The following is a 265,226-nucleotide window of genomic DNA, read 5'->3' on the forward strand; positions in this document are numbered from 1 at the left end:
CGCTGGTGCCGCTGCCAGCTGCCCCCTTTGACCCCTGGCAGCCTCAACAAAAGCAGTTCAGGCCTGTGCCGGTGCTGCCGCGGCGCGCGCCGGGTAATGAGCAAATCAGCTGGTGGCCAAAGTACAATTACAAGTCATCACTGGGAGCTGCTCTCTTCCAAGTGAGCTAATTGAAAATACATTGAGGCCATTATTAGTAATTACAAGGTAGCCGGCATTCTGCAGGGGGGAGCGGCGTGGAGCGTGCACGCGGTGCATTCATGCTCGCCACCCTTTAGCAGGACCCGGATGGGTAGAGGGCGTGTGGATGGTGAGGTCCGGTGAGCCGAGCTGGGGGGACCACTGCTCTCGCCTCCCCGCCTTGTTCCTCAGTGGCTCTCCCAGGCTCCCTATGGATGCCAAGGAAGTGGGGAGTTTGGGAAAGGAGCAGCTGTGAGAGCAAACCGGCTTCAGGGACTGAGCAAGGCTCTGGTTCATGCTGGGGGAAACCTGCCTCCCGTACTGGTTTACTCCCTTCTCCCTACAGCCTCCTCTGGGCTGAGCCCATCACGTGCCCCTGGGGAGGGTCCAAGGTCCGGCCAGGCAGGGGCTGCGGAGGTGAGGGCTGGCAGCCTGCTGCAAAATGAAGTGCCTGTTGCTCCTCCTCGGTGTCCTGCAGCTCCTTGGTGAGTATGCCCAGGGCCCGACCGCCATGGCGAGCAGGGGTGACTGCTGGACGACTTCCCCATTTGCACTTACGGCAATCCTGTTTTGGAGCAGAGCTGCAGGCTCTGTCACTTCAGGCATATCTGTAATGCAAACAGGAAAAGGCATTTCCAACTGGACAGAGAGAAGGCAGGGGAATGAGGCTGGGATTAGTGTATCATGCCTGCTGCACCTCCGTAACTTAGGTTTTCCTGCTCTTATTTGAAGCCAGCAGCTCTGCACTGCAGGACACATTCTCTGTTGAATATGCATGTCGCTTTGATGTTCAAGGACTGCGCTTCCCTGGAGACAAGGCTGATTAAATAGCACGCTGGTATTTCCATGGCCGTGGAGGGTGCGGGAATGCATCAGTGCAGCTGCATGGGGGATAAGGCTTTGCAACAGGAGATTAACCTCCACCGCCCCAGAGCGCCCAGCCAGAGGAGATGCCGCTGTCACTGCTGTAGCCAAGCTGGGTCAGCACACAGAGCCATCTCTGCGGTGCAGCACAGCACAAGCTTGCTTGACACAACACCTTGCAGCTGCAGGAACGTGAAGCATGTGTGCAATGGGGCCAGCTGAGCCTTTCTGCTCGAGATTTAATCTCTCCATTATCCAGCTTCCTGGGATGGGAGGGATGCAAGTCAACCATAGCAGGGACAGAACAACTTGCAATTACCATCTGGGGGCTTTTTCCTTTCTTAAGCTCTTTTTGACTCCAAATCAGCAAGACGTTTGTGCCCATAACACTGCAAGCAGCTGCCTGGGTCCGGTTCTCATTGCTGTATGGTCCTTTTCCATGTCAGTGGGTTTTAAAGTGGATACGGGGCAGGGGGGTGTTTGCTCTGCCTAAGGACTCCTTCAGGTAGCTGAAAGCCATGGCTGCAGCCTGGCGTGGGGCTGGGGGGGCCCCTCTGCTCCTTGCACCCAGGCTCCCACCCCTGTTCCTACATTAGGACTTTCATTCAGGTTAAAAATATATTGTTTCCTCTTCGGCCGGACGTAGCTACGTACAGCAAATGGTCTCAGCAGAGCCCCTGGCAGAGCCAGACAGTGCAAATTATACCCCGAGGTGATTGTTGCGCGCTGATAAAGCCTCCGCAGAGCCTACAGAGCACAACCCACCACATCCCTCCCTGTCATTTGGACTAGCAGGGCCCAGGCTTTCTGCAGGGTACCACCCTCCATCGGCTGGAGTCATTCACACCCCCCTCCCATCCCAGGAAGAGGGCTCCCCCCGTGGCCCCTCCTGCCCCCTCCATGACCGGGTTCTGTCCACCACTGGCTTTCCACCTATTTTGTAGTTTTGGGGGTTTTTCCTCTAAAGAAAAGATGATCCGTATTAAGAGTAAAGGTTTCTTCTTTTTTTTCTTTCCTCTTTTCTGTCTCATAGCTCGCTTGCTCAAAGCCACTTAATTCAGGCTGCTGGAGAGTCATCTTCAGCTGGACATGCATCTCCCAGCCAAGCCCGGGCAATGCCGGGCTGGGAGGTGTGCGGCTTCGGTGCACTCGTGCAAACAGAGTAGGTCAGAGTGGAAACCTGCCTCTGCCACGGCCTGTCCCTGGCCAGCGGGCTCATTGCTGCGGGGACCTGCAGGCAGGACTGCCGCCATCCCGGCAAGCCCTGTGGGGAAGAACTCTATTTCCCAACCTGCCGGTGCCTCAGGCTGCAGGACACCGTTCAATCCTCCCCCTCCAGTCCCAAACACATGAAACCAGCCCATATTTTGTGCTACACGTCCCATAGCAAATGCCCTTTCTCCTTTCGCTCTGTCCTTGTGGTCCTGGCCGGCTCTGCGTGCCCGCTCCATACCTACTGGAAACACCAAGGTCGAGGGGTCTCTGCACATTTGATTAGTCCGAGTGGCAACAAAACCCACTGCAATGAATGCTTAGGTACCAGGTGTACGTTATTCTTGACCATTGCCTGCAGGATTTTCCTGCCTTCTCTCTGCCTGCCAAGTATTTGTCCCTTACTCCTCTTCCTACCTGGGTGGGTAAAAGCCATCACCCAGCCAAAAAAATCCCCTATGCAGAGGAGGGCTGTGACTGCTCAACTGGGAACACGCAGGGGCTGCTCCTGGGTGGAAAATCCCCAAGTCTGGGCTCAAAAGGCCAACCCACCCCATAGCACATCCCAGAGAGGGCTCCCAGTGCCTCCCACAGACTGGGTTACACTGGTTTCCCTGCTCCTCCCAGCTGCCGCCACCGCCATGTACAAGCAGTGGATCCCCAACACCAATTTTGAAACCGGCTCCAACTGGGATAAAGGCAGAGTCCCCTGTGCCAGCGACGTTGTTCATTTTGAGAAGAACAAGGTATCGGCCATCTTTATGGTTTGGTTTTCTGTTTTTTGTTTTGTTTTGTTTTTCAAAATGCCATTGGACGTTCAGAAAAGACCTTTACCTGCCAGGGGAAAGCCTGCTTTTATTTTTCCTTTTCTTACAGGTCGTCTCAGTCTTTGTCAGGTCTCCCCATGCACTGACGGACATGGTAAGGCAGCGTGCGTCGGCGCCGGGAGGGCGGGCGAGGGCAGGGCTGGCACTGGAGCGCTGCCAGCCGGGTGGCACATCCCCCTGTCCCCCTCTCCAGGGACTTTGATATTTTGCTCCGGCCAGACTCGCCCAGGATGCCTCGGCTGGGGTAGGGAACGAGAGTCACAGCAGCCTGGGGGGCTCTGCACCGTGGAGCCAAAAAGCCCATTTCTGGGATTATTTTTTTTTGCATTAGGGGATACAGGGAGGGAGAACCCCAAAAACACTTTCATTTGGAAGAAATTAATTTTTCTTCCACAAAGGAAGGAAAAAAGCCTCTCCATGGGACTGAGACCTTGGCAGTATTTTGCTGAGGAGCACCAACACGTGGCATTGCCGACACGGAGCAGGCTTTAGCCCCAGGCTGAGGCTAAGTGAAGCTGACATCAAAATATCTTGAAATGAAAACAAACCACTCTGGGAAATCCCAAAATGTTGCTCGAGATATTTCCTTTCAAGTGCCATTGGGTTTTATATTTTTCTGCAGCGCTATTAGCCTGGCCATGGCAGGACGGGTACAACACCCTACCTGATATGTGTATGTTGGGTGAGATCAGGTTGGGGGGGGGGTCTCGCCTCAGAGGGGTTTCTGAGCGACCTGGTGTCCCCCAAAAAGAGGAGCCCTGCCCAGAGCAGGCTGACAGGCTGCCATGAAAGCACAGGGTCTCGATCCCCCCAGTTTGGAGGGTCAAATTTAACAGGGAGGAAGGAATTAAGGGAAAAGCAAACCTTCGCTGCTCCAACACATCCCAGTGCCAGGATGGCACAAAAAGGGCTGGATCCTGTTTGCAAAACCTCTTGGATGGGACAAGCTTGCGGCCAAGTTTTCTCTCTCGGTTTTAGGGCAGCTTTGCTCTTTTATTGGCCATTGAATCCAAACAAGCCCTTCAAATTTATGTGGTGTAATTTGTTCAGGCTGTCTACACCACTAATAGTTTTGATGCTTTAATAATGCCATGCACCACATTTAATCCCTCTACAAATATTTGGAGGAGTTACTTTATTTATATGGCATTTTAAATATGAATTTTTGAAGGAAAGAATGTACTGGGGAAATACGTACAAATATAATGTAATAAATGATGTGGAATTTACCCAGAGAAGAAAAGAGCAAAATATCACTCCAGTAGATTTTATTTTACTTACAGATGAATGTATAATATTTCTAAAGTACTTTCATCAGAGGCCTGCAAAGTGCATAATTGCAAAGCAGCATTATTCGTTACGGCGTGAGCCTCTCACGACCAAGCTAAAGAGCTGAGCTGAGCAGCCCTGCGGCTGGCCGAAGGAGAGGGAGGTGCAACACAACCTTTGCACAACTAATGACATCTGTGGCTGCGCTGCTGGGCCGACCGTCCGCCGGCTGCTCGGGTGGATGTTTCCCATCGCGACTGAGCGACGGGGTCAGGGTGCCGGAGTGGCTCCCAACTCATCCCGATCAAAGGATCCAGCGGTCCTTGCAGGAGCCCCCAGGGACCCTCTGCTGCCCTGGGGTTTCTCTGGGATCCTGCTTGGCAAGCGGCCGTGCAGGCTCTGGGGTTACAGTGAATATTGCGGTCCCACCGCTGTGCAGGAGGAGAGGAGGGCTGGGGGGCCCACGAGGGAATAAGTTCTGGTGGCAGCACTGGCTGTGAGAGTGCGGCACCGTTCCCCTCCAGCCAGGGGCTTGCCCCACTGCTGCACCAAGTTGCACCTCCTGTGAGCAACCAGGCTCATCCCAGGCTATAACCCAAACCACGGCTCACACTTTCCTTCTGAGCATCACCGCCCCAATGATTAGCAATGAACTGTCCCAGCAAGTTTCCTAGCATGGTGGTTAATATTTCTTTTTAATTTCAGCTCAGCTACCTCCTTCCCGTGCGCTGCCATGCTCTGTTGTCACCAGGTGATACAGGGACTGCCAAGATTAGGGATGAAAAAGAAATGAAACCCAGCACCTGAGCCTGTCTGCCATTTGTGGGGATGGCGTGAAATTTGGCAACTAGGTGGTTAGAAAATGAATTGGTTGTGAGGCTTTTTGCAGAGAGGCTGGGCTGCACCTGTTCAGCTGCCGGCCGCGCCGGAGCATTAATCACTTAAATCAGCAGGAATACATTATGCTTTAGAGTCACCATGGAGATGCTATACAGCCTTTGACCAAAAAAAAAGGAGAGCGTTGCTTGCTGTAGTAGCGCAGGAGGAAATTCACGGCCAGGGAAGGGGCTGGGCTCTCACTGACTTTCATGAGGACGGTGCCGCTGCAGCGGGTGTGTGTGTGGGGATGCTCGGTGCTGGTGCCCCACCGTCAGAGGGGCAGCATGAGACCTCCCATCCTGACCCCCCAACTGAATGGAGCAAGACCTGGGGTGCTGGGGGGTCCTCGTGGGCCACTGTCTGCTCCCCCCTAGACATTTATATTAAAGGAAATGCTTCTGTATGGTGAGCCCTCCAGCTCCCCTCCCCATCCATCCCATGGGGGCACCAGCCAAGCACCGGGAGCTGCTTTCTCGGGAGGAGGCCGGGGCTGTTGGGACATGCAGCCCACCTCCCCGCTTGGAGGAAACCCATTTACCCCCCAGCTCAGAGGTTATTTCATCTGAAGTTTCGAGGGGGTCCCTAATTCAACCGCACACTAAATCCAAATCCAGCTTAAGCGTAAGTGACTTTGAAGCAAAACCATTGCGATTAGGCTGGATTTTCTATGGTATTTAGCTGCTTAAAGATGCAGATCAGTATTTAGCCAGCTTTCGGAGGCACCTGGGAGTAAATCTGCAAAAAAGATGGAGGTGCTCAGGGTGGCAGTGCCTGACGTGGGTGCTCCAGGGCAAGGCGGGCTTTTGACTTTGCTTGTCTCCCTGCTGGGGGAGAAGGGCTCCTCCAGAGAGGAGCCCATACCCTCTGGCTATGGCTGCGCTTCCAAAGGCAGCCAGGCCAGGGCACGGCTGTGGCTGCGAGCCCAATGTTTGCCCCGATAACACCAGCCCTGGTGGAGTTTGTGCCCGTGCCGGCCAGCACCACAGTGCAGGCCAGGGATGGATGATGCCGCTTGCTATTTTTGGGGTGGCAGGAGTCGGGTTTAGCCACGTGGGCAGAGCAGCCTCGCTCAACCCCCTGTGGTGCCAGGGTCAGGGCACTAGCCGGGGTTATTTGGCAGCATTGACGTCACCTTTCCAGCTCTGCCCCATCACCGAGCCCTGCCACAGTGACAGCAGCTGCCTGCACCTCCTCCCTGCCCGCCTGGTGAGGCTGGGTGAGGGTCGGGAGCGTGCGGGGCACTGGGGTCTAACCAGGGACGTCTCGCCCAGCCTTATATTTTTAGCTGCCTAATTGCAAGAGCAGAATGTACTCGGCTTTGCTGCAGGATGCTCCCGCTCGGTTCCTGGCAGAGATTGATCTCCAAATGCCAATTGCTCTCCAGGGGCGCTGGCTCTAATGAATTGCCACAGTTTGCGCTCGTCCCAGGCACCATCACTCCTTCCCCCCTGCTTCCCAAACAGCAGGGTAATGAGACACCCAGAAAAGGGATTATTTTTCCTTCTCCTGAGATGAAGGTAAAAATTTCACGGGAGTGCATACATACATGCGTGTGTGTCAGCACATAATTACAAGCCCGAATCCTGCAGGCTTTTCTCTGGCAGTGTTCCTGCTTGAAGGTTTGCCCTAGGAAAGGAGTGCAGTAAAACAGCCTTTTGCAGTCGTCTCCCCGAGTTTATTTGCTCCTTGCAGACTAATTTTCAGCAGGAGGAATTATTAAAGCCTGTGATGAGCGGAGCAGCTTGCTGGCATCCCGGGCTGGAGAGGATGCTGGGGCAGGTCTCTCTGGGTGGCCGCTCTGTGGACCGGCTGCCGTCCCTTGCCACTGGGGATGGCTCCCCTGCCCGCACCTCGAGCCACTTTCCAGCTCTCTCTGACCTTGTCCGTGGAGGGAAGTTCAGGAAAATGAGCTGAACTAACCTGAAGTAGATTTGGCAAAGAGCTTTAAGCCTCTGTGTGCCTTCTGCATCTGTAACTCGTGTTTTGGGCTGGTTTACCTTAATGCGCTCCCCAAGGGGCTCCCGACGTCCTGTCCCCAGGACACCCAATTTCTGCACCTTGCTGGGACCTGTTTGGCTCCACAACTGGAGGTGTGCACTCGGGGGCTGCAGTCAAATTAATGGCATTTTTGGGCCTGTTGCTTTTTATATCCCCCGATGGCTTTTATTGGGGTCTGCGGGGTGGTTTGGCAGGGGGTGTGCCGGGCAGCACCTGCGCGGGACAGCCAGGAGCTGCAGCTCCTTTGTGGGGACGGGCAGGAGCATGATGTTTTGCGAACCTGATGTGCCGGGCAACCCCTGTGCCAGGGGACATGGTGGCAAGGCCAGCTTGGGCAGGTGATGTGGGGAGCCTGCACCCCGAAACGCAATGTAAAACGTGATGAACAGACACAGGGCAACCAGCTCCTGCATTAATGAGAGCACGGCTGCACTGCTGCCAAAGGACCCTGCCTTGCGGGGGGGGAGGCAGGGACGCAGGCAGGAGAGAGCTGCCAAGCGCCTTGTTAGCTTGCAGGGGATGATGCTGAAATGGTGATGTCCTGCTGGTGTGCTGCTCCTTCGCCCATGCCCCTTTCTGCTCCGGGGGGGGGAAAGCAGAGGGGCGAGTTATTGCTGGGAGCAGAGGAGGGCTGGTGGGCATCTTCTGCCTGCTGCCGATGGGTACCGTGGAGAGGAGCACTAGCTCCTGTGCCTTGCTCTGCACTGCACCAGCCTGCCTGAGCGTGAGTTTCATGGGGGGGGGGGAAAATGCATTTCTTGCCCATTTTCCTTGGGATGCTAAAGCCCCGTTCCTCACAGGCAGCATGTGCCCAGGGAGGGAGCTATTTGGGCAGCAAAGTCTGAGTCCAGCAGCGGGTCAACCTCCTTGGGCTCACCCAGAGCTGTTGGGGTGGCTGCGGGTCATCCTGCCTCACTGGCTCCTCTTGCGGGGGATCTGGAATAGCTGGTGTGGGATCGGGGGCCATGGTGGGGGCAGGCCAGATCCGGCGGTGGGCTGGGGGCGTGGGGTGGCGTGTGCGGCTGGGGGGAATGACACTGGCCCAAGGGCGCAGGTGGGAGCTTCACCTGGGCAGGAAAGCGAGCGAGTGAACCCCGGCTAACAAACCCAAGAAGCCCCGCGGAGAGCGAGCCCCTGGCAACGCTCCAGAGCCGTCAAAGGGCTGCGGATGGATCTGGCCCCGTGCCTTTCTGGGGCCCTCAGCCAGCAGCTGGATCCCACCCAGGGACCTGCACACCCAGCTGCGCTCAGACCCCACGGCCGCAATAGGCATTGGGAAAACCCCCACTATTCCCACCTGCGGGCAGCGATGGGCAGGGGCTGCCTGCCTGCTGCCCTGCCTGCCTGCTGCCCTGCCTGCCTGCTGCCATGTGTGGGCTGCCGCTGCCCCAGCGAAACAGGAGTGGGAGAGATGATACAGAAAGCCTTGAGCACTAATGTCTCTTGTGGATTACGGCACACATCCTCTCCGTGGCGGAGAGGTAACCCCCTTGCATCCTACCTCAGTGATGTGTTTCGATGGGGTGCCAGCAGCGCCAGCCCAGGAGCTGCCCCCGCGCTGGGTGCCAGGTGAGGGGATGTACCCGGGAGTCACACGCAGTCCCGATGACTACCGAGCTGCCTGCTGGTGCACCCGTGAGTGCAGCGCTGCAGAGCCCAGCGTGCCCGGGCAGTCTCGGCGTTGCGCGATGGGGATGGTGGCACCGTCTCACCTGAGCAGGGAATTCAAACACGTTGATGCTGTGAATTAGAACATGGCTGGCAGAAGAGCCAGCTGCAATCACGAGCCTCGCTCGCCCAGGTTTGAAGCATTAGTGCCACATTTTTTCCTGCAATGATGATGGTGACATGCCAGTTACACTGCTGCTGTCAGTCATCTCAGCCCCATGCTCATGAATTGAGCAGAGCTGGCATGTGCCGGAGGCCAGTTCAAAGCCACCCACTTCCAAAGCCACGTGCTCAGGCCTTTGCCATTTTTTTCTTTTGCATTTCGGAGGTTAGTTTCATTTTCGCTTACGCACTGGGGCTGCGGCATTTGTCCTCAGTGGTGCAATGCTGGGGATGCAAACATGGTGACTGTGGGTTGAGAGCCACATGGGGTCTTTCCTCTTTTTTTTTTTGCTGACTTTGATGAGAAAAATGATGACTGTATTTCAGCTGTCATTACTCTTGATAACAATGACCGAGGAGATAAGTAATTTACCAGTATCGGGGATGGGAAATGACTAATGGGACTCTAAGCTTGCTGTATTAATGGCCCTGGAGTACAGATTGGCAGCAGCAAGGGAAAGCAGATGAAACCGCCAGCTTTCTGGCTCTGGTCCTTTGGTACATGTCATTGCTCAGTTCAAAATGTACTTGGAAAGTGGCCCAGCCTATATGCAACTTCTATACTACACACCCAAATGCAGAAAGCCATTGCCCAACAGGAGTCTCCATTTGTCCTCTGCAGCAAGCTGAGATGCTTAACTTATGTTAGGAAAAAAGAAAGGGCAAATTATTTGCAAACTAAGATCCACTGGACGACGGAGCCACTTCTGAAATGCTGCCCAGTGGCCTGCATCTCAGGGAGGGCTGGTGGTGGATGGGCAACACGTCCGCCTTGGTGGGCAAGGAGCCATAGCTGCGGGGGCCAGCCTCAGAAACTCCTGCTGTGAAGCAGTACAGGGCTCTTCTTGCACTTCATGTTTGTGGAGATGAGGTGACTCCACCCCCCGGCTTGCATCGCGTTGCCTTGCGTTTTAATTCCAGGGCTGGTGCTAACAGCGTTTGGGTAGTCCCAGAAGGTGAAGGGGTCAGCAGCTGGGACACTCTGTGTGCTGTGGGACTCTCATTTCCCTGCCACACTCACACTCACATGGACAGCTTCCTCTGGGCTTGGGAAGTCCAGCTAGCCTGGGGTTTTGGCCTTGGTGGTGGAGGGGGATCTCCAGCGGTAGCTGGAGGAGCTGTCTTTGCCAGAGAGCCCAGTGTCTCCAGAGCCCTGCATTGATACTGCAGGCGTGGGGCAGGTTTAGCGTGAGGCATTTTCTCCTACCTCTCCCCATGGGCGGGATTGATGCCGTGCTCTGCTGACCCTGCGTCTGCTCCACACCCCATCCAGATCCCCGCTCACCTGGGCCCCCCAGGCACAGGAGGACGTGACGTCAGTTGGTCATTGGACCAGCATTTGTGCATCTGTGTGTGCACGTGTGTATGTGTATCTCCAACCCACCAAGCCCACCTCATCCCTGCTCCACACTGAGCTCAGCCATGCCGTGTGATTCCTTACCAGGTTTTCCTTGCTTTGCTTTGTGCATAATGCGTGCACAAAATGCTCTTGCATTGCTCCCTGGAGGAGCATGAGTGATGCAGCTTACAAATGTAGGCACATATTTGTCCAAGTGTTGTATCTTTGGCTTTTTTCTCACCCTAGTTAATTTGTGAAGATCTGAACGAAGAAGCCCCTGGACAGCAAAGCTCATCGTGTCCTACGTGGCCACCGCAGGGCATTTGGAAAGCTGTGACCCACAGCCATAGTCAAAGTGTTTGGTAACTCTATAGGGGAAAGAGCTGTCAGGCAGGCAGGGATCAGAGCAGGGACTTCCCAACCCGGTGGTCTTGATCCAGCCACAACACTCACAAACGCCAACTTCTGCAGCCTGGGAAAGCGAACAGAGGCCAGCTAGTCATGGCCCTGCTGTGTCACCCATCCCTGTCACCAGCAGCTGCTGTCTGATTTTTCTTCCTCCACCCAAAGATCCCTGCAGCTACGGGCCCGAGTGTCCACAGGTAACTGCTGTGAAGAGTTGGTACCCCGTGTTGGTGAAACGATCAACTGCATCCCATCCAAAACCCCATCCTGAGCAGCTCAGCTGGACCCCAGCAGCCAGCTGGCCGCCCTCCCTGCTCGGCCCTGTCATGCACAGTAGGCTGCAGGGTGGCAACCTGCAAACTGGGCAAGAGGCAGCAATGAGGGGCTCCAGCCTGAGATGGCCCAGCGGGTTTGGAAGAAGGGACTTTTAGCCAGCAGCACTGGCAGCACCTGCCCTGAGTATTGGTGGTAGCTGACTGCCCTAAAGTGTCCCACCGCCCGTTCCTGCGTGGGCTCACAGGAGAACAAGCCAGGGCATTTCTGAAGTGAAGCACCTTGTGAAAGAAGCTGGTAGCATAGACCTTGCCCAGCTCAAAGCAGGCCAAGTCCTGAGCCTCAAAACGTCATCAGACATGGCTTTTATATCTGCAGCTAAAGGGCACGTTGCCATTCTTGTCCTGGCAGACCTTTCAGCCTCTTTCAGTGCTTCAGTATTGAAAAAATTGGCTTTAATCAAGAGTAATAGAAATTCAGAGAACATGATGGCATGGTTTCCAGTTAGGGACTACACAGGCTATGGTCTCATGGAGCAACGTCCATAGGCAAAGGCTTCTTCCTGGCCAGTGGGGAGACTCCATACCCTTGGGGCAGACATTGTCCAGACCTCAGCTATTCACCTCATCATCCTCTCTTCTCCAGCCCGATGCATGACATTGATGGGTCCAAAGCAGTTGGTGCACAGTAGCACTGCGGGGCTCTTCTCGGTGGCAGCTGCCCTCTGCTCTCCGCCCCGGTTTCTCACGGTTCCTGAACCAAGAAGGGGACCCGGGCTATGGCCTTCAAAACTGCACCACCAAGGCACTAAAGTTCTAAACAGCTGCCTACAGCTTAGGGGTGAGAAGCTTTTTGCCATGTCCATCGCCCTCCCAGGGTGGTCCCTGTGTGGGACAGAGCATCATTAGGCAAGACTGCCCCACGGACAGAGACCTGTCGCAGCCACCCGCAGCAGTCATTCATAAGTCTTGCTTTCTCTAATCTACATGCATTTTTAAAGACCAATTAAGTAGATGAAACCTTAAAATCCCATCTAACGTGCTCCTGCCTGAGCACAGGACCCAGTGCGTTGGCATAACGCAGTCCTGGAGGGCTTCCAGCTGCTGTCTGGGGAGTGATGCTAAAACCCTGGATAGACCGAGTTAGAGGAGAATGGAGCCTTGAACATCACTCACTCCTTGACATGTGAAAATATTGGGGGAAACCCTGATTTTCTCTGTGGCAATTTCTAAACGGAAAATAAGATGGGCTGGGCTGAAAAACCCATGTGCTGTGTCTGACTCAGTTGTTTGCCAAGGCCTGTCCTGGAGTCAGCAGTGCCAGCTGGTGACCTGGGTGGCCACAGCTGCTTGCTGAAAGGGCCCCCATGGCAGAGCTGCGCCTGTTGAGGTTTGTCCTCATGCCCTGGAGCAGAAGCCCAATGGAGCTGAAGCCAGGCAAGCGTGGTGACCCCGACTACCTGCCGGTGATGTCCTACCCAACAAGAAGAGGGTCTAGCTATGGCAAGCTGCCCCAAATGCCACCGTGTGCTTTCCTTAGCTCGCGCCGAGTGCGAATCCACTAGCTGACACCTCACCAAGCATTGCTTGGGCCCCTGAGTTATTTTTTGTGGGGCAAGCGCAGTCCCTGGAGGTGGGAACCCATTAAGCAAGGAGACCTCTGGGCATTTGCAGAGTAAGGTTGGGTTTTTCATGGCATACCAATGTATAAAGCCATTCCTGAGCTGGTGGGAGTGGGTGTGCAAGAGGAGGAAGGAGCCGTCAAAAGAGCTTATTCTGCTTTTTCCTTGTTCTTACTTCCCTGAATGCTTTGTGCTTTTCTGTGTTACTGGAAGATAATGTCAAACTGCCTCTCCCCATTGCAGCGTCCCCATCTGTAAAAACGGGAGCTGATACTTTCCCATTAACGTGGGGCACGGCAAGGGTAACTCCTAATGACTGTAAAGTGCCTCAGAGACAGCAAGTGTAATAGGCAGCTTAATAATTAGCACTGTTATTTGATTACAAGCCTGGGTGGCTGGCAGCAGGACCGCACAGTAATACTCTGAATCCCTTCGTCTAGTACCTGCCCCTGAACGGAGAACTCGTGCTGGCATCTGGTGCAGGATTCACAGCTTTCGATGGCAGCTGGGATCCAGGCTGTGACTCAGGTATTTTGTGCCCAGACCAGTCACCCTATCAGCCCCTGATTAATCATGCAAATTCAGCCCCAACGCTTCTACAAAGGTTTTTGCTCTCCCACCTCAGAGCAAAGTGAATCACTCCTCTTTTAATACCTACCTTTTCTTTGATGACCTCCCTCACATCGGATCTTTTTTCCCTGCTAGATCACCTGTCTTCTGAAAAAGTAATTATAGTAGGGAAGCCTTTGAAGTTGTAGCAGAGAGGCAAATATTGTTTGTATTTTACCCTGCCTATTAAGCATGTAGCCACATCAAAGCCCTCATTTTCTTTGCCATGGTATTTCTAAAGAAAACTGGTTAGGAATTACACACCGGCAAGCTGAACTGCAGCCATCGCAGCGAGCTGGCCTTTGGCCCAATGCGCACAGGCATTTCGGCGTGAGCGCGTCCTTCCCTCCCCTCCTAGCCTCCAGCCCAGGTTTGCTGTGACTGAGGCAGCAGGTTTGTTTCATCGGTGCCTGTTATTAGTCTGAAAGCTGTTTGCTAGGGAGATGTATTTTGGGTATTTAAGAGCCACCTAACGCTTTCAGCGGCAAGTAACTTTTTAGTTCGGCCACAGGAAAGGAAGAGTCCAAGTGGATCGCCTGTGCCTGTGCTCTGACTGACAAAAAAAGAGAAAAAAGAGAGAAAAAGCCCAAACAGGTCTGCCCGGAGGAGCGACTGCAGCACCAGGCTGTCCAGAACCACTCCAAAAACCTTAATCCCTATCATTTTTCCACACTGGGGCTGTTTGCCCCCATCAGGGATGCTCTGACAGCTGCCTCCACCTTGCACTGGGTTTTTCCTTCTGACCATGTGCTGCTCCCCTGAAATGAACAGGCATTTCTGGGGCAATTTCACAAATGGATTTTTTTAAAGCATGATTTTTAAATGAATGCAAATAATTCAGTCAATAAACGCCCGTGTGATAGCTGAATTGGTAAAGGTTCAGTTGTTGGGGAAGGGTGAGAAGGAAGCAGGGCACTGTATGATGGTACTGTGACCAGCAGGGAAACGGTTAATGGTTAAATAATTAATGGTTAAGCGGTGCCCTGGTTTTTGGGATTACCCACTGCAGGGACCAGGGCCGGTCATGTTTCTGCAGGCCTGCCAGGCTGCTTGGAAACTGGGACATGAATTATCATACCCATTTTTTTCTGGTTTAGCTGTTATTCAGCATTTAGGCTCCATGGCTGTTTTCCTCCCTAACCATAAGGGTGAGCTTTAAAGAAGTGGGGGAAAAATGTCCTGTAGGATCTGGGGCCAGAGGTCTGCAGCCAGAAGTGGGGTCCGGGCTGAACTGCTGAGACCCCAGCCCTGAGCGCTGGAAAGCTTTGCCAGGCCTCCACCGGGCTCCAGGAGGTGCCTGCGGTGGCTGCCTGGGAAGGCAATGCCAGGGCCGGCCCTTTGCTCCCTGCCCGCGGGGTGAGCTCCTCCACTTCTGGCCAAGCACTCACTGGTTTTACCAACCCAAATGCATCTGTCAGGGCTGCAGATTTGGGTCCAGGTCATGCTCAACCTTTCCTGTTGCTTTTCCAGGTGCAACAGTGAGGTTCGCTGACGCGGAGCACCACGCATGGTTCGACCCCACGCTGTGGCAGGCTGTGTCCCCCGGCAGGGAGCTCGAGCCAGGCCGGCGCATCTTTTCTGTGGACGAGGAACGTGTCCCGTGCCATTACGATGATGTTATCTTCCAGCCTGAAACCTCCTTCCGGGTAAATGTCGACTCATCGCGGCGAGTGATTCATCTCCGCAGCATCTCTCTCATGGGCCAGGTAATGTGGGGATGATGAGAAACTGGCTCGACGCCTCCTCACCGTGGCCCCAAAGTAGGTCAGGAGAGGAAGGACCAGCCGGGGATGGAGGAGCGGCGCTGCGTGGGGAGACGGGGCACTCCCACAGCGTTGCAGCTTCATGGGCTGCTGCTGCTGTGGATGGTCTCGATGATTTTTTTCCTTTACCGGTTTGTTATCACCTCCCTCCCTGCGGCGTGGGAGCACAGGCTATCTCACTATTCACATTAAAAAAAAAAAAAAAAGGCCAATGTGCACGGGTCAAACTGCCAGCAAATGGCATCTTCTCCGGCACCCAGGGGCTGCCCCCTTCCCAGGCACGTGTCCTTAACCGCGCTGCTCTGGGATGCTCTGGGGACACCTCCCTCCCGTCCCCAACCTTAACGCAGCCCGTGACCCGGCAATCGTCTCCCAGCTTTGCTTCAGTACCGCTCTTTAACTGATTGGAGGGATAATTATAGAAACGCTGGCAGCCTGCTGTGCTTCAGCCTGGGAATCAGGTGCACGACAAGCCCCGTCCCTTGCCGGTCGGAGAAGTGAAAGATCACAGGCGCTGCAGCAGTAAACACAGGCTCCTTCCAGGAGTGGGAGATGCGGCAGACATTTCATAAGTTATTTGTTATTTCTACTGCTGCGCTGCCATTTCGGGGCCAGGCATTAGGTAACCGGTTTTTGAGTAATAACCTCAGTCGGTGTCCAGGCGGGTGCAGGCAAGTCTGGACGAGGCAGGACCCTGATGGAGCTCACCTAGGGCACACGTAGCCCCAGGGATGCAGAGGTGGGTGGTCCTGGATGCTCAGAGTGATGCTGGTCCCTCTGATGCCTGGGGACTGCCCCACAGCACATCATCCTCCCTGCCAAATCCACCCCCCAGGGACTGCAGCTGGGGTGGAGGCTGCTGCTGAGTGATGAGATGGAAAGAAAAGGTGCTTTTTATATTTGTGATTGTAGCATATTTCCTAAAAACTGACCTTATAAGCTACTTTGTCCCTTTGAAGCCAGCCCATTCCTTGCTCTGTGTGGCGTATTTTCACCCCAGGGCCTGACAAATCCTCCTGCTGTGCCAGGGCATGGAGAAGCCTCCCATGGAAGGCAGCGGGTGAGGGACTTACCATCAGCTTGGTAGGAGGATGGTCAGTCCAGCTCAGTCTTTGCTAATGCCAAGCCCACTGAAACGCTTCCCAGATTGAAGGAACACCCCTCAGATCCATCCCCTTCCTCCCAGTAATTAAAAGCTGATAAATTGAATTCTCTGGGCCACCAGAAAGAGGGAAAACAAGGAGAAAAAAAAAAAAAAGCCCAGCCATCTCGTGATTTATTTGTGGTCCTTTTTTTTTGTTTTAAGTTAGAAAGTGTTTTTCTGTTGGCCCCATGGAAAAGCCAGAATGGGTGTAGTGGCAGGATTTTCCTGCTACACTCACTGCCTGTGGTGGGGCTGCCCCAAGCTGGCCGTCAGACATGGCACTGGGCACCCAGGCGGCACGGCCGGGTGCCTGGGGACAGCGCTGGGACCCACCTGGGGATGCTCACCAGCTTTTGCCTCTCTTCACCATGCAGGAGCTCAGCAGCCCCGAGGCCTGGGCCAGCTACCTGCGGGGTCCCTCTGCCCGGCTGCAGTTTCATGGCAATGGCACTCTGCAGGTGACAGGCACCAGCTGTCCCGACAAGTCCGGCTGTGCCTGTGGGAACACCCCGGTGAGTCCTCCCATTGCAATTTAGGGGGGTGCCATTACAATTTGGGGGGCGAGGGGGGGCAAGGGACTGACGCTGCCCTGCTCTCCTTTAGGATGGACACCGCATCTGCACAGCCCTGCTTGGGGCGTCGGGGAGGCAGTGCCCAGCGCCGGCGTGCCAGAGCCCTTTGCAGCCCCTTGGCCACTGCTGCAGGGTCTGTGGTGAGTGGGGGGCACTGCCCTATTCCTCCTCCCCACCATGCTGGCTGCCCCAGCCCCCTTCCCCTGGGTCCGTGGGGGAAAGCCAGGTGTGGGGGATGCTGCTGGTCTGGGGTCCAGGCACTCGTGGGCTGAAGTTTTGCTGTAGCACTGCTCCCATGGGTCCCATCCGCAGGTCCCATCCGTATCCCACGTGCCACCCTCCCAGGGCATCTCTCTGCACCTGGATCGGAGCAATCCCAAACATGGATACAGGCTGGGCAATGAGTGGATTAAGAGCAGCCCTACAGAGAAGGACTTGGGGGTACTGGTGGATGAAAAGCTGGACAGGAGCCAGCAATGGGCGCTCGCAGCCCAGAAGGCCAATCGTATCCTGGGCTGCATCCAAAGCAGCGTGGCCAGCAGGTGGAGGGAGGTGATTCTGCCCCTCTACTCTGCCCTGGTGAGACCCCACCTGGAGTCCTGCGTCCAGCTCTGGAGCTCTCAGCATAAGACAGACATGGAGCTGTTGGAGCAGGTCCAGAAGAGGGCCACAAAAATGCTCAGGGGGATGGAACACCTCTCCTGTGAAGAAAGGCTGAGAGAGTTGGGGTCGTTCAGCCTAGAGAAGAGAAGGCTTCAGGGAGACCTTATTGCAGCCTGTCAGTACTTAAAGGGAACCTACAGAAAATACGGGGAGGGACTCTTTATCAGGGACTGTAGTGATAGGATGAGGGGTAATGGTTTTAAACTGAAAGATTTAGATTAGATATTAGGAAGAAATTCTTTACTGTGAGAGTTGTGAGGCACTGGAACAGGTTGCCCAGAGAAGCTGTGGATGCCCCATCCCTGGAACTGTTCAAGGCCAGGTTGGACGGGGCTCTGAGCAACCTGATCTAGTTGAAGATGTCCCTGCCCACGGCAGGGGGGTTGGAACTAGATGATCTTTAAGGTCCCTTCCAACCCAAACCATTCTGTGATTCTATCATTCTATGAAGCATCAGCCTGGTTTTCGGGAGCCTGTTCTGAGTTGCAGCCCTTTGTCCCTGCCTCTGGTTTATCCTGTCAGGATGTCACAGCTCGTCAAGCTAATAGGGCTCTGCTGAGTTTATGCAGCAGAAAACACTCAGAGGAAATGTACCTTTTTCACCGTAATGTCAACTTTCCAACAGCAAGTTTGTTTCATTTCATTTAAAATAAAAACATGCAGATTGACAGTGTTCCCTCTGCAATGGGCGTTTCTCCATTGCGCCAGGGGAGGTTTAGATTGGATGTAAGGAAAAATTTCTTTACTGAAAGAGTGGTGAAACATTGGAACAGGCTGCCCAGGGAAGTGGTGGAGTCCCCATCCCTGGAGGTATTTAAAAGACGAGTAGATGAGGCACTTAGGGACATGGTTTAGTGGACATGGTGGTGTTGGGTTGACGGTTGGACTCGATGATCTTAGAGGTCTTTTCCAACCTCAATGATTCTATGATTCTATGATTAATCTACCTGGAAGGTTGTTAAGGGGAATTTTTCATGCACAGTTGTACCTAGATATTTGGTATATCACACCAAATTCATTAAAACGGTACCATATGTTTCTCCAACATGTTCCTAAAAGCATGGCCTCTTAAAGTCTTTAGAGGAATTTCGTATTTCAACAAATGCTTACTTGGGGTTTTTTTTCCCAAGGAAAATATTTGACCCAGTGGCTGCGGTGCAGGGAGCGCAGGTGTTCTTTCCTTCCCGCCTTCCCTCCAAAGCCAGGGTAGTGTTGCTGAATCACAGCCTTGCAGCCCCGAAACCCAGTTACATGCGGAGCTTCCCAGGGGATACGCAGGAGAAAGCTTTCCAGGGAAAGCTTCTCTCCGGAATATGGTGGAAACCAAAAGCCCTTCACCAAACCCAGCTGATAAAAAGACCAGCAAGGGATGGAGAGGTTTCTTGGGGCAGTGCTGCTCAGGCAGAGCTGTGGAGCTGCCCCTCCTGAGCCCAGCCAGACTGGTTGCATGGAGGTACCGGAGGGTCTCCAGTGCCTTTCATGGTAGTTGGAGCCATGCCGCTGTGGCAGCTCTCTGCCCGGGCTTGGTGACAATGTCGTGTCTGTCTGTTTTTGGGCTGCAGGAGCCACCATTAGCCTGGATTTCACTCCTGATTTTGACCTGCAGAAGTACAGGGAAAGACTGGTCCAAGCCTTGCTGAGCCAGGTACGTCAGCCTGCCAGATCGGGGGGGGCTAACGAAACCACAAGCCACTGGCCACGTCTGCCGGTGACTCAATGCTGGTGGGGCTGGCTGGGGGGGGCATGAGGTCCCAGGGATGCAGGGGGTTCAGCCTCGCTTCCCGCCACCCTGCAGGGCTCACTCCCCACATTTGTCCTCTTGGATGTGCCAATTTGCTGTGAGGGCTGGTGCAGCCTCCCTTGCTCTCCACCACAGCCACACTGTCCCTCTCATCGCGGGGTAGGAACAGCTGCTGGCGTGCAGATGGGGAAGGATGCAGGGGGCCTTGCTGGAAATCCTGGTCTAGAAAACACGGGAGGTCAGCCAGGAGGTCAGGTCGAGGTAACATGGGAGGTCAGCCTATGTGGTTGGGATCATGCAAACCTGCTGCAGCGCACCCCGTGGTCTCTGGGATATCATTCCCAATGCTGGGCTGCTTTTTATTCGCCAGTAGGCAAACACTGGGTGGGTAACTGGCACTGGTCAGCACTCAAATGCATGCTCTACAAGGCATCACTCCACACTGCTGCTTGTCAGACACAGCATGACATCCCTCCTCCTGGCTGGGAGCTGCTGGGGGGGGAGGCGTGCTCCGAGTTACACTGGGAGGATCGATATCAGAGTATTTCTCTATTGATCCAGAGCTCAAAGCCTGCTGCCTGCCCTCCTTACAGCCACACACATCTTAATACAGTGTTTAATGGGTGTGCTACACGAAATTGCTTTCTTGGTGAGCTCACCTTGGCAGGGGGACACTGAGTGCTGGGTGCTGGTCACAACTTCGAAGGGAGGGGAGATATGAACCTCTCATTTGGGAAACCCAATGGCACTGTGGTAACAGGGATGGCAGCTCTGTGATGGGACTCACATGAAGATTTATAGGCGGGCCTTGCTGGTGCATCCATCGTGGCTGTTTGTAGAGGTGACTAATTTCTGCCTACCGCTCTTATGGGCTTTACGTGTTGCCTTGTGTTTTGAAAAGCCCAAGTATGCCGGCGTGCGGATGGCTATATCCAAGGTGCACAAAGCACGGACCTTCCTGGGAGTCATACCCCGAAGCTCCACTCCCCTCATCCAAATCGTGCTGATTGATGACGAGGTGGGAGCACAGACCGGCACTGCTGCGGAGCAGATGGCTGCAGACATCATGGAGGACATAGCACAGCATGGTAACACCACTGTCCTCCTCGGCTGGTCCCCCACGGGTGCACCTAAAGCCACTGCTGTCCAGAGCTTCTTGTCCCTCGCCAGCAGCCCACGTGGCAGCCCCGCGTCCCTGCTCTATCACCAGGGAATCACACAGGAATCAAGCGGCAGCTTGGTTGAAGCTCCCTGAGTTGAACACTCCTAAGGTCCTTGTCCTCATCAGTCTGGTCCAGCACACCTCTAAGCCTTCCTAACACACACACTCTGCGTTTCTAATGATTTCAGTACTGAACTTTGCTTACCCAGAAGTTTTACCATTTTAATCATAGTAGGACAGTGGTGTGGGCAGAGCAGAACTGCAGGACCAGAATTAATGGGGTTGGCAGGGACCTCTGGAGACCACCTTCCCCCACCCTGAGACCAAGTTGCCCAGGGCCATGTCCAGTTGGGTTTTGAATCTCTCCAAGGATGGACATTCCACAACCTCTCTGGGCAACCTGTCCCCATGTTTGACTACCTTTGCAGTAAAACAGTTTTTTCTTATACTGAAGTGGAATTTACCATATTTCAGTTTGTGCCCATTGCCTCTTGCCCTGTCACCAGGCACTGCTGAGAAGAGCCTGGCTCAGCACTTCAGCCGTGTCTCACCAAGGCAGAGCAGAGGGGAAGGGTCACCTCCCTTCACCTGCTGGCAACCCTTCTCCTCATGCAGCCCAGAATACCATTGTCCTTCCATGCCACATCTGGCTATGGTTAGCTTGGTACCCACCAGAACCCACAGGTCCCTCTCTGCAGGGCTGCTTTCCAGCCAGAACACTATGTGCGGAGGCAGCCATGTAAGCTGGCAGATGCTGATGAGCATGTAGGTCATTGCTAGGGGACCTGGTGGTTGTTGTATGGGTAGCAGACCCACATGGGCTTCTGCCAGTTGATTCCACTCAGCTGTGTATCCCACCCCCCGTCCCCGTGGAAAGGTGATTAACCAGGCGAGCAGTGCCAGACCCAACTGCAGGCTCCCTCTGCCCTGTGTGTGAGTCGGGGTGGTTTGTGGGTGTGGGGCCATGTTGCCCCATCCAGTCCTCACCCCTATTTCTTCCTGTCCTTTCCCAGGTGAAGCACTTGGCATTTCAAGTGGCAAAATGGAGGTGGCTACTGGCAGCACTTTCAGCGGGCAAGCGGGAAGCCAGGCATTGAGCAGGATCACAGTGGGGATGGTCTTGGGGCCACTCTTTGGTCTCCTGTTGCTTGGAGGGATCCTCTTTCTCTACAGAAAGGAAAAGCTAAGGTAGGGATGAGGCGTGTTGCCAGGCTTCTCCTGCCTGGGGGCAGCTGTCATCCCAAGGCTGTCCTTCTAGCCAGCCTGGTGGCACAGGGGTATGCAGGGCTGCCCAGAGCTCCCATGGTGATGGGCATGGCCAGGCGGTCTGCTATACCCAACATTACTAGCATCACAGAACTGTTTGGGTTGGAAGGGACCTTTGAAGATCATCTAGTCCAAGCCCCCTGCCATGGGCAAGGACATCTTCCACTAGATCACGTTGCTCAAAGCCCCATCCAGCCTGGCCTTGAACACTTCCAGTGGTGAGGCAGCCACAACTTCTCTGGGCAACCTCTTACAGTGTCTCACCACCCTCATACTAAAGAATTTCTTCCTTTTATCTAAATCTACCCTCTTTTAGTTTAAAACCATTGCCCTTATTGTTCCTCACAGTTTATTGGAGGTGAGGTGGCTGAAAGGCACTTCTGTACTCTTGCACTGGTATGTGGCTGGGAGGACTTGCTTCTTGGTGCCACGTGGCACGGTGTGCTCTGGCGGGAGTGGGGCTGCTGTGGCTCACTTGGAGCTCTGCACAGCCTGGTTGTACTGCCTGGGGACATCTCCTGATCCTTGAAACTGTTAGTTTGTAGTCCTGCTGGGGGATGGAGGACTGAAACTGCCAGCTGCTAAATAGAAATGCATCAAAATAATTCAAAGCACGCGTCTCACAGCTTTGTAGCCATGAAAGGGAGTGACAGCATCCAGAAGCAAATGCAGCTTCTGGTGCATTAGTTGCTCACACTGTGTGGAGAACGGTGTGCAGGTCCCAGGGGAGGGATGGTGGGGTGCACGGCACCTGACCTCACCACAGGTGGGAGCTGGTCAGAAATGCCCTTCTCCATCACCTTTTCCCCTCACAGCTTGGAGACAGGCTCCAGCAGTGAATAGGGCATCCTGGCAGTGCCCACAGCAGGCGCTTGGGGCACCCACCTCTGCTCCTTGCTCATGCACCCACCTTCATGCAGGGCCCTGCCTTCCCCAAGGAGGGTTTTACAGGGTTTATTGGCAGATGTCTTTGTGTGTGGGGCTGTCCACTGAGCTGCTACAGCTTGACTCACCTACTTGACCATGGGCAAACAGGATGGACCCTGCGGTTTTTTATAACCAGGGGGTGGGAATTGCTTTAATTTGTGTGTGCAAGGTGCATTGGTGTCTGCCAGGGCATGCCGGCCGTGTTGCAGGCTCACAAGTCAGGTTGTTTCTTCCCTCTTGGTTCCTCCACTGGGGTTTTCTCACTGCACAGCAGCAGCCGTGGCCAGGGATGCTTGCCCTGCCGCTCAGCACGTGCTGACATGACATTTCCTAGCAATAAACCCGCGCCTTCATTTAATTTCTAAATAAAACTCCCAGTCCCATAATTGCTACTTGATGATTTATCTTCCACTGACACTTCTTTGGATGCCGGACAGGCCTTTGAAACCGGCTCTGTCAGCAGTGGGAGGGAAGTTCATATAGCTACAGGAGATGGAGCTGAACCCGAGCCCAGGCCATGTCCCCAGCCGACCCACTCCTGCTGTGTGTCCCTGGGTGGCTCCAGGGCAGGTGCCCTTTCAGGCAGTGCTGCCGAGCATCGTGGGGGCATCTGACACCGGCAAGGATGCTGCAAATTAGGCAGGTGGCTCTGGGAGCCTACAAACAGAGTCTGCCTCCATGCAGCAGAGCCGCCCTGACCACCAGCAAACCAGTGAATTCAGCTTGTTTCCAGTGCAAAGGGCCTGGTACAGCCTCCCTGCAGATAACGCAGCTCCTCTGATATTGCCTGTGTAGAGCCACTGTGGATGGCGGTCACAGTGTTTAAGTATTGGTGGGCTCTCAGGACCTGCGGTGACATGTGCGGTGACCTGCGGTGACTGCTGAGCCCACCTGCACCAGGTGCCTGGTGCAGGGGATGATGCTCGGTGACTGGGACCCTTAGGATAGGAGTAATGAAGAAAATAGTAAAAGTGGTGATGGTGATTAAGATGATAAAATGATAACATGATAAAAGTAATGATAAAAGTAATTAGTGCTTGTTGAGATTGCAGTGGGAACAGGTGTTAGCTCTGTGGCAAGTCATTTTAGGCCACAGGGGGAGAGCGATGGCTCTGAAGTGAAGCCTGTGCTGGGGTTGTCTGCCTCTGGCAAACTCTTCCCCCCAGGATGCAGGTCCTAGACCTCCGGGCTTAATGGTTTCTGCCTGATAGGGCAGCTTTTCCCTGGGAAAGGGTACAAACATCCCATTTCAAAGACAGCCTGAAACTTTGCCCTGTATTTTCCCATCCACCTCTTGAAGATGCAGTGTTTCGGCTGAGGGAGCTGCTGGGACGGGCGGGATGCAGGTGGGTGATACCCAGGTCTCTCCCCAGGCTGCCTGCCCTGCGCCTCCCCCGGCCTTGGGACAGAGCAGAGGACCCGGCGTCCCCTGCGCCAGCCAGTGACAAAGGCTTTGACAACCCCATGTTCGACGTGGTGAGTCGCCACTGCCCGGGGACACGGGGATGCTCGGGGCCGCGGGTGGGAGTTGGCAGGGCCCCAGCCGGGACCCTCTTGAGTGCCAGTGGGGCTGCAACGCAAAGTGCAATGCACCCGGTAGGGCTCCTCCTTTCCCCAGGCCAGGAGGGGTTTGTGGGACAATCCCATCCTCCCATGGGTCACCAGCTCCTCAGCTGCTGCAGGGACTCAGTGCTGGGTGGGTTTTGCCAAGGGTTTTGCTTCCCTTCTCCATTGGTTGCTTTCCCCTCCCTCCCTGCTGCAGGAGCTGCCAAGTGTTGATGCTGGAGAGGAGATGCTGCAGGAGATGGCTCCCACAGACCATCAAGTCTTCTACGTCAACCCTCTGTACGATGCAAGCGAGACAGAGACCTGATGGAGTGGCCTCATGCTTGGGGCAGCCACCATCTCCCTGGGGACACGGTCACCTCTTCAGCCCTCACAGCCCCTCATGTACCTCCTAGTGGGATCTAAACCACAAGCAAGCAGATCCCACCTGAATAAAAGTGTCTGCGCAGTGAAGGAAACCACAGCAAACCTTCACCATAAGGGCTCAGCCATGCAGGCATGGCCTCCCTGGTCTTGCTTCTGGGTTTTAAACTGTATTTTGTAGGTGTCAGTCCTTTTTAGACAGTTCAACATTGAGGTTTGGGTCTCAGGTGACACCTAGGGAAGTCGGGGTCTAACTCAGCACCCCGCTCTTTAGCCAGCACCGTGCTGGATTTGCCCAGGGCACGCAGCAGGTTGAAGGATGCATCCCTGGATGCATGATGGAAATTCAGTGCTTAAATTAATTTCAAAATGTGGCCCAGAGCCTCCAGAGCTTGGACCCGTTAGTTGGGTTTAAAAGGAAATTATTTTGCTTTCCAGCAGTGTGCTTGGTGCTGGGGGATCTTTGCGTGAGGTCCCCTGTTCCTCCTCTCTAGGACCTCGCTCCCATCCCCTGGGCGCTGGCACAGGGCTCCATCCTGAGCAAACATTTCCCTCCCCTTTCCCTCCACTGAGCCGCCTGAGCTTGCTCCTTTCCCCTGTGCCTGGACTGATGGTTTTAAGATCCTCTTGGACCTACCTGGGGATTTATCATGTTATTCCCCACATCGAGAGAGCGCTTCTTCTCATGGTATGAGGGGAGAGAGGTTCAGTGCCAGTGTCAGGGGTCCCCGGGGAGGGAAGCAGGCAGGAACCCGATGGCTGGGGACAGTCATTCTGGCCTGTCTCTCACGAGGGTTGGGGCAGCGGCAGCACCGGGGGGCCTCGTTAGCGGTGGCGTTTGCGGCTTGGTGTGTGTCAAATACCCTCAGCTGCCCGCAATGTCAGGCAGTGCTTCATTACGGGAGCAGGTCTGATGGGTGAGGCTGAAATTATGGAGATGTATGCAAATTTATGCAAATTTACACTCTACTGGGTTTTCAGTAAGGCCTATTCCATAAGGAAGCAGCTATTTTAAGTTTATTATATTTTGTTCTAGTCTCTGGAAGACATAATCCCTTCTCAAAGGCCTGGGAATTCATCATTAGGTGCATCAGAGCCCTGACGAAGGGTGACAGGCAGCGTGCAGTGATGAGACCAGCCCTGCCGCCCCCCTGCCAGCAGAGACACCTCCGGTAATGGGCAGTGCCAGCAAGCAGGACACAAAACACGAGCCAGGCAGGGCACAAGGCCATCTCCAGGCTCTGGTTGTTGCCATTGCTTCGCGAGCCAGGGCAGAGCCGGGGCTGAGAGGTGGTCTGCACTCAGGGGCACAGGGCGGGGATTTCGCCATGCACGTCTCTCCTGAGAGTGCCCCTCCGGCAGTACTGGGATGAAAAGCAACTTGCCTGGGCAGGAGCTTCTGCTGTGGCTGTCAGGCACTTGGTGCTGAATGAAACGGTCACCAGCTGGGTCAAAATACAGAGGAAATCATCAGCTGCTGCAAGCGGTGGCTGACACCGGCAGGTTGGGAATATCCAAGTCCCACTATCCCCTGGTCCTGCAACAAGTGCATCTCCGTGGAGAGCTGTGACCCAGGGACAGGTCCCCAAAACTTGCCCCACAGCGCACAGAGTCAGCCCCATGATGTGAACCCAAGGGAGACACCCCACCCCACCCCCCCAAGCCTTCGTCTGGCCCTCACGAGGCTGGACAACACCCCATGGCCGGGGGCCTGGTGTGGACATGGTGCAGCATGGTCAGCCTGTGCATTGCTTGATGGTGAGGCGCTGGTGCCGCGATGTTACCATGGTGCCTGCGAGAGCAGCCGCAGCATCTGCCGGCTGGGTCTTGCTGCGGAGGGCGGGGTATTTGTATCCTTCTGGGTGTTTTACTTGCTGCCTGTGAGAGCCTTTTTGTGCTCTTTTCCTCTTTCAGATCAGTTCATTGCAAGTGACTGAAGTGCCTCTAGCTTACAAGCCTTTAAATACGCATGATTTATTTTTCGCCGGCCGAGGCTGATGCAGTGCTGTATGCTGGAGGCCATTGCACCAGGCAGCCCATCACCCCAGCCCTGCCCCGTGCAAGGAGAGGGCTCAGGGCCATCCCCCAGGGAGCCCCTTGCTGCTCGCCCTGGAGTGAAACGCTTCCCTCCCTCTGTTGTTTTTGGGCCCCTCACTCCAGCATCGTGAGGGGTCTCGGTGGCTGCATCCCCGTGACGTGTGCTGAAGGAGAGAGGCAGGCGCATCCCATGGCTGCATGCTGGGGAAGGGAAAAGACAACCCAGCGCCAACAGGGACCATCGCACAAGATGGTGGCAGGATGGTATTTGAGGACATCAGCTCTCCATCCCGCCTGGGCACATGGGGATTTCAGCATGAGCCGCGGGCAGGCGTGTGCCCATGAGGTGGGACAGCCTCCAGGGACACGCAGCTGACTGCACAGCCAGCACGGAGGGTGGCAGGTTGCCCTGCAGCACTGATCATCGCCCGGTAACACCTCTGTATTGTGGTGTATGGATTTGCTGCTGGCGAGGCTTCATTTTTAAAATGCATTAGCAGCTCGAGGTCACTTACAATAGAGGCTTTAATTAAAGTAGAGATCAATTTTTGTCAGCGCGCTAGCAGAGCACATTCTGTACTTTTCCTTCAGGAGCCACATTCGCTCGCTCGTACAGAAAGCGTCACAGGGAGGGGGGAGCTCTGCAGAAAAAACTGAGCCAGTTTGTGATGCTGGGGGCCAACAGCTGCTGGAAAACCAGCTGTATCCATAATCATTACCCTGCGCACTGGCATACGCAGACAGCCCACGGTGCAGGCAGGGCAACGCACTGGGTTTCGGTACGTAGGGGTCTCTCCTGGGATCCTACCTAAACAAGAAATTTAATTCGCAGACATCTTTGGTAAGCAGTGCATTAGATGGGCAGTTTATGTCAACGAGGCTGTGCGCGGCATGGCTGGGCACCTGATGGCTTTGTTTTGCTCTTGGTCCTGAGAGTCAAGGGTCCCCTGCTGTGACAGACTAATGCAAGATGCATTAGTGTTAATGGCAAGATCTCAGGAGTCATTGCTTCCCGGGGTCTTAAAAGAAAAAGCAACCTGCACACTATTAATGGCCACCAACTCATATTATTGTGCCTTCCCTCCACGCGTTACAGCCGCTCACAGAAGTTGGGCAAAGCTGGATTCAGGCTGTGCAGCAGGCAGCAGTGCTCAAAATACCACCGAGCCTGCAAACAGACTTGGCCCAATGAATTTTTTTTAAATTTTTTTTTTTAGCAGGAGGTAGCAGCAGCAGCGAAAGGGAGGGGATTTGGCAGGGGCTGGCCAAGGCTCTGCGGGGTGGCAGCAGACCTGTGGCCATCTCCTCCATCAGCACACAGAGCTCCGCACTGCTCTTCCTCATGGGACCACAGAGCAGGGACTGCGTAAGAAACTGGAAAGCAAGCAATGCTGTAAAAAATCTGAGGGTTTTATCTATGAGAAAACAAGCAATAAAGCTGCATAAACCTGTGTAGTCAGGTGACAAAAAAGTGCTGCATCTTACTGGGGAGCAGGGAAAATACTTGCTGCAAGGACGGGGAGCTGGCTGATTCCTGAGTTCATGTTCCTCCTCTGGCTGGAGAGCAGCACTGCAGCTCTCGCTTGCTGAGCACGTCCTGCTGTCTTCTGCTCCTGTCCTCAGCTAACCCCGCCGGCAACGCCAGTCTGGGCATCATTCGCCACTGGGACATGCTCTGCCAACGTTTAGCTTTCCCTGGCATCCCGCAACAGGCGTGCAGCTGATGTCCGGTCTCATCATCACCCCACGTCCCCAGAAACACTTTTAGGAGGACTTTGCATGGGAGCACCGAGATCGTGCTGGCTCTTTCCAACCACTGTGCTTTCCCTCCTGCCTCCCTGATGTGGTGGCGCCCCTTCACATGAACCAGTGCCCCTCTGACCCCATGCTGCTGCACTGCCCTGCCAGCGGTGAGCCCAAGGTCTTGGGGCTGCAGCTCGCAACCTGTAGGAAAGTGGCTGCTCTGTGCTGGGTGAGAGTGGCAGCAGCTGCAGCTCTTGCCCCACGAGCTGTGAGGACGCCAAGGCTGTGAGGAGGGATGTAAGGGGAAATTGAGAGGGGAGCCACATTTACAGGGGTGCAAGCAGACAGGAGAAGGCGGTCCAGACCTGCTGCCACCGCAATGGAAGGCAAAGGCTGGGCAGGTGAACGCTACTTTCTGGTATGTCCTCCTCACTCCTGCCTGCCAGAGCTGCTTGGTACAGAGCGGGCAGAGTGCAAACCAGAACATGAGATGCTCCGGTAGCCCGGCATGCAAGAATACCATCTCTCTTTTTTTCCTTTTCCTTTTAAAATAGTCTAAACTCAGCAGCAAGACAAGGTTTGTGGTCATGATGTGACACCTTCCTTTGACTGTTACTTCACTTAACTACACCTAAGGGTGCAGTTCAGTTCCCACAGTCATCTCTTCCCTCAAATGCTTCCCTGCTTCTCAGTGCGTTAGACTACCACTGCCAGCCCTTAAGATTTTTATGCATCTGCTTTCTCCCAGGGATGCCTAATCTGGCGTTGTGCAGAACAAGGAGGGTGCCTGGACCTTCAGCATTTCCACGGTGAAGTCCCTTCCCTGTGATTTAGCTGCGTTAAGCACTTACTCTGCAAACATAAAGCGAGTTTATGCACCCCTCCCCCCCCAGGCAGATTGCACCCATTTAGGAAGGTGTTTGTTCTCAGCACATCTGTGCTACAGACAGAGGTGTTGGCAGATGGGTTTAGTTCTTGGGTAGCAAGTGACACCAGGATGCATTCCAAAATACACAGCCTTTCAGGGCGAAGATCTGTGCTAGAGTGACCAACGTGTTCTGGTGAGTGCTATGCCCATCGCCTTGGCTTTGGGACCTGATGTAATGCCCCTGTGAAAATGGAACGGGCAGAGGAGCAGGCAGACCAAATTATCCTCGTTCCTTGCATAACTCAATTCCTCACTTGCAATACTAGACTGGTAGCCTCCAGGGAGAAGAAAGTGCACCATCAGAGGAACATTTCACATAGAGTCTTGAATTTCTGCATTTCTAAAAGTTCTCCTGAGCACTGAGGAGGACTCTTTAGGTAACCAGCATCAGAAGCCTTAAGGGAACAGGAGATTTGAAGGGCTGTGGTGGAGGACTTGGGGAGGAATTCTGCTTGGCCAGACTTGGGGGGGGGGGGGGGGGGGGAGAAAAGAATAATGTATTCATAGTGAGCAATTAATTTATTTTTCTAGAAACGTTCTCCTGCTTAAATTATAACCAAGCCCTGGCACTGCTGAGTGCTATGATTTAATACCCCCATAATTAAAGACTTTGTTGTCATCTGAAGCCCTCACTGCGCAGAGAAAAATCAGCTCAAGAGCAGTAGAAATGCTTTTTAAAAGTCAAAGGCTGATTAGCATGAACACTTGTGAGAAGGCTTCCGGCACACAGCCCTCATACCTCCTGTCAGCTATCACCCCTATCCCCAGGGCAGAGTGCGGGTGCACTTCCCCGAGCCGACCCGCCCCAGCCGGCTGGCCTTGCCCAGGTAGGTTTGGTCAAGCAAGGAACAGCAGGGTCCAAAACATTAATCTGGGCCTTCCCCATTAAGATAACCTGGAGTAAGATGGGCAAGACAAGTCAAGAAGCAACCCAGGAGCACTTGGGCACGTCGTAAGCGATGAGGGATGCTTCCCCAGGACACACCAGGGAAGACGCTGGCGCTGTTCTAGCTACAGTGAGCTCTGCAGTGCTCAAATACCGGGGCATGAGGGGAGCTTTAAAAAACCCGCTATACTAGGGGCTGCACCATTCACACACCAGTCCTTGAAACGTTCCTAAGTGTTTCTTTGGGACTACTGCTTTGACAAGTCAAAAGTCTTTACTGTTTTATCACACTTAAGATGTCTGAATAGATCCTGCAGCCTCCTTACTATGCTTCAGCCATAAGGAAATGGTCATATAAATCATTTAAAAATGAATTAATAGGGCCAGTGACTCGATGAAATGACAACTCTAACACAAACCAAGGGCACAGAATTTCAACACTGTATTCCACCAAAAGGACTTCCATCGCTCCTGAACATGCATTTACATGCAGAAACACATACCTTTCGCGTAGCATTCAGGTACGGAGCTTCCAAGTATCTTTCAGTTTATGTAAAACGTCCATGTGAACAAAATGAATTTACCATGAAACTAAAGCAAATGACATGTGAAAACAGTCTACCACTGACAAGACAGACAACTATAAACTTTAAAACCTCCCTCTTCTGCTTTATTGACAGGTAAATTGTTCAAAAATGTTCTCACAATTCAATAATTACAAAGACTTAGACTTACATTAAAAAAGTAAAAACCAGAAAACCCCCAAAGCAGTAGTGTCCAGCTCTAACTGAGCCCCTTTATCAAGAATCTGAGAAAAAGAGCAAGTACTGTCGAACACTTAACGTAACAGGATTAAATGTTGACTAGAACACTCAATTTAAACTAAAGATAAGTGCACGTCCTATACAGTGTTTCAGAAAAGAACATTAGCCATTGGTATATCATCAGCCCATTTAAACCAAATTTTAAATAAGTGACATCCAACTGTCATAAAATTGGCACAGAAGGCACACTAGTGTGACAATGACAAACTGGATATGCCAGCCACTGAATTAATTACAAGCTTTTAATGAAACATGGTCACAAATCTTTGATTACTAAATGTATAATACATGGAAGCATGAGATTAAATATACACGCAAAACATCACCACTGCACGTGGGCCATAGCAAAATATACAGGAGTGTGTTGTGCATTTTTCTACATGATCAATACTTGATTAATAATCATGGGGTCTTCATGCAGGTGAGGATACAATTAATGAGAAAAGCAGCACCCCCAGTTACACATCCTTCACGTTCCACTTTGGTAACCAATAAAATAGACTGATGTTTTAGTGCGATATAGTCCCTTAGATCAAGCAGACTTCGAGGGCAATGCGTCCACGAGAAGGCTTGCTAGCTAAACAATGTAGTGTGTCCTTCCACCAAAAAACCCAGGAGAAACAACTTCTCAGAAGGAGATAAGCAGGAACTAGGAGTAAAATTTTTTTCACAGCAGTAATTACCAGTATTTTAAAAGTCCTGACTAATGACTGATTGGTGAGGACTAAAAAGCAGGGTATGGGTAAAAGATAACTGGCAGTAGTCCTATATACAAGACTAAAAAGTTGGTAGAAAGATAGAAAGACAGTTATGCAGCTGTATATGTAACGGCTAAATGAATTAAAAGGCCACAAAACTATAACCAACTTTTATTTGACTTCCTGGTGATTCTATTGATGTTGTAAATGACCTACAGCTTCCTAGCATTCTCCTTAAGATTTAGGAAACAAACAGTTATGGGAAAAAGGGAAAAGTGTATTCATTTGAGGATGCAACTAGACCCGCTCGCATTTCCTATTTAAAGGTCCAAATTGTGTCTAAAAGGATTTCCTGCTAATGAGACATTACATCATTCTATAGAAAAATAATATTCCTGATATTGTAGCAACATTATCAGTATCTCTCTCTATTTCTTTTTCAGCATAAGAATAAGACTATTTACTGGTGGCCTTAAATGCTCCTATGCAATAAAACTGTGTCACAGCTGTGCAGAAAGGAATCAACCGTAACTGAGCAGTGAACAATTCTGCATAAAAAGCTCGATTGCTATTTAGTAAAGAATTTTCTTCATTTCAATAGTTTGTATCTACAATCTGGATATATAATCATTCTTGTACAACACTAGAGATTCAGTGTCAGTCTTGGCACTAGCATCTGAGACAGCTTTGCCCTGCTCTTGAATACTCCATGGCGTAGTGGATGATCGAAGCCAGAATGGTGAGAGCGGTGGTGTTATGCGTCGCAGGTTGACTGGTCCAGTCCATCTAGCGTAAGCTGATTCCTATGAGGAGAGTTGGGACTTGGGGGACCACTTGGATTTGAGCTGTTGGATGGAGTAGAGTGTTTGGTGGAGTCTGAATCAGGCTGTTAACAAGAAACATTAAAAAAAAAATTACACTTACTTAAAATCAATTCTTTACACTCAGAAGCTTTCAAAGGCACTCAAAAATTAGGGTGAGCCACACCTACGAAGCAGTGTGTATTAGATTCATTTCATAGCTAAAAATTCATGCAAATACTTCCATTATTGTCAATAGGCTGTAGTGCAGTCCTGAAGGTGACCTTCTGACATAACAGGAATTATAGCAAAGTACGTGGAAATTGCTAAATCCCAGGCTCCTCTCCTTTAGCCGTAGCAAAGCTTTCCTGACGGAACGCATCTATCTGCCCACTGCTGTTCTGGATTTACCAGCCTGTGTTTTTTAAGCAATTTTTATAGTCCAGGAGTAGATTTATCTGCCCATATAAAGACGTAAAGAATTACGGTCAAATCATCTTCAGTTTGGTGAGAAGGAAGGAAACAAGCATATGAACTATTTACAAAACAGCAACAGCAACAAGCATGTGAAGTGCCTGACAAGAGAGTGAAGGTTGCCAAGTATCAGGCTGGAGATCTGGAAACAGAATATACTTACTGGAGACACCCTACATCAATATCTAATAAAGAGAGTCTATCCACAGTTATTTCCCCAGCATTAGATTGGTTGTTGGGTATTTGCATTTACAGACTGGTCTCACTTCAACAGGATGGCTGGCAAGTTTCCCACTATTTTGGTGAGTTACAACTCTGAGCACTGCACACATTCACAGCTAATGAAATGCTGCACAGGAAAAGCTGGTACCATTGCAGCAAGTTATTTTCAAGAAAGGGAATATAAATATAGCAAACAGATTGAAAGGTAGCATCCTTCAAGAATGCCGTTCACAAGGTTTTGCACAGCTCAAACAATAATAAGATCACCTATAACAAGATTATCCTAACATGATCCAGTTCATGCTGTGATAAAGCCAAAAGCTGTGGGAAAAATAGTGTAACGCCAAAAGGTGGTATTAGAGACGCCTTTTTCAAGTTTCAAACTACTACTTTTGCAATTTAAGAAGTCGTAAGAAATTGTGAGATTTACCAAAAAAGAAAACATTGTAAAAACCTTAGAATCTACCCCTACTTGTGCCTACAAGCAGCAATTATCATTAGAGCATGGAACGTAATGGAATTTGGGAAGGACGCTGCAGAATAACTAAGTCAACAGACATAGTCTGTCATCAGCTCCTTTGAAAATCAAGACAGTTTCAAAAATACCTGTGTTTAGAGATCCCATTTTCACATGCTTTTAATGGCTTACTCAAGGTGACAAAGGAAGTCAGAGCATGGCTGTGATCAGAACTCTGGACAAATGCTTTGACTTAGGGGGTACTAAGGCATCCTGCAAAGGTCTGGCTTCAGGAAAACACCCTTCAAAATCCAGAACATTACATGGACCTGTAGTTGGGTACCAAAAAGCACTAAAAAGATGCAAAGATCTTGATCTAGGAGTTTGCCTCCCAGCGATAATTCCTAACACTTCCCTTGCACAGGCAGTACTTGAGCAAAGCTTGGAAGAAGCTACACCCGTAACAAATCAAGGAAACAAAAATCATACGTCTTCTCTCCTTAGATTCAGGGACACCAGGACATTTTCAGTTTGGTGACTACTGGCACATACTTTGACTCTCGCTAAAAGCAGTTTTACGTATTTTAAAATATGATTCCTTCTCAAGTTACATGACAAAAAGTCTTCCTTAAGGCAGCACAGAAAATTACTTGTTGTATACTAGTTGTATTACTTTGCTATTCTATGCTAATAGCCCAGAGAACATTTTTAGGAGCTTTGAGGACATTTCATCAGTTAGTCAAATTTCCCTTGTCTACAAAGCTTAATCCAAGACATAATACTTCTTAAAATATCACCATAAAAAGATCTTTTCACAGCTTTGCTTTTGTGCTGGCTTATCGAATTTACAATCATGTATTACAGGCTGGAGAAAACATTTGTGGAAGGAAAACATCTCCATAAAGAACATGGTCTTTATGAAGAAGACCTCAGAAATTTAATTTATTGGAAAAAGGAAACAATCTACAGCAACAGGATATTTGTCAGTCTCCATTTAATAAAAGCTACTTTACCTCTTTGTCAAACTCCTGGTCAGGATCGGACATACTTCGGGAAGGCATGGCTCCTCCCACATCACTGCCACCTGTAGAGAAAGAAGCAAAAAAGGCAGGTTTACACCTCTTGTTGAAGCCAAATTACAGCTCAGAACTGACAAGCTTGCTTCCAGCCTTACTTGACGAGGGCCATGAAATATAGGTTTTGTTTCTCTGCTGCTGCTGCTGCCGTGAGAGGTTAGCTGTAGATGGACATGGTTTTTCATCCTGTGCAGCAGGTAGGACACTCTACAGTTGAAATGAAACACCTTGTTAGCCAGCAACAAAAGCTATCCAACTAGGAATTGTTACTCATGAAAACTTTACTGTGCTTTTGAAGCTATTACAACCCAGTGTTGGTAGAAAAACTCTGAACTTACTTGACCACATCCACATATTTTCAGTAACAGACACAAACCCTGAGAAAGACAGAGAAAGAACTAAGCCCCATAGCAGCCACTGGAACCTGTCAGCCAGCAAACCCTCTATGAAGGGGCAGGGACTGCACCAACAGCTCTGCTTTCCTTCCTCCTCCTGCTGAAAGGACAAATGCATTACCCTCATCTGGGCTAGCTGAGAAGGACAGAAGAAAGCCTGACTAGCAGCTATAAAATGGAGGGTACAAAACATGGAAGTGTACCTTCGTGCCTTCCTCTTGCGGATTTGACACTAAAATAGCTCACAAAATGCTGTACTTGTTGAATGCAAAATAAAAAAATAATGCTATAGAGCACTGCAACTTACATGCATTTTAGTTACCTCCACAGCATGAGTTTTTTCCCCCCTTGTTACTGCTCAAGAATTGGCGAAGTGCCACAAGCACACCATTCCAGTTCCTAACAGTTTGTAGCTACTCCTACCCTTGCTAGGGAAGCAGAGGAGGGACAGGAAGAGGAAGAAAGCAGAGGGGAGCCTTGCAGTGAGGAATGGTCACTCTGGAGAAAGATTTCAGCAGAGATAGGGCTCATGTGATAGACGTGCTTAAAGCCTGTTGGAGGTGGTATCAGAGCAGAATGTTGAGAGGATGAGGGGGAAGGAAATTCATTCTGTTATTTTAAGAAGACAAACAAAAAAAAAGGAAGAAGGAGAGACTGATTATTTACAAAACTACTAACAAGATCCTGGCAGTGATACCTATTTCCTTCAGTGTCTCATTCGTAACTCAGCTAACAGTATTTCCTCGCACAGGATTTAGAAGCATTGCACATAAGGAAGGTTCACCTTTCTCAAAATGATTAGAAGAAGAATTTGGTACAGAGATAATACTTGAACCCTATACAGCTCATCTTCACAGTTTTTCTGAGCAAGAACAAATGCACATATTATCTCCCTCCCTTTTAAATGTATTTTACCAGTGGGAGGTCCATGAGAACCTGCATGCCGTCTCCCGGTCCCATATGAGCCACGTGGTTGAAATTCGTTGGGTTAGAAATCATCTTTGACCTTAGCTCAGGGTCTCTAAGCATTTCCCTAAAAGAACAGAGTGATTTTTGCTATCAGCATTTCCAGTCTCTGCATATCATCGTGTATATTAAATACATACCATGATTAAATTCTTACCGCCTTTGTTGTAATCGCTCTTCCTCGGGAACCTTAAATACAAATCTTCTTTTGCTCCTAGTTCGAAGCATTTGCTTCTTGCTGTTGTCAGATGTTTCTGGTACACTGAGGACAGCTCCTGCTGTAATCATAGAATAGTTTGGGTTGGAAGGGACCTCTAAAGGTCATCTAGTCCAACCCCCCCTGCCGTGGGCAGGGACAGCTTCAACTACATCAGGTTGCTCAGAGCCCTGTCCAACCTGACCTGGAATGTTTCCAGGGATGGGGCATCCACCACCTCTCTGGGCAACCTGTGCCAGTGTCTCACCACCCTCAGCATCAAAAATTCCTTCCTTATATCTAGTCTAAATCTACCCCCCTTTAGTTTAAAGCCATTCCCCCTTGTCCTGTCGCAACGAGCCCTGCTAAAAAGTTTGCTGCCACCTTTTTTATAAGCCCCCTTTAAGTACTGATAGGCTGCAAGAAGGTGTCCCCAAAGCCTTCTCTTCTCTAGGCTGAACAACCCCAACTCTCTCAGCCTTTCTTCACAGGAGAGGTGTTCCATCCCCCTGATCATTTTTGTGGCCTTCTTCTGGACCCGCTCCAACAGCTCCATGTCTGTCTTATGTTGAGGGCTCCAGAGCTGGACGCAGTACTCCAGGTGGGGTCTCACCAGAGCAGAGTAGATGGGCAGAATCACCTCCCTCCACCTGCTGGCCACGCTGCTTTGGATGCAGCCCAGGATACAGTTGGCCTTCTGGGCTGTGAGTGCACATTGCTGGCTCCTGTCCAGCTTTTCATCCACCAGTACCCGCAAGTCCTTCTCGGCAGGGCTGCTCTCATTCCCTTCATTCCCCAGCCTGGATTGATACTGGGGGTTGCCCCGACCCAGGGGCAGGACCTTGCACTTGGCCTTGTTAAACCAGTATCACAATGCAATTTCACATACATAGGTACGTGTTGACCCAGACGCATCCAATACAAGTTTCATCTCATGCAAAGGTAACATTGCTTAAAATTACCCAGTTAGCTTCCTATCATTTTCCCATTTCTCCCCTTGCTCAGTACTCACCTGCAAACTTGTTCTTGAAATATATTAGTCTTGGTGGCTCGCAGTTAAGGAGATTCAGCGTGCCGTCCATGTTTAATGGTCTGATCTGTTTTGAGGAAGGAGGCAGAGAATTAACTCAAGCCTAGCATACACCGCGAAGAAACATCTCATTTGGAATTAACCCAATTAAGTTCTATATTCAAAGAAAATTACTTACCCTTCGCAGGCCAATAGTCTGGACCCATTCCATAGTGTTAACATCAAACACATCAACACCATACTCGCTATATACTGTTACGTACAACGAATTGCAACCTGCATAGATTAAAAACAAACAGAAAACCCTAATGTGGTTTCAGTAGTCCAGAACTGACATATATTTCAATAGTTACAAGTTTTCCACTATGTGCAAGATACATTTTAAAACACATTTTCCCAGCCCCACTTTCAAACAGATATTTTTGTGATAATAGATTTGCTAACGACAATTGCCAGCATCATAGAAAGATTTAAATTTGACCCTTTCAGTATTTTTAAACTTCAAATTATGATCTCATGAAATTGCAAAATGGCATCTGAAGTTTTCAGATGCATACAAATTTGCTACTTGGTAGGAACTGAGCAAATAGCTTTTCTACAGATGCAGATTACTTCATTTCGGAAGCAACAAACTAACTATACATCTGCTGTGTGCAGGGGAAAAGAGAGGGCCACCATCTGTGAGGTGGGTCATGAAGTCACAATGTGGATCTGTTCTCAATTTCCTTCCTCTTTTGCTAACAATTATCTAGCTTTAGATATTCATGTATGGGTTGCTTTCATCAGGTTAACAGAAAAATGTCACAATGCTTAAAGCCCACAACCCATTTTCTCTTTTCAACTTTTTTTTTTTAAAAAAAAAGCATAAAAGGCATCAGCAGACAAGTTTATTTTAGGTCAAATGAAAAGCAGAGATCCCTAGAGCTTCATATCAACATGCTTCTGCTCATGTAAAGACTGTGTCCTGATGTAAAGAGCAGTTACTAGAAATTTATGGGATTTAATAGAGAAAAGAGCTGCTTCAATAAACAAAAGGAAAATAACGCAGTAGGACACTAAACAACATCACAGAATCTTCTTAGAAGAACTGAAGTAATGGTTGTGGTGCTATTTTTTAAAACTTGTCCACAGAAAGCCTTGGACAGCTATCATAAATATGTATCCCAGAAGTGATTTATGGTCAAGTATTTATTATATGGGGTCATGGTTGACTTGGATGTCAAGGGAGACCACCCGAGCATCAGACCGAAAAACCTGCTTCTGCCTGGCCAGCTGGTTGCCAAGGCCAGCACTTACCACTCAGAGCTGATGAGTTTGATCAGATCTCAAATGGTTCCCAGAGAGACACGTCAGTGTCCGCACTGGGCTTGCCCACGCTACAGCTTCGAGACCTGCTGGCTCGAAGTCTTTGCACTGCGCCATACTCAAGCGAAGCAGCCCCACAACGCCTACACTGACTCAGCACAGAACCAGCGCATTAAGCTGGTTTAACCGCAACCTAGACAGGCCACCTGAGATAACAGAGCTGACTGTGTTAGCGCAGACCTCGGCCTCTCCTAGCGTGAGGGGACTGAATGCCCTAGAGACAAATTCTCCATTGTATCCTAAAACCTCTCTACAACATGGTCCTTTACCACAGCAGAAACTGCAACAGCAGGAGAACTATTTCCACTTTGATGATCTCCTGATGGGACAGTTAAAAAAAGCCACCATCACCGGTGACAGACACCGGGACTGAAGAGGGAGGACAAGGCTAATGGAAAGGGAAGTAATCCAGTTTCCTGTGGCAGCGGACAAAGTTGCTCTTTCTGCAAAAACAGCCCTAGGCCAACGCCACTCAGGATTGCACATACAAGAATGCTATAAAATAGTTTACAGTAAGAACAGCTTCTAATAATAACAGACAAAACAATTAACTAGCTTGTCTAATTTGCTGAAATGCAAAAAACTGTAAAGCTGATAAAGGAAAAGGAAACATTTTAAAGTAAATTTGCAACTACATTGTTTCCTTGGGCCTTTGCTTCAGACTTCTGTATGCAACTAGGTCAGAGTAAAGCAAGCAAACAATTTCAGTTCAAGACAATTAAAATTAAACAAACTGCTATTAGGGCCTAGCCTGATCAAACCAATGAGCACCTAACTGCTCGGTGTACTATTTAAACAAAAAGCTATTTCTTGCTTTCAATCATTCAAAACACTTTAATTGCTATTTGAGGTCCAAATAGAAATCCTGGTTTTATCATGAACTGCCTTTGACTACCGAATACTGAAAAATGCTCTGCATGTGCTTCCGTCCTAACTAGCTAATAAACCAATGTGCCCGAAAAGAGCAGAGCGGTTGAAAAATTACCCTCCACCTGCCTATATTATTTTTGGAAATTCTCCCCCTTAAAATATAACCAAAAGGAGAAATATTGCAACCAGTTCTGCCAAAAGCAATATTTTTACTTCTTTCTTTGTTATCTTTATGAACACTTAAGAGTCGTAGTTACATTTTATCTTCACCTTTCTATTGTACTTTGAGTACAGGACACAGAAGACATCCTACAGACAACTAGACATTTACACTCTCTAGGGGAGCAAAAACCTTTACAAGAATTTCACAGACCGGTAGTCTGGCACTGTCCTGCATCCAGGACTAGTCTCCGCTCCGTAAAAGTTAATTTACATTCCATTTTTTTTTCTTCTGTGTCCTGTAACAAGACAGGGCTTCTTTTCTTGCAGTGTCCAGGATCTCAGCCCAGGAGATCGCGAAGTCCAAAACTACCATCAGGAAGAACCGTGTATCCTGTTAACTCATATTGAAAGACAAACCAAAGCGAAATAGAATACAATGCTCATTATTTTTAGACAAGTAAAGCAGCAACAGGGATATGGCAACAGAAAAACATATACATACTACAGGCAACAGGAGTTGCAGGCCACATTAGTTCCTGCATGCGTGACCTTCGACCTTGCGAATCGACGTATACTCCCATATGGCTGAAGCAAAGCAGGTATTCCTCATTACTGAGCTCCACAGCACAAAGGGCATCAAAAGACTGCTGTGAGAGGAAGATAAGCGAGGGGTCATTAGGATTTACCAGGTTTATAGATTGTCCATCTCCCTGGATGGTCAACAGAGAGAACCCAGACTGGTAGCCAACACAGAGCTTGTCCTTGAACACTGTCATCCACTGTACAGTTCCTGGAGCCTGGATTTCACTGAATTTTTTGTGGAAAGGTTTAGTTCTGTGAACTTCATAGCAAAAAACCTGTCGTTTGACAGCCACAAACAAACAAGTCGAAGAACTCTTCTTTAGTGTTCCAGTTGTAATCAGTTGGCAGCCTTTAGTTTCTGCAAGCTTAATGTCAAAGTTTCCTTCCGAGCCATCCAGAGAAGCCCAGGGGTAAAGGTGAACGTGATGGTTCCGACCGCAGATGAGGATGATAATTTTCTCTTTGGGAGCAAGCTCTATCTGGTACACCTTCTTGCAGTCAGCAGCTCGGACTATCACTGCAAAGGAAACAAGAGCTGCCGTAAGTTAAACAAGAAAACCATTGGGCCTGGAAACATTGCAGTGTTACATACTGATGTCTGAAAATGAATCTAAACACAGACATAGATCAGGTAAGAAAGAGCACTTACTACACACATTCAATGCTCCATTATTAGTTCTCAGAACAAACAATGAAACAAAGCATTCCTGTAACTCTCTCTATGGATATGAAGTCTCGATTCAGCAACACTTTGCAGGGAAACACTACTTAACCTCTGGGATAAATGGAGAAAAAATGTTATGTAATAATATCTGTACTACACTGCAAGATCATATATCTTCTGAAACTGGTCCCGCCTTCAGGAAAAACATCAGCATCTTCAGCAAGTTATGGAGGAAGACCGAATTAGCAGAACACAAAGAGAAATATAACGTATTTAATGCTGATAATTGAGGATACAAAACACTGTACTGTTGGCAAATGTCTCAGCCAAATACAAAAGCAGTACAGTAAGTGGATGTTAAACACCTATAGGGAAAGGCAAAAAAATGCTGTGCGAGCTGAGGAAAGGGTAAGTAAGAATAGGATTAAGCTGTAGGAAGAGAGGTTTAAGACAGGCACCAGGAAAAGCCTTCTCAGAGTAAAGACCAGTTAGGTAACCTATGGAAGCTGGGGAGTCTTCACTGTTTGAAGGGTTTTTTTAAAATGGGGTTAGAGGCAGCTAATAGGGTTAGGTGGGTATGTTGGCACTTTCAAGAAAGCAGTGAGTATTCATGAGGTACAAAAAGAAAAGACTAAACAATTCCAAACTAGGAAACATAATACATAATATGCATAAGCCAATTATATTGAAATATAATTTTCATTTTTCTGTTAACCGAATGTTTTAAAAATATTTGTGAATTGTAATAAAAAAAGAAATATTAACCGGAAATTATATGCATTTTTTCAGTAACAGTTGACTAACCTAGCCAAGTTACCAAATTCTGTAAAGTTGTAACAAGACTTTGGCTGTTTAGAATCAAAGCCAAGTGTTTTGTGGCATCCCCTCAATTGCACAAATAGATGATATGTCTGAAGAAATGTTCTATGAAATAACCAGCTTTTGGAACTTTGCCACACAAGTGTTTTTTTCCCTAGCTCCAACTCCAGCTTACAGTTTAGTTTATTTGTCAAGAACTAAGTGATATTCTGACCAAAGACCTTTGATGTAAGCAGCTGGCTATTAATTAACACTGAAAATTACAACTGCTGTAAAATGAAAAAGACATTACGATTTATAAAAGTGCTATTAACACCCAGGAACTGGTCATAGAAAACTCATACAAAACATCTTTTAACTTAAAACCAAAATTGATAATTCATTTTCACATTTACATATGACACAGTGATGCAGATAATCGTTCCTCTATGAAATGACCTTTCAAATTAAATGTGCAATTTTCTTTTATGCAAGAAGCTGTACTGGAATCTCTGGAATTACTTACATCTAAAGTTATGTTCATATCTAAGTACTTACAGAATCGTGACCACTGGAAGTTTACTCAAAGAACGGCATTTATTACTGCTAAAAAGAATTTCAAGTATCTGCTATCTCTGTGTATAAAGCAGTTTCTCCTGAAATTGGGCAATGGCTTATTCTAGGCAGGAGGAAGCAGTAACATTCTGCTTTTTGTCTCAGAACTACATCCCTGACTTTGTACTTCATTTTATTTTGAAAGTCAAGTAAGTCTTTAAAAACCTGTATTCACTGCTGTATTTTACATTGAAATGCAGGTTTTAGCATGACCACAATCCAAATTTCAAATAGTCACAAACTAAACTGCATTGAAAAAGGAAATTCAAATTCTTCCATTAAGTCAAAATTTAAAGAAGTATCTTCTTTGAAATTTGAACGACAATGACTAAAATTAGTCAAAGGGGTATTTCAGGAGTGTCCCAGGGATTTTTTCCAAAGTTCAAAAAAGGACCCAGGCACCTTTTAATTTTACAAACCTGTATCGCTGACCTCAACATCCTCAACTCCCAGACAGCTAAAGACACCAGAAGAACCTAAGCTCAGAGGTTATAAATATAGGTGAAGAAAGCATTAGGTATTTTGTTAGAAACAATCCTACCAGAGAGCCAAGGCTGTTGGCTCTTATACCACAGTAAGTATGGATTTAGAGTATTTTTTAAATTTAGAGTGCCTCAGGAGTTATAAGGAAGGATGGATTTCATGAGGTATGTTTGGTGCTTTTAAAGTCAGAGAGAAAGAAATAACTAATATTTCCTACGGTAACTTGGAAAAGGATAAATAGTAGTAGATCATTGTATTTTAAATCTGTGTTACTTCTTAGAAATATATTACTTAACTACAGAACAGATATGGGGCCCTGGAACTTGAGGGCCAGGCAAATAAGGATGTAGATGAAGGTCCATCCAGGGAGTTGCCTAGGGTGAGGCAGTCAGCCTCAGACATTACAACTGCCTCTGCTAAGAAAAAAAGGAGGGCAATTGTCATAGGCGATTCCCTTCTGAGGGGAACAGAGGGCCCAATATGCCGACCGGACCCGTCCCACAGGGAAATCTGCTGCCTCCCTGGGGCATGGGTCAGAGACATTACTAGGAAACTCCCTGGTCTGATACGGTCTTCCAACTACCACCCGCTGTTGGTTATACAGGCTGGCAGTGATGAGGCTGCAGAGAGAAGTCCTGCAGTGATCAAAAGGGACTTCAGGGCACTGGGGCAATTGGTTGAAGGATCGGGAGCACAGGTAGTGTTTTCCTCAATCCCTACAGTGGCAGGGAAGAATACTGAAAGGAACAGGAAAACACACCTGATCAACACGTGGCTCAGGGGCTGGTGCCATCAGCAGAATTTTGGCTTTTTTGATCACGGGGAGGTTTACACGGCACCGGGCCTGCTGGCAACAGATGGAGTCCAGCTGTCTCACAGGGGGAAAAGGATTCTCGCTCATGAATTGGCAGGGCTAATCTAAGGCTTTAAACTAAGTTCGAAGGGGGAAGGGGATAAAACCAGGCTCACTAGAGATGAGCCTAGGGGTGGCATGCCAATGCTGGGGACAAAATCGATAGCCCCGCTCAAGTGCATCTACACCAATGCACGCAGCACGGGCGGCAAACAGGAGGAGCTGGAAGCCATTGTGCAGTGGGATAGGTATGACTTAGTCACCATCACAGAAACATGGTGGGGTGACTCTCATGATTGGAGTGCTGCAATGGATGGCTATAGACTCTTCAGAAGGGACAGGCGAGGAAGGAGAGGCGGTGGGGTGGCCCTGGATGTTAGGGAGTGTTTCGATTGTATAGAGCTCAACGATTGTGATGATGGTACGGTTGAGTGTTTATGAGTAAGGATGAGGGGGAAGGCCAACGAGGCAGATATCCTGCTGGGAGTCTGTTATAGTCCACCCAACCAGGATGAAGGGGCGGATGAAGTGTTCTACAAGCGGCTGGCAGAAGTCTCACAATCGCTAGCCCTTGTTCTCGTGGGGGACTTCAACTTCCCGGACGTCTGCTGGAAATACAACACGGCAGAGAGGAAGCAGTCTAGGAGGTTCCTGGAGTGTGTGGAAGACAACTTCCTGACACAGCTGGTAAGGGAGCCTACCAGGGGAGGTGCCTCGCTCGACCTGCTGCTTACAAACAGAGAAGGACTGGTGGGAGATGTGGTGGTCGGAGGCTGTCTTGGCCCTCTTGCTGGGACTCAAGAAAAAAAAAAAAGGAGAGTTTACCACTTGTGGAAGAAGGGGCAGGCGACTCAAGAAGAGTACAGGGATCTCGTTAGGTCGTGCAGAGAGGAAATGAGAAAGGCAAAAGCCCAGCTAGAATGCAATCTGGCCGCTGCTGTTAGAGACAACAAAAAATGTTTTTACAAATACATTAATGACAAAAAGAGAGCCAAGGAGAATCTCCATCCTTTATTGGATGTGGGGTGGAACACTGTCACCAAAGATGAGGAAAAGGCTGAGGTATTTAATGCCTTCTTTGCCTCAGTCTTTAACAGGCAGACCAGTTATCCTCAGGGTACTCAGCTCCCTGAGCTGGAAGACAGGGACAGCGAGCAGGATAAACCCCCATAATCCAAGAGGAAGCAGTCAACGACCTGCTACGCCACCTGGACACTCACAAGTCTATGGGGCTGGATGGGATCCACCCGAGAGTGCTAAGAGAACTGGCGGAGGAGCTCGCCAAGCCACTCTCCATCATTTATCAGCAGTCCTGGTTAACGGGGCAGGTCCCGGACGACTGGAGGCTTGCCAATGTGATGCCCATCTACAAGAAGGGCCGGAAGGAGGATCCGGGGAACTACAGGCCTGTCAGCCTGACCTCGGTGCCGGGGAAGATTATGGAGCGGTTCATCTTGAGGGCGCTCACAAGGCATGAGCGGGACAACCAGGGGATCAGACCCAGCCAGCATGGATTCATGAGAGGCAGGTCCTGCTTGACCAACCTGATCTCCTTCTATGACCAGGTGACCCGCCTAGTGGATGAGGGAAAGGCTGTGGATGTGGTCTACCTGGACTTCAGTAAGGCCTCTGACACCGTCTCCCACAGCATTCTCCTAGAGAAGCTGGCGGCTCACGGCTTAGACAGGTGTACTCTGCGCTGGGTCAAAAACTGGCTGGATGGCCGGGCCCAGAGAGTTGTGGTGAATGGAGTTCAATCCAGTTGGCGGCCGGTCACGAGCTGTGTTCCCCAGGGCTCAGTTTTGGGGCCGGTCTTGTTCAATATCTTTATCAATGATCTGGGCGAGGGGATCGAGTGCACCCTCAGTAAGTTTGCAGACGACACCAAGTTGGGCGGGAGTGTTGATCTGCTCGAGGGTAGGAAGGCTCTGCAGAGGGACCTGGACAGGCTGGATCGATGGGCCCAGGCCAACTGTATGAGATTCAACAAGGCCAAGTGCCGGGTCCTGCATTTCAGCCACAACAACCCCATGCAGCGCTACAGACTTGGGGAAGAGTGGCTGGAAAGCTGCCTGGCGGAATAGGACCTGGGGGTGTTGGTCGACAGCCAACATGAGCCGGCAGTGTGCCCAGGCGGCCAAGAAGGCCAATGGCATCCTGGCCTGTATCAGAAATAGTGTGGCCAGCAGGAGGAAGGAAGTGATCGTGCCCCTGTACTCGGCACTGGTGAGGCCGCACCTCGAATACTGTGTTCGGTTTTGGGCCCCTCACTACAAGAAGGACGTCGAGGTGTCAGAGCGTGTCCAGAGAAGGGCAACGAGGCTGGTGAAGGGTCTGGAGAACAAGTCTTATGAGGAGCGGCTGAGGGAACTGGGGTTGTTTAGCCTGGAGAACAGGAGGCTGAGGGGAGACCTCATCGCTCTCTACAACTACCTGAAAGGAGGCTGTAGCGAGGTGGGTGTTGGTCTTTTCTCCGAAGTAACAAGCGATAGGACGAGAGGAAATGGCCTCAAGTTGCGCCAGGGGAGGTTTAGATTGGACATGAGGAAAAATTTCTTTACTGAAAGAGTGGTTAAACATTGGAAGAGGCTGCCCAGGGAAGTGGTTGAGTCAACATCCCTGGAAGTATTTAAAAGACGTGTAGATGAGATGCTTAGGGACATGGTTTAGTGGGCATGGTGGTGTTGGGTTGACGGTTGGACTCGATGATCTTAGAGGTCTTTTCCAACCTTAATGATTCTATGATTCTATAAATTCAGTTTAACTCAAATAGTTTTTTTCATTTTTTTGTTCACTTGTTTGTTCAAAATAAGAGTATCTTATTTTGGAAGCAGACTGCAAAATTAACCAGACTTGTTCTTTGCTTTTCCATGTTTAAAATTGCATTTTGTATGGATTGACCCCAAACGATCCCCATGCTCACGTGCTAGCAATCCTTTTGGCCTCCATGCTTTCCCCACCATACCAAGGCATGTCTCCCATTGTCATTTGTGTTTGCGCTCAGTATATCAGGTTAAAGGGAAAAATGTCTCCCTTACTCCCTAGCTATGATGCCTAATAATTCAACGATAGAGGGGTATGCCTGTGCTGCCCAGTGACTGCACAGCATACACTTTGCTGTGGTACCTGGAGCACACTCTGCGAATTTCTCGAATGGACATGTTAAGTCTTCAGAAAGAACACGCTAAACTGATCCCACTTTTCCCAAAGCAGAGGGCAGAATGCATTAAGAACAGGAAGGAAAAAGCAGGTTCAGGAGGAAGCATGGGGTCAGGGAAATAAAGAGATAATGAAAAGGGGCAAGCAAGGCATTTGCTTTGGCCATCATTGGTCTTAAACAATGTGAGTGGTTGTCAAATTTCTGGAAGAAACAGACAACGATACATGGTGGTTTTAGTGTAAAGTCTACAAACTCTTGTGTTTCTTGCACTGACTGTCTAACTTCTCATTCATGGCAGTTTAAGTCCTCTGATGGTGCAGGTTGGAACAAGTCTGTTTCCATGTCAAGTTCTTCTCACTCAATTCAAGTTCTATTTAGTAAGTGCTTGATAATTCCCTGTGTATCAACTGCTGCTGCGTGTGCTGTGCGTGCTCTGTGTGGTGAAGCATTTTGCTACCTGCTGTGGGAACACAGTTAAGGTGAGAATGTGTCAGAATATGCCCAGTAACCCATCCCTTTAATTTCAGCCAGTCAACTGAATGTAATGATAATGACCAAATTAGTGCTTATATCTCACATTCATTTTTCCTTCTCATCAGTTAACTGGGTGCTTAATACTTACTATACATGAAGAGCCGTTGCGTAACCTATATTGTAACAGCACTAAAAGTTATGGAGCTCATTATTCTGTATGTAATTACTGCATGCATTATGGCCTAACTTACCGTCACGGGTCACCTCTATCACATACAGTCCTTCTTCTGAACCAATTGCTATTCTATCTCGATCTAAACCAGGAAGGAAAAAAAAGGCTATTAATTCAGCTATACTTAATCCCATCTAAAAGCTCCAACAACTCACTCTCACTTACAAAAGTTAAACCAAACATACCTACAATAGCAGCAGCTAAACTTGCTTTAATAAGAGGCAGTGTACTGTCATAGGCTTCTTGTGGAATATGCACAACCTGGTTTTTCAGTCTGTTTTTGTGCAGGATAGACTGCAACCCTTCTAGGATTCCAACCCACTTTCTCTTCTCATTCTCATTTTCCGTCAGGATCAGTAGAGAACAAGACTTTGAAGGCAAACCTAAGAGAGAAGCTGTCACCTTTTAACAGACAGAGGAAACGAAATTAGTAAGAGTAATAAAAGTCCTTTTTGTCAGTATTATATACTTCACAGAACTGTGAAAGTAAAGTACACTTTTTCGTAACAATGCGATGATGTACCTGCGTGGTATACAACACAGCACACAGCTAATATGGCCACAGTGCTTTGAAAAAATGCACAAGCCTCAGTGGTTTTGTTTAAAAACACTCAGTCTTGCTTAATCATTCGGAATCCTAAAATATGGGCAAGGAACACTACATTCCTTTCCTACAATAATCAATATATGCCAGCAAAAGGCTCCTTCCTGCTCTGAACTGGAATTTCAGTAGCATGCCATAATTTGTCCCGATCCCTCCCCCCACCATCTTTTAATAACTTACTGAAAATGACACAGGCTTTCTGAGTCAAATGCATATAAACCCAATGGCATTGCTATGATCAGTTCTAGATTTTGAATTTGCTACTTAATTTTAAAAGTATTTGTCCGGGGGAAAAGCACATCATATCTGCATTAAAAGCTCTGGAGGAAAACAATCTTTTGAGACTAAAGTACTGCATTCTTCTACTTCCCCAAGTTAAAAGAAAATCACAATGACTTCACTTAATTTTCAGGGAAATCATCCTATAGATCTCAAAGGAGAATGTATTCTGAATAGAAAAATGATCCAGGAATTTTCTGTTGGCCAAAGTATGCACTTACTAATTCTTAATATTAATTCTGTATCCTGTCTGAAGAGATCGTAGGAATTGTGAGATCATGGGAACTATGCTTTCAGTCACAGACAAACAGGCCATCAGCCAGTATCAGCCCTCACAAGAGACTTTTAGAATAACAACAGTTAAACAGAAAAAAGCAGCAAAAGGTGCAAAAGTGCAAAACTGAAGGCTATAACTATTCATATACAGAATAACACATCTTCAGCTTATATGCCTTGATAAGAAAATCACCATGAAGATGGATGATGTGGTTATGCAACATACACTTCCTGAAAGAGTGAATTAAGCAAGAATATTCATCTTAAAGAAAAAAAAACCAAAACACACAACTGAAAGTAAACTTGGGACAACAGGATGCCAAAGACAGAACTCCAGAAGTAAGATGAAAGTGAAGAGCAGTAGGAAAATAACTGAATAGTTTGCAATTGCTCATAGCTCATATTACTCTGTGTCAAGCTTTGTTCATGTCCTAAACTGTAACTAAGCATTAATATTTTAAAGATGGATGGAGGCATAATGGATAATATTTCTAAACTTGAAAACAAAACAAAACCAGACCAGCTATGGTTTTCTCTTTGAAGTACCACCATGTATTCAGTCTTTTGAAGGTGGCATCTTACATGCATTCAAATGCAGAAAAAAACGGGAGAAGTTGGTCATAATTTGCTTAGCATTATTCATCATACAAAAACCCGGTATTTGCTATGAAACTCAAGGCTTCTTAACTCAAACTGCTAAGCTGTGGAAGGACTCCACTACAGACACTCTTACACTATTATTAAAAACATATCGATGGCAGCACTGAGACTGCAGTGTCTGGATGCCAGGGCGGCCTAACATCCAGCTTTAAAAACTGGTTACCAAGGAGAGATGTTTGAGTTTGAGACATGTGCTTCCTCTTCTTGATTTCATGGGGTGTCAGAGGTGCGAATATTTTAGTGTTTGGCAGCATTCTGGTGTTGCTTTCTGTTGGCGGAAGATCCAAAAGAAATGAAAATCTGTCTTTGGTGGGCCACCAATATCATCACATGTTATGTGAAATAATACATACGAAAAAAGGACCACATTTTTACAGATAATGAAAAGTAACAGCTTTAACTGCTGTGTAGAAGCCACTCTATGTCATTATGTCAGCAAGATGCAGATCTAGAATTAAATGAAATTGAGAAAATAGACTCTCTTGCATCAGATATCACTAGTTTCCAGTTTTAGGAATTCCTTCTTTTGAAGGAGGACATAAAACTGAGAAAAGAGGTGGACTTTGGCAGCATCTTCTCTGGTCCCTGTCAACAGGGTATCTAAATAGATATACTCACACACCAGGCTTCTAGTTAATTCATCAGATCTCTCCAGTAGGGGATAATCTGATCAGACTGTGGAGACATTTTGTCATGTCTATCCACACAAGTATTCTTACATGGGGATATTTGACAGAAGGTTTTTTTCTTAGATACCCTTTCAGTTAAAAACTGCAGGCAGAAATTAGAGCAGCAAGTCAAGCAGGCTAAACTATGGATGCCTTGTTCTTAAATGAATTGACCACCATTCTGCATAGCTCAATTTCTCTCCTCAGAAGCCCTTTCCCATAGTATTCCACATTTGCTAATTTGAGAAGAGAGCAGGCAGATGGGATTAAAAAAAAAAAATTATAAACAAGTAAGAGGAAAATTAAGGTAAAAGTAGTAGTAAACAAAAGGATGAAAATCCACTGCAGAAAATATTTCTACAAAAAAGCAGAAAAGCAAAGCCACAGAAGCATTCAAGTAGCCAAGACATTCCTAAGTAAAACCCTAAAGGACCAAATGATTGGCATCGCATGTGACTGTCAGCTCTTTGGCTTCCATGTTCCACTGATATGATTTTAAATGACCGAGGATCAGAGATGCTGAAAACAGTGAGTTTCTGTACTCAAATGCAAGGAATTATATATTGGCTACTAAGGTACTCTTCTCTATATTTTAAAATTCCAGATTAAATATAATTCACGTAACAACAGGAACTGCTTTCCTAGGTTTTAAAAACTAAATACAGCATTCAGATAGAACATACATCAAAGAGGACATTATAACTAAGCTAATTATTTTCTCTTATTTTAAATTTTTTCTACTAGACTTAAATATGAAATTAAGGAAACTGAAATTTCAATTTTTTTTTTTTTTTTTTATACAAGACAATATATGGCAACTAGAATCAGTGAGCACAACCCAGCTTCAGCCTACTCTGTTACAGCATCAGTTCCTAAAGCAAGCGTCCTCCAAAGCTAAGAAAGAAAAACCAGGATCTAGTAATACCAATGGAAGAGGAGACAAAAATATACTGAATTACAATCAAGAAAATAACAAAAAGCCAGACTTTATATACAAGGAAGCAGCAAAAGGAGGAGAACTTTGTTCTTTACAATTCAGTTATAAGTGGAGTATCATATTGTTTTTCTACACATTTCAGCACCTCTTGTAAATTCTTATACTTTGCAAAACTTAAAAAACATTAAATATGGATAACGTACTTCACTATCAAAACAAAACACTGGTATTTAACTTTATTTTCTTTAAGAGTAAATTGGTAGCCATACCCTGAATATACAAGGGATGTCTTTACGAGTCGCATGTATTACATCCGATGCTAGAACAGAGCTCACACAAAAATCTTCATCTCTAGTAAGAAAGAGAGCAAGAGAGTCACATACATGCACACACTAACATTATTCAGCAAAATCTAACTGATACCACAACTGTTTCAATAGGCTGCAATCTCCTAACACCACACAGAGGTCACAACTGCCATCACTGCTTTGTTATGCTCTAACCATCCTTGACCCAAACAACTCACAAGCTTTAGTTATGTTTCTACAGCATTCAGTATGTGTAACTCAGTCCACCTGAAGCTAAGTGGGGTGGCTTTGTGTAGTTTTGATTTACTGACCACACCTATTCTACAATTAGCAGCATGAATATTGCTCTTCCAGCCCAGCAGACACATTAGAAATGAATAATTCATACCTCAATGTGTAGCAAGAGAGGGGCCTTTGGAGAAAAAGAAAAATCACATAAAAAGCTCTTGGCAACATAATTATAGTTTGTGGGATTCAAATAAGGGTTTTCAAAACAGCTAGATTTTATTCTCTATTACAGTAAAATAAACAGACTTCAGAACAACTTTTGCATTTCAGAGTGCTCCACTCCAGAGGGATTGTCTACACAAGCCTTTTTAAACTGAATTTGACAAAGTTGATCACCATAATTGCCAATTTTAGTGTAAAGATGACACTAATGCCTGAAACTTGCCCATGCTAGAATTCATAGCTGTGGTGGTTAACGTCTATTAAAACATCTAAGAATCCTCAGAAGGCAGACTCAAAGAGGCAGTTACAATAAGCAGATAAAGCATGGGACAGTTGGTACAGTATCTGGCTGAGTTGCTTCAAGCAATGTACTGATGTGAATGCTGTTATCTGCAATAAATCCACGCTTCTGCTCCCGCTGCCAGCATGTCAGAGAGAGCTGACACTGACGGTTCTCAGAGAATAAATGTGAGAACAGAACAGCAGTACTGGTGCAACCCCATGGTACTGCTGTCTGGAAAAAATATAAATCAAGGTGCTTGTGAATGCAAACTTTATATTCAACAGAGAGAAGGTGCTGTAACATTAAAAGGTATTACGCTTTCTTGATATATCCATAAATTGAAATAAAAAGACTTCTTGGTTAATCTGATCAATGAAAGTCTCAGATCTTTTGTAGACAGTGTTCAGTGGTTCAAATGGTTCACCATGAAAATTTACTCCTGTGAGAAGGCAGGGTCAGAACCACTTGCTTGTAAATTAGTCGGTGCTTTTTTGAAGACTACTTCAGTTTTTCTAATGTTCCTGAAATTACTGGCTATGGGATGATATGTGACTCACTCTTGAGGTCAAAGTGCAGAGGGAAAAAAAAACAATATACCAAAGTCTATTTGTTTTCCCTGTGTGCATATGGAATTCTAGGAAGAAGCATGCTAATACTGTAAATATTAGTGATTGTAGTATAAGTAACGATAAAGTCACTTAAGTGACTTCTTGTTGAGCCAATTCGTTCAGCCTAAACTTAGCTGCAGTCTATATTCAGAACACACAGGTATTCTCAAACCAGAGCTCTCATGATCTAAAAGTCTCTTGTGTACTATAAATAAATATTCCTGTTAGGGAAAAAATACAGAGGATTTCTACTCTGTCATAATAATACGAACCTGAGATCCAAGACTTGACTTGCAACAACTCCAGGCTGGGTGGATTTTCCTTCAGGCACATCATATAAGAACAGTTTACAGTCACAGACAACTGCATAAGCCCTCTGCCACCCTTTCTTAACTCCTGTAGGCTTTGGGACCTGCGTATAAATAACTGATTGCTTATTAAATGTAAGCACATGTAGTAGACACAGAAAGCAGGGACATTTAGAAAAGCTTATACTTAGATCAACGGAATTAGAAGACGTTCTACTTGCCCTTCAAAACAGAGTGAAAAATGTCAAGTAATCAAGCAATCATTTTTCCTCCCTTAAGTTCAACCATTCCTTGTTACAGTTTAATAAATATATTAGGTAGTATTAGGACAAACAACGGGGTTTGTATATTCCACAAATGCCAAAATGGTAGGACAGTTTACCTTTTATATTATGCTCACATCAACAATGACAGAAATTCTTCTTTAAAGCATGCTTTTCCCCCCCCTGCTACTTATGAACATTGTAGCTACTAATCTACTAACCTTTAGCTCTTGTAGTAAAACCAACCGTTTCTCCCACATCTAAAGCAACGAAGGTGAAGTAAGTTACATAGATAGCACACAAAGCCTTAAGGCTTTAGCACAATTTAGGAGAACTGTTTAAACATACTTAGAGGTTCCAAGCTGCATAGCTGTAAGTGAAGTTCAGTATTCTTCTCTTGTCCAAGAACAAAAGAGTATTACCTTGACATAACCTTTATAGGCGGTTCCTATTCCTCTTTGCACATCTACTCCAAGAGGCCTTTTGGCTTGCTCAGGGGGTATAGGGCAGACCTGAGGTGCGCTATCCTTGCAGGAAACATGGCATGCAAATGAACACACTAAGTACAAAAGAGAAAATCCACAGTGAAATGTGCGTATGAGTCAATCGTAACAGGAGATTAACGTAGTCTAACCTTATGCTCAGGAAATTAATTAATCACACTGAAATTGGCAGTCAAATATTGCAATAGCCCGCTACGCTAAAGGAGTGAACACACCTAGATATTGTATGAGACTCTCCAAAGTGCTTTTATTTTCTCTTTTAAGCCTATTACTTCCATAAAGGGCGGGAACTGAGTCCACATTTCAAGGCAACTTATGAAGGCATTTTCCAGAACGAAAAGTTGGTCAGCCTCACTAGTGTTAAGCAGCAACTAACCCAGTCACAGAAGAGAAAAAGTATTAATAAAGGAGGAATAAAAATTACAGGGCAGTGGTAGGAGACAAGGTAAATATAGTAGGTGTTTAATTTGATCCAAGTATGCAAGAATACTGCAAAGACAGTAAAACTAAACTGACCAAAAAAATAGAACAGGTTAAACTATTAAACACAGGCAATAGACTTGAAAGCATAATAAAGTAGAAACCAGGGGACAAGGACTGAAACACTGTGTGATTAGAGGGGCGCATCTCTCTCTCTCTCTCTCTCTGAGTTCAAATAAGGAGCAAACATCTACAGTGATCATTGCACCCTTTCTTACCATTTACACCACTTTGTGCTGCACCAGCAAGGGACAGAGGTCTGTTGTCTATAGAGCACTTCACACAGAACCACTACACACAAAAACCTCAGAATATATGCCACTTCACATGAGACAGACTACAAGAACTGCAGAATGAATTAACATGTTATATCGAGGCATCCGACGCACAGTTTATGGGCCAGATCTTTCCACAGAGATTTTGTCCCACCAGGCTTGGGAAGGCAGCGGAAAGCGACACGGCACTGTGACCTATCCTGTGCTCCCTCCTAACCATATTCTCGGAAGTTGGCATACGGCAGATACCCTCTGCACATCTAGTCCTGTAATTACAAAGGGTCAAAGGATTCCAGAAAACCTGGAAACAGCCTGCTTCTGCTAGAGCCACAGACTGGGCTACAAACCTGCTCCTCATGATGCCCAAGGCAACAGCCAGGAGGGAGGGCAGCCCAGAGCAGGCTGCCTGGCTCGTTCTTTGAGCTACAGTCTGCTCCGAGGAGGACAGGGGTTATCAGAGTCATGCATGCAAAGTACTGTAGGTGCTCCCCAAGACCAGATAATAAATTCAGCTCTTTCAGGAGGCATCAATTATTTGGGACTGCGCATATCAAGGCATACCGGTTGCAGAATAGGAAAAATCCACAGGACATAGCCAGTTCCACAGGCCTCTGAAAGTGCAGCTGTATTTTACTGTAGTCTCCAGCATTAAAAAGAGGAAGAATTGGGAAAAGCAAGTGATTGGGAGTGGAACATGGCAAAGTTTTGTTCTACTGGAGTCATCTCTATTCTTATGTCAATGTGACTCTAGTTTTTTCTGTAACTATCAACATCTGGAATAGAAGAGGCAAACTGAAAAACTAATGATGCAGAGCTTAATCAAAATACATGAGAAAAAAAAGAGCAAAGTTGATAGCTACACTAAGGGGAAAAGACCGTTTCAGACTTGCAGGAAGAGATGCAAAACAAGAGTTCAGAACTGTCAGCAACAGGAGACAAAAGGCAGCCCCAGGGCAAGTGCTAGCAGAGCAATAGGTGCTCGCAGGGAAGAACAGCCAACTAAGACCTACCAGGAAGAAAGCCCTGAAGGGCAGATGAGGCAATCTGAATATTATGCTGAAGGTGTCTGTGGAGAGGGTGTCACTAGCAAGAACTAAGCTGGGCACAGAAATACAGTAAGGTTATTTATACTGTAGTGTCTTGAACAGATTTGTGGACTACTTACTGACTTTGTGTGTCTAATCAAGATACAGATAAATATTTTCAAAGAAAAATACCTCCATATACTCAAACATGGAACTCACTATTGAGACATGCATCAGAGAAAGCACTTTAAATATAATGGACTGCAAAGCAGGCTACAGGCCAAAAAACCTAGCAAATGGTCTTCCCAACATACAGGGTTTATGATCAGGACAGAACAAAATAGACAGACTCAGATTCATGTTATCAGAGCATTCCTGTAGTATTTTTTTCCTCCACTACACAAACAGAAAACACTCCTGCCTCCCGCCCACCTCAACTCACACTATAACAGCACTAATGGTAGCAGAATTAATTAGTAGTATGAAAGGGAACCATGAGGGCTTATATTAATTCTTTGACTTCAGAAGTATGATCATGCAAAAGAAAGAAAAGGAGAACCATTCAGAGGTAGCTACCCCTCTCTTTCACTCCCTTCCCCAAAGAAATGACTGCCTTACAATACATTAGTATTTTGGGATGATTTTTTCAGGGTCTTGCTGAAAATATAGAAAGTTTAACTGACTCACCGTCACAGGCATAACCTTGTCGAACTAATCCCACCATAAGAGAAGTGCAATGACTACACTGAGTAGGGCTTGTAAATGACTTGATATTGAGCTGGTGAGCTTTCGGCTGAAAGATACATTCAGGATAAAAAACAACAACTTTTCACTTTCTGTACTCATGTAATGCAAGCATCTCCCTTCACCACCCTCCAGTATATCAGTGTGCATTATGAAACCTCGGCTTCTTTCAAGCAAGTGCAGCTTGTAAAAGGTGCTGCAAGACAGCAGTAACATTTTTATTTCCAACTGCAGGAGACACTCAAACCCAAACCTACAAACAAATATTTTTCCTGTCATCCCTTCTGACAAATCAAAACCCATCAATTTGCATCTGGAAACATCTGATTAAAAACGCAGACCTGACAAACAAACAAACAACACATGACAAACCCAAACAGGACAAGAACAAACACGGAGGGCTAATTTATAAATGATATTTTTTCCTTTGTTCTTTAGAATAAGGTTAGCACAGTCCCCCTACCTTTGGTACAGCTAGAGAAATGGATTGAATGGTGGGGGAAGGAGCAGCAGGCATCCTCTGAAGCCGAATTGGTTCCTGAATCACAAAAAACTGTAATTGAGCAAAATGAGGCTTCAAGAATTTGTTTTAAGATCGGGGTGGCAAAGCTTATTGTTTTCTGATTTTTTTTTTCTTTTTTGAAAATTATCAAAAATTTAATCATCATAAACATCGTCATTTTGATTTAATAGAAACAGATTGTGTTTTAAAGCACTCACAGGAAAGCCTGCACACTAACAAACAAGCAGCAATACAGAAAACATATGAAAATGAGGTACATCAACATACACAGAGCCAGTGAGAAAGTTCCATTTGCAACTGTCCTCAAAGCAGGTGCAATTGACATTGACACATTGCAAATAAGCAACATTCAATCCTGTTTCTTCATAATGAATGCTGCAACATGTGTTTATCATGAACAAGACAGAGAGACTTTCTAGTGAATTACTCTTCAGGGTAAAATAACAGCTCTCTTACTTCTTGTTGTTGCTCTGCAGTTACAACTGAAGTAGATGGTGAAACTTCTGACTTGGGACCCTGCGTTTCCTGCTCACTAATAGAACTGGTCTGCAAAAGTGACAGCAAACATACTAGATTAGATACCACAGATCTGATGAAGTGTTCTCACGTCAACAAAATGGAAACAAAAACCAATGCCTATTTCTATATGCAGTACACATACATCTAAACTTTTAACTCGGGGGGGGGGGAAATCTTTCCTCAAAACAAACCCTGCCACCTGATGGAAAAGCTGTAAAGCTGGAAGTAGTGAAATGCAAAGCCTCATAGTAGGCAGCATAAATGCCGTAACAGCCTTCTCCCAGCAAGGCTGTGTCTAATCTCTTGCACGCAGGTATGGAATGATGTTTGAGAAGCTTGGCAATCATCCATAAAATAGCTTATTTCTCATGGTAGCTTACTACACTAGGATTTTTCTAGCACACAGCAGCCAGCAGTTCTGCCACAAGAAAAATTCTTAAAGTAGTACTACACAATCTTTTAAAAAGTTGTTTAAAAATGCTTGGCTTCTGTCATTAAAATAATCATGTCTACTTAATCACATTGTCTTATATTTCACTAAAATTTAAGACTAAGCATCTACTACAAGCCTTCTATTAATTTCACACTTACATTAGCAGCTACTAATTGCCAGCACAAGGGGGAAGTATGCTACAATTCCAGAGCTAAAGAAGCTGGGTGTGGAAGTAGGATACTGTATTAATGTACTCTGAGGACATCATGAAAATAATGATTAACAAACATCAGATTAGATTTCACATCAATGATGTAATTAGCACTAAAGTCAACAAGTAATGAATCACTCAGTTCCCAGCCAGTTTAGACAGGAAGATGGCTCAAGTTCAGTTAGCTCACTAAATATGTTCAGATATTTGTTATTTTTTTTGTTACGAATTGATTGGGCTGGGCCATTTAAGATCAAATTGTACCATTATGTAATATGAACTATTTAAAAATGCTAAGTGTGACTCAGCTTTAGCCATATAGATAGTTAAAATATAAAATAGTAAGCCTGTAAAGAGGTATTAAAAGAAAACTAAACTAGGTCTATTTAGTACATTAAGTTATAGAGAAGTTAAGGAAGCAAAATATCTAGTTTTAGAAGGCCATTTTTACTATGACGGCTCACAACAAAATAAGGAGACAAAACTACTAGCAAAAACTTACTTCTTCCCAAAAGGCTAGCAGAGAAGATGTAGACGAAGAAGAAACAGAATCCTTTGTTGTAATGGATATGAGGGATAAAAACGATCACTTATCACCCACAGGAAGACTTCAGATAGAATATTAGTAGGCTAGCTAAATAAAATGTTTTATATGGCCCAATGTTATTTATTCAAACTAAATTAACCCAGAGCAGATGACACGGACTATCTTTATAAGTAAACGTGAAAAGAAATTTTTAATGGAAGTCATTAAGTACAGTATCAGCAATTTTAATGTAGTTCATCAGAAAATGCCACCTGCATTTCCATAGTGACTATATATTTATTGCAGGATCTGTAGAATGGAATCTTGATTAATTATGGGCTTGATATCCTACATGTTACTGTTTTAAATGTATCTGGTACTTTTTAAAGCAATGTTTTAAAATATCAAGGTCAGTAGGTAAAAATTATTATTTAGATAGTAGCATATATCATGTTTCCCCCTCTTCCCTCCACCTCATCCGTATAGCACATCTTGCTGCTTCAGCAAGAAAGCCAGAGTGGATGTTTTGTGCTTGGGAACAGCACATACACAAAGTGTATGTAAATATCACGGCATGTCCATAGGCTTTCTTTTTAGCACATATTTCAGATATAAAATCTAACCAGACTGATGAGGTTTTAACCTGAGCCCCTTTAACTCAGCTCCATAAACATAACAGATTATTCTTTCCAGTTCCAGCTCTTGGTTTTATCCTAAACTGCCTATGTGTTTTGCAAAAAAAAAAAATCCCAGAAAATCTTCAGGGATCAAGAGTTCATGAAGTAAGGAAATGTGATTCAATGTTGCATTTAACAGCTGCTTCCTCGGGGAATGCACAAACCTTTTTAACTGAAACGCCCAGTTGGAGCTGTGATTTGTATGATTAGTTTTCTAAGGATCAGAGGGTGTGTCACGATAAACTTCTTATACCAACATCTGTGGGTCCTCTGATTCCCTTCCCAGTTCCTTCTACTCTAACCACTCCACATTAAGATCTGGAGCCAACAATTTTACATATCTGTTTAAACACTCCTCGAACTGTATGAATACCTTTCCTTGTATTAATCAGCATCTTCCAACTGCAAAGCATTTAATCCCTTATTTGTAACAGGGTGTGCCAGCCTTTCCAAAAAACCCTGAATATATATTATTCAGCCAAATGTTTGAGATTAACCTAAACAAAGAAGCTAGAATGGGAAACAATTAATGTGAACTTCAGGGAATATTTCCCAAAGGTGCCAGCTTCCCTACAAAATGCCAAGCAATCTGACAACTACTGGACATCTAATTCTGCGTCACACTAATTTGGCTAATATGCCAGATCCAAATGTGCCATATAGTGCCCTAGTATTACTTTTACGTAATAAAAATGTAATAAAAATATAATTCAGCTATCATATTTGTATAGTTATTTTATGTAATAACTCACTCTGAAAGTCAGATCACGTGCAAGAGGAGAGGTGTTGAAATATTCAAAAATGGAATCTTGAAAGTCTGGAAGTTTGAGACCTAAAACCCAAAGCAGAACAGGCTTAGCTAAAAGGCAACATCACAGGTGGTGTTAGAACGCTGTTAAAACACAGTAACTTTAATTACCTGAATCTGTTCTGTATTTTTCTTCCAGTTTTTTCTTCAAACCTTCCATCTCTTCCAACAGTTCCCTATTTTTTGCTTCCGATTCCTTTAATTTACTAAAGCAACACAATATGATCAAAATGCAATCTGAAATATCTCAAAGGCAGGAATGCCAGCGCACAGGGTTGTTCATTTCTGGTCCTACATCTCAGAGTTTTGGAAAATGCCTTTTTTTTTTTGAGAAGTGGTGGTGGTTTTTTAAAATACTTTTTTTAAGGCTGATTAATTGTATTTTTCCCCTGAATAGGCACCTCACTACTTGACTAGACAGTGAAAACTGTACTTGAGACTCCTGCTATCATTGCAGACATCTGCCAAACAAAATTATTCTAGTAGTAGTTTGGCTTTTAATTCCCAAGAATATGTCTACTCTCCAGTTAGTCTAAGAAAGGTACTGAATTTGCTCTTATGCTTTTTTTCCCCTCAGGTGTCCGAGGTCCGTATCTTATTACAAAGCTATTCACAGCAGTGAAATGTTTACTTGAAGAAATTTTTACAGTTCTCGTATGACTATCTAACAAATGTGTAGTCTGTGGAATGGGATCTTTCTGGCAAAGTCCAATATCCCAGGCACAAGGGGCCATTTTAAGAAAGTTACTATTCTAACCAGCAGTTTAGAGCAGCGCGTTAAACCCCAAACAGAACCAAAGCCCTTATTACCTTTCAAAAGATATGTTTGCATCTTTAACTTTTCGTAGCTCTTCTTGAACTAGCTGTTTGGCACGAATTTCTGCATCCAGGGCAGACTGTAATTCCAGCCTAGCTGACATATCCAACTTCTGACTGCGTCGCACTTTCCAAAGTGGATCCTGTTGAAGTAAGTTACTGAACATTAGTATTAACTGCCTAAAGATATTTCTAGTCTTATTCAAAGACATAAAATAGCTTTCACACTGGTTCAGAGAATGCTCTTTTAATTAGTTACGGACGGCATACCTGCTACATGGAAATCGGTCGATAGTCAGACTTTGTTACACAAAAATGAAGTAATGAGCAATTTTTATAATGGTTAAACCACTAACACAATATGCTTGAAACCAAAATGCTGGATCACTGAGCATGGAAGTCAGACTGAGAGAACCCATTGAAAATGGCTAGTTTTCATTGTCCAATCTAGAAAAGAGTATAAAACTTGCACAGTGACCTACTGGACTTTCAAACATGAGATAAATGTAAATTAATGTAAAACATACTAATCTAAAACTTACTGAGAGTGGCAAAAAACATGAAAAAATGAAATAATCTGGGTCTTGAGACACCCAAGATACCTGTTTCCTAAACAATTCTTACACTTGCTAAGCAGCATATGCTATACTTCTGCATACACCATGTAATTCTGCCCTACTATCCCCAAAAGTTAATTTTCCGAGCTTTTCCAAGCATTTTTCACTGTGGACTACATTTCTGATATTCCCTAATGGATACCTCTCTAGTCACACATGAACTTGCAAATAACAGTTATGAAAATGAGAGGCACTTTATGTTGAGAAATAAATTGCCTTAGATCAGGTTCTGCTGAAGTCACGAAATCAGTTGTAATATAAAGAACAGACAGTGTTCTTTGTTCTGGCAGTAGCTAAGAAGAAAATGCTAACTGCATTTGATCTGATCTTTCTTCCTATTAAACCTCTCAATATTATAATCGTCTCTTGATGATGTAGGCAAATGTTAGCTCATAGGAAGTCATAACTTTCTCTTATTTTCTCCTATTCATAGGTTTGGAAAGGGTGAGTAACTTCTTATCCGTATAAACCAGCAGCAGATGGACTCTGTGCATGGCAGACTGTGCTGACTGGCATGGCTAGGGACGTGGGCTTCCAAGCCTAGCTGCAAATGGCTCTCCCTTTCTTTATGCAGGTATTTAGTACCTCCCAAGGCAAGACAGTGTTTTCGCCTTTGAAACCATACTCCTTAGTGAGGGCTCTTCTATTTTGCAGATATTTTTGGGAACTCATGTTACCACTGTATGGGAAAATTATGGCATAAGGTCTCATTATTCTGCACATAAATAAAACTACAGGCTCTCAGAGTGTCACTAGTTTGCAACAATACCAACCAGCTAATGCTTGTTCACAAATGAAAACTTTGTTATTTCACTGTAAAGGCAATTAAAATTATTCACTTGCATCTAACATGGTGAGGTACATTTCTGTACTCCCTTTTAATGGTTTAAGTTATTGTTTCTTCTCTCCTCTGTACTGTTTAAAACAGTTTGTGATGGCAGATATTAATAAGACACCCCCCCCGCCTCTATCAAATTCTGATCAGATGACCCAAATAGATTTCACAAGCAATAGCTAAAATCTAGGAAGTTATTAGCAGAGCAGAGGATTTGTTAGAAAAGAATTCTGATTATGAACAGATATTGATAAGACAGTAGCTGACACTAAAAAAGTAGCTTCTTAGACATCCCTAAAACAGCCTGAATGCTTGCTATTTTCTTACCAGTGTTCGTGACCCCAGACTGGAACTTCTCAATGATTCTAGTTCTTCTGTCATCTTGGAAGCTAATGCTTGGAGATAGCCACGAGCATCCTTCTCATCACTTACCCTATTGTGCAATTACAAAAAACTGTTACTTAACAGTTTCATGGCTCATAGCACCAAATACTGTACCATCAAATAATCAGACTGTCTGCGCTGGATTTAGGGCCATAGCAGAAATGGACACAGCAGGGAAAACTCTCCCAGCAACAGAAAACTGAATATATATCTTAGATTGCCTGCTTTAGATTTTTCTGTTATCCGATTCTCTTGATTGTGGCAGTTACTAGGGAAACTGAAGTTTCCCTTCCGCCATCAGCAAGAGTTCTGCAGAGATTCACTGTTATTATTTGGAACATGATCTGCATATTGCTTGCTCAATTTTTATAAGGGCTACCTTCAAGCCTTTCTTGTCTTGCATGCTGAAAATACTTGCACACAGCTTGCTAAAACAGCAAATAACAGAGGGAAGAACTGACCTGTGAATTAAGTGTGAGTGCTTGTCTAGTACAGCTAGTGAGGTTCTATACGTTAACATGGACCTTTTAAATCATTACCATCTTCCTGAATGAATTTATCAAAATATTCCAAATTGGGTGATTTAATGATCACTTTAGAGACTGAAGCAAGTTGACACCAAAACCCTCTCCTTCGCACTTAATAGCATCTGACAATTTCACTTGTCATTACTACGCAGCAATACTAGAAAGCAGAAGAGAAAACAGTTAATCAGCACTCAGAAGTACCATGCTTTTGTTGATCCCAGACAAAGAGAAAGGGCCTAGCTATACATTAAAAAAAGCAGCCAATCAATATTTCAAAAGTTCAAGTGGCCATCTAGATCTCCAAACAGCACATACCATTGAATAATTTCTGCAATCTGAGCTTCCCAGTGAGCAACAGACTCCTTCTTTGCTGCGAGGTCTTGGAGCTCATCTTCCAGCTGCCTGTTCTGTGCTGTTAATTTATCCACAAAGGAGCAAAGCTGAAACAAAAGATTAATTTCACCCATAGCTTATGTCAGTTTCAGACTTTTTACATCTGCATGTGTCTACACACCTATAGAATCTGAACAAACAAGACCACCCTGGGCTATCTGGAAGTTCTAACACAGACCAAAGAACTGGAAGGGGTTTCTTTTACTGTGGAACTGGAGACTAGCTCTTGAGCATAGAACACCACGTTGCCAGTTCACACAAAACAACCCAAAACAAAGGAAAAGAAAAAGCGTGTATAGAGGTCATTGAGAGGAACAAGGTTTAACTGTAAGCCATCAGGAAGGCAGGCAGTCTTTGTAAATGCTTCCCTCTCTGTGTGGCCTTCATGAAGAAACCAGAAGGTGGTGGTGCCCTCTGAGTTGCGGGAATCAATCCCACAAAAGCAGTACTGAGATGCTAAAGGTACTAATTTAGCTAGATCTCTGATATTTATATGGCAGAAACTACATTTGTTTTATTCAGATATTGCCTGAACATTTACAGATCTGTTCTGATCAATGGGTGGACTACTTCAACATCAGAAAGTAAAAAAGTAAGAATTATATTTTGCTTAAAAAGGTTTCCTAAAATAATTACCCTCTCATTTTCTGTTGTTAGCTTTTTGTTATCTTCCAAGAGCATAGATCTTTCACGCTCGTATTTCTCTTTCATTGTTCCTACTGCTTCCTCCATTTCACTGTGCCTAAGGAGAAGGACAAGAAATAGAAATACTTATACTGTAACACTGTTGAACCTGTAGACTGGGATTTTCAAAAAGGAACAGGTGATATACCATCCTGCACAGATACCTATGCAATGCAATACACACAAAAAAAGAAATCCACTGTTAATGAATCATGCCTGAAAGCTTACCTCTCTCGCTTTGTTTTCTCTAATTTATCCTTTAATATCATGATCTCTTTCTGCAGTGCAAGCTGATGGCTCTCTGAATCATGTACTTCCTTTTTCACATTTTTTACTTCCAAAACATGTGATGCTTCTCGTCGGACCAACTCCTCTTCATAAAATAAGATTTTCTTTTCCAGCTCAGACTTAATTTTGGAAAGCTCCTGCTGATGCTCTAATGTGGCACCTGCTGCCCGGCCTCCCTGCTTCAGCTGCAGAAGAAGAAGAGAAACCATCAGGAAGAGACTATGATCTTTCTATTTCGGGAACATTATTTAAACTTAGAATTGTCAAATTGGTGGCAGTTTGGAAAAATTTTTATCTGGGCACTGAGTAATTTAAAAGGTGCCTGTCTCCAAGCATTAAGCCCTGTAAGTGACTGCTCTGATTACATGACCCTACTAAGAGTTCAAATGGGTTGCAGAGATAACAAATTTGGATCACATTGGTTTAGTATCTGCTTAGAATTCACAAACTGGACGTTTTCAAGACATTAGCGTCCAATGAGATAAAGTACTTCAAGCAAAAAAACCCAACAAATAAAACTGAACAGGTTAGGTCAGGCTTCTAGTAATGCTGTAGTTTAAGTCTCCCACAGGTATCAACAGCTGAGTAAGCAAAACTATTGCAGCTCCCGTGTCATGGGTAAAAATTTGTCGAAAAACATGTAACCTTTAGAGCTTCCAGTTCATTTTCCAGTTGCTTGGAGAAGACCTCACTATGCTCACGAAGCTTGCGTTCTTTTGATGCTTCTGCTACAACTTCTTCAAGTTGGGCTTCCAGCTGCAACAAGAGTAGTTTTAAGTCATTTCAACACAAGATAGTGCTATCTGTATCATTCATTTGCTTTCCTCCATATGGATGAGCAGCAAGTTTTTCCTTATTTCTGTTTTACGTTACACCACTATAACAATCATCTCAGAATGCCACAATAATTGTTTTCCCTTCATTGATCCAGGCATCCATCCGTCTCATGCAGTAGAACTATCACTATATGACTTTTTGTACTGATACGAACTACACCAAGTATGTGCTGGGATAACTGCACAGCTTCTATTAATGCTAAGAGAAGGAAATGGCACTAGGAAGTCATTGCAGTTGTGAAAGAAGAAAAAAGTCTCCCACATTTACAGGTCAGCTCCATGCCTCAGTATCAACTAAGGCAGCTTAAAAATCCCAACCTTTGAGCTAAATTATTGCAAAATACTTCAAATACGAACACCAAACAATTTCACCTTGCAATTACAGAACAAAATAAGCTTGATCATCCATTTATCGACTTCAGAAATCTTATCAGAAAGACAATTTAGTGACAACTAAGGCAACTGTTGCAATTCAAGCAATAGCGGCACAGTTTTAAAACCTGACAGGAAGAGTAAGATTTATTTTTCTGCATTCAAATTAAACTAGCAAAGTTGTTTTTAAAATTATTGTATTTAGAATTGTGGGCTAAGATAATGAACTTATAGTCTATGTTCTGAATAGAAGATTGATACAGCTGTTAGGAAACGGAGAACAGATGAATTTGTAAGAACAAAGACAGGAGATTATAAAGCCCTGCATGGAAATATTTAACTGAATAAGCAACAACACTTGAATACCTGCTGCACTCTGCTCTAGGGACAAGACGCCACAGCTCTACACATCAAATATGGTGCCACAGACACCTTTATCTTTCCCAGTTAACTACCACTTCTTATTCACGGACAAGAAACTTCATCTCGTACTGCATTTTCATAGACTGCCCTTCAATTTGATAGAAGTTTTCTAGCAATGTTTATAAAGCTTTTGAATTTCTCTTCTACACTTCCCCCAGAGAATACATAAAATTTGGTGATTTTTCAGTGATTAAAACACTACAGGTTAACCACAATAGCAATTTCTTATGCCCTCTTCTGGTTATCCACTTCATCTTACGTAAAACTATAAATTGCCTAGAATACTAATTGGAAATTAACTTGCTTAAAGATATTACGGGCATTCTCTACAATGACTAACTACAGAGGAAGGAAAACCACCTATTTAGGCTGTGTCTCCTCCCTCCAGCTGAAGAGAAAAATTCAGTTTGAAAAAAATTAAGTCAGAATACTCCAACCTTAAAGCACGTGAAGACATTAAGCCTTCCAGGTTTCAAGCTGACTTATGAGTCAAAGTCTACAAGAATCACAACACAAGAACTAAGAAGCTGGGCATATAGCAAGAATAGTTTCCTCCAGATTAAAAATCAGCCCGAGTACGAACAAAAAAGAAGAATCGGTTCGTTTCCTGATACATCAGTAAAACATTTAGAAACAAAATCCAGATCTATTTTGTGATCTGTAGCAAAGTTATATGGAAGAGTTACCAGGGTAATTTCTTATAGACAGACAAAGTAAATTATTGTTAACAGTCCTGATTTTTCAATGCGATCACATTTGAGATACTGGATAAGCAGCAGCTGAAACATGTTATTGTTAGCTGTTTTGTCAAGCTACCTCTTTTCTAATCTTCTCCGATTTACGGATGTCCTGTCGCATAGCATCAATTTTCTGCATGCTCACTTCCACCTCTTCTTCTTTGTCACGAAGTTGACGGGACAGCTTCTGCTTTTGGGACCGCAAGTCTCCCATCCTCTCACTGAGCTCGGAGAACTCCTGCACAGCTAGCTTTCTTTGCTGGTGGGCATCCCTCAATTCTTTGGATTGCGTCTTTAATCTCTCTGAGGCTTCTACAAGTTGCTGGTTTAAATAAAAAAAATATAATAATAAAAAAGTCATTTGAACTCCATATATTCTTTCCAAGAAGAAAGGAAGTGGACCTACATGACTTGAAAGCTCAACCTCCTCACATAACTTTTAAGTATTATTTATAATACTTAATTTATACAAAGTTTTTTTTCTGAGTAAGCAGCTGCAGTAACATACCAAGACAGCAGTTACTCTGCTTCTAGTGTGGCAGCTTCAGGAGTACCTTTGCTGTTACAGAAGTCTTTCTTATAAACCTGACTACACAAGGCCACCTCACTTCTAAATAATTTAATTTCAGATTAACACCATGTTACATGCACAATAGTAATCTTTTTTTTAAAGGAATGTTTTAGCAGACAGCACATGCAGGGGAGCCATCAAATACACTACCAGCACTGAGACGCTGCAGCAAATCTTGTGAAATTCTTCAGAAAACTGAGGAATATTCCTTAGAACAAACTGTGAAGCTCTAATACTTTTATTGAAAGTATAAAAGCTGTTCCCTTTACAGCAAGTAGTTAACAAAAATTAACAAGATTAGAATACAAATTGAATGTTCTACGTAAAATCATTTGAGAGTGGGGAAAAAATAAGAAAAAGAACAAAACTAGACAACACAATAAATGTCTAGTGGCCAAAGGACTTCTAAAAAATTCTGCCGTTAGTAGGAGTATTGCAGGAGCATTCATTAACTTCCCAAAAGGTATGTGTTCAAACCAGGAGGAGCAGATTTGCCTTCTCTGCTACTCATATGCTCTGGCAAACAACCCTTACCAGTGGTTAACAGACAGAAGAGAGACTATTAAATTCTAGTGGACAAAAACCCCAGAGATTTTGGCCCATGGATTACTTTTGGGTCCATCTAAATGCCACATGAACAATATGGCTGCTAGACTTTTCCAAAACTAGCTATTTGAATACAGGTAGCTTTTTTTTATGTTATTGAAAGTGGTATGTAGTATATGCAACCCCCTATTTACTTTACTGCAAAATATAGTTTGCTGACTTAAAGTAAGATACTGTTACATTTTAGGAAGCAAACAAAGATGTAATTTACACAATAGTAAATAAACTCAGCAATTACCTAAAAGTCATCCTCAGCCTTAAGCAATAATTAACTTTTTGGTATTACAAAGGGTAAGTGGGCTCAAGCTGGAGCAGTGACCTAGCTCTATTAACTCTTTCATATATATTCATATATATATATGCTTTTTGGTATCTACAGGACTGATGACTAGCCATAGATCTGAGTTTAACTCCTGTGTATATTGAAACAGTCGAGAATAATTAAACAGTTAAACTAAATCCATTCTTTAGGTGTTTGTTCCATCTAGCAGAACGCATCTAAAATAAATAAGATGCCTATTAACTTCCAAAAAAAGAAAGTGTGCTACTTTGGAAAACTACTGTATTGCTAATGAAATAAAGAGGTTCACTAGCATCTCAGTATAGTTTTTAAAAAGCAGCATTTAGAACACTAAAATAGCAATCACAACAAAATTGTTCTATAACTACTTTACATGACCACTTTTAAACCTGTTTATCTTTGGATCGATACCTTATGAAGGTCCTCCTTTTCTTGCCGCAGTACTCTGCACTGTTTTTCTAGTCCTTTCAACTTGTGTATAGAGTCTTCATGTTCTTGTCGAAAAGCCACTGCATCTGCAAGCTGTCCTTCCAGTTTACTTATATCTGTAGATTAATACATATTAAAGATAACTGGTCTGAAATTTACACCAATAAAGCAAGCAACATTACTCAAGCAAACTGGCATCACTTTGGAAAATCAACTTCTTTCCCGTTCCCACCATTTTAGACTATTTAAGGTTATTTTGGGGCATTGACAGCTCCATATAATTTTAATTTTCTCAGCCTATTAAAGAAATCCTCCCAAAGACTGTGATCTTGAAGTGAAAAAGCCTTAGAACAGAGCTTTGTTTTGTTTTTCAGGAATGCAACTTCTGGCCCTTGAAAACATTGAAATAAACTTGAGTTGTTCAAATTCCAGTTCTAGTAATTTGTCTCCTAAATATATAAATTTTCATTATATGACAAGCAAGGCTACAATCAGTCATTAGTGCGTCCAGCAAGACAGGAAAGGACTATTTATTTCCTATAAGGAAATACCATCCTGTACGAGGCAGGCTGGAGACCCGACTGCCCGTATTCCTGGCAGCACGTTCTCCTGGTCATTCTCTCTTCACTCTCAAAGAAAATTAAACCAACTTGATTTGAAATTATCACCTTTAAGCGCAACAAACTAACCACCTTTATGTATTTCCACTCAGTCGTAAGAGCTGGTAAGAAAATGAACTGCCATTCTCCATTTGGTTTTAATTACTACTTCTTTTAAACAAATAAGAAATTGCACAGGGAATAACTGTCTCACTCAAGTTCCACCGATGTCTGTGGCAGAACAGGAGATTGGACCTATGTATTCAGGGATCCCAAGCACTGCTCTAATTATTAAAGTATTATTCCTTTTCTCATTTCAGCATAAACCTCCTCCCACTCCACATGAACCAATACTACTTCTTTTTAAACGAGACGATACTGCTAGTTTTTATATTTAACAGGACACCATCGGATGAAGAACTGGATAAACCTGAACCATTTGCAGAAATAGCACCTTAATCTAACTATTTTGACTCAAACCTAATTCCAGAATATACAAGAATAGCTTTTTTTGGAAGGATAATCTACTTAGGAGGGCTGAGTTGATTTTTTCAATGCATGCACCTACAAAGGGGGTATGTTGCCAAACTGCAGGGGAAAAGAAAAAAAAATCAGTATCAGCAACTTGGTATCTGAACTCACTTATGCTATACTATAGGCCTCTATAAACTTCTCAGCCAAGTCATTAGGATTCAGAACTACCATTTTGTTTATCACTGATTCCCACTTAAAAATTAGATGCTAACAGGAGGTTTGTATGGATAAACTAACAGCATTGTCAAGCAACAGATTTTCAGTGATATGGATGAGTCAGTCTTGTCTCAGGACAGATGCCAGTATTTGTTTTTCTGCAATGCTCAGTGCTTCCTAATTAATGCATCACCAGACAGAAACACAAAGGGAGCAGGAGCTCAAAATATTTAAATGTGAACTATTATTACACATCCTCCCACCTATCCCCTTATGCTACTGAAGAGCAACCAGTCTTCTCTCCCCACTGTCTCTTACACCTACCTCCAGTAAAACAGCTCCAAAACAATACCCTCCCCCAAAAAAAGGAGGAGTAAGAGAACAGGATCTCTTGAGACTTATAGAGACATCACAAAAACTATTTAACTGAACCCATCCAGACAATTCATTGTACTCTAGACTCACCACGCTAGTATATGCTATCAGGCCAAGCAAGTGGAAGAAAAAGTTAAGTGCTCATCTGGAAAAACTGAAATGCCCCTTAATACTGAACGAGACTTTTAAAAAAACCTTTTTTTTTTTCCAAGAACATTAATTCTACTTGTTGCAAAAACACAGCACATTTTGCTACTCCAAGTAACATTAAATTGCATTACTATAATTACCATGCCAGAGGCTTACCTGTTAATTTGTTCCTCAACCGTTCAATTTCTTCATTTAATTTTTTTATTTCCTTATCACGGCTTGTATTTACTGTAACACACACTGGACCCTGGAGGTTCTGCATTGTCTGTGTAGATTCTTAAAATCAGAAAAGGAAGGAAAAGATTTTCAATAAAATACATTCCAATTCATCCTAATGAGCAGAACTAAGAATCCAAACAAATATACACCGCTAACCTTGCAGTTTTCTGTTCAAATCCTGTTTTTCCTGCTCTAATTTCCGTATTTTCTTTTCATAGCCTTCTATTTGTGAAGTGTTCTTTAAGTCACGTTGTACATCCATATCTTTGGTTACAGTGTCAGACTGCATCGCACTCTTTAAAGTGCCTCTATCAGATAAAGAGCTGAAAACAAATACATAAGTTAGAACATTTTAATAAATACTCACAGCAGTCTATAGCAGTGACATGCTGGGATTCCACCAAAATACGCACCTTAAATTTACAAGAACAATTAGTGCAGTAATTGTTACTGTTGAGACAACTGTCAGGGTAAAGTTATTATTCCCTAGCTACTGTGTATGCTGCTGTAGAATTAAGATGCCTGCATTCAGGACTTTAATGATGAGGACGTATATTCACTTTACAACCTGCCTAAATGATTGAAAATGTTAACTGTCCTACGCCAAAGGTTACTACTACCTGACAGAGAAGTAAGCAGGTAAGTGTACCTGCACTGAGAGAGCTGAGAAACAAACCCAAAAGTTTAGTTTAAAGTGTGACAAAGATGGATTTAAGTTAAGCCACATGATCTCACTCTGAAAAGGATGAGATGTGTGTACTGGGTTCTTTCTGAAATAGTTTTGCATGGGGTAACAAACCCCCGCAAAGGGAAATAATGGAACAACAAACAGGGCAGAATAACCTTAAGATCACAGACAAGTATATGTTTGAGGGATCTCTGAAGTCAGATGGAGGCCATTTCAAAGATGTGCAAAGTGAGCCACTTTGCCCACGCTCAGAACCATCTATGTTAACTTAGCCTGCCAGCAGGACTCTGGACCAATGAACTAACCCTGAACTGTTCCTGGCAGACATGCAACGTGGACAAGACTTGCTCTCAGCCTCTCAATGCAGGAACAGCAAGTTTATACCCAATTGCAAGTGACACATCTAGTCCCTTAACTTTCATTCATTTCAAATAGATAAAATATTAAATACAAAAGCACCTAATCTTGGCAAGCTTGATCAAAATATGTTCAGACACTTGGAAAAAAAAAAAAGGGATAAATGTTTGTCCGCAGGTACACCTATGGACATCAACCTTTCTACATGTTTATAAACATGAGAATTTCCTAGAATTAGCTGCATTTGGGAAACAAGTTTAATGAACAACATATCCTTTGCTTACCTATCAGTTGTGTATGTAAACCCAACGAATGGTAAATGCAATCCAGAAAAGCCTGTATGAGAACTTGGTGGCACCACCTCCTGCATGAAAACAACATGCATGAAAAGCCGAAAGAGAACCCATACAGAGCTAAAGGCATTTGATTTACCCTCAGCAGTTAGACAGCTAACGGAAAGACTTTTCTTAGCGCATACCAATTGACAATTAGCAGTTATGCTTCATTGTATAGCCTTCCATTGTCCCTGGGTGAACTTTATTTCAGATTAGGACACTTTATATAATGACCTGAATTTAGGAGCCTCTTGAACCAGCACTTGAAAGGGCAGCATTTCAACAAGTTCAAAGCACAATGCAACCAGCAAAAGAAAACCCGAAATTTCAAGTTCCTAATTAAAAGTGACCTGGGACCAAAATGCTTGCTGTTAGTTTTAGTATGCTAGTTACTGTTAGATACGTAATAAAAAAACATGCCAAAAGCTCTTCATTTCTTGGAATAAAAGCTGATGAACAAATTACCACAAAAGCCTTCTGCTCCTCCTGACCCAAGTTTGTAAACTACTACACAATAGAAATGGAGGAGGGGAACACCAATGTTCCCACTCCAAAAACCAACCTCCTGGTTCTTAAGTGAGTGGGGAAGTAGCAGCGTGAGATATCTCACCTGGACAGCTGCGATTGCAAGCTGCACAGAGAATATATGTGTATTTCTGAAGACTGTTTTTTTTTTTTTTCACCTTTGAAAAGGAATAAATCCAAATACTAGCTCCTTGTAAAGGTAAACTAAAAAGGCAACCAAGTGTTTTTTTTTCCACCGAAATATGTTTTAACTTTGACTGACCACGTAACAGTAGTCTATTTTGGCAAGTGCTACTATTTAGAAAAGCAGCTCACGATTTCTGATAACCCAAAATGCCAAAGAGATGAAAAACTTGAATTTTTCACATTTGAAATTACTTATTTTTCATCTCTTACATTACTTATTTTGAAATAAGTTCTCACTACTACCTTATAGTGCAGCAAGGTTGCATACTTGCATTAGTAATATTTAAAAACAAAGACTCACTGGATTTCTTAATACATCATCATCTACATCAAAGTTTGAGGTGTCAGAAGGACTGCTAACATCTGGAATGTAAGGTGCTTCTAGGTTTCTGATGTTATCCCAATTAAGTCCTTCAAAAAATGCATGAGACTTAAAATCCTCTATTCCGTTCTGTCCCAGTCTACGCTCCCTACTGCAGATAAGTCGCTGAATAAGATCTTTTGCTTCTTCAGATACATCTGTAACATGGGATGGAAACTGAAATCGTTCCTAGAAAACAAAACAAATAGAGAAATTTTTAGAGAAGGAATCCATTCTGTAACTTTCAACAGTAGTTTCAAGAAGAACATGCTAAATTACACCAATAAAACTGGAAATGAATAGTCAAACATTGTTCTAGCTCCAGCGAGCAGTGGCAGAGCCCAAGGCAATACATTCAGTGATGGACTTTTTGTCTCAAAATGGATTTCAAGGACAAGTAATCATTTATCAATTTCTTTAATACAGATCTGTTTGAAACTAACTGCAATTACAGTAACTCTATTAGGAAAAGCAAGCTTTTTTTTTTTCCTAAAGACATACAGGAATTTTGACACACTACAATATATTAAAGATCATACAATAAAAGCAGCCCCTCACTGTATTCTTAATCACAGATCCACCGATCTCCTGAAGATGTACTCCTTGAGATTTTAATTTCAACTCTTAAAAACCTGTGATGGTAGTCAATTCTTTGCAAAACGTTGTTACATTTAAGGATGTATTTTTCTAATTTATAGGTTAAACACCTGTTTTTCGTACCAAATATAATCCACATTTAGCAAAGATTTATATTATCATAAACAAACAGAAGATCTAAAAATTGTACTTACCACTAACTTTGAAAATTACTCTAGATAAAAATCGGGGAAACTTTTTCTGTATTTTAGCTTGCTACTACTACCACTGTATAGTCAAGAAGGGCTTTTTGGTTTGTTTTTTTCAATAAAGGACAAAAGCATATATATATATATATGTATCTTTTTATAATACAACTTTTCGAGTTTAAAATGAGATCATTAAGGACCAAATCAGCATAATTGAAATTAAACTTTAAAACTTCCATTGAAAAACATACAATCATATTGATTGTGTGTCCAAATGAGATTAAAATGTTAAGTCTGCAGGACAACAGCTTCAAATTTCCTCCCATGTAGTTTAAGAGCCAGGTAGCCAAAGTTTACACTGGTTACATTTGCAACCAGTTAGTTCATTGAAGAAATTAAAGCAAGAGAGAGAGAGATTAATATTCATTACAGCAAGGGTGTCAGCTCTGGCATGAATTTCATGTCTTATCCATCACTGCTTTGCTGTGAGAGCACAGCATTGTAAACACCAATAAACTGTACTCATCCCGGGGAGAAGAAAATGCAACAATACACCCTATGCAACAGCTTCCAGCTACCTAGGGATGAGCATTCACAAAAACACATCCTCCTAATACAGCTCTTGAAAGGACACCATGAACTGGTTTATTCTTATTCTCTAATGTTCAAAATGCACCCCAGAAGTTCCAACTCTTCTCTACCACTTTGATACTGGACAAACCCCCTAACCTCATGTTCTTCATGAAGCTCAAATTCACGTTTTTCTACCACTTCCACTCCAGGCAACTCCCTGCAACCTCATGTTCTTCATGCAGCTCATGTCTACACTGGCTGACTTGCCTGTTCCCTTTTTTGTACTGTTATCAGTGTGACAGAAAATGTGCGCAGCTGTTTAAATAATGAGTTACTTCATTTCTCCTTCACAGCCCAGAGGAAACTTCAAATGGGCCTAACATGAGGGTTGGTTTTAATTTCGATTTTGTGATGACTGCTTAGATTTTCCAACAAGAACAACATCAACATTTAGAGAAAAAAAATCAATTTGACAAAGAAGCAAACATTCTTAAAACCTGAACCAACAAACCTACACAATATGGTTCTAAACATGTTGAAAAAGCAAAGAACTACCATCACTCCAGTATCTTTAAGTGGTAACAGTTTCTCTGTAAACATTATAATCTCAGTGAATACAGAGATTTAATAGATCTCTTACTTCATGGTTCATAATCTTCCCATATGTTTCCACTAATGACTCTGCATAAAAGGGTGTTTCACCATACAGCATTTCATACATGCAGACACCCAGTGACCACCAGTCACATTCTGGCCCGTATTTTCCCATTCCATCTTCCATTGCTTGCAGTATCTCAGGAGAGATGTAGTCAGGCGTACCCACTGCTACTGATGACTGTACCTTAAAAATAAGGCAAACATAATTCTCGTAAGTTTTCAGGTTCCTTCAGCAACTTTCTCACTCACGCAGTAGTATTTGTGACAACAGAGACACCAGGACATGATTTTGGAAAGGGAAGAGATTTATAAAAATCAGAGCAACAAAATAAAGAAAATATTAAGAAAGTAACAAAGACTGCAAAGATTAAGTTCCAGTCTACTTCTACCTAAAATCAGTTGATGCATTTTATTCTGAACACAGTAGAAACCCAAAATAGTCATACCTGTTGTGAGAAAGCAGAAAGATAAGAGGAGATAATGTTTTGCCTTTGTATCTGTTTATACTTTAAAATTACAATTGGCTGCCAGAAGTTGAAATGAGAAATGAATAAGCAGGGAGTTCAAGTCCTATGCCCGAGTTTTACAGTTTCATTTGAGGATAGCAAGGGCAAGCAGACCCCTATTTTTATTATGTCAGAAATTGGTTTAAGGCTTATTGCACAGTTGTGCAACTGGATGCAATACAGGGGTAAGGTGGGGAATTGCCCTGTGCCCAAGTAGTAGGGAAGTCCTGACCACCAGGACAGTGGCAGAGCAGCTCTGATCTCTAGGAATATGTTCTCAGGATTCACACAGAGTTATAATGGCTCCTTCCAATTCATTCTGCATTTTAATATGGTAAATCTTTGACAGGCATTTTATGACTACAGAATGTCACCAAGACTTGAGTTTGTGCCAAAAATCAGTGAACTATGTTGCATGCCATATTTTGGCAGGATTGGCACCTCTGGAAGCACCCTACACTACGCAAAACAAAAAACCTCATGAGTGATACAGCTTTTAGGGGTGTATCCAATCTGGTGCCAAGATGGCCAATCACCATGATGTTGCTGTTCGATTTGTTAAAAGGCATATAAAATAAACTGCTTGTTAATCATCTCCTCATTTTGAATGACTTATACTTCAAATCTGTCATGGCTGCTAGGTTCCTGGTCACCTATGATTCCAGCACATAAATATCATCAAACTTCTATCCTTTTTTAACACAGGGTCTTTGGACAGTTCATAAAAATCTCATGAGAACTCAAATGGCTAGTAGCAGAAAAGGTGAAAAATAGAAAAACATAGCAAAGGATAACTTTAAAAGGTACCAGCCTGTAAAACAAAGAGATGAAGATATCCAAAATGTTTTTATAAATATGTTGAGTTATTCACTTCCCCTAATTTTTAGCATGTCAATAAGCTTACAATCTATCACCTCCCTGAGGCACGCTGACAATGTCTAACAGCTTTAAGACCAGCAACTCACTTAAAAGGTCCCACTACCAGTGACCCAATTAAATTTTTCTTCATACGTACTGTGCCATCTTCACTCATTTTGAGACAGGATCCAAAGTCTGCCAGTCGTATGTGGCCATTCATGTCCAAAAGGACATTATCAGGCTTTATGTCCCTGTTACAATAGAAAGAAGTGAAAAGATTTAAATATATAGTATTAGCTCTGCTTGTATAGATTAATCTTGCATCAAAATAACAAAGAATTTTATGTTGGATACCCATTGATGCAAACTCTCTTTATTGCACCAGTTACGACCCTCTCCTCCTGCCCAACTTAAAACTTTGCCCACAATACTGAAGCTTTAGATTACATCAGATTTTCAAGCTTATCAAAGTTGAACTCCGAATGGTCAAATAACCAAGCAGAACAATTACAGTGAGTCATACCGACTGTAACAGATAGGCAGTTTACTTCATCAACACAATGTCAAGATTATATGCATCACAATGTATTGTTTAAAGGCAAGAAAGATAAAAGAGAAAAGGCAATCTTTTAATTTCATTGGTTTTGCCAAGATTTATAACTAACTTCTAACTTGCTATCTAGGAAGATTTTTTTACTGCTTCTCTACATTTTGCCCAGCATTTCTGTTGGCCAGTATTTTTCATTTGCTAGACTTTCTATATGCTATTGCACAGCACATTTGCTTCTACAGACACCTAAAGACCTTTGCATCCTGTATACATGCAGCAGTTACTCTACAAGCCACTGAATTCCCCCAGCTCTCGGAGCAGGGCAATGCCATTTCAACAGGATACAGTAACATTAGAAAGTCTTTCCTATTCTTACACATATAGCAGGGTATAAAACAGTATACAGCATGCTAAGGCTACTAAATGACATGGAACTAAGATTCCCATTTCATTCTAGCTCATTACTTTATATTCTTTTTGATATCAGGAAGGCAGCCAAGAAGGATTTACTAAAGAGCATGTTAACTGAATTTAGTCCACCAATTAACCACATTATTTCAACACTTTGTACCCAAATTCACACAAAGTAAAGTATCAGTAAAAGATCAATCCAGACAACTAAATAAGTCCTGATACATACTATGCTGTTTGGTTTTGGGTTTTTTTTTAAATTAATAGCCTCAAAATATCCCAAATGATTTTAAGAGCACCTAGCCAATATGTTGGGAAGGTGGCGAGAAAGGAAGAGAGAACAACAAGTGCAGAAAACAGAATCAACTCAGTTATGTACCAATTCTGCAGGCTAAAAAAGGAGAACATCCACGTCTTCCAAGGTAACATCTATCAGTCTCCTTCCCTTTCTTCAGCCAACACTATCCAGGATCAGCTCCCAACATGCTAGCATATCACCATGCTATTCTGAAATATTATTATTTATCTGAGCAAGCCAAAAAAGATAACCAAACCTATAAATGTGTTGATTTGGGTTTTTTTGCAGGTATTGTATTTATTCAAATAATACTGTCTATTAGTGATAAATAAAACCACGTGCTTTACATTAAACCCAGTCTTGTTGCACCATAAAATACTGTATTTCTTTTCAAATGGGAAGTTCCAAATGCCACTACACGTGCTCAAAAACTTAAAAATTGTACAATAGCTTCAGCTTAATTTTTGAGGAAGATACTAGAACTAGTAGGAACAAGGGGGAAAAAAGTGCTCTAATACACCTTGCTACACAGATGTGGAAGTTGACGATGTCTGATTTTCAAGGTGCTGAATTCCAGTTTCACACCTGAGGAGACTTATGAGAAAAACCATGATAGGTTTAACAAAGGGTCCTCATATGTGTAAAAATCCTGCCAGTCTAATATATTTTTCCAACACAAACTTGAATTAACACTTTTTAACCAAGGGCTAATGCTTTGAAATTAGTTACTGAAACTTCACTAATACTGTTGCTTATTAGCAGTATTAAGACAAAATAGTAAATGCTAATCTATGCCTGTCAACATAAATTAAATGCATACTTACTTGTTATAACACAGAAAAATATGCGCTAACCCAGAAAATTAGACCATCTCACTATGCTTTCCCAATAAATTCATTAGTGATTTTCTATTAATAAACTTATTCCATATATTTCAGTTCCAGATATTGTCATCATTCCCTCACAGTCCCATAACCACAAGTCAAGCTCAGTAGGTGCAGAGGACTATTAAAGCTTATATACAACTATACACCAGTTTGTTTGTTTGTTTTTTGAAGAACACTGCTCACAGTGCCATTCGAAGCATGAGCCAATCTCATCTAACACATCTCTGCTTTTCTGCTTTGCATGCAGATCTCGCTTGCCTAAGGGAACACCGTTTCTGTTCAGAAAGGCTTAATGCCTCCTCTCTGAGCTCCACTGTTTCCTATCTACAGCTAACAGGTCATATAAGCCTTTAAAGGGTCCTTGAAATCCTCTCCAGAGCAATCATGCTTCCTCCTAATCCATTCCAGTTGCCAAGCAGTAATTTCTTGGGCATTCATACATCTCCTATTCAAAGCGTATGTTTTGGCCTCAGAGCCATTCATTCCTACTGCCACAACAGACACTCATTCAGCCCCATGCAAAGATGTAGCCGGTCAGTTAGTCAGGCCACCTTCCTCGGAAATGGGTGCAATGGTGCCTCTAGTGAACTTCTCTGAGTCAATACCATTTTTAAATCCCTACATATTGTCCACATTTATTCACAGGAGTATTAAAGTTTATGTATCTTTTCTCTTTTCGAAACAGTGATCAAAGTCCAAACAGAAGAGTTCAAAGCATTATAGTTGGAGAATTCCCTGTGTCTTTTAAACATTAATTGTAAATAAAAATCACCCCACTTACCTAATGGTTTTCACCCATAAATTTCATAAAAGAGACAGTAAACCCATCCTTAGTTCACAGACTAAGAAATAAAGGCATAAAGAGGTAAAGGGACCTGGCCAAGATGTACCTGCCAAGTCAGATACAATGCTAGTATGAAGTCCCACTTCTCCTGAGCTGGGACTTCAGTGACCTATCATAAACCTACTTGTAGAGCCATAAGCAGTTTCCAGTTAACTGAAAAACCTCGCTACTCTCACGCTCTGTATTTTCTAACTTCTCTGTTTACTGAAATCAAGCTATAAAGTCAGCATATAAAGAGACAACTGCAAAGGTTTCCAGAATTAGTGTAATTTTACTTTCTAATTGACATATCATACATAGTTGTTAAATCTGAAAAGCAAAGGATAGAAATTCTCACCTGATCAAGATTCTTGCAATGATGAAACAAAGTATTTATGAAGTGCCTCCCCTGCACTACTCAGCTCTTCTAAAACAGTTCTTCCAAGAGGAAGCCAAAAAAGCAGCATACAAAGTGTACTCTACCTTCCTGACCAGTTTCCTCTGACAGAGAATAAGGAGTATTATATATTCTTAACTACTACAGAACACAAGTTAACATGATGGTAGGCACTGATCTGGAATATACACCCTGTGTGCAGAAACAATTAGACAGGCACATGCCCACTCATTACAAAAACTGTTTCAGGATGACCTCAGGTAAATAGATGCACTGATGTTATTATGGGCTTATTGTGCATAAATTCTGCAGAACCATAGAATAGTTTGGGTTGGAAGGGACCTCTAAAGGTCATCTAGTCCAACTCCCCTGCCGTGGGCAGGGACAGCTTCAACTACATCAGGTTGCTCAGAGCCCTGTCCAACCTGGCCTTGAATGTTTCCAGGGATGGGGCATCCACCACCTCTCTGGGCAACCTGTGCCAGTGTCTCACCACCCTCAGCGTCAAAAATTCCTTCCTTATATCTAGTCTAAATCTACCCCCCTTTAGTTTAAAGCCACTCCCCCTTGTCCTGTCGCAACAGGCCCTGCTAAAAAGTTTGCCGCCACCTTTTTTATAAGCCCCCTTTAAGTACTGACAGGCTGCAAGGTCTCCCTGAAGCCTTCTCTTCTCCAGGCTGAACAACCCCAACTCTCTCAGCCTTTCTTCACAGGAGAGGTGTTCCATCCCCCTGAGCATTTTCGTGGCCTTCTTCTGGACCCGCTCCAACAGCTCCATGTCTGTCTTATGTTGAGGGCTCCAGAGCTGGACACAGGACTCCAGGTGGGGTCTCACCAGAGCAGAGTAGATGGGCAGAATCACCTCCCTCCACCTGCTGGCCACGCTGCTTTGGATGCAGCCCAGGATACGATTGGCCTTCTGGGCTGCGAGCGCCCATTGCTGGCTCCTGTCCAGCTTTTCGTCCACCAGTACCCGCAAGTCCTTCTCGGCAGGGCTGCTCTCAATCCCTTCATCCCCCAGCCTGGATTGATACTGGGGGTTGCCCCGACCCAGGGGCAGGACCTTGCACTTGGCCTTGTTGAACCTCATGAGGTTCACATGGGCCCACTTCTCGAGCTTGTCCAGGTCCCTCTGGATGGCATCCCATCCCTCTGGCGTGTCGACCGCACCACTCGGCTTGGTGTCATCTGCAAACTTGCTGAGGGTGCACTCGATCCCACTGTCTCTGTCATTGATGAAGACATTAAACAGTACCGGTCCCAAGACGGACCCTTGTGGGACGCCACTCGTCACCAATCTCCATCTGGACATTGAGCTGTTGACCACTACCCTCTGGATGCGACCATCTAAGCAATTCCTCACCCACCGGACAGTCCACCCATCAAACCCATACCTCTCCAGTTTAGAGAGAAGGATGTTGTGGGGGACCGTGTCAAAGGCCTTACAGAGGTCCAGATAGACGACATCTGTAGCCCTTCCCATGTCCACTGATGCAGTCACTCCATCATAGAAGGCCACTAGGTTGGTCAGGAAGAACTTGCCCTTGGTGAAGCCATACTGGCTGTCTCGAATCACCTCCCTGTCCTCCATGTGCCTTAGCATAGCTTCCGGGAGGATCTGTTCCATGATCTTCCCAGGCACAGAGGTGAGACTGACTGGCCTGTAGTTCCCCGGGTCTTCCTTTTTAAATATGGGGCTTATCTTTCCCCACTTCCAGTGAGTGGGAACTTCTCCGGACTGCCACGACTTCTCAAATGCGATGGATAGTGGCTTAGCAACTTCATCCGCCAGTTCCTTCAGGACCCGCAGATAGACCTCATCGGGTCCCATGGACTTGTGCACCTTCAGGTGCCTTAGATGGTCTCGAACCTGATCTTCTCCCACAGTGGGTGGCTCTTCATTCTCCCAGTCCCCGCCTTTGCCTTCTATGGCTTGAGCGGTGAGGCTTGAGCACTTTCCAGTGAAGACCGAGGCAAAAAAGTCATCGAGTACCTCCACCTTCTCCATATCCCGGGTAACCAGGTCTCCCGTGTCGTTCCGGAGAGGGCCCACATTTTCCCTTGTCTTCCTTTTATCCCTGACGTACCTATAGAATCTTTTCTTGTTGCCCTTGACGTCCCTGGCCAGATTTAATTCTGTCAGGGCTTTAGCTTTCCTAACCCGATCCCTGGCTGCTCGGACAATTTCTCTGTATTCCTCCCAGGCTACCTGTCCTTGCTTCCACCCTCTGTAGGCTTCCTTTTTGTGTTTGAGTTTGTCCAGGAGCTCCTTGTTCATCCATGCAGGCCTCCTGGCATTTTTGCCTGACTTCCTCTTTGTTGGGATGCATCGCTCCTGAGCTTGAAGGAGGTGATCCTTGAATATTACCCAGCTTTCTTGGGCCCCTCTTCCCTCCAGGGCTTTGTCCCATGGCACTCTACCAAGCAGATCCCTGAAGAGGCCAAAGTCTGCTCTCCTGGAGTCCAGGGTAGTGAGCTTGCTGTGCGCCCTTCCTCAGTGCCCTAAGGATCTTGAACTCCACCATTTCATGGTCACTGCAGCCCAGGCTGCCCTTCAGCTTCACATTCCCCACCAGCCCCTCCTTGTTGGTGAGAACAAGGTCCAGCAGAGCACCTCTCCTCGTTGGCTCCTCTACCACTTGGAGAAGGAATTTATCATCGACGCATTCCAGAAACCTCCTGGATTGCTTATGCCCTGAATGTCTAAACATTTGCAGAGAATTCAAACTGCTTCAAACTTCTAGGTTGGCTTGGAAAAAGGCAGATAAATATTCATGAACTGAATTGAGAATAAGTCAAGAAGCCTGATTAAAAAAAAAAAGCTTTAGTAAAAGGTTAGTCAGATAAATGTCACTGCTTCTAATATCAATCCACCAAAACTCGATATTTAAAATGTAATAGTTTATACAGCTTTTATACAATATGTAGTAAGCAAGTACCCACAGCAGTTTGCCTGTGGCTACTGTGCCCATTTGTATATGTAGCAATATCTTTAGGATTAATGTTTTATAACTGTACACGTATTTTTTTCCCAAGTGAGACAGCATTTTACCTGTGCACATAATGCAGCTCATGTATGGAATGTATAGCAAGCACCATTTCACCAATGTAGAACCTAGCCATATCTTCAGGAAGTTTGTCTTCAAACTTACTGAGAAGTGTCAGTAAGTCACCACCAACATAGTAGTCCATCACTAGATACTGAAAAAGGAGAAATAAAGCAATTAAGTACTAAGAAACAGGTGGTAAGAAAAAAAAAATAAAGTTCATCAGTTATCTGCTGAAAAAAAACGTTTTCACTAATTTTTTTTCTATCCCTGGGAAAGTTGTCAAAATTGGTAATCATTTGCATTACTTTTATTTGCTTATTTAGTGTAAAAACATACCATATTCCTTTAATAATCACAGTAAGGGTGACATCAGCATTCAGTTCTTGCACAAAAAAACCAAGATATGGCAGCAACAAATGAGTAAATTGGGGTGAGTTTATTTCTGTCTTAACTACAGTGTCACACAAAGAAAATTATCTAGTATCACCAAAACTAATGTAGGTTATCAACCCCTAAACTGACAATTTCCAGAGCATGCAGGAAGAAAAAACTATAGTTAAAAACAATACTTGATGCAGCTTAGTCTAAAATACACGTTTCATTACTACTTTTAGTTTTGGTACCATTTCAATACTACTAGTGGTTCCAAACATGGGACTTATCACATCAACATCTTCACTCATCTTGGCACATGCCACATCATGAATGCATAACATAGCTGGCAGGAGCTTGATGACACTATACATTAGGGATGCCCATGACAAGCTAGAAGCACTGTTAAGCCAGAGGCACTGCAGCAGTGGGAAACTTAAAAATCAAACATTTATGTTCTTTTGAATACATTTCAACGAAAAAGTAAACAGCCTCCTAGGCCAATCAGCATTATCTTATCCACGGAAAGAATCAACACATATAGGGTAATGTGAAAGAAAAGGACTCAGACTCGCTATTTGTTTCTCATACCACAAAACAGGGATTACATTTTAGATATTTCCTAGCAATATCCACCTAAATCCAGACCATCACTTCAAGCATAATGACTTTATCTGGTACTACCGGTCTTGAGTCATTTTGTTCCATGCTTCCCAAGATGCTTTGATACATGGTTTTAGGAATAACTTTGCTTATTCTGGAAATAACTTTCCAAAGCAGTGATCTTATTTTTCTCCTCAAGGTAAAGCAACCTGCAATCCACTGTCCCTGCCACAGATTCATCTTCCACAAGGGAAGAATAATTAAACAAGACAGGAACCCAAAGGAACATAAAGTGCAATACTAACCATTTCCTCACTAGCTTTTGGCTTAAAAGAGCAACTCCAAGAGGCATAGGTTTTGATATTGATATTTTTCTCCGTATTATTCAAATTATAGCTTAATCTGATAGGCAAATTTCATCACTTACGTTGAAATCAATCAGTCCATATTGCACAACCCATCAAGGAATTCTAAACGTGTGCTGGAACACTGTACACATACAACAATTACATCTGAAAACAAAAGGCTACAGACAGGAACCAGGAATCTTTTAAAAGGGATATTGTATTAAAGTATTTTCTCTCAAATTCAAATATAAGAGAGCTTAGAGTGGCTTCTGTGGGAGCTGAAATAGCCTGCCTGTCAAAGAGACAAGGTAATGCGCTTCCCTCAGCTCCCACAGCATTCATAACTCAGCAAGAATTCAGCTGACCCATGAAATGAGGCACTTGGATCAGAGAAAGATGGAAGACCTCTTCTGTAAGAAAGTCAAATTTTATTTATCTTCCAATTCACAACGATTTTCTTGCCAGGAGGCACTTCTCCCTTCACATGAGGTTAAAATAAAGGGTATTAAGATGCTGAAATCTAGAGGTATCACGTCCGGAGAAGTGACTGCATCGAACAGGGGGAGAGTGGTTAGAAATCAAAGGAAAAAAAGACATCAAAATACTCTCATGAATACTCGGGAGCCTTTAAGAGGCTGAGAGCACACAAACACACATATGCCCTTCTTCTTGAATGAGACTGGGAAAGAAGATTTTTCTGGTAAAGCACAAGAAAACTAACAGATTTGAATCTGGAAGAGATTAAAAACTTCAGGTCCCATACATATTTCTAATATTCATGGACTATGTTTTATGTACACCATATCTGCATCAGCAAAATCACCAAAGGCTTACTTAACCCATTTTGACTCAAACTGTCTCTACAAAAAGCTTTCTAGGAACCAGAAAAAAGCCAGGCTAGCATTTCCATGTAATGTCATTTAAGAGTTGGCTGTTTAGAAAACACTACCACATGATGTATTTGCCTCTAAAACATTTTAAAACTACAGAAGCAGAACCAGACAATGAACTCCAGAACATAACATATTTTGTGTAATTTTGTGTTTCTTGCTTATATGTAAGTTCTGCAGCATCACATGCTCTACTAATATTAAATAGAGGGAATAAAACCCCAATTACTTCTAGACTCTCCAAGGGCGGCTACTACTTTCCTACCTTAACATCTCATCTTCTCTTTATTTGTCTCATTCTGAGCCCTTTATCATGCAGCCAGAGGAGGACAGCAAAGCCCTAGGTGTGGGAAGATACCAAGGTTCTTGCTCTGCTTCAGGGTTACCTTACATGGTTTTGCACTTCAGAATCATTAGCTATAAGGCTCCAACATCACTGGGAGCAGACACCAGAACCTAGAGCTTTCTCTTTCAGAGGACTGATGTCCACTCCAGGTTGGAGAACCAAACTCTGTTGTCTGTTCTTGTTTTGTTCTCAGCTTTGCATTCCATTCTACAAGAATCAAGGATGAACAGCACAGCTAAAAAGTAAACCCAATCTGCTCAGGTTCTGTGACACGGCAGCACTCTCCCGAGATGTGGAAAAACATGGCTATAAACTTCTTCAAGCTGAGCAGAGAACTGAACAGACATCTTTTAGCCCCTGGACAAGTGGACCACTAAGATGGTATGGAAGAGAACCTTCTGTCCAGGTTTTTGGATGAAAGTCACTTCCTGATGTGTTTCACCTTTTCTTCACGCATCATTTACAGCAGAGTGAGACACAGATACACTCCATCTGTGAGCACCAGACATTTACATGAGATGGATGCTGAGTAACAGACCAAATTGGAAGGCAGCATCTCAACACATGCAGAACCAGACCTCAGGCAAGCTGGGAATTTGCTGACTTTGGCTGCCAGGCAGAGTTGTTGCTTTCTTAGATACTGGATCTTAAATTAGATGCTACATGTCTAAATTCTGCTGTCAAGTGAAACTTCAACATCTAAATGTCTTTGGCAACTTGGGGAAATGTATTATACTGCTATAGCTTGCTTGGAACAGATTTGTATAAAAAGGTATTAGCAACACTAGATTCCTCTCTATACCGTCATTACTACTGCATGCTATCTTGCACAGCTAACAATTTTTTCTTAGGTAGCTCCATTCTTAGAAGCTACTTGGAAATACTACATTATGGGATGTCTTAGGATATTTTTATGCAAGTCTGAAGGCTGCTTGGTTCTAAGGGAATTTGAAATTATCAGCTACCTTCATGAGGCAGTGCCAGAGGTAACTAAACTTTGAGAGGTTGAAAATCTGGATCTTTCACAAAACTTTCAATGGAAATAGCCTGTAAATGAGGGTCTAAAACCCGACTACTTATTTGCTTACAATGTGCTTCTTGTTCTGAAAATACTTCTAACATGAAGGTCAAAATAATTTGTTTCGTTTCAGCACTTGTGAAAAAGTCAGAGTATTTTCTAACTCTTTCATATGCTTAGTTCCTGAACTCATCGGCAGCCTTTTATCAATACATTTTTTTCTTATTTATAATCATGACTTGCTACTGTGGTACTATCTAAAAAGTGTTAAGAAGGTGAACACTTTCACATTACAACTATGTCAGTTGTTACAGAAATAGCAGGTTTGCAAACCCAGCCTCAAGTAGCCACACAAAAGCTGTATGGTTCAGTATACTGCAGTATGTTGTGGCTTACCGACTTTGCTCCTGACCAGCACTCTCCTGACTTCTGTGACTAAGGTAAACATAGCTTATATGTTTTACAGTTCTAGTAACCCATCTTTAAAAAAAATGTAATAGGAGTAACGACTTTCTTTATAAACGGTTGCTAAAGCCTCTCAAACTACTGAGATGACCACTGTGCTGATTTAAAAACATATTTTATTTAAACACTTTTAAGAAATAGGCTATTTTTTTTCTGGGGCTTTTAAAATATCAGTTTAATCAAGTTTTTTAAATAAAATTTTAAATTACTTTTGCCACTTTTAAACAAAATCTTGCTTCAAAAGACATTCTGAAAGTTTAAAATAAAATAAAAATATTTCTTACTTTCAGAGTTAACACCTCTCAAATTATTTAACCGCAATGTTATCTAAAACATTAAACTTAAGCATGATATATTGTATGCAAGGGTAGATTAGTTAATTTAAGGTGCTTAACTAAACCTCTATATACTATAGTACTACATGACTTTCTCACTCTCCTGGAGTTACAGTCAGCCCTTTGAAGTATTTCTTCAGGGAGAAAACAAGAATGTTGAAACAGTGCTGCAAGGCATGAAGTGGACTGATTTATTGCACTAATATCCTTAAATGTACCAAAAATAAAGTTCTTTCATAACCTAAAGCTTTATTTGCTGATGAATCAAACATACCAAATAGTTCTCATCTTGAAAGGCATAGTGCAACGTAGTAATCCACTGACAATCTCCATTCACCAAGACATTTCTCTCCTCTCGGAAGCAAGCTGTCTAAAGGAAGAGAGGGGAAAAAGCCATTGTCAACATCAACAAGTAGTTTTCGCAGGATGAATATATATGGATGTTTTATGGGATTATTTAAAATTACTGAACAGAGGTCTCTATTCATTGGAATTCAGTCTGCACAAGTGACAAACCAGGGAATCTCTGCAGGCTTGTAGTCAGGCATTCAGTCACTCTAATCCTGACTGTGACCTTAAAAAAAAAAACCCAACCAACACACAACACCCCCCCGCAAAACACCAAAAAGCCCATAAACCAATTCGAGTCAACGCTGAATCTTTGTTCCATAATGTATTTTTAAAAGCCAGAAAAATAACAACTTATCACTGCAATCTGTAGCAGAAAGACAATGGCTGTAGGAAAGTAAGTCTGGTTCTTCTGAAAAAGACCTTTGCGAAAATAGAGTTTCATGTATACTTTTCTTACATTACAGTTCCAGTTCCATACACTGCCAACACACTACAGGAAATAAGTAGATTTTACTATTACTCTCCTATATTTGTCCAGAATAATACATTTTCATTTTCAGTAATCTTTACTTCAAACAGCCCACTGCAACACTTCAGAGAAGCAAGCTCTGTGTAACAGGTTTTCTCAGCATCTTTACATAAATCCAACTTTCATAAACTTCAAGCGAGTCCTCCTTAATAAAAATATATTAATGTTTTTATTGGATCAGAACTATCAAGATGCAGACCTTGGGACTCTTTCACTACTCTCAAGCCAGAGAGCCATTATTAGGATATTCGGTAGCTGCAGTTCAAGTGTTTGGGTTCTGGATAATAATTGGTTTTTTTGTTTGGTTTTTTATTTTGTTTTGTCATTGCCATTTGTCCAGATGTCTTAGAAAATGTACTATGGAAGGAACGCTCCTGGGAAGCCCAAGCCTTACCATATACTGATTGCATCTCATAACCATATCTCAACCGTTTTTTCCCCCTAAAGAAGCAAAAGCCAATTTACATTTCTACTGAAGACGACCATGCTGCGGCCACGTTGTGAAGTTAGTAATTATTGGTGCAGAGAGATGTAAATTGTAATTAAATGTTAACTGAGAGTGGTTTAACAGTTTATGAATGCAAGGCCAAAGTATCACTCTACAAAAACTTTGGCAGCAACAGCAGCTCCAAGTAATCCTATCCCCTGCCCGCAGCACCAGAGCACAGCACTTCTCAGTTCTTCTGGCACCATGATGTGAGGAGGCTGCCAAGACAGAAAACTAGTTTGTTTCTTTTCGAGGACATCAGTTCCTTGATCCAGTTCACTGTGCAACCTCAAATAGCGAGGGAATGTTAGGAACACTTCAAAACCAGTAATGCTGCTGAACACTTTGCATCATGAATTCAAAGTATAAAACTCTCCTCTTCTGCTTACGCTAGTTTAAAAGGCCTTGAGACGTGCCTTGAAAAAGCACGACAGGCTACTGAATCAGCCAGTCAGGACTTATTTGGAACTGTCAACAGTAATACACTAATGACTATGTATTTTGCTGTCAGAACAATGAATACAAATGGTCCACCTTATCAACATAAACGGCATGCCTATTTTTGCTTGCAACCCATTTACGGATGTCAGTTGGTATTCACTAATCTTTCCTGTATTTTAGTGGCTTCCGACCATATGTTTTTTTCTTGCAGCTAGTACACAAATAAGCAGCATTTAGATAACTTTTTGCTATGTTTAATAAGTCATACAAAACAAAAATAAACCAGTATAACAACGTGCTTCTTAGACCACTCATACTGTGGATAATAAAACACCTGAAGTCTGCTTTTCAGTGGAACTGCCCACTTAAGAGGCTACTGTATTCTTGCAGGCTTCATTTTAAAAACTAACAAGTTTTACCACATTTGGGAAATTTTAACACCCAGATGTTTTATGAACTTGATATGCAGGTTATAAAGTCTGGCTTATCCAGAAAAGCCAAATCAAGCGAGCAAACCGAATAGAAAAAGAAAGGGACACAGCAGAGAAGACAGTTCCGTTATTATCCTTTGTAGATGGGGAAAATGAGTGGAAAGAGAACTTAACTGGACTGTTACTTTTCCAAAGTGTGTATTGGGAAAACTATTGCTCATTATACCTCTTTCTTGGTGGATAACCCTCTTCCACCTCTTGCCTGCCTGAGAGGGTAAGAGGAGTTAGTTGCATAATTTGAAGACAATTTGTAAACAGCTGTCTTCTCAGGACATCTCTACATGTAGAAGTTTCAGCTATTTAGGTAGGCCATTTAATTAAGTCACTTCAAAAATGGCTGAAGTAAGCCAGCATAGCTGTATTACCATTAGAGTTTGGGAGCCCCCTACAAGCATTTGTGTTTAAAACAATTCTATACTGACCAATGAATTAACCCAACTGAAACCTATCTAGAAAGGGCAACAAATTTCCCCCATACAGGGGAAGGCTTAATGCAGAACCGCTGATGCAGCACAGCCAAGAGCGTGAACTCTCCTGACAGCTCAAAGAACAGCCAAGTGGCAGTGGCTGCTGCCGCTCGTAAAGAAGAGCATGGACCGATGGACGGAGTGTGACTAAAACAGGCAAAGGCAGTGGTGAAGAGGGGCTTAACAAGAGGGAGGAGATTTATTCACAGGAAAAGAGCTGGCATTGACTCACTGAAAGGAAGGGAGGGACTAGGAAGGGTAGGCTGGGGGGGAGGAGGTGTCAGGAAGGGGACAGAAGAATGGGACAGGGAAGGGTCAGCAGGCTCAGTCCTCAGCAAGCAGCTGGCCTTCGCCCCTTAACAGAACTGCTGCAAGTATTGATGGACTACATGTATTTTCCCCTAAAATCTGTTGCTCATTAAATTTGCTAATTTATGTAATATTACATTTGCCACAAGTTTTTCCTCTACAGTGCAAGAGTAGGTATTCTAGGAATATGCCATTTCCCATGGCATATTCTCAGCAGGTCCTTTCCTAATCTATGAAGTACCCATTCACATTTGCATAATTTGTTGTGACAATGTACATCTCCTTTCATCAAAAATACTCTTTTTAAACAGATTGACCTTTTTAACGCATTTTGGTTTACAATCTGAACCCATGATTCCAAAGTATTTAGTTATAGTTTCACCAGTTACATAAATCCTGTTACAAACTGCAGGATGCAAAGCTCCTTTACATTGCTTTCTGAACACGAGAGAAAAAAAGACCTTTTCATAAATTTTTGTGTACAGCTGTGAATGGCATAGTAGCACCAATCCCAGCCTTCATGTAGTCCTTAACTTGCCTTTATCGTAAACAAAAACCTGGCCAATAAATTCAGGGTAAGAACTAGGGCAGACTGTCTGGTAAACGAATACACAGTAATGCTGAGAACAACAGATGCCTGGAAGGGACTGTCAGACTTGATTGCATTAAAACAGCTTAAGAAAAAAAGAAAAAAGAATGAAGCTCCTATGCTCATGAAATAATTCTTCCTAATCTGGAAGAGCTTCAATGTAATTTTCCTAACGCCATTTTAAAAATTCTCTGCGTTAGAGAACTGTATTACTTACCTCTGCCCTTTTAAGCATTTCCCATTTATTCAGAATTTTCATTGCGTAAATGCGCTCTGTACACTTCATTTTAACAACTGCAACCTGAAATAGTAAAATATTTTTATGTAACAACAGCATGGTCAGAGAAATACAATATTTAAACAGCTTAATACTAACAAAACATTAATAAAATAAGTTACTGAGGAGTCATCAGTGATCAGCTCACACATTGATAAACTACAGCTTGAGTCTTTGCTCCTTCTATACTCCTCCTACATAACTATGTACTTGATGCACAGCACACCATGTGTGGTCAAGTGCTCATGATCAAGTACACAGGGGTTGATACAGGAGGAGTATGAAGCTTTTCATATGAAGATGCGTAGTAAAGCTGCAATGTTTGCCAAGAACAAGCGATACTTTTACACCATGCCTTCAGCCAATGAGGCAACATTTAAAAGGCCAGCCTGTAAAAACAAGGAAGGTTGCTGTCAATAGAAATACACTACATTTGACTAATTTGTTTTCACATTTCAGGTTTCAAAAACTTGAAAGATATTTTCAAATTAACATGCTTTTGTGTACTGTGTGCAGATATTTAAAAAGAAGCAAAAACAGTATTCATTTACTTATTCATCATTTTGCTTGAAGCATTTTACTATGCATCCTGTGTATTAGACTTGCTCAGACTGGTCTATTATGAACAGTAGTTGTGCATACAGCTGTACAGTGGAAGAAAAAAAACAGAATAATACAGAAACTTTAAGGCTTAGGAATGCAAAGACTTTATTTTGACCAAGACTTGTATTCTGCAAGACCAAAACTAATTCTTCTTGTAGTAAAGCCACCATTTCCACAAAATTCTTCCAGTTGGCAAAGAAAAAGCAGGCATCACGACTAAGACAGCAACACTTTCACAGGACTATACATGGACTGCTTGAGTATTTCTGCTGATTCTCAGCTTGCCTCTATTTCAGAAGTAGAAAACCGACCAGCTTCCATTGCTTTTAACAGAGCTCTAAATAACAGTGGGAAAAGTTAACAGGAATCACATAGCTCGCCTCTTCTGATGCTTAAAAACTCCTATCTATAAGGGATTCAGGAGCTGCAGCAACTCTAAGACGATGCTAACTATAAAACAAGGTTGGAATAGTGTGTCAAAGCAGAGCAACACTATACAAAGTCAGAAGTCCTGAGGAGGGAAGAGGGAAATACAATACCTCCCTGCACCTTACCAGTAAAGAAGCTCCACATGAGGGGCAGGGGGACGACTGCTCCTCCAGTAACACAAGAATGGGATATCCACATGTAGACAGACACCTGACTGCAGATGCACAGCTAAGCCTCCCACCCCTCGGTGTGTGAAGCTCCACTCACCAGGTCATGTAATGGATGAGCAACACCTAGTACACACCTGCACACAGTCATGTAATGGAAACATATCTTAAGAAAAGGACTAGCAGGTACCCATCACAGGAAAGACATGGGAATCTGGCCCTAAATGGAGCTGGGAAAGACACAGCACGAAGAACAAGCTTCTGTAAGCTATGTGGAACATCCTCAGCTACGTTACATCCCTGTGACTCCTGGCCTACAAACACCTCCCACAGACACTGCTCGTGCTGTGGGGGAAGGATGAGTAAGATGAGAATGTCTCGTCTGAACACATGAGGTTCTTTGGGACATGTGAAACTGCTCAACACTGACCTTCGGTAATAGCCTAAAACATTTAGCTTTGCTCCTGTCCTCGTCACGGCCTTGCAGCTAAAAGCCATTGTAACAACTTCTCTGCATACACTTAATTGAATTATTTGCCTGATACAGCTGAAGGCACACTGTAAGTCAAACTACACATTAAAAGCTTTGGGAAACTGCAAGATGCTGACATTACCTGCTATACATTTTAAACTCTGTTCCATGCAGAACATGATGACTCAGGAAATACCCCCATCTCCACTGAAGGGACAGACCAAACTGACTACCTGCTGCAGACAAACAAAATCTCTGAGGCAGAAGCAATTTGCAAGCATAGCTCTGCGAGCCCTGAAGTAGCAACATTCAGGTTTCATTACACCACAACACTAGAACTGCTCAGCCATTTCAGTACAAATATAGTGCACAAATCAGAACCCAGCTATGCATCTACTGCACTTTATCTAAGGCCATCACTGTCTGAAAGCACTGCAGGCTGACAGAAGTTTGAAGCGTGCTCAACTGCTGAGGAGTGATGTGAGCCTGGCACCGCGGAGGACACGCACAGCTGAGGAGCTGTGCAAAGGCTAGAACAGAAAGTGGTGAATGAGAACAGGCCTGGACAAAGAAAAAAGAAAAAGGAAGCCAAATCTGTAGGACCTATTTAGCAATTCCCCAGTTGCTATCTGTATTAGTGCTATTTATTTTCATCTGAAAGGACTGCTTTAAAAAAGCCCAATTTAAACTTTCTGGAGGAAGAGAATTGTCTTCTGTGGAAGAAAAAGTGGAATGAATAAAAGGAAAGTTGACTCATATTTTCACAGTAAGTGGTTATCAAGTTATGGCACCAGTAAACACACTGCTGCTTTAGTTTTAAAGGGGCACAGTGGGACAGCTGCTTGTGCCAGCAGAAAACTTCATGTAATCATACAGCGAAATAGCTAATTCCCCAAGAAATTTATCTCTGAAAAGAAACCTGAACGGTACAGAAGATGCCTCACATAAGTAACAGAACTCTGGCCTGACTAGACCAGATGGTTGGACTCGATGATCTTAGAGGTCTTTTTCAACCTCAATGATTCTATGATTCTATGACCTGACTCCTCAACCCATTCAAATCATTAGAATTTTTTTTTTTTTTTTTTTTTTTTTAAGAAAACAAGCAAACAGAAATGCAAAATCCAAACCTCATTGATGTCTGAACTGAACCAGGGAAGCACAAACTAAATTAGGCCTTGATAAACTCAGTACTATTACAAGCAAGAACACTGCTGCAATACTGCAAAAAATCCTACATCCTTTGTTCCATAAAACACCTCAGCGTTTCCTCAAGTTAGCTTTCTTCTACTTTCATCATCAGGTGGCAGTATTTCTAAGTTTACATTTGTCATATAATGCTTTGGCTGCTTCTGAGACACTGTGGTGTAGTTTTTTCTTACTTTTGTATTAATTCCTCTTTCTCTGGCGTACCTCAAATTCAATTACAATAGCCACACTGACCACTTTGCGAGATCAAACAGAAACCTCTTATATTGCAATTGTGTTAACCATGCAAGATGTCAGGTTTTAAATATGATGGCTCCTATACTGCATACCAATCCATCACACCTACTAATGTAAGAAAACAATACTCAGCTGGTGTTCAGAGGATTCCAAAGGTCGCAGATTTGTACACTGCTGCAAATGCCTACTTTAAGAACAAAAATCATTGCTTCTATCTTCAAAGTTTAAAAGTCTACTGGCCGAACAAGCGCCCATGTTATGCACAGACTGTAAAAAAACAGGATTTAATTTTGATGCTCACTCTTCATTTCCAAGGCTATTACAACTTACACTGTAACAGAAGTTAAAAAAAAAGTATGCTAAGGATAATGAAAGGATAAAAAAGGCACAAGCAGAAGTATAAAATAGCTTCTGAAGAAAAATATTCCAGGCCTGGAAGAGATAACAGCTATGATAGGCATACAAACCACGAATGTTGTGGAGAAGATGAACACAGAACAATTATTTGCTGTTTCTCGTAACACAGAAATTGAAAAGCATCAAATAAAATAAAAAGGTAGCAAGATTAAGGAAGTATTATTGTCACACAACAGTTCTGGAACTCAGCCACAGGCTGCTGTGGACACCTAAGTATTCAGAAAGTATTTAAGTACATGCTTAATACCCGAATAACACACATAGCAGAAGCCTCAGAGACTACTGACCACTGAGTTACAGGCGTGGTTAGGGAGTCCCTGAACCCTCAGCCGCTGGAAGCTGGGAGGGTTCAGCTCTGCTCTGGCCTTGGACTTTTCCTACACCTCTCTACCTGGCCAAAGGGATGGGATGTGGGCTAACTAATCCACACACCTTTGACCCAGAACAACTATCTTTGATACCTGTGTCAAATTAAGAAAATTAAAACTTACCCAACTTGCATCTCATTATGCTAGGCTGGAATAGAGAATTGAGGGTTCTGAATACTCAACAATCACAGAGTGGTTTGGTAGAGAGATTTAGGTGATTCTGTTTTACCAAGTCTTAAAACACCGATAAAGAAAAATTCTAGATGCAGGGGTTCCCCCACCACTGCAGCCCCCCCTTCCAGGCGAGCCGCTATGGGTCTAAGCTGTCACCAGCTGATTTGATTACTGTCACTGTGACTCGGCATGCTCAAGATTCACGGCAACAGGGACACTGCAATGAAGATAAAGTATGTTTCCTCAAGGACCTCAGAAAGCCTAATGAATCCTACTGCCTACACTTCAACCAACTTAAGACATATTTATGTCAAAACATGTATGAGAACTGGGGCTAAAGCATAAGTGAGAGCCAGCTGTGGTGACTACACACCACAAAACCTTTTCAGATTTGTATTACTTCTGCCATCTATTTTCTTCCAGTACTTTTTGCCTCAAAGCTCTGTTTCACTTGTATTGCAATAAAATAAAAATGGAACCAATATAGCTAAAATAACATTTTTAGACTTTGGCAAGAACTAGTATTTTGCTTCTTGAATTGTTTTACAGAAGTATTTTGCTGCATTTTCATCTTCAAAAGCCACTTGACATTGACATTTAGTGTTGCAATGTGCAAAGCCAGCCTAGGCCAAGTTCCACCTTTCCTCATGCCCTGATGAAATCTACAGGGTGGAAATCTGAGCCAAATCAGCCCCTACAAACGTGACAGAACTTCCCACCACTGTACTCTGCCCTTTGAGTGACATGATCAACATCAGTAAGCAGTATCAAGTTACAAATTTTTTTTTATGTAAATGATAAGCATGGCATAAGAAAGCACAGAAATCATTTAAATGCAAGACTGGATTTCCAGAAAACAATTAAGATAGTTAACAAAAAGACTTTCTACTGGAAAGTTTATAAATTCTTTGATGTTCAACTTCTTGGAAACCATGCTGGCATTAGTTTCAAAGCAAAGATAAAAAAGCCACCTAACACACTATTCATGCTTGTGGCACGTTAAACTTTCAGGTAAAACTTATCCTCAAGGACTGGACTTTGAGGGATAAGGTGAAACTCAAATGCAAAAAGTTCTCAGCTGAAAAGAACACCACCGACATATAGGTGATAATCCTCATGCAATCAGCTCATAACAACAGGTAGTTAAGAAAGAGGCAAACACTGGAATTCATAGGCAGATACACACCACTAGGGAGGGGTAAAAATTACTGCCTTGTAGAAATACAAACTCACTGGAAACTCCACACACAGCCGCACCCCAGAGAAATAAACTTTATCTGGAGCAGGTGTGAAGGAGGACTATTGAGGTGATCAAGGAACTAAAAAGCCTCTCATACTACCGTGGGAATAGAAAAAGCTTTGCTTGTTCAAAAAAAAAAAAAAAGGTCAAAAAGTGGGTATGATTGCTACCTACAAATAAAATTGGAAGGAAGGACATCAGTAATAAGGATGATAAAAGATAACAGATCTGCTTAGGCTAATGGGTAATAAAATTACATGGATAAAATCGTGTAAAATTACCATGAATTAACCTTTGGCAGGAACTTGGAATGGCTTTAGACATTTGAGCAGAGATTTTAGACAAGCCTTTCAACTGGGGGAAGAGACAAAATGTCATTTCAGCTGTAAACAATTTATCCGTAATGTCTTATTACCAGATTAATAGTTGAATATTACAGTCATTTCCCTCAGTCAAAGCTTGTATATGCCACTTTTACTCTACTATTTCTGTCTCATGCTATTGATACCTTGAACACTAGCTACTGAAAAAACACTGCAGGAACTGCTTTATCCTCCCGATACACTTGGATATGAAAAGTCTTTGATAAGTAGCTCATTAGTTAACAGTTTTAATACCGCATCTTTGAGAAAAACTGGTCCGGACTGCTCTATCAGTTTTTTAATGTCTATTTTACATTTAAAATGAGCAACCAGAGTGTCTTTTGGTAGGGTTCATATACCACAGTGCACATTTCCGGAGCAAAATAATTTTTTTTGAACACGCGGTGTGGATCTTCGTGTCGCACAAATAAGAAATCACTTACAAGTGCCAACCAGAAAGGTTCTGCAAAAGAAGAATAAAGGCCCCGAATAACACCTAAGCTCTTCCTCAGCAATCGGGGGGACCGCAGAGACAAATGGCTGGTCTTGCAGCAGCACTACAATGAACTGTGTCTCTCCAGCTCCCTGCAACCTGCCTGTCACCATAGTAACTTGGTGCTGCCACACAAACAGACACGGAGCTGGGGAGGACTAAGATAGCAACCAGCTCTTTTGAAGCATTTTCAAAACAAAGCAGCTTCTTTCTTTGTCCATTTCCACAGCAGAAAATAGCTTGCTTTGATATTTTTTTGTCAAGAGCAGACTGTGGAACAGCAAAGCTAATTAAGTATTTCTTCCACATCGTATTCTGAACGCTTTGACTCTTTGACTAGCTGGATGAAAAGTGTCATACGTTGTGTGCAATACTTAAGAATTCTGTTAATCTACAATGTAGGAAGGCACAGTCCCTGCTGGGTACCTAATACCAATCACCAAAGCTTCTGAATAGCCTTAATTGCAGTCTGTAGGCTCACTGTGCCCCAGCTTAATTTCTAGAAGTACATAAAAACGTTAAACTCAGTACCCTACAGCTGCAATTACAAGGTGGAGAAGGCACAAACAGCTCTGCGTCGCATCGCCAAGCACGACTGTCTGCAGGAAGCTTAGGTTTTGCATCTTCACTTTGAGTCTCACTGCAGCCTTAGCCAGTATATCTCTCATTAGGAACCACATAATTTATCAGAAACCCGTGGTACACAGGGGATCGGTCTTGTTCTCTCAACCATTATTTGTTTTCTTCTGGAAACAGATTTTTACATCTGTTGATTCCAGCTAAGACTCTGACTAAGCATCCTGAGTCGAGGTGACATGTCCTATTACTAAACACTACACAGATCAAGTCTGTACACAACAGCATTTATATGAAAAGGTACTTCTAATCCATCCAGAGCAATAATACTTAGGTGGGGCACATTAAGAATTTTTGTTATTTTTGTGCTAAGCAAGACCAAGCAGTTCCACCCTTCCGCTGCAACCACAGTTAAGCGTTGCTCATTCAAGAAATCCTTGCTAACAAACAAGGGAAGGAAAACAATTGTTTCAGTCCCATGCTGCCAAATTTCCAGGAGGTGTCAGCCACATGATACAATCCAAGTTCTCAAACAAGGTACATCTTGACACGGTTCTTCCTTCAACAACTGTTCTTCGTTGAAATGTGTTAATCTACAGCAGTGTGCCTAAATGGTCTTTTACACAAAATGAGGAAAAGTGATCTTAAAGACTTACAAGTACATTACTTAGAGGTCAGATGAAGCTTGCAAAGGAGCAAGTGCAAGTATTTAGAGCCAGACAGTCCCCATACACAGGATCCTCCTCCTGTCCTTCTTACCATACTGTAGCACTAGTGCTCCCAGTTCCCTTGGCATGCAAAGGCAAACACCAAGCACAAAGAAGGCACTTCTTAGGCTGGCCTAAGTTTCTCAGGTAGGCACAATCCCACCAAACATAGGTTCTCAGGACATTATTTCCTTTCAAATAATGGTCCACAGTGTTTCTAGATGGAAGGAGTAGTCAGGCACATGCAAACTTCAAGCCATAGGTGGGTTTGGGTTTTTTGTTTTGGTGTTGTTTTCTAAAGGTCTAAAAGCTGGAGGAGTTTTCCATTCTGTGCTCATATTCTTTAAATCTTCTCCTAAAGAATATGTATTTTCATTAGTTAACAAAAAACTTTACCCTACACAACACATTCTTATCTACAAAGACAGGCTTCTACATTAACTTTATTAATAGCAACCAGAATTAAGATTATAGAAAACCATTTTAGATCTGATTTTATTTTGGGGGGTGGGGGGTCTTAATTATTATTAGTTTTATTCCTCATGGAGGTTGCCCCTCTGCACATGAGCTATCTGCCTATATGACCCACAAAAAAGAAAGACTGAAAGTCACATTGGGGCACTCACAAAAATGTTCCACCCAGCTGGGTATACACCCAGGCGAATACACCCTAGGAAATGGGGAAGAGCCACAAGTAGTTTATCCTTCTTACAGCTCGTATTTCAAATTATATGCTATTCTAACTGTCATGCACTTAAAGAACATTTCAAACTTCTCTTCATAACTATGAAACTTCTGAAAAAATTAAATTATGTTCTCAAGCCAGTGACTCCAGGAGTCAGAGCCTTAAATGTTGCTGTAAAGGATATTCAGACATTCAGTTTACCCTGCATGCAAAGTAGCTGGCTTAGTTTATAAGAAAAGGAGAACTGTCTGTTTTGGTAGGTGGCTAGAGAAGAAATCGCTAGGTTCTGAGCTAGGTTATTTCTGTCCTAGCATAATAATGAGAAGTTTAAGAAACATTTTTTCTCTTGCTTTCTCAGATCTTCCATGCTATAAGAACTTTCACTCAGGTGGTTTTGGATTACCAGATGGGTTTTGTCCTCACATTACTGGAAGAAGTGTAAGGAAGCAGGTTGAGTTCTGCTGGTTTGAAAAGAAGAAAGAAAGACGACGACACTGACATGCCAGTACAGATATGTACTGGTGATTATATCAATCTGCCTTAAATTAGATGCTGATTTTGCAGTTGTGTTCACAGGGACAAGCTCACATGTGGTCTCAATCCTCTCTCTGGTCAAAGACCGTATTTTCCCTTGGCTTACATGTTGCGTGGCAAAAATTGACCACTGATCCTAACTAATAACTAATATCATGCCTTTATTTTGTTTAAGCTATCTTTCTTCAAAGCTACTGATTTATGCAAAAGTTCTTTGGTAAAACTAAAGCCCCTGGCATTCTCCAAAAAGTCCAAAGTAGCTAAACTGAGAAGAATGGAACATAGTTTTTGTCCTTTTTGAAGTCTGGCTTGTTTAGCTGTTCAGCATTTAATTTACACTACTTAATTCTAACAGGAATATGTTTAGTTTAATTCTGATTAACTTCTTTATGCACTCTAAAAAATATTTTATAAGTATTTTTAAAATTTATTTCTAGCAGATAGCTGTTTGGTTTTTTGTTTGGATTTTTTTTTTTTTTTTAAACAAGAGCTAATGAACAACCTTATAACCACTAGAATCCCACCAACTAATTTCTAACATAGTTCCTATGTGTGTATGAACGTACTATGGAAAAGTTACTTACAGCTCCCCCATTCAGTTTTCTAAGTGTTGCTTTATATAAGTCAGATGCCACAAGTCCCTCTCAAAAAAAACTAGATTTTATTTTCTTATTATGGAATGTCAACTTTTATATAATTACTATTTTATAATGCCTATAATATTTGGCAGTTATAGCAGTGGAGTATACACGAGGGTCAAAGGATTCATTCATAAGCAAAAAGCACAAAATATTCTCTGACAAGTGGGATTAAAGTATAATGAGCTTAAAATCAATGATTCCTGCATAATTTAAACTGATCAAAAAGTTTCAAGCTGCTACAACTATAAACTAAAACTTTTATAATTAAAAGATGAACAAGACAACGTGATATTGACAGATAACTAACACCACTGACTTTGTAAGCACTCATAGCTCTAACAGAAGGATGAAATTAAGATACTTTCTCATTTCACTTCTGTGAAATTTCATTTCCACTGGGGAAATGGGGTGTACGAATTGCTTTAGTTAAGTTTCACGCTTTTCCAAATGAAAGAATATGAAAGACATTGTTGATTCAGGCACTCCAAACACTATTAATACAAGTTTCCACCCAGAATTTGTATCTTTTATACTCCTTAAGACTCTTGATCCAAAGCTATGAAAGGTCATCCTAAACCCCCTAAGCAAGTATAAACTGAAGTCTCTAAGTCCATATAAATACTTCATCTGCTGTTGTACTGAGATTTCCAGTTGGTCAATTCCTTAAGTGGAAAAGAGCATCTTTTTGAAAAAGAACAGAGCAAGTACTATGGAAAACAGCCCTTCCTTAAAGTTACACTGTGTGAAGGCATTCCCAACACTGACACCATGGGCAAGTCGCTGTAAAGGGTTCCCTTGACCTGAAACCATTTTTGATAGCTATAGCATTCACAAGTCTGGTTCTGAAAAGATCCAGAAACCACTTCTAATCCCACCAAGAGACAAACTGCCAAAACACTAATCTAAAATTCTCTAGATATCAGTGGTCGGAGCCACTACAGCAAGTAATTTGGCACAGCAAGACCAGAACAACAGATGAAAGTAGCCTGTGCTGAGCCTTCCCATCTATACTGTATGCAGTTCATGAATTTTGCTTCAGACTGTATATAGCCTGGTCTCCTGGACCAAACATGCTTTGAAGCTGTTAGGAGAGTCAAACCCAGTGATTGATTCTTATGTACTCCTTGGGGCCAGAAGCACATTTGGTGCACACCTGGAACGGAGGTTCTGGTTTAGTTTCCTCCAAAAGATATCCAGCTCATGCACAGCAAAAACATTCTGCAGTAAGTGGGGGCATTCTTTTCAAAACTGTGCTACTGTTTTGAATCAAAACCCTAATGGAGAGGTAGACAGTTACCTACTACTGTCTTGGTTCTCTAGACCTCTTATCTACTCATAAACCTCTTTGCTCAGACCTCTTTTCTGGACTTAATATGTAGCTTTCAGCCCTTCCTTAGACTTAGCAAATTTTTTCCCATTTCTGCTTTTTCCTGCCAAACTCTTTGTAGTAACTTTTCTCCCTAAAAGCCATGTTCAAATAATACACGCCAGCTAAAAACAAACACTCAAGTGAAATAACCAACTGATTTTTATGCAGTATTTCCACTACCCTAAGATAATACTTCCTTTTTTTGTAACAAATGTTGCAACTCATCAAGTTCAACATCCACTAGAAAGTGAACTTTGGTCTTACCGGTCAATATGCTACTATTTATCTGGACATTTTACTTAAAATGCTCAAGTTCCTTCAGCAGCTATGCTCATGATGATTACACATGAACTACATGTTACCTCATCACATCATTAGATGATGGTACAGATGAAGAAATGTTCTTGAAACACTAATTTCTGTCTTAGGTGTCCACTTTCCTCAAAAGCAGCCTCTGAAGTAGCTTAAAATTACGTGGATATGAAGCTATTACTTCGCCCATTACCAAGTGCATATGCACATAGAAACCTCATTGCTTTCTAAACCTAGGTTGAGCAGGGTCCTGGCATTTTTCAGGCTTAGTTTCTGGTCTGCATGCGATACCTCTGTCCCACAATCAACCCCTATGTGAAAGAGTTTGACGTGTTCAGGGCACACCATGCTTGGAAGGAAAGCCCTGCACTGCATGCAGTCCTGCTGTCTGTGGAGACAACATGAGACGAAAATAAGGAAGCCTAGCCTTAACCACCGCAGCAGAAGTTGTAACCAAGTCTAATGGGCTGAAGTGAGCCGCTAATGGCTGACGCTACATTTTACTTTAGTGTGGCACTACTTAAAAGAAGCTTCCTGCAAGAAATCTAAGGGTTTTTTTACTTCTAGAAATTCTCTAGTTAATAACCTCTTTTGCTGACAGCTATGGCTTTAGTTACACGTACTTAATGTTGAAAGGGTTGTCTTTAAGGTTCTCCAGAAGCCTCAGGTATCCTATGCCTACTGGAGGGGACATGCTCATGAATGCTTTTGCCAGTGGCAAGCCCTATCAGACTTCTGTGACTGATGAGACTTTCATCAAGCATATTAAGAAGTAAAGCTTCAGTCCAGGGTCCTGGGACTGACGAGTCCTCAAAACACAAGGCGTTCCTATCATCCCAGCATGATTCAACTTGCTGTCCAAAAAACCAGATCCAGCAGCCTTTGATCTTCAAAGATGACAGGGAACAGCCTTTGAGGCAGCCAAATGCGTCTTTCTGCATTACCAGATTGCTACAGAGACAGGCAGATGGGTGGAGCAGCCTCCGCCTTCCTACCATAGCAGCAGCCCAGTTCTGTGTTAAATTATAGCAACACAGAAGAGTACATATGGCAAGTGGGAGAAGAGATCCCAAATTCAGCTGTGCAGCTGCTAGGTGGGACCACCCTGTTCATACACACATTGAAGAGACACTTGTTTTGCTACACTGAAGTCAGAATGAGCCAGTCACAGAAATGGCAGAACTGGACGCTAAATACCCTGCTTCAAAGGGAGCTTTCAACTAGTACCTAGCGACATCCCACATTTGGAAGTATTTTAACACATCTGTGTGAATCTTTTGTCTTTAGGACAAGTACAGGTCAACTGTAACAAGAAATCAGATGCACAAACGATGAAAGTTACATTACTACAACTGAGAGTTAAAAATCTCTTACCTCACCAAATGCACCTCTTCCAATCACTTTTATAATTTCAAAGTCATCTCGATGGAGTTGCATTTCCTTTACCAATTTTGTAAATGGTCTTGCTGTTTAAGGAGAAAAAAAAAAAAAGGCAAATTCAATTACGAAGAGAAATATCATAAGCCAAAATAATCCATAAACCAGAGGTCAAAAGTAGTCATTGCATACCCAGTGCAATAGTAGTTTTCAACTACTACTAGAACTACAGAAGGAAAAAATATTAATTACACTATTTAATTAACACTTAGAATTTTTAAAAAAGTTCAATCCTGTGATTGGTTCTGCCTTGCTGCCAGCGAGTAAAGAGCAAAGTAGTCCTTCCGAAGGATTTCCCCCCCCTCCCCTTTTCTTTAGGGTTTTGTGAGTCAGTGAAGGACCATGTAAAAGGGAGAGAGCTGATTCATTATTGGTAAACCCTAGAGAAAAATCTGTCCTATCCTTCAGCCACTAGAATAATTCTCCTCTTAAGCAGAGTTCAGCTTTACTTTTTATTATTTCAGCTAGTACCAGGTAAAGCTTTAACAACCCACTCTCAAGAGATAGCTGTCTCTACTCAATAGCAACGAAGTAATTTTCTACAAGATCTGTGGCTAATTTAAGATTTTTACTTTGAACTCTCTTTTCTGTTAAGCAACATTCACCAGATCTCAATTAGACTAAGTATCGAAGGGCTGTAGCCTAAAAGAGGTCCAGCAATTAACTAACCTACACTTACTTTGTTCTGGTGGTCCCAACTGGATTCAAGACATTTCTCAAAATATCTGGTTGATAAATTCCACTGTACCTGCAGATCAATTTTCTCCTCTCCAGTTCCCATTCAGGATATTTCATTTATTTCTAGCATATCACAGGATGAGGATTACTGTTTAGTAATCACTACTCTGATTATGAAGACCAAATCAATAAGGAAAAACAGTGGTGCAAGCTAAACTGCACAAGAGCAAGTATGGTGTCTACAAAGCAGCAGCTTACACTTCTAAGTACAAAAAAGACTGCTCTTCTTCACCTCATCACAAACATTATTAGACTAAAAAGACTGAAGTTTTTAAACACATGTATTTTTCCCATTTGCAACTGAATAAAACGTCACAGAACTACTACTTGCACAGCCCAGACTCCCGTTTTACCTCACCTTACATTATGATTAAGCTAATGAGTTATAAGCCAAACAGAATTCCTACAAGAGGGGTCAACTGCCTTGACGATGTATTTCAGATGCTAACACAAACAAACCAAACCTCACAAACACACAGAAGATACAGAAGTCTGAACCGGAGATTACAGACTTCAGTATGAAGTCTAACCAAGAAAGCCTGAAAACCTCTCAGCAAAAATTCATATAACAGCTAATAAAATGAAGAAATAGCTGTACTGAAGAATAGCCATGCTGCTTCTCTGTACTTAGGAGAGATGTTATTGAAAAGGTTTTCTCCACGAGTAATACCCCTTTCACTGGATGCTTCTTGTCTATCGAAAGTACAAAATTTAAGAATGAAACTCCACTAGATTTTCTGCTCGATTCCCCATTTCAGCTGGGCAGAAATGCCTACCACGGTCTCCCCCCCGACAAGGCCATTGAGACGATCATCCCAAAACACCAAATTGTTTCTAACAAACTTACCCAGCAACACCAACCCAAATCAGTTAGAGACCTATACCAGTCCAATCAGACATCTGTACAAGTCAATAACACTGCTGATGGCTGTGATATATATCAATTATTTTGCAAGGTTCTCTTGCCTCCTTCCCTTCCCATCAAATCAGGACAAGTTGAGGAAATGCAGCTACAGATAAGAAATAAATGTGAAAGTTCCATTATCAAGTTATGGATCGCTACTACAGAATGCAGGTCATTAGACTAATTTTGCAGAACACCAACTTCTGTTGTTAAAATTCAAGGGGAGGGGAAATGAAATCCAGTAATTTTACTTCTGCGGGATACTAACCCAAGAATAATTCTTTTTTTTTTTTTAAATAACCAATTTTAGCAATAATTCCAGTGAGTAAACAGAATACCAAACTAATTGGTTTAAGTATTTATAAAAAACCCTGCTGCTGCAAATTGATCACAAGCAACTTTCAAAGCAGGAAGACACAAACCTACTCAAGTTTAAGCTGTCTTGTACACTTAAACCCCCCCCTTATTTCTTACATTTTTCTTGTATTGTCAACCGGTGACAAAATATTTTATTATTTTGTCTACAGTTCTCCGTGCTTTGAAGTGTATCAAACTTCACCTTGCTAAAATTGGGATTTGGTTTAGAAATGCATTAAGTTGTATTAAAGAAAGTAAATTCAAATAGTTTTATATTTTAAAAGATAATAAGCATTATGTATCAAGCACAGCACGTACTTAAATTTGAGTAAACAGAAGAAATAGTGTCTGCAGAGAAGGGCATTAATACTATCTTTCTAGGAACTGTACCCTTCAAGAAGGAAGGATTAGCAGACCTCATTCTCTTTACCACCATTTCAATTCAAAAACTGCAAGAGTCCTTGGTTGGTCCTGCTTTTTCCATCTCAATTGGTCAATTGAAGTACTATATATTAAAATGAATTCATTTAATACGTGTAAATGAAAAAAAGTATTCCCTCCTAAAAGGAAGTCACTATTTTTACAAGCTATTTGTGCACTTAACTAATGTTGGCTTTTAGTATTTAGCAGCTGTTGGTGTTCAGAAACATTGCAACTTCAGTGGTCTCTCTCTTGGAAAGCTAAGCACCAAACATGAATATTTGAATGTACAGAAAAATTTTAAATTGGGTAAGACTTCCCCTGAAATGGAAAAATTCAAGTCTTTGTCAAGGCATCTAAGATTCCTTAAAAGCAAATAAAATTTGAAAATAAAACCTAATATCCACAGAATCTCATCATCACAGACACCACAACAGAGGTTACACAGCAGATCAAAGCTCAGTGGAGGCAACACACCAGTAATTCATTTAAACTGATACTTACTTTATTGGCATTTTGGAGTAGAACCCTGTTTACACCAGGATGTGACCTGCTGCTTTTAAGTACTGGATTGCACAACTTTTACCTCTTAGTAAGTTAAATAAAAAAATATTTCCAACTTGCTTTCCTGCTCCCCTCCAGGAGGTTGCTGTTCCTCAACCCTCTAACATCCAGATCAGTAGCACTCAAAGAACGGGCAAAGTTGAGTGAGCAGAAACATGCACCAAAAAGTATCAGAGAGCTGCATTCACTGCGCTTGCCAGAATGATGCCAAGTGATATACCCACCACTATGTAACTGGTAAAAAGCTCCAGCTGCTCCTTTTACATATCACTATTTTATAAATAGGGAACTCAAAGCGAACTTCTCTCCATATACTGGAATCAATAATTACACTTTACTGATTAGTTTTGATCCTAATATTAAAAGCAGGACTTACGATTTGGAGTTGATTTAATACTTAATGAAAGTATTTCATCCTGGCAAACAGAAGCATTAGCTGTACCGTGGGGTTTGCTGGCAGTGAATTTTGCTATATATACTGTTGTCAGGGTAACGTTAGCTGAGAGTAATTGCAAGAGTTTGTTTATTCATGACTGTGAGGCTGTAATCAGAATTTGGGATAGACGTTCTACGTGCAATATATTTGTATGCATCACTGCCTTTTCTCTCAAGCTGATTTTGCATTATTGTACTTACACTTGTTTGGAAGAAGGGTGTTCTCCATAAGGCCATACAAGTAAAAAAAAAAACCAACTAGTTTTAAGGAGCCAAGAAATGCATGCTCTCAAGAATAGAATACAAAACAGTAACAGTCAATGTTTTGATCAATATTCATAACGGGAAGTGAAATGCCAGCATTTATTTCTTCATCCAAAACCAGGGTATGTATGAAAGACATAATTCTCCATGCACAAACAAATTCTATTCCGATCATATTCTCCTATTCCCCTGATAGAAGGGACTAGGATATTTTGTTTGCACAAAAAGAAAACATCAATTTGAATAATTTGAAGCGCAGTCATAGGTAAATAGGTTTGTGAGCTGGTGCATCTACACTGCAGTCATTTGTATTATGCCACCTGATAAAAGATATTTAAAGACTTTTTCAGAACAACTAAAAGCTGCAGGAAATGCCAGCGGAGATAATCTGACAGGGCAGATTGGGCACTCTGCACTGCTACCCCAGGAATGGGTGCACACCGGCCTCAGTCAAGGTCAGAAGCGTATGTCAAATTTCCTCTCATTTCTGAAAGCAGGTCAGGGAAGGATGGTAGTATTGTCAACATCACCCTCAAAAAATAATAGGACAACTTTTCCCAAGCTAGAATGTGGTTAAACATGAGAAGTGTTGAGGTGTGTTTTGGATTTTTACTTTCTGTTCAGATTCTGAACCATTCAATTAATGTCAATAATTTACTATCTGTAATCACAAAAGCTAACACCTTTACATAACAGTGGACAAAAGACCACCTGCTGGGTTTGTGATAACTACTGCTTCAGTGGTGGAGTTACCCAATGGCTCTAATTTGAGGACTCCGCGTATTTTATTATTTTGTTTGTTTTCAGAAATTCAGGGTCACAAAAATCACTGAGCCGAAGCTTCCAAATGTTCAAGAACATCTGATGTTTTGTAACTTTGGCAGCTTCAAGTTTTAAATAAATGCGACAACTGCAAGAAAATAATACACAGACTTACAGGTCTCTCTCAACAATTCAGGTTGAAAGGGACCTCGGGAGGTCTCTAGTCCAACCTCCTGCTCAAATCACAGTCAATATTGATTTCAGACCAGGTTACTCAGAGTTTTGCCTGGTCAGGTCTCAAAAACTTCCAAGAATGGAGACTCCATGGCCTCTCTGGACAACCTGTTCATATACTGGACTGCCCTGCACCAGGTAATTTCACAGTTCAGAACAGATCTTGTTAAGCGATTTGGGGTTTAAGTCATTATATAACACGATGATAACATTCAGGTAGGTCTACCCAGAAGGTATATCCAAACTGTCTGGTCATATAGAAATTCATCTGCCGCCACGCTCCCTTTATCTACTCATCCCCTTTACAAAACGTTGTGGTAGGAAACTATGTGAATTGCAAAATATTAATGTCAGGGAAACAACAAAATGACGCAGATAATTGTCTGTGGAGCCATACTCCCACCAGGCAGATCCAATATTTTACTTAAGATGTTTTCTTTGGAGGAAGAACATGAAAGAGCAGCAAGTTTTACCATTTCCCTCAACCATTCCTCTTAACTTACATTCTAGAAATCAAGTAACTTGTTTGCCCTTTGTGCACCCTTTTCAAAGAAACAGCATTCCTGTGATATTGCTACTAAAACAGTAGGCTGACAGGTTTAACAAGTTAGTGCTTGTATCCATGTCTTGGGAGATACCCACACCCAGGTAGCCCCAACCTGCTTACTAGGGTGATAAATACCTGTTACAACCCACACTTGAGTTTTAAAGAAGTACAGTCCTCTTGCTTGCTACCTGATTGTGAAATTTTCCCCGTATTTTAGAAACGTAAGTTTTTGTTAATTCTTCCATCCTTTGTTGACTCCAGTCTTAACTTTTCCAATTACAGATCCTTGCCTCCTTTTTCCTGTGCTGGCCTGTTTCCTCTTACTGTTCACCCCTGTGAAAGCTTTTTCCCAGTCTGGTTTCCTAAGGAAGTAAGGTATGTGTGATCACACTGTTTGGCAGTCTGAGTCCATTCCTCCCACCCGGTACCTTTTGATCCCAGTGAAGACTCTTAATATCCCCTTTACCAAATTTCACTAAAGTTGTCCAAAGATACCAAGATGCTACAAGTTCTATTAAAAAAACCTGGCAGTGAATAGGAAAGACACCCACAGTATCATCTCCACTAAGGGAAAGGCTGCAGCAGGAATAGAGCAATCACCTGCTTAGCTGGGCAACCAGCACAAACTACGGTGTAAAGCAGACATACCACGCTGTCCTAGTCATGGAGGGACAGTAGAGCGACACTGACACAGAAGAGGGAAGAAAGGAAGCGTTCAGCAGAAAAGGGAAGGTAGTATGGTGGGAAGGGCAGGGGGTTATTCCACTGAGCCTAGTAAAGGAGGTAGATCCCAATTCTACAGGAAGCGAAACTTCACCAAAGTTCTGCTGTTTACAAGCAAAAGGTGACACGTCCTGTGTTCTCCGACACATTTTCTGCTGGGCCTTTGACTTCTGCCATGCCCTCCCTCCCGTTTTTATAACATACATACACACACTTCACTTACTCTTGTCTGCCTCTTGCTCAATGATCTGATTCTTCATCATTCATCAACATCCATTAGACAAATAAATTCAGTGGTGCAAGACTTTGGTTATCATTACAATGACAGAGGCTCCACTGGGTTAAAAACCTGAGAAGCACAACCTGGTTACCTCTTGCAAAGTGCTTACAGCCCCTGCAGAACAGCCTCCTGATATGGGACACTACTTCACACACTGTCAGAGTCCCCTTTATCCCCCAAGCAAGGCCATCCAGTTTTGGATGGCTAGTCAGTACTTCCTAATTTTAAGATGTTCTCTTCCAACAGTATTTATCTGAACTGAAATGCCGGTAGAAACAGACATATACACTAATACAACACCAAGAAAGTCTGAATCTTCTTGAGGCTGATTGCCAGCATTTTTCAAGAGAATAAGTGAACTTTAATATAAGAACTCTATTATTAAATTAAATATTGTATTGTGATACGTATTCTGGTATACAAATGTTTTAAAAAAACTTCAAACTTTTCTGAAGAAGTAGCACACAAAAGATATCCATTTGCAGCCATGATTATGGATTTTGCTTCGTTTTATGAAAGCCTTCTGACATATGTAAAATAGAGTGCCTGACCACTTTCAGTCAGATACCTTGCTGGCACTTAACAGAACTATGAGTTTGGACAAGATTTGGATTACATAATTACATGCAAAATCCCCAAAGATTTAAAAGGATAAAACCGTCATTACTTTTAGGCATAAACCAAGACTGAGTGCTCATAGCTTCCACATTGTGCTCCACGAGCAGCTTTATCAGTTACAGAAGAACTGATCCTGGCATTTAGAATTTGTACACTAGTTTGCAATAACGGCATGAACAATTTATCACCATGCTAAAGGGTAATGGCATCGGGAAATGTTTTGAAGAAAAATATTGAGTAGTAGTTCTGGTGCTGATCCTATTAGCGTCGCTAATTTTGCCAGCAGAAGAGAAAGGCATTTACCTTGAAACATAATCTGTGTTCACTGTTATTCTTCTTGTGTGGCAAGCCCCAAAAGCTAGTACCACATAGAAGGACTCAATCTGCAGCAATATGCTACCATTTGCCAGCTCGTTGATGAATGTTACCACAAACACTTAATGGCTGGCTATCTGCCTAACTAGCCCATTCATCGCTTTTCATGCTTACAATGAAAGGACACCAAAGATAATACTCAAGATTTGTGCAGACAAGTACTGAGGAACGTGCAGATGGTTCTGAGTAGTCCAAGTGACAAAATGCATTGCCAATTTAACTCCTGTCAAAGCCACCGTGCTTCTCTGAGAACTAGACAGCAACAGAGTTCTAGCAGGCAAGAGGAAGTAAGTGTTGGCTTACATATCCAAGAACAAACATCAAATGACTATTTGCTGTACTCATATATATGACAGCAGCTTACCTACAGAAAAATAATGGTCAGGTAAAATAAAAACCACATGTCAATCAGACCTAAAGGTAATGGCATATGTTAATGCTACGATAGATGCAAGTACAAGGGAGAGGAAGCTTATATCTGAGATCCAACAGAGGAGGAAGCCCTCTGCCCAATTTCTCATCTTCATGTTGTGTTACTGTCATGGAATGATCCATAACTTAGGAAAGTACAACTTGGTCTCTAGAACCAATTCAGGCAGGGTTTGTCTTTTTTTTTTTTTTTAACACTGAAGTTGACCTTGGAAGATGGAACTGTTAGTACTAAGACTGAATAAAAAGGTGACTGTGAATAGCATTTAGTTTGGGAAACCCACAAGTGACTTACCATCCACACAAGCTTGGTGCAGCTTCACAATACGTAACATTTTAGCATACAGCTACTGGGACACAGACAGACTTTTTTAAGCGGGATGACACACTCCGAACAAGAAAACCCACACCTTTATGAGTACTAACCAGGGCTTTTCAAAAAACATTCAGCAGCTTGAGATTAAGTTCTAGCCCAACTGTCACAGGAGAATTAAGAAAGAATTAAGAACACAGAAACTGTGTTCCTGACTGCAGTTTGTAGTCCAGTTTTTCATACCTCTTTCCAACTTGTCACATTTGTTTGGGAAAGCTGCCATGCCTCTCTAACCTTTCCCTAAGGTTCCCAGCTCTTTCAGCAGACTACACACCAACCATGGACTCCCTGGTGGTCTATCAGCCTCTTCAGCCTTAGAGACTTCACTGACTAATCTATTGAGCAGAAGCCCAATAATGTCTGCAAGTTGTCACTTTCTGAAAAGACTGAAATACCAGATCTTGCTTCTACTTGAATTTCATAAGGTTTTCAAATGTGGTACTTTCCTCCCTCTTAAGCCTTGCTAAAAAAATGCAAAGAAAAGATTACTATTCCACAATAAAGAATCTTTTCTGCTTTTGAATAACTTGATATCCAATGCCTTCTTAAGCTTCATCTTCAGTCCTTTTATATTCCTCAAGACGATCGTACCCAGCCCAGAAGACACGTGCACATCAAGTCATATACAGGCTCTTTGAATTATAGATTTTTCCCTGGGACTGTCTGACATCCCAGACATTTGAGACAACCGAATGAGGAGCTACACGACCACTTTAATCCAGGAAATCCATGCTGTTGTTGCTGAAAGAGTTCCTCCTTGTTCCCTCCCACCATGCTCCACTCTATCGTCTGGATCATCATTAGCATTCACGTGGTATGTCAAACCAGGAAACATTTGCAGGCGAAAGCTAACTTGTCTATCCCATCCCCTCCCACCAAACCATTCACCCAATGTGACTCACATACAGCTGTGATGTTGGAGCCCCAGCCCAAGGCAGGCAGCAGGACACGGCTGGAGAAGGGCAAAATGGCCTTTTTTGGAATTGATGTGGATCTGCCTCAGACTGCAGTGAGCATGAAACTGCTACGCAAGAGTCTGTTTCTAGCCAGCCTACAGCACATTAGGACAGAATCTTCCAAGATACGTGTCAAAACATTGTAAGAAGTGGATGGCAACAAACACCACAGAATACAATCTCTGTTTAATATAGCTTTATTTGTACCTGAATTTTAATGTACTCACAGTCCAGGGCCAGATTTTGCAGGTGTTGGAGAGGCCATTTAAGCCACAGCAAATGGCAGTCACATATTGAAGCACATCAGTAATGGAAAAATTGTTTCAGGCTTCTACATGAATCACTAGTTCCAAACAGTAAAATTTCAATGATTCAGTTTCTTTCATTCCAAAACAAAGTTGTAAATATTGCTAAAAATCCACTTACTTTACTGCATGATGAATAATCTAAAAAGCAGAGTTAATAATTTTTTGTAGAATAGCTTGAGAATTATGACTGCTCAGAAAAACCCTTTGATATTGTCACTTATTTTTCAGATAGTTTCAAACTAGAGATTAAGAAAATCTCAAATTTGAGTTCACCCAAATTTCAATAACATATGAATTAATCTAAATTTCATCAGACCCAGCACCTCTTGCACACCCTGCTAAGAAATAAAACAATTCCAATCTGATGACCACACTGTGCTGATATAAGCTTACATACACGTACATTAATTAAGAAGCCACCACTTACATCATCAACGTATGAGCAAAGTTCTAGTTTTCTGACTGCATGCTTTATTTCATCTTAAAAGTAAAACTTAGCAAGACAAGCAGCATAACTGTTTTATCAATTATTTACCGTAAACACACATCTTTTGTTTTCTCCAGATGTATGCAAGATGTTCTCTCAAGTTACATAATGAATATATTAAGTTTTTTAGTAACAGAACAATTCATACTTTACATTGGTGCTATATTTACCACATGCCACCTCCTTTATTTTAAAGGTTAGAGGTTTCTATTAATAAGCTCTTCTTGACAAAGCACCCTACACAAATGCACTTACAGTGATAGGAGAGAAATCCACCTTATGAGGTATCCCTTTTCTCTGCTTATAAATTTAGAGTGAAGTAAAGATGTAGTTCAATGACACAACCGAAGTGGATCGCTGCGACCAGAGGGGCAGTTTCACAGATCTGCTCTCTTCCTTGTATCAGCTGTAACAAATTCAGCTGGTCTCACCTCGCTGACCTGATTCTGCTCACTAAACCAGCAGAAACCCAACCTACCAAGACACATAATGCAACTATCATCCTGTAGTTTAACAAATTGAATCATCATCACTGAAGGGTCAGGAGAGGCTGCTACACCAGCGCAAGCAAGAAGGGTAAAGGAGTGCAGCTCTTTTTCAGAGGCCATCATCTTAAGTAGCACGGACCAAGGTGAGATGAACTGCCCATGCAACAGCCTTCACAGCAGTCTAGTTGCTGCAGAGGTGGCCTGCCTTGGTGCTAACACCCAGGCAGCTGCACGGAAAGTTGGGTAAGGGAGCAGAGTCAAATGACAATTACCTTTTTCCTGATACGTCAGTTCTCAGCCAGATCAACACCATAAACTAGGAAATAAAAGACTAAGGGGATGGGGCATTAGATCAGCTTACAGTGCTACAGAACTGCACCTGACTTTTTTTTTTTTTTTTTTTTGGATGGCTCAAGGCTGCAACACTATGCATATAAATACCCTGAGCTGTTTTTCAATTTCAGGAGTTCAGATAGCAACAGCCACAGGTGTGGCACATCTTTCTCTTCACTTCCTTTTAAATGGCAGCAGGCAGGAGGACATTTTCTCAGACATTACTCACCCTGTTTCAGAACTTCCCTGGAGCTCCAGATCTAATTAAAAGGTCAATGAAAGTCAGATTTTTGCCGTAGGAAAAGGCCATGAAGACATGCAACAAGCAATTACTGTAACCAGGCACTAGAATATTTGGAGTAGCTCAAGTTACTCAGAAGCAGAGAAGAGGGGGATTGTCTTTAAATCTGCAGAGAATACTAACAAGTCCCATGCTAAGATTTGCTACACATTATAGTGGAAGGCTCAGAGTGGCTTTTTTATTATTATAAATATTTTCACTTCTTCGGCTCCCTCTCTAGACCAGGAACTCCAGAGCCAAAGCCATTCCGCCTTGCTCTGCTCTTTCCAGTGCCCCCGGCTGGCAGCGATGAAGAGGAAGACCATTTACAGCAGCACTGTTTTCACTGATGCAAAGTGCTAAAAGTCACTACCACCACAACACAGGGCAAGCAGGGCATTAGGAGCATGGTCAGCCATCTGTAACAGAAAAACCCCTGGGGTTTGGGGTATTCAGAAGGCAAGCGCATCTCCAGAGGGCAGGATGCTTCCTGACACTTACTTGCTCAGAAAGGATGTAAAGAGAGCAGAAAGGGAAGAGAAATACATCTCAGCCTTCCAAGGTGTGATGAAAACTTTACCCAGATAAAGCAACGTGCTTCTGATTTCACTATGCAACTTTTCCTTAATGTCTGACACTGACTCAGCACATTTCAAAATTTGTCTATATCTATCCCCAGGCTTTCCATGTACTACAGTTAAAATTTAAATTGAAAAAGGAAAGTCTAGATTTTGCGGGGGGGGGGGGGGGGGGGGGGAATCTACTGGAAATCTGTGAGGAGATCCTAAACCTGGCCTTAGATATAGATTTCTAGAAATGGAGTAAACTGTGTGGTACATGGACCATTAGCAGTACAGATTTTTTTAAAAGTGGTCATGGCTCAAAAAAAAAAACCACCAACCAAAAACCCGCAAAAATTGTCATTATTAAGAAATAATCCAAGAAGCCTGCAGAATTCTGTTTTAGAATATTGCCCATTTAAGTCATCAGTTTGCTAAACAGCATCAACTACTGATTCTGAAGTTTTGAACTGACCAAGATCATAACACCTGCTATTAAACAAGAATAAAAATCCATCTAAAGCTTGCTTGGAAGCAGGGTGGGTTTTTTTTAATACACATTGAATAGCCCTGAAAGAAAACATTTTGGATAAATGATAATGTGGAATATTAGACACATGACAGTTCATACATGTTCAAATTTTTAAACCGTCCTTTAAATCAAATAGTCATCCTTAGGGAAGTCAAATTTAAGAAACAGTTAAGAGTTAAGAGTGAATTTTTAAAATCCAACTGATTTAGAGCATGACTAAAGAGCTTTAACATCGCATGCATATGCAAAGCATACAGAACAAGAATCTAAAAACAGAACACCATGCCTTTTCCTAGAGACATTTCCAAGTCTCCAAGCATTATAAATTCAGCTTTCTCTAGCAGAATCAGGATGGAGTTCTTCCTTCTTCTCTTCCCCTCATTATGCATTTTTGTCACCCTTTCTAATCCAACTTTTTGCTAATTTACGTACAGTACACTGAATAAGCTCTTTCCCCTTATCTCAATATTTTGTGTATCAAAGAACACACTTTTGGTTTTGTTTAGTATTTTTAGCCCATCTTTTCCTAACATCTTTGCTGTGATATCTTTCAGAAATTCTTAAATCCAGTTTCTGGATCGTGATTTTAGACAACAAGTTCTTAACAGACTGCCAGCTCACATGACACACTGTTTAATGGACATGCTTCTAGACATTCCCGAACATCTTGTAGGCTCCTGGAAGCTTATATCCTCCACACTACTATTCTAAACCAGAACATAGCTCCTGTTACTGCACGCCCCAGCATGATGAGCAGCAGCCCAAGCTCCGTGGGTTCTAGCTTCTCCCTCTTTCTTGCATATGCTTAAAGCCAGTAGGAAACAAAAATCTGTTCATTGTCCTTAGCTGGTACCAAAACTACTGCCATTAAAATATGAAAAGTATTTCAATCATTACACTCACAGTTGCAAATACCACATATATCACACTCTCGCTCCTCCGCTTTTCAAGGTAGGCATATCAAGTGAGGATCATCCCAACAAGTTTTTATATCGGATGCATTATCTGACAGAACATTCTGCTTTTAAGCTTATTGTTTTAAACACAACTTTTCAGTTTTGTACACTCCTCTCTACTTGAATTTAAAAGTAAGATTATCCACATGCCATCTTTGTTTAATAAGCACTACATCCATAATCCTTTTGCCCTAAGATTTATTTCCATGCATTTAAGTAGAGAATTCCTTTTCTTTCGTCATTTACAGCCCATCTAGACAGGTGTGTTGATTTGAAAACAGAAGATCAAGTACCAGGACATTCAGAACAAGCTTGTAGTAGGCTGGCAATCTCAAATCTTTATCTATACCTCAGGCTCCATTCTGTTGGCTTCCAACCTTTTCCTTTACTCATACTTGAAAATAACAAATGTTTGAACGCTCCAATGCAACACCAGGGTGAGCACCTGCATGCCAGTACAGATGCAGCTGGAAAACCCTACCAGTATAGATGTGCTTTTACAACTTTCCATTTCCAGAGCAGGAACCAGTGAAGATGCATTAACTTCCTTCCAGAAATCTTCTGACATAGTACATGGCCTCTGAGGAGACCACAAGCAGAACAACAAGGAATTTCTGCCAATCTTCAAAATACTTTAAGCTGTTGCAACGTAACTGCAAACTAGTATAGACATTGAGACAACTATTTACACAGAGAAAAGCCAAATGGTTGCCTTTCTACTTCCTTACACATCGTTTTAGCTATACCCCATTCCCTTCTCCTTTTCCAGACAGAATTTAATATTTTCCTTTACTAATTTATCTCCAGTGTCATCTAAGTAAACCTTGGCTACTTTGCCCACTCAGTGATTGTTTTAGCTCTTAAGTAATATTTTCCACTTACATTGACTCACTTTAAAAAACCATTCAGTCCCAAACCACAATCTTTTTTAAAAGACTGTCAAACTTTTCATCCTTGATACTGTAGTTCAGACATGCTAGTTTCATTTTTGATGCTAGTATTGTGGAGCTGAGGCTATGTAATGCTTTTGTTCCATAAACTTCTTTGGAATTTTCTAACAGAAAAGTCTGGAAGAGATGTAATCTTTAATTTTTTCCTTTACTTTTTCATCTCTTAAGATTCTCAATATTTATGCCACTTACTTTTTTTTTTAACCTACATGAAAAAGGTGCTCAGGACTGCTTGTTTAGTAACACATCACTCCATCTTTGGGTTGACACTGTGAATCCAGCAAGGACATGAGTATTACCAAAAATGTTTTTAATCTCTTGGTAGTTTCATGGCCTTTAAAGTAACATGCAAGCTTCGATCTGGTTCTTATGGGCATGTACACACACAACACAATCTGTGACAACAGTCTTCAAGACAGAGATACCATGCAGCATTGAGGGGAAAAGAAGGCTGCGCTTATAAAGCTTGCATTTTTGTTGTTCAAATCTTCTGTAAAGGAGTTGAAGTCTTAGAAGACTATTCTTCTGGCAACCATCCTAATGTTTATACCCTCACAGCCACACAATTTCACTTCTATGATAATTTCTTGAAGCTTAACTCTTGTTTCCCATATAATTTGAATTTTAAAACCAAGTTCATAGCAGCATCATTAAAAGAAAATCTAGGTCCACAAAATCTTTAAAAAGAAATATCAGGAACAGCTATGTGTTGAACTACTCCATTGTATTATTTGCATGAGCAGCAAGTGTCACTTCATCACAATTTCTATTACGGTGCTCAGACTGCACCAGTAGTTACTCTTACACAGGAACAAAAAAAAAGTACCTAATCATTTTAAGAAATTTTACAATAGCTGAGTAGTTTGTGCAGTTACTCGCAAAGGTTCACCCCTGACTGACTGTTCAGATGTATTTTAAAGGAAGGAAAGAAGCTAGCATTTACAACTGTATTATATGAAATCAAAATTCAAGTTGTCCTTTCCTGAAGAACCACTCTAAGAAATGCATTTTCAAAGAACCAAGAAGTCAATTTGGAGTCTCATCTTTCTTACGTGAACATATTTTAACAAATCAAAACCCCCAAAAGTCTAGTAAGAATCTTTCAGTTATCACCTATGAAAAATTTTTCTTTGCATATCATCAGTTCCATCTCTCCTTCAAAATCTTATTTAACAGACATTTTAGTACATAAGCTCAGCTTACCGTTTGCCATAAAGTACAGGCTATCACTTCTGGAAGTACCAGGTAAAGATGTCTGGCCTGACCACTGTTTGTAGTATATTGATCAATATTTAGGACCTTAAGTGATGCTTTTCCCAGTCCTTTCTAATTCATGTACCTGCTTATTTTTCATTCCAATACTGCAAATTTTAATTCAAATACTATGACTCCTCAACAATCTATTTCTGGACAAGTGTTAAAAGATTACAAGTAGACAGTGTTGATTTCCTCTTCCACGAATTGTTATGCACAGCTAAATTTATTTCCTTGCCAATTGATTTTTTTAAACACAAAAGTGATAACTAAGAGTCTCCACCTAAGTCCCTCAGAAAGTGGAGAGGACAGTTTCTTAAGTGTTATATGGCACATGAGGGGGGAGGGAGAGATGAGGGCAAGGAGATTGAAGAAGAAGTAGGTCTTGCCCATGCTTCTCTCTTACAGAAAGATAATCCATTATCTTTCACCAGCTGTCACCCATTTCAGAGCTCTGAAGGTAAATTACCGGAGCACATTTTCCAGTAAAGTCTCTGTATTATTTATGCTGTAGCTATCAAGCATATACTTGAAGTAAGAGCTATTATTACCAATGTGCACAATGACATATTACAGCCACTGACGCAAAAGATCATTGCAGCAATGTGTGTACAAGTGTGCATTGCTGTTTTGAAGACATCACTGCAAAGTGCCTTCTCTGAATACAAATAGGAAGTAAGAAGTAAAAAGTCTAAACAATGAAACAAGAGAGGAAATTAAGGACATGAGAGGAGGGGGATGATATTTCTCAGTAGTTTTAGGCAGCAAGAGTCAGTCCAAAAAAAGAAGTTATTACCATTACTTCACTATCTGCTTTTTCCCCCGGGTATCTGCACAGTGTGCAGGTACCTCCCAAGAGGGAAGCAATACATTGCAACTAGAACACAGTGTGAACAACTTCCATACATCAATCACCAACACAGCTGAGGGCTAACAACCACAGCATCTGAAACAACTATACAACACTTTGAACAAAGTTTCTTCTGAAAAATTAACACACATTATAAATTGCCCACATACACAGTCCTTGCCCCAGAAGGGTAATGAACCATTACATTATATAGTACTGTCAATGAATGCCTTCATGACACAGCTGACAGTATATGTTCTCTGGCAAGGATGTCTACCAGACTTCCAGGCATTTAGGAATCATGAGAATTTTGAAAAATCTTATTATTTTCCCAGGAGTTTGCCGCAAGCAACGTACTCAAAAACACAAGTATAAATTCATTGTATGGAAAGTCAAGTGTCACTTAGGATACCCTATTAATTACAACACACCACTAATAAAGGATTCAGTTCTTGGGTTTTGTCCCATTTGCACATTGCTATCCTCATCCTTGATAGCACTTCCCCTGCTATTTTCCATATATCAATATGATTTTGAAACAGTGAATTTGTTGTGCGTTTTGGTTTGCTAAGTGCACTATCATCAAGAAAGAGTATCAGCATTGAAACCATGTTGCAAGCCCAACTTCATGCAAGTCATACAAGCTCTTATTTTACAGAGGAAACCAAAAAACAGTTAATATCTCCCATTAGATCTCTACAACTATGAGGAAGATTTGTTTCACCCTGTTGTTAGCAAATGCTTAGTCAGACTCCTTATAATGTCAGATATAAGGATATTAGGAACCCTACTAGATAGACATCCCTTTGTGATATGCAAACATATCTAGCAGAACAGCTAAACCTGTATTTTTCATAAAGGATGATTCAGGCTCGCAGTCATGCAGGGATTGCAAGCTCTTCTGACAGCTCCATGGAACAAAGCTTTAAAATACTTCAGCTGCTATCAAGGCTAAGAACTAGACATAAGGAAACCACACTTGGGAACAAGCACTAGACATAAAACATAAGTTCAAAGTTCTTGAAACCTGTTCTGGCAATTCTCTTCCAGGAACAAGGAAACTGGTGCTTTTATTAAATACAGGCAGAACAACATGAACAAAATTTAGTTTCCCATGATTTACAAGCCTAAAATTTAGTTAAAAGCTTGTCAATACTTACACTCAGATGACGTGGTAAAATGCCAACCAATCAGGGTAAACACCTAAGATTACTTTATCTACAAGAAGAAGATTCTATTTCACATATTCCTTTTCATTCTGAGAAGTATGAAGAAAAACTGTTTTCTATTAAAGCAGCCATGATGTTAAATAAATTTGCTAACACAGGAGAGAATAAAAAAAAAAAGATACTGAACGACAGAATAATTTTAGGTTGGAAGGGAACTCTGGAGTTCAGAGCCCAACCTCCTACTCAAAGCTGAGATAACATCAAAGTTCAATCAGGTTGCTCAAGGCCTTGTCCAGCTGAGGTTTATCTCCCAGGATGGAGAGACTATCACCTTTCTGGGTGCCTCTTCCAGTGCCCGACCACCCTCAGGAGGAATATTTTTTTTCCCCTTACGCATAGTCAGAATCCTCCTTGCCATAGCCTGTGTCCATTGCCTCTCCTTCTTGGCAGTGCACCTGAGAAGAGTCTGCCTCTGTGTTCTCCCTAACCACACATCTGGCAGTTGAGGATCATCATCAGATTCCCCTTCTCCAGGCTCACCAAACCCAGGTATCTCAGGCTTTTCTTGCACATCACGTGCTTCAGGCCTCCAGCCACGTCAGTGGTTCTCTGCTGGACTCAATTCAGTTTCCCAGTGTTTCTTCTGTACTGGGAAGCCCAGAACTGGACACACAGTACTCCAGAAATGGCCTCACAAGTGCTGTAAAGAGCAGAATAACCACTTCCCTCAACCTGCTGGCTACACTCTTGCTGATGCAGTCCAGTACACAGCCAGCCTCCATTTCTACAATGATGCACTACTGACTTTTTCAACTAATTGTTTACCAGGATCCCCAAATCTTTTTCTGCAAGGCTGCTTTCTAGTTGGTCATTCCCCAACTTTTACAGCTCCACAGCGCAAGACTTCGCACCTGTCATGCTGAACTTTGTGAGGTTTTACAGTGTGAAGGAAATATAACGCTGGTATGCAAAAGGTAAAGTATAGAATGTAATCTCTGCTATCCCCACTCTCAAAAAGTGCCTGAAACATTAAACAAAACCTGTACGATGTTTAATACTACCCACAAGAATAGGAGGTTTATAACTAGACTACCTGTAGCTCTGATTCTGTCAAAATCAACCAGGGCACTTCTGCTCCTGGTTTGAGCCACTCAAATACATGCATACCTTTAACTCGGAGGATAATTACTGCAAAGGCTAAGAGCAGTAAAAGCTTCTGCATCACTGATTTTTTTTTTTTTTTTTTTTTAATCAAAAATCCCCCCCTTCCCTCCTTCTCAAAGTGTCAGGTCTTTTGACTGTCTGATGTGAATTGTAAAGACAACTTCAGGATGCACAAGGATTGATTACTTCTAGCCATGGATGTAGACCTGACTGGGTCTTGCCTGCCTGGGTCAAGCCTGACCGGTATAGCCCTGTTGGTACAGCACTACACCCAATCCAGTAAATCCTGCTGGCCTGCAATAATATACACAGAGCGATAACCACAGTTCAGTTGCCTTAATAACCAGTAAATACTTCTAAGGGTAAGATAAAGACAGTCTGTGGGCCTGATACAGCCTCCAGTTAGGTATCCCCACTGTATGTTGTCTTGTAGTATGTTATCTGGAGTACCAGGCCAGCAGAACCACAGTTTAAAAACAGCTGTTTGATTTTGTCATTATTCCCAACTTAAATATTAACTGTGCAGGAAACCAAAGGCTGAACTTACTGGTAATGGAAATCTTCAGTTACATAAGAGTAAGTTAACTCAGTCAAACTTAATTCCTCCACTTAGTGATACCATGCCACATGACTAAGGCATTTTGCTACAACTAGTTAAAGCTGGTCTGGAAAGAAAACGTTTGTGCTTCTTCCCTGTGATACAACAGGCTAACTCATCTGCAACTTCTCAGAAAGTCTGCTCTGAAAGATGAAGTGTTGTGAGTTTAGGAAAAATACCATATTACCCATAAAAGGCAGAAAGATTAAATACCATAGACTCCAGCCTTCACTCTGCATTTATAACCCAACATCTACCGGTTACTAGCTACCAGTCATTCTATTAGGACCTTTAGATCACTTTTAGCCATTTGTACATGTAAAAATTTTCTTCTCCCAGCCTCCTGTAATTAGTCATACAGGCTGAGGTTCTGAATCACAAAAATGTAGTTTCCTTTTTTTAGGTAACTTGAGAGGGTTGCAGGGCAACAAAGCTGTCCTAAAAGGAACCACCGATAGCGAGTGCGCAGCGAGATCCCCTCCTTGCCTTAAAGAACATACAAACTAAAAAGAAAGAAAATGTGGACAGATACTACATTCCTATTTTGCTCAGATGCAGTGCAAATGATCACAGACTAGATAACAGAAACCCAATTCCTTAATTTAAAATTTTCAATACAAACTTCTTACTCAAGTATGCCTAGCCATAGAAAAAATACATTTGCTACTCTTCTTTGGATCCACAGTCCATGAATAGTCAGAAGCCTGCAGAGCATGCACACTAGGCGTCCATCTCTCGGTGCTAACAAGAGACAAGGAGACCATAGCCACACAGCCATCATACACAGAAATGGGGGTGGAGGGAACAACACCACATGACGACTTAACTAATCCCATCAGAAAAAGAGCTAAATTTAAAGACTAAACATGTGTCTTAAAAAGCAAACCTTTGGGAACATATTTCAAAATGATAATAGCATCTTCATGCCTAAAGTCACCTTCCCGCTGTTTCTACTCTGCCTTAATTACAGTAAAATAAAAGATACTCAGAACACTCCAGCTTTCAGTACTGATAATCCAAGTCACACGGGCAGCAATAAAACCAGCAGCACACAGAAAAGCTCCGTGAAGCCACCAACTTTTGAGGAAGGATGTGCAAAATGAAGATCATAGAAGTCATGCTGTAACAACAGCAGAAATCCAAAGGCGTGCAAGGCAATGGAGACAACCCCCATCCACCCCCAAGGTACATGTGGATCTCTGGAAGAGGGGAGGAACCAGGGACAGAGGAATTCCTCAAGAGTGGGAAAAAGGTTTCAGATGCCCCAGAAGTATTACCATGCAATTACTAGAAACCTCATCCTTGCTCAGGTGAGGACAGAGATTTCCCCCACCCCACTTAGCACAACTCTAAAAGGGATTCAAGGTTTTAATGCCTTTAATTAAAAAAATGGGTTCTTTCCTGGGGGAGAGTATTTGTTGTCTTTTTGCCAGTACTACAGGGTTTAAACCAATTTAGGGCATGATCTATTTTTATGTACCTTTGGAGAAATTTCTAGTGACCCAAAGCTTTTCCTTAAGTCTCACCTATCCAGGGAAGGCATACAGTTTAGTTCTTAGGCTAAGGGACCATTACTAGCAGGGAAATCATAATATACTAAAAACCCCCATACTTCTATAGTGGTTGCTATATTTTGGGTAAAGTTACACATCTATAAAAAGAGTGAATCCACATCCCACGAACTACACAGTCCCAAATAAAAGTACAGTATTGCCAGAATAGCTGCAACATTCCTTTAAGACTGACTTCCACATATCTACTTAAGTGAGTTTAAAACTGGTTTCATCTTACTTATTACTTCATCTTTCACTGATTTTTTTTGATGAAAATTAGAACAATATAACAAAAGGTTTAAGTTGAATTAAAAGTCCAGACAGAATTTTGTTTAGACTTTTCTAAAATCCTGAACATGCACATCTTGCTAAACTGCCATAAACACATTCCAAGTAGGACTTCACAAAGCAATTATCCATGTTTATTTTTATGTTGGAGAACAATTATAAACAGTGAAAAGAATTTGGGATATATCTGGAATTGATGCTGCTTCTGATCTTTTCTCTTCTTGGCCTTTTTGGGAAAGGCAGCTACACATACTCAGCTCTCAGTGGCACTGCACTTAAGCAAATTAAGAACTATACTTCAGCCTCATTAATGCTCACCTGATTAATAAAGTCCATATATATTCAATAATTCAATACGTAGTGAAGACATCCCCACCATTTTCCAAAGCTCAGACTCCTTTATAGAGGTCTCAGGTTGGGCTTCCAGAGGTACTAGTCACATTTGAAGCTTTAGGCCATGGTTAAGTAATAACAGGTTTCAGTGTTAAGACCCTGATGACATGAATGACAGAAATTAAGATCTCAGGCACTTCAGGATGCCAAAGGCCTCAGCTGGCAATGATGGATGCACACACTTAATCTGAATGCTCTCTAAGTATATCTACAGACATGATTACTGAGGTCTATGCAAAATCAGGGCTTAAGAAAACAGTGTGTAGTTTCCTATTGAAGAAAGCTACATTCATTGCATTCTGGCAATCTGCATGCGCTGATGAGAAAAATAGAGTGGAATATTTTAGTATTAGGAGACAGCTAAAATGAACAGATCACATTGAACCACAGACCAAATGTACTTAGAAATTCTTAGACCTGGAAAAGCTTTTTAAAATTAAATCCCTTTTCTTAAAAAAAACTCCCAAAACAAAAAACCAACAACAAAAACCACAAAACCTAGAGCTTCAGTGGGATACATTAGTGAGCATGATACAAGCTCTTTGGTAACTACATCAAGAATATATTGCAATTCTCAAGTGTACCTTATGAAAGACTTGGAAAATTAATCTCAACTCTGTTTAAAGCATTATCAAAGGCAAAAATACAGTAAAAAGCTTTAACAAGTCCCTTCTATTTTTCTAAACAGATTTGCTTGTGGTCCATCATCCTATTCATCTTTTCAGACATGTATAATGAAAAAGATGAACCCATAAAATTTTTCCTAATCCTAGGCACTATATTCTGTTAACAGCTCAGATAAATTTGTGATTGTTTAGGTAAGCATTATAATTCTTCCTTTTTGTAATACCCATTTAAAAATAGCTTGCATGAATTGCCTCAAATTACAAGCAAGGGATAAAACGTTTCATAAATTTGAAGAATCTGTAGTAGTTTAACATTCCCAACTAATCTCAGCTACAGATCAACGTTTCTAAAACCCAAAACATTAATATATAACCATAAAGTAAAAAGATTTTGCTAAAAAAAAAACCCTAATGAAAGAAGTCTCTTCAGTTCTGACTCACACAGTTAAAATAATTTGTTTCTAGTAGGTATAGAAGAAACTGGCTCACTCCCACAGGTGAATTATTTGCAAAAAAAGGTTAGTTCAACTTCATTTGACAAAAAAGTTCATTGCACTGAATCTGCTGACTAAACCAACATCCAAGCCATTTCCACTGATAATGCATAATTGTGCCAACCACCAAAGTTTTAAGGATGTAAATTAAGGGGTTTTTTTTCAAAATATTGTATCTTATTATTACCTATGAAAAAGCAATATGAAAATAATTTAGATTTCTAAGTGAAACAAGTCAGAAAAAATGTTAGATTTATGGATGCTTATGAAACCTTACTTCTGCATTCTATACCTTATCATGTACCATGAGTGAGAAACTACTAGCTGCACACATTTTTTCTATATTAAGACAAATTTATCAATGACTTGTTTACCCCCTTCTGAGTTTTCATATATAAACAAAATTAACATACAAAATATAAGTCACAGCCTTTAACATACCACATAATTCCTCAAGTCCTCACTAAAGACTTGCTATTTATTAGCAACTTTATCCAGAGGAGAAAAGCGATACCGACTTCCTTCTATGGGACAAAAGACAAGCTTCACCCAGGACGTCTGTCATTTTAACAGCACATGCCAATGTATCTCTCATCCTCCACACCACATTACTTTCCCACTGCCAAAACATGACTGCAGCATTCAGTGCCAATGTTTCACAGCATCAAGTTTTACAGAAAAAGTCATTAAAAGATATTGCCTCATTCTAAAAATAACAGATTAGAACAGATGTAAAGGGTCCATCATACATACAGCAGCAGGCTTTGACTCTCATGCCTTCAGATCACTAGCCCTGACTACAATGCTATCAAAGCTAACATGGCAGTTTGGGCTACTTCAACATTAATTAATCCTAACATACTTTTCAAAAGAACAAAACCAGTTTACTCAAAGCAGAGAATGCAGGAAAATGGGATTCAGCAGCCACGCTCGCACTGTTCTGCCAGATGACCATCAAAGACTTCATTAGCAAAGACGATCCAAGCTACGGTGCCCCATCTCCGAGCACAGGAAAGCCTTCAGGGAGCAGGAGAGGGTTCCAGCTGCATCCACACTGCACTGTGCACAAAGAAACTGTGCCCACCACCACCACTGGCCTTTCCAGAACCTCTGCAAGGCACCTGTAGCTTCACCCTGCCCCAGTGGGCCCCCATCCACACCCTCCTGCTGTTAGCTCTAGTATAAGGGATCGTAACAAGCTCTGGTGGATAGAGAATGGAAGTAGAGGAACTTAAGCCAGAATCCAAAATTCAGTTTCCTTGTTCATCAGCTGTCTTCATCCAACCACACTCCGCACATGTGCCAAACAGGCTTATCGCTCACTGTACAGCTTTTGCTTGCACAGAGAAGGACATAGACAAGCTAGCAAAGCCTGAGGTCCCTTCCTGGCTTTCTATGTGTATTTCTGCAAGCAGTGGAGGGGGGAGGAGTTGCTAAAGGGAAAGAAGAGAGGAATTTAAGCCCGCAAGTCAAGAGATACGACATGTTATCAAGTGACAGTTTTTCCTGGTGTAACCCAAAAAGGCCAAAGAAAAGATCCTCACAAGCAACCCTCAAAGTCTGACAACTCTAAGGTCATCTCAAAAGTACTTAAGGATAGTTTCTGCCTCCTGTACTAGCAGCACACTCAGCCACACATCGTGCCCCCACCCTTACCTAGCACTTTTTCTAGTACATCAGTGCCTGTGGCAGTCAGAGGATGAGGTCTACCCTGCAGCTAGTTTTGAAGATGCTCTAATGCCAGCTAGGAATACCTTTTCTCAGGTCCACATCTACACTTCTGAATACAGCTGCTTTCAGGCAGAGAGAACAGGCTCTACACTCTTCTGACAGAAAGGCCACCCTGCAGGGTTCTCCCTTCCCTCATTAGATATTTTTTTATTTGAAAGGTTAAAGTGCGTCTGAAGAGCAGAACTGGAAGGAGGAGAAAGTAGGTCTGGGAGTAGACTTGTAAAGTTCACAGAGCCCCCCCAACAGCAAGATCCAAACTTGAAGCACCAGTCCTGACAGCGACCCAAAATTGTGAATCACTGCACCAGCAGCAGCACGACAGCAACCCTTTCTCATGAACTTTCCGTGTGTGATTTTTCCATCCGTGGTCCAGCCTCAAGTGTAACAGATATATACCCAAAAGTGGCTGCTCAAGGTTAGGCTAAAGAGGTGCTTTGAGCTCTCTGTATACACATTTTTCCCTCCTCTAGTCCAGACTGGGAATATATTGCTGTTACTACACCAGGATCCGCTGCCTATTACGCCAGACTGTCTTCAAGGGCTCACCAGCAGGTGCCCAGCCAGCCTACTTGTGCTAATCATCTGCAATCTTCTTTCTTTCCCCCACAGCTTCATCCCCCTTAAAGTAAATTCCTCTCAGGAAAAAAAAACAAACACCCAAACAAAAAAACCCACCACCACCATCCAAAAGCAGAACATCAGCCCAGCTGGGTAGCAGACCTTGCACAAACTGAGAACGCAGAAGATAAATCAGCATTCAAACAGACGGCTCATAACATATCAGGAGAAATAGTCCACAGAAGTATCCCATGCACCTTCTTCAAGAAAAAAAATGCCACATTTCAGATCAGTTTAAACTACTCTGACACTGGTTTTGAGGTGTTCTCACAGAGAGGACTAGCCAGTACATAGTCCAGGAGTGAGACAACACTGAATGAACTATGTGGGGACATGTGCCATCTTGCCCTCTGTAGCACGCCAGCAGTACAAAACAGGGTCAGAGGAAACAAAGGCTGGAGCAAGAGAGTCTGTGCAGCACCAAGAGCATTTTGAATACAAGTAAGTCCCGTTCCTGTTAGACTCTTCTCTGAACATGCTTGCCTACTGGCTGCAAACTGTGCCAAGTAGCTGTTCAAAAATGGAGCAGCCGGTTGCGCCAGTCCCTGCTGACTGGAAGTAAGGGGCAGTAAGCACGAACCACAGCCAACTAAGATAACTCCTGAAAAACAAGGTGATGTCAGACAAGCACGAATGTGATGCCAGCCAGCAAGGTGCCCTGCCAGCAGCCATTCTAGCACAGGATTATGAAAGATTCTGATCCCTCAGTATGACAGAACAAGGGGCACCATAGGGAGGAACATGTTGTACCTGAATGCTGAAGGACAGGTGATGCACAGACACCTGAGCTGCTCCAGCACTCCTGTACTTCTCTCCTCGTCACGTGAAACAAGCAACAGCACACACTTTTTGCAGGAAGAGTCTCTTAGGAGGTCCCTCTGCAGTGCACGGACAATACCACCCCACAGCACCCAAGCACTGGTGTGCACCATAATCTATCAGGTAAGTCCAAAGGCCACACAGCCTCCTCTGTGCTTGCTGATAGGTAGTCCTTAGGTACTACCTACTACTTTAGGCAGTCTTCACCAGTGGCCTCGATCAGCTTTACCAAGGGAAGTACCTCCATAGACTTCCAGGGCCATGCAGACTGTTTTACAGGCTTTCTAGGACCCAGGACTATCCAGTTCCAGCATCTCCCCAGATGCCAGCTAGGTTGCTCTCCTGACAACTGGAAGGATGAGCAGAGATGGTCAAGCAATTTGGCCTCAGAGGCATGAGGGTTGTAGCAGCCCAGTTTCACTGATGACTTTCAGAGAGGAATGAACAAGTATAACTAGAACAAACAGGACTCCTCACTATTTCTCACTCTAGGAGCAGCAGATGTAGCAACAGTTTAAAAGGCACTAAGTACAGATTTGGGAAATTCCTTCTGAACATGTAGACATGGCTCTGCTATCTAACAGACTTGGACTCAATTCCCCCTAACAATACTGAGCATTATTTCAATATCTATTATATAGACAATACAGTGATAATCAATTGGGCGAGACCTTATTCAACAGGAGTTATAAATAAAAATAACTAAAAGAAAAAGACTTTTGAACTCCTCACTTGCAGCTCAGCTAGCTCTTCTCCAAAGATACTTGGCATAAAGATATGCATATTATACTTCCAGTATAGGGAAAAAAGACGGTCTGTTTGAAAGCTCCATTCACCATGGTAAAGCTACAATTGCCAAGGTTAAAATGGCAGATTCTTACAACATTTCTAAAGCGATGGAAGCCACAAGCCGCCTCAAGGTGAACGGCCACACCCTACGCTCTTCCATGGTTAGCAAATAGGAAGAAGATTTTGAAGAATAAGCCTGTGGCAGGACTGCCAGGAAGCAGCAGCGGAATTTATAGGACAGAAGCAATGAGATCCACCATTTGGGACTCACCAGCCTCTGCAGGTGAGGTGCAAGGCTTCTACAGATGTTGAATAGGGAGAACATGGCATAAGTCTCACAGGATAAATGTGGGACTTAATTTTCCGGACTCCCCAACTTCCCTTCTTCCACAATCAGCAGCTCCAGAATAGGAGCAGTACCATGCTGCTGTCAGAGAGCAGAGATATCCACATCCAGCAGCTACACCACACAACTCAGCATCTCCTCTGCACCCCACAGCCAGGAAAAAACTCTGCCTCAACTACCACACCTGAACTCTATTTTCTCTTGGCAATTAAGAATGCAAGCAAGTCCATCAGCCGTGCTGAATCATTTTACGGGAATTTTACATGTGTGATACCTCACACCCAGTTTTAAATCCAAACTAGTAAAGAAATGCTTGTTATACAGCTCGTCTTAATTTAACCTTAATACCTATGCAGTTTATTTCCACTGTCAGTGATAAGTCTCCATTTTGTCAAAAGGAAATTCCTTCTGTCTCCAGCTGATAAAGAAACACTGATCTTCAAAGTATATCCCAAATATTTAACTACACTCTCATGCTTCTACAGACACATAACAGCACACAAAACTTGTGCACATCAATCCAGAATATCTTCTAACAGAGAATCAGCCTGTAATTAAGACTGCACATCATGACATGAGGAAGATTAGTGCGTTTGGCACGATATTTTCCTTATTAGCTGGAGGCAGAAACAAGTTCCTTGTCAGTGGAAACATACTGTGAGGGCATTGGGACACAGATAAAAGGTGCCTCGTTGTTGGCATTTATTTGTTTTTAACAGCTTGAAGGAACAGGAGGAACACACAGCATCAACTGTAATTGGTTTTAAGGGTATTCCTTGTTGATGGAACACAAATATACAGCAGTCCAGATTTAGGTCCATCCCCTTACCATCAAGAGCCTGGATTATAAACTTTTATCCCTACTCTGCAGCACCAGATGGTAGCTCACATACATTTCAATTATTTATTGAATAGGCACTTTGTTATACTAGGGTAATCCCACACTGCAGTAAGAACTACACACTGTTTTTATTGCGAGCTATACTTTTCATTAAGTCAGTAGCCTTTTCACATTCAGTGAACACAATAAATAGAATTAAAAGAAGCGATTTTATAAACAATTGGATAATCGGCCTCTCCATCACACAGAAAATGACAACGCAGGGATCAATCAGTAAGACACAACCACCAGCAGTGCTATAGAAAAAGCATATAATTCTTTGGCCTGCACCAAATCCTTTCCTCAACTTCAGTGCTAAAAGTACCATCATAGTCTGATCTATCACATTTAACAGTTTGTAGGTGCTCACTCATTCAAGCCACCAGCTTGAAAACAAGAGTATAAAACCAGATTGCACTTTGCAGAAGACATACAAAGCTCCCACCACAAAACAAATAATCAATGTTCCCCAGGCTGCAGCCTTGCGGGGCAGATGTGATAAAGTGGTTAATTATTCAGTTGGCAATCGCATTACTGACGTCAATAGAAGAGTCCAGGAAGTGAATCCTCTTAGTTTGTTAGTGTATGACAAAGAGTGGTGGTCCCCACAGAAATTAAGGAGAACCAGCTGTCCCTACATGTTAGTGCTCTGGTCTGTAGTGCTGAAGACACATTTGCATTTACTGAAGTAAATCGGTCCCTCCCTCTCCCTTAGGAAATCCTTTGTTTTGTTTTTGGGGTTTTCTTTTCTTTTAAGAGGGCTCTTTAAAAGCCTAATTAACTGTACATGCATGGAACAGCTGATAAACGGGACAATATACTCGTGAGCAATGATCTCTCCTCCCTCCCCTCCAATTCTTATTCCATGGAGAAGTTAAGTCACCTTCGTCATGCATTATTATTCATAACTTACTCAGCTGAATAAACCAGTCAGCCACCATGGCTATTTTAACATAAATTCATTTAGGCATGCAGCAGGGAAGGATCTCTACTATCCACATACCTGCAGTCAATAGTCTTAACTAGACAACACTGGATAGAAAACTTTTATCGTAAGTGTTATCACAAGTATCCACATTTTCTTTTGTCAGCACGCTCCGAACTATTGGAGGTTTCTCATTATCAGGCTGCTTAACAGTAGGAAACCATTAAACAAAGCTGTTATAAAGGCTGCCTAGAATTGCTCTGTCCTTCGGGGGCATGCCCAAATTAAAAACACTGCATGATGAACGGTAACTGTTGTTCCTTCAAGACACACACACGCCCTCTCTACAGCAACAAATCCGGCACAAGAGCAGTATTTCAAAGCCTGAGCCTGCTGCTCTCCCCCTCCTCCCCTCCCCCAGGTAGGAAACCCTCCGAGGAGCACTGGATTAGCCTGACATTTCGGGTTAAGCCGAGCAGGGTTTCAGGCCAAGGACACTCCGGTGCTGTTCCTGCTGCCAAGCCGTTCGCTTGGGACCGAGCGGACCTGGGAGGGGACCTGCAGGGGTCAAGGCCCGGCTGGCGGCAGGGGTTGTTCCCCGGAGAGGCTCCGCATCCAGGGGCGGCGTCTCCCCACCCCGCCCGGCCCGGCTGCAGACGGGAGCGGCGGCGGGGAGCGCACTCCCGGGGCCGGGCCACCCTCCCGGGCCAGCTCGCCGCCCCTCGCCCGGGGATCAGGGCAGCGGGGATCCCACACAACCACCCGCTATCCGGGCCCCGTCCCTCTCCCTCACGGCCCCGGCCGGGCCCCGTCCCCCCCATCCCCCCCATCCCCGCGGCCCGTCCCCGTCTTCCCACTCGGGCTCACCCCACTCGAGGAAGTCGGAGACGTATCGGTCGCGGCGGAGCGGCGAGTCGCGGCTGCACTCGGCGTAGACGCCGACCAGGAGGTCGAGCAGGGTCTCCACGCTCAGCACGCTGTCGTGCCCATGCGGCCCGTCCAGCACCAGCTGCTCCAGCCGCTTCAGCCGCACCTTGGCCGACATGGTGCCGCGGCGGCGGGCGCAGGGCAGGGCCGGGCCGGGCCGCTCGGGCGGCAGCGAAGCCGGCGGACGGCGGCACGCAAAGGCCCGGGGCGCCGCGCTCAGCCGCGCCGCACCGCCCGCGCCCCGCGCCGCCTCCCGCCCCTCACGGCCGCGCCGGGGCCGAGCGGCTCCTTCCACGGGCTCCGCCTCAGGCCCGGACGGTCCATGGGCCGGACCCGGCCAACCCCCCGCTCCGGCCTCTCCCCGGCGGCGGGGAAGGGCTGCTCCCGCTCCTCCTCCCCCGGCAGCGGCGGCCCCGGCGAGCGCGGCCCGGCGCGTCCCACGGAGCAGCCCCGGCGGCACCCGGCCACGCCCACCACGCAGCGTCCGCGCGCTCCGACGTGGGCAGGGCCGCGCGAAGCCGCACAGGAAGATTGGGACGAGCGCCGCGCCGTAGCGGGGGGGGGGGGGGGAGGGATGGGTCTGCCCGCTCCTTGCAGCGCCTCGGCAGATTCGCCGCGGAGGGTGCGAGGGGCGGAGGCGGCGAGAGCTGCACGTTCCCACCCGCACTTTCGTCTCCCGCGGCAGGGCGCAGTCTGCGTGTGCGTGTGCGTGTCCCAGCCTGTGCCACCCCAGCAGGGCTTCGGGGGCGAAGTCCCCTCCTCACCGGTCAGGCAAGGACGGCGGTGCTCTGGGCGCCGGGCAGCCTGTCCCGACCCAACCGGGCCCTCACCGGGCTATGCCAGGCCGTGGCTTCCCTCGAAGGACGGGGATGACCCCGGAGGCCGCCGTCCCCACAGGCCTTCGCTGGGCGCTGTCCGCCCAAAGCTGATGTGGGGCTCGGGAGGCTTCTCCGGCCATGGCTGGAGTGGGGCCTTCCCCTTCCCTGCCTCGGCCACGATTCCCTGCTCTGCGGCCGGACTTGCCTCGGTGGAGCCCCTGGCAACGGGCGCGGGGCTGGCAGGGCAGGCAAGGCCCCGCAGCAGGACGTGGCATCTGGAAGCTGTGGCTTTCTGCGCCTTTCAAAACCTACCTGGTGATAGGGCTTTGTTTCAAAGCAGCAGCAGCAGCTAGCCTGGGCAAATAGAGCCCTGTGTGTTAACAGCTGCTGTCCACGCTCCCTTGAAGGAGAAGGGAGCTCGGTGTAAGGCACTCAAACTTTCTGCAGTGCTTTTTTTTTGCATTACAACTTACTCTGAGAACTGTTCTCTCTGGAGGCTGCAGTACCTTAAGGCAAGATGCTGAGTAGCTTGGGATGGGAGTTTACATCTTTAGGAATGCAGCCAGTCAGGTCCTGATGCAAAGCTGAACTGGGAAGGATGCCCTTTCCTTGCTTGTCTCCCCTGGCAAGTAGATGGAGCGCTGTGTGCTTTCTGAAAATCATCACACCGGAAAGAGAGGCGGCTGAGTGCTGGTTCTGTCAGGGCTGGGAAACACCCTGCCTCCAGGAGCTGGAGCTAGACAGGGGCTTGCACCGTGGTAGCTGCAGTTGCCAGGGGTCCTCCACGGTCAGCTGTGACATGTCGGTCATCGTTAAAAGACCTGAATGTTCTCAACCATCACCTTCGGGGCCAATGGCTAGGCCAAACCCAGCCAGTGCTGCATACAAGGAACTGCCCTTTTCAAAGGGTCAGGAGCATAACCAGACAGAGCTAGATGGAGTGTTGTGTAGCAGAAAGTATTGCTCCCAAGGTGACAGAGAGGTCCAGCAGATGATTACAGAAATACTTGTTTCTAGGAGCACTTGCCCCTCAGACATGTCTGATAGATACCTCTTTGACACCAAATACCTGTTATATCTGAGAGCTATTCAGGTCATAATAATATTGTGCTCTGCATTTGGACCTACTACCTGGATCAAGAAGGTATAGGTGTGTTGGGACCTGTTAATTCTAAAAAATGCAATCCGATAGAAGATCCTGTGAATCATACTTTTATACCGAGAACCTATAATTTTAAAACAAAGAAAAACCACAGTGGACTAAAATAGTTTTGTTTTTCCTAAATGACTTCTCTCTCTTTGTACTTCTTTCTGCAAACATCCACTTGAAAAAATATTTCACAGCATATCTAGAAGTTTTCACTGTTCTCTCTCGATGTTCCTCCCTGGGTACAGTTGTTTCACCTGACCTCAAACTGTTTAATGTCATAGATACACTCATTTGCAGGGTCCTTGGCATTTTAACTATTCCAATTGTATTTCTGGTGTTGTTGCTTTATTTAAAAGGGGAGTTTAACATTTTCCGCTTATTACTACTTTGGAGACTCATTTTTGGGCAGTTGATTAGAGTAATGGCTAGGGAGAACAGAGTTTTAAAGATCCTGTTACAATATCTATCTTTCCCTTTCTTATCTGTTCCTGCAGATGGTGATTATCACCACCTCCTTCAGTAAGGAAGAGATTATAAAGGAAACTGCAGCTGGATGAAGAAATAGCCATTTTCTGCCTACCAATCGCTCTAATATTTCCAGTCTCCTCAGTCTGTTTTACATTAGTAGAATTCAGGGATTTCAAGAGCTATTCCTGACTTACACCAGTCACAGGGAAGAATCAGATCCTGTGCTGGGAAAACGACAGATGGGTGACAGATGATATTGTAGCCTGCTTTAACAAGTGTGGAAGGTTTAGTGTACCAGATCAGCACGTGCAGGATTATTTATGAGCAATACTGTAGGTATTCCAGAATTGAAAGATTTCAAAAACTATTGCGAAGAGTTAAAAGCCTTGTGTATTGTCAACAATGCTGGGTTTTCACAGCAAGGTTTGCAGTTACAAAGCCTACCTAGCTGAAAAGTGACGTTTGGTATACATACTAAAAAATGTGTGCAAGCTTGAAAATGTAGCTGAAGGTATTCTGCTTCTGTTACTCATCTGTGCCAATTCCATATACTAAAAATAAATGTGATCTGGCTAAAATGAATTAAATGATCCATCTTACCAGTTCCTTTTTCCTGTGGTATATTTCAGTGGAAAAATACAGCCCCTTTTTCTGGGACTGATCTGATTTTAAAAAATCCTCTTTTTTTTTTTGTGAGAAAAAATGTAAGCGAATGGGTTCTCACATATATATTTTCTGGAATCATTGTAGACTCGCAGAACGGAAGGCACGAAGTCCATATGGCTACTGAAAAGTTTTTTCAGATCCAATCAACTTAGGTCTCTTTTTTTTTGTTTGTTTTTGGCTGTACTCCAAGTAACTTAGTAACTAGTAGAGGGAGAAATTCTGTTACAGAATTTTGATGGTGACAGGAAATAGCTGTGTCACCGCTTTATGACTTCAGGAAAATCCACCCACAGATCATTTTGGAATTGAGAAGAATGAAGAAATATAAAGAGTATGGACAGAAATTGCAAACATAACTCATTAACAATTAAGACCCCCATGCTAAAAAAAAAAGGTGAAGAAGACGTTGCAAATATCTACTTTGTCACGTTCAGACAGATAATTCTAGAAAAAGAGAAAAAAGCATCGAGTTGCAATCTTTTATTTGCTTTTTGTTTTAATTGTTTTTACATTAATAGGCAAAGTGGCGACTCTGAACAGCTAGAAAACCTAGCTAGAAGATCTAAATATATTCTACTCGTTAAGGAAATTAGATGAAATCTCTAACTGAGAGCAAAGTTGGCTAATGTGGAGCAAGGGAGGAGTTTTCTAAGGATTCAGAATGCAAAATATAATTAAATTGAAATCGGAGAAAGCTCTTAGTAAGGAGTTCTAAAGGTAGAATATAAGAAAGAGTTAAACATGCCTAAAAGCAACACGACTGGTTTGTATCTTGTTATCATAGACTTTCCTTCCTGGAATTATTTTTTAGGAAACTGTCACCTTTCCAGCTCTGTTTGTATTTGGCAATATTCTAAAAAATTCCTTCTTGCCAAAAGCAGTGTAAATCTACAGCTGTCATCCATACTGGGAGCCAAAAATAGTCTATCGGCGGGGGCTGTCTTTGATGACATTGCATCATGTAGGCCTGAGCATTGAGCTAATATATTCAATATTAAAAGCAACAACAGCTAAGTCACCACTGATGTGATGTTAGCCATGGTGGGAAGTACATAGAAAATTTCTCAAAGAAAACAAAGTCTCTGCTCTTTTGGTAGGGTGGTGGATGCTAGAACTCTGCTTCAGCTTCCAGGGAGCTCTGTCTGCTTCAGCTCACTGCTAATGCACCAGCTGAGCAAGGGGGTTTCACAAACACTTTTGTCTTTGCACATGATGATGAGTGAAGTGGGAGGAAAGAAAGGGCAGTTGCTCATGGAGAAGTGCTGGGAAGGGCTGAGAGCCTGGTCATTTCCAATTTTCACTAAATGCTTTCTCATAACAATAATAAAAACTAAAAGCAGCAAAGCCATTTGGCAGGCTACCTTCTGTTAAGTGCATTCTGCCATTAAGTGCATTTGCTGGCAGTGCTTCTGTTTTGCTCTTGTAAGTATCTAGATTTTAGTGATGGTATAACCCAACATTTTGAACTGAAGGTGAGGCAAACTGGGATATGACAAGATTTTGCACTTGCTGCATGCTTTCCTAAAGAGAAAAAAACCTAAAGAAGCAAAAAATCATTAGGTGTATTAGTAGAGACTTTTAGGGATGCTATCATTTCTGACTGGTTTGCTTTGCAGGATTTAGGGAGCAGAGTGCCATCATAGGCAAAGAAACCATGCTAATCCCTCACTTCTTGCAGTCTAGATGCAGCAGGTTCCCAAACACATTGGTTTTTTCCTCGGTATTTTTTTCTTACTCGCATAGTTTTCTTTCTCAATAATTTATGGCTATTTAAAGTTCACCTGAAAGAAGGGAACTTGCCTCCCTGCTGCTGTTTCAGGAAACTGTCAGTCTTATTGATCAGTATGTTTCCTGATTACAGGCAGTTTAATACAAGGAGCCTGAAATGGATCACATCAAATTAACGGGCTTCCCATTCCATTCATGCTTTGAGAGCAGCATTAACTGAAGTGGGCAGCTGCTTCCATCAAAATCATCATGAGGCCGCTTGTTCTTTTTTTTTTCCAGAATTTGTCTGAAAATGACTGAAGTGTAGGGAACTGGGGGTTTAGATGAGGTCATTGTCGTGGACGTCTGCAACAGAATGTCATCACCACATTTAGGCAACACAACAGCTCGATTTTATTTCAGTTCTGATTTCAAGCCCACAATGTCGTAAGGAAAGCATTGGCTTAATGATCCAGTCTGTTTAGGCACACGGTAATGTTGAAAGACTGGCAAAACCAAACATAAAAACCTCCTTAGACTTATGCTACTTCAGGGATCTTCAAAGGAGGTGGAAGCAGTGGTACAGGGATGGTATTAAAACCCCCAAATACTCGTCGACAATTATGACACCTTGCAAGTAGCAGTACTGTGTCTTGCTCTCTGTACAGCTGCCATTTTGTCATTTAATAGTGGTGTGTTACTGCAACTTCACATCTGCCAGACTCAGTCAGATCAATCTTTGTACAAAGTGTGAAAAGCATCCTGTTGCTAGAGGCAATTTTTTGCACCTGAGTTGATGCTAGACTAACATTATCCGATTTTGTTTTGTGGGCTTTTTTCTTTTTTGCTAGATACTCTGGCACTCTGGTTCAGCCAAGCTGACAGTAGTACTGTTCGTTGCAGAGAATAAGATGAGTTTTAGGTGATATGTGCAAAAAATAGATAGGAAATGTGTTCCTTTTTCTTAGCTAATGTGTAGGATTAGTTCTTCTGGGTGGCTGGGAGTAGCAGTTATTTATATTGCATTTTAAATTAATACTGCATTTTATTAATTTTTTTTTTGTCTTGAGAGGAATGACTGGAGATGAAAAATAAAAATTCTCCAGTCTTCTCTGTTGAACCTTTAAAAATCTGTCACTGACTTTAATAGGAGTGTTCCCATGGAGATAAGCACAACTAAGTCTACCTACAAGGAAAAGAACTAGTCTGCTTTGAATGAAATATTTTTGCATTTTAAGTAATGTTACTTTAATACACACTTCATTCTTCTATGACAAAGTGCTCTTTGATTTTCAGAGACTGTATAATCAAAATAAAAAGCGAGTTCTATTGTATTCTCTTCCCTAGTTCCCTCTCCACAATGGACAATCCATAGATAATCATTTTGTGTTAGTGAGAAGTTGAAATCAGAAAATACTCCAATCTATTTCTAAGATACAGGCAGAGCATAAATAGCATTCAGGAAAAATACAGTTGTACACTGCCCTAAAAGCAGCAGGTGATATTGTGCAGAAAACACTTTTACTTCTTCAGTAATGATGACCTGGCAAACCATCCTCAGCTGATGGTTCTTTAGTATAAATTTCCGAGTACTGTTCAGAAAGGCAGAGGTGGGACCAAAATGGCTTCAATTTATTCACAGTATCCTGGGACAGTGAAAAAATAACTGTAACAACTTCAGCATCATATATCCTGAAAAGCTGCTCCTGATAATTCTCACTTTTCTGTTCAATAAAACCTCTTCCAAAAACAAAGTGATTTTTCTGACAATGTGCAAAAAAGACATTTTGCTCCTGTTCATTTGCTCTGAACAGAGATTTCACCCAAGCTTCAGGCTGATCTTGGCTGCACCATTACACATCAGCACTCGGTCTGGATTTACACAATGCTACTATCTTTGGCTTCCACCGTACCCCGTCTCAGCAAAGCTGCGCGGAAGGCCTCCGTCTCACATGTAATGCCAGCAATTACCGAGATTTGTAACAACATTGACAGCAATTCAGAAGAGACCTGAACTTCACAGCACTGCAGGCAAGCTACCCCTGCCTGACTCCCCTTCTCCCAGCCACTGCCAGACCCCCACCCCATGGGGAATATTTGATCCCCCTGTTCCCACCTCCCTGCTGGGGGCTGGCTCCCTGTCATCCCCCACGTCAACCCTCTTCTCATCGGGACTAGCGACGGGCTACTCATCCTCCAGTAGCAGATGCTGCAGGAGTGGGTGGTGACACCCAACTGGACTTTTCAGGGGTCTCTGGAGATCATGTTGCCTGGGGGAATCAAGGGAAAAGGGAGACAAAAAGCCAGGGAGGACCCTGAAGAGCTGGACATGCATCTGTTAATTTGGGGTTGGGGGTTGAATGGTGACTAGCAATGCTCCTGGGAGTGCATTCACCCCCCTCTAGGAAGGAGTAGCAGCAAGCCTCACTCTCCAGCTTCAGTGAAGGAGAAGGAGAGGACAACTGCTGGTCCCGCATGGGCCTCCAGCTCGCTCTGTAATCAACAGCCCTCGACCACTCCTGACAATAAAAAGCTATCTGCAGTCCCCACACTTTTATTGTGTTTTCTTTTTAGCTCTGTATAGTTGTCTCCATACAACGTTGAAATGATCCACACATTTCGGAGCAAGTTCAAGTTCTGAAAATTGAATCTGCGATGAGGTGCCTCAGTTGGGATTTCAACTTCACAGACAAGACCAAACACAGTGTTACAGGTGTGGGTGCATTCCCACTAACATGGGGGTAGAGACTGTGCCCACTAGTGTGTGTGACAGTGTCAAATATACATTTTATGGCATCACACATGTCTTACCAAAGCCCTGTTTTTGGTGACAAAAGGCCAGGCAGCAATTACCCCATGGTGCCAAGAGCCCATAGTCCCAGGCAAGGAGTTCCTCCAACCAGCAAGCGCCATGGGAAGAGCAGAAAGGAGGGATTCCCCAAGCAGCCTTGGGTTCAGAGAGGTGCTTCCCTGACGTGAGATATAAGGGCAGATGTATAGTGTAAGAGGAGGCAGCTGCTGTGATTATCACTTGTTCTGAGTCCATTAGCTGTGATGGGGAAAAGGGGACTTTTCCGAGTGCAAAAATGAAGACTCTGCCGTGGCCATTGCCACAGGCTGAGTGCTCAGGCTGGACAATCCAGAAGAGCATGAAGTCGTGATTGCTCTTTCTGAGAGGATTAATGATTTAATGGATACTGCTTCTGTTCCTGATGTTAAGCAGGAGGGGGATAGATCCTCAGCTGCAGTAAATTGTCATGACTTCATTGGAGTCAATAGCAAATTGCAGAGACTCGCGATGTCAATAACTGAACTCCCCAGGGCTGATCTTCAGCTGGTAGAAATGGTCATAACTTCATTGAAATCCACTGATGTCCAGCTGACCCTGAGGTTTTGCTATTGATTATGCTGGGAGTAGGACAAGACCTAAATTTAATTTTGTGATGGTCCAGGAACAGGATACATTATTTCAAAGCATCCATTGTTACTGCAATTAATTGGTGCCTGTCCTGGGCCAGGCTGTCTCTTTCAATCGTTAAAATACCGCTTGCCAATCTATGATTTGCCCTGTGGATGTGAAAATCTGCACTGACATAATATATGTAAAGCAGGAGTTTGACTATTTCAGGTTTCATTTAGGTGTGTAGCCTATGATTGCCTCAGGTAACACTGAGGTACTACTTAATCATGATAATATGATTAAGATACAAATCCACATGCCTAATTTAAATACATTTTTTCTCTGAACCATCCAGCTGGGTGTAGTTTCTAAGAGTAAATGCAAAGTACTCACAGCAGGCTTCAGCTCAAGCAGAATCTCAGGGACAGCTTCCAAATGTAATCACTCATCGTCATAGTAGAAAGTTGAGGTCACCTTTTTAAAAGTGCTGGGAGTCCAGATGTTACGCATGATCCTCACTGCTTGTATTACAGAATCACATATCACAGAATGGTTGGGTTTGGAAAGGACCTCTGGAGGTCATCTGGTCCAACACCCTTGCTCAAGCAGGGCCACCTAGAGCTGGTTGCCCAGGCCTGTGGGCAGTATCTCCAGGGATGGAGACTCTACAACCTCCCTGGGCAACCTCTGCCAGTGTTTGGTCACCCTCACAGAGAAAAAGTGTTTCCTGATGTTCAGATGGAAACTCCCTTGTTTCAGCTGTTGTCCATTTCCTCTTGTCCTGTCACTGGGCACGACTGAAAAGAGTCTGATTCCGTCCTCTTTGCACTCTCCCTTCAGGTATTTATATACATGGATAAGATCCTCACCGAGCCTTCTCTTCTCCAGGCTGAACAGTCCGAGCTCGCTCAGCCTTTCCTCATATGAGAGATGCTCTAGTCCCTTAATCATCTTAGTGGCCCTTCACTGGACTCTCTCCACTATGTCCATGTCTGTCTTGCACTGGGGAGCCCAGAACTGGACACAATGCTCCAGGTATGGCCTCACCAGTGCTCAGTAGAGGGGAAGGATCACCTCCCTCGACCTGCTGGCCACACTCCTAATGCAGCCCAGGATACCTTTGGCCTTCTTTGTCACAAGGACACATTGCTGGCTCATGTAACTGCCATCTTTTCTGGGGGAAACAGACTTTGTGCAGGAGTGGAGAGGATATCACCCCTGGAGCCAAGTCTCACAGAGAACCTGCTGAGACACTGCTCAGCAGGGCTGATATGGTCTCTCCTCTGAATATAATGAATAGTGCACTAGGTTAACCAATGGATCTACCTTGTCAGGTCCTCACTAATGTCCACCCATCTGTCTTGCCCCAAAACTACCTGGTGTGTTATTACTGAGAAAGCCTCCTTGAGGAGCAGCCTCCACTGAGCAAGGTGATACGCGGCTCCCATTGTGGGATCCTGCTGGACTCCTAGCAAAGCATGAGGATGCCATTGGCTGGTGGCACACACAGGAACATGGGGCAGCAACCCAAGGTCTGAGCCACACTGAGCCCTGTGTGGACACCTATCCCAGGATTTTGACCCGGACATCATGTAGAGAGACTCTTAAGACACCTTGTAGCCGCTCCTGACTTGCCGAGACGCAGCTTGGTCAGATTGGCCATCCCCCCTCTAGCTTTATTGGTGTTGCTGTGAGTAGCTGTCCTGTCTGTGTGGGACAGGCTGTGACATTTTAACGCAGTTGGCATGCAGTCTCCGGTCTCTGCAGCTCAGGTTAAACCCAAATGTCTCGGAAGTTAACAGCTTGTCCTACTCCGCCTGCGCCTCCTCCTGCCTACTGCATTTCCCCTTGAGAATAAATCCTGAGGCTCCGGTGAAGGTTTGCTTCATTTTCACTACCTTGAGGCAGGGCTGTGGGTCTCATTCATCATCAGGTATGAGCTCTAATGGTGTTTTAATGGCCCTTTCTAGTTAGCATATGACCATGCAGAAGGGCTTTTGTATTCCCATGGGCACACAGCTAAACCTCCACTAGTTTTGCTTGCAGACTCCTTCCCCTGTCACGCTGAAGGAGAGTGGCCAGATTAAGAAGCCTGGTCCTTTAGACTGCAGGCTGGGCATATGCTTAATATTTCTTTCCTATAAAAGCCCTGATCTGTAAGCAACTCAAATACACCTTGGGAAAGCACCAACTGTAATATGTGCAAATGACTTATGATGGAAAAAGGACTAGAAGCTTGGAACATGGAGTGTTTTGATCTTACACAGTTCAGGCCACCTCCAAAATACAGCATTGCAACCAGAGGAGTATCACAGCCATGCAAAAGTTGAGAGAGCTGGAAGTCTGTCTTTTAAAAATGAGCAAACCCACTGTTTTGTAGCAGAAGCAAGCCAGCTAGATATGCAGTGTGAGCATGTATTATGATGAGCCTGGGTTATTAGCAGTCACCGGTTTGGAAGCCCTCAGTGAATAAATTTGCTGTTTCAGGATAAAAAAGAGAGCACGGTATCTGCTTTGTCAGTAGTCACTGCAGAAGCAAATGATGAAATAACAGGAACAGTCCATGAAGAACTGTACTGATATATGCTGGTTTTCTCAAGTTTGTCATAAGAAATGGGCAAGAGAACTACAGTGCTGAAATAGGGGAAGAAACCAATCACATGGTAAGAGTCCACGTGCTATGAATAATCACAAGGGAATGAGATCCACTAACTGTGCCAAACTTAAAGATGTGGCTGTACAGAACTCCAGAGATCAGGTCGCTGTTAATCATGTCGATCAGTTAGTCAGTATTGATCCAGGATGGAGAGGGCTCATGAGCAGCAGAATAAGGAACGTTCTTTCCAGTGGATCTGTGCCCTGTGCACTAATGCTCGTTCCTCCCCTTGTCCTCTGTATCATCTCCGCAGCAGCATCCTCAGATCTGCCCCGCATCCAGCACTCCAGCCCAGAACCCGCCTTTCCCACCCATGCTTCCCATGCCTTTATCCTCCAGCCCTGCAGTATGCCAAAGCATCTACCACTTCCTTCTGGCTAATCACAGTATTTCCAGTTCCCCTCTTGTTTCCCATCTACCTCTTGTGGGCCTTCAACTGAGCGCCGCGAGCATCCTGGCTGTGTTTGTTGCCAGACCCGGTAGGTGAGGGCTGGAGCCAGTCTTGCCTTTCTCTCTGGGAGGGTACAAATGCAGCATCTCTCTCCTCTGATGAATCACCCATTTGCACAGAACTTGCAGGAAGACAGCGGCTTTGCTATTTCTGTGTTTTTGCCAGATTGGTAGAAATCAGGTTCAGTAGTTGCTGGTGCAGGGGGAACAACGGACACATAACCAGAAGACAGGTTGCTAAGGAAGTCAGGAATGACCAGAACACCAGGCGCCTGAGGAGCTCTGGCTGTGACTTGTAGGAATGCTGATAGCAGAAATACCTGCATGATGAAGAAGCAGATGAAGAACAGTCATAGAAATACCCCGGAGGCTTTGAGGAACCCAAATCTAGATAGGGAAGTCACAGAAATGCTAAGAAGAATTTGAGGTTTTGACTGAGTGTTGTATGAGAGTTATGAAAGATGTTGGTATCTACAAGATACACACAACACGGGGAAGATGACACAAAAGCAGCTGAGGATTAACATGCAGTGTGATGGATTGTTTGCGTTCAAAATCCAACTCAGTCTCTTGCAGAGGGATATGATATTGCTGAAAGTAGGTACAAAAAGCTGATAGGATGAAGGAAAAGATACTTCTCTTGTGGCTTGCCGGACACGACGGGGCAGAGTAGGAGTCCTAACAGCATGTGAGCATTTTACAAAAGTGGCAGTGAAGGGAAGATAGCAAGTGGGAGTGAGTCCAATAAAGAACAAAAATGGGAGCTTTTAGTTCCAAAGAATTCAATTGCAGAAAGGCAGAGGAACACTTTAATGAGCTCCTTAACAGAGATGTGGGCAAAGGTGAAGAGTAAGTGGCCGTTTTCCAGACAGCTGAGCTGTTTGCAGCAGAAATTTTGAAAAAAAAAAGATGCAAAAGATGCTTGGGAAGCTCAGGACCAACAAGGCAGCAGGGCACAGAGTGTTCCTGCTGAATTACTAAAAAATGGGTGGTGGAGATAAGATGAAAGCCTTTACAAGCTACTTTTACTGGCTTATTGTTTGAAACAATAATGAAGGGGTTGACCATGACCTAAATTGCATGGCTGGTTTGGAGAAAGGAGGAAAACGAGAGTGTGAGTATGTCAGAAACTGCTCTTTAAGGCCTGTGAAATCTGACTGTGACACCCGGGAGAGGCAGACCCCTTGTGCCAGGGAGATAGTCAGGCTTTCCCTAACACAGGACTCAGGACAGATTTTGCTGCTGACAGCCCTGAAGGCCTTTCAACCAGTGCCCTGATCCGAATGCGCAGCTCTCTGGGTTCAGGCTGGGCTGACACAGAGACGCACAAGCCCCTCACTCTCCCCCCGGACTGCTGAGGCTGTGTTTTTAATATATTTTCTTGTGTCTGTTTCTGGATGGCCTGTGAGTTTCTTCTCTGTCTCCCAACCCTTGTCACTCAGCCTCAAACACTACCCAGACAAAACCACGCTATCCAGAACAGCCGAATTCCTGAGGAGCCTCCCCTAGATGAAACATATGTTTACTGCATCTTAAAGATCCCTTAAATGGAAGAGCAGCATAGAAACCTACCATAGCTCATGAGATTTAACCCAGTCCTAAATCAGTATTTATGGAACTACTGCTTTTTTTTCATGCTGTAATCTCAGCAAAAGGCACCTACCACAGGCCATATGGTGCAGATTCTGCATTCAATATCACCAGCGATGGCGTTATTTCTCCCAGTTTTATTGCAGCTACATACAATGCTGATGAGCTCAAAAGTTTTCTGAATAGGACTCCTGAATACTTGGCAGTGTATTGCATGACAGTGCTATTTGCAGCTTGGCACTTCTCCCTGATTTATTGTTTCACGTTAGTCATCAACATTAAAGCCCATCTCTCCTTTATTGGCTTTGGGTCAGAGACTGATGCCCTGATTCACTTTGAGAAGCACCCAACTCTACAAATATTCCCACTGACGTTCGAGGATCTCCAGTTCAGTTTGCAGAGCAGGTGGTTATGAAACTGCCATTTGCTTGTGTATGAAATATAACCATGTAAAAATTGCCAGTGTGTAATTTTCAGTCACCTTTCAGAGCAGAACTGTATTGCACACAGACCAGCTCCCTTCCTGCTTATTAAATCCGACTGTTGTCTTAACCTGCAAATTTTGGTAACTAATATGTCATATCCCAACCTAGTCATTTAAAAATACAAGACATTACAGATAATTAAAGTCTTAAAATCAAATGCTTGCTGGTTTGCTCATGTCCTGGCCTCCCCTCATAAGCTGTTTTTAAGCCAGGTGTCTATCTAACTAGATGCTTTACAGCATTATCATAGCACAGCCAATAGTTCATTAATCTTTAACTTTTCTCTTTATGAAGTGCTTTTTAAAAATCTTGGCACAAAATATCCTCTTTATTTTCCCTTACTATCATCCCACTAACAGCTTTGAAACATTCCAGCAAATTAGTTATGCAAGACTTCTCATCATTTCACATCGTCTGCCTCATCATTGTAAATAAGGCACCGAAGCGCTGATTTACCAAGACCTGTCTCAAATAGATTACTGCATCCTTCAGAAATAACAATATTTTCTTCTTAATATATGTTTATGTTGGGTTTTTCCCCCTCTATATTTGACTGCATTTTTCTTTTGGGAATATTGTCTCACTCTGACAGGTTCGGTTCAAGTATTTTTGAACTCTGCAAATTCTACGCTGACTCACCTTTAATTGCCTCTGATGTCTTTTACCTTTTCGCTGGGCAGGCTGGCAATTTCAACTGGCTCTGTATTCCCAAGGTAGAGAAAAACCAACAGATTTCTGCAGCTTCTGTAATCATTCCCCTCAGCAGAGTTGCTGAAAGGCTGAGGAACACCAGCCTTCGTCCTGGCAGCACATCATTGCTTAAGCAGACTTTATAGGTACTTCAACTGCTAGGACATATGGTGCAAAGTATGTGCTGGCAAATCATTTCCAACTGTCATGGTCTTTAAGGCCCCAAGATACCTCGTTCAACAGCCTAGGCTGCGGCAAGCACATTGCTATGTCCTGTGGCATCCTCCTTTTCCCTGACTTATATCCACTTGAGCAGAAGGAAAAGAGTAGCAGCAGATTGATTGCAATATAGTTACAGCTTTTCAACACAGAAGGTTTTATTTTAAAATTACATTTGCCCTTTTTCCTGTATCTTGCTTGTACCTGTCATGTCAATAGCTACCAGGTAGGGAAAGGAAAGAAATGCAACCCCAGATAACTCAGCAAACAAACATGTGATGGGCTAATTTTTACTGAAGAAGTTTTTCCACTTTGCAATGATTCAGCAGCAGCTGCCATAAAATCTTTGAATATTTTAATTCTTTTTTTGTGATAGTGGAATAAATAAGGAGTTATTAATGCTCAGGAAAAAAACAACCCAAACCCCAGAGATTTTCTTCAGCTTGGTAATAAACCTGGCACTTTACTGTTCCAACAAAAGCAATATATCTAGGAAAGCAGCAAGTACAATTAATTCAGACTTGACCTGACGTGAGTATCCAAAGATGCAGAGTGATCTGAGCTGCAAGGCAAAAGCAACTTAATTCTTGCTTTTAGGACACTACAAAGCAAATGAAGTGCCCTGAAATAGCTTTTATATGCAGGACACAGCCAGGCCTGCCCAGCAGCCGCCCTTGGCACTTGGCAGGCGTGCAGTGCACATGGGCTCATCCTTTGCTTCGGTGCGAGCGCTCCCACTTAGTTCACTCAAAGCTGGCCAGGCTCCATTGTAGCCAGTAAACCGGCAACCCCCTTCTCTCCAGGACGCTGGCACAACGTGCCATGTGGCACAGCACTGATGGCTAGCAGTGTCGGTGTGGCTGGCAATGGTTGCCCTCCGGCAGGTGTCCATGCCGGTGTACGGAGAAGCCTCTCTGAGCATGAGCAAGAGATGCCAGCCCAGCTGCTGCTCCTCATTGCTGGCTGTTGCTTGCCACACTGCCACAGTGAGTTTGGTGCTGCTGGGAACAGCCTGGGCCCTGGAGAGCCCGGGGCCATGTCATCACTGGTGCAGACTAATGCATCCTCCTTCCCTACCCTGTGCTTTCTACACAGGTGTCTTTTACTTCAGCTTGAGGAGAGCAGCAAAGGAAATCAAAGTCAGTACAAGCCCCTGGAAGGGAGGGAGGTTGGGCTGAGGTCCCGGTAACACAGAGGTCTGCAGTGCGACGGCTGCAGCCAGCGAGGGCAATGCTCACAGCTCTGCTCCCTCGTAGGAGCAAGCCCAGTGTAAAGGGGAGATGCTACCAAGAGCTGGCACGGCCCAGTGGAGGTTCCTGAGAGCCTGGGTGTAACTCAGCAGGCAGTAGGTAATTTTTTCCATTCCGAGGTAAGATGGCCATCTGTGGTGAAGGGAGATGGGATGGTCCAAGTCACCCCACGGCCAACGTGAGGACTCATGCCTGTGCACGGGATGGGACAACAGCCAGTGGCTGTAGAAATGGAAGAGTGCAGGGCAGCTGCGCCTGGTGGATCCTGGGCTAAACCCCAAGCTGCAGCCTCAGTCTCCTGAGACTCTCTCTGCTTGCTGGAGAGAGACAGGCTCCTCTGGGGCTCAGTCAGAGCAGAAATCCAATTTGGATGGCCAGATGTGCCCTCTGTTTGTCCTTTTCTGTGGGCATGGAGGAATCCTGCTTCCTCCAAGCATGTGTGTGTACGTGTGTGTGTGACACGAGCAAGCCAGTCTCAATAAATGCTCAGAAACCTTTGAAACATTAATCTGAGCAGTCAAAATCTGGAAGTAGACACGGAAATACACAGAAAAAGAACACAAATACATAGAAAATAGCTAGTCAAGAAAGCTACAGATGGGAGCAGTTTTGAATTAAATATCACTTAAAAGTGTGATGGTTTCTTCAACCACAAAAGGGCCGGCAACAGTCACGGTGTCAGAGCACATGAGAGAAGCTGGGAGTGAGCACATACAGTGTAGCTCAGTCGTGGTGGGGAGAAAGAGAGAGAAAAAGAGAAAGATGGATTTAACCCTCAGGTTGTGGTTGAATAGTACCAGACCTCCAGCAGCAAGACCTCCTCCTGCTGCTCACTCCTGTGTGGGGCTGAGTGCATGGTGCTCTGTCCCTGCAGCCCTGCTAGCGCCGTGATGTGTAGCTCCTCCATCCATTTCATGGTGAGACCATGCAGGGACGGGAGCAGAGGGGGCAGAAACCGCTGTCATGTCTCAGGGCCAGGTGGGAAGCGAGCAGGGGCAGGGAGATACGTGCAGAAGCACCGCTGCTGGAGGCAACGTGTCCTGGATCCCTGGGCTTGGCAGGATGGTTTCATAGAGAAGTGAGGCATGAGGTGTAGGAAAATATCTGGGTTTTCTCCCCCTGGGTGACAGAGAACATTTTGTGATTAAACTGAAAGAATTCTTTCATAGCAATTGGAGTGACAATTAGTGACAATGGCAGGCAGCTGTGGTACTGTGACCGGGCTTATTAAGCTAATCATAATTGTCTCCCTGTTACCTTGTGCTCCTCCCTGTCTGTATGGGGCATCCATCTGTTGTCGCTTGTTCTGTAATTAAACCGGAAGCTCTTTGGGGCAGGGACCATCTTTTCATTATGTCTTGCACAAGGGGGTCCCAATCAGAGCCTCTAGCTGCTACTCCAGTGCAAATAAAGTGGCAATAAATAAGGGAAAATACTCTACTTCTCTTTGATTTGAATACCAGTTACAGCTTAGAAAGCATTACTGCTAACGAGACATGGTTTGTGAGGGGGAAATGTGCTTCATCAGAGGAGAGACGCACGCATTTTGCTGCTGGCAAAGGCTCGAGGGTCGTGGTGAGACTGACCCTCCTGCGACTGCAGTGTGCGAGCTCTGGCATCCTGTGGGAGGGCAAAGGCTTCGCCCCCAGCCGAGTGCTCAGCCATCGGTGGAGGAGGCATCAGTGAATTTGCCACATGTCGCTTACCCCCTGGGCCAAGGCCGGCCCCAATCAGCTGGGGGAACCCGGGAGCTGTAACCCTAAGTGCCCCTCACAGCCTTGCTCCTCAGAGCCGTACCCCGTGCCAGCTGCTGGCTGCTCCTGCGGCATGTGCCAATAGTAGCCTGTGTGCTGATGTGTGTGTGTGTGCGCACACGTGCCTGTGGGCAGGGCACGGGGGGAGGACCTAGCATGGGGCATCCTGCAGCTGGGGAAGCGCAGAGCACGGCGCTGAGCCAGGGAGACCAGCCCACGGTGCCTGCGCTGATGGCAGCGGTGCTGCTCCGGCTCAGGATGGTGCGTGGGCAGCGGCTGGACCCTCTGCTCTGTTGGGGACACCAGAGTCAGGGCAGGACACCAGGAGCCTTAGCATCAGGTCAAAATAGGCGAAAAAAACCCTCTCACGTGAGGCCTGCAGTGCAACCCCTCGACCCAGGCAGTTCATCACTCACATCTCCTCTTTCTAAAGGATCTTTTCCAGGTCCCCATAGAAGTATATTACTTCACTGCTGCATTAGTAATCTGCTTCAGAGGCAGTAAACAAAAGCCCGCACTGCTAGTTCATACTTCATCAGGCATCAAGCTTCGGATGTGTCAGTACTCTTATTTTATTTGATGCTCTGGGAGGCTAGGAGTTTGCTGCAATTAGCACTTTATTGAAAGCCCTGTGGAGCCAGGACCCATCTCTTTCTCCTGCACTGCTTCAAGGTGCAGCAAGAAGGGGTCCCACGTACGGCGGGCACAGCAGCCTGCGCAGCGCACGCCACGCACGCACCATTTCTGGTGCTGCTGTCAGCCCCTGCAGCATCCCCTCCGAAAACAGGCGCTGCCTTTGCGATCACTCCCGCTCCCTGCAAACCAGCTGGAAAAAAATTCTCCACTCCCGTAAGAGAATATTGCCAACCCGCCCCAAGAGCGCAGCGCATGTTATGAATATTAATACTGAAGGCTTGGTGGAAAAAATAACCCGAGTGCCCTCTAGTGACACGGGATCCGAGCTATGCCGGGGCTCCAGGGAGGATCGGATGACTCGGGGCATGGGGGTCTGGCTCACAGGTGGTGGTGGGAGCCCAGGGAGGCCTCGAGGGGTGATCTGGGGGAGAGGCCTTTGCAAGGGTGAGGATTTATAAAAATAACCTGTGGCCTTGCCACTGTAGCCCGCTGGAAACCCCGGCTGTCTGCGGCAGCCATGCAGCCTGTACATGCAAGCTGACCACCGAGAAAGCCCACCGGTATCGGCACCATCCCTGACCTGCCTTTTCCCAGCTGCCCTGGCTCAGCGGCAGCAGCCCTGTTACCCAGCTTCTCCGATTCTTCAGCTTTTTCCTGCCTTGAATTCATACTCCCCTGTGACACAATATTTTCCATGGAAACCAGTGATAAACTCACAGACAAATGTTCCTCGCAGTTCTGTCATCAGCTGCCCTTTCAAATAAATGAGGCAGGAGAGGCGGCCGGCGGTACTTTACCTCAGCCCGCCCCCCTTGCCTCTGCAGCAGCAGTGCTCCGAGCCAAACCCCACTGCCCCGAGCACGGGCATCTCTCCCCCCTCCTTCCGTGCAGCCCTGCACACAGCCAGGGCAAAGAAATCTCCGTTCTTCCAGCTGTCTCCTGCATGGGGACTGTATCGGTCCCAGGCAACTCCCTAGTTTTTATTGGGATTTTGGTATGTCTCACCATTCGCGTTATTGCAACTGTGACCGGCCCAGGTAGGAGCCTACCTGTTCCTTGGCTTCCCAGTGGAAATCCATTTACTGGGATAAGTCAAGTGAGGAGATAAACAGCTGAGCAAATTGCCGGCGTCCTCAGCTGGCAGGCCTTCTCTCTGCGTGCAGGCTGGATCGGCGCTGCCATTGCTAAGATGAGGGAGTCAATTAAAATGGGCGGCTTGACTGCCAATATATCTTCCCGATCTAATGTGGTTGCTTGGAATAGAGAGGCTCTCATACGATAATGCAAATTGTCATCATAAGTCAAATAACGATAATAAATAGCTAGGGTGATAATGCTGATTGTGATTATTGCATTTATTATGGCAAAGCAAGACAAGAATGAAATGCTGCTGAGCTGATCTTGTAAACTGTCCTTGGCCTAAGCAGGCTGCAGTCCCAACACACAGCCCTGCGTGGTGGCAGAAGGATGGGGACATTCAAATTAGCCACACATGGTTCCTCAGGAAAATTTGCAGGTTGTGACCTGCTCAGTCAGAGACACTGGGTTGTCTAATGCACTCCAAGTATTCTGATGGTTTTAAAAACGAGCCTAAAATAAGCGAGAGCGGCGTGGATTATTACTTGGCTTTAGTCTGCTGAAGGATGAGGCTTTTTATATGCATGATCAGTTTGCAGAGCTTTTTCTTTTCCATTGCTCTTTTGCAAAGCATTTAAACATATTGACTTGGAACCATAAAGAAAACCCCCAAACATTAATTTTTCAATGAATGTTTTTTAGTGTATGTAAAAACATACACTTTTTTTTCCCCAGTGTCCTGGTTTCGGCAGGGATAGAGTTAATTTCCTTCCTAGTAGCTGGTACAGTGCTGTGGTTTGGATTTAGGATGAGAATAATGTTGATAACACACCGATGTTTTAGTTGTTGCTAAGCGGTGCTTGCACTAGTCGAGGACTTTTCAGCTTCCCGTGCTCTACCGGCTGAGAAGGCTGGAGGTGCACAAGAAGCTGGGAGGGGGCACAGCCAGGACAGCTGACCCCAACTGGCCAAAGGGACATTCCATACCATGGGACGTCATGCTCAGTACATAAACTGGGGGGAGTTGGCCGGGGGGGCCGCTGCTCAGGGACTGGCTGGGCATCGGTCGGCGGGTGGTGAACAATTGCATCGTGCATCACTATCACTTATTTTGTATGTTCTTTTATCATTATTATTATTATTATTATTATTATTATTTTCCCTTCCTTTTCTGTCCTATCAAACTGTCTTTATCTCAACCCACAAATTTTACTTTTTTTTTTCTGATTCTCTCCCCCATCCCACTGGGGGAGCAGGGGGAGTGAGCGAACCGCTGTGTGGTGTTTAGCTGCCTGCCGGGTTAAACCACAACACACAGGAACTGATTGGGAAGATGTAGCCAGTAGATGCACTTGATTTATAAAAGAGCATCCTTGCAGCTCTGAGCCCTTGAATATTGCAGCTGCCTTGTGAATACGATTTTTCAAGCCCTGACTGCCCGTGAGAGGCCAGAATGTGACTGCTGTGACCGCTGGGCCGGGTGTTATCCAAGAGGAGGACCTCAGCGCAGGTCTCTCCGGGGTCAGGAGCGGCGGGCCTGTCATTTCCCAGCCATGGGGACTGCACAGCAGCGCTTCCCGCCCTTCAGCTACCGCCGGCTGCAGCCTGCGTTGCACTGCAGAGAGGAACAGGCAATCATTACTGCATGTCTGTGTCCATAAAACGGCTCGTAAATCACCCCAGCAGCAGCCCGGGGAGGGGACAGGAGCTTGTGATAGTATTTATCCATCATTTCCAGACAGAACCCTCTTTCCAAAGGGCCATTTTCCCCACTCTTAAATCCAAATCCAGTGGCCTTTACATTGGCTTGCTCAGTGCAAGCCTAGGTAGAGCACAATATTCACGCTGTGCCAGCTGATTCCGCCTGTCTGCTGCAGACCCTGCTAGCCGCAGCAGGAAACCGTGACCATGCCCTCTAACCATGATGAGTATCGTAACCGCAGTCCTGCGTTGTAACCGCAGCAGGAGCAGAAACCGTGTCGGCAAGGCTTCTGGCCGCCTTCCGCCTGTCAGATGTTAGGTCTTTCCAGGATGTTTCTCCCTCTGTAATGGTTATTGAATAAGATGAATGAATTGGGCAATAAGATGCCACATTGCTGCCTGTGACTGGGCTTCTCCAGCCTGACTAACTGCAAATGCTCTCCTAAGTCAGTGGCCTGTGAGTCCCTGGGGAATTAGTCAGAGTTTCCAGCACTCAGCATCGCTGCAGACAAAGCCACGGTGCCACTCCTGGTTTCGCGCAAGCCGACATGTGAGCACAAGCCTGGGCGTGGGGACGAGCAGGGCATCCAGCTCGCAGCCACCGGCTCTTCTAAGGAGCTCTGAATTTATAGATTCAACAGTCCAGCTTTGCAGCTTGCCACCAAAGATGTAGGCTGAAATAGTTTACTTTTCCCACCTCCCCCTTGCAAATTATTAATAAAAAGTAAGTATAAAAAGGAAGGAAAGGTAACTTTTGTGCTGCATCACAAGATCGCCATAACACCAAGGCCATGCCATTTTGCCTCTCGGCTCAGAAGCCTTCCTCCAGCCAGATCCCAGGCTCCGTCTTGAAATCGTGCACCCTGCTGTGTCCCCCCTCGGCCACTTTGCTTCCCCGTGTAGGCAATATTGATGTCTGATTTTTGGTCTTCTGCTGTTTGTGGTTATGCTTCTGCCTGCCCCCTCAGCAGCTGCTAGAAAGCCCTCCCCAAATCCGGCTGCCGACTGCAGCAGTCTCTCTTAAGTCATCTCCGAAATTTTCTAACAGAGGTTTTGTGGTGAACCAGAACAAGTGGAGAGGAGTTAACCACAGGCAGCAAAGGGGATGGGTTTGCTGCTGCCCTCTGCTTTGAGGCCGTATCGAAGTCTCCTGTCCCATCCTTCGGCGTGAAGACCCTGGGGGAGGAGGGGACCGTCCCTGGGGGTGTGTTTGCACAGCATCTCACCCTGCATGACCCACCAAGGAGCCCAAAAAGGCGCAGCAAGGGTGGGTGGCATGCACACCCAGCAGGTTCAGAGGGACCACCAAGGGGGGTTCAGCACAGAGGTCTGGGCACAACTGTCGACAAAGTCCCACAGCTGCGGGGCGAGGAAAGCGCGTGCTTGTGTCTCCCCTACGTAGCTGCTGGTTGCCTCTCCTGGGCACAGGCTAGAGAGGACTTTGTTTGGTCATTTTGTGTAACATTAAGTTGAAAAATAAATAGAAAAAAAAAAAAATAACCTGCCTTTGAAACAGGATCAGTGCTACAGTGGTGAATAAAAGTAAGGAATCATCCCTGCTTGGGCCTCTAGGCACCTGGTGAGGAATGAGTAAACTCTTACCGCCCAAATGAGAAGTGAATAAACTCCATTTACTTGCCTTCACCTTTGACTTTAATGTGCAGAATCAAAATATCCAGACTTCCCGCACTGATGGTGTGACGGGTGCGCTCAACCCCTGACCAGACTGGCGTGGTTTGGTGCAGGCTCTGGAAGAGGTAAAGGCCTGAGCCGTAGTCAGGCCATGAACTCCCCTAGTTTCAATCTGTTCTCTGAAAACCCACAAAGGAGCAGAGTGGCACAGTGAGCATCGATGCAAATGAGCTTGGAACACCGATCATGCGATTAACGCATGAATAGTGGGTGGCTTTTCCAAGACTCATTTGCCAAGGAACAAAGAAAGTTGTGAGTACAAGGAGTCTCATCCATACCTTTCCATTGCATGTAATTTAACTACGAGCCAACCACTTTATCCCATAAATATGACAGCCTAGGTGAGCCTTTTTTGAGCTCTCCCTGCTAGGCAGCAGCATGGCTGCATGGCGGTGATCTCCCCTTGAGCTGGGACACCTCTCAAGGTTGCTCCTCGAGGCAGAGAGACCTTTTTACCAACGGCAGATCTTTGGTAAGTGACCGATACAGTGCGTAGCCTTGTAGTATGGTAACTTTGATTTTGTCTTGGTAATTTTGATTGCATGCTGAATTGATGCTAATGAAACATTACATAAATTTTGCATATGTAATCCCTTAGACATAAACCATTGACCAAGTCTAAGGCTAGGTTTGGACCTAGCCACACCTAGGCTCCTCTCTGAGGAGGAGTTTAGAAAGCAAGGGGGTCCACTCTGAACCTCATGACTCAACGGGAGGATCCTCCTTACCCTTTGGCATCCATGGTCTCTCTGTGAATCATTCTAACTTGAGTGTAACTCAATTTTCCTTTTTATGTGTCTTCCATGCAGTAATTAATAAGGTGAACATTGCCATCAAACTCATTGAACCTTGGTAAACCACTGTTAAACTTTGTTAAATCCCATCGAATTTATTGAACCCTGTCAAATTGTTATTCTACCTGAATAAAACATGTTGCTGCTTCTCTCTTTTGAGGGAGGTGCATTCCACTCATTCTGTGACAGATGGAAACAGCACAAAGATGCCAAGGCTTCTTTGGGACCCTTATGGTGCTGTGATCTCCCCTCCTTCCCCTGCTCTCTGCCCCTTTATCCGCCGATCAAACATCTGAATTCAAAGAGGCTGATCCTGGGGTAAGCACTATGTCGTCACTCATTTCTATTATACATCAAGAGAATATCTGGTCCTCTGAAATAAAAATGGATCCAACAGCAAAGGAATCAAAAGGCAGAGCCCAGCTCTAGCCGCGGCCTTTCTCCAACTGGGAGACCCACACCCAGCCCCTCACTGCTGCTCCTGGGCAATAAATAATTCCTGCTGAAGACAAAGGAGACGGGGAGAAGCAGACGGAGAGCACATGCTGCTTCGTTTAGCAGCAGATTCCCAACTTGAAATGCACCGAGCGGCCAAGACACTGGCCAGCATTTATCCCTCTGATAAAAGAATGTGTTGGGGAGTGGATTGCAGACTGCCAGGATGGAGACGGCAGCGATGTGAGTGGCTACTCTCTCTGGCAAACGCTGGCAAACGAATGTCACACGCCTTCCCCTGTGCCCGAGCTGCACGGGGCTCTGCGATAGGGGTTCGTCAGCAGCAGGAGTGAGGGCAAGGAAAGGGGTTTGCCAGCTGCTGGCCTTGCAAGGGGCTGTGCCTCAGTGCATTCACTCTGGCAAGGGTCAAACCTGGTGTCTGCAGACTGCTGTGGGAATCTGGCGGCTGGACTCAGTGGGAGCCAAGGTGATGCTTTAAGCTAGTAGCCTGGGTCCCCCTGACATGGCCAGCTCTGAGCTGGAGCCTGTGCCATCACCACTGAAAACAAGCCCCACACTGATGGCAGTGACAGCAGGAGCATGCTCCTCTTTCCCATCTCATGATGGCATCTCATGAGAGATGAGAGGCATCCCATCTCTGCTTAAAGAGGAAAGAGTTTGCACTCTCACAGCAGTGGCTGGTCAGTGGGAAGTGTCTGGTGCTGTGCTGCCTGAGGTCAGCTCTCTGCTGGTGGTGCTGGTGGTGGCTTTGGAAGGATCTGTTGGAGAAAAGGGCTAGCACCAAGCAAGGAAAAAAAAGGCTGAGTCTTTCTGTTTACCTCTCTTATCTTCTGCACTTCTTCAGGCTTTGATTGTTCATTAGCATGGCTGGAAAGGCATATTTATCCTGCCTTCAGCCTGGCACCTTGCATCTTGTCTCCCTTCAACTGGCAGGGAAGGACCCCAAAGCTGGGTGTGAGGTGTCTTGCTAAAAGATGGCAGCTTTCTGTCAAAAGGGAGCATGGGGGTCAAGAGGAAAGAAAGGCAGAAGAGAGTCTAAGAACAGGAAGATAGAAACCCAGAAACAGGAGAGAGAGAGGACTGCCAGAAGAAAGAGAAGGAGGAGGAAAAGGAGGAGTTGTGTGAACAGACAAAACAAAGAAAGACTGAAGGCAGAGGCCTGCAGCAGATAGATCTTTATATTGCTTTGACTTCCAAAGATTTCAGGCCATCTTCTTACTGACTCACAGTGCTGGACATGCTTTAAATAACTGCCTGACCTTCCTCCTTTGCCCTCTTGCTTGTCTTCTGCCGCAGCCGGCTGCTCTTCTTGCCCATAATGCATAGGGCCCTCGGGGCCACGGGTGGCTCTTGCCAGCAAGGTTGGCCTCGCAGGGCGGCGGAGTGTCTGGGGGCTGCAGAAACGAAACACGTCATCCTCATCGGAGTGATGGTGAGCCGGGGAGATGCTTCTTGCCTGTGCTCTGCCCCGTGCAGACCCTGCTTGCTCAGGCCCAGCTAGCTCATCCACCTCTTGCTCCGGGCATGCGGCTCAGCTCACTCCCATCGCCCTTTCCCCTTTCTCTTCTCCCAAAGGCTATGGGGTCTCCTGCCCCCTCTGCTTTTGCTCTTTTTCAGGCAAGTCTTAAGGCAATCAGCCGCTCCTTTCACAGCCCAGCTCAGCTCTTCTGTCTTGCTCTCCGTTTTGTTGCAGGCTACTTCTTTCAGACCCTGGCAATGCCGCTTCACTAAATAATGTATACGGTGGGAATAGCCACATTGGCTTTCTGGTCCTCATGCATATGTACCTTTGTATGCAAATACCAGCTTGTGCTGTGGGAAGACATCATAGGGTCCATCGGGTGGACATCCCATAAGCTGCCCAGCACTCTACCCTGTATTTTAATAAAATTTTGTGTCAGCTTTTGGCTGGTCCCACAGGGTGCACAAGACTGTAAAGGCACATAAAGCCCTTGACATCTATTACATGGGCTTAGAAATTTGGGTTAGGGCTAGGCGTCTCTGCACCACCTTGTACAGGGTTGGTCTGTGGTCTCTAGCACAGCTGGGCCTGAAAGTGCAAAGCTGAGGGCACCTGGACTTAGAGGGGACAAGGTGTCCCCAGGCATGCTGAGCTGGGTGGGGGCAGCAACTTCGCAAGCTCTCCTGCTGAGCCACCGATGTTTGTCTGCTGACATTTTCTGCACGAGGACTTTGTTTCCCCCCTGCGAGCTCTCACCAGAGGAGATCCTGCCTCTCACTGAATGCCTGGCATGCTGGAGCAGAACCGGTCTGGGGCTTCCTCTGGCATCTTTTCAAAGGTTAATGAGTGAGGTCAACTCAAAGGCATTTCTGACAGCTCATGTGCAGTTGATGTTGCTGAGATCTGGATGACCAGGCTGAAGAGACACCAAACCAGTCAAAGCAAAAACGATTTCCTCTGTCAGCTATGAACTATCTTGCTATCTAATAGCCAAGTTCCATCTTGATGGGGAAACCCACCAGTCTGAATGATACCATTTGGAAATAGCCTTGCTTTGTTTTCCAAAGACTTCAGACATTTCTAACACACGCAATCCTTGCTAAATTTTCCAAGCAAGTGACATGTAAACAGTGATTCTTTCAGAGAAAGAACGTGTGTTTTCCACTTCACTTACACCCTTTGTACCATGAGGCAAAGGAGCTCTTGGATGGATCTGGGGCATGGAAGACCCAGCTGCGGCAGGGCAGGCTCCTCCCTGCTAAAGGCACCAGGGGGCCCAAAGAAACCTACCTGGTGAGAAGGGCAAGGCAGAAGCATCACCAAATGGTATCGTTCTCCATAAATTTTCAGTACTCACTGATTTTTGTTTCTGAATAAAGCACATCAAGCATATTGGATGGCTCAGTGGCTGTTCTACACCAAAACGCTTTCTAGCTCCTTTTTCACATACTGTCACTAAGTCTTATGGAGTATCTCACAAGTGGAAAATGAGGTGGAATTGAAATAAATTGTCCTGGAGGCAGCTGCAGGCTCATGGGTGTTTAATGTGTAAAAGTCCAGCAAGCATCACTTCACTCACAAGATATCCATTTGTCAAAGGTTTATTTTACAAGCTCTATATGCTGCTGTTATTATTTGTGTTGTGATTAGGCCTTAGATTCACACAGAAAATAGGACCGCTTTGAATCTGACACCTTACCACAAGAGAATAAGAAATTGTCCTGCACTCAGCAGCTTAAGTTTGAAATATAGAGGACAGATGAAGGAGGGAAAGAAAGGCACGGGAAGGTTCAGTTACCTACCTGAGTTCATGCAGCAAAGCAGCAGACCCTAATTCACAGCCCCACAGCTGCAGGCACGTCCTAAGCCTCACACCAGCTCCGTGTACCCCAGTGCAGCTTTCTGTGGCATGGCTTGTCACTCTTCGTTTGCGTCTCAGAATGAGTTATGGCTGGAATAAAGGATACAGCTGGGACTGAAACATAAGAGGGGTAAGAATAAAAGGAAGGGGTGAAGGAGGATAAGCACATTTTCAGGTGATTTGGGGTCACAGGGATGGAAGGGAGGGATCAGGCGACAGAGGCAGACAGCAGTGCTGACAGTGCCCTGGCAGACAACAGCATAGAAGGTGCCGAGAGAGAAGGAAGGGGGATGAAAGGGCTGCCAAGCAGGTGCAGGGCCACAGCTAGTGAAAAAGGAGGTGAGAGCCGGGGTAAAGTGGGTCAAGAAGGGGCAGAGGAGCTGGCAGACAGGCTGGGAATGAGGAGGAAGGTGACAGCTCTCTGAAAGCGCTGCAAGCTGAAGACTTAGATGAAGATTTAAGCCCGGTTGTGGGGTAGATGGAGGATGCTACAGAGACAAGCAAGCCCAACCCCATGGGACAGAGGGAAGCAGCAGGGGAAGGAAATGCAGCGACACTGCCAGGGACACAGCTACTGCAGACGTTAGCTTGAGGGAGTGCAGGAAAGGGCAGAGGAGTGACAACTATATGGACGGTCTTTTTGCTTACAAGAAAGCACATCTGTCCCTAAAACCGGTAGTAAGGCATGAAAGCAAGAGCATTAAATGAGCAACTCCCCATTGCTGGGGGCATGAGCATAGCTGTGAAGCCGAACACACCCTGCAAAACTCAAATTACTGTATTTTACCCTGCAACCAGAACGATGCACCTGGCCGGGCACCGCAGCCCAAACTGCGGTTTCATTTCCTACCCACCCCCGGAGCTCCCTGGGCTGAACGACGGCCAGGAGACGGGGGGAGGGCTGCCGGGCTCCCCGGGGCGGGGGGATCCCCGCCGGCGGCCGCGGGGCGCCCCGGCCGCGGGGCGGGAGCTGCGGGGCCGCCGAAGTTGTGCTTTTTGGGGAGGCCCACGAGAGGGAGCCAGGAGTAAAGGAAAGGCGGCTGCTGCCTCCGCCGCGGTCCGCGGAGCCCCCGTCCCCCCGCCCGGCGGCGGCGGGTGAGGATGCGGGCGGGGGGCTCCGCGGGAGGGACCCGGGACGCCTCGCACCCCGCCGGCCCCACGCACATCGCGCCATGCACGACCTGCACAGCTGGGGTTTGGCCCCCGAAAGGGTTAATAACATATTTACACATCCTTTGGTGCTTTAAGCACGAGATAAAAGCTGCAGGCGGGCTCGGTGACGTCCCTGTGAATACCCACAGAATAAATTTAGTACGTAACCTTTGCTGTCAAAGGCTAAACGTGATGCAAGTGGCAAAGGTGGACGCCTCTCGTGCTCGCCCTTCTTCCTCCTGCTGCACTACTTCAGGTCTTCAGAGAAAGGGGACTTTGCCATCGCAAAAAGCGGTGCAGTCTCGGCCCCGCTGCCAAGGCCCCGCTCCCAGCGCAGGGGCCGACGGGTTGGGGATGGTCCCGCTGGCAGCCGTTAAGCCAGTATCTTCCCCCTGCCTGGCGTGACGAATGGAGGATAAGGAGGTGAGCGTGAGAAAACTCAGCATTGCTGGTACGGATGAAAGCTGCTTTCTCAGCACCCACTGAAGTCTTCACCTTTTCACTTTGCTGGGAACTAAATGGGGTTTGGACTTGCCCGGGGATGATCCTTTGAGCTCTAAGCTCGTGAGGAAGGTGAGCACATGCTTGTGTTAAGCCTCTGTTTAAGCACTCTTCTGAATCTGCGCTACAGAGCTCAGCACCCTGCAGGGAGAGATCCGGACCCAGAGGAGCTACATCCACTTATTTGGGGATCAGTCCTTGTATTGCTGAAGTCTGTGGGAGATGTGGTGTTGGCCCGGAGAGCAGGGAGGTCATCAGTAACTGTGCGCCTCCCTGTGAAGGCTACAAAACCTCGCCTGTGCCACAGCAGGGAGGCAGCAGCTCAGCTGACCAGAGTGAAGGAAACTCTTGAGGCTGCGTTGGTAACCTGACACATAGAAATTGCTGTTTTAAAAAGTGGCTACAACGGAAAAATACAGCCCTTATTGAAAGGCAAATTAGTAGCAAGCAGGCTCTCTCCAGCGAGTGTTCAGGGAAAGCATACAGGGCCTGCATTGTTATTACTCTCCTGAAGCTTCCTATCACACTGTGAGAGGCACAGCCAGGGCTGGATAAATAATACATCATAATTTTCAAGTCCCAGAGAGGTGACTTGAAGGTAGTTCAAAAGTTCAATGAATTATCAGTTCCCCTTGGGTTCTTTATTTCTCTTGCAAAGGATGCTATCAATCTCGATAACTCACTAGCTACCAAAAATAATAATAAGTAAAAGATCATTATGTTGAAATATGTGTTGTAAAGCAGCATAGCAATTTGGAAGATTAATTCAGTCCAGAAGGGGCAATAGCTGCTGGCTAAGAGATGGGCTGGACACCAATTACTGCTCTCACTCATTACTTCCACGGACAGGGATTGGGAAAACACCTGCAGTGCACAATAATTCTCCTTGAGTTAATATGCTTTCATTCAGTGCTGATTAACTCTATTTATACCTCCTCTATGGTGATGAGAGCAACGTGATTCATTCCTTTATTTCCGTAACTCTCTGATAAACTGCATTTATTTGCCACCTCTGACCTCCTCACGTGCACACTGCCTATTAATCCTTCTCAGCCGGTGCTGCTGCTGCCATCCCAGGCCCTTCAGTAGCCATCAAACAGCTGCTTCTCATTTTCTTTCCTTCATTTAAAAGCACCTGCTACAAAAATGTGAGTCAAGGGAGAAAATTGACTGGAAATTTTACTATGATGATGGAGGACAGGGAGTATATTTTGTGCACATAATATCTGGCTCTGTAAGGTGCTTGTCCTATAGTGAAGCCTCAAGGTACTACTGAAGAAATAATGATTAAGTGTGATCTGTTTGGGGTATCCAGTCCTGGATGACTGACAGCTGTAAGGTAAGGCATCCTGGCCATACCTTGATACACTAGGCATGTCCAGCTTGAAATCAAATGTTGCCATTGGTGTCACTGAGGAGTAGCCTGTGTCATGGGATATTTTTTTTTCCACTTTTATTTTTCAGGTTTATTTTAATTTTTATTTCTCTAGCTCCTGCTCTGAGTCAGGGCTACAGGGTTCATGACCTGGGGCTTACTCTTCCAGCAGGCTGACTGAAACACATTATGGCCAAACACTGCCTCTGGAGGCTGGCAGGATGAAGTCTGCAAAGAGACCTTGACTGTATGAAATGTTCCTGCTTCTCCCCCATCAGCACAGCACTACCCAAACCCAGCACTAAAATTTGTCTTAAGATGGGATGTAAAGTAAAAATATCTGACTGCTTGTAAGAAGTAGAGATGCTTTTTTGTTTCTTTGCAAGTGGAGATGTGTTGCCCAGTGGAAATGCTGGCTGGTAAAATTCCTCACATTCACAACGGCAGCACAGACATGTAATCTACCCCAGTACGTGAGCAAACTGGGGAAGTTTGACTTTGGTTGTCAGAGCCATTCTAGGAATGGCTTAGGTTTTGCTGAGCACAGGCGAATGGCCTGCATTTTCTTGTAAGCTCCCTTCCAGCTCTCTAAGTCCAAGTATTGCAGTGCTTGGGTTTCCAGTACAGCAGGCAAACATCTCAAAACTTTAAAATATTACCCTGAGATCATTTCAGATCATAGAGTTACAGAATCATGGAGCAATTTAGGTTGGAAGGAACTGCCAGAGATCATTTGGTCCAACCCCCCTGTTGTGGTTTAACCTCAGCTGGCAACTAAGCCCCACACAGCCACTCGCTCACTCCCCCCGGTGGGATGGGGGAGAGAATCGGAAGGGCAAAAGTGAGAAAACTCGTGGGTTGAGATAAAGACAGTTTAATAGGCAAAGCAAAAGCTGCGCACACAAGCAAAGCAAAACAAGGAATTCATTCACTACTTCCCATGGGCAGGCAGGTGTTCAGCCATCTCGAGGAAAGCAGGGCTCCATCACATGTAATGGTTACTTGGGAAGACAAACACCATCACTCTGAATGTCCCCCCCTTCCTTCTTCTTCCCCCAGCTTTATATGCTGAGCATGACGTCACATGGTATGGAATGTCCCTTTGGCCAGTTGGGGTCAGCTGTCCTGGCTGAGCCCCCTCCCAGCCCCCTGTGCACCTGCAGCCCTCCCAGTCAGCAGAGCGTGGGAAGCTGAAAAGTCCTTGACTAGTGTAAGCACTACCTAGCAACAACTAAAACATCGGTGTGTTATCAACTTTGTTCTAGTCCTAAATCCAAAACACAGCACTGTACCAGCTACTAAGAAGGAAATTAACTCTATCCCTGCTGAAACCAGGACATCCCCATTCAAGGCAAGACTAACTTCAAGATTAAACCAGGTTACCCAGGGCCTTTCCCAGTCGAGCTTTGAAAATATCTAAGGATGGAGATTGCACAACCTCTGTAGGTGACCTGTTCCAGCATTTGACCACCCTTGCTGTGAAATTTTTTTCCTTTACATATAGTATCTTATTTTTTACACATCCTTCCATGCCATCCCAGATCCAACACTTAGGACCTGCGGCATTTTGTGTAATCTAGGCAGGAGGAAACTTGGCCTTTCTGCTCAGCCCTGCCCATGCTCTCCCTGCACGAGCATGTGCTTTCCTGGTGCAGGACAGGCTGGATTCCCCAGAGGAGCTGAAATACCTCCTCTAATACCTGATCCTCACCGCTGAGCTATGAATCTTTTTCCTCTGACTTTCTGAGGGCATGTTCCTCTTTTGCATTCTCCTTTGATCATTGTTTCAAAATCTTGAGGGGATTCAGCTGCCTGCTCTGTTTATCTTGCTACCCTTTCTTCTCATTCAAGGTCTCCAAACACCTTCCCTAAGAATGAGATAAAAGCTTGCACTGAAACCCTGGCCCTTTTGTCTAATTCCCCAGTCTGCCTGGATCTCCTCACCAGCCTTGTCAGGCTTAAATGTCATCATGCAGTTCATGTAGATGCTCCAAGATAACTCACTGTCCTCCCTCTCCCTGTATTTCAAACCACACTTTTATTTCCAGCGTGTCCGAGGTCTTTCCTTTTCTTGGTAGAGAGCTGTGCTCAGCAGCCCACTCTGCTCTGGTGGCACTTCAGAGCCAGGTCACCCTGGCCAAGCCTTTGGTGAAGAATTTGTTGTAAATGGCCTCCTGCCACTGATGGCTGTGGTACAGGCGGTGTCTCTGCTGGTGCTTTTTGTCATCATCTGGTACCCATCGAATTATAACTGGAGGGTGGTGGAGGCTCGTTGCACCTGGCGCATGGGGGAGTTCGGGGCCAAGAGGTTCAGAGCTGGCAAGGGTGGGTTAAATCCACCCTTCATCACCACCAGTGGTGGATGGTTCATCCACCCATCACCAGTGATGGGTGTTCAGCTGCAGGGCTTGCTGGCTCCAGAATTAGCAGCTTTGCTCCCGCCCTGTAGGCTAGAAGGGAAGATCTCCCCTTACTGCTGCCCCCCCCCCAAATCTGAGAGGACCCCTGAGATGCCAGCTGGCCATTTGGGGAGAATGGGTTCAGGCTTCAGTTCCATGGATCAGGATTGTTTTGCCATGACATACTCCTTTACGTGCTTTGGAGGCTGAACATCGGAATCAGTCTCCCTTTGGCTTCTCTTGGCTTATTTCAGTGTGACCTCTTCCATTTTGGCTCTCTTCCCTGAGACTTTTCTCACTCGCAAGCCATCACAAGGCTCCCCAGAACAGCCCTCCCACAACAAAAGGAGGATTAGCTCCAACAACAACACTCCTCGCTCCCCACCATGGGCTCCCAGTGCTCCTCTCCCCACGGGCTCCCAACGCTTGCCCAGGCTGCCCGCTCTTGATGTGGTCCAGGTGAGGTCAGCAGCGGGTACAGATCAAACACCGTTTGATTACACCAGTTTGTGGTGGCCGAGACTGGGACATGCTGCTTACTCCTGTCCCGAGCAGCTCAGTGCCTCCTGCTCGTGTGAAACAGCCCCAAGTCAACCAAGGGCGTATTGCATCTGGAGATGTTTCCTGTCTCCAGAAGATCAGCAGGATGTCAAAGGCTTAAATAAGAAAGAGGAAGGCCCTTAAAATGAGCTTTCATAGCCCCGCTGTTGTGCTTTGGCACGGTAGCGGGATGTTTCAGGTGTAGGTGAGGTCGGATAACCACCAGCAGCACACTGGGTGGCCGAGGGAACACCGATGGGCTGGCCAGGAAAGGCTTCATCAAATGACACTGAGATTTGCACTTGGGAAAAATACCATAATTTGGAAAAATTCACATGATTCTCTTTTCCCAGGCACGCTGTTGAAGGAAAGTCATCAGTACTGAGAGATGGTTAGATCTGAGAGGCGGCACAACCGTCCGCAGATGGATGAACATTGGAGTCAGGCTGTATGGGGATTAATTGCTGCGAGTCCAGAAAATAACCGTAAAGGGATAACACAGCTGCTGCTGTAAAAAGCAAACCTCTCAGCTTCTCGCACCGCCCTGTGTGCAGTGTCCCCCTCCCCTCCATCCCTCCCTGCTCCCCGTGCGCGCTGCCATAAGGCATATCCTGGAGCCGTGGTTAACGGAGAAGTGATTTGTCTCATAACTGCAGCTTTACACAGTGTGCTACTGTGGGCGTTACAAATTGCTAAGCAGATTTAAAGTGTTCTTTGAGTTGCAAACTGCAGTATTTCTCCACATAGTGATTGTTATTCATCTTTTCCAAGACACTGTGGGCCTGATCCTGCAATCTGCACTCCTATTAAAGTCAGTGCTGTGGGAGTACTGCCGGCGTACAGACGGCAGGAGTAAGACCCAATTAATTTAGCCGGAGGGAAGAGCAGGGCAGCAAACAAGTTTTTTTTTGTTTTTTTTCTTTTTTTTTCCTTTTTTTTTTCCCCCTGTGCTTGTATGTGAATTTTCTTGTTCCGTGGGCACTTTCAGAGATGTGTGTCTGGGTGTGGGCTGCTGGCTGGTGCAGTACAGGTGTGCTTGCAAGCTTCCAGGCTCTCTGGGGACATGTCCTCCCTTATTCTGCCTCTCTTTCTTCCCTTCTTCCCTTCTTTCCTTCTTTCCTTCTTTCCTTCTTCCCTTCTTCCCTTCCTCCCTCCCTCCCTTCCCTCCCTTCCCTCCCTTCCCTCCCTTCCCTCCCTTCCCTCCCTTCCCTCCCTTCCCTCCTTCCCTCCCTTCCCTCCCTTCCCTCCCTTCCCTCCCTTCCCTCCCTTCCCTCCCTTCCCTTCCTTCCCTTCCTTTCCTCCCTTTCCTCCCTTTCCTCCCTTTCCTCCCTTTCCTCCCTTTCCTCCCTTTCCTCCCTTTCCTTCCTTTCCTTCCTTTCCTTCCTTTCCTTCCTTTCCTTCCTTCTTTCCTTCCTTCCTTCCTTCCTTTCCTTCCTTTCCTTCCTTTCCTTCCTTTCCTTCCTTTCCTTCCTTTCCTTCCTTTCCTTCCTTTCCTTCCTTCCTTCCTTCCTTCCTTCCTTCCTTCCTTCCTTCCTTCCTTCCCCTTCCTTCCTTCCTTCCTTCCTTCCTTCCTTCCTTCCTTCCTTCCTTCCTTCCTTCCTTCCTTCCTTCCTTCCTTCCTTCCTTCCTTCCTTCCTTTCCAGATGGCCAGTAAGTCTTTCTCAACAGAAATGTCATCAAAACTGGTTCACAGCCATCAGAAGTTTTGTTTTGGTCCAGCTGATGTGTCCAACACCACCACGTGTTGTTTAAAACAGGTGCACCTGTTGTGCTGTAGAGCTGGTAATTCTGATTCTTCCTCCTGAGCTGTGAGCGTGGCGGGAAGGGGCACAGGCACAGACTTAGGATGCTATGTTTGGAAAAACAGGAGGTCTAAAAATGTGGTGTGGGTGTGTGCCTTGAGCTCTGACCCACACCAGCAGCCCTGCAGGGGCTGGTCCCCACCGAGAGCATCCTCCATGGGATACTGCAGAGAGCATTTATGGGTCTGTTCCCCACCCAGCACCAGGGTCTGTCCATGGGCAATCTGGAAAAAGCCTCTGACCCTCATTCACCCTCTTCTTCTGAGGAAGACGGCTCAGGCCTCCTCTGAAGGAGAAGACAACTCTACTTCAGCGACCGGCTCCCTGTACTCTCCCTGCCTGGAGGTGGTGGCACCAAGGTGGTGTGCTACTGCTGCACTTCGAGGAGCATAAAACCCAGGACGGCTGCCATGGTGACCCAGCCCCTGGGCTGTCCACTGGTTCTTGTGTCATGGGAAGGTGGCTCCTGCTGCAGGACATGGCAGCGGGGGGGTGGTGGCTGTGCCACCTGTTACCTCCATCCAGAGATGGAGACCTTGCATCAGACTCAGCTGATGAGCGATGAGGCAACAGCGAGCCTCGTGGCGTGAGGTGTTCATGGAAACGTGTGTTGCTAAGCAAAGAGGATATTCTGCTTTGTACCAACTAGAGCATTTTTAGCTTGTGAGATTGCATGCCTCGAGGAGAGTTGTAACAGCTGAGTCTAGGAGTTGCAAATACGTGGTCTTGAGGCCAAGGATGAGCTGGAGCTATCCTGCCAGGAGGAGGGTGTTTGTGTGTCTGTGAAACTGGGACACTTGGTGTCCTTAGCAAGGGCTCCTCAAGTCCTGCTGGGCTTTGGACGAGAGCTTCCACCATGCTGGGAAACCTCTGTCTCCTTGCCCCAGACCCCAGCAGCACAGGGTGACGCCCGGGCGAAAGCCAACATCTCCCCTTTACTTGCTTCTGAAACCTCTCTGGGATTTTTCCTGGCCTCACAGACAGCCACGACAAATCTCCTGTCCCCTCCCAGGGAGGCAGTGCCAGACAGGAACATCTTACGTAGTGAAAAACACTCTGTCAAAAACATGAGGAAAAGCAAGTGGAAAAAGGTCATGATTAGTTACTTTTCTGCCACGTGCATGTATAATAATGAATCTTGGGAGTGAGACCATGTTAGTCCTAATTACAGCTTGTTAAATATTTATATAGCTTAATCTGTTCACCTTGCTCTTTGGCATGGTCCAACATATCTGTAGGGCTGACCTTTCCAGCTCAGCCCCATTTGTATACTTACAGGCCTCTGGGTAGCTATTACTTTGCTTTATCTGAGAGGGGGAAAATGCGTCATACCAGAAGAGTAAACCCCAGGTAATAAGAGTACAATGTTAAATAAAACCAAGAGGATATAAACACAATCTCCTCTCTCATAGTCACTTATGCAGATTCTTAATTAATGCAAAACCAGGAGATTTCAGGAAAATTAGCCACCAGGTATGCCCTGAAGAACCAGCTGAAACAACCGCACTTATTTTCATGTGTGACCTCCATCAAATTGAAATTATACCTCCAGCAGTAACAGACTAGTACATTAACCCCCTCTTTCACCTCTCAACGCTTCATTACAACAGGTCTATTTAGATGTAATGGGAACGGCTGGGAGACAGATGAGATGCTCATGGCTATGATGTGGAATTAGCTGTGCAGCCAATCCCTTCTTTAGCCCATTTCTTCAAGTCCTTCTTCAAATACCTTTCTTTCAACAGACCTAGGAATCCCAGGCTGATTTCCAAAGAACTACTCGTGAACTAGAGGAGTGAAAACCTGAAATAATGTTAGTTAATATCCTCCAACCTTGGATGACCCCCACTCCCCATTCTGTACATTGACCATCTAGGGGGTAAGTCCATGTAGAAACTGTCCTGCAATGAGTCTGTGAGGAATTTGGCAAACTATGGGCAGTCTATAAACACCACCACTGAAATCACAATCGATACATACAGAAGACTGTGCAGCTCTGAGGATTTTGGTCACCTTGGTAATTGGAAGAACCTTCAGTGTAGCATACTTAGTCCTGAGCACCCTTATGAACCTATTATGCAGGCAAAACAACACATCTGTACCTCCAGGTGCTTCCATAAAACCTTCATTAGGGAGATGTTACCCCAGAGTAACTAAATTAGTTTTCATAAAAAGTGCCTGGTGTCCTCATGCCGCTCACTTCTATACCAAATTTGCTGGCCAGTCTAGGTCTGAAATAATAAATAAAATCAGGCCAGGGACCATTCTCTGGCCCTGAAGCCAACTCATAGAATCATAGAATCATAGAATCATTAAGGTTGGAAAAGACCTCTAAGATCATCGAGTCCAACCGTCAACCCAACACCACCATGTCCACTAAACCATGTCCCTAAGCGCCTCATCTACACATCTTTTAAATACCTCCAGGGATGGGGACTCCACCACTTCCCTGGGCAGCCTGTTCCAATGTTTAACCACTCCTTCAGCAAAAAAATTTTTCCTCATGTCCAATCTAAACCTCCCCTGGCGCAACTTGAGGCCATTTCCTCTCGTCCTATCACTTGTTACTTGGGAGAAGAGACTGACACCCACCTCGCTACAACCTCCTGTCAGGTAGTTGTAGAGAGCGATGAGGTCTCCCCTCAGCCTCCTTTTCTCCAGGCTAAACAAGCCCAGTTCCCTCAGCCGCTCCTCATAAGACTTGTTCTCCAGACCCTTCACCAGCTTCATTGCCCTTCTCTGGACACGCTCTGACACCTCGATGTCCGTCTTGTAGTGAGGGGCCCAAAACTGAACACAGTATTCGAGGTGCGGCCTCACCAGTGCCGAGTACAGGGGCACAATCACTTCCCTACTCCTGCTGGCCACACTATTTCTGATACAGGCCAGGATGCCATTGGCCTTCTTGGCCGCCTGGGCACACTGCCGGCTCATGTTCAGCCGGCTGTCGACCAACACCCCCAGGTCCTTTTCCGCCAGGCAGCTTTCCAGCCACTCTTCCCCAAGTCTGTAGCGCTGCATGGGGTTGTTGTGGCCGAAGTGCAGGACCCGGCACTTGGCCTTGTTGAACCTCATACAGTTGGCCTCAGCCCATCGATCCAGCCTGTCCAGGTCCCTCTGCAGAGCCTTCCTACCCTTGAGCAGATCAACACTCCCGCCCAACTTGGTGTCGTCTGCAAACTTACTGAGGGTGCACTCGATCCCCTCATCCAGATCATCGATAAAGATATTGAACAAGACCGGCCCCAAAACTGAGCCCTGGGGAACACCGCTCGTGACCGGCCGCCAACTGGATTGAACTCCATTCACCACAACTCTCTGGGCCCGGCCGTCCAGCCAGTTTTTGACCCAGCGCAGAGTACACCTGTCTAAGCCGTGAGCTGCCAGCTTCTCTAGGAGAATGCTGTGGGAGACGGTGTCAAAGGCCTTACTGAAGTCCAGGTAGACCACATCCACAGCCTTTCCCTCATCCACTAGGCGGGTCACCTGGTCATAGAAGGAGATCAGGTTGGTCAAGCAGGACCTGCCTCTCATGAACCCATGCTGGCTGGGCATGATACCCTGGTTGTCTGGGCACAGGTTAGCCACTTCCAGTCCATAACACACGTGATTCTGGGTCTTACCTGGTCCCCATGTGCTGCCCCTGTGGCCCTAATACAATATTACTAGTATTATCTTTTTTTTTTTTCTTTTCCAGTTCAAAGCATCTGAACTAGTGTTGCAGTTGAGCAGGGTGATATTTTATTACTATGAAAATGGGGGTATGGAAGAACTGATGGAGGCACTGATGGAGGACTGTGTGGGGAGGACAGTGCTGAAGCTGGTGCAGGCCGGCCCCCGCTGGCCATTTGGGAACAGTCCTTGGTGCATGCTGCCCTCCATGCTGTGCCAGGGCACCGGCCGGCAGAGCACTGGCTGGCACCAGCCAGTGCCAGGCCAGGGAGCAAGATGATTAAATAGTGTGGATGATGGCCCGCACCTGGGGCCTTTCATTTGCTCATGCTAATGGACCCATAAGAAACCTCCATGAATAGGTGCTGGGTGACTTCCCAGAGAGGCTGTTTGGTCTCTGGGGTTCATGAAGGTTCATTTCAAACTGTGGTTGGCTGGAAACTTTCTAGCAAATTTTCAGCCCAACAGCTGCTTTCTTCAAATCTTGTATGTTTCGTGTAGAATGCGTTAGGTTCATCTGACCAAATCAGAGGCCAGGCTCTGGGGTGCCTTCCTCTGGATCCCTAACATCCCCAGGCTGGGGGCACTGCAAACTGTGGGGGCAGAAAAATGTATTTGGAAAGCTGTTCCTGGGCTAAGAAGTTATGGGTCTTTGGCCCCAATTTGCTGAAACTCTGGGGGGAGGGAAAAAGGTAAGAAAAATGTAATTTTTGGTGAATCAGAACTCCTGATCTTCAGCCAGCTCTGGTAACAACATTGCCACATCTGGTAGGTTTCCAAACATTACCCAAATGATACTGCTCCATATTGGGACTGGCCTCCTTCGTACCCTTGTGTGCCCACCACAGCTCCAGCGATGTCTTGACTAGATGCCAGCTCTCTGGTGCTATCGTTTCCCAGTGCTTGGGAGGAGCGTGTTCATTTAGCAGCACTGCACAGCTCCTCTATGGACCCTGCAGGGGCCTGACGAGGCTGCCTCTCCAGAGCTGCACGTTCAGTCTCCATCTGCAGAAGCACCGCCAGGACGAGGAGAGCCACGGAGAAGGAGTAACCCTCCTGGAGTTGGCACAGTGCTGCGGGAAGGCAAGACCGCTCTGGCAGAAGTGTTTGCAGGCAGACAGCAATCCCCCTCTTTGTTCAGCTTATGAGGAGCTGGACTATATTTCTACAGATAACATCCCTGATATTACAGGTGTGCTGTACAGATTACGCTGCCAGATAGGACAGTGGTGGAATAGTCCATTTTCCCAAAACCACCCTGTTGCCAGTGAGTAGCAAGACAAAAGCAACCCCTGGCATCATTTGTGACCAGGGTCTGCTGAGGTGGACGTTAACAAAGACAGACAGGCAGTGATGGGCAAAGACCTAGCAGATTTGGGCAATGCACTCAAATGCCTTGAGAAGAGCTTCACTGAACACAGTGCAGAGAGAGCCTCCAGTAGTAGGTAGTATAAATACATATAAGTTATATAATATATATTTAGACAATATATAAAAACTCTGTTCTCCAGGTCCTGTCTCTCTATTCGCCTAGCATTCAACCCTCTTTCCCTTTGTACATGCACCCTACAACCCAAAATTAAGTCATCTGACACTTACGGGTTTGCTGCCTACCATGTCCACCCTGCAGCCATTAGCCAGGCTGTCTGCCCTCGCATCCCATTCCTGCATTATTGGCAGTTTGCTCAGCCCCATACACCCACAGCAGCTCACAAAATGCAGGGTTCAACGTGCCAGCAACACATTGGTTAAATAATTAAGCACTCTGAAAACCCATTATGGGTATAATAGTCATACATCCCAGGCAGAAAAACTCTTTAGAAAAGGTTGTCTAGCTCTTTATTTCACTCAGCTGATTAAGAAGGTGAGCTATCAGCAGTGAGCTCCTGTGACCGAGCTACTGAGGCTGACCAGGCGTGCAGATTTTAGGGTGCTGTGAAGTGCTTAGGAAGACCGCTGGGAAACTCAGTTAATTTGCAGTGCGCTTGTGCTGATCTATAGGCCCTGTGTAAGGGAAATCAAAGTCCATATGGCACAGCACACCCCTGCAAGGCAAAGCTGCTCTCCCGGGAGAGAGTTGACTCTCACCTTCCACTCCTGCAGCCGTGAGGAGAGCCAGCCTGGCAGACTCCGGCTCCCGGTGTGGTCCTGGCATGACTATTGCCTCTTTAGACGAGACCTGTTTGGGGTCTGGGGACCCCAAAGGTCGGAATGATTTACATCACCAAGGTGACGTCCTCCAGCTACCCAGCGCTGCCCCATTCACTCTAACATCTGCCCTGGGGGCACGGGCAGCGCCAAGCCTTTGCCGTAGGGGTCTATCCCTGGGGAAGCAGCATTGCCTCCTCCTGAAGGGAACTGAAGAGTGGGCAGAAAGAAGGTGAATGGCATTCCTGAAATGTGGGAAAAGAAACGTTTTATCATGGTTGCCATGGAAACTGGGAATGGACAATAAACACTTGGAGGTTTTATCATTTCCTTTAGCACTTGTAGCACACAACCTGTGTGAAGAAGAACATTATCATACACAGGGAGGCTGGCAGATACCTGAATGGGAAAAAATGTGTGAGAGAATCTGTGCCAGGGCCGACGGAACGCATCCCAGCAGAGGGGCTGCAGAGACACCAGGGAGATGGCACTCCCTGAGGTGCTTCCAAAGAACGGGAACAGGGCACCCTGGAAGGAGGGATTGTATGGGCAACGCAGAGGCAAACATCTGGGGAGACTGGGTTTGGCACAGAGAACCCCATGCAACCCAGGAAACTTACCATCTGGGGGCTCTTGTTACTGCCAGCCCCGCTTTGGCACCCTTCTGTGGTCCTATACATCCTTAGTCCAACCAGGCATCTCTTTCACAGCTGTTATGTTTGTGTGTTTCCTCACTGCAGTCTTTGGGTTTTTATTCAACACATCATGTATTACTTTCCTCACTCAAATTCACTTTGGTGCATTTGACTGGAAAAGGTCATGTAGATCCAGCTCAACCCTTCAATGACAGATCATGCCCACACACCACCAATACATCAAACAGGAAGACATTTCCTTGGTTACAATGCATTCATAGGCCAAAAATCACTCTCCGTCCTCAGCACGCCAAACATCCATTATGTTGTGGTCATGACTATTTCGGTCATTTAACAGAGATGCTTTCCCCATCTGCCTAAAATATTAAATTTCTGCCTCCTGCTCCCACTCACATTCCCGCTCCAATATTTCCTTCAGGATATCTCTCTTCTTCTTATGGATGTGCAAAAAAACTGCAGGCACTTATCACATGAGGCACATCATGATGAGAAACACCCACCCTTCTCATGAAGTACCACCTCCCTCCTATCCATCTTCCTGAAGTACATGCCAGCGATCATCTGCAACCACTCCGCACAAAGCTAAATAATTCTTCCTTCATGCCGAAACCACCAACAAAGACGTTCCTTGGCCAGGGAAACAGAGCATACACTGAATCCAGATGCCCAGAACAAGAAGAGGGACCATAATGTTCATATCATCTCTAGAAGCAAATAGTGCCTCTCCATTCCAGCACCCATACCCGATTTTTGCAATAACACAGCATCACAGACCTTTCCATTTCACATTACCATCAGTGAATATTTTATAGTGATCAGTCAGCCTCTGCAAACCCATGGAAAATACCTTTTCCTGATGGCAAAGACTAGGCATGTGTGTGTCTATCATTTACAACCCTTTAAAGCCAGCACCAACTCTTACACATTTCCAGGTTTATGACATGACGGAGCAGAAACCTCCCCACTTCAAATCCCTGTGACAACATTTGCTGTAGCTGATCTCCCAACCCCAGCTGGTGAGCTCCTGATCAGCAGTAAGATGCCAGAGTTAATGGTGGCATGGTTGCCCACTTGGATGGGCACACTCATGGCTGTGTTCTTCTCTTGTAGGTCTGGGCTCTGCTCACATCTCTAATTGGTCTTTGTCATCCAAAAGGTTTGCCACTGGCAGCGGCCATCCAGTTCTACACCACTACCTGCGTCCCACCAGTCGTTGCTGCCTACGTGAGCCCTGAAACAAGAGTTTCGTCAGGTAAAACTGCTTCATATAAGCGCTCCATAAAATTTCATCTCATCTTCCTACAGCATCATTTCCTACAGCTGAATCACCTCAGTATCAAACATCTTAGGAAACCCCAGATGCAAATTCTTCTGCTTGCCCAACTACAAATGCATGTGCATAATCCCATCCATATTAATGAATCTCATAATCATAGCACTTAGCAGCATGTCCTCCATCTGCTGCCCAATGGTAATTTGAAAATGGTGCCAGGAACATTAACGGATGGCAGGAAAGGATGTGAATCACGGGAGTTTGGCGGTTTAATACACTTACCCCTCCAGACCAGTATTCCTGTAGTTTCAGAAAGGCATCCCACAATGTACTGCCAGTAAATCTGTAGGGCACAGAACAGAGCGAGGGACCTCAGGACATCTCCCAAGTACTGAGCAGACAGCGTATGCACAAGGATTGTCAAGAGAAGCCTCTTAGACTATCATAACGAGGAGGGTGGACAAAAGAGTTTGATATAGTATAAACAATGTACATACATATATATACAGAAAAATACTGTCCCTATATAAACATGGCCAAAGCTCTAAAAAAGTCAGTGTCTGTTCTAGTTGGTCGAAAGACATCCTTCGAAATTGAAAGATGGGAATACTAAAGAGGGAGAAAACTGCAACCTATCTTCCCAATTGATAGCTGGGATTAAATCCGGAACAGCTGTTTTTCACCATTCAGCTATATGACTATATTGTGACAGGTTTACCAATTGAATATACTCTTTCACAGTGGGGAGAAACATAGTTCGATGACTTTCTGTGAGAGTAAGGCCTCTCTCTCTGGCAATTTTAATATACATACTGGCATACAGCAAACATGATTTGAAGCAAAGGTCTGCAGAGAATTAATGTTCCAGATAAACACTTGTTTTTTGCCTGACGCAGCACCAGGATGAATGGGCTGTTGTTAGGTTGATTTTCTTCTTGTCACCAAGCAGGTCTCCCAGTAGCACTTGCAAAGATAAGGGGATCAGATCTCCAAATTCAGGGTGAAAGCTGATCACTACATCTCGATGGAAATTATTCTCTTGCTTTCAAGGTATCAGGTAGTGGCTGTTACTACAGGCTATTGTGTTAGTTTGGAGACATATAAAATACCCTATTTTCTTCATCCCCATTAATATGCCCTTCTTATCTTTTCTCGCTTTTCTTAATTTTATATGTAACTTTACACTTTGCTTTGCTTGACACTTTGCTGTGTAACCTATATCCCAAGAAGAACACAAATAACTGTGGGTCATATTTGTTTGGTAGCAGGTCTGGCAGCTGATCGTCTTCCAAGTTGTCCATACATGATATATAGCTGGTTGGCATACAGCGATTTCTACCTTGTAAACCTGAGGTCTCCTCCTTTATCACGTTGCTTCACAACAGAGATAAGTGTGTCCTGCAAACACATTTCTGTTCATCTGAATCTTTTTATGGATTTGCTTTGACTGTGTTCCTTCCTTTTTCGTGTTTGCTTTCCACAGTTATCCTAGGGAACACATTTTCTGGTAGGAATACTCACCAAGTGTGAATTTAGCGTGAAAACACATTTTAAAGTCATAATAACAACCACTTACATCATAAAATAATTCCAGAAAGTTACACTCGGGAACAGAAACGTATCACATCATCAGAATATCAACATCTCCCAAGGAACTGGCCACAAATGAGACACAGAGCACAGATTATTCCAATAAATTATTTAGCAAATAAGTCTGAACAATAGGTCCATATGTAAATATTGTGATCTCTTCTCAGATAGTCTATGAAGAGAAATTATTTAGCAATGTGTCAGATGAATTATTCAGCCAAATACTTGGAAAATAAGTGAGATGCAGAACATTTGCTCTTAAAGAAGTCCTCCTTTTAATCAATTAATCTTGTTAGCAAGTTGGCTTCTGACATAGGAAAAATGGAAAGAGAATGAAGCAGAACAGTTTCTTCCCTAAGAGCATTGATTATATGTCAGCAACATCCTTGTTTTAAATCTGGAGAAGTAGTCTTTGAATGCTAGTAACTTTCTTAAATCTTTCTTCAAGTTTTTAAAGTTATGCCTAGGATCCAGACGCTACATCTCAAAACTTCTGCAAAGATGCCCAAGGTCATAGTTAACATGTTTCTCAAAGAGACTCAAGAAATAAGCAAAAAAGGTTCCTCACGCAGCTCCGTTTGTTTCCTCTGTTGGATCACAAACTATATTCCCCTCTTCTTGCACCTCTCCTGAGTTATATCACAGCACCCCACTAAGGAAAAAATTAATACATCTAGTGACTCTCTCTTTCAAAACCACATTGAAATGCTTCTCCAAGAAAAGCAGCCTGCATCCCCGTTGAGCAACGAAGTCTGCCATCTGGTAGGTTTGTTCTTTATAGTCATTTAGAGGATATTAAATGTTCTTTTGTATGCAGAGAATTAGGCGGTGGAAGGGCTTAGCATTCTATTTAAGAAAAAAAAAGGAGAAAAAACAGTTCAGAAAGTCATTGTGTCCAGAGAAGAATATTAGAGAGGCATTAAGTAGAAAGACAAAAGGCAAGCTAGCATCAGCTCCTTTGAAAGCTGTAAATCATTCCGACTCCTCGGGTGGTTGGTTAAGTTCATTGTTAGTTGGGTAATTATTGTCCTTCGTCAGAAGCTAAGCTTCCAAACAGATTTTGAAACAAAATCATCCAAAATGAGCAGCCAGGAAGACCTAATGGTGTCAAGGGGGAGTAATGGAAAAAATATCTTCAGAGCCTTTAAAGAAATCCATAACTTTCCATTTACATAGCTAAATTGCTTATCTTTGGAAAATTAGGGCTTTTTCAAGCTATTCTCTTCGGTCACTGAGGAAGTGTTGAAGGTAGCTGGTTCCTAAGGGAGAAAAAGCCTCCAGACAAGGTTTTTGATTTACCTCAGGACTTTCAATGACCCTCTACCCTGGAGACTAATGGAGCAGGCTAATGCTTCCAAATCTGTTGTTTCAGCAGATGCCAGGAGTGTTTGCCCGGGTGGAGTGCCCCTTCTGTGAAGTGGAAGCTGTTTGCAGACTCTTCCAGCTGGAGGGATCAGGTAAATCCAAACAGAGAGTGAAGAGCTACCAAATCTATGAGCATGCTAGAAATTCAGGAGACTTGCGCAAGGTCTGATAATCTAAAGCAAATGATATACAGTGATTGATGGCATGCTGTTGATTGATTGCAAAGACATAGACCAGCAGCTTCCAAGACAGGCTTCACAATCCTAGAAGGTTTAAGCAGGGCCATAAACCTGAGTTAGATTCAGGTTAATTTTATTTTAATGCTGATAATTGTCATTGTTTTAAGTAGTCTATCTGTAAGTGAGGATTCAAGAAAAAGAAAAGTTGAGAACATTGAGCTAGACAGTGTCACCACGAAATGCAGAAGAGCCCTGAAATTGAAACCCACTGTAGCACCTGCACCGGTGAAGTGTCCAGTGCCACACAGGGCAGCCCTGAGCTAAGTTCTCTAGAAATGTGGGGAAAAGTAGTAGCAATCAGGAGTGCCATTTTGTGCCATCCTGTAGCCTCACACTGCAAACTCATCCAGACTTGCAGGACACAGCTGGCCCAGCTGCCTACCTGGGACTACATAGTCACCTCAGGGCTCATGTAAGTCAGAAACTCTCTAAAATGGGAATTCAACTGTTCTTGAATCATGGCAAAGATACAAGAAGCCCTCAGAAAAATACTGTACACCCATTTGAAGCGCTGACCCAGCACAGGGGACCACCTACACCACAAAGTAGATCCATGTAAGCCAGCTGAAAGAACCAGATGCAAATTGGAGGAGCCCTCCGGCTCACATCGCTACCTGTAGGGAAAAACAACCCTGTAACTAGCAGCACCAGCAGCAGATCTCCAAACCCCTCCACTATTCCTCCGGATTCACAGACAGTCAGATTCCTACCAGACTCGTGTCAGCAGGTCATAAAAAGTTTTAAGTTGCCTTTTCTTTTTCTGACGTTCTGGAAGAAGTTGTACTAACAATGAGCCACTGCTTGACAGCTCTGAATCCCAAGCTGTTGGGGTACAGTGTGACTTCCAACATATTGCTTCCAGCCCCCACCACCCACAGGGAATGGCCTGGCAGGGGGAGCGGCACAGCCTGTTAGGAGGAGCCTCTAACAAAGAGATCCCTTGTTCCCTGCACTCAGCTGAAGGGCAGCACCCACATCAGTCAATGCAAGGAAGGCAGTTCAGCTTCTTGCAGGTCAAGAGATCAGAAGAGTAGTGATAACTTTATACATTTTTTGTGCTGCGTGGCCCAAATTAAAGGATGCGGGCTAAAAGATACCACATCCACAAAGGATGGAGGGGTTTTTTTACCTTGAACCGCAGTTTCAAACCCGTAGAGGAAAGCTAACCCTAGAGGGCTGAAGAAAGAAGAAAAAAATTAAATGCCACCAACTGCTGACATTGGACCTGGCTTCGCTCCAGTGTCTGTCAGAGCTGAGATTGATTAGGATATATGGTATCCTGGAAACAGTCGGTACCTTCAGCTGGTTATAAAGCCATTTTAATTGTCTTGCTACCACCATAGCAACCATACTCCCAACCACAGCCTCCAGGAGGGGAGACGTGCTGTTGCAGGACAGTCTTGTGCCTATAGACCACATCTGATGATGATGCAGTGATTCAGACAGATAAAACCTTGCTCCAACGCCAGAAGGGACCAAATTTGGAGAAGGAAATGAAGCCAGTACTGTAATACATAGTAACTCATTATCATAGCCAACATTAAGCATAATAATTTAAAGGAACCTTTGGTATTACACAGGGAGGCCCCCATCACAGCAATCCCTGCAGGTCTTACCCCACAAACCACCCCTGCAGTGCTGCACACCCACGTGGGGGGTATGCAGGGCCACGTTCCCTGCGCAGCGGCAAGGGATGAAGATGTGTGGCCTTGAAAGCGTATCAGGGAGTGAAGCCTGAAGGAATGGGGAAAGGGTGTAAGTAGGAGCTCTGCAGCCAAGGAAACATGGGTGTTTTAATAAAAAGTTACTCTCCTCCTTCCAGTAAGTTTTTGATATTTAATATCAGAAAGCTCTGTGTGATTCTTTATTATTTTCCCAGCCCGAAGCCCTGGCATCTGAAGCCTCTGTGATTCTCGTGCTCAGTGCATGCTAATGCAACTTACCTTCTCCGGTTCAAGCAGCACCACGGCGTGACCAGATTTTCTGACCAGAAAGCCTTTGTACCAGGCAGGAATTGATCCCTTTTGCTGCTGCCTGATTTGAGTGAGAGCTGAGCCTGCCGTTGGCCAGCTCGGCCATGCCTGCTTGGACCGAGGAGCTGTGCTGCCCTGGTTTTCCTTTGGGATACGTAGCCATGGGACTTTATGTGAGATGCTTCACAAAAATACCTTTTAAAATAATCAAATATCTGCAAATGAATTGGAAACTCTTCTCTCCCCTGCCTCTGCAAGGACATTACTCAGTTGAATGCAACCAGAAAATTGAAGGACTGAGAATTTTCAATCAGGACTGGGGTGATTAATTGTCTCAGAGCGCTCACGAGGTGACCTGCACAGCAAACAACAGGTATGACATCTCACGATTCAGAACAAGAGCTGTGTCCAGGAGGGACAGGAGCGATCCACAGAGAGGAGTGGGATGGGAGCAGAAAGATCAAATTTAAAACAGTAAATTCACAAGGTTAATAAGGGTTTAGCATCCTGCATGTTTATCCGATTCCTTCACTTCGGCTGAGCCAGCACGGCTGTCACTGCCTCTGACGTTACCCTGCAACAGAGGCAAAAGAAATTGGTCTCTTTTAATCTATAGCAAAAAGGTTTATGGTAAGATACACCTTTGTATATATGCTGTGCAGATGGCCAGTTGGCACTGCTCAGCTGGTGCACTGACTTGTTAAGGCACGCAAAAAGAGAGGCATGCACACCATGAAGAAGCAAGGTGATAGCTGCATCTCTCGCTGATTAATCTGGGTATTTCTCTCTTTCTTTGCTATTACCTTGTGGTTGGCTACACAAGTGTAAAAAATCCTGTGAGCCACAGGAGCCCTCGCACCAGCAGGGTGTCAGGCATAGGAGATTTGCACCTCAACAGCAACCACTGAGCCCAAGTCCAAAGGGGGACCGGTGGGAGGAGAGAGATCACAGGCAGCCCTGCAGCCTCCAGGAAGGCATAATATTGGCCACAACTGTGGCGTTGGCCATAATAACAAGTCAAATTTTGGCAAAGGCCCAAGGCAGGGGCTTCTCTGATGTAGTAGTGCTGGCACCGAGGGCTTGCACATGGTCTCCTCCTGAGAAACCAGAGTCGGCACATGCAGCTGGTGTCACCCAGGGCCTCAGCACTGGCACGTCTCACCAAGCCTCCTGAGCATGGGTTTTCATCTTAATTTAGTGTGCAGGATGAGTGCCCTTCCGCACACCAGTCTTACTCCAGATCTGCAAATGCAAACCCCTTCTCTTGGAACCAAGAATTATTTCCATGATATGTATTTAATAAAGGCACCTATGCAATAGAATCATAGAATTGTTTAGGTTCGAAAAGACTTTTAAGATCATCAAGTCCACCCGTTAACCTAGCACTGCCAAGTCCACCACTAAACCATGTCCCTAAGCACCGCATCTACAAGTCTTTTAAATACCTCCAGGGATGGGGACTCAACCACTTCCCTGAGCAGCCTCTTCCAATGCTTGACAACCCTTTCGGTGAAGAAATTTTTCGTAATATCCAATCTAAACCTCCCCTGGTGCAACTTGAGGCTGTTTCCTCTTGTCCTATCTATTGTTACTTGGGAGAAGAGACGACACCCACCTTGCTACAACCTCCTTTCAGGTAGTTGTAGAGAGCGATAAGTTCTCCCCTCAGCCTCCTTTTCTCCAGGCTAAACAACCCCAGTTCCCTCAGCCGCTCCTCATAAGACTTGTTCTCCAGACCCCTCACCAGCCTCGTTGCCCTTCTCTGGACACGCTCTGACACCTCGATGTCCGTCTTGTAGTGAGGGGCCCAAAACTGAACACAGTATTCGAGGTGCGGCCTCACCAGTGCTGAGTACAGGGGCACGATCGCTTCCCTACTCCTACTGGCCACACTATTTCTGATACAGGCCAGGATGCCGTTGGCCTTCTTGGCCGCCTGGGCACACTGCCGGCTCATGTTCAGCCGGCTGTCGACCAACACCCCCAGGTCCTTCTCTGCTGGGCAGCTTTCCAGCCACTCTTCCCCAAGCCTGTAGCATTGCAAAAAACTCTTTACTGAAAGAGTGGTGAAACATTGGAACAGGCTGCCCAGGGAAGTGGTTGAGTCACTATCCCTGGATGTATTTAAAAGACGTGTAGATGAGGCGCTTAGGGACATGGTTTAGTGGACATGGTGGTGTTGGGTTGACGGTTGGACTCGATGATCTTAGAAGTCTCTTCCAACCTTAATGATTCTATGATTCTATGGGGTTGTTGTGACCCAAGTGCAGGACCCGGCACTTGGCCTTGTTGAACCTCATACAGTTGGCCTGGGCCCATCGATCCAGCCTGTCCAGGTCCCTCTGCAGAGCCTTCCTACCCTCAAGCAGATCAACACTCCCGCTCAACTTGGTGTCACCTGCAAACTTACTGAGGGTGCACTCGATCCCTTGTCAAGATCATTGATAATGATATTAAACAGAACTGGCCCCAATACTGAACCCTGGGGAACACCGCTTGTGACCAGCCGCCAACTGGATTTAACTCCATTCACCACAACTTGGGGGTGAATACTTGGGGTCTCCTGGCATAATTAATCATGAAATTAAATTCAGTCTTTGCAGTGTTCAAATCAATTCCACAGGAATAACACTGGCTGACTGGCACCCTGTTAATCATCTAGAGAGCCTTTGCCATCCAGCCTATTTTAGAAACTGTGGTGGGCTTCAGAAGCCACGAGTATGGGGCTTCCAGGAGCCTGAACAGAGGATATCCCATCCACATCCTCTGCTTTCCCAACTGGTGTCTGATCAACTTGCCCTTGGAGGGAAGTGAATTCCCCACTCGGGACCTCAAATGTTGCAAACACAACTCCAAAGCCCTCCTGGAGAGCACCAGGCAGATGCTGGTTGCTTCTTCTGAACATTTTCGCTAGCTGCCACGGACACATCTTGAGCTGACAGAGGCATGGACCGAATCACAAGTGTTCATGTGAGAAAAGAAGGGTCACATTTCCTCATCAGATACATGGTAAACATGCAGTGGAGGTATTGCTACAAGAGGACCATCAAACAGCATCTGGGGATTTCTCATGATTCAAAGGGACCTCAACCATCCCCTCTAGTCGTCCGCATCATTCCTCATTATCCCTGCTGCCATGTCTGGGTAGTGTCCCAGCCAGCTGCTCTTAAATCAGTCTCAGCCAGCAGTTGCCCATTGCCCAGTGACATCCAAAGAAGGGGAGAGAGCTCTTGACTGGTGCTCAGCCTTCAACGTCCCCGACATGCTGGTGGGAAGGAAGGACAGACAGGCTCTGAGCTGTACCCATTACCTGACAGCCCCTTAGGAAGAGGCACAACTGCCCGCTTCCCTGCCATGATCTCTGTGAGGAGCAGGAGCAAAGCCCCACCACGCTCTGCAGGGCACCGTGGGGGCTGAAGGCAGACAGTACATCCCACAGTACCCACACAGCTGGCTGGGTGCAGCACCCTGTGTGCCACTGGGGCACATCTGCTGCCCAGGACTACACAGATCCTGTGGTGGAGACAGAAGCTTGTTCTTTCCTTCCTTGTGGCCATAAAAAAACTCCAGTTGTTTCCGCAAAATTCAAAACAGCTTTAAAACATCTTTTTTTCTGACAGCAGTCACCCCCTGTCCCTGCTCTCCACCTTGCCTTTTGCAGTTCCTGGTGAAGCAACTCAGGAAAAAGTGCACACAGGAACCTGCTCATGGGGAGTGGAGAATAGAAGTGGAAGCAGAAGGAAAGGTCTCTCGGTGGCACCGCACTGTCCCCACCAACCTCCCTGCAAGATTCTGGTGCCATTAGATACGGGGGGCAGCAGCAGCAGTTTCCCTTTTTCACCCAGCGGAGCAGCTTGCCCAGCCCCATGGCTGGATCCTGCCATGGCCCAGTCATCACCTGCGCTGCCCAAGTGCCTGATGGGGCACACAGGCTCCCTAATACCACCCCAGGGCTCTAATCACACGGACACCTCCTTCCTAAAGAATTCCTGCAATTCCTAATGTCACTGAGAAGTGGGTTTTAACATCCACCATATAAATCTACCCTTACAGCCGTTCTTTCCTCAGACAAGAATAACTCCCTGTTACAATTCTGGGAACAAAACTGCCAGAAACAAATGGCCAGCCCATTGCCATGGCAGAGTTCGTTCTCAGAACACCGTGTCTTTATACACTGAAGCTATATATTGCATATATAGGTTTAAACCGATAGTACATTTTATACATACTTGCAAAAGGAGCATGTAAAAAGCAGGCAGTGTGTAAAAGCTCACAGTTCAGGAGCAGCTCCTGAAGGAGAGCTGACACAACCAGTTCTTGCATGGCTGTTGAGTTGGGGTTCATACCTGTAACCCTGGCACTGGAAAATGTCCTGGTAGATACACTCTCTGTATAGAGGGTGTACATATATCTATATACATCCTTGGGGAAGGAGCTGCCTTCACTTCCAAATGGGTTCACTGGGCATGGGCACAGATCCCTCCCGTCCACCGTCCTGGGTGCATGAAGAGCTGAATGCAGCTGTGCCAGCACTGTCCCACTGCCCTAATTCAATTACCTTTCAGCATTGCCCACAGAAACAGGCGGGTGTCTTCCCTTAAATCACCATCAGCTGACATTTTTCTCCCCACCAGCCAAGCATGAATCACCCTGAAATGGAGGCCGAGCTCCTTGTTTCCTGACAACTCAATGTTAGCCCAAGCAGAGGAGATTGAAGAGGAGGTTACACATCGCCTCCTCTTCCCCTGCCTGCTGCTGGCCGGGCAGAGGCTCCAGCGCCTGCAGCCGCGCGTCCCCTGAACGCTCCATGCGCCCTGTGCCGTCCGTGCGTGCTGGCACTGGTTTCGCAGGACCTCACACAAACCAAATGCTGGAAGGGCCTCCCCTGGTTGACATCCATCTGCTCTTCAGAGCTCACATTGCTCCATCGTGCTCTCGTGTGCTCGTGCTGGAAGCACCGCTCTCGGGAAAGGCATCAAGTAGTGCATGTCCCTCCCCAGAGCCCCACTGCCCCTGGGGCCAAGTGAAGAGGGGACCCCAGGGGCTGCATCTCTGCAGGCTGAATCTGCAGCTCCAATTACTGGACGTGCAGAGGGAGGAAGGCAGGTCTCGGCCCCCCTCGCACCGCTCAGCGCCTGTGCTTGAGCTGCTTCCCAGGGGGATAGGTAGCAGTGGGAAGGACCATGCTCCTTTTTACAGCCCTCCAGGGCCACATCCCCCCACCACTGCTCCCCAGGCTCCTGCCACGAGACTGCCTCACCCCACTGTGGACGTCTTCTGCCTCTCCCCCCAGCATCACAAATAGAAACAGAGCTGCAAACACTCCCCTGACAGCCTCTCTCCAGTGGATTTGAGGTGGGCTCCTGACAGCCCCCTGGCAGGGGGGTGCCCCTTATTGCAGCCCTAGCATAGTCCGCCTGCCATCCCCAGTTCCGTGGCCCCTCTGGACAAGGCGGTGATGGGATGCTGCCCACAGGAGAGCGTGTCCCAGCTGTGGGCAGGGCATGCAGCTGGGAAACTCACTCTGGGGGGAATACCCCCCTCCCAAAGAAACCCCGCAAAAGAGCAAAAAAAGTTTATGCCGCCTGAATTCAGCGTTTTCTCAGCAGGGACTGCTGCGGGGAGGGGTCGGGAGCCCTGTGTCAGCTCCACACCCGTGAGCAGGGCAAGGGGGGGGAACTGCTCCGGGGGAGTGTCCCCTGCCGGGCCCCTCTGTCCCGCGCGTGGGGCGCCGTGTGGGCCGAGCCCGTGCGGGACCGGGGCTGGGTGAGGCCGTGCTGTTCCACGCGTGTCCGCGGAAAGTGCCGGGACCGACCGCGAGGGCTGCCGCCCCCCTCTCCCCCGCGGGGCGGCCCGGGGCGCGGCGGGGGGCCGTGCCGTGCCGGGGGGGCCGTGGCTGCGCGCCGCCCCGCCGGCGCTGCCGGGGGAGTGGTTTCCCCGCGCCGGCAGCGGCGGGGCCGGTCTGCGGGCGGGGAGGTGCCGCGGCGGCGGTGCCAGCGCCCGGCCCGGGAGGATGCGGACGCGCTGACGGAGCTGCCGGCTCCCCTCTGCCGCCGTGCATGGGCGGCGGGAGGCTGCCGCCTCGCCTCGCCTCGCCTGCCCCGCCGGTGAGCCGGGCCGGGGGGCGGGGGGTCTCCGCCGGGCTCGGGGGAGGTGCGGCCGGCGGGGCGCGGCGGGGCGGGGGGCGGCCGCCCCGGGCTCGCCTGCGGGGTCCGGCGGCAGCCTGGGGAAGAGCCGCCACCTGTAAGTCCTCCGCTTGCAGCCCCGCGGCGGCGGCCCGGACCCCGGGAAGCCGCTGCCTGCCGCCGTGGGGCAGCGCGCCCGTGGCGGAGCCGGCAGCCGGAGCCGGGCGCTGGGGCGGCGCGGCGGGTCGGAGCGGTGCGGGGCGGTGCGGGGAGGCAGCGGGGCGCGGGAGCCGCCGAGCGCCGTCCGGGAAAAAGTGTTTCACTTCCACGGCTGGCTGCGGGCAGTTACGGGGGAAGGAAAGGCAGAAAGCGCGCCTCTGCGTTGGCTTGTTTCTCCAGATGCTTTTTCTTTTTTTTTTTTTTTTTTTGAGTAAAGGGTGTTAAGGAGAATTCACTGAAGAATGGGTTCTCCTTTAAAAAAAACCCCACCAACTTGTTCGGCAGCCGAAAGGGCTGTGCGAAGGAATCCCGATGAATGAGCGTAGCACTGAGGGAGTTGCTGGTCTGTGGTCTGCCACCGCCTCAGCTGTTCGTTTATTCCGGTTTTTTTTCAAGGCAACTTTTGAGGCAAGGAAGCGGGTAACATAGCGCAAGTTTAAGACAATGATGCTTTTGGTTGCAGCCTAGCTGAACTGGGTAGAAGAACACTGAAATCCTGCTTTTCCCATCAGGTAGCAAATGCCACACATACGATTACTTGTAGAGAAAGAAAGAACCTACTTTGCTCTGTAAATGAGGACTATGTTTCACTCTGAGTAAGGGGTGTGAATATTTTCCTGCAGCCAAATGAACACACCACAAAAATTTTCTTTTCATCTGGGACAGAGCCGTGTTTGTAGATCTCTGAATATGGCTACAGTCGCGGAAGGGAGTTAGGTTAGGCTGGATGTAGCAGTAACCCCTCAAGCCACAGTAAGCGATATACAGAGAGAAATTTGTTTCCATTAGTCTTTTGCTGACTTTACTGCAGTCGTATAGTCAGTGGTACAGTGGTACATAAAGGAAGCCCTCCTGGCTATAGGTTCAAATCTTATTGAGGGACCCAGAAGTTGGCGTTGACGTCTGTCTTGTAGCCTGGCTCTCTGCACAATGCCTCCTTATGAGTAGCCTGAAAATGAAGGTGAAGCGGGGAAATCTGCCTACACACAACCAGGCTCAAGCCAGTGTTTTCCATCTCTTAGATTTAATGAGCAACAAATTTTGTGCCCAGAAAAGAATCCAGCTCACAGCTCAGGATTTTGATAATTAATATTCCATTTAAAAAACATGTTTTCAGAGTCAACATTATGATTACAGAGAGAAAACAAGCAAACAGGGAATGACTTGACCTGGTTTCCTTGCTTTCCCAATCTAGCCTGACAATTTGTCAATCAAGTGGAATTTCCTCGAACGTCTCTGGTACATTACTTTAGCAGAAGAAATGAACGTGCAAATGTAATCACTACTTTCCCTCCCTTCTCACAATGATCTCTTTGTATTAAGCAACAGGCTTTTGCATAGATGAGGTATCAACCCCGCAGTGTCACAGGCTGAAATTGCTCCTTCTCTCTCATTTCTGAAATTATGCCCCTGCATTTGAGCCCCTGCGTTTGAGTGTATTTAACCACATCTGTCTATTTCGGAGGGGTCAGTCAGAGAAGCCTTGATCTGGGGCGGATTCTATGTCATCTAAGGCAGGAGGAGCTCTGCCATGACTTCAAGGAGACCAGCATCTGCCTCAGCAACAGTCCTTCCCTTTACTCCTCAGACATGCGTACCTTGTCTGGAAAAATCTGTAAATGAATCAATTTCCTGCACTTTCCGTCTTCAAAGGAAGACTTTATTGCAAACCCCGGGAAAACTGCCAACCAATAACAACCAGGTAGAATGAAAAGACTGATTGATACCAACAGGTCCTTAAAACCTTATCTCAGCCCCCTGTTTCAGCCTTTGTCCCTCTTTGATGGCAAGTCCTTAGGGGCTGGGATCACCTCTCCCTCACGGTTCGGAGAGAGTGTGACCAGTACCGTCCTCTGGAGAGCAGATACCAGTGCTGGAAGAAGCTGTGGTCCAGCAGGACAAGCCCCTGCTGTCATCAGGGTGCACTGGCTGATCCCTCAGCGTTTTGCTCCGTGGTGCCCATGTCCCCATAGGACTAGGAGAGAATAGTCCAAGTCCATCTCCTCTGTTGAGACCACTGCAACTTCTGTAAGATGTAACCTGAATTTTCAGCTGAGTTCTGTCTCTGACATGCACACACATAAACTGCCTGTGTGCAAATATTTAGGAGACCTCTACATCCGGAAGGTGCTTGTTAATTGGTTCGCAGGAAGACTCATAGCCCTATTAATGCATATCTGCTTTCAGCGTTAATGACTCATTCAAAAAAAACCATACTGCATATTTGTCTTTATAATAATTTCTTTATTTTTAGCTGTGTGTTGTCCTCACCCTCCATCGTGCTCATCCCTGCTGCGATAGCACACGGTGTTCTCATATCCTCCATCTCAGGCTGGGGCAACTTCCCATACTTGGAAATTCAATTAAGCTTACGGAGTTTTAATTCCTAGAGAAAACCAGCTGCATCTCTGGTGTGAGGTTGTGATGTCGTGACACCTGCAGTTGTGCTGTTAATTACCAGTAGGGAACATTAAAAGTCTCTTAATTGTCTTTGTTCTCTTAGGAGTGTCTGGTGGGTTTTTGTTTGCTTGTTTTTAAAATCTAACACTTTTGCTGCGTTGGCTTTGCTGAATTCTCTACTAAATGCTCAATATTGCGTCATATTACAGCACTGATAGCACCATATTCCAATTTCCCCAGAGTTACAAGGAAAGAACTAGTTTATCTTTTAAGTAAATACCGTTCTACCTAACTGTACCTAACCTCTTACCCTATTCTGTTACCTAGAAATGAGCCCGGTGATAGACTATCCAGAGTATTCTTTCACAGTGCCAGAAAGACATCAGACATTTCACAATCCATTTCCCATGACATTTCCATCTAAGAGTCACCTACTCTGTGTCAATGTTCTAAGATACTTTTTTCCTCACTCATCTTCTGCTCGTGGGACTGTGGCCTGAATTCAGGACCATCCAGAAATACCTAGGGAACAGTAGAAAGAAGCACAGGAAGCCAATTTTCATCTGTCACCAATCCCCACGGGTGCTGTAAGGTGGGGGACAATCATGGCCTGAAATATGAGGGATGAGAGAATCGTCAACTTCCAGGGAAGATCTCAGAAACAAACCCATTTCTTTCTGAGACCCTTTAGTAACGGTTGCTCTGAACTAGAAGGAATGATATAGTTATTTGTAAGGTGCTGGCTTTGTAAGGTTGTTTTGAGAAATTGAAGCCAATGCAAGGTTCACTGCATGAGCAGAGCTCAGAAACACTCTGCTCAGCACAGGCATTTCTGATCCCAAAAGCAAGTTCTCAGATGAGAGAGTATTTGCACAGCGAGTACCAGAAGAGGTACCTCTAAAAACATTTAACAGCTTGTTGGGGGTTATCTCTAATTTTGATGGGGCTGTTTTCTTAATAAGGTCCTTCCACATCAATTAGCTGCTGAATCCGATGTTAAAAAAAATAAATCCAAACTTTCTCTTGGCACACGGTTCCATGAGGACTCTGTGGAGATTTCCATGATACCAAGGTCTACCATCATTCGGAGGAGCTGGCTTAGTCATTCTTCCCATCTGCTCTGCTTCTTCCTCCCTCCGCTGCTCTGCACATGCTTCCTGGCTGTCTGCTCCTCATCCCTATCTCCGAGCATCCTGGCTGGCTGCCCCGCTCTCCTCCCTTGCCATACCTATCCCTTGTGGCATCTTCCGCGAGGAAGCTCAGGTAGTTTAGTGCTGAGATCAAAGAGCTGAAATAAATGAGTTTCTCTAAAGCAACCAGGAAAAAGAAAAAGAAAAAAGAAAAACCCACGAAGGAAGCACCGTAGCAAGCAGCATTGCAAACATCATTTGCAACAAACTTTGAGTTAAATTACCCCCAAATTGTGAGATTGCTTTAAAAATTGTGGTAGTTAAACACAGGCACATTTTAGTTCTTTTCCCTTCTTCTTTGACCATTTATGAGTCAAGTTTCTAGCTCCTTTTTGCAAACAGGGCCAGTAGGAACTTGGACAACTACAACAAACTGGAAGTTGAGGTTTGTGTGTAGTCATGGCGCTCCAGGAGCTGGGGATGTAAGAAGAACCACGGCTCCCTGATGCCTCACTGTGCAACACCAGGAGTCAAGGAGGTTGAGTTAGAGTGATCTGCCAGTATCGTGCCCTTTGCGAGCCTGTGTTTTCTAGTGTTGGTAGTCCACAGATGAGTGTTTGAGAAATTCCCCAGGGTGATATTTACCCCAGTAGCTTCTTTGGAGCAGGAACAGTAAAAACTGCAGCTTGTTGTGAAGTTAGCGGTGAGAGGCAGCACGGTCTGGAAATAGCAGCCTCCTACCCCTTTTCGCTCTCCCAAACTACATGCTGTGTCTCATGCTGAAATGCCTGCTCCTCCACATCGAGAGTCATTTCATCTTGCTGCTTCCTGAGAGAGATCGACATCTTCTGCAGAGCACACACTGCCGAGGAGAGGAAGGCAGCTTTGGCCTGCGGAGAGCAGAACTCAAGTACTGTGTGGGTGGCCGAAGACAAGAGCTTCTGAAATGAGGGAACAGAACAGATCTCTAATCTCCAGACTCTGACACATATCGCACTTTTCTCAGTTGCTTAGGAAAGAGATTTGCATCCAAAAAGAAGTGGGAGGCTTAAATAGGAGTTCATACACACGCGCATTCATCTTCTGTGGTCCGTGCGGTAATTTACATTTCGCTAGTCCCATGGAATCCACAACACTTCATAAAGTGCATCCATTACAAATGTGCAACCAGGGGAAACAAAGAAGCTGTCCCAGGTTCCTATCCACAGTGTCCAAAAGCTGAGCTCAGTAGGCAGTCATGGAAATTGGAGGCTGCAGGGTGTCACTGAGGTAAGCACTTATTTTGTGCCAAGATGCTGAAGCTAGTGTCCCACCCTCAGCAGAGGTACTGGGCATGGTCCTACCTATGGATGGCCCAGGCCACCTGTGTGGCCTGAAGCACTGCAGGGCCTAAGCCGTAGCTCCATCCTCCTAGGACACTAACATAAGACTTAGGCATGGAAGAGTTGGATCCACAGAAGCACCTGGCCCTAGAAAATGTCGACTGACATTTCCTTGCAGGGCTGTGCACCTTCTGGTACCATGTGAGCAGCCCCTTCATGGCTTCATCTGCCACAACAACCGTAGCTCTGTCCTAGATCGCCCACTCATCCACCCTGGCTGAACTGACAGCCCGATCTGCTGCAGCAAAGTGGCCCAAATAAGGCACCCTTTCTTCTTCGGGGTGGAAAGACCTCCTTCGACCTGTTTGTTTATCGGGAATTGCTGAGCAGGGTTTACTGTGGCCCGCTGAAATTTTCCACTTTGCAAAAATCAAGCAGTAGACCGTTGCTTCTCCTGCCTAACACAATTCTTATGCATGCCCTGTCCCAATTTTCCTTGTAATCAATAGCAGGGGTTTCTTTTTGTAGCACACACAAAGACTAGGCTCCTTGAAGGAAGAAAAGAGGCTTTAGTGTGGTGAAGTGGGGGGGGGAGCCCAAGGCTGAACTTCTGGTTTGTTTGAGGCACTATCTGAAATAAGTGGGAACCGCGTGTGCGCTGCGATTGCATGGGCGAGCTCCCAGAGCTCGGTGTTTACAGTCCTCCCGCGTGCGAGGCTGAGCCCAGAGCCGCGTGGGGGACGTCTCTCCAGCACAATTTAAATACGGGGCTGGTAAAGCCCCTGGGATTGTCCCATTGAAATAAGAAGGGGAGGGCTCCCGTTTCTGCAGTGCCAGAAAAAATTATAAATTTGCACATGGAGCAGTGGTTCAAGGCCAATTTCTGCCGCCTATCTACACTTATTTTTTAGAAGGTGCACCTTCAATGTGGTATTGTTAGGCTGTTATCATAATATTTCCATGAGTGCTCAGTGGGGGAATGATTGACTCGGAAAGCCTGGGAGGGGAAGAGGCTGTCCCGCAGCCCCTGCTAATCTAGCAGCAGCCCTGGCACCCTGAGATCAGGTCTCCCTCTGCCACCCAGTTGTCTCCAACACTGGGGCAGCTGGGAGAGGAGGGGTGATGCTTTCAGAGTAGGAGGCATCTCTAAATAAAACTGACCTGATGTTGGAGGTGCTGCTGTCTCCCGAGGAAGCATTCGGGGCTCGGTGTCTCTGAAACGCAGGGTTCCTTTATCAAGCGGACGATCTGCGGGCTGCTAGGATTGCAACATGTGGCCGGTTCCTATTTCTGTTTCGCCCGATGAAGCATGCTCGCCTTAAAAACATCTACTTTGCAATTCACAGTGGATTTATCCTAAGGAAAGGCCTCCACTGCTGTGCGTGGTGGAGTCCTCTCCCTGCACAGCAAGGCCAGGCACGACCCAGGAGAGACAGCCAGGCTGGGCTTCCCACACACCCCAGCTGGCCAGAATTGCTGCACAACATCCTGCTTCTGCTCCCTGGCGCCGGTTGTCCTCCCGTGGGTGGTGAGACCACCCCACCAGGACAGACCATGTCCCTGTGGTGTAGAAACTCCAAACACACAATGTGTCCCAGATGCTTTCCAAAGTGGGAGAGAAGCCCGGAGAGCACCTTTTGGTGCCTGGGCTTTTGGCCTGTGCCAAACAGCACAGGTGGAAATCCATCCCTTTGTGTGGGGTGTGAGGCTGAGGGCCCTTGATCTGGGCAAAGGGGCCACCACTGAAGCGTTGCTTGGTCTCACTGGTGGAACCAGCTCTCTTATCATTCCCTTGGTTGTATCTCCTCACACTTTGCTTGGTGCTACAGCTCCTGAAGAGGCAGGACATGACCAGCTCATTGGAGTAGTCCCTAAATCAACTGTTCTTTACTGGGAGGTGTAGCAGGGCTCTCCAAGCCCAGAGGAGGGGTGGCCAGGCAGTGTCACTCGTCTCTGAGGCTTGAGACTTCTTGGTCACTGTTAATAGCAGCACAGCTATGTTGGTTCTCCTGGAGCTGGACAAGAAGCTGGTTATCAAGCTGAGGTGAAGGAGGGCAAGTTATTTTGGGGGCAGAAGAGGGGTAGGTTGGGAGAGGGTGCATTGAGCAAACAGACTCCAGGCTGGACTAATCAGCAAAGCAGCAAAGGTGGGTAAAAGTAAGAAGGGACAAGAAGAGATAAGCGGAGAAAGGCTTTACTCGAGTAATTTCCAGACTGTTTTCACTGCAGTAAAGGCTCGTTGCATGGTCTCAGTAGCCATGCCTTGTTTTTAAAAGATTAAGCAGTATCGTAGAAGGAAGAGTATTAGTTTGTTTCCTCTAGTGTCAGTGAAAGAAGATAATCACATCTATTAGGTAGATAAAGTGAGTATTTCCTCTTCAGAGAATAAATGCGTACACTGGAAACACTGAATTATTCAACAATCTTGACTGGGAAGAAGTTTTTGTGTTTTTAAATATGGCTGTGGGGCTGGGAGAAGGGACTTCTTCCACGCTGCAGTCCTTAAGTGATTTTACTACAGCTTTCAAGTAGCTGAGCCCCAGGGGCTGACATCCCCTCTCAAACATTGCATGCACCATAGGACAGAGTTGCCCAAAACGTTGGAGAGGGGGTTGGTCTTGGGTCAGTCCAATCCAGAAGTCCTTTGCTGAGACTGGAAAAGCAATGGATGTGGGTTTAATTCATTCAGTACTGCGTGGATCCTTATATACCGCTAACCAGGCATCTGAAGATACCTCTAAATAGCAAGTGGCCTGGCTTGGATTCCAACCAGTGGCCATGTGGTGCCCGGTTCGTTATCTCTTACACCATTTTGTCTCTCATTGAGAGATGACTCCGTGTAATAACTGTTCTTACTACATCCAGACTTTTCTAAAGGAGAGATTGAAGGTAGACAAGTTCGTGCTGAATTTTCATAAGTTTAATAGCAGCAGTTTTGTAATGGGTAGTGGGATAAAAATCTTCTTCGCAGAGTATTGGATAACATGGTATCGGATGCTCTCTGGTTTCCATACAAGAGACAAGCACTGAGTGCAGTCATGAATTTTTAAGGGACAAAACATTAGCCTCTCTGAAGTTGGTGTGATCATTGGTTAGGAAGGAAAATTGCCAGACAAGAATTAAACCTTCTGAATTGAATCCTGGGGATGGAGATGTGATTTCCTGCTTCCCTAATTTGCAATAAGCATGGCCTGTGGCATGAGAAGAAACTCCAGAATGCAATGCACAATTTTTCCTCTGTCACTGTTTTTGAATAAAATCAGTGTGCAGTTAGTCCAGCGTTATAAATCTTGGTAGAAGGGCTTCCAGAGCAGGTAGATTTGTTTAATCACTTGGGCTGGAATCCAAACCACTGGAGGATATAAAATATATACACTAGTGCCATTCACTTCACTGAAAACACCTTTTTCCCATCCAAGGAAATAGCTGTGGCTGGCATGAATATATACTTGGCAAGCTGTAGGGCTGAACAAATTTCTCCGAAAATCATCTTTGGCCAAGATACTGACTATATTTCAGCACTGTAACTCCTCAAGCTCTTCAGCTAAGACTTTCTGACAGAGAAGTCATCAGAAATCAGTGATTCACGCTTTGAAATGGTGGGATCCTCACCTCTGCTCACCAGGCTCCCTGTCTGGATACCAAAGTATTGCCTTCAGTTTGGAGTAGACCTTTGCAAAAATCACTTCTCCTGTGACATCTGAAACAAACATGCAGTAATGTAATCCTAAGGTATTCTTCTTTCAGCATATTTTGTCTTCTTTGTGTCTTGACCAGTAGCTTCTTGAGCAGGAATCTCGTTCTTTGATGTTTTGAATCATGTCTTACTAAGAACGCTGATCCTGCCAAATAAGGGTATATGTTTTTATTTTCTGATTTTCCAACTATCATCAAAATTCCTGTATGGGAGAATTTCAGAGTGTCCCAGTTTCAGCAGTTTTTGTGTAGCTTACACTAAGGAATAAGGTTTAGCATCGCAAAAGAGTCAGGTTGCAAGGTATTTCAGCTAAGAGCTTTGGGTGTTTTGGGAATATTAATTGCCTCGGTAATTCACAAGGTATGCTACGAGCTGCATCCTTAGCGAGATCAAATCCCATCTGGCGTAGAAATTTATACAGACCTTTACAGTAGGAGTTTCTGCAGCAAGTTTTCAGTAGTACTCTTTCACACTGGTCACTGCCAGCGTTGTAGCTTTGGTTGCACGCTCTGACTCTGTTGTAATGTGTCTTTCAGGCACTTTTAGGATTTGACAGAGTTTGCACGACACTTCATCAGCGACGTGGACGCCTGCAGCAAGGACAGTTTTTGGAAGCGACATCCGTTGATGTGATTGAAGGTAATGCGCTCTCTTCTGTCATTGCCCTGTACTTGCCATTTATCACCCACGGAGCCTCATGGTCTGGCCGGGTGTCCCCTCTTGCTGCCCATCCTGGTTGGTGAGGTGAGAGCAGGATCAGGCCTCAGTTTGGTGCTTGTCTGAGCATCCTCCAGGCTGATCCTTGCTTCAGGTAACAGCTCTTCCTAACCGTGGCTGAGCCTGTCCCATAAAATGTGGTTTTGCCCCTCTTCTTAAGGAAATATTTGCTTATGTCGCGCAACCTGCCGGTTTTCCATAGCTGCATAAAGTGCTTCATGTTTTTGAATCCTGAAGCTGATCTTCATTCAAATACTGTTTTGCCGCCAGGAATTTCACAGGTCAGTTTTGCCCTCTGTTCAAAACCTAAAATAAAAATGTGTGCATTGTTTTTGAGCACTTTCTCGTGGTAAGTGGTTTAGCACTTGTCAACCTATATGTTGTTCTGTATGTTACTGACCTTGTTAGTGCCATCACAAACAGCAGAACCTGAGCCGTGCATTTGCTCCATGCCCCTGGAAAAAGATCAGCATAGCGTGGTCCTGCAACTGTAGCAGTTGCATTTAAGATAATCTTCTCTAAATGTAGTTTTCTCACAGGAAAGCTAGGACAGATTTTGCTTTTTTGTTTTTCCTAATTGGTATATTTGTGCTTAATTAAACCTAGGGGAAGTAAATGCATCTCTTAATTCACTGCCACAAGAATTTTAAGGTTCAGAGTAGGTGACTCATCCACCAGAACAGAATTTATTCTTTGTTTGTAAATGCTATTTATTGCCTTGTTTTGCATCACTATGGCTACTGTATGTCATTGGTGATATCAGCATCTACCGTACATAAAGTGAATGCAAGACCGAATTTAAAAGATATAGTTGTTATAATAATTTGCTTGTATCAGCCACTTTTCTGTTGTATGTTAGTACGTCTCACATAAAAGCAGCACTAAAAGTGGCTCAATATTTTTCCATCAAAACTGGCTGAAAAGTAAAAAATTCTCCTGCACATAAATCATATCATAATTAAAAAAGCTCTAAACAGCCACCAAACCCCTTTTTCAGATTCTGTGGCTTTATAAACAATTCGGTGATGTCCTACAGATGATTTTGAAGTTTCAGATGAACTGATTTGCGGCGGCATTCTCAATTATTTTACTTCTAGTTATTTGTAGTGTTACATACCTAGTTAAGCTTGTTAGAAGCACCTCTGCTTTCACAGCCCATATAGATTCTTCTGCTTTCCTTTACTGTTTCTAAGTGGAGACTGAGAACAATTAATCTATTCCAGTTAAAGCCTAATTATTTTGCCAATTGCATGGCCCCATGTTCTTTTCTGAAACACATCAAGTACAATCACTTCTGCCATCCTATTCAATCAAAGCCTTAAGTTGCACAGATTTTGTGAAATGGCCTGGGCTTTAACAGCTTGAGAGCTGATTCACTGAGGCATCTGCTGTAACACTGGCAGAACTGTCACCATTTTCCTAGCCAGAATCATTTGTCTTTGTCATTTAGAAATAATCTGTGGGGTGTAATGTGGTCTTAGGGAAGCACGAAGCCCGTTATTGCTCAATAATAGAATTTCATGAGGTCTTAACAACATCTTTGAGCTCATATGACACATTTGACAGTGCATGTGTGGATGTATATCTCTAATGCCCCATGGAACAAGGACAGAGAGGTGTTTTAAACACTTGGTACATATTGAAAGACTGCTCAAATAAACCAACCAGCTGTGGGCGACTGCAGGAGTCTGCCGCTGGCTAGCGGGGACCAACCCCCAGGACACACAGCAGTGGGACATGTCTTCTCTGTGGTAGCCAAGCCCAAGACTTCATAAATCCTGGCCCACCACAGAGGCTCCAGGATTATTTCCAGCCAGACACACACTTTCTCATTTCCCTTTCCCTGTAATCCAGGACAGCTGGGGATGGGGCACTGAACCCCGAAAAGGATCTGAAAAGAAAGATGTTCACCTTGGACATGGTCAGAGCAGTGGGCCCTGTGCTCCTCTGGCTCACGTCTGGGTCTGGCTAACAGGCGATGTGAAAGCCCTCCAACAAACTCTTCCCAAAGAGTTGGGGTGGGAGAGCGGGGTCCCGCTATGGCCCAGCGTGGTCATCCGCAGAGGCAGCCCTGGAGGGACAGCAGGAGGGATACAACAGGGTCCCTCTGGGACCAAGGGAGAGACCAAAACCCGGATGGGGAAAAAAGGCAAGAACTGCATGAGCGCCAGGTGTCATCAGAGGGAGGAGGCAACGGAGGGGGTCCTGCTTTCCTTTTGGGCAGGGAAAGGTCCAAGGGCACAGCTCTGTCCTTTTTAAGCACTGTCTTGGGGTGTAGGAACAGCTGGCACAGCTGGGCCCATGGTCACCACTCCAGGAAAGGGTCTCCCATTTCCAGATCACCAGTCCCTCAGTGTTGTCATCCATGGGTGCCCAGTGGTATGGCCCACTGGATGCTGCAGGAATAAAAGCATGTGTCCAGAAAATAAATGTTTTACTGATTAGGTGGTTTGTGGTGTCCTGATGCAGTGTCCCTGGGGACGGGTACAGGTCCAAGCAAGGGCAGGGAAATCAAAACTCTTTTCCTAGCAGGCAGACTCTGTCCTTCTTCTGCTGTTCTGTGGCTCTGGGAGGATTCAGGCTGTGTAAGCTGGGGGATGCCCAGATCAGTGGTTGAGTTTCAGAGCCTGGTTCTGCTCCCCTGGTGTGTGGGTGTGTGGGTGTGTGGGTGTGTGTGTGTGTACCAGGAAACGTGCTGTTTAATTCAGCGTTGGCTGGGTCCAAGGCTGGCGTTTCAGGGCTTTTCCCTAAGCTGATGATGGATGCCTGTGGGGTCGGGTCCTGGCCCACAGCTGAGCTCAAGCGTCTCCTGGGTCTGCCGTGCTCTTTTTTAAATATGATGCAGTGGGAGTGAAAGTCTCTGTGATATCATGCTGCTCTGTGCTACAGCTAATTAAAGTCATTGTGAAGGGTTTTGTAGTAATTGCAGATACTGTAAAATTTAGTTTTGTGGGGTAATTGGTAATGCAAGCCTGAAACAAGTTATCCTTAAGATGTTTTAGTTTGCATTTCTCAGTAGGAGCAGCCTTTACAAAGAAGGCTTTTGTGTGTGAAGCAGGGCCAGAATTAATGGCAGCATTTAGTCGTGCCTAAAGGGGTGCTTGCTGTGGCAGGTGGCAGGGCGGTGTAATTGATGATGCCTACGTTCTGCGTGCTGCAGGAGGCTCTGGCAGCCAGTAGGTGCTGTACCTGACGAATGCCAGCTAGAGAGAGTGAAATGCCTGGGGCCAAACCCATCCAGGGCTGATGTATTCCCATCCAAAATGAACGTGGCCCCTTCAGTCTGTAGGTCACACAGAGTGGTTCAGGCTCTGTTTGCTCCTACGTGCTTAATATGTGCTATGAAGTTTTCAGGCATCCTCAAATTTTTCAACAGAATGCTATATCTATAGATCTCAAATGTGAGGAAAATCCTAATGCCGTAGAGACGCGTGGCTACCCAGCCATGGGCTGGGCTGAGCTCTCTGTAGCGAGGACTGCAGCCGGCTCTCATCCCTCTGCTCCGGGCTGCCGAAGTGCCCAGTGGAACAAGGAGAGTGCAAAGGCCAGCACTGTAGTGCCTCGGGTGCCAGACAGCACAGGGGGATGTTTAATGGGCACGTAAGCAGCTTAGGTTCCTAAGTCCCTGATTTAAATGAGATTTAGGTGCCAAACCTTCCCTGATGCATTTGAAAATCCCACTCAACACCTCTCTGAACATTCAGGCAAGTAAAGACTACTGAAAATCTGGCCCTTGGACACCGATACAGCTGGTGTGTCTGGAATTAACAGTTTAAAAGAAGTGCTGGCTCATAATTAAATGGAAGAGACATCTGGGAAGAGCAAATATTGAAGATGTTATGAAGAATCAGAATGAGAATTTAGTTCAAGGCTGATATTTCCACGAGTAACTGGTTTTAGTCAACAGATGCAATTTCTGAGCTCATATATTAGTAATGAACTGGTTGCTGATAACATAGGAGGGCTCATATTTTCCTGCTGATGAATCTGGGACTCATGGGGGTCCTCTCTGCTGTCCTGGGGGGGGCAGCTGGAGTCGATGCCCTGCTCTGCATCATGGCATGCAGTGGTAGCAGTTGGCTTGGAGGGCCAAGGAAACACTTTTTGGGGGGCTGTTTAGAAAGGACAATCTGTAACACAATTATTTTAACAAATATGAAAAGCCAAAGTCTTTTGTTAAATTAACTATGGGGCCAAAGCTCAGAGCTGAGTTTTCCAATTCTGATTTAATATTCACAGCATGACAGAGGTGATGAACACACGGGAACCGGTGATGGAGGAATTCACACTCAGCCAGACTCCTGAGGAAGGAGGCCCTTCAAGCCAGGTAACTTTAGAAAAACTGGAAAGTATCCTGAGCTGCTTTTCAAAAGCAATGTAATGCAACCACTAACTGTCATGCACGTAGATGCTGAATTGCAGAGCACAGCTGCCAGAAGAACAAGCCCTGAAATACATGTTTGATCCTACTTAGGTTTTATTTTTAAAAGGTAACAGTTCTGGCGGGAGGGTTTTGTTGGGTGCCAGGCCTCCAGGGCACGGTGGCAGTGATGCCTTGCCCCTGTGGGGATGCAGGCAAAGAGGGTGTTTGTCTGAGCAACCATCGCGTGATGAAGGCATCCAGCCAATACTGTACCACAGCTTTTATACGGCCACCCTTGTAATGAGCTAAGTTTCCTCAGGCTCAGAGGGAGCTCCCTTTTTAGAAAAGAGACCATTTGAAATGATGGTGTAATTCACACAAATGGCCGTGGCATTGTAGCAGCAGCACTGGTCAGGGCCATTTGCTGGCAGGTGCAAGAGCATTTTCTGTCCCCAGGCGTTCTCAGACACCCACTCGTGTACCCGCTTGCGGTGCTGTTTCCAGCGGGAGGGATTACGAGCCCCCCTTGTGACAACCTCCATGCCCTGATTTGTGCTCTGTGATTGTGCTCGTGACTCTCGGTGTCACTGCTGGGGACAAACCACCTAAACGTGTCCTGGTGGACCTGAGTTGCTTCTCAACACAAGATGTATTACTGTGGGCAGACTCAGAAAGCTACTCTAGGAGAAGCCTGTTGCAGGTTAAAGTCAAGCATTTGGAAGCCAGGAAAGTCAGAACTGAAATTTTGCAAATTCCTTTCAGATCACTTGTGCATGTAATGAAAGGCTGTATGCAATTAATAAGGCTACCATAGGCTTTCCTGTGCCTCGTCGACCGCACACGATAGATGCTGCTCACTCAACGAGCACATTTTCAATATTCTCTTTCCTCTTTTTCACCGAGTCCCAAGTTTTCATTATTGTGTTAGTGTACACTGTCCAAACTCTGTGCCAACTCCGACTCTACCTATGTCTTTATGGCTTTTCTATGGTGTCCCTGATCATATGCTCCAGAGGTTTTCCCCCAGCTCTTTTACCCTACCCCTCTGCGAGAAGGTGATACCATCCACATTTTAGTGATGGCCAACTGAGGCAAAAAAGCAAAAGAAACGAGAGGTAGCACAAAGTCAGCGACTCAGCGGGAAAACTAGGTTTCTTCCAGCAACTTCGAAGCACTCTGGCCAGAAGACCTGTCCTTCTCTTCCTGCAGTCTCCTGCCCACTCATCACATACTCCAGCTTCCGCAGAAAAACACAGCGAGGCCGGACAGGCAGCTCTGCTTCCTGCCAGTCCTGACTCATTCCTGGAGGGACGTGGTAAATACTGGGCTCCGGTGGAAAAAAACATTATGTGGTTGGTGTGAGAAAAGACCATATGAGAATGACACAAACAAAAATAGCCAAGCTGAGGCCGCACAGGTGCCTTTCCTAAATTTTGTTGCAGCCATAATAATCTCCTTTTAGCACTTTTGTAGATCAGCGTGTGTCATTTCCTAGGGCTTCAGAAAGCAGACAGAAAAAGCAGAAATTTTGTTGCATTGGATCCCCCTGCCAGGGTTTGCTGGCAGGCTTGGAGACAGGGTTGCTCTCACGCAGCCCTCCGCCACCCGAGCAGGCTGAGCAGCAGCTGGGGGAACAGGTCGCTGTCACCTGTATGTGCAGCCCTGGGAGGAAATAAGGCAATTTGCCCACAATTTTATGGCTATTTTCTGCCAGCCGAGACGTGAGGCTCAGGGAGCACTGAAGAAGAGTGCACTGCTGCTTAGGTGTGTCTCTGGACCTGTCCTGGCCAAGGAGATTTTACCTTGTCTCGTATTTGGAAATAGCAGGATCATATTAGCAGCTTCTTAAAAAATTCTTCCCTGTCAAGACAGCTGTCATGGAAATGTCTTTCCAAATTATAAACAGTTCCGGAGGAGGCTGTGTAATGGGAAGTTGGGGGGAACTTTTCTGATAGGCAGCACAAGCAGCATTGCTTGATCAGGACGAGTTACGCCCATGGGGGTGCAGCTCAGGAAGGCATTAGAACGGTTTACCTTCAGTGATTCACTCGGTCTAGTTGCACTGAAGGGGCTTTCTCACAAAAAAAAATTCCTTCTTAATTGTGTCTCACTTTGCAACACTAACAATACGATACAACATTTTTCACCTTCATGTAGATTTGCAAAGAGTAATGAATCCCTGCAACACTACCATGGGGAGCAAGGGTGTCAGGATGAGAATTATTGTCCTTCCCCATCTCCAGAAGTCAGATACAGGCATCGCAGCAATGATAAAAATGTGCTTGCTGCTTCCCAGACACATAGGAAGGGAATTGCCCGTCCCAAGGGCTTGCCTCCCTGTGCCAGTTCTGATGCCACGTGGGACAACTAAACCCTAAGGTCTTAGAGAGAGCAGCTCATGGGATGAAGGAAGGTTGCAAAAGCCATTGGAGCAAACGCCTCCACTGGGTTATGACCCTACAGTGTCCAGGTCCCTGGCAATGTCCTGGTGGATGTACCCGGTTTTATGGTGTTTAGGGAATATATGAATGTTTCTGTTTGTGCTCGTAGCAGGAGCAGTGCTGAGACTGGCTCACATAACAGCAGTGCTCAGTCTAACCAGAGGCTCTGATTCAATGGTGACCGTGTTGCAGATATGCGCGGAGGTTCCCACCAGCACACAGCAAACCTGTGGCAGCACCTGGAGTTAAACAGGGATGGTTCTTGTTCTCAACCCCTAGTTCAGTCCCTTCAGTCCCCTATTCTGCACCTTGCTTTTATTGTTACAAATAAAATAAAATAAAATAAAATAAAACTCAGCTAGCATGGAGAAATTTAGAGCCCATTAGTGCGGGTATATGGACATTTGAGAAGCCGGAGATAAGGTTTCAGTGAAGCAGCAACAGAGTTTGTCTTACGTTAACATCCTGGAGGAGCCAGAATTAATTTTCCTCAAAAAAGCCCCAGAAAAAAACCCAATCCAAAACAAAGTACCCTGAGAGATTTAACTGAACCAGCTATGTTGAAAACAAGAAAGCACTTTTATGTGTTACAATATCCTTCACTAAAAAGATGTAGTTCAGCTTCAAGCTCTAATCGCTGCACAGTGTTTGACCTGCAGCTTCAATGTGACAAACGAAAATAATAGCTGGCACCATCCTCTGTGTAAAAATGATCTCTGGGGCTACCTATTTTGCATGAATGCATCATAAAATACAGTTTCACATTACATAAAATAGCTCTGCAGAATGGTGGCTTCTTAATAAACTGTCACCGCAAGAAAACATGAATATCATATCAGAGTAAAAGGACAGCAGCTAGAAGTGCTGCAGCAGCCATTTAGCTTAGTGTTACAGCAATGACCTTTGTGTCCTAAAAACCCACCAGAACTGAAACACAAGTGTTTCGCAACATAATGAATTTTGTCGCCTAAGTCTCCATTTTTACTGTGCCCATCAGATCACACAAGTCATGGCAATCATCTGCCCCACATGCTGACAAGCAAAATTGGGTTTCTGGTCCTAGTCTTTGCCCAGCAAGGGACAGCATGTGCAGGGGAGAGCGTGCCGAGACCTATTAGCCCCTCTGTGTCCATGCTTGGCCGCTGAGGAGCTTTTGAAATCCTCTGTGTGCAGGACTGCTTGCCCTACACCAGTTTGAACGGGTTTTTTTGGTGGACATGGGAGTGCATGTCAAATGTAGAAAGGATGCTAAGATGGGGCGTGTACTCTGCTTGCTCTGAATATGCATCCCTGGGCCAGGCTTTGACAGGCATGTCCCGACATGTCTCACCAGGCCTTCCCAGACTCACGTGAGAAGTACCCCAAGCTGTCCAAAAGACTGCCGTCGATCGTGGTGGAGCCGACCGAGTCCGGGGAGGTGGAGAGCGGGGAGCTGCGCTGGCCTCCTGATGACCTGAAATCAGCAGAAGACAAGGGTCTTCATGGTGACCAAAGAGTCTGTGTCCAGCAGCAGCAGCAGCAGATGGATCTGGAAGGTCTAAATGAGTAATTTTCATCCTTGTTCCCCATAGCAAAATAGCAATTTCAGGCCATGCCATGCACTGAGTTAATAGTGTAGCAAAGAGCAGTAGGTGCTTGAAGGTGCCCAGAAACACCTGCACTGGGAGTCCTGTGGACTGAAAATTTCCTTGTAGCTTTTGAGCACATGGTGTTTTCATCCACATCAGGCTCAGTGCTGGCCACTCGCATGGCCAACAAGCAGTTTACTGCACATCAGCAGTTCACTCGAGGAAACAGTGTTTCCTATTCAATAGCATATATGTACCTCCCTATCTCCTAGCCTAAAAGCAAAGTGTTTAACAGCTGCTCATTTTCAAATGTGCACCACATCATGGTGTCCCTGGAGTGCATTAATGTAGCAGGAGCTCACAAATATGTAGATATGACTAGTAGTGTCACTGTGGGGTAAATACAAAGACAAGCTAAAGATAAGAGCTTGTTGGAGTGTAGCTTGCACTGTGAATGCTCCAGCGTGGAACTGGTCTATTTATTTCTGTTTTTTTCATCTCAGTGCTCTCCGTTTCCCTTAAAGAGTGACACGGTTTCCATTTCAGTGCACCATTTGCCACCCAAATGCCCAGCGACAGCAGCCAGGATAGGGTGCAAGATACACCTTCCCTTACCTTCAAAGGGGTGATGACAAATGGTCTGATCTTGAAGTGTCAAATCACCTGCTATTCCACTTGGCATTTCTGGGTGGTGGCAACCACAGGGTTTGATCATTCAAGAAGAAATATGAGCCAAATCTATGGCCTGACCTCCAGGTGGCACATTAGGGCCTCTGTGTTGTTTTTGTGCAGTGACATTAGGACTTGTTATGTCTTCAGGACTGGGAGTTTGAGCAGATTTCACTAAGACAGCAGGTAGCCCTCCCACTACGGTGGCTGTCCTGCTTTTAACGAGAGGGATCATCACCTCATCTCACTACCCGTCCTGAGGTCTGACATCCCCTGTAAAGTCAGGCTGTGATGCACTCAGAGTACCCTACTCCAGGTTTAACTACTGGTTTGCAAGTACAGTGAATTGCTCATGTCAAGTCTGAGCACCATGACAGATCATCTCTCTGGTGGAGCAGGGAATCAAATGAAGGCTGTTGTACCTGTATGGGGAAATAAATGCTGACGAACTATTTCTTTGCAGATACTTTAGCTCACCCAGCTCAAGAAGTGGAAGACAGTACAGATGCTCTGGAAAGCAGAACTGAAGAGGACGAGTAGGGACTCCAAGGCCTCAGAAGTGAAACTTCATTGTGAATGTTGTTGGAAAGCTAACACACTCTGAAGATGTGTCAAAGTAATCTGTATTTAAATCTGCAAGGGTTTTATTTAGTTAGTACCTGGTAAGAAGCGTCTGGGCTTTAGAACTGTTCTTTTCAACATTTTGATTTTCAGGCTGGGATTCATATTATTTGTTTAATTTTTCCTTGGGAAACAATGGGACGTGTTAGGAAACACGAGATTATCAAGGAAAAATGCTCCTAATTTCAATTAGCACATTTCATTGGATTTACCTTATTCAAGCAAGGCTGCTTTCAGGTATCAACAGCAGGACAAAGGGGTTACATTTCTACAGGAGGGATGTCTTAAATCTAAAACCTTTCTTGTTTTTAGCCATTTAAAACTAGCACTGTGATATTATGGACAATAGATGTAATATAATGTCACCATTTGATTTTGTAACTTTTGTATAGAGACGCAAGTGTAAGATTTGCCTCCAAGCTGCCGCCCCAGGCGCAGCCCAGAGCAGTTCTCTCCCTTTGGCTAACCTGTGCAAATTCGGATGAACCAGCCTTTTCTTAAGCCGCCTTTTCAATAAGACTTAGGCCTTTCGGAAACGCTTTCTCGCTGTACATTGACGAAGCGGATTAGCTAGTCGCTGGTGTTTGTGGAGTGAGGCTATCTGTTGTAGGCTTGGTCGGGTGGATCGTGCTGTCCGTGCACTCTTCAGGCCCAGGTCCAGCCGTGGCGTGGCGCGCACTCCTCTCCCTTGAAGCCAACGAGATGGCTTCTGCTTCCGCCAGGGCTGGATTTGTCCCACCTTGTTAATAGAAATTGTTGTGACAATTCTTCTTTTGGTATGTTTTGTGTATAACGTGGGTGCAGAGGCCCAGCTGTTCCTCCCTTGACCCAAGACGGGCGGTGGTTGGGGGTGGGTGACAGGAGCTCCATGGCACGGCCCAAACCTGCCCTCCGTTTCGCCTGATACCAGGTCCCGCCCAAGCCACCCACAGTAGAAGGGGGTGGAGGAGTGCCGAGGTGGCGGGATGCACACCCGCTTCCCTCCTGCCCAAGCGGCGCTGCCGGCGGGAGCATGGGCACTGGGGGGTGCCCTCAACCCGCGGCAGGGCCCCCTTGGCTTTGGTTGCATGGCCACCTCCTGCAGACCAGAGCTGACGGTGGGACAAGCTGTCTCTGGGTGCCTCAGGCCTCCAGTGGATTTTCCTTGGGGATTTGGGGGCCATTTTGACAGGGGTAAACCCGTTCCTGCACGGGTACCTCCCAGAGATTCCCTCCCACCGTCCCAGGAGAAGCACCAATCTCGGCCCAAAATGCTACCCTTTGGACAGTGTTGGTGGAGATAGATAATGCATGTACTCAAAAGGGTTTGACTGTGTCAGTGACGAGTGTCCCATAAGCTACGAAGCTGGCTTTCTCCATCTCTGCAGGGCTGGATGGGGTCTGTACTTCCAATTAATGTTGCAGCTGGAAGAAGCCGCTCGCTGTAGGTGGAATGAAATAACAGGATTTCTTCCAGCGTTAACTCCTAAGTTGACTTCCAAGTGCTTTCTTTTCTCCAGTAATAATTTTCTCTAACAGCAACTTTTAATCGTGTGATGGTGGATAAAATTTACTGGCCAGATGTATTAATAAGATAAGTTTATACCTTCTTAGCAACCAAATTTAATATATTTACTTACAAAGAATTCTGTGCAATGAATGTTTAATACAAAGGAAAGAGACTATTTTACTTCAAAGCAACATTAATTTATGTACAAAACTATATAGCTCATTATTTGGGGTGTTTGGGAACTAGGACCCTTTTTATAAGCAGTGTAGTATAGTATAATGTGATACTTAAGTTAAACTTTGCTCTCTCAACCTATATAACAATCTGTTTTGCCTTCTTGATGTAGACTCTCTTACCTACGCTGTCACAGAATTATTTTGTTGGATGAGTGGGATTCTGGTCAGAGCACCGAATTTCACCAGAGTAACTGAAGGTTTCAAGAGCACCTCCTAAATCTGGCTGCCGTCCCTGTCACCCCCTTTGCTGGTGACAGTTTTCTGGTAAAGCCAACGAAGCGAGAACAAGCTCAAGCTATATGTTTGGGTAGCACATGAGCAGCAAGAGGAGGTCCCTGGCTCGGACCCGTCTGCAGCTGCTTGCAGCGTGAGGAAGGCCGCGCTGGCGAGGTGGCCTGGCAGATGCGAGGTGCTCTTTAAACGCTGCTTTTGCATCAGCTGTCAAGAAGTTTTACAAAGCTCTGGGGGAAAAACAACGACGGTGACGACATATTTTTAGCTGTGTGATTTCCTTTCAATCTGCGTCTGCCCAGCTCCGTGAGGAATGACGTTAGACGTATCACTTAATTTGCTTTTCTCTTTGTAAAAGGAAAACCAGTTGTTTGAAACACTTCCCCCAATTTTATGTGCTCTCTATCTGCTTTCAGACGCTCCCTCCCTTCCTGCTCTGGATGGCCCTTATCCTATTTCCACCTGAGGTCAATGCACTTCCCTAAATAAGCTTCCCAAAGAAGCAACAAAATTCTACATACACCCTGAAAAAAGGCCACACAGCACTACTTTTTCCATCCTAGTACATAACGCTACAGCCCATATAGAAATACCAGATTTCCTCCTTCCAGCCTAATTACTCCTCTCTTTCCTGTTCCTTCTTTTGCGCTGCTCCCTTGAAGTATTTTACCTGAAGCAAATGAATGCTTCAAGCTACAGCTTTCTTCTAAAGCCATGTGGCCTCAGTTTAACAACCACACAAAGCCAAACTCCTCCTCTCGTTTTTATTTTTCTGAACATGGGCCAGAGGCCCTAAAATAGGAGAGCAAGATAGAGAGAAAATGGTTTATACAACCAAACCCTATTTATTCAACTTGCAGGTCTGTGAGTGTCCACTTACTTTGTCTGTGTGCAAGTGTTGTCTCTCTAATAAACTCAATAGTTGTTTTGTATTTTTTTTCTGGATTAAAAGCTTTGTAGAAACTAAAAAGGAAAAAAAAAGACATTCAGTCATATTTTTCTAGTCTAGCTTGTAGAATATTTCATGTAGTGCAGAAAGGAAGTTTTATGGAGTAAGACATTGTTGGATTTTGCTCTATTTCAGTTCTTTCTAATTTTGTAAAATGCCACCTGTACATAATACTCGACTAATGTATGTCCTGTAGATGTATTACACTGTTTAGCCTATTAAATGCCTATACTGGACCAATTGGAAGAAGTGGTGTACCCACAGTGTCTTGGTTTAAAAATGCGAAGGATTGTTTTCAGTGGCATGCGGCTCCTGTCCTACCACTAATACAGGGGAACGAAGCCCTCTCTAAGCCTCCTTTGCCCCGTGGCATGCAAATACTCACGCTGGCCCTCCATCCCACATGCTCCTACGCAGATAAATTCAGATTTACACCAATGACAGTTGCTGTCTCTGTCTCTTCCCTTTGAACCCTCCCTAGACCAGGCAGCTCAACGCTCACTGCTTCTGTCTTGGGATTTTCTTGCTGCCCTGCTTGGCGCAGCCCCTTTGCCCTGGGTGGTACGCTACCTTGCGTGCGGGGCTAGCAGCGAGCCAGTTGGCTCATCTTCATGCACCTTTTAATGCAGTGCACATTTTTAACATTTTCTGGAAAGGCTATTGTGGAGCCGAGCAGGAACTCGCATTACTAGAAACCTATACCCTGTGCAAGGAGAGCAGGCTCATGTGGCAGAAAAGATGAGAGGCAGAGATAGTCTACCAGTGAACAACCAATTTTTTCCAAAAACATCAAGTTACCAAAAAGCTAAGGATTGGATAACTGGAGGATGAGACTCCCTGTTACTTTCCCAGTTCAAAAGCAGCTGCTGCTCGCTGTGATGGATATGTCAGCATGGCAAAAAAGCGTTGCGTGGGGTCAAAGCCGGTTTCTCCCCAGCCAGGGTGGGGACCTGCTGCTGCAGGGCTGTGCCTGGTGGGCAGTGGTGGCACAGTGAGGGAAATTTTCTGTATCCCAGGCTGGAGGCAATGAGCCAGCTTTGGCACCACAGTGCTTGCAAACCTGATGCTTAATGTCACTCAGTACTGGAGTTTCCATGCACCATGCATGGAAAATCTCCTGTCCAGGCACATATTACCCCGGGGGTGGTGTGGTAGAGGGGCTGACACTGCCTCCTTCTCACCTCCCTAGGAACCGTCCCTTCATTTTGGGGTTTTCCTGCGTGGTGTATGGTGTATTGTGTTCAGCCACAATAAGGATGCAAGAGGTGCTACCTGATGGCTCCAGGGAATGCAATTTCAACTGGTGCCAATTTTATGTCTCTCTGAGATCTGTGCTGAGTCCTGTCTGTTTTCTTTCCTTGAGTCTGAGGGCAGGGGAATTTTATCTGTAATTAATTATATAGGATGAGCATGGGAACACTGTTGACTTGCTCCTAACATTTATATTCTAAACTTAAATCCACTGGATCCTCAGGTTCATTTAATGTTATCCCATTGACATATTATGAGATCTTTTCATTTATCTTTAATCAATCTGCTTAGTAGTTCTTTCTTTTAGATGTATTCTGCTTGACACTCCTATCTAAAGGAGCAAACAACATTTTCAGTGGAATTAGCCTTTATTTAAACCACTAGTAAGAGATGGAAACTGGCTTTTATGATGTTAAACTGAAAAATGTCATGTCCAAATCAACCCTAATTTGTGTTTTTACCATCTTTTTTTCTTTTTTTTCCAAATCCAATATTTGTGTGAATTCTTTTGTGGAGAAAGGTGATCTCTGGCAACTACAGGGAGCCATGACTCCCATAACAAACAGCACATCCTTTACATTCATGTTATAAAAGCTGTTACTCATATGCACCGCTTCTACCACAAATTAGAGCAGGGCACCCTTCTTCCCTTTGTCTTTGAAAACACATTGTGGCTTTTATTATTACAGAGAGTAACCCTCCAAAGTTTAAATTCACTCAGTTCTGGAAAACTAGGATTTTAACAACGTTTCTGGTTTTCTCTCTTTGAAAAAAAAATCGTTGAAAAAAATAAACTTGAAACATTAAAAAGTTGCAATTTTCCTCTAAGAATGCTGATAAAACATTTTCCTTAATTTTCTCCAACATTTCTGCCATGAAAAGTCCAAAAACTTCACATCTAACCTCAGCAGACCTCCCTTCTGGCGACCCTCCCTGAGCCCAGCAAGGAGGGCGGGCAGGAGCGGAGGAGTGGGGGCCTCCAGGGAGGTAGGCACAGGGACCAGGAGCTATTCTCCTCATGCTCAGCTTTCAGACCCCAGACCTTACACTACAAAGGACAAGGATCTTTTCAGCCTGCCCAACAATTCGTGCCCACGGACCAAAGGAAATCTGTTTAAAATGGCCGTGATGGCAGTGAGTCCAGCCATGAAATGGATGTTTGCAATCAAGCCAGCATTCAGCTTCGGCACGGCTCCTGGAGTGTGACAAATTCTCTTTATGAATTAGTCATTTAATTTATGAAACATAGGTTGGATATTGTCACATACCCATGTGTCCGCCATACCCCTGACAACTGTACTCCCACACATTACTATTCAGTAGGCGATGAAGCCATGAAAACCCCTGGGACTGGGATGCTGCTGGGACGTACAGCCAGACCCAGGAGCTGGGGAAGGCTCCAGATACCACAGCACTGGAAACATAAGAATAATTTATTGTTGCTGTTAACTATTCACTGATGATGATTTGAGCAGGAAGAAATAGCACAGGCACCTATCTCATCAACCCAGCCTTCCCTTGGCAGCCCCGTACATCCTCCTGGATTAGCTCTTCAGTCTGGTGAGGTCTTGCAAGTATAGAACTGCAACGGAAAACACAGGGGCAGAACAAAGTAAACTGAACATGGGATTAAACCCAGCAGCTCAGGTGCTATTTCACTGGTGCTGGTCTTTAACTCCTAGCTTGGGTGTGCAGGGGGAAGCAACTAGCTTTTTTCCCCCCAAATTTACAACTGAGGCAGAATGAAGTTAATTGGACACAAAAATGGTCTTCACGTAGCCGTGGAGTACACTGGCTCTGGAAGCAGCATGGTTGGTTTTTTAATTCTTAATGGCCATGTCCAGCCACTAGCCTTCCCATTCCCCAGCAGGACACACGCACGGCTGCTGCGGCTCATCCTCCCCCTCCTTGTGGGCCCGAGGGCTGGGAGCTGCTGCAGAAGAGGTTTCTCTAAATCTCACGTGTTCCTGTCCATTGTGGTTTTGGTTAATTTGGTCCAGTGGAATGGCCCGGAGGTGCTGGGACAGCATCCCTTGGGGGGACAGGAGCTAACCCCACTCCTGCAAAGAGTCTCTGCAGAAAGGGAAGAACAGCTCCTGGTGCCTTTTCCACCATGAAGCCTTTGAGGTACCACAGGGATGAACAGTCACTCCCACCATGCTGAAACCAATTTTGCTCCACTAGGAACAAGAAAAAAAAATTAAGATGGGATTTGGGACTCTAAACACCAGGAGGACTTGGTGCTTAAAGCACGACCAGAAAACACGAGCAAAGGCAAAGCAGCCGTTTGACTCCTTCTGGCCCCAGCACCTTCCTTCTAGCTCAGAGTCTCTCTTTGGACCAAACCTGGTGCCCACGGATACTTTTAACGACCCTTTAGTGTAGGGACACGTCTCTGATTGAAGCTGTGCCTCTCAAGTGTGATCGTAACTGAGGAGCCACAACTGAATTCCCTAGTTCATATAGCGGCTAAGGTGCTGCTTCCTATTTATAGCCAAGCTGGGTTAAATAAAGTGCCTTATTCATCCCTGAGGTTTTAAACAAATTCCAGAGAGGACAAAGGGCCTTGTGTCTTTTTCCCCACCCATTTTTTTTTGGCCTAGTTTGTACATGCAAGACTTGTTCCAAGAGTGATTCAAAATAAGACTAGAAAATTATTTGCTGGCTCAGCATGAACCACTGTCCTGCTAGAAATCATCTGTATGATTTTCATGTGCATTCTGAGAAAAAGAAGCTATTAAAATAATACAAAGTTTTGATGCGTGGATACAAACCCTGCTTGTAGATACACTGATAGAAGTCCCCTAAATTTGCTGGCATTGCTTTGGGTCCACTGCAGCTGAGGGATGAGTTTGGGTACCAAGGGGAAGAAAAAAAGAATAAAATGAGGGTATTTCAAACTCCTGCTTTATAGAAATGCTCAGAAATATACTGAAATAAGCAGAGCAAGTGATAGTGCTTATCACGCTAAGCTGCTGTCCCAAGCAAGGCCAGCTGTCTGAGTAAGTACAGATTTTATTGCATTCTTCAAAGTTTTTCTGGTTTCTAAGAGTGATGTGTGCCCTTCTCACCATCCAGAGCCGCAGCGTGTTTGGTTAGCAGTGCTGCTGGAGGTGCTTCACTGTTTGAACAATGCAGCAAACTACATTGCTTAGGTGCTTGCATTTCATTTCAGCAAATAGGAAAGAACTGGTTCAACTCACAAATAACCCAGACATGTAATTACCTTGTTTTCGCAATAGGTGATTTTGTCACAACCTAGCGCCTGGCTCCGGTCGTGATAACTGCTAATGTAACCAAGCCAAAGCTTTCCTTCCAAATGATTTGATTTTAAACTCTTTAGGGTAGCAACTGCCTTTTGGTTGCTTTGTATTGGAAATACCTGCACAGCGCCTACGGCAGCGGGCTCCTGTCTGCAAGCAGGAGGGTCCCCTGCGGCAGGAGGAAGCTGGCAGGAGATGCCTGCGGTGCCTGTACTCATGCAGAGGTGCCTGGTCCGTACCCTGCCCGAGGCTCAAGCTGTGCCTGTCCCGATTTCAGGCAGCTTTTGGCATATTGCCCCTCTCCCTGCTGCTGCCAGCCCTGCTCCTCCCTGCAGCCCTCCTGGGGAGGGGGCTGCTGGCAGAGCGGAGCTGGGTGGGCAAGCTTGCTCTGGCAAGGACAAAACCAGCAGGTTTTTGCTGCGTTCCCCACTGCAGGTGCCTGGGGCCAAACTGAGGCTGGGCTGAGGCCAAAGGAGGCAGGTGAAATGGTCTAAGAGCTGCCCAACACGTTTGCCTAAAAGTAGAGTAAAAGCAGCTCTGAGTTTCTCCAGTTATCTTTCCTGGTTACTCTTGAGTTGCCAGGAAAACCATAGACAATTAACTAATTTGTTCTCCCCGCCCCCCTCCAGAAAAGCTCACATGCATTTATATGAAGACATAAAGTGTTTCTGCCATGCAGAACTCCACCAAGAGATTTACAATAAAAATTGTTGTGCAAATGACCTAGATACATAGAGTACAGCACTTAAGTGGGGATTTGGCTAAATCCAGTGCACGTATCTAATCAGAAAACATGTACAGGCTTGGAAAACCACCGTGATGTGATCTTACAGAGTTTTAATATATGGGTGTGCATAGGTTACAGGAGAAGAGACAGGCAATACTGCATTAATGCTGGAAACTATCTTTTGTATTGGTTTGTAACATCTGCCGGCCAAAGGATCGAACTAAGAGCATCCTGAGATGTAAATCAACCTGATCCACCAACTTGGTGCGTGAACTGAAGTCATTTGACAACTTGTGTCTCAGTCTTATAAAACTGGATAAATGACTGATTCCCAAAATGAGAACCAGATGCTGCTACGTTTTAGCAAAACCTTCCTGCCTGAGGAACTATTCTTCAAAGGAAAATTCCACAGGCAACACTTTTTTGTGCCTTGAACACAAAAGGATGCGAATTCTTAGCAGAAGCGTGACTGCAGATGGCAGGATAAGGCCCATGCTTTACACCAGAGCAGAGTACAGCTATCACTATAATGTGATTGTGCCTGGAGTGTTCATAAACAACAGAGCTTCTGTAGCAACATATGCCATAGGTGATGCATCGCAGTAGGTAGGTTTGTAAGTACTGTACCACTGCAGAGTAGTTAATTTACATGAGTTAAACACGCACAAACCAAATGACACATATGGGCACAGAGCATAGGATGCCAAAATCAAATATTGATCATTCCCAGAGCGACCATCAGCTCTGCTCCAGAGAAAGATTTCAGAAGAAACTGGAAGAGCTGATTTCCACTCCAAATTTACTGTGATTAGCATTGCACTCAAGATACTCATGTTGATATTTTGGGCTTTACAAGGCACCACTATTCATTCTGTTTTACAATGTCACCTTCCTTTTCAGTGCATTTTAATAAACTTTAAGACCATGACTAGAATTCACAAGTTGAATTTTATCAGGGCTGCATATGCCAGCGCTAACTCAGGAAAGTTGCATATACCAGTCTTTCTACAGGCTACCAGGAACACATAACACTCTGTACACTGAATTATTCCATAGTTAAGCTAGATCTTCTCTTTGTGGATTTATTTTTTTACCTAGAATGATACCATTACCCTCCTGAGTAATGGTTTGCTACCAACTCAAAGGAAAATGCTCTGGACCCAATACACATGAAAGAGCAGGAGTGTCTGATGTCTAATGTGAAAACAGCTAACGCAGATACTCAACTTTTAACACAAAGACGTAAACCAACCCCAGCTGTGTCCATGCTGCTAGGTTAGGTCTGGTGAAGTTGTGCTCACGAACCTCCAACCCAATGTCCCTCTGAGATCAGGTATGTACAGAGGTAATTCCTTTGACTTTGTGGACCTGCTTCTAGATGGGTAATATACTGAATTTGTGCATTTGGACTGTTATTGGGGCTTACTTTTGAAATGGTTGTGGCCCTGTTCATCCAGTGTGCATTTCTTGGCAGCTTTGCTGAGCCTCCACTGAGAACTTTCCTCATGAGCTGTGTCTTCTTGGAGAGATCACGTAGGCCAAACAAAGGAAGGATTAAAAAACACAGGATGGGATCCCTTATGGTGCTGACGCGTTTCTCTCTCCTTTTTGGAAAAATTTTGCGAAAGGGAATGTTAGCCCGAGCTGGGCTCTTCTGCACCAGAGGCTGGTGGATTTGTCCCACAGCCTGGAGTAGAAGTCAGCTAATATGCCCCATCTTTGCTAAGCAGCTTATTTTCAGTCTTTGAATTCCTACATGACAAGCACACAAAGAGCATATTAAAGATTAATGCAAAAGGCCCTGAAGATTGGAGCTTCCTGAAAGGCATTGCGCAGCAGGTCTTCGTTAGCGCACGAGAGCAGATGGACACACCACTGGGGGGCTGACAGCACATGCAACGCCTCTCTGCACTTTCTTCTCCAGCCTAATGCCTCTGAACTTTGTAAGCAGCCCCAAAACATCCATAAATGATTCAGAAGAAGATGGATGAACCAGGGGGGAGAGGTGTCACTTGCTGGATTGTAGGAGTCCCTAGACCTCTGTTCTGGTTCTTGTTTCACCGCAAACCTAGACATAGCCACTTCATCTATCTGAGCTGAAGTGACACAATGAGATTTATATGTTCAGACCCCAGATTTTCAACCCCTCTGTCTTTACTTTTCTGGGAGTATCTAGCTTTCCTCGGTAAAGTGCTCTGCATTTTTACATCTGACATCCACAGTCACATACACCTGTGGGATTCACAAACTTTCTCATCAGTGGGGCCTGGTCCAGGAGACAGTGTCTCCACAGGACAGATTTTGGCTGCCTCTTCTCAGGGCAGGAGGAAGGTTGCTGAGTGGTTGTTAAGTGCTCCCCGCTAAGAGCATGGCATCGAGATGATATGCCGGTTAAAAGCAGTGACACTTCTCATTTTTTTCCCTTTTCACCTCAAACTTAAAAGCAGCAATTTATATGCCTAGCATTTCAGAAATGTTTAAAATTAAAAAAGACTACCAAATACTACTTTTAATGCCTACACAATGTGACACTGAACACTGCTGCTTAGCAAGTTGGACAAGAATCATTATACGCGATATACGAGCATGAGTATAACAACAGTGTTTTTACTTGCAGCTCCTGGAGACAGTAACGGTTTGCATAAAACATACTGGTGAGGCTGGCATGATTTAGGGATTACATCTTCAAACTAATGGGTGGAAGCGTGCATATAGTTACCAGAAGCTGTTACTCTTCAGTTCTTCAGTTCTTCAGTTCTTGACTCTTCTCATTTTTTACATTTGCTTTCGTGTTGCATTTCTGATGCTGATGCTGAGCTTTATACACAAAAAGCGAAATAGCTCAAATACTCTACATTCCTATCAGCAGTTGCCCGATGTTGCTACACACCCATCTCTCTTCTCCAGGACGCAGCTGCCTCTGTTGGACATGAACAGCCAGAGATTGCTGAGGAGCCATACCTGCAGCTGTAGCAATGGTCAGCCAAACCCTGCTGCTGGCAGTAACCTTGCTGCTTGCCCCAAGTAGGTGCCGGTGCTCAGCCCTCCCCAAGTGCCACCAAACTAACACCTGGAAATGAAATTCTTGCCCTTTCACAGCCCACCTGTACCTAACACCTTTCTGCACTGCCTCCTCTCCATCCCCATCTGCTGAAGGGGCTGACACAATGGCAGTAGCCCATCACCAGAGTCATTGGCAGGTGCTTGTGACACCCCTGGGACACCTCTGGGGCTGGCTTAAGCCATTGCTCCAGACTGCAGAGCAGAAGGACAGATAGCAAACTTTTTGTCAGAGCTATTGATGGGACCTGCCTCTCAGATGCACGTCCTGTGCTTTAATGCTGTGATTTGCTTCGTGTGGCATTCAGCCCCAGCACTGCCCAGCACCCTGCGTGATGCCACGAGCTCTCCATCCCTCTGCTGTGTGACGATTTACTGGAGCTGCAAACTTGGGCAAGGCCTGGTTGTTTTCTGAACTTGCATCTAGTTTTGTGGCAACTCCGTATCTTGCTAAATAATCATCCAGCCACGCAATTTAGCCCACAGCCTGTAGCATCATGCAAATGAATTTTTGTTATCAAACATTCAAAAGGGAACTTTTTTGCAGACGAACATGTTTCAAAACATCTAACAATCTCCACTTTCTTCCACACAATGTTTCCAAGTGGAGGAAAAAAAAATACCTAGCCCAGCTTCCAGAAACACACTACTCACCATAGAAACTATAAACTAAACCTACCCTACTAGTGATTGCAGCTCAGTGGAGCATTTTAGTTAATAGGTTATTTGAGTAAGAGGGATATTTGCAAAACATTGCTGCTAATCCTGCCATTTGCTGTATGTGGAAGGGCTCCAGCCGATTTCACTGAAACTCCACCCATGCAGAGTAGGCAGCAGAACAAGGGACACAATGAGCTCTTGCCTTTTTTACCAAAATAACCTGTCAGCAGCCATGTTTCAATGTAAACTAATCAGGAGTAAACATGGGATTGTTTCTCCATAGCAGTTTAACTTTTTTTTCCTCTCTGTCCCAGCAGAGCAGTTCAGGATTTGCTTTCACATCAGCTACGCTGAATGACCGTCACTGGCTGTGGGGTAGCCAAGGCTCGGTGTGAGTCATGGGGTAGCCAGCCTCTCGTGCTGCCCCACACCAACTTACCCTGCTCTTTCCCCTGGTCACTACTGGAAAAACCTCTCTGTTGTTCTTGGCACAGGTGGAAAATTATAGGACTGGTCCAAGCAGGGTTTTTCAGCCTGCATCCTCTCTGCAAGCTGACTCTACTCCTACTCGCGCCAGCTCACCTGGCTGGAAGTACCACAAAACTCATGCCACAGGGTCTTGCATGCACAGAAGAGTGAAACGATAACACTGAGTTTGAGCTCAGCTTAACTCCACAACAAAAAGCATGTCCTTTGGACCAGATTTCTCTTTCTGAAGTCTTAGCCATTCCATTTAGCGCAGGTTGATTCATACCTACCTGTCCTCTGTTTCCCATGAGAAGTCACAAGCTGAGTTTTAAAAGCAAACCTCTAAGTAAATTTATAGCCTACATCAGGTTTTTCATCTTGAAAGAAGCGAAGCCATAAATTTCCCATACAAGTGCTTCAAAAATCATCCCCTTTTTGATTCATTGTGCTTGAAAGTCTTTCTGAGCCAGAAAATGCAGACCTCTCTGCGATATTCATTTTGGAAGTTGAACAAAGGACTGAGGCATCATTTAGGAAGTCTGCTCCAGAAGATGAGCAACCCAAATATGCAACTGCATATATTATCTTCCTTCTGACCGAGTGACAGCAGCCTCTCCATCACACAGACAAAAAGCACATGAATACTCCAAAAAAGGCCAGTGCTTAGGAATGAGAATGTTCAAGGTATCAAGTGCCTGTTTCAAGAAATTGAAACAGCTTTTGCAAAATACATTACAAATTGAAGACACATGTATCTGTGCAGATATTTGCAAAGGCTGGGTGGTCTAGGCACAAGGACCTCTGGGCTGTAGGATTGCCAACTCCAGGTGTTCAAAAGTTCTATGATTGGCTTAAAATTACAAGATTTAAAACGAGTGGATCTGGGCTCCCTAATTGCTTTTTGCAGCAGAGGAAGAGGAGAGGTACAGCATTTTCAGTAATTTCTCTGCAGCACAGAGGGCTGAGAACATCCTTTAGAAAACCCCCAAACTGAGATTCTCTGATAGTCTTACGACTCCAGGTGCTGGAAATGTGAGAGAACGTGATCTAGTGAGCAATAAACCCTAAGTCAGTGATACCACCTTGCAAGCCCACATTCCCTCACCATTTCAAGCCTACTCTGTGATGCTGGGCTGGTTGCTGGGTCCCTCTGGGCTAAACCCACACAAGGACATCACTCCCAGGGCCAGTCTCCCATGCATCCTGCAAACCAGTAGACTCACCAAAGGAGACACCGAGGCTCCCTGGGAGGCACATGGGAAGATGTAGTTCCTGGGAAACAGGACTTATTACAACCAGCCTGATACGCATGGGGAAGTCCAAGTTAAGCTGCAGGAAATCCTGAGGAAGGAGGTCGTTCAAGTTCCACCTCTCTCAGCAATTTACGCACCAGTGTCAAGGGGTGTTTGCTTCTGCTCAGTGCTTGCAGCCAGGAGCCTTCTTGGGGCCACCCCAGCCTTCTCCTCCTCCCAGCATGGCAGAGTGGCAGCCCCAGCTGGCAGGGAAAGACATTTCAGGGCCTCCCTTCCACCAGGTCAGCTGGAAAGAGCACAGCTCAGGGGCTGGTATCTGGGGACATTTGGGGACAAGGGAAAATGAGACTCCAGGATTTCAATCCTTGCTCTAGTGAATACTTACTCCAAAATATTCTTTAATTCACACTTACCTTCCAGCTGGGTGCCCTAAGCAGCAGCCTACAGGGTCTTTCTCTTCCCTTCTCAGACCAATGGCTGTTTGATGTTGCATGCAAAGTGCAGTAGGTTTTTTGCTTTTTAAAGGTGTTGAAAATAACCTGCAGCCTCACAACTCCCTAGTGCTTTACAGAGCAATCACCTCTGAGGCAGGAAACGTGGTCAAATCCTCCAGGCAGAGGTAAAAACTCCCAAGGCTTCCTCACGTCCTGCTGCGTGCATTAGCCAGCTGAGCCACCGAGTCTGAAAATGATGGCTTCATCCCAATGCTGCCTCCTGAGGAAAACAACAAGCCTCTCAGACAGGATGGGGAACATGCCAGCGACCTTCTTCAACTCAGAAAAATTGTGGAGTAATTTAGACTGGGAGGGATCTATAGACTTTATTTGGTCCAACCCCTGCTCAAAGCATGGCTACATCTGGTGGTAGAGCAGGCTGCTCATGGCCATGTCCCATTGAATCTTGAACACCTTCAAGGATGGAATCTCCGCATCTTCTCTGGGCTCCTGCTCTCCTGCTTGACCACCCTCTTGGAGAAGATTTGTTTCCTTATGTCCTATTCCCTGCTGCAATATGTGACTGTCACCTTCTGTCCTTTCACTGTGCACACCTGAGAAGAGTTTTCCTCTTCTCCATAACCACCCACTGGTGGTTAGACAAGACAAGACAGAAAGGAGATCTCTTAGCCTTCTGAGGAATGGAAAGGTGGCCTTAATAAAAAGGCGAACCACTGACCCAGGCCTGCTCGGGATATCTTGGCTTGGTGACTCACTCCAATACCAGCCTCCCTGACACCATTGGCAGGTAATTGGAGGAACGTGGTTCCAAAATGGCCAGCTTTCTCCTCTGTGTTTCTAGGGGAGGTCAGTTTCTCATCGCTACTATCTAGATACTTTGGAGCAGATTTTTTCATGTGGTAATCACCTGCCATGAAGACCATGTTTGAAAATACAGGTGTTTGGCACCTAAATAACAAGTTTTAAAAAATATGCTGGATGTGATAGGTGCGGAGCAGATGGGCTGTGAGATCTCTGTGCTTAACTTCTCCAACCATAAATTGGACATTATAAGCCTCCCTTTCTCTTACCTTTATCTGTCTTCCCCAGTGACATTTTCAAGGTCTTTGGGCAAGGGCTGTCTTTCCTGTGTCCATACAGTATTTAGCAAAAGGAAACGCTGCTCCCATTTAGGTCCTGTGTGACATGAACCATAAAAAGTCAGAAGTTGGGATGTTCTCTTCATTGTTGCTGTAGAAGTGCTACCAGTGACTCACAAATCAATACGCTCCACTTCCACCGAGGTTTCCATGGGCAAAGGAGGTGTTTCCACAACACGGATGTGGAGGAAGCCATGGTGACGGTGTGTGTAGGAGTGGGGCTCTGCAGGCGCCTCAGCTGCTCCTTGTCACACCAGCCACATCGTGCACTGGCGTTGCTAAAAAGCGGTGGAGGACAATAGCTATTGCTATTTTCTCCTGTTGGGGCAAGTACCCCCTTGTTTAAAAATCCACACCTCTATGCACACCTACACAATACTCCAAATCATTGCAATATGTGGACTCAGATGATATGAAGAATACAAATATTCTTTTGTATTCATCAAGAGATTTAAGCTCTCCCTTCCACACACACCCCGCTGTATGCCTCTATATATCTGATAATATGGGATTATAAAACAGTGCTGTTATTCCTATGGGGTTTGATTATTTAACATTGTACTGAGCAAAGTTATCAGAGCAATCCTGATGGACAAAAATAACTCTTTGTTTCTGATGTGATGTTTGCAAAATAAGAGCCAAAAATAGCTATTGGCTGGTTGACTTGAAATATTGCTGACCTTTCAGCACACCCAGCAGAAACAGCCAGCGCAGAAATCCCTTTGCTCTGGGTGCGCAGAACAAACCACCCTCTGCTCATCTCTTCCATTTGACTCCTACTAAACGTGGGACCGGTCTTGTTTGTTTTCAGTGCCCTTGGGTCACGTGCTGAAGGGGAGAGAGATGTCAGCCCCACTTGGGAAGACTGTCTGGTCTTCCAGGAGAAGAGAGGTCTGTAAGAGCATGCCACCACTGGCCCGATTTCTGTGACCGTTTTAGGTGACCCAGAGCCACTCACAGCTGTAAATGACGTTTGAACTATTTCCTCCTCCACACATGGAGGCAGACCTGGACCTGGATGCCAGATGGGAGCCAGGAGACAATTCCTGGTTCTGCTTGGGCAGGGTGTCCAGTTTTCTGACCTGTGTGCCCCCTTTTCCTCCCTGGTTTGCACTTCTCCATCCTGCTCAGGGCTTTGCTGGTCAAAGCACTGCCAAACACCTAATGCCCCTGAAGAGGCAAAGTGTGTTAGGTGTTTGTCAAAGCTTAGGCCCATGAAGCCCCGATCCCTGCAGCTAATTTCTTCCTGTATAACCAACCCTCCAACTCTTCTGTTTCCCCTGTGGATTGAAAGCCCCCCTGGATCAGGGACCATTTTATCCTCTGTCTCACACTGAACCTACAGTCCCATACCAAAGGGCAAGGACTTAACAAATTCCTGCATGGGTCTCATGCCCTCTTCTCCTCAGCCATGCAGATGACTGTGAGAGAGATGCCTCCTGCTCATCACTAGTCCTCCTCACAGTGTCTCCTGTCCATCATTACTCCTTCTCACCCTTCTCTTACCTCCTTAGCTGAGAGAAAAAACCCAGGGCACAGAGAAATGAAGGCACCTCATGAATCAGGGAGCCAACGGACCATACAGAGACATCAGGAGCAAGTAGAGGCAATAGCCAGAGAAAAGGGGAGATGTGCTCCTTGTCCAGGGATCTGTTCCTGCCTTGACCCATGAGACCACCGGTGGGCCAGTCCAGGAGGTACGTGAGACCCTGCTAGGCTGACTGAGTCAAACCAGGGGATGAGGTCTCAGAAGAGAAGCCTTGTGAGAAGCAGCTCCAACTTTTCCCTAAGCACCCTTCCTTGACTTGCCACAAAGCACGCTGCTTGGTTTGCAGGATCCAAAGTGATATAAGACAGGACATCAAGAGAAAATCTCTTTGCTGGCCATGTTTGAAGAAAACATCTGCTCATGCTGGATCTTGAGGGAAGCTCCAGCTGACACAGACTGGATCCAGAGCTCTGGTGATGTGTTGTGGGGAGCTGAGAGTACAACACTGCTTTGACGGTTTCAAGGTAATCTTTCCTGCAGTGCACAGAGCTTGTGGAAAGGAGAGACTCTCGGGGAATCCAGCTGTGAAATTCCTCCAAGCCGTTCCTGTGCAAACTGTGATTATTTTGAAGGTTCACACATCTAGCTCCGTTTAGGGGAATTTTCACAGAGAAAGGCGGCCTTGATACAACACACCCATCAAATTTGAAATCACTCCTTCAATTGTTTCATAAAATGGGAAAAACAATATGCTTTTTTATGCTTTATTCTCAGAAACTGCTGCTTTAGGTTAACATTTTTACATATACAGTAAATACCAAATTACCTGGCTCAGTCAGAATGCTCTTAATGCTACATTTCAGCCCAAACAGGAAAAGACTGCAAACTAAACAAAAGGGAACAAAGGGTCTAATAATCAGAAGCATCAGGCAAGCAGCTTGAATAATAGGTAGCGTTAGCAGGGTGGCCCGTAGCAGAATGCTGATGGGCCTTTCCAAAGGCGATGCTGTCAGCAAAAGTATTCCTAAACGTGCTGTCGGAGTACAAGAGAAACAGCAAAAAGGAGGAACCTGGTAATATTAATAAATTCTACTGATTTGGATAATACTCACTCCTCTTGTAATACTGCAGGAAGTGCACAGGTACTGGTCAGACACTGTGAAAAATGCCTTACAGTGAACCTGCTGGGAAGAGACTGGTCCTGCTTTTTAATTAGTTTATAATGCTGTTGGGATCAGACTGGTTGTTTAAGGGATGCTCCTTGCCAGCAAGAACCCCACAAAACTCAAATTTGTTTTTATGTAAAAGAGACAAAACTTGGGGGAAGAAAGGGTGAAAGCAGAAAGGGATGAGCATTTAACCTTTGAAACTCAGCCAGTTTTAAACCTGGTTTGATTCACATCGGTGATGTGGATCATCATGGCAAAGTCGTTACTCCCTGCCTGACACCCCTGTTGACACCAGCAGGTATTTTGCTTGCTGAATATGAGCAGGAATGTGCAGCAGATGATAGATACTTCATTACAGACAGGATCTTCCATTAACCCTTTCAGTGGTTATGACAAATTCTTGCTTTACTGCTTTGATCGCAAGTTGTCTTCAGGAATTATCCGCAGCAGAATCTGGCTCAGGCAGCATTGATCTCAGATTTGACCTGCTTGTCTTTTGTTGCTTCACATCCTTATTTTATCATTCTTCAAAGACAAGTGTATTTTCTCTGTAACAAGACCATCTCATAGAGGGTTAGCATACAAAAGGCAGATTACCGGCAAATCAAGAGCAAAGCCCTTTTGGGATACTTGTGCAAATTGCAGCTGAAGCAGATGGTATTTAAACAGAAAGTCTGGGCACAATTAGGGGGGGAAGAGGGAAGCCACAGAGGACCTGGAAGGCAGACTGACAAGATCTCATAGCCTTGGCAACACCTTCTCCTGATTGTCCACATCAAATGCAGAGGATAGGGCATGAAGGAGGTTGCTAATCAGGTGCCACCTTTGACGATCTTCATTTCTGCCATTCTGCTCTGACGGGCTCCTGCCTTTCTCCCAGCCCATGGAGAGGAGGTGCGGATTTACCCGGAGGAGCAGCAAACAGCTTAACTACCAGAATAAATAACTCGGGACCTCCAAAGAGCTGCATGAAATCATGCCAGTGGCACTACAGAAATATAAAGGACACACAAAACAAAGTTTTCAGATGTAACTGTGGTCAGGGAGGGCTTTCTCTCTGCATACCTTGTTTGCTCACTCCCTGACCCATGATGATATGCCTTGGCAGCACACTGGTACGTGGCCACCAGCTGAGCTGGAACCAGCAGTGCTCACAGGCATCCACGCAGTGCACCAGCAGCTGGGAAGAGAGGCTGCTGCCAGACCCGCTGCTCAGGCATCAACGGGCTGGAAAGCTGGAAATAACAAACCAGGGTGAGCTTTGCCTTCAGCAACTACCCAGGGAGGGACAGAAATAGGCTACTGAAGGTCTCAGGACTTAGTATCTCCCAAGCACATTCAAACACAGTGATTTCCTAAGAGAGATGGCCCCAAAACACACACAGAGCAAAGCAGAGTCAACTTCCCTTTAGTGCCTTTGGTAAAATTGATGATTGAGACACGGAGCAAGCTCTTGGAAAGCAGGTAAAGAGGAGCCCAGAGAGGGCAGTCATCTGGGCAGGCAGGCAGGTCCCCTGCATTAACTTCAATGATTTGCACACACCAAGCTATTCCCTTTGGAGAAAAGCAGACGTTTCTAGAGGAAGACCCATCTTGTCTTTGAGTAGATGTTTAAAATGAAGGGAAACAAAGACGCTCACTACATAAGATACAAAGAAAACTACATGCAAAACTTATGACATCGGGGGTCTTGAGGGATTTCCAAGAAAACTGAAAAGAACACAGAAATATTTTCTCTCTACCCTCTCTGGCATAATCACCTTGGGCATTACATGGAAAAACATTCATTTAGATGACAGAGAGATGCCATTTTTAATTTGACATCTCTAAATTTCAGAATAAAACTTTCTGCATCACCTGCCAACTTACCTAAAATGTGCAGCTTCAGTATTTTACCTAGAAAAGTGTTTCTAAGGCTTTGCCTGCTAAAGAAAGCAGTGGATAAACAACCTGAACTCTAATGTAAGCAATTCTTGTTACCCTGGGATTGTAGGAAAAGTAAATAAACGAGGAAGCCCTACTGCAAAAGGTAAGCGTTCAGGGGGAAAAATGGGTGAATAAGGAGCTGAAAAATCTGAAAGGAAAAAAAAAAGGTTTGGTTCTTTTCAAAATCCTCCTCAGCTTACATAGATCAGTTGAAGGGGACATGGATTCAGGTCCCTTTTGCAGGCTGCAGTCCCTGCAGGATTGAGCAGCCACTGCTCTTCACCTCTGCTCTGGTACATGTGGTCCAGCACCTTCTGGCCAGTGCAAGGATAAACCTCTTGCATGAAATTTCTCCATACATTTCTCTTTCCTCCTTCAGTGACATCTGCCCTGATCTGCTCCTCTTCTTCCATAAGCAGCACTTGAACAGCAGCATAGATAAGCACATTTTGCATTCCACAACAAGTCCCAAACAGGGAATCTTGGTTGGCATCTGAGCTCTGATCTTCACTGGCACTTTGGTCTCACCTTTTAGGACTCTTGTGCTGCTCAGTTTTACATGTGCCTTACAGTGGCTGGGGGATGCTCTGAGCACACCTGCAACCCTCCCCCCAATACTTTAATGCTGGAGCCATGCACAGCTTCAAAAAAAAGCCTTTAAACCTTTTCGAAGAGCCAATAGGGTTGTAAACAACTCTTTTTCCCTCGCGTTATGGACTATTGACACAACCGTTCTCTTTCATCGCTCAGCCTATGGAGCAGAAGTATAATTTCAACATGAAAAGAATATTAATAAAATTTTCTCCGCTCCTCACTAAACTGCTCTTCCATGTTAATGGTCCGCAGTGTTAGATTTGAACAAGTGTCAGGGCTCACAGCATCTGGAGCTCGGAAGATGCAGGGATCCCTCTACGGACAGCAAGGAAGGTGACGGGCAGGATGGCATGGGAACAGGGGCAGAGGAGAAAAGGCTGGGAACACCTCCCGCAGCTCAGGGCCTGGCTGTACATGGCTTTGTGTGGCTTAAAATCCAGGGGGCAACTGGGGAGTTGTGCGAGCAGACATTCACAGTCCCTGTGTCCAGCTTGACTTGGGACGTCAGCTTCCTTCCTCGCAGCAGTGGCCCGGGGCCGTCTACGTGGAAATGGGATAAGGACATGAGCAATACTGAAAAAGGGTGCTTCGTTAGCAAGAGGACCTGCATGCAGACCTATGCTGAAGCAGCAAGCCAGGCAGCTCACAGCTGATGGTTGCTTCTGCGAGGCCGAGCTGCAGCTCTGTTTCTGCAGATGGAGGATCCAAGAGGCCCCGTGCATCCCGCTCTGCCTTCACTCTGCTGGCAGCTCTCTGGGCACACTGCTGCCAGGCAGAGAGCATCCCTTCATTCCCTGGGCACCTGCACTACCATACCCAGCGCAACATCTGTGCCCCTGTCCCCAAGGCAGGGTGACACCCTGGATGCCCTGGGAGCAGGAGCAGGGCTGAGCTGGCACCATTTTCTGGACATCTTATCAGACTTCTTATTTTTAAAACGGGAGAATAATATTTCTCTTTGCCTGTGTTGAGAGCGTTCTGGGTGGGTTTGCAGCACTGCTTCTGGGAGAGCATCCAATGTCCTCCACTGTGTTTGGAAAGGGTGGCTCCCGCCCCACCGCCAGGCCTGCCGTTGATGACATTGGCAGCTGCGGCACTCTTGGCCCACGGACCTTGCTCTCCTGGTTGGTTTTCATCCTGTCTCTCGTGTTTTTTTCTACCTGACCTCCTCCCTCCAGGACAAAAATAATTGTCTCTCCGGCTGCTCCTTGCGGTTGCCCTTGCAGTCCCCCCCAGTGGCTGGTGCCACTCATGCGTCCCTGGGTGCTGGCAGACCTGCTGGAGCCACCACGGCCCCTGTTTTCCAGCACAGCAGCCAGCCGTGGGACACAACCTAAAACCCCACAGGAAGCTCACGCCTGTTCTCATCCCTTGCTAGCCGGGAGTCGCCTGTTTTTAGCAGCTTTCTGCACCGCAGTGGTGTGAAGGTAAAAACAGCCTCTCCCCAGCCCAGGACTGGTCCAGGATCCCACATCTCTCCAGTTATAATAGTGTGAAAATACTGATTAACTGGAGGTCCACAGCAGCAAGAGTAGCACCATCCAGGCAGCATCCAGGCAGGGAGAGAGCATCCCTGGGAGGAGGCAGAGAGCAAACACCGGTAAAGCGACCTGCAGCCTGCCCAGGATGAGGAGCAGCAGGGAAGGATGGAGACATGCTCCCTGCAGGCACACTGCAGTGAGGAAAACCAGAAAAAGTGGGTTAGCTCCTACTCTGAAGGTTCTGCAAGGCCCCCAGTGAGAGCATGAACATCCTGCCTCCCCGAGGAGCTGACACTGTGCCCAAACAAGCGCGCACAGCGTGCCTGAGCAAGCCCTCAGCATGTCTGCACAGGCGGCAGAAGTGCCCTTGCAGGTCTGGCTGCTCGCGGGGCTCTCAGCCACCTGGAGCAGACCAGTCCCCACTGGTGCCGGTGCCTCTTGTGGCAGCCCAGCCTCGAGTCAGACGAACCTTCAAGGGACCCTCCTAGCCCTTTTTCACACTCTGAGCTCTCCAAATAAACCGACTAAAATTCAAGAGCCAGGTTTTGTGAGCAGAAGAGAACAAAGGACCCTTTGGTGTAGAGAAGAATCAAGATGAGTCAGAACAAAAGTAAATGGTGTTTGCAATTCAGACTGCTGCTGCAAAGATGGTTTTCCTCCCTGGGTTTCCCCAGCCCAGCAGCGGTGCCTCCCTGCACAGAGACCAGCCCTTTCTGGGGACCGGGTCTCTCTCTCCATCACCCCCAAGGCTGGGCTGTGTGTCATCCCTGCTTGGACCAAGCAAACAGAAAGTTTTCTGCCCTGTGTCATCTCTTATAGGCTTCATAGGAATATAACATAGGAAGAGACAACTCCCTGTGAAAAGACCATAAATCACCTGTCATATCTTTGCTGCACCTCAGCACAGATTTAGCCTGATACCTGCTGGTGGCTGAGCCCCCTCACCAGCGTAAAGAGTTACCTGTGTTAGCTGCTGCTTTGAAACCACCTAATTCTCAGACATTTGCATTTCTCATGATAGCAAACCCAGCTTCTTTCTTTCCCCAGTTTGGTACTCAAACCTGCACTGATATATATTCCAAAGAGGTGAAATCAGCATTGCTGTCCCCCGTCTTCGGTTGCAGCCACTTCTTGGCATCTTCCAAGTGATGCACCGTTGGTGTGACCGTGACTGACCACCTCAGCACCTCCAGGCTCATTCCTGTCTGATGTGCAACATCAGCAACACTGGAAGTCCCAAATCTGTCCTTCAGAATCATGGAGGTGGCTTAAAAGACTTGAGTTATGGTACACTGGGTGTGATTGAAAAATACATTTAGGTTCTTTTTAATTTGATGTTTTGGTTTCTGTGCAGTTAGGAGCAGTGCTTTATGTTTTATACAACTCTGACAGCTGGAAACTTCTTTTTCATTTAAACAGAAGTGAAGCTTCTGCATCGGGGAACTGGGGTTTTAAGAAAACAGTAGATATGAAAAGCACAGGACTTAGCAATACTTTCTTTAGTAACAGCCATTTTCTGAGTACACCAAATGGTTGGGTAGCCAAAGGCCAGCTTATGAGATCTGTGTTACAAAGGCATCACCCTACTTACAAAAACACACACGTCTTTCAGAATTCCTTTCTGCGTGCCAGTTGGAAGTATCTTCTTGTAAGGAAGACACTCACCCGAATTGCTCAACAGCTCAAGATTTGATTCCCAGCTCTGCTGCAGATTTTCTCTTTGAACTCAGGAAACTGATGTTCAAACTCTCTCTGCTTCAGTTTCCCCATTTGAAAACTAAGGAAACCAGTGATGTCTCAAATGTCTAAGACTCTAAAACTGGCTTATTTTATTCAAGTTTCCAAAGAACTTACAGTACTATAAATTACAAAGCATTATTTTTCATATGAACTTTATCTTGAACCGAACTCTCCTCTTTGACTCACTGTCCTTAATTGACACTGATGTGTTCCTTCCTTCATGCCTTTAATTGCTTCAATATTTCGTAACTACAAGACTTATAAAAATTAATTAAAATGTAAATGAAATGATAGCTTGTGGGAAGATTGCAATTACCATGATTTCATCTTTTGCTGTTACATCCCATGGTACCAACAGGTCTGTGCAATAGGTATGCCAATTAATAGCAGGCGATAGAGATGTCTGCAGTCACTTACCTCCCCCTGCTACAGGTTTTTCAGTAAATGTTGTCTTGCACAATTATTATACAAGTACCTATCCTGAGTCTCCAGCTCCATCAGACTGAGAGGTGAGAGAACGAGATCTTCATTCAGCAAGAAAAGAAAAACATGCCCAAAACAATGGACAAACCTCTAAGAAACCTTACAAATTATTTTCCACATGGTAAATAGATGGCTGCTGAGATAGTTAAATGAAGCAGCATGTTTAAATTTTTATTTTGTCACCATGCCTTCACCTTGGTCTAGCTGAGAATGGATCGGCCTTTCCATTATATCTATGTATTTAGAGCTGTCGAGTTCAACATGTCTTTAGGCTGAAATTACCAAGTATCAAAAAGAATATCAGTAATTAACTTGATTATACCAAATCTGAAAACAGAGTTGGGGGACCCATGTTTTTTCTTGCTTACCTAGAAATGGAAAATAAAACACTTCTAATAAGTGAAAAAAAATCAGCAGGGCATTTCCAATCACTCTCAAATAAGTGCAGTTTATTGACAGTCATCATAAAACCCATCAGTCTTTTTGAAAAAAAGTGGTGGAAACTCGAGTTGTTTAGTGTCAGAAAGTCCCAGAGCTTGTGATGTTCACTGTCTTGACAAGCCAGAGGAACAGCCGCAGTGCTGGCAGCGTGCCTTCAGCGGGGCAATAGCCGCAGCAAAGGGGAGCGTTTTCACACAGAGCTGGCTGGAGTCAGTGCATAGGGGGTTCTGGAGCCACTCACGGAATGGGTGAAGCTGTCAGGGACTTCTGGAGACCATCTGTCCAACCCCCTGTGCAGGGCAGGGTCACCGACAGCGGGTTGCTCAGGGCCGTGCCCAGTCGGGTTTTGAATATCTCCAAGGATGGAGACACCACAATCTCCCTGAGCAACCTTTTCTGGTGTTCAGTCACAGTCAGGGCTGAGCTTAGGAGAGAGTGGGAAGAAACAGATGCCTTGTGTGCAAGACATCTTTTGATAGAAATGTATGAATACAGAGTCCTGTATTCATTAAAATGTCCTGCTTGTGGGATGTGGAGACATGGAGGTTCTGACTGCAACACGGGCACTGAAGGAAACACACTATCCTGGAGATGCAATAGTGAAACTACAGGAGGTGAAGGTATAGCTTCTGGTCATGCTGTGAAAGACTGTGGAGAATAAGGGGGCAGAATATACAACAGAGTAAAAACTGGTTGAGTCATATCGTTTTAAGGAATGATGATCTACCAGGGCTGTGTTGGGCCCCTACTGCAAACTCATCTGGTCGTGGACAAATATTGCTGTAATGATACCAGGCAGAAAGAGTCATATCAGTATGGGAGGCTTTACTGCCGCAGCAGCAGCCTGGAAAGTAAGTGCAACTGGTGATGATATTCCTGACTGTCAAGCCTCAGAAACCAATGAGTACTGCCAAAAATCAGGCTGAGTTAAACCTTGCACTGGAAATAATAATACAGAGGTCATTCAGTTACATAAATAAAAGGAGAATAAAGACAGAGCAGTTCTGTTATGTGGTGAGAGTGTGGTAGATTAAAGGTAATTGAGGTATCTCCCCAAAACCAAGCAAATGCTTTGCTTGAGTGAGAACGTTGATGCTGAATACAACAGAGAAGGTGGGCTAGATAACAGGAATAAAGACAACGAAAAGGAAATCTTACCTAAAGTAAAAGCATAGATCTAAGATGTTGTTGTGTTAGAGTCAGCAAATGTAGTGGGAGGAATGGACAGAGAATAAGAACAAATAATCTCCACTGCAGCCTTCCGGTATGTGAAATCATTGTCCTAGTAGCAAGGCTCCTCAGGGAAGTCAGGGCAGTCACACCGGACTAGGCAAGGGTAAATGTAGCACATACATGCCAGGATGCCAGGATGGTAGTAAAAAAGGTATGAAAGGCTTTAGAACACCTTCTGAAGAAAGGAACAATTAAATATATAGATAAAATGGTATAAAAATGGAACAAAATTATTTTACTTAACATTGTGACAGACTAATCAGACCTCTTCCATTTGCGTAAGATTTTCTAGCTATACATTTCATCAGGCTGGACAGCAGCAAAATACAGAATCACACAGAAAATACAGCAAGTGTTTACGGCAGACAGAAATCAGCAGAAGAAAAGAAAAGCCATTTTTCTTGAAATACAGTCCCTTCCAAACTGTGGCAATCCACCACAGAAACAATCCCCACTTCTAAAACTGCCTGAGAACCGACTTGTCTTTATTTATATTTCCTGTACTATTGTAGTGCAACAGCATTATTGTAGTATCCTGGATCCCACTGCCCAGGTTTGCGGGAGAATCTGAAAAGAGGAAGATGTGTCTTTATGGGCATTTATCCGAGCACTTCACAAATGAGAGGGCAAGAAGGAATGAAGCATGGATATGCTCGGTCAGTTTTTAGAGGAGGCTACAGAGGTCAGCATCAGTGATGTACCCCTTGAAAGAGAAAGGGAACCAGCTTTCCTCTTGAGGGCTATGAAGGACCTTGCAAGGGAAGCCAGGCAGGTCAGACGCAGTGGCACAGAGAAGAGGGAGGCATGGGAAGGATGCCAAGGGAGTGGCATGCTCAAAGCAATGGTGAGGACGGTGATCTCTGCAGCAGCAGCACAAATGGATCTGGACAGGGCCACAGGTCATTCATCCAGATCAAGCAGAAGGGGGCTTGCAGGGAGCAAAACAGAAAATGACGTGTCTGGGCAGGAGCTTTGGTCCTAGCATGGCTAGATGCAGCCTTTCGTGGAGATGTAACTTGAGAAGAAATCCAGAGGGTTTAGGCATGACCTGGACGCTGGGGCCAAGAGAGATCAGCAGCAAAGATGATGCCCTCACAGCCATGGCCTCTGTGGAGGCAGGATGTTAGACAGATTGCTAAAGCAACTTAACCAAGTACTTGATTAAGCTCTGGAGGACAAACAAATCTAAGCAAGCTAGGCAGTCATCTCAAGTGGCGAGAAACTGAAGAGACCTCTCAAGAACCAATGGCTGGACTGTGATTTATACCACTGTAGTAACAGCAAGATTTGGCCAAGTAGGATTAGTTACTATCATCTTTTATCTGTCTCTGTATAGAACATTTTTGCTGTGAATTGTGAAAGCTTTGGTGCAATAAGCTTTCCCTGATTTCCTTTCTTGGTACTGGGGAAGAGGCTGAAGATGAATTACAGATAGGCTCATAAAATGCAGTAGTCAGTCTACAACAAACAGCTTGCTCAAACATCATAAAACGTGGTGTGCCTTCCCCTGCTGCACAGAGCCACCGGAGCAGCGCCAAGGCACTCTGGAGCCATTTACTCTCGTGCTACCACTGCACAGAAGAGCTCCATGTAAGAGCGCTGAAGAGTTCAACAGGACCTACCACTTGTGGTGAGGAGTTAATGTGTGAAGAGCCAATATTAGAACAAAGAGCCAACATTAGGACAAATAGTGGTTGAGAAATAAGACTGAGAACTTCTTAGGGAGCATCTATCACAGGAATACTGTGTCGACGTGAAGGATGATGGACCGCAGGAGCTACCAACAGAGCTCACCTGGGGACCAACATTTGGGGCCATGGGCTGGGTCAGGAGGTGGGTCTGTGCAAAACACCACTCACATACCCAAACATGCAGCTCTGTGCCTCGACTCTTGTAAGGCACAAAGAGAAAAGCCGCTGTATTTATACACTCCCATCTCAGCAAAACGCGGCCTTCAAAGGAGCTGACAGTGAGACAGGACAAAATCCACGAGATGGTCCCTTCCTTCTCCCGTCCTCACCCCCGCATATGAGGAGCTGCCTCCTTGCTTCCCATTTTGCAGCACAGTGAAGGCATTCCGTCCGTCAGGAGGATAGGCGTCCTTTGTTTGCTTTTTTTTAAGAGCATAGACAGGCCTTGATCCAAACCGGTGCAGATTTCAGGGAAGCTTGGGATGTAGCTTCTCAGTTCACATCCATTTTATATTTTTAACCATAAAATGTTTCTAGTTAAGATATCCTCTAAACAGCAAGCAAGGCAGGAAAAGGAAGAAAAATAATCCACAAATAGCCTCTACCTGAGCCTGAGAAAGTGTAGAGTGCATGGGGACATGGAGAAATACTCCTCAGAGACACCCTCCTCAGAAACTAGAAAGGGACCCAGCGCAGCGCAGCGCAGCCCATCCCAGCATGCTGCACTGGTGCAGACTGGGACTTCGCAAAATCTAACTTCTGTTTCGAGGTGGCAAGGGGAGCCCTCAAATCCTGCCACCCCCTACAGTCATCCTTGCGCCTCAGGCAGCACGGTGAGTGCTCCCTGCGGGGCTGTGGGTTGCATGTACAGCTGCAACCTTTAGCGCAGGGTACGCCGGCAGCTCCGGCCACACTTCCAGCAGGTCTCAGAATAAACCCTCAGTGTCTGTGTGTGGGAAATCAGCATTTGTGCCATGGTGCTATCTATGTATGCCACAATTTGTCTAGTTCCTGCAGTCAAACAAGCCTATTTTTGTAGGGCTGCTGAAAACATGGCCCTTAATTACTGCTTTCGGCAGGGAGCAGGAGTATCTGCTGGATGAGATTAGCAGCCTTGTTGCTCTTGGGGAAAACATGTTGGCCGGCTGGACTCCAGTCAGCAGTCCTGCTCTATGTCATGTTTTGTGCCCTCTCCAAAAGCAATAGTGCTGGTTTTTAAATTTATAGAAGAGTTTATCCCTTGTACTTTTGTAATCAGTTCTTTCTTGGCAATTTGCATGAAACATTAAAAAAAAAAAAAAGGCTTAAGATTGGCTTTTATACTGTGGTATGGTCACTGAAAACCCTTAGTGCTGCTATGGTATGAAAATTATGTATTTAGTCCTACAGAGATGGGAGAGAAAGGGAGAGTATGCCTGAGACCTGTCTCTCCATCACAGGCAGCCCCATGGGAAGCAGAACCAGACTGAGAAGATATAGCCCGTCAGAGGAACCTGGTCAGGGCAAGGAAAGGGGGAGAGAGGGGAGAATATCAACCCTTTTCAAATTGTGAATGTATTTATGCATTGCCATGTCAGAGCAGAACACCTCCCTTTCCCCAACTTTTAGTGCATGTTTTCTGAAACCCTTGGAAGCTTTTCATTGCTTTCCCTTCTTCCCTGTTGCTTCCTCTTGGCCACTAAGTGACATTACTGTTATTTTTTTTCTTAACTAGGACTCTCCTGCTTGTGTCCCTGCACAAGAATGGCTCAACACATGTCCTAGAAAAATCAGCATTTTTTTTTTTCCACAGTTTTGGGGTTGTTTTCCCCCTATTCTCCAGCTTCTCCAAATTGAAGTTTTGAAAGGTTAGACAGTGGAAAAAGGAAGATTTGGAAAGAATATCTAAACATTGTACTTTCCCTGGCAAGCAGATGGGGGAAAAGTTGAGGGAAGGTGATGAGAGTAGGGAGTGGAAAGGAAAAAAAAATGATTGAAAGGGGGAAAAAAAAAGATTTTCTTTTATTTTGAAAATTAACAAGTGGAGACAAAATCAATATTTTCACGTTTCCTGAAATTTCTTATGAAATTTCTTGCCAGCACTGGTGAGCTTGCAGCTTCCCTGGCCAGGTCGGCGATGCCAGGGGCCAGAAGACCCCCCACACTGGGGAACAGTCTGCAGTGATCAGACAACTGTAATTAAGGGGTACAACAGTACTCAATGACTGTACTCAACTGTACTCAGCGGTCAGTCCCCCACTGTGAGACTGGAGGTATTTACTCTACGGTCCAGAAGAAGTCTTTGCAAGATCCTGCATCTTTCAGTTTCTTCATCAGTAACTTTAATAATGGGATAGAAAAGATGCTTATTATATTCACAAATAGCTTCAGCATGGGGCAGGCTGCTCCGTGCTAGATCAAACTGAATATAAAGTAGCCTCGAAAAATCAGAGAAATATTCTAAAAAAAGGTAGGATGAAATTCAATAAGGACAAATTCAAAGTCACAACTGTAGGAAGGAACAGGCATTCATATTTATGGGAGATAAGAAGCTAGTTTGGTATCAGCTGGGTAGGAAAGGATCTGAAGGTTTTAGTGGGTCACAACTTGACTGTGAATCAACATTGCTGTTGCAAAAAAGTCAAATACTGTACTGTGACATACAAACAGGATCACTGCTGATAAGGCACATGAAGTAATTCTAGTCTGTCCAACACTGGTAAGATTTTAACTTGAGTTACTGCATTCAATTTGGAGGCAATTTAAGAAGGTCGTGAGCTCACTGGAAGGAGTTCAGAGGAGACAACAGCTGGGTGAGCAAGGACCCAAAAACACAACTTGCGTGGGAAGATCAGAAGAAGTGGTCTGTTCTGCCTGGAGAAAGGAGGATGAATTCAAAGGACAAAGAAAAGAAGAAATACATCTTTCCCCATTTCTACTGTGGGTAGGACAAAAATAATGGGTGTAAGTTACAGCGAGGGAGATTCAGACAAAACCCAGCAGAGCTTTGCGTCAGTGGGAGCAGCAAAGCACTGGAGCTGCTGAGCTGAGGCACGTGGGTCTCCACCTCTGGACATTTAAGAAGAGATTGGACAAGTACCTTGAGAAATGGCACAGGTATGTCACCCGAGATAACACCCTGTCAGTGCCCTTCCACCCAGTTTCCTGTGATTTTTATGACAGGTGTCATAACAGTTCAGCAAGTGATGATTTTTAAAAATAGCTCCTGAAAGGCTTGGAGCTTCCCAAAGATGCCCAAACCTCTCTTTCTGCAAGCTTTTCCCACTGCCTCCTATTTCCACTGGCTTCAGTAAAATGAGGGCTTCCCGGCTGCGGCTCTTGGACCACATCAATGACTGCTCACAGTCAAACATTGAATTTACCTCCCAGCCACACTTGGAGGCTCTGGAGTGAACAGCTATTTTTAAAGCCACCATCCTGCCACATTGGAACATTTGCTCGACAGTAGAGAGTGTGCTTGAAGAAATAATGACTGCCTTTTTATCCAAAGACTATTATAGCTAATATTTAAAGTTCACTAAAAAATATGTTTCTGTATATTTGTATGGAAGGTATATTTAAGGCAAACCTCCCTCAAACTCTACTCAATAAGCAAAGAGCACACAGCAATACTCCACTCTCGACATTTTATAAACCCCTCTGATGTTCTTTTCTTCCTTTAACAATGGGACCAATTTTCCCTTTCCTGGCTGCCAACCTGCCCTCACTTTTTCTTTTAGCACCTCTTGAAATTACCTTGACCTCACCTTTAAGCACATTCTTCTCCAGGACACTGAGCTCAGACGGGGTGGGAGGTGTTACTGATGGAGAAATGAAAGATCAGACATTAGCATAACGGTAAGAATATTATCAGCACTCACTGTTTTCTCTAATGAGAATCCAGCAACCCCTTGGGGCCACCATTAATATTGATCATGGGCCTCACCTCTGCCTTGTCACTTCCCAGGGCCGCAAATCTCTGATGCTTTCTGGCCATCGTTCTCCATGAAGGACTGACTGACTGACTGCTGTACGGGCACCTGTGTTTGGGAGGGGAAAGCGAGTGGACCAGGATCAATCTAAGCCCCTTCCCAGACATCATCTTCGTGACACAGCTCAGTCTCTAGCTGTTTTACTGCTGACCTGACAGAGACAGATGTTGACTGCTGCTGCCACACGCTCATCCTCATCAAACCAGAGGTAGCCACCTCTCACAGCTGGAAAATAAGCAGTCTTCTCACTTAGAGGTTTAAACACCACCAGGAAAAGAAATATGAGCCTCTCCCTGATAAAAATAGAAAAGTCATCTACCAAGAGGAGCCCAAAACTGTGAGTGTGTCTGTGCTGGAGGAGTTGCATTCCCAATTCACAGGCATGGTGCCAGCACAGATGTCCAGCTGTGGCTGTCTCACTTCAGGCCAGGTCTGCCACAGGTTTGTCACGGCCCAGGGGCACCTGGGTGATGGACCAGGTGATGGGCTTTGAGACCAGGAGCAAAAAGCCATGCTCTACCTGTAACTGCTGCAGTAAAGCATTGCAATGAGGTCATCTGCTCATCAGTAAGCCCCACCGCATCTAAAAAAAAATTTGGCTTCTAAAAAAAATGGCATAGCCCTGTAGCTGGAGAAAGACTTCTCCTTCACCATCCCTATGAATGAAACCCTCTATTTATCTCTCTGACACCAAGTACCATTGATGCAACCCCATCAGCACAGCTCAGTCCTGCTCCAGCAAAGGCTTCCCTCTGGGGCAACCGTCTCCACTGGCTCCATAGCTCCTGGCCTGACTTTTGGTCCATGCCCGTACTTGAAAGGCAAATCAGATTCAAGTAGGGTGTTAATTGTAAGTGCAATCCCCATTCTTAAATATCTCAACTCATCTAAAGTATGTTACGCTAAAACAGAAAAGGGCATTCAACCTAGAATAAAATGGAACATGCATAAAACCAGATAGCTACTATGGAAAAAACTAGTCCTGAGTTACTCCAAACAGACAAGCCTTGAACATGCCAGCGAGCTCAGAAAATGGCACATTTGTGAGGTGTTGGCCAGAAAGGAGATCCAGCCTGTGTTCACTAGACTGAAGAATCTTTGTAGGCCTGGAGGAGAAAGGTTCTGCACCCTGTTAGCAAGCAGTCAATGCACTTTTGAGGGCACTCTCCTGAAGGTAATTAGCAACTCCCACCTTCCCAAGGCTCAGATAAATAGATTATCCAATTTTTTTAACACCCTGGCCCTTCTGGAGAATAACCTAGGGGCACTGTCTACAGATAAGTCCTACAGCTTGTTCACGATGGGGTGCTCTCTCACCACCAAACACAGCAAAACATTAATTGAACATGCTAATGAAGCCCTACATGCACCTTTTGCCATAGGTGACTCACCCTCCATGGTGAGCCCCATGCATTGCCCCAGGGCCTGGCAGCCGCTCCTTCCCGCTCACTGCAGCGCAGGTCGTGGCTCCAAGCCACCATCCTACCCTTGCATTGTGCAAGTTTTTCACATGCCACAACTGATTCTCACATGGTGGCAGGATGAGCAGCCCTAGGGGAAGGTGCTCATCCTCACACAACTCCTCCCGCACCCCGAGGCAGTGGGCCAGGCTCCCCTTTCTCCAGCGCAAATCCGCACCGCTTTGGCAGCAAGCTTGTTCACATCAGCATCCCGGGCTCTTGAAACCCAATGGCTTGTGTGTGAAGCTGTGGTCCTTCCATGACGTTGTAGATCCCTGTGTCCTCGTTACTGCTTTCTCACCCAGCACTACCAACTTTTTTTGGTCTTTTTTGCAAGCTAGAACAGCTAGGTTGCAGTGTCTATCCCATCTGCCTCCCAGAACTTAGAGTACTTGAATAAACACCCAGGATCCTGGTAAAGCGTAATATGCCATCACACCAAGGACAAAACAACTAACACTCCTCCAAGCACCAGCACCCTCTTCTACAGCGAGCTTTACCACAGAGGTGATGTGCATAAGACCTGCCAGTGAGCTATGGCCAGACCTCTCCTGTCCCACCTGCCCATGTGGCTGCCTCCATTTCTGGAAGACCTTTTTTCAGTATGAGCCAAGCCAGCTCCAGAGGGTCCATATTTTTGCTCCCAGGCGTGAAGTGCTGGCAGTTTGCACAACCACCGGCAGTGTGGTCTGAGCTGGGCCATGAAGCTACTCCATGCCCAGCTTTATAGAAGAAGATGGGAAGAAGTGAGGAGGGAAGACAGACCTAGAAAGCCAGACAAGAATTTTGACAGCTGCACAGTCACTATACCATGCACTCAGCTCTCATAAGGTACTCAGGATGCACCATAAACACAGCCTGACCTGTACCGAGTCAGTAGTCTCACAAACACGGAGAAGGCAGAAGACCTGGAGAGACCCAGCAGATCTACACACGATGTGTGGTGTGGGGTAATGTTACACTGTGGGTGACAGCAGGGACATGTTATGGGGAGATCTGAGCAATGAGACTTCTGTGGCTTGATGAATCGTCTCTCTTTCCAGTAGACAGAGGCAACACCCCCCTCCAGAGAGCTCAGATTAGGGCTGTGCAAATAGCTGAGTTTTCTTGGCTTTGTTCCCAAATCAAAATATTTTAAGAAATCAGAATCAGAGCAACCTGAAATATTTTTTGTTATTCTTTTGGGCTATGTAGACTGGTTTGAGCCACCCATCCCTCTCCTTCTCTCCAGTGATACTGCAGAAATATTTGCCTATGGATGCATTTATTTTGGGACATTTGAAGAAAAAGAAAAGAGAAAAAGAGGGCTGTCTTCTCCCCTGCTGCAAATAACTGCGGGAGCCTTCCTTCCCTGAGCTCTTCATGGCAAGTGGCTTGTGTCTTGGGGCTCTTGGCCACATCGATTTTACCACCGTGCAGACCAGGGTCAGGAACCCTAGAGCCAGAGCTAAACTCACAAGCACATAGAAGGTAGCGGTAACCTCGTAGGGAGTCCAGAGAAATGGAGAAATCAAGACTGTGCCCAGGCTTAAAAGGAGGCTCTAGTCTCGCTAATCCAAAGACTGATAGGGTTTGTACTGACTTGACCCAGGAGTTGTTGCAGGGTGATTATATAGGACTACTGGTGTGAAGAGGTCAGAATTGGGCCACCTGAGGAAGAGAGCTTGTCAGTACTGGGCAGGAAACCAAAATTCTGCTTTGTAACAAATGACATATTTAAAAATAACAAGAACGGACCAGATTTCAGTCAAAACCTTGAGTCAGATTTTTAAGAAAAAAATTTATAGGGCATTCATTTTGATATTAAAAACAAATTTGAGAACAACGCTTTTCTGAACCATTCTGCATCCTCAGCAATTCCATCCCAGTGATATCAGTTAGGTTGTCAAAATACTGTCATTAAAAAAAGTATTCCTGCATAAAAATTATTTTTTCTGGTGGGAAATCATCTATTGGTATTTTTTCAGCTTGGTGTATTGCTGAATTATTTGCTGTTCTATATGATGAATGTACAGAACAATTGGGAACCCATGACAAATGCATGCATATGACCTAGTCAACAGGAAAATATTACTAGGAAGAGGGAAAACCGCGTACAAATTTCATTTGTATTTTCATGAGTTGTAGTTATTTTTATGGAGTAATAGGATGCTGACAACCTCATCTATTTTACATAATTAAAACAAAACTTGGTCTTTCAGAAAGCACCCTTTAACTGGCATGCACTAAAAGTTGTTTTAGGCTACTCCTTTAAAACGTAATTGAGTTTTCACTTCCTCTGAAGGTCTGCAAGTATCTTCAGCATGGGAGAAACCAAGCTGGTAACCAACTGCACCGAGGAAGCAGTGAAGCACACCGCACCCACTGCGGCTATGTGCAAAAAACAGACTGAAAAATAGGAAAACCCTCCTATTCCGAAATGACGCCTCAGTTCTAGTCATGCTGAAGGCTGAAACAAGAAATATAAACATTGACCTCTTTCATAAAGCTCTTTGAGGTCTCTCAAAGAGGAAAAAAGCTCTATAGAAGCTATTTACATTGTTTTCAGAGAAGTGTGATTTCTACTTTGTCAGCAGGCCCTTATGCTCTCAGACAGGGCTTGCTTCAGTTGGAGCTTTACAGCCCTGTCACTTAAGAGTTGAAAAGGGACAGTTTCTTCCCTTCTCACCATTCAAGTAATGGCAATGGATGCTTAAGACTAGGGGGACAAAATGTTTTTTCTTCCAAAAAACATCATATTCTGGTGCGGGAGAATGGTGTGGGGAGCACAAACAGCTTCATGCATTCCCCTAAAGCAGCATTTATGGTCCCTTTGCATTGGTCCCATTTATGGACCCCTTGGGGCCCTTTTTAATTGCACACCCATCACCTCTTCTTCTCCCAGACATTGCTGTTCCCCTTGGACAGTTTGAATGGTCCATGTACCTTCTCCCTGAGCCCCAAAACTCCTTCCTGGCCCCGACCTGCCTCACCTGGAACCCACACCCACTCTCTGCCTGGAACTGTCTTATCGCTTGCTGTGTCTGGGAACATTGATGGACCCCACAACCAGCTCCCGCTCTGCCCGTGCCTTCGGTCCCCTGGGGACAGCGCCATCTGGGAGGGCACATCCCACCTCGGGCCATCTCAGCTGCCGGCTCTGCTCCCCTTGCGGGCATCCTGGCTCTGGCTGCTCGCTGACACGAGGAGCACATTATGAATGCCTTTATATCAGGATCCTACCATACACAGCACCAGCGCAGTCTGAATTACAGATAATTTCAAATTGCAGAGGGAAGAAAAATATTTAGCAAAATTATGTAACCGAAGTTCAAAAATAGCCTGTTGCCATCTGGTTGTGCTATTTTGAAGACCAAAAAACCCTCAGGTCTTTTTAAAGCTAACTATACTGTTTGCAAACTCAGCCAAATTTTTTACGAAATCTCGAATTTCACATGCTTGGTTTACCTCTGGAGTTTTTTGAACCAGCTTTGCCTGCATACAAGTCGTACCGTCTTACAGCTCCATTCCATGTCTGCAATGCATATTTTAAAAGCCCTGTCACATTCCTGTAAAAGCAGGTGCACAATGTCAGGAGACAAGAAAAAAATATAAAATAAAATAAAATAAAATAAAATAAAATAAAATAAAATAAAATAAAATAATAAAATACCCTCAATCACTATGGATTAATCCCCAACCCACTGTCCTGCCTTCACTGGGGCTGCATTGGATAAGGGCAGGGGCACCAGGAGACAGCTATTTTAACAGCCTGAGCTGCAATGGAAACATCATCCCCTGGCTGTTATGTTTGCTAAAGCAACTGGGAACTGCAGAGAGCCTGAAACAGTGCCCAGACATGATCTTCCCCATTAAGCAGAGGATAACTTCATGCCATTTGCACCAGCTGAAACGTCAGCATGGAAGGGAGCATTGCCCTGAAATCCCTCCAGGCCAGCAGCTCATCACCACAGGAGCCAAGCACCCAGCAGTGTAACGAGGTCATCCAGCCTAGATCAGCCACACATCACCACTTCTTAGGTCTAGTATTCAAATATCCCTACTGACTACTAACTTTACCAACAAATCCTAAGAAACCACTTTCCTACAACTGCAATCGAATCTCAAAAGTTCTGCATCAGTGAGAGCGACTTGTATGGAAACCTTTAGCATCCAATATTAGTTATGTATCATTCTCCAGTATATAGAAAAAAATAAAGCAATGCTTTCAAATGGATCCTTGTGTAATCTAGCCTGAACCTGACCCCTGCAGCAGGGATGAGGGGCAGCACCTACCTGCTCTGCTCTCGGACTTGCCACCGCAGCACTGAGCTAATGACTTCCACAGCCAACGTACCAGGGAAAGACTGTTTCCCTTCAGCAGTTTTATGTGTACTGCCTTTCAGCCTCATTACATGAGGTTAATTATTTCTGACTTGCTTCCTCTGTACAGTTTGGCAGTACGCACCTATTGCCTGCCCTGATGCTTCGCAGTCCCGACCCCTTTTCACACTTGCCTTCCGAGATAGGGACACAGGCCAGTCTCCCAGCATAGACCTCTGTCGCCTCTGGAGACATCATCTGTCTCCATTGATGCTCACAGGTGCCCAAACCTGGAGGGAAACCTGGCCTGAAGCAAAGCCTGGAACCACCCCATTTATCTCCAGAAGCCCGGTTGAGGTGCTCCTGCAGGAAGCATGGTCATGGAGCTGCATGCCCAGTTATACGTAAACACTGAAAGCAAGTTATTTAATAGCATTATTATAGTCTTATTCTCTTGGAGTGAACTATTAGCTAATAGTCAGGACTTCATAGGGTTGTTTCTTCACTGGAAAAAATGAGAATCAAATTAAGATGTGTCCCAGGTGCAAATCTGTTTATTTATGGTGACTGAGTACAAAGCCTAGTTTTGTCAAGTGTGGAAGAACAAAAAAAGACGACAACAACAACAAAAAGAGCAGTTTTCTTGCTCCCTTTTTGCTAAAGGTGCCATTTTCCATGGCAGATTATAACTGTCTAAATGAAGGCTGCTGCCACCCTGCCTCCTGCCATCCTCAGTCCCTGGCTATGGAGGGCTGCCCCCCTTGTCTAGGGGATGTAGGATCTGATCAGACTGCCAGGGGCTTCGTGAAGGAGTTGGAAAGGATGCCAGGATGGATGACAGGATGCCGTAGAACTATCAGCTTCAGCTGTGCAAAGCTGCGTGCCATTAGCAGATCTGGCTTTCCAACGAGCTCTATCCCTGATGGATAGCAGAAGTATTTCTTCTGCTTTCTTTCTCAACTGCACGAGGCTATGACTAATTAATCCCTCTGACCTGGTGATTACAATCCCAAAGAAAAGCCCTGCCATTCACTGCTCCCCTGGATGAGGCTCCCACTGGCCTGGGCTTGACTTACGAGGCTGTGCTTGCTGGTCATGTTGGCCATTGAGTGATAGCGCCTGGCCATGCCAGGCTCTCGGAGGGGAAAGAGGTGCTCAGCACATCCGTCACCACTACCAGCCTGTGGATAAAGATCAAAGATGCACAGGTGTTTTTTCAGCCTCGTTTTCCACGTCTCCTCGGCAGTCTAACACCCTGCTCGCTGCACCTCCTCATTACTGCTCAGGGAGCTGGAGCCGGCTATCCACAGCAATACGCTGGTTTGTTTTCTCCTTGGGCTGCCACAGTTAATTGGAAAACCCAATAAAGTATAAGCACTTCAAACTAATCTTCCAAAGAGCCATTAGTTAGCCTCTGTCAACACTGAATTTCATCTGAGTCTTATTCGGTCCCTCAGTAACCTAGGTGCAGAGCTTTGCCAGCTCCATCCTTGCCCTCCCTTGAAGGTGACTCATCAAGGTGACGAACATGAGCCCGTGCGATACCCACTGTCCTGCCCCTGTCATCCCAAGCACCAGCCACTTGTCCGGGCAGTGTGCCGTGCCTTGCCGCCCTCTCATCCCGGCCATCCCAGGGGCAGGGCTGCTTGCCTGTCTCGTTAGCCTCTGGGACAGAGGCTCTTTAGTCAGAGCGGGTCAGAAAAACATTATTCAGTGAATTATAAGTTTGATATATTGTGCTGCTCCGAACGAAAACATGCTGAGTTCAAGTCAACAGTTCCAACTGAAAAAAAGTACTTTTAAAAAAATAACAAAGCTTTATATCAGCATTTCTGACAAAAAGCATCTAAATGGCATTTTTAGTTTGAAACTGACTTCTTTTTTTTTTTGAAAAGAGAAAGTCAACAGGTGAAGAACCACATGGGCAGACAGAAGTTTCCCTCCCTCCATCCGTCTCTGTATCGCGCAGTCTTCGCAGTACATCACCCCACAGGAGAGAGAGGGGAGAATCTGAGTTACCCATTTAAAAAATATAATAAAAAAAAATCAAAAACTGACAAGGCACTGACGTGCTCATGAAACACCATCTTCCCAGCAAATGCTCCACTGCCAGTTGTTGCTATTAAAAGTTTGTGAAGGAGTTTCTCCTTCAGCCCAGGACAGAATTTCCCATCAAAACCAGACAGCTCTGTGACAAACCCACATTCAAGCTGCTGTGCTCCTGAACAGCTGCGTGCATTGCTTCCCCCTCTGTAAGGCACCATCATCCCTTCCGCTTGTAATTAGGATAGATGAGTGGCAGTTAACAGTGCAGAGGTTAATGGCAATTCAATTCACAGTACACCACGGGCAGCAGAATGGCACGTGGATGGATGTAGGCATGCACTCATCTGTCACCTCCTCCACCAAGCAGCCCGCTCCCAGTGAAGGTGTACGCCATCTTCCCTTAACCGCGCTGAGCACGTTGGGTTAGGCACTGAGCAGGATGCCCCAGCCAGAGCTATGCCTGCCCTGCACCCTCTCAGAGCTGAGCGGCAGGGGACCCTCTCTCTCTTAACCAGCTATACAAGGCAACCCTTCTCCTACCTTTGAGACCCTAGTTTGGTGCCTAATATCAGGCAGGATTACCCCAGGCCATACATGAGGCTCCATGCCCTATCTTTCCCCCCATTCCCCGCTCTGCCTTCCCCCGGCAGGTAGGACAGATCAGGAAACCCAGGCACACAAGGGCTGGATGCAGCATCCGAAGAGCAGCTGCACCAGCACCAAACACAGAGGAAACACAATCTCACCACTCCCACTTGCTCTCTGCTTTATGCACCGGAGAATTGCGTTAGCTGTCTGTCATCAGCACAGCACAGCACGCACCTGCACCCCCTCATCTTATTGTCCACCATGACCTTCCCCTCTGTCTCTCCAGCAGCTTTCACAAGCGCTGGACTCCCTGAAACCCCCTCCCATGCGGTAAGCCTGGCCCCCAGTCTTTGATTCCGGATGAAGGTTCCTATATTTGGCTGTTCTGACATAAACAAACTATTTTCTTTAACCTAATTTACCAAGAGGCTCCACTCAGCATCAGGGTCATCTTCATGGGTTACCACTCTCCCAGCATCTACACCTGCAAACTGTCAAGGTTTTCTTTGCAAGCTAGAGAGAAAGTTAAATAGGACAGGGCAAAGCTCCAGTTCTGGAGAACTGCCCTCCTAATGTAGTTACCAGCATGATTTCCAGAGAACAGTCAAGTCAGAAAGGCGGCAGCCACCACCTACTGTGTAACATCCAACCTGCAAACGGGAGCTTCAGAGAAAGCATCTCTGCAGAGATCTCCAGAGAGTCTTCATGATGAGGAAGAAGGGTCCTACCACTGTCATAAGCTGTCAGTGACTGGGGGATTTTTTACCCGTGCTTCCTAAAGTAATAAAATTTCTGGAAGGATCTGTGTGTTCAGCCTGCAAGCCCTAGAGTGGCATCTGAGTTGTCCTGGGACAGGTTTGGGAGATGTGGGATGTTTGGTAGGTTGCACTACTGCTTGTGGAAAGATTGCAGAAGAAGTCAGGCTTGAAGCAGGTTTCACATAGTAGGACCATGGGATTCCAAGGGGTGTTTGGGGAGAAAGGGGGAGACCAGGAGATGCTGACGTTTCATTTTCTAGCAGTAGAAGCACTGCTAATTAGACACATGCTCAATTCAAAGATGGACCAGGACTCTGCACTCCCTTGCTTACCACATGCTGAAGCTTTCATTTTACTTTGCAGCATTCGATGAGGGTCTCTCATGGCAGTTTGATGCATTCACGCCACTTTGTTAAGAGTTAACTGGAAGCGTTTGTATTTCTTGACCATCAGTCAAACTATGGTTGCAGTGGCCCTGTGAGGGAAGAGTAGCAAGACAAAGAGATTGGAAATGCACATAGGTGTGCATCCTAGGTTTCTCATGCAAGAAAGCCTCCTGTGACATCCTTTAAGATGTTTAGATACTGAAAACCAGGAAGAGGTGAGCCCATCTCCCACACAAAACAGCTTTGTGTTGTCCAAGAACGTCCCTGCAGCCTCAGCTGAGCAGGGACCAGTTGTGCAGCATGAGCGGGATGCCAGAGCTGCTGCTTATCTGTGCTGGTAAAGGTTGGAAAGAGGTAGCAGCCTTCCTGGAAACTGTGGTCTTGTAGGTAAAGAAACTTGTGGAAAAAAGAGCTTTTAGAGGTCTTCTCTGCCATCTTGGAACTGACATTGCCTACACGTCAGTTGGAACAGGATTTAACTTCTCATGCATGGTAGGAAGAAAGAAAGCCTGGCTGCTGTTAGTGATTAGGAGACTGCAGTGAAGTTTCCCAACTGATCAGCAAGTTTTAGGGAAAAGAGTTTCTAGACAGGAAAGAGAAACAAAATAGGCTCTTAAAAAAAAAAAAGTACTCCAGTTTCCTGCCACTGACTCTGGCGTGGCATGTTCAGGCTGCTGCCCTGCAGACTGCTCGGTGGCCCTGGCACAGGCATCACTCCACACCAGCCAGGATCTAATTGCACAGGGCTCGTTCAATTGTCCCAACTGAGACCTCACCCATGGGCTGGCCGGGAGCCCTGGCTAGGAGCCTCCTCTGTTTCTTTTCTTTCATGCGAACTTTGCCCACAGTGGAGTGAGGAGGCCAGTTCCCAAGGCTTGGGCACAGCCCATTTCACCCCAGTACAGCCTCTCCCCAATGCTGGCAGGTGACTGTGGGGCAGATGCTCTCTGCCTGCCACCTCCTGGGCAAGCCTGTGGGAAGCCTGGCCATGCTCTGCTTTGGAGAAAAGCCTCCACACCCACAAATTGCATGAGAAACTGTTAACGGCGGCAGAAACGATGACTATGAGGGATACCCAGAGTCTTCACTGTCGGCTGGTGGCATTGCTGCAGAGTTCATCCCAAGCTGTCAAAGACAGAATCTCATTTGCTGCCAAATGCTCAGGAGCCTGGGAAAGTCCCTGCTTTGGTGCCCACCCTGAAGAACAGGGTCACATTGGAGATAGCCTTGATATCGCTCCCGCCAGAGAGTCATAGCAAGGCTGGTGGGTAGAGCATGTAACAGAGTGCCTTGGTTGCCTCTGCGAGAGTACATGTTCAGGAACTATGGGAAGGGAAACAAATTGGACTTGTGCCCTGTTCTGATTCTTTGTGTATGAGAGGCTGGAAGTGTTTTGTTTTCTGCTTTTTCTTACATAAAAAAAATATCAAACATCAAGTTGTGTTTTGGCAGAGGTCTCCTCGGAAGATCTAGAGAAGTGGAGTGGGAGGTTTTGCAGTTTCTAGTGAAAGGGGGAGAGGAGGAGGTGTTGAACTGCAAAGGTTTTCTCTTCCAACTGTTGGTTAGGAGTGGAGTTAGATAAATGTTAGCTAAATACAGACTGCTTAAAACATTTTGTAGGAAAAGCAATTCTACTCGAAATTCGTCAGCTTTTGCTTGCACTGTCATAATACTATTAGTTCTCCAGTGAAGAAAAAACAAACAGGGTAGACAAGACCTGAATTGCTAATGTAAAAACAAGAAACAAAACTATTTTTTGTACCATCCTCACATAACAAAGCAGTTGACTGAGTGCCCATTTCTCAGCTTTGCATATTCTTTGCTACTTCTTCCTCTTACTATAAGTGTAAGAGAAAGGAGTACATGGGACTTATACTTTACTTAATTGCAGTGCAAGATGCTTCACCCTCTTCGTACTCCCAGTGCAGAGGACCAAGGGGATTGCTGACCATGACAGTGACAGGGGTCTAGGAGATACAAGCATACAGGCCAGGCAAAACTGGTTTCTCCGGTCTAGAAATGGAGATGAGGATTGGAGCCTCTAGATGGAGGACAAAGCTGGCAACTCAGCCTGTCAGAAGATATTTCTCAGGTGGAGGAAAGAGCATGCCAGTGGCTATGTATGAGCCTTGGACCAGTTAGTGGTCCTCTACTGATCGGTCCTAACCAAACTGTCTTGGCCAGAAGTAAGGACCTCAAAGAGCAAGCCTGGAGCAATAGACTTATTACAGATAGGTTTCCAGAATGTACCTACAGAGACGCCAAGTGGAAAAATCAGCTCAAGTCATAGGCAAGATGACGAGAGCAATGATCTGCTCAGCATGAGTGAGTGCAGACAGCCAGGAGCAGGTTGCAGCAAACTGAAGAACAAGAAAGCGATGAACCTCTGAGGCACCCCGGCTGGAGGAAGAGGGGACACTGCCCTGCCTCTGAGCAACACTGTGCAAAAAAAGACCAGCAATAGGTGCAAGACTCCTGACATGGATTATGCTGTTGAAAATCATCTAGCACTACCCCTAAACAAGAAGGATGCAGTGAAGAAGATAGAGACAAGTGCTATCATGTCATCAAAGACTTTGTTACAGCAAGGTTATAATACCAAACCTCTCACGGACCAGGTGACTGTGCAAGTAAGGATAGATAAGGATGAAATAAGCAACATCAATGGGCCACAGGGAACTGTTTCATACATTAGAAATAAAGACAGGAACTTTGCCAACAAATCACTGGCAACTTCTAACTTGTCTCCCCAAGAAAAATTAAAAGTGAAACATGTATTACCAGGTAAATTTTCTCGTAATTATAAAGAGCTTGTGTGAGCATACAAGGCAGCTCTGGACAATATTGCCAGGACTCCCTACACCCCAAGTAATTTTATAAAAAGCAAACAAATAAAACTTCTAAGGCATACAAGAGAACTTGAACTTCAGCCCTCAAACAACTTATCCACATGGGATCCAGTTATCAATAATGTATGCCAGGCACACACATGTGAATATTGCAGAGTTTTGTGATTTCCTGAGGATAGGAGGTAAGAGGAAAAAATTATGTCAAAATACCATAGAAGTCCTCATGAAAATAAACAGGCTGCTCTGAATGTCCTCACTATTAATAGATAGGAGAAGAACACTAATGAAAAATATGTTCCAAACTGATCCTGCAAAAGATCAACTAGAGAAAAGAGCTAAATATTATTGACAGGTTTGCCCAGGAGCGTGAGGTGGCAAGCACAAAAAGGTACGTGAGATCCCTTCCAAACCTCGGAGACCTACAAGTGAACCAGTTGCAACTAGAGTGACTCAATCAAAACCGACATGGCAATATTCTCTCTAGCTATGAAGGACAAAGAAAACATCAAGTAGACTTTTTTAGTCATCATGTGGAATAGATATTACTTGAAACAAAATTCACCTTTATCAGCATAAAGGTAGAATTTTATATTAATCACAAGCAAATATCACCTTAGAGGATTTCAAAGTGATTGCCAACAAAGCAAAGACTCACAGAGCAATGCACCAGGATAAAATTCCTGCCATTTTGTTCCCGCAGCTCTGTAAAGAAAGCTTCAAAACAAAGCTCCATCTTCTCAGCTGAGCCTGGGAAAGGAATCTACCCCTAAGGATGGGAAAAAAAGATGTTCAAAATTTCCTCAGCAGAGAGATTTAAACTACTGTAACAATCGGAAACATGCTGTTGCCTGTTCCAAGGCAATTCTTTTTGCATAACAGCACTAAGCAGAGCCCACAACACTGTCAAGAATAGGCTTCCAATGCAACTTGGGTTTTGTCCTATTCTGGCACTGCCCATATTTTCCACATCATTTAAAAAAATAGAAGAATAGCAGCTATCGTGTCCATATTATATTGCCGTTCAGAAAGTCTTTGACAGGACAGATGGAGACTTTCCATGGCAGATACTCTCCAACACCAGAGCAGTCGCAGTCACACTGGGCACACTGAAGGTCCATCTAGCCCTACATCCTGGCTCCAACAGCAGATGTTCAGGGAAAGAACATAGGTATGGAGCACACACATAGTGATTTTACTTTTCCCCTCCCCCCAGGTGTACTTTCCACATTCCTCACCCCAAATATCTGTGGCTCAAAGCCTTACTGAGCCAGGAGACCATCATTGTATTTAATTGCCTTCAATGGATTTTCATCTTCCATTACTATCTACTCACTTTGTGAGCTCTCTTAAAATTCTGTCATGTACAGCATCTCCTGGCAATGCAATTCACAGCTGAACCATGTGGTGTAGAAAAAAACTAATCTCTATTATGTTTTGAGCCAACCTCCTGATAATTACACTTGATGATCCTTATTTCTTGTATTAACAGAAAAAGCGTATGATCATCCCATATTCAACTCTTCCATTGCCTCTCATGATTTCATAGACCTCTCTTAACATTTCCTCCATTTCTCTCTTTCAGGCTGAAGATTTGTGGTCTGCTAGAAATCTTTATTACCTAAATCTAGAGAAATCATCCAGACACCAAATGTGATCTCCATTCATGAGTTAAGAAATGCTCAGTGCTACCACTGAGTAACAAAATCAAATGTTTCTCCTTCCCTGAGCTGAAACCAATACTCACTTCTCTGAAAAAAATGGCCTTTTTCAGGGCAACTATGGTTCCAGGTTTGGACAGCATGGTTGGCAATCTGCGCTTATCTAAGAACAGTTATCTCCTCAGTGACAAACAGGATGCAACAGCATACAGCCAGCCTAGTTTCAACCAGCTAGCAGCAAAGGAATCTTGAAATCAGAGGGAAAAAAGTCAGTATGTCCTCATACCATCTCCTAGAAACAGGATCCTTGAGACTTTCTGATGCATTTACTTACCTAGGCAGCAGTTTTCCTAAATCTGGTGGCTTCATCCACAGTGGATAGCACTTTTTTTTGCAAGATCGGCAGTGTAATTCCAGCACCCTCAGCACCAAGCTCTTTAGCAATAGTGCACTAAGCATAGGTCAAAGTCTTAGAAGAGAGGTAGGCCCGGCCAATAGCAGTTAAATAGCTTTTATCGTGAGTGCCTGCAGCAGATGTTCAGAATAAAAAGGCCAGACATAATGAAAACTGCTGAGATCTTATAGTGCACAAGTCTACCCACAGCTGTACAAACAGCACAGGAGAGAATTGTCTTGGGTATGTCCTACAAAAGCTGGGCAACAGGGTCTCTAAACAAACTCTGTTATAGGCAAACCCCAAATGAAAACCAGCCTAGTGTGATCCCTGAAAAACAAAAACAACTACAGCAGTGATTTTATAAGGGAACAGTTTGAGAAAATTAAAAACATTTGTCCATTATGGGGCTGTCTGACAGGGACAAGCTCTGCCTCCCACACCTGGCAGGTGAGATGTGCGTCACGATGACCAGAGGTTGGACTGGAGCTTACCAGGAGCATCAGAACCAAACAGATCTCAAGTATCATGACCCCTGCAGTATGAGCAAGGACCTTACACACTGCCTGATCTTTCTGGCTTGCTATAACCTCCTTATTATAGCTTTTGGGCTTTGTGATGCCCCAGGCCTGAGTCCCATCTCATGACACACAGCATTAGTGATACTGTAGTAAAAAGGGTCTCAACTGTTCATACAGCTGACCCATGTAGTCAAAAGGCCTAATTTTATTTAAAAAAAAATGCATTAAATGTAATCTTAAAGAACCACCTTTTTGCCTTTGAATTGGTGCATTGATGTTACTTTGACTTTTGCCTCATGGTATAACATTACCCTTCTGAAAGAAAAGGGAACCAAGTTTTAAAACGTTTTCTATTGGAGGCTTACATAACTTCACAAGATAACATTGCTAGACAACTTCATGTAATAGTTTACAGACTTGTAAGCTTTTTAATAGCAATCCAAAATTATTGTCTCCTAATATCACCTGACTTTGGAGGAGCCTTGCCAGTTTCCATCAGCCAGGAAATCTGTTCCTTGGGCTCATTCACAGAACATTTTGAGCATCTCTGGCAAAACATTGGCTTGAGCAAGAGAGGAAGAAGTTACTCTGAAATAAACTCAAAAGTAAGTGTATAGACAGCAGTAAGCAAAATTCCAGAGTAATTTCATTTTCATGGGGATGCACAGGCACCAAAATGTCTACAACATGACATTTCAGCATCCTCGTGCCCCTGACACAAAGCAAAATAGAAGCAAAAAACAAGTTGTGTTGTTGGTTGGGTTTTTGGTTTTGTTTTTTTTTTTTTTTCTCCACTGAGGGATAAGACCTTCCTTTAAAATAAGCACATAGAGCACTTGATGTGGGGCTTCTTCCTAGCAGCCATGCAGAGGCAGAAACCTACTGTGGTCACACCTCTGCTGTTGCTTTTACAGGTACTTGGTAGAGAGGGAAATAATTGCCTGAGACTCTAGAGCAAAAGCTGCTTGAAGGCAGACCTTAAAGCCCAGTTGCGGAAGCTTGGGGCTTCTTACACAGTCTGACATGAAGGACCCAGCAGACCCACAAGAGAGACAGCAAAGGCCCTCTTCACAGCAGCTGTCTCTCCACACAAGCGCATCTACAGCAACCTGCCAATTAGGGGATGCAGCTCAGGCCCCGCCAGCTCCAAAACACTTCAGTGCTTCAGGTACTGCAGTTCCAGAAGTGCCAGCCCCAAGGGGTGCAAACACCATAGAAAATCAGCAGATTAAAGAATAAAAGCGGGCTTCCAGTGGTCTTGCCTAACAACTTCAGGTTACCACAGGGAAGATGTTTCCCATGCCAGAGAGTGTCCTGCTGGAGCACTGCACCAGCACAACAACGTGCAGACCCAATCCCAGCTCAGGCAAGACTCATCTTCTCACTCCAAAGCCCTCTGCTCCGGCTACCTTCTGACACAGGAGTTTTTAGCAGCTTTGTACACTCGCACACGCTCAGCTTCAGTTGTCCTTCCCTCCAGCTTCCCCTGCCCCTCCAGAGGGTCAGAGGAGCATCACCCACCAGGGAACAGGCAGCATCACAACTCACCTCACCCTAACACTGTCCCAAAGCACAAATTCAAGGCCTCCAAGATGCCTCTTGGTTGGTTTGCTTTAGCAACACTGCACACAACTGTGGAGAAAACAGCAGTCGTGGCATTGACCATAGTTAAGGATTTTTGTTAGCTCACATGCTTCAGCTGGAAATCGTCAGCTGATCAGCAATATTTACTTATCATTAACATCAATTAAAAAAATAACCCTAAGGAGCTCTCAGTGACACAAAAAAAGTTGTGAAGGGATTTCACCTGCTCTGCATCACTTCTCACCTTCCAAAAATAATGTGGCTTTAATGACTCCTCTTCAGTGGGGCCCTTTGCTGCCTGCTGTTGGTTACACTGCGGTGTTTTAGAGGTGCCCCATGCAAAGAGAAGAATGATTTCTTGCTGGGACAAGATGAGGTGTGAAGTCCCTCGGCAGGGCTGTTTCATGGGTTACATGAAACAGCAGAAGTCCCTGCCAGCACATCGCACCAGCAGCCCGCCTCCATCCCCAAGGTGTGACACCTCCCTTACCCCCTCCCTTGGCAGCGGCGGGGCTTTGGGCACAGCCAGGTTGCCCGTGGCCTCTTCCCTGCCCTGTGTGAGAGAAAAAAATCACTGAACAGAGAGTCGAGCTTCTTTTTGTTTGCTTCCCCCGTCATCACTTTGAATTGTTGAAGAGTATCTTAAGTTTTACTGAATTTTTAGGTTGTGAAATAATCAACTATAAGAACATTTTGATTCTAATAAGTTAGCCCCTATGGTAGCGTTATGTATTGGATGCTGTGTTACTTATTATTTGAAGCTGTGTTTCTTGAAGTCCCTATTCCCTATTCTCTGGACTCTCTAGACCATAACCAGAGCCCCTAGGTTCTACTGTACATGGGATGAGTTATTTGACAACCTGGCAAGGTAGATATCTAGCTGGCCAACTTGGCACAAAACTTACTTTTAAGGTGTCCTGAAGTGAACTGTCTTCATTATAATACTAAAAAACACACCCATAAGTCAAGAAGACCCTTCCCCCGCGCAAGCGTAGTAACAGAAGAGAATGACATAACCGATATTATAATTATATGTAAATCCTTAACCAATCATTGTAACCGGGAGTGTACTACCTTGTAATTCTTGTGTATAAATGTAACGGTGATCTAGCCATAGGTGTGCTTGATTTGTGGAATTCCACCTAGCACCCGGCGCCGCAATAAAGAATGCCTGCTTTCTAAAACTCCAAATTGAGTCTTAGAGAGTTCATTATCTGCCGATTTACGGTAACAGAATCACCACGCGGAGGGTGCGTGGTGCCTCCAAGCACTGCGGTGACACACCAAGCCCCGGCACTGAAGCCGGGAGCACCGATGAGTGCTCACAAGTAGCAGGAGGAGGCACCATGACATACATGAGTCACGATTTTTTTCCTTGCATTACTATGTGATCCTCACAAAAGAAACATAAAGCACGCTCTCCATCTCTCCTTTTCAAGCCCACATTTTTCTCAAAGAGACCAAATCCACACCATCGCCCAGTCTGCAGGCAGCATCCCAAGGCTGCCCCCCACTTCTGCTCGCTGCTTCCCATGCTGATGCTGCTGGATCCTTGCTCCTGCTCTGCATCTACAACCGCTCCTTGGTGGGGTGATGGCGGGGGACCACAAGACAGGAGCACCTCACAGACACCTCCGGTGAGGAGTCAAGCGCTGGAGGGTTTGAAACTGATGCAAGGCTGCAAATGGAGCCTGGTCACCCTGCATTTACAAAGCTCATCTGGAAACCCCAAAGCAACTCTCAGAAAACCCTGCTTGCCTCAGACTTTCTTTAGAGACTAGATAAAGCAAGAAAAAAGTTTGCACAGTAGCTGCTTTTCCCTTTGATAGCCTATTTCTCCGGCACAGACAGAAAAGATAAAGGGAGCTCTATGGGGAAGAGATTTGCGCTGAAGAATACTTCTGAGTCACTGCTCAGTGAAGGAAATAAAAAGCCTTAGAGCTTCTTGCTCACTTACAGAAAAAAAAAAATGGATCATTGGTTTTATTTGGACTCCCCTAGGCAAAGCAGTTACCTAAAGTACAATATATTTTTATTGTGCCACTGGGAACTGGATGCAAACATTTATAAATCTTCCTTTGAGGAGGTTATCACTCAGCTGTTTTAAATAGCTTTGTGTGATACAAAAATCCTTAAATCAGACACCCCTCGCATTTAAAAGGGAGGCAAGGGCCCACATTTGGAAATGCACCGTGTGCTGTCATGGATGAAGCCCCCCTCTCCAACAGGAGGCTGAGGCTGAATTGCCCCCCAGCAGACCCCCAGTGCCATCATGTGGGCCAGGACCCACCGGAGCTGGCCCGGCGCTGGAAGGGCAGAGCACAGCCCAGGCATCTGTGGGATGCCCCGGGGCAGGCTGGGGGCAGCAGCTCCCCGCCCCGGGTCCACTGGATGCTGGGGCAGGCAGAAACGCGGTGGCTCAAGGCTACTGGAGCCGGTGGGATTAGCTGGCCGCTGCTAACAGGAACAGAGTTTACTCATTTAAAACTCGCTCAGATATCTCTGTATTCACTGCCCTCTCTTTGGGATTGCAAAGCCAGCACGCCATTGGCAAGATGCAGTTGCGCTAAGGTAGTGGCAGTCTAAGGCTGCAAGAGAGGTAAGGAGTGCAGGAAGATATATCTTTTATTATAGCAGCTGATATGTCAGAAGAATTGGACAAACTCTGGCCCAGAAAGGGTTTGGGTACCCTACGACTTGCCTTTTTTGCAGTTGTGTTAATTTATTGAACAAGGATGGAGCCTGCAGAGGCTGTGGAGACCACAAAGGGCTCGTATGCAATCTGTTCGGTACTGCTTAGCTGCACTGAACTAAAATTAGTGTCGCTAAAGCAGTATAAGTCACTTTTCAGGCCACAGTAATTAAAAGGTGTCTTTTGAAATAGTTTTCTCCTGTACATTGAAGGAAACATTCTCTGTCCCTTCCAGTACAGGAATTAGGGGCAGAAAGTGAAGCCTGCTTCAAAGTGAAGCCCAGCTCCAAAACAAGCAAAAGAAAACGGTTCTTCAGAGAGCAGGTGGCCATGTGGGACTCCTTGCTGCATGATGTTTTGGATGCTAAAAGTCTGCATGCATTCAAGAGGAAGCTGGAGAAGTTCCTGGAAAAGGAACCTGCTGAGGGTTGCTACATGCACACTGCAAACCACATTTAGCCCAGGAAGCTCCTGAGCCAAAAATGGTTGGAGGCTGGAGGAGTATCTGATGTATCTGTTTTCTTCTTACTTTTCTCTGTGCACCCATTTATGACGGCTTTCAGAGACAGGGTGCTGGGCTAGATGGACCTATGGCCAGATCCTGTATTGCCAGTTTTGTGCTCTTTTAAAACAAGCCACACTGATCCAAATCATCTTTACACCAGTATGACAGTGTCTGTTCATTGGGACCAAAATAAACTACGTGGGACCCGTGTAAAGGAAGGGCTGAGGGATGCAGAAATCTAAAACAAGAAGTGAGAAGAGAAGCCCGTTCCCAGGAGCAGCTGCGCCACAGAAAGCAAAATTTTCTCTGGATGATCCCCTGGCCCTTCCCTTTCCTCCCCGGGCCCCGATGAGGACAGCTACAGCTCGCCAGCTCCTGGACCAGGATGGTCACAGTGCCCTCACCAGCCCCAGAAGGAGAACCATCTGCAGGGACATAAAAATACAGATAGGAACAGAGCAATTCCCTCTTGGGCTGGGGGCTCGCCATTCCCCCTCCTCATGGACAGCCCTGTTTGTCTGCACAGCATGTTTTGTACTTGTTTCTCTTGGAGTACCAGCCCTGGGTGGAGGAGCAGAGGGCCAGACAGATGCCTGGAGTCCAACTGTACGGCTAATCCTCAGCCATAAACACGGGCAAAATACAGTATCAGGCTGCTTTTTTTTCCTCTGTATTTTGAAAATGTTAACAAGAAGAAGTTTCCACTTCTTCAGTCCCCTGTGTTGCCCCTGCTTCCTAAACACAGCTGAGCTCTCCCCAGCTCTCCATCATAGCAGTGCACATACCCCATTTGGAGGCACAAAAGGGAGCATCACTCGGCCAGCATCACCCCAAAGGGGTCTGTCCTGCCCAAGGAGGCTCAGCAGGAGCAGCAGAGCCCCCCAGCTGATTTCTGTGGGCAGGGAAGGGCTCAGGAGCAGGAGTTACTGGGGCTACTGGCCACACTGGGCAGCAGCACAATGCTCCCAGCATGGGCACGTTGGAACCAGTTTGCTCAGTTCTCAGACCTTCTCAGTTCTAAAGACCTTTCAGAAAACCTAAAGAATAACAGTAATTAAATGCAAACCAGTGCCTGGACATAATCAAGTAATGCTGGCCTGAACGATGTAGCAGAGGAAGCCAGCAAATGTGTACCCTAGCGTCAGAGTAGCACAGGTCTGTCCCTGCACCACAGTGAGTCTCACCAAGGCCACCAAGCATGAGTGAAGCATGAAATCCAGTCGGCAATAGGCAGTCAGTCACAAGAAAACATCTTCCTGGGGGCTGTTGACATTATTATTCTAGATCAAGAAGCAAATCCTACGTGTTAGTTACTTAGTAGATGAAGTTACCATGCCAACTCATATGCTACCTTTTTTTTTTTATTATTATTATTGCAAGAGTAGGCAGCGCTCCCTTGAGATTTCACAAAAGGGGAGGAAAAATGTCAAAGTGCCAAGAATATAATGGAATTTCTAGTCTCAACCCTCTTCCCCATAGATCTGTTTTTTAGCATACATCCCTCTCCTTCTCATGGCAGCAGCGAGGCTAAGCCAAGAGACTCTCTGAATGGTAATTAAGTGGCCAGCCCACGATATTGTGGTGCTACACTTCAGTAATCCACAGCTCTCTCCCCCGCTTTGCACAATCTTCAGGGAACTAATGCAAGGAGCTGGTGCCAAATGATTGCACAGCCTTCCCCCAACCTCTCCTTGACTTCTCTGCACTTCTTTCTTTGTTCACTGTTTCTCTCCTGTCTTCCCATCTGTCTTCTTTTCCTCTGCTGGAAAGATTTTTATTTCTGCCAGTTACTTTCTTTTTTTTTTTCTCTGTTGTCTTTGCTTGTTTTCCTTCCCAAAACATATTACATTCCTGTCTCTTCCCCCACTCAATGCTGCCCCTTCTGTTCTCCATCACCTCTAAGACCCCCTTGCAGAACATGGTCTCCCCAGGGGAGCAGACGTGGGTGCCTCCAGCATGATGCTGGGAGGCAGGGAATCAGCTGTCCGTACCAGTAACAATTTCAGATAGGCACCAGTTCAGCATGAACATGAAAAAACCTTTGCCTGACAGAGCAGAAGTGCTGCTGTGCCCAACCTTGCTGGAGGCAGAGCCCAAAGTCTGCCTAAATTTAGTGCACTTTGCTTTCTGCCTTGGGATTAAAAGCCACCCAGGTCCAAGAAGCGTGGGTGCTGTAGCCTCTCCTGGGGGAAATCCAGTGATGCAGGACATATGAAAAGAGAGGGGCTGCGAGGAAGGGATTGGGGGCAGGATGCCATTCCTACACCTCTTTGGGAACCTGTGTAGGGCTTTTTTGTTGAGGAACAACAAGGCTCTTGAGAGTCTACAGAAAAAAAGGTGCATTCAGTTAAACACAGCCACTCCTGGCACTGCCTCCTGGCACAGCCGGGAGTCCTTGGCGCAGCGCTCAGCTGGATCAGCGCAGGAGCCACTTGTGCCCATACACCCGACGGTTGGTTGTGTCAACATTGCCGTTTGTTTGGAAGACACGCAGCGGTGACGGGGAGAGGATGCCTGGCAGGGGCTGTGCGGCTGCAGGGGAGAGGTAGAGAGGGCGGGAGTCCCTGAGCTGCCCGCCATGGTGGGGTGAGGGGGTCCAGACGCTCGCTGTTCCTGCAGCAGATGTGGGCAGGGGGACGCCAGCCGCCACTTTTGGATCTTGGTCCAGATCTTACATCTCTTGTTGTATGAAGACACTTGAATCCAGGGTTTACCTTCACCGCCTAAGAGCCAGCTCTACCTCCTAAGAAGGAAAAGCACAGATACTTGCACTAGTTTCATACCCCATTTTCTTTAAGACCTCCATGAGAACCAAAAAAATTGGGCACAGACCTTTGTACCAAGTAAAAGTTCTTTCAGGACTCGCCTTTGCATCATTTTTCCCTGCTTATCTGTTCACAGCCCTGGTCAGTTAAGTTCAAGGATGTGATACGGGTCGTGACTCAGCAGTTGGCTGCGGCCAGCAGCAAACAGGATACATTAATTTGTCCTGGTCAACATCCAAGGCCAAGTCCTGCTTTTTATCTTATTTAACGATCTTGGCTATTGACCATTGTATTCAAACGCAGTCAAGCGCAGTGAAGACAGGCCATCCAGAGGTGCTCCTCGGTTTTTCACAGACAATGCAGCAGGTAAATATGAATAATTACTGCATTTCTAATATTATGCAATGTATGCTGATGCTTGGCTTTTTGTGGTCAGGTTTCACACATCTATTTGACTTTTCCTGTTACCACTAGACCCCACAACACATGAAAGCCTGACTTAGCGATGCATAACGGGGTGTCCCAAAAGTGCCCAGTGGCTGCCAGCTCTGCTCCCACCAAGGCTGGTGGGCGTGAGATAAATCCACACTGACTTCACACCACCTGCTCCCCCCAAAATATAAGAAATATTTTAGAAGTGTCAGGCTCAAGCAGAAGCAATCCTTAGACTTTGGAGAGGCTGCTCACAGGAATAAGGACTATCCCCACATATCAGTGCTGCTGAAAGGATGGAGAGATTGGAGGCTGCGATTTGAGAAATTACACCAGTGCAATTACTGGTTTGCACATAATGACCTGAATAATGGCTTGTGGGGGGTTTATTTTCATCTCGACGCAGTGCCATAGCATGGTGGGTTGCACAATGTGATGCAGTGTGTAGTAAATCTGAAACCAAACGGCACTTGCACTGAATAACTCAGAGCCCACAATCACAGCTTGAGCAGAGGGTGAATTGCATTTCAGAATAGGACGTTGAAAAAAAAAGCCTGGAGAAGTTTAATAGGAAAATTTGAAGATGCTTGTTAGTTATATTCTTTCAATCTGATAAAAGTCAATAATATATTAGAAAGAAGTGTTTAGTAGGTCAAAGAAGAGGAGATGGCTGACATTCCTCTGCGATGTGGTACAAAGATAATCACCACGAGGCCAAATATTTTTCAGTGTCAGTTTAGCAGATGAAGCCAGAGAGAAAATTAAAATGCGGGAGACAAAATGTGCGATAGCCACAGAAGCAATAGAAATTTGGCTTCATTGTTTATCCTTTGATTTTTTAGCAGGCTGGGGAAGATATTTGTGCTTGGATTTAAAATGTGATTTATCAGTCCCATTGCTATTTTGCAATCATAGAGAGGGAGGTTTTATACACTTTTCCCCCTCAGTGTCGTCATCTCTCATCCTCATTCTCCCTTTCCACAAAAAGGTCTCTCAAATGGCTGATTAGAAAACAAAGAATGCGGAAAACCAGAGGAATGCCCTTGGAGTTTTGTTAATTCAAACACATCTATGCTGGCTTTTCTGGGGAATTGCTAGAAATGGCCTAAAATCCAAATTCTTGCATAAGAGAGGGCTGAAGCCTGACTCAGACCAGAGCTGCGTGGTTCCAGCACCTATGGGCTCCTGCAAACACCTAAATGCTGCAGAAGGGTAAAACAAGGAATTCAGAGGGAGAATGTCATTTCTGTCTGTGCAGGCACACATGGGTATTTTCAGAGAGCAGCAACCTGCGAAAAGGTGATCCTCACCACCCGGCAGCTCTTCACAGGCTGGGGTTGGGTCCTCCAAATAGCTTCAGCTGGGGAAAACCAGTAACAATTTAGGACTGGGTTTGGTGAAGTTGTCACTGGAGTCGGGGGAGGTTTTGGTTGGTAGTTGGGGGTGCTCAGCCAGGCTGTGGAGCCCCAAAACCCCTGGTAAGGCTGAGCACCTACCTGCCAGGCACTTCCCTGGGAGGAAGGTGCCAGTCTCCCTTTTGGAGCCTGCTCTGCATTGCACCAGCGACAGAGCAGTCCCTGGAGCAAGGCTGGGCAGCCACCTCTGGCTGGGCGACCTTGTACGTATCTAGGTGAGGCTCTGGCTGGCCAAGGTATGTTGCATGACAGGGGACACCAAAGAGGACACCAAGTATCACCTGCCACCTCCTGCCATCCAATTCTACCAACAGATAGCTGAAAGCAAAATGGGGAGAAGGACAGGAAAGATCAGGCAAGGTTTCATGTAAAACACTTAAAAAAAATCCCAAACAAACAAAAAAAAACCCTGAAAAATTTTAAATTTGACTCATGAATGGATTTCTCCCCATACAAATTGCTTGGGTGGCTGCTGGCCTGGGAAACCAGGCAAGAAGGACGCCCCATGGCGTGGCACCAGTCTGCCGTCAGAGCTGCGGCTCCCTCCGGGATTGCCCAGCTCCAGGGTGTCCATCCATGTGGCTATGGCAGAGCTCTGCAGCACTGCTGCGTGCGTGGGATGCAGGTTTGACACGGCCGTGTGCAGAGGAGGGAGCTGCTGCTTCCCTGCAGGGAGAAGGGAAAAAGTCTCCCTCCGGGAAGGGACGGTGCTGACAACCACCGGGAGCCAGGGCCTCGCATGGGGCTCCATAGAAACAGGCAGAAAGCTCAGCTCGCTCCCATCTGCTGACTTCAGAATTGTTTTTTTTTAAATTATTTCTTTTCTGCAGTGGCAGCAGGAAGCCCATCCAGTGCTGGCAGCATCAAGAAGCAGCGAGGGTCCCGGGCTCCCAGGTGGGGACCCTGTCCTTGGGGCTGATGTGGGTGCTGTGCCCACAGCGACACACTCGGCAGGGGCACGGGCACCGCTGCAAACCAAGGGGCTGGCTGCAGGACACAGCTCCCAGGTGGAGGGAGCAATGCTCCCTGGAGAGCCCAGCTCTGCGGTGGCACAGCTGAAGAGGGCTGCATATCCATGGCACTGAGAGCTTCACCCATCTTCCAGCTTTCCAACTAATGCCCGGCTGTCCAGCATATCCTCAGCTCTACAGAGACAAGTTTGGCTCAGTCCTAGGAGGGATGTGAACCGGAATTTTCTGCATACCAAGGCTATGCTGTGGCTTGTAGGGCATGTCGTGTCCTCAAAACTGTGTCGATAGTGTTAGGTCAAATTAAACCACATCTGTTGGTGAAAAAGAAGAAAGGTTGGCAAGGTTTACCTAGCTAGGAGGTAGTGCAGACTGATGCGGGTTGCTCAACCTCAGCCACGCTGCGGCGTGTTTGGTGCTGCACAAACCAAGCATCGCTCAGAGGAGTTTTCTGTGGTCTTGGGGATGAAGTCACGGCTGTGCTGCCGTAACACTTGGCCCCATCTTGGCAGCGAGAGGGACAAAGTGGTCCAAGCCAGGCTGCTGGGCTTTGCTCTTGGCAGCCACGTGAGAACCAGGATGACAGTAGGGTCTGGGCTGGCAGGGCACAGTGACCCTGAGGAATGCGGCCCTCTGAGATCTCCACCCTGCCCTCTCCTGCCTCTGCAAGCGTTGATTTCATCCCCTTCCAGTGGGGCAGAGAGGAAAGCTGGGTCTTAAGTCTGTTACCATGATTTACTTCCATTCCTGCAAGATTTGCTGGGCAGAGGCAGACTGACTTTCAGACCCAGAAGTAGAAGATTTCTCACCAACATGATTCAGAGAGTAAAATAAAAATAATTTTGTGCTTTGATCCTCCTCACCCTGCCAGCGCTAGAGCATTGCAGAAGGAAGAAAGCAGAGAGAAACACTACAGGAGGGTGAAATGTGCATTGCAAGAGTTCATATGAAGGGAGATGTGATGGCCTGTGGTTCTTTGGTGTCCCCTACATATGTGCACGTGTTGAACACACCTGTCTATCTATGCAAGCACATGCAGAGAGGTTAAAATTACAGCACGCATTGGGGTGACGTAGTGGCACGTGGAGGTAAGTAAATACTCGGCAAATCTGAAGCCTTTGTTTCCCAAGTTGAAAGAAAGTCAGTTTTGTCTCCCCAGGTCCAACGTTGGAGCAGATTTTTGATGCTAGAGCAGATAGAGGCAATTAAGCAGATCTTTTACTTTCTGATTTTGGCTCCGGTGCAGCGAGGCTTTTGCAAGAGCACCTTGGGAGCCCGGGACACCCACGCACCCCAACGGCAGCTCTGTCCCCCCAGCGGCACAAACCCCATGGCAGAGGGGAGCGCACCGCCGGGTAGCATCTCCTTGTTTCACCCCAGATAAATCACAGCTTCCCGCTAACACATGCACAGTCAGCCCTGGCACTGCAGAATTACATCTGCTCCACTTGCCTCCTTTTTTTTTCCCCCCTGGGGACATGTGATATATAGGCTTTCTTAAAGGGCCACACGGCACATGCAAATATCACCTGTCAGGGTGCGCAGCAGAGCCTGATTTTGTGCGACAGCCCCGAAACACCTGCAGTGTGCATCGGCGGGGGAAATCGCTGCCGCTGCACTGCACCAGCTCCCTGTGCTGGTGGCAGCCCTGACTTGCTGCAGGAAGGCAGGGCCGGGGATGTGGAGGCAGGGGACGGCCGAGCAGTTTGCAGAGTGTTTGCCAACAGAGTGATGCCGGAGGAACAGGGCTGCTGCCGCCCAGTGGGAGGAGATGCGTGGGAGCCATGGAGGGTGGCCGGGGAGTGCAATGCAAGCGTCCGTGCTTCCCCCAAGCAGCCGGCCCCTGTTTTGCAGCAGGGTGGCCCATGGCCCCAAAAAGCCAGTCCCCACAGGGGCGCCTGTACAGGAGTGGGCTTCGCCTGTGCCCCTGCAGCTGGGGCTCAGTGGGGCCACAGCGGCCAGCTGGCACTGCCAGCCTCTCTAGCAGGCACATGTGCTGCCATACGCTGCTTTTGCACCAATTTCTGCAAAAGCCACAGAAGGAGGGGCAAAATCCACCAGCACGTGCGAGCGATTCATTGTGTCCCTGTCACCGCTATAAATCAAATTAAACTCTACAAAAAAGAAAACGGCACTTTTACAGCAGCACCTGTTATGCTACTGCAATTAGGGCTCCATTATAGCCCCCCCACTAAAAGGTTTCAAAACACGGCTATATAAATCCCCTTGGACTGAAAAAGAAAAAAATTGCCATTGAACTGGTCCGTTTGGAAAAGGCTGTGGACAATCAGGACTGACAGACGGCTCTCAGGGCTGAGTGCTTTGGGAATACTCAAATTATACACTCAAGCCACTCGACTGCATAGGTGATGTTCAGCCAGGGTGCGAGCAAAAGCCGTTCCCACCAACCTCCTCAGCAGCTGCCTGTGCTTCCGCTGCTCCGGGGGGGTTCTGGCACCATTTTCTACTGGTCTCCAGTTTTCCATAGGGATTACGCATTTAATAAAATAAAGGACAAACTCCTAGGACTGGTTTACAATGGCGTCATTAAACGAACTTGAGTGAGCCAGAAGAGGCACCCAGTGTTTT

At 45.4% G+C, this 265,226-nt stretch overlaps 3 protein-coding genes across 6 annotated transcripts; 2 read left to right on the forward strand and 1 right to left on the reverse strand.

Annotated features, from left to right (window-relative positions):
- The first annotated feature begins 598 nt into the window (after positions 1-598).
- AMN (amnion associated transmembrane protein) lies at positions 599-24,622 on the forward strand. Of its 2 annotated transcripts, XM_076345502.1 has the most exons (12): positions 599-665; positions 2,884-3,002; positions 3,133-3,177; positions 13,138-13,225; positions 14,777-15,012; positions 16,588-16,725; positions 16,817-16,925; positions 19,011-19,093; positions 20,091-20,277; positions 21,365-21,539; positions 23,918-24,020; positions 24,307-24,622. In XM_076345502.1, exons 1-12 carry the CDS (start codon positions 623-625, stop codon positions 24,415-24,417), a joined length of 1,437 nt encoding a protein of 478 aa, XP_076201617.1. In that variant the 5' UTR covers positions 599-622; the 3' UTR covers positions 24,418-24,622. The 2 variants fall into 2 exon arrangements, with proteins under 2 accessions (XP_076201617.1, XP_076201618.1); XM_076345503.1 differs by lacking the exon at positions 2,884-3,002 and having other exon boundaries at positions 619-665.
- Positions 24,623-30,489: 5,867 nt separating this feature from the next.
- On the reverse strand, positions 30,490-133,137 carry CDC42BPB (CDC42 binding protein kinase beta). 3 transcript variants are annotated; one of them, XM_076345497.1, is made up of 39 exons: positions 132,917-133,137; positions 103,617-103,708; positions 91,188-91,271; positions 87,581-87,676; positions 82,933-83,081; positions 76,672-76,765; positions 75,134-75,334; positions 73,076-73,324; positions 72,013-72,092; positions 70,840-71,006; positions 70,621-70,740; positions 68,633-68,766; positions 66,823-67,065; positions 65,021-65,131; positions 64,316-64,560; positions 64,040-64,145; positions 63,326-63,450; positions 62,427-62,532; positions 60,642-60,790; positions 59,943-60,037; positions 59,776-59,855; positions 58,323-58,373; positions 57,114-57,203; positions 56,598-56,672; positions 56,078-56,183; positions 53,530-53,666; positions 52,809-52,948; positions 51,157-51,238; positions 47,649-47,865; positions 47,483-47,545; positions 40,105-40,701; positions 37,384-37,481; positions 37,188-37,272; positions 36,137-36,257; positions 35,929-36,046; positions 34,957-34,995; positions 34,717-34,825; positions 34,556-34,626; positions 30,490-32,475 (listed from the first exon to the last, which is right to left on the reverse strand). In XM_076345497.1, exons 1-39 carry the CDS (start codon positions 133,092-133,094, stop codon positions 32,344-32,346), a joined length of 5,235 nt encoding a protein of 1,744 aa, XP_076201612.1. In that variant the 5' UTR covers positions 133,095-133,137; the 3' UTR covers positions 30,490-32,343. The 3 variants fall into 3 exon arrangements, with proteins under 3 accessions (XP_076201612.1, XP_076201610.1, XP_076201611.1); XM_076345495.1 differs by lacking the exons at positions 34,957-34,995; positions 58,323-58,373 and having other exon boundaries at positions 132,917-133,136; XM_076345496.1 differs by lacking the exons at positions 34,957-34,995; positions 56,598-56,672; positions 58,323-58,373 and having other exon boundaries at positions 132,917-133,136.
- Positions 133,138-186,637: 53,500 nt separating this feature from the next.
- LBHD2 (LBH domain containing 2) lies at positions 186,638-209,069 on the forward strand. Its single transcript, XM_076345498.1, has 5 exons — positions 186,638-186,750; positions 196,073-196,175; positions 200,493-200,580; positions 204,391-204,592; positions 205,758-209,069. Exons 3-5 carry the CDS (start codon positions 200,494-200,496, stop codon positions 205,832-205,834), a joined length of 366 nt encoding a protein of 121 aa, XP_076201613.1. The 5' UTR covers positions 186,638-186,750; positions 196,073-196,175; position 200,493; the 3' UTR covers positions 205,835-209,069.
- Positions 209,070-265,226: the final 56,157 nt, after the last annotated feature.

This window comes from Aptenodytes patagonicus, chromosome 7, assembly GCF_965638725.1.
Source record: "Aptenodytes patagonicus chromosome 7, bAptPat1.pri.cur, whole genome shotgun sequence".
Classification (NCBI taxonomy): domain Eukaryota; kingdom Metazoa; phylum Chordata; class Aves; order Sphenisciformes; family Spheniscidae; genus Aptenodytes; species Aptenodytes patagonicus.

Bases quoted from the DNA above. Each gene is read 5' to 3' on its own strand.
- AMN (XM_076345502.1), top strand. From the start codon at position 623: ATGAAGTGCCTGTTGCTCCTCCTCGGTGTCCTGCAGCTCCTTG. The intron at 13,226-14,776 runs GTATTTTGTGCC...TTGCTTTTCCAG, and splicing joins GGATCCAGGCTGTGACTCAG to GTGCAACAGTGAGGTTCGCT. The intron at 21,540-23,917 runs GTAGGGATGAGG...GTCTCTCCCCAG, and splicing joins TACAGAAAGGAAAAGCTAAG to GCTGCCTGCCCTGCGCCTCC.
- CDC42BPB (XM_076345497.1), bottom strand. From the start codon at position 133,094: ATGTCGGCCAAGGTGCGGCTGAAGCGGCTGGAGCAGCTGGTGCTGGAC. The intron at 68,767-70,620 runs GTAAGCCTCTGG...ATTAATCTACAG, and splicing joins GTTGAGGAACAAATTAACAG to ATATAAGTAAACTGGAAGGA. The intron at 36,258-37,187 runs GTGAGTACTGAG...CTATGATTACAG, and splicing joins TTTCAAGAACAAGTTTGCAG to CAGGAGCTGTCCTCAGTGTA.
- LBHD2 (XM_076345498.1), top strand. From the start codon at position 200,494: ATGACAGAGGTGATGAACACACGGGAACCGGTGATGGAGGAATTCACA. The intron at 200,581-204,390 runs GTAACTTTAGAA...ATGTCTCACCAG, and splicing joins AAGGAGGCCCTTCAAGCCAG to GCCTTCCCAGACTCACGTGA. The intron at 204,593-205,757 runs GTCTAAATGAGT...ATTTCTTTGCAG, and splicing joins GCAGCAGATGGATCTGGAAG to ATACTTTAGCTCACCCAGCT.